General features: G+C 48.4%; 20 protein-coding genes, 2 long non-coding RNA genes and 2 pseudogenes across 38 annotated transcripts; 14 read left to right on the top strand and 10 right to left on the bottom strand.

Annotated features, from left to right (window-relative positions):
• Nucleotides 1-1,653: 1,653 nt before the first annotated feature.
• On the bottom strand, nt 1,654-53,357 carry thada (THADA armadillo repeat containing). 4 transcript variants are annotated; one of them, XM_029834693.1, is made up of 38 exons: nt 53,308-53,357; nt 52,911-52,990; nt 52,424-52,533; nt 52,128-52,258; nt 51,707-51,855; nt 51,469-51,501; nt 51,339-51,387; nt 51,057-51,250; nt 50,671-50,765; nt 50,345-50,568; nt 49,549-50,261; nt 49,315-49,469; nt 48,844-48,999; nt 48,659-48,754; nt 48,441-48,564; nt 48,082-48,227; nt 47,733-47,961; nt 47,525-47,660; nt 46,674-46,810; nt 46,191-46,325; nt 45,280-45,440; nt 40,198-40,307; nt 38,961-39,093; nt 35,807-35,923; nt 35,568-35,690; nt 34,795-34,886; nt 32,930-33,019; nt 30,791-30,922; nt 26,204-26,372; nt 20,487-20,590; nt 18,945-19,027; nt 11,879-12,255; nt 9,859-9,983; nt 8,719-8,788; nt 8,494-8,644; nt 8,296-8,415; nt 2,944-3,110; nt 1,654-2,255 (listed from the first exon to the last, which is right to left on the bottom strand). In XM_029834693.1, the coding sequence occupies exons 2-38, from the start codon at nt 52,981-52,983 to the stop codon at nt 1,929-1,931; spliced, it is 5,736 nt and encodes a 1,911-aa protein (XP_029690553.1). In that variant the 5' UTR covers nt 52,984-52,990; nt 53,308-53,357; the 3' UTR covers nt 1,654-1,928. The 4 variants fall into 4 exon arrangements, with proteins under 4 accessions (XP_029690553.1, XP_029690554.1, XP_029690555.1 ...); XM_029834694.1 differs by having other exon boundaries at nt 53,312-53,342; XM_029834695.1 differs by lacking the exon at nt 53,308-53,357 and having other exon boundaries at nt 46,191-46,322; nt 52,911-53,295.
• A 578-nt stretch (nt 53,358-53,935) lies between these two features.
• Nucleotides 53,936-69,725, top strand: plekhh2 (pleckstrin homology domain containing, family H (with MyTH4 domain) member 2). 2 transcript variants are annotated; one of them, XM_003963647.3, is made up of 30 exons: nt 53,936-54,098; nt 56,247-56,375; nt 59,553-59,615; nt 59,684-59,833; nt 60,197-60,280; nt 60,391-60,472; nt 60,567-60,734; nt 60,851-61,662; nt 62,669-62,744; nt 62,816-62,910; nt 62,988-63,150; nt 63,238-63,374; nt 63,658-63,771; nt 63,874-63,960; nt 64,055-64,213; nt 64,323-64,403; nt 64,487-64,666; nt 64,829-64,937; nt 65,083-65,195; nt 65,323-65,502; nt 65,812-65,909; nt 66,377-66,554; nt 66,763-66,918; nt 66,995-67,092; nt 67,448-67,589; nt 67,779-67,915; nt 68,057-68,186; nt 68,279-68,365; nt 68,495-68,644; nt 68,789-69,725. In XM_003963647.3, exons 2-30 carry the CDS (start codon nt 56,253-56,255, stop codon nt 68,972-68,974), a joined length of 4,338 nt encoding a protein of 1,445 aa, XP_003963696.2. In that variant the 5' UTR covers nt 53,936-54,098; nt 56,247-56,252; the 3' UTR covers nt 68,975-69,725. The 2 variants fall into 2 exon arrangements, with proteins under 2 accessions (XP_003963696.2, XP_029691506.1); XM_029835646.1 differs by having other exon boundaries at nt 53,936-54,155.
• A 2,480-nt stretch (nt 69,726-72,205) lies between these two features.
• On the bottom strand, nt 72,206-74,699 carry LOC101074475 (tumor-associated calcium signal transducer 2). The gene is made up of 9 exons (XM_003963616.3): nt 74,406-74,699; nt 73,814-73,915; nt 73,473-73,734; nt 73,336-73,401; nt 73,195-73,261; nt 73,024-73,122; nt 72,741-72,938; nt 72,615-72,659; nt 72,206-72,534 (listed from the first exon to the last, which is right to left on the bottom strand). The coding sequence occupies exons 1-9, from the start codon at nt 74,464-74,466 to the stop codon at nt 72,511-72,513; spliced, it is 924 nt and encodes a 307-aa protein (XP_003963665.2). The 5' UTR covers nt 74,467-74,699; the 3' UTR covers nt 72,206-72,510.
• Nucleotides 74,700-83,540: 8,841 nt separating this feature from the next.
• On the bottom strand, nt 83,541-86,011 carry LOC115249556 (tumor-associated calcium signal transducer 2-like). The gene is made up of 9 exons (XM_029835207.1): nt 85,851-86,011; nt 85,403-85,504; nt 85,062-85,323; nt 84,925-84,990; nt 84,784-84,850; nt 84,613-84,711; nt 84,330-84,527; nt 84,204-84,248; nt 83,541-84,127 (listed from the first exon to the last, which is right to left on the bottom strand). The coding sequence occupies exons 1-9, from the start codon at nt 85,909-85,911 to the stop codon at nt 84,104-84,106; spliced, it is 924 nt and encodes a 307-aa protein (XP_029691067.1). The 5' UTR covers nt 85,912-86,011; the 3' UTR covers nt 83,541-84,103.
• A 3,178-nt stretch (nt 86,012-89,189) lies between these two features.
• On the top strand, nt 89,190-92,497 carry LOC105416315 (fibrillin-2 pseudogene; annotated as a pseudogene).
• Nucleotides 92,498-93,361: 864 nt separating this feature from the next.
• On the top strand, nt 93,362-97,488 carry LOC115249639 (mucin-4-like). Its single transcript, XM_029835617.1, has 6 exons — nt 93,362-93,629; nt 96,118-96,251; nt 96,408-96,575; nt 96,658-96,837; nt 96,968-97,387; nt 97,459-97,488. Exons 1-6 carry the CDS (start codon nt 93,362-93,364, stop codon nt 97,486-97,488), a joined length of 1,200 nt encoding a protein of 399 aa, XP_029691477.1.
• LOC101062461 (mucin-like protein) lies at nt 97,436-106,221 on the top strand. Its single transcript, XM_029835205.1, has 17 exons — nt 97,436-97,559; nt 98,443-98,592; nt 98,707-98,912; nt 99,026-99,101; nt 99,220-99,510; nt 99,990-100,226; nt 100,315-100,467; nt 100,864-101,042; nt 101,141-101,333; nt 101,426-101,545; nt 101,659-101,778; nt 102,279-102,299; nt 102,412-102,473; nt 102,585-102,774; nt 102,867-102,995; nt 103,072-103,213; nt 105,431-106,221. The coding sequence occupies exons 1-17, from the start codon at nt 97,544-97,546 to the stop codon at nt 105,570-105,572; spliced, it is 2,427 nt and encodes an 808-aa protein (XP_029691065.1). The 5' UTR covers nt 97,436-97,543; the 3' UTR covers nt 105,573-106,221.
• A 3,698-nt stretch (nt 106,222-109,919) lies between these two features.
• calm2a (calmodulin 2a (phosphorylase kinase, delta)) lies at nt 109,920-113,207 on the top strand. Its single transcript, XM_003963617.3, has 6 exons — nt 109,920-110,187; nt 110,920-110,950; nt 111,947-112,090; nt 112,180-112,286; nt 112,358-112,493; nt 112,570-113,207. The coding sequence occupies exons 1-6, from the start codon at nt 110,185-110,187 to the stop codon at nt 112,596-112,598; spliced, it is 450 nt and encodes a 149-aa protein (XP_003963666.1). The 5' UTR covers nt 109,920-110,184; the 3' UTR covers nt 112,599-113,207.
• Nucleotides 113,208-113,867: 660 nt separating this feature from the next.
• Nucleotides 113,868-119,299, top strand: stpg4 (sperm-tail PG-rich repeat containing 4). 4 transcript variants are annotated; one of them, XM_029835219.1, is made up of 7 exons: nt 113,868-114,763; nt 114,895-114,951; nt 115,591-115,830; nt 116,022-116,083; nt 116,210-116,255; nt 117,909-118,088; nt 118,666-119,299. In XM_029835219.1, the coding sequence occupies exons 1-7, from the start codon at nt 114,734-114,736 to the stop codon at nt 118,780-118,782; spliced, it is 732 nt and encodes a 243-aa protein (XP_029691079.1). In that variant the 5' UTR covers nt 113,868-114,733; the 3' UTR covers nt 118,783-119,299. The 4 variants fall into 4 exon arrangements, with proteins under 4 accessions (XP_029691079.1, XP_029691077.1, XP_029691080.1 ...); XM_029835220.1 differs by having other exon boundaries at nt 113,871-114,763; nt 117,984-118,088; XM_029835217.1 differs by having other exon boundaries at nt 113,870-114,763; nt 116,022-116,255.
• A 4,523-nt stretch (nt 119,300-123,822) lies between these two features.
• Nucleotides 123,823-156,368, bottom strand: ttc7a (tetratricopeptide repeat domain 7A). Of its 4 annotated transcripts, none has more exons than XM_029835152.1 (20): nt 156,115-156,356; nt 154,742-154,905; nt 154,500-154,668; nt 152,513-152,643; nt 152,096-152,214; nt 151,414-151,492; nt 151,027-151,196; nt 149,790-149,853; nt 149,564-149,701; nt 148,647-148,730; nt 145,337-145,441; nt 142,594-142,711; nt 142,314-142,371; nt 142,056-142,128; nt 141,831-141,991; nt 132,922-133,038; nt 132,538-132,650; nt 131,430-131,564; nt 129,466-129,668; nt 123,823-124,331 (listed from the first exon to the last, which is right to left on the bottom strand). In XM_029835152.1, exons 1-20 carry the CDS (start codon nt 156,242-156,244, stop codon nt 124,113-124,115), a joined length of 2,550 nt encoding a protein of 849 aa, XP_029691012.1. In that variant the 5' UTR covers nt 156,245-156,356; the 3' UTR covers nt 123,823-124,112. The 4 variants fall into 4 exon arrangements, with proteins under 4 accessions (XP_029691012.1, XP_029691014.1, XP_029691013.1 ...); XM_029835153.1 differs by lacking the exon at nt 123,823-124,331 and adding an exon at nt 128,859-129,022 and having other exon boundaries at nt 156,115-156,364; XM_029835154.1 differs by lacking the exon at nt 129,466-129,668 and having other exon boundaries at nt 156,115-156,364.
• On the top strand, nt 133,138-138,802 carry LOC115249541 (coiled-coil and C2 domain-containing protein 2A pseudogene; annotated as a pseudogene).
• Nucleotides 148,685-152,659, top strand: LOC115249543 (uncharacterized). Of its 2 annotated transcripts, XR_003888223.1 has the most exons (6): nt 148,685-148,834; nt 149,569-149,727; nt 149,811-149,899; nt 151,409-151,470; nt 152,271-152,351; nt 152,522-152,657. It is a non-coding gene; the product is annotated as an uncharacterized lncRNA (long non-coding RNA). The 2 variants fall into 2 exon arrangements; XR_003888222.1 differs by lacking the exon at nt 152,271-152,351 and having other exon boundaries at nt 152,522-152,659.
• A 1,429-nt stretch (nt 156,369-157,797) lies between the features above and the next one.
• Nucleotides 157,798-159,873, top strand: mcfd2 (multiple coagulation factor deficiency 2, ER cargo receptor complex subunit). 3 transcript variants are annotated; one of them, XR_003888221.1, is made up of 5 exons: nt 157,798-157,893; nt 158,476-158,652; nt 158,751-158,910; nt 159,000-159,192; nt 159,452-159,873. XR_003888221.1 is itself a non-coding variant. In XM_003963650.3 (4 exons), exons 2-4 carry the CDS (start codon nt 158,477-158,479, stop codon nt 159,129-159,131), a joined length of 468 nt encoding a protein of 155 aa, XP_003963699.3. In that variant the 5' UTR covers nt 157,798-157,893; nt 158,476; the 3' UTR covers nt 159,132-159,873. The 3 variants fall into 3 exon arrangements, 2 of the variants coding, with proteins under 2 accessions (XP_003963699.3, XP_011601149.1); XM_003963650.3 differs by having other exon boundaries at nt 159,000-159,873; XM_011602847.2 differs by having other exon boundaries at nt 157,851-157,988; nt 159,000-159,873.
• A 38-nt stretch (nt 159,874-159,911) lies between these two features.
• Nucleotides 159,912-163,080, bottom strand: prop1 (PROP paired-like homeobox 1). Its single transcript, XM_003963651.2, has 3 exons — nt 161,687-163,080; nt 160,412-160,641; nt 159,912-160,287 (listed from the first exon to the last, which is right to left on the bottom strand). The coding sequence occupies exons 1-3, from the start codon at nt 161,907-161,909 to the stop codon at nt 159,925-159,927; spliced, it is 816 nt and encodes a 271-aa protein (XP_003963700.2). The 5' UTR covers nt 161,910-163,080; the 3' UTR covers nt 159,912-159,924.
• Nucleotides 163,081-173,702: 10,622 nt separating this feature from the next.
• On the bottom strand, nt 173,703-182,229 carry socs5b (suppressor of cytokine signaling 5b). Of its 2 annotated transcripts, XM_011602828.2 has the most exons (2): nt 181,879-182,229; nt 173,703-179,395 (listed from the first exon to the last, which is right to left on the bottom strand). In XM_011602828.2, the coding sequence occupies exon 2, from the start codon at nt 179,372-179,374 to the stop codon at nt 177,722-177,724; it is 1,653 nt and encodes a 550-aa protein (XP_011601130.1). In that variant the 5' UTR covers nt 179,375-179,395; nt 181,879-182,229; the 3' UTR covers nt 173,703-177,721.
• A 3,252-nt stretch (nt 182,230-185,481) lies between these two features.
• On the bottom strand, nt 185,482-195,145 carry LOC101074921 (rho-related GTP-binding protein RhoQ). Its single transcript, XM_003963618.3, has 5 exons — nt 194,854-195,145; nt 194,491-194,549; nt 190,244-190,408; nt 188,080-188,175; nt 185,482-187,743 (listed from the first exon to the last, which is right to left on the bottom strand). Exons 1-5 carry the CDS (start codon nt 194,993-194,995, stop codon nt 187,582-187,584), a joined length of 624 nt encoding a protein of 207 aa, XP_003963667.1. The 5' UTR covers nt 194,996-195,145; the 3' UTR covers nt 185,482-187,581.
• Nucleotides 195,146-195,215: 70 nt separating this feature from the next.
• LOC115249544 (uncharacterized) lies at nt 195,216-200,668 on the top strand. Its single transcript, XR_003888224.1, has 2 exons — nt 195,216-195,462; nt 196,507-200,668. It is a non-coding gene; the product is annotated as an uncharacterized lncRNA (long non-coding RNA).
• A 2,509-nt stretch (nt 200,669-203,177) lies between these two features.
• On the bottom strand, nt 203,178-210,153 carry LOC115249542 (homeobox protein prophet of Pit-1-like). Its single transcript, XM_029835156.1, has 4 exons — nt 209,949-210,153; nt 205,292-205,426; nt 204,520-204,716; nt 203,178-204,004 (listed from the first exon to the last, which is right to left on the bottom strand). Exons 2-4 carry the CDS (start codon nt 205,311-205,313, stop codon nt 203,300-203,302), a joined length of 924 nt encoding a protein of 307 aa, XP_029691016.1. The 5' UTR covers nt 205,314-205,426; nt 209,949-210,153; the 3' UTR covers nt 203,178-203,299.
• Nucleotides 207,444-209,777, top strand: LOC115246426 (transmembrane protein 254-like). Its single transcript, XM_003963619.3, is given in 5 exon segments — nt 207,444-207,586; nt 208,296-208,334; nt 208,336-208,400; nt 209,005-209,064; nt 209,172-209,777. Coding segments are annotated over 5 exon segments (372 nt in total). The 5' UTR covers nt 207,444-207,499; the 3' UTR covers nt 209,293-209,777.
• A 730-nt stretch (nt 210,154-210,883) lies between the features above and the next one.
• On the bottom strand, nt 210,884-216,277 carry LOC115249707 (L-threo-3-hydroxyaspartate ammonia-lyase-like). 2 transcript variants are annotated; one of them, XM_029835831.1, is made up of 11 exons: nt 215,814-216,277; nt 213,969-214,290; nt 213,774-213,890; nt 213,289-213,530; nt 212,735-212,900; nt 212,325-212,424; nt 212,151-212,226; nt 211,959-212,084; nt 211,715-211,882; nt 211,578-211,635; nt 210,884-211,042 (listed from the first exon to the last, which is right to left on the bottom strand). In XM_029835831.1, the coding sequence occupies exons 1-11, from the start codon at nt 215,927-215,929 to the stop codon at nt 210,944-210,946; spliced, it is 1,590 nt and encodes a 529-aa protein (XP_029691691.1). In that variant the 5' UTR covers nt 215,930-216,277; the 3' UTR covers nt 210,884-210,943. The 2 variants fall into 2 exon arrangements, with proteins under 2 accessions (XP_029691691.1, XP_029691690.1); XM_029835830.1 differs by having other exon boundaries at nt 211,959-212,226.
• A 3,870-nt stretch (nt 216,278-220,147) lies between these two features.
• On the top strand, nt 220,148-223,569 carry LOC105416311 (placenta-specific protein 9-like). 2 transcript variants are annotated; one of them, XM_011602851.2, is made up of 4 exons: nt 220,148-220,338; nt 223,054-223,133; nt 223,302-223,430; nt 223,464-223,564. In XM_011602851.2, the coding sequence occupies exons 1-4, from the start codon at nt 220,269-220,271 to the stop codon at nt 223,479-223,481; spliced, it is 297 nt and encodes a 98-aa protein (XP_011601153.1). In that variant the 5' UTR covers nt 220,148-220,268; the 3' UTR covers nt 223,482-223,564. The 2 variants fall into 2 exon arrangements, with proteins under 2 accessions (XP_011601153.1, XP_011601152.1); XM_011602850.2 differs by having other exon boundaries at nt 220,149-220,338; nt 223,302-223,569.
• Nucleotides 223,570-227,009: 3,440 nt separating this feature from the next.
• On the bottom strand, nt 227,010-264,300 carry stk32c (serine/threonine kinase 32C). Its single transcript, XM_029835580.1, is given in 13 exon segments — nt 227,010-227,267; nt 227,692-227,759; nt 228,555-228,604; nt 228,607-228,678; nt 228,961-229,090; nt 230,024-230,140; nt 230,220-230,323; nt 230,454-230,543; nt 230,678-230,715; nt 233,471-233,644; nt 242,744-242,895; nt 252,041-252,096; nt 263,844-264,300. Coding segments are annotated over 13 exon segments (1,317 nt in total). The 5' UTR covers nt 263,926-264,300; the 3' UTR covers nt 227,010-227,083.
• A 665-nt stretch (nt 264,301-264,965) lies between these two features.
• LOC115249610 (leucine-rich repeat-containing protein 27) lies at nt 264,966-270,613 on the top strand. Its single transcript, XM_029835470.1, has 10 exons — nt 264,966-265,690; nt 265,806-265,936; nt 266,123-266,181; nt 266,265-266,420; nt 268,098-268,287; nt 268,734-268,850; nt 269,516-269,615; nt 269,732-269,799; nt 270,249-270,360; nt 270,450-270,613. The coding sequence occupies exons 1-10, from the start codon at nt 265,493-265,495 to the stop codon at nt 270,567-270,569; spliced, it is 1,251 nt and encodes a 416-aa protein (XP_029691330.1). The 5' UTR covers nt 264,966-265,492; the 3' UTR covers nt 270,570-270,613.
• A 606-nt stretch (nt 270,614-271,219) lies between these two features.
• pwwp2b (PWWP domain containing 2B) lies at nt 271,220-278,338 on the top strand. The gene is made up of 3 exons (XM_011602853.2): nt 271,220-271,577; nt 273,467-275,177; nt 276,893-278,338. The coding sequence occupies exons 1-2, from the start codon at nt 271,438-271,440 to the stop codon at nt 275,175-275,177; spliced, it is 1,851 nt and encodes a 616-aa protein (XP_011601155.2). The 5' UTR covers nt 271,220-271,437; the 3' UTR covers nt 276,893-278,338.
• Nucleotides 278,339-279,787: the final 1,449 nt, after the last annotated feature.

Raw genomic sequence — 279,787 nt, 5'->3', positions numbered from 1 at the left:
CTTGGAGGCTGACATGTATTTGTAATGGAAGGAAACCGCCTCTCCCTCTGGCTCCCTGTGGATGAGCGAGACCGCAAGTATGAGTCGAGAGTCCAGGCAGAGTGCAGCACAATTTTTAGTCCTCGTCGGTTGCATAATCAGCTTCCACAGCCTCTTCAAGCAGCCCCGCGTGGAAAAAGCCACCGTGTCGCCTTCACGCGACCTACTTTTGTGTCGTTTTCAAACTTCGCATTAAAGTCTCCCCGAGCAAATAAACGTCATTTAAACGCACCGAGGATACATTCCCCTTTAGACTTTTGAAGCACTTCCATGTCCCGCTTCGACTTTTCTGCTGTTCTGTCCAGGAATGTGGTCGCGCTGCTGCGGAGCAACAGCTCCCCCGTGTGGCCAGCGCGGGAACTGACCGGGAGACTCAGCTGCCCCCTGCTGTGCGCAAATGGAACCAAACTTGCAACGCCAACCAGGCCTCCTCGCCGACCATAATAGTGCCGAATTCATTCCTAATCCGGGTGAAACGTTCCCTCCTTCCACACGGAAGCATCCACCTTCACCACAAACCTTTATTTGTAATCCTAACAGGGCATTCAAGTTGCAGCAAGCTGCCCGTTTGGGCGTGACGTAACCTTCCCGGGACACTAGAACGTTCACACGAAAATGTCAAAATACTCCACTTTTGTTTTTGGAGCTATTTCAAGTTTAAAAAGCCACAGCGGAGGGGAAAAAAAAGGGCAGCGTTTGGCAGACATGCGGCCTCGGTTCTATGTCGGAGGCAGATATTTCGGTCGGAGGGTGTGAAAACCCACGTCGCCAGAAATTGCCGGTTTCTTTGACACTGGTAGATATTATAATTGGGAGCGTGGTTATAAATTCAGTTTTCCCTTTAGGACAGGGTTCAATAGCTTGGCTGGAAAAGCAGGAAAAGGAAAAAAAAAGAGACGCAACAGCTAAAAAACAAGTGACATAAGCGTTGGGAATCTATTACCGCCAACCCTGAAATTAGGCGGAGGGCTGCCCCAAGACGACCTGCGCCTTACAAGTTCTGGCAAATAGTTGGATGTGAAGGACGGGCTCCTGAGAACTCATCCTCCCCTGCAGGATCCGCTCCCCTCCCCGTCAGACAGCTGTTTTCACCGGGGGTGTCGAGCCGTTCCAAAACATGACATCAGTTTTTACTGTAAGAGGGAACATGGCGAACACAGCTGTCTGAGGGGGCAGCGCGAAACCACGCAGGAGACAGAGCTCCATTGTGCCGCCGTCATTGCCGAAGCCGCCAACGTAGAAGGAAGCGGGACGGGGAGAATCCTGCCCTCGTTTAAATATCACAGGGGAACAACACTTCATAACGTCTGGTGAAGACACTCGGGGGTCATAAAAGAGGGCACAGACGCACCATTGAAATCAGAGCCAGGCGCTTTAGGCGGCGAGTTGTTTTGTTGCGACCTTAAATCCCTGCGAGACGTGGAGCGGCTCAATGCTGACGCTGTTGAAGGCGGCCGTGTGACGTTTCTCCGCTGATAAGAAAACAGAGCGTCCAGTGTTGGTTTCCCCCCCCCCCCCAATTATTGTTACCGCTCGATACCGTCGATGTGGCCAGTGTCTATTTTTACGATTTCAAGGGTGACGTGCGAGCGAAAGGACAACAAGAGGCCCAGAGCGAAGCATTACTTTCATTTATTGTCACCACTTTAATCAAATTAAAAACACAAACGTTTATCTGTGCCCGTATTCGCTCCCTTCAAAGTCCGAGATCTCATTAATGGCTGCGGGTCATGATGGAGATGATCACATGATGGAACATGTCTCACACACACACACACACACAGGCTTAAAAGGTATCAAAGAACGTTTAAAATCAGGAGGACAACACTTATATCAATTTTCCCTTCAATAAAAAGACGTTTTTCTGTTTTTTTTAACGGCCAAACGTGTCACCTCGTCTGCCGGAGCCTCTTCAGCACATCCAGAGTCAGAGAGGCCCTCTGGTGCCGCAGCAGCAGCCGGCTGTGCTCCATGGTGCAGGAGAACTGGGGCAGCTCTGGAAGGGAGTCCAGGGCCTGCTGGGAGCTCAGCACCTTGGCTTCAGCCTGACAGGTCAACGTACGAACCTGCTGCTCCAGTTCTGGACCCGCTCCTCCTGAATCCTGGCTCAAGGTCTCCACGAGGGAGCCGAGGTGTCCATGAAGCAGTTTGACCCACTGGACCGGCTCGGCCCACAGGTTCAGGTCCCCCTTCTCAAACAGGAAGTCCTCTTCATCCTGCACCAAATGAGACAGAAGACGACCCGTTAAATTGTTTTACAACCCGGATGTGAGGAGAAGCGACCCAGTAAAGAGACAGCTGCAGCCTGAGCAAACAGCCACAACGCCGGTCCAACTGCAGCCACTCGGGTCCGTTTCACCACAATTTGGTGCTTCCTGTCACTGGTGGCACAACCGGTTCGCCCGTGGCTCCGGGTCTGAGCTCGGTGCTCACAAGAGGACCTACAATCAGAACATGACGTGAACCAAACAACGACATTTTGTTTCCTCCTTTTTCTTCCTTAATTTCCATTTTTGTGGATTCATTTGAGACCTTCACCAAACGCTCCATAAATAACATCTTGGCGTCTGTCAGACGGCCATAAAGCCCGCGTGGAAGAGTCCACGAACGCTCCGCTCCGGGTGCAGGGGCCTTCGGATCTGTGGACCAGATGCTGCCTCAGTTCCCACCGTAAGGCCCGAGACAGAAGGTTGGAGGATGTTTGCTGCAACGGCTCTGCAACCGAGGAATGCGCTTCCTCTGGAAGTCAGAGCAGCTACCTCTGCCCCCCCGTTAAACCGTCTCTTTAGTAGCGTTCCTTCCTTCAGAGGTTCGCTTTTAAACCTGCTGACGTCGGCCCCGCGTGTGGCTTATTAGAGGCTAATTCTTGCTAAGAAGTGATCAAAGTGTGTCTGTGACTCTCACCAGGCCGGGAGCTTCGTCCGCAGCGGCTTCGCGGGCGGCGTCGCCGTCTCCCAGCAGCCACTGGGCCAGAGCCACGGCGCCGGCTGGTACCTGCCCCCACTGCTGCAACAGGTGACACAGGAGTCCCACCCCTGATTGGAGAGCTGCTGGAGGACACACGGGGACACCTGCAGCAACCCAGGACAGAAAGAAGCTCTGGAGTACACACCATCAACGGGAATACACACAGTACAGGAACGCCGTAGCGTTATCCAGAGGACGGGATCAGCCCCCGCGAGCGTGCACGGACGCGTTTACACGGGAGACGCCGCAGTGCAAAAACAGGAACTCTTTTCCCACACAAATTGCAGCGGTCCAACAATTTATTTGGCGTTTGAGCGAATATCTCCTGTTAATCAACTCTCCGAAATGAGGAAAACTGAGACTTATGTGGCAGTAAAGAACTGAACCGTGAAATGGCTGCTGCTGCTTCACGAACAGCCAGAGAAAAGCCCTCATCCAGACACGGAAACTCCATTTGACGGCCCCAGTTGTCCCCTCAGACACTCTCTGGCTCTGTGGGACCCTTGTTCCCCCACCTTGACCATCAGCGCCACAGCTGACGCCCAGATAACACCCCACACTTCAAAAGGCTTCAGAGCACAACCACCGAGGACACCCATCAGCACACACACAGTAGAAAACACACACACACACCCACTGCGAGTGTTGGGAACACAGATTGTTTTTCCTCTTGAGAGAAAAGGTGTAAAATTGGAGCATGAGCTAGGTGGTGAACATTAGAGGCTGCTGATTGCACCGCATTAGAAGAGATTTAAGACTTTAGGAGCTTGAGTGACAAATTCCTTTCTTTCCCAAGTGTGGCCTCTCTATGGGACAGCTCTGCCTCTGAAGTGGAGTCTTTACAGCCCCCATAATCGGGACATAATGGGAAATCTTAGCTGCATTCAATTTATCTGCTTCTCTACAGAGGTTTCACACATCGCTTAACGCGATTTGCCTCCCTGAGCTTTCTGCCGCAAAATGTTCCTTTTCTCAAGGGGATAGTCTTTCACGCCATTACTGGCATTGCAGTTACGTGCGCACTGTGTGTGTGGGTGTGTGTTTTGGCACAGCTTTCAACAGGAAGGACGGCTGTTTGCGTCCGAGGACTCGATGAGTTCACACAGAAAAGAAAAATCTCTGCAAATACAATATCAGCGGCAGTTAGTGAATGGGAGAGGGCCTGCTTGTGCGCGTGCGCGTGCACGTGCACGCGTCCGCGCGTGGGTGTGTGTGTGCAGTTGGCATCCAGCAGCACACCCTCCCTGGCACGCTCGTCGTCTGTTGGGAAGAAAGTAAGGGAAAAACTTAACCTTGTCCTGCTCCTGGAAACAGTGTAACAGAGGCTCCATTCTGCTTCAGAGCAGGTTTATTTTTAAACCCAAGGAGGATTTTTAGCCTTGGTCGAAATTCTATTGCAGCAGGAAAAGGAACTGTTTTTCTCGGAACTGGACAAAGATCTGCCGCCCGAGACGGAGAAGATTCCTTCACAGGGAAACCGTTTCGGGAAGGCCCAGATCCCCGCGGTCATGGAAGGCACCCTTGAAAACACGGAATCAGCGATTGGTGCAGATCAGCTGAAAAGAAACCAGCGTTGATCCAGCTTCACGTTGGCTAGAAGAACCAGAATCGCCCAAAAAGTGCAAAACCCCAGACCAGGAGGAGGCTACAGGGGCTGTCAGGACAGTGAAGTAACACTGTCCACGCTCCCCTCGTTACTGTTTCCAATGATAATCCAGCAACATGCAGAATTGATTAATTCAGCTGTACCACTGGAGGCTGGAACTTGCAGAAGGTCCATGAAGGCAGCGCTTCTACACTCGGAGCATCAGCCCGAAGGCCGTGAAGACCAAAATGACACAAATATCTGTAGAAATGCACCAACATCTGGATACATCTACTTGGAGGAGCAAGTTTCCCACCACGCGAGGTGACAGCTGTCCTATCTATTCTATGCTGCCTTCCAGTTCCATCCTGGAAGGCAGAATTCTCCGTTTCCATGGTTCTGACATTCCTGTCAAGGCTCTCAGTCTCCTCTGGATCAGCAAAGGAGGCTTTTGGACCAGTACACGCTCACGGTCACAGATCTGTGCAACTTCAACACGTTAGCATGTTGCTTCTACTAGCTAAGGATGCTAACAGGAGTCATCTTGGTATTCCCTTCTGTCTTCCTGTGGATAGTTGCTGCTCTGGGAACGCTGATCTGGACTTTTATCTTAACGGGAGCGCACACATCTGCTGCAGGTCCCAGCCTGCGCCCAGAGAAGATCCAGTCCATCAGCGTGAACGAGCATTCCTCCTCGCTCACACAGGAATCAGAGAACAAGTTGTTCAGACGCTACAGTGGAGCCAAGACACCAGGAAGTGTGGGGGGGGGGGGGGGGTGTGGGGTGTCAAATCAAAACACACGTTTTATAGCCCCGGCGTCCTCTGGTGAGGGACACAAGACACTGGGATGGAGACAGCAACAGGAAACCTGAATTTGAATAACAGGAAATCATATTGGATCCTGACTGTTTGGGAACACTTGAAGCATTCGCTGCTAACTCGGTCAGCGTGTGATTGGCTGTCTCAATGTCCAGTAACAGATTTGATGAAAAAAAGTGATTCCTGATTTAAAAAGTTGGGCTTTTACTTTAAATATATATCTGATCTAACTGAATCGCTTCCCTGTCTTTAGAGGCAACATCAGCATTGAAAACTGTCCCGATGCCACCGAGTTTGGCCCAAAGATGAGGAGGAAGTGAGCGGGTTTGGAACATCTCGCTGCACGTCGGTGTTGCTGATCAGGGCAACGCCTCCCTCCGTGGTTCCCTGCCTCTGCTCCGAGGGACTGGCCTCCTCCAGTGGGAACTGGCTTTAATGGTGGAGAGACTGGGGCGCTAAAATGGGACCGATGCCTTAGCTCATTTACCTCCATTCATCTGCGTCATCCACTGTAAATGAATGAACTGTGTGTCTGTGTGTGTGTGTGTGTGTGTGTGTGTGTGTGTGTGAGCAAATTGGGTTACTCTGCGTTGATAATGGTTCACTGAAAATGGCAGGAAAACATGCTGGAATGTGAGGCTGCATTCTTTAACTGGACCACAAAAACAGGACAGAAACCTAGAGGTATAATGTGTGTGTGTGCATATATATATATATTTACACACACACACATATGTAAAGCAAGAGCAAGGGGAGCCAGGAACTATGACATTCAGACTCACAATGAACTGATGTCTGTCTGTCTGTCTGCTGTCAAACCTAATTAGCGGAGAGGCATTTTTGGTGGGTGGTGGTGTTGATGCTGGTTGGGGGGGGGTTAAATTACTTTAGCTCTTCCTGTCCCAGACAATGGCTCCATGTAGTTCACAGCTCAGGCAAGAAGAGCCAAATGTAGCCGAGGCAAACTTGCTTTCTTTGAGCTTGTAGCAGTTTTGTAGCTTCGCTTTGATTGACGAGCCTGTGATGCAATTTACTCCAAAAAAACATCTTTTAAACTGCCCCCCCCCCAACACACACACACACACACACACACCCCCCGTGCCATTAGCAGGTGATGCTTTTGTGAGTCTCTCCCGCTCTGTTCTCACATCTCTGCCTGTCGTCCATATCAAAGGCTCAGAAGTCGTCAACTCCATCTGAAACTGCTAACACCTCAGACACTTGACTCTGCAACGGCAGTCGTAAAACACACACACACTCACACACACACACACACACACACACACACACACACACACACAGGCTGGGAGGGGACGGGAAAAACACACACACAGTATCATTAGCTTCTTCAACACAAAGATAGTGTAATGTCACAGCAATGAAAGCTCCTCTTCACACCGTCTTTGTTTATTTCCCCAGAACATCACGACACCCGAGCATCTCGCCGTCTGATTCGTCTCGGCCGGTTCCAGAACTTTAAGGAGGGAGCGGCTGGTTGAGTGGGTTCTGAGTCACACGTGACAAATGAAAACCACAGGACGGGGACAAAAGTGGACAATAAGACGATAATTTAATGTTCCCGTTATGCAGCAGATGGTCTTTAAAGTTTGATTAAATAGTTTTGAACTGAGGCCGTTCTTTCCTGTTGCACGAGCAGAGAACGGGATGGAACTGGAATGTGAGTAAAAGGTGTGAGAAAGGCTACAGTAGCTTTAGCTTTTGTCCTTGAGAACAAACGGATATTTGAGCCAAATGTGATGAAAGACCAGAAAGAGCAGGGCCGTAATTATCATGGCGTAGACCACCTGAAGCAGGTGATCACCTGAACATGCACCTGCTGTATCAGGAGAAAGGAAAAGGGCTGAAAGTCTTTTCATCGGAGACAAACTCCAGCTGAGGCTCGCTCGGGTCATTTGCTGGCAAAATGCAGCTGAACTCTGAAAAATGTTCTCTTTGAGAAGAGCGGTCGTGGTGACTTCATCACATGCCGACGCTGGCCAAGTCCTAAAATGTCCTCACTTTTCCTGTGTTTAATTTTAGAAACACCACTTAAGTGTTTAAGGCAGAAAAATGACATTTTCCATCTGGAAGTTTTGCCTCTTTACAGTCACAATCATCAGTTGCTGCTACTTCCAGGAAGGTTCCAACTCTCTTTTCCAGGATCCTTTCAGGCAGAATCGATCAGCTCCTAATCTCAATTCTTCTCGCCATTGCTGTGAAGAAGAATTCACGGATTGGAGCCTCACACAAGTCTAATCCCAGCAAGGTAGATGACACAGAAGGACTTCAATTATGCCCATTGTGCTCTCTTCTATCTTTCCATCTTCAGGCAGCTGTTCAGATCCCATCTAGCTGTTAGCTGCTAGCTTATCTGACCCCGTCGAGCTAAACATACATAAACACGTATGGATAACATACACAATGCTGCTTTCAAAACACTTTTAACCGGGTTTCCGGGGGACATTATATCTTCAAACACACTCTTGCTTGAGAGGAAAACTTTAGTTTTTCGGTAAACACAGAAGTGATAAAAAAAATGTGGTCAGAAAAAGAAGCTGAAGTGATCGTCCTGCTGTTGAGTCTTCCCCCATGACTCTGCTCTTAAGGCCACAAACAGTGTTGCTAGGAGACATTTGAGGACATGTTTTCACTCTTGTGTTACGCTGCCAGATACTATCGGTGCTAACAGACACAATAAGGGTGGCTCCTAAAGAAGGCTGTGGAAAACACAGGAAGTGAGCGGCGTGGGGAGCGGAAGTGGCACCGTGGCGGCCGGCGGCGGCGGCTTTGAACCCTCAGACTTGTGTGCGAGGACGAAAAAAAACAAAAAAGGAATCGAATTGAATGACCTTTGCTGTGGATGTCTCACCGTTCCGTGCGTACCTGCGCTGAGAGGAGACGCCGGCGTGGAGATGAAGTCGGCGGCGGCGGCGCGGACGTCCTGGTCCTCGTCCTGCAGCAGCGTGAACAGGCTCCTCCACAAAGACAGCGTGGCGGGCAGACCTGTCGCACACGGAGACGGCGCCTTTAAAACCGAACCTCGGCGCCGCTTTTGATGGCAGGTACGTCCCCGACACTCACCCAGTGGCAGCTGAGGGCTGCTCAACACACTTCCTGTGCAGCTGACCAGCACCTTGGCGGTCGCCAGTTTGACCTCGCAGGGCCGCTCCTCGCCGCAGCACGAACACACCAGCTCCCCCCACCTACGTAAGCCAGCGACTGCAGCGTCGCCCTGGAAACAGCCAAATATTCAACGGAAATGTCATTTTAAGACAGGCGGGGTTGCGCTACCCCACGGGTCCTTACCTGAGAGGTGGCGAGCTGGTTCACCACCAGCTGGGAGACCAGCGTCAGAGCGGCGCAGCTCAGCTCCTCACTGCAACACACAACCACGACACCAGCTTAGAAACACCGTTCTTCGGGAACCGACCTCGATAAGATATGGACCTGCCCTTTAATCTGTGGTGAAGTGGTCAACCTGAAACTTTCCACATTAGGCCCTCCGACGCCCCCAACGGCGCCCGCGTCGCTCAACGGTATTGATTTCAAATCCACAAAAGAAGTGTGCTGGTACTCACTCCTGCAATATGGATCACAATAGTCCAAGAGCCATTCAATTTCACAGCAAACAGGGGCGGCCGGCAACCCAATCTCACCCCTCCCCCGCTCTAATCACAACCCTTGGGCTGCTCCAAGGGAAAGTAGATCCCCCCGGTCTAGAGACGGTGGCCAGGAAAAGGCTTTACAGGGCCCAAAGTCTTTGTAATCCAATCTTTATTCGAGCCTGTATTCTCTTGTCAGCGTAAGAAAAGTACAGCAATGGAGGTGTGTGCCGCTGTCGCTCACAGCAGAACACAGCAGGACACAGCAGAACACAGCAGAACACAGCAGAACACAGCAGAACACAGCAGAACACAGCAGAACACAGCAGAACACAGCAGGACACAGCAGAACACAGCAGGACAGCATCGCTGTGTGGGAAGAGGTGGTCCGAGATCCATGCAGCCCTTGTAAACTCTGAAAAAGAGACACCTGAAGGTGACAGGTGTGGGGAAAAATGTTCTCATGGCCCAGAGGGGGCGGCAATAAGCTCCAAGTTTGCATTGATTCTCAGCCTGGTGGTGAAATGAGCCCAGGTGAAGCGTCCCGCACCAGGAAGCACCAGGAAGCTTCTCTCCACTCTCCATCGCCATCAACGATCACATTTGAATGCACTTTGTTACACTTGCGTCTATACTTCAAATAGCTTGTTATTTAGGCTTGTGAGGTCTATTTGCTGCCCCAACAACCTTAACTGTCAAGAACCAAACCTGGAGGAGCTGAGGAACATCTCCCAAGACAAAAACATCTCATCCTGAACACGTTTAAAGCTGCGTTTAACTGAACCGCAACACCTGAGAGGCCTTTGGAGTGACAGTGGCGATCAGGTGGCTTCGGCTCTCTGACCTGTGCGAGGACTTCTCAGCCAGAGCGAGAAGGTGCAGCAGGGCCTCCTCCTGGGACAGAGTCCTGACGCTGTCGCTCCACTGGAGTTCAGAGGTGCGGAGCAGCACCGACAGCACCGTGAGCACCTACGAGAAGACAGACACAAAATGATGGTCAAAGCCTACTCTGAGGTGGCTCCTTGAGGTATTTCCACCACGGTCAGCTCCTCCACGTACCCAGCGTAACCATGGTTACAGACCTGCAGCACCTTCTTATATTGAGGCCTGTTTAAAGAACATTACTATTGCTCATCTGAATGATGATTATTTCTCTTTTAGAGCCTTAAAACGAGGCTCCTGTGGGGTCAGTCCTGACCTTTGACCTTACATCTGGCCAGTCTTGTTTAACCTTTTCGTCTCCACTGGTTCAGGGCAGAAAAAGCTAGACTGTTTTCACTTCCCCGTCCATCCCAGCTGCTCCGCGCTGCTCCGCCGCTTCAGACTTTTACAAGCTACTTTAATGAGCTCCTGTCCTGCAACACTCTGCACTCCCCTCAAACTAAAATATACACCGTCGCTCGAAAACGCAGCGCTGGAACATGCCAATACACGGCGACGCCCGCCCTGCGCGAACACACGCACGCACACACAAAATAAAGGATCGATTTCTCTATTTTCTGGAAATTCTGGAATTAGAACGCATAAGGAATGGGATTAGATGGGTTCTTTTTAAATGTTGAACTTGACTCTTTTAGAAAAGAGCTTCTTATTGTTACTAACATGAGGATAATAGTGATTATTAAAGCATATAATATGGACACGATCACGTGTTGGGGAGCGTGTTTGGGATCTCAGAGCGTTTATATTTCCACTGCCAAAATTGTGCGTTGTTGTTTGTTGACCAGATTCCACATTGTCCTGGACGGACGTCAACAGAGGACCGTGAGACGCTGAGCAGTGGGCCGAATCGCTAATTTTGGGGCGGCTGCAGGAATTTTAATTCCACACTCAGAGTCTCATTTCTGGAACTCCATGACCAAATTCTTACCGGAAAGACTTTGCTCACATTCATATTTTTAAGCTTTATTTGCTGTTGTTTAGACGTAGCACTTGGAGAAAATGTCCTTAAGATCACAGTGAGTATTCCACAAACCCTGAAGATGTGCACAAACAACCATATGGACCATGTCCAGACTTCTAGAAACAAACCAGCTGTTGTGATCTGGGAGTTCATCTGCTAGGACTGTGATTTCTCTGTAAAACATCACCCACGTGCTCGTCGAGTAACAGGCTCCGCCCCCTCTCTGGCTACACCGTCAGCGTTGTAGCAAATGAATCCAGGGAGCAGAAAATCAGCAGCACCGTACATCCTACATCTGAATTATAAAAGGAATAAGTGTAAATCCGTTTTTGTTGCTTGATACTGCGCGAGGGTGACAGATGGCTTCATCCATTATATACAGAACATGAAGTTTGTTACACGCGGTTCAGAGGCAGGAGACGATGCCAGAGGGGCCCGATGATTGATGATTATCACCCGTTTTATATTCTCTATTCATTTGCTCTCGTCACTATCATGGTGCACGAAGCAAGGGTTGCATATTACAGCATTGGCCTGTAACGCCTGTCCCGCTATTCCTCCCCCAAAATGTTTCATCCGAGTCCACGGTAACCTATGGCAACAGACCTGCTGGGTCAGGGCGTCCTTGGTGCAGGGGAGGCTCTAAACATTAACGGCTGGCCCGTTAAGGAGCAAAGAAGAGGAAACATCTGCTGGAGCGCACGTACAGACGCAGCCATGAGCTCCACCAAACAGGGGAGCTCATTTCTACGTATAAAACTCGGCTTATCTGCCATCACAATGAGAAGCGATGCTTCCAAAGTAAAAGGACCAGGTGCAAGTGGCAGAAAGAGGAAAGAGTCAAGCAGGAGTAGCTCACAAACACACCTATAAAACAAGCAGACACAAACCTCGACAGTGAACTCCATCCTATCGGGCAGGGCGTGTCTGTACGTGTGTGTGTGTGTGAGTGTGTTCTCACCTTGGCCAGACACCGTGGGTGTGTCTCACAAAGAGCCAAGCTGGTCAGATGAGACTGGGTGGTCTTGTCCAGCCACTCGGGCCTCCTCACATCCTCCTCCTCCTCCAGCAGCCTCTTCAGAACCTGCTCCAGCGTGAGCTCTCGCACCTCGTAGTCCGGGCACGCTAGGAGATGCTGCAGGAGCTGGCCCGGAAGCTCAGGGTTCCCCCACAGCTCTGGGATTTCCACGCTGGCGCTCAGAGCCACCCGGGCCAGGCTGAGAAGGTACTGGGTGCTGCCAGGTCCCAGGGAACTGGAGGGGGTCTTCCTGGAGTCGACAAGCTCCGAGGTCATAAGAATGGACAGCGCATCCCGACGGAGGGCACCAACTTCCAAACCTGCCAACAATAATGTTACATCAATAGACTAAAAGGCTGCCCTGAACACCACCGCTGCCACGCGCCTTCTAAAGGTAAAGCTAACCATGCTAACCTCCATGTACTCAGCAGGAAGTCCTCCAGGAGAGGCCGCGAGGGCGTTTAAATTTACCCCAGAGCAGGAAGTCTCCACATGAAGCCATTCTCAATTAGACGTTTTGGCGTTAACAGCGGGTTAATGCGACGTTAGAGTGGGACAGACAGCATCAAACACTGCTGTGATCCTTTTTTCATGCTTCTTGAATGACGAATCTTCTCATTTTTATGTGTAAACCTCAAACTTTTATTACTTCACAGACTAAAAACTAAAACGGTGCTTGTCATGACTGTCCTAAATCAAACACACACACACACACACACACACACACACACACACACCATCTGTGAATCAAGCAGTTGCAGACAACAGGCTGGGCCGGAGAAACCAGTGTCCTCTGTTGGCTTCTATTTTCATTTTTATAGGGACGCTGTGTCACTGTCTGTTTGGAAATGCCCATGGACGTCCCACAGCACCACCTGTGAACACACTCCTCCCCCCTGACAGACGTGCACACATTTACACGCAAACAAAATCCTGAATCAGGGCAACTGCAGTGGAACGTGACACCCTGAAAAAGCAGCTCCTCCCTCCAGTATCAGTCCAAGACTCAGCACAGACCCCGCTTTGACAGCCAAAACAATTACTTGAACCCCCCCCCCCCCACACACACACACACACACGCACGTACACACAGGTTATGAAATGCGAGTGCAACTCAATCTGGCAGCGCAGCACCATTCAAAATATGGCTTGACAAAAGAGCGGGAAATGCCACATTCCTCCGGAGACGGACTGGGAAACCGTGGAGACGGGCCAGGTTACCATGGAACCTGATCCTCAAAGGGGGTTCAGGGGCCAACTAAGCATACCTTAATCGCTATAATGGTGGGTGGGTAGATTGGGGGTACGGGTGGGGGAACAGTAATGACATAGGCGGCGAGGGGATGACAGTGACATCGACAACTTAAAAACCTTGACATATATCGAACAAAGGTGGAGCGCACGGATCAGATAAATGGTTCTTACGGGACGGATCCTGATTCCTGCCCAACACTCTCGACCACAAAAGACAAACTTTCAGTTTCCTTTAAAAGTAAGACTTCTATGAATCACACTGTTTAAAAAAGGAAGAAATGGTTTAGGGAAGGAAAGGAAAGCAAAACCAAGAAAGGTGACAAGAAAGGAGAACATAACGGAATCAACATAAATAAACAGATAAAAAAAAGTCAGAAAATGAATAAGGAAGTCAGTCAGTAGTAGAATAAAACAAGAGCATATGGCAAAGAAAGTGGAAAAGCATAAGAGCGCGGGGTGTAAAGCTGTTTTTATGATGTCCTTTATTAAAATAGAGAGCGTGAAAGACCACACGGAGGGGCGGGACTGTGCGGCGTCCCTGCGGAGGCCATGTTTAGTGCCGCTGCACATGTCTGCTCATGAGGAGCTATTGTTTTCCCACAGCTGTGTTTATCCAAATCTCTCCGTCTCTTCATGCTGCCTGAGCGCAAACCTGCAACTGGACACCAGCCAGACTCCATTAAATCCTGATTACGAGTTGATATTTCAGGAAACTGCGGAGGGACGGCTGGCTCAGCGATGGTGATCAGGAGAGCGGAGGTCGTTCAGTGCGCTGTGCTCGTGCGCGTTGCTGGCCGAGAGCTTAGATCGGCTCCTTTAAATGCACTTTCACAGATTTATAGACTCCTAAAAGCAACCAAAGGCAGGTCCAGGGTGAAGAAGGGACCTGTAAAGCATGTGGCTCTATATATAACAGTTTGATGGGATCCCGGTACTGTTGTCAGGCCCAACGACGGACCACAACTGATCCGTTCTGCTCTGAATTCCAGCAAGTACTTTCTGATTCGTCCCAATTCCATCTTTAAAAAGCAACAGAGCTCCGGCCGTGCTGCTTTTTGGGTTTCAGACTCTTTCCGGAACAGAACTTCATCATAAATACACTGTTTACCTTTTATCCAGTGTATTTTAACACCTAATAAAAATGTGAAGGAGAAAAGCTGGCCGTGCCTTTGGGCTCATCAATATCTGTATTTCTGTATTCCTTCTCCAGAAGTTTGGACAAAAAAAGCATTCTACAATCACATGAAGCTTCAAAAACAGACTCGTTCTCGACTGCATCGCCCTATAAAGTGAAGCGTTGAACAATGATATAGTTTGACACGGCTCATTTTTGCATTAATCAAGTGTGCAGCATTTATTTTTAGAGAGAGTGAGACAATATTCCCTTAGTCTAGTCTAATGCTCATTTGTTACAGCATGATCTGCAGCCACGCAGCCGCAAAACCTCGGAAAATAAAATGCTCTATGTCCGTTCATGCACTTAATACATTTTATGATAATAATAAAACGTAATTCTGGTTATGTTTTGTCTTGAGCCGTTAAATAGCAATTGAACAGGAAGTGTAGCAAAGAAAACTTAATGACAAAAACAGGCGCGTGTTCAAAACTCGATTTGATTTATAAAGCACCAATTTAGCCACCAATTTTATTACTACCATTATTACTATTACATGTTGAACAATAACAACACTCAATATAGCTAAAACTAGCTAAAAGTGTGTTCTGTTATCAGCTATATTAACAGCAGAACAGGTGTAATCTTTGCTAGTTTGTTTCCAGAAGAGGAATATTTGTGGGGCGCGTTTTAAAATGCACCAATCTGATGTCATCAGCAGCTAAACTGTTCTGAAAGGAACCAGAGGGAAGCGTAGCGACCTACAGGAGAACGCTCTAAGGTCCAACAATCCCACATCCCATATTTCTCAAGTATAAACACAAACCTTCTCCAATGCGACCTAATTGGTGCGGTCAGTCTTTTGGCTTCTGCCAACGGGGAACCGCCATGTTTATAGACCACCCGATATAAAACCGGCGCAACAAATATGTGTCACGGCTGAAACCGGCGACTTTTCGTGGCCGCGTCACGTGTTCCTGCGTGTAAAATATTTATGCGTGGCTGCCTGTTTTACAGCGCGGGGTCACGAATTCAAACCAACGCAACCATCACATCTGGTTTGGATCAACCAGCAGCTCCGACCCGGGAGACCAACGTGGAGCTTCACCAAAAACTCCAACATGACCATTTACATTTGATGAAGATGAGCTGATGAAGACGTGGGGATAAAGCAGGACAGTCTGGTCAGGGTCAGAGCACACTGGACCATCTGGGTGCTCACTGGGACTTCATTAGAACCGCCTACCGCCCAGTTTAAGACGGGCAGTAAACACGGTTTGCTGTGTCAAGCTAGACCTCATCTAGACACGTGCACGTGCTCTCCAGTGCAAGCACACAGCTGGATTTTACATCAGTTTCCACCGTCATTAGCCCCACTGTGAAAAACAAACCCCAGACACGCTCGGAGTGTGTGTGTGTGTGTGTGTGTGTGTGTGTGTGTGTGTGTGTGAGCCTTAAAACTGACCCACGGCTTTCATCTGCCGTTGATGATCCAAACGTATCTCTGCGGTTCTCTGGGAAACTTCCACGGTGATGATTTTTGCATCTGACCCATTTTCAAGAGCCGAGCTCAAACTGCACGTTAGGACTTTATAGGTGGGTGGGGGGTGGGGGGGGGGGTTCACGAGTCTCGACCATAAAGCCTCACTATGGTAGCATGTTTTTGTGAGTCTCAAGGTTGAACTAGTCGGGTCCTTAATGTCAAATCTTGCTTGATTAGAGTTGGGAAGGTTCCTGCTGCCATCGTTAATTTATACTCTGCCACAGTGAGACAGGACGGGGCAGCCACGCTCGGACAGGACGGGGCAGCCACACTTGGACAGGACGGGGCAGCCACGCGTGGACAGGACGGGGCAGCCACGCTCGGACAGGACGGGGCAGCCACGCGTGGACAGGACGGGGCAGCCACGCTTGGACAGGACGGGGCAGCCACACTTGGACAGGACGGGGCAGCCACGCGTGGACAGGACGGGGCAGCCACGCGTGGACAGGACGGGGCAGCCACACTTGGACAGGACGGGGCAGCCCGATCCTCTCTGTCCCACTATAACCAGTCCATTTACCCCTCTGTCCCACTATAACCAGTCCATTTACCCTCTCTGTCCCACTATAACCAGTCCATTTACCCCTCTGTCCCACTATAACCAGTCCATTTATCCTCTCTGTCCCACTATAACCAGTCTATTATCCTCTCTGTCCCACTATAACCAGTCCATTTACCCTCTCTGTCCCACTATAACCAGTCCATTTACCCCTCTGTCCCACTATAACCAGTCCATCTGTCCTCTCTGTCCCACTATAACCAGTCCATTTATCCTCTCTGTCCCACGATAACCAGTCCATCTATCCTCTCTGTCCCACTATAACCAGTCCATTGATCCTCTCTGTCCCACTATAACCAGTCCATCGATCCTCTCTGTCCCAGTATAACCAGTCCATTTACCCTCTCTGTCCCACTATAACCAGTCCATCTATCCTCTCTGTCCCACTCTAACCAGTCCATTTACCCTCTCTGTCCCACTGTAACCAGTCCATTTACCCCTCTGTCCCACTATAACCAGTCCATTTACCCTCTCTGTCCAACTATAACCAGTCCATCTATCCTCTCTGTCCCACTCTAACCAGTCCATTTATCCTCTCTCTCCCAGTACCTGACAGGGTTCTATCAAACATCTTTAACAGAGGTGTAATTAACATCTAACTCATCACCTTGGTGGTTTCCATGGAATGGTGGTTGAACTGGGTCCCCACAGAGAAGCTTTTGGTGTCCTCATGTCTGGGGATGATGGAGTTACGTCCATGTTCTCCACAAAGTGCTGCAGTGCTGTGAATAGCTGAATAACTCTATTTTCTTTAATAAATGTATTCTTCTTGCATCAGGAGGAACTTCTCAGTTCTGAGCACAGCAACTTTCTCCCCTTTGTGCACTTTTCCCTGATGCAGCCATTTGATCCATGAGGACCCCCCCTGCCCCCCCCAGCCAGACTCAACCTCTGCTGTTTTAGTGTCAGAAGAAAACAGAGATATCCTTGTTTCACAAATGTAAGAACAGATGCTGCTGGGGAAGGATGGTGTTAAATGGGTTGTGAACTGGTTTCAGTTGGGAGACGATGTGAACGCTAAAATTCCACCTTTTGACCTTTACAGTTTTGGACTGGTGTACTGATTCAAGCAAAGTTATAGTGGTTTATACTGGGACAGAGGGTAAATGGACTGGTTATAGTGGGACAGAGAGGACAGATGGACTGGATATAGTGGGACAGAGGATAAATGGACTGGTTATACTGGGACAGAGGGTAAATGGACTGGTTATAGTGGGACAGAGGGTAAATGGACTGGTTATAGTGGGACAGAGAGGACAGATGGACTGGATATAGTGGGACAGAGAGGGTAAATGGACTGGTTATAGTGGGACAGAGAGGGTAAATGGACTGGTTATAGTGGGACAGGGAGGATAGATGGACTGGTTATAGTGGGACAGAGGGGTAAATGGACTGGTTATAGCGGGACAGGGAGGATAGATGGACTGGTTATAGTGGGACAGGGAGGGTAAATGGACTGGTTATAGCGGGACAGGGAGGATAGATGGACTGGTTATAGTGGGACAGAGAGGATAGATGGACTGGTTATAGTGGGACAGAGAGGATAGATGGACTGGTTATAGTGGGACAGGGAGGGTAAATAAACTGGTTGCAGGGGATTTTTCAGTGTTTTAATTAGAAAGTAGGTTTTACTTTAAATATTCTTGTGAGACTGGGAGAGAGGGATAGGGGTGGGCAGAGGAACTGAGGGACAGGGATGGGCAGAGGGACAGGGAAGGGCAGAGGGACAGGGAAGGGCAGAGGGTGGGAGGTGAAACCAAAGGCTCCTGGTAATAATAGAGGGGCTTTAGAACAGTGGAAACTGAAGGGACGTTATTTAGTTACGTAAGAAGTCAGGTCGGGCCCGGCCCAGTCCTCAATCTAAAGATTGTTTTGAGAAATCCTCGGAATTTCCACTGTCAAGTCGAACATATGTTCAGCACATGGCTGAGCTATAACACAAGTGTGACACCCCCCCCCCCCCCCCCAACCCCCCAACGCCCCTTGTTTCGTTTCTGCACAGCGCTCCCAACAAACTGGGTCAGAGGCACAATCCCACCATCTGTCAGAGATGGCTCGCCTTCAGTTTCACATTCTTCCACTGTAAAGTCCCCTGCAGACCTTCACACATGTGTACACACACAGACATGTTGGGGGGGGGCTTCTCTGAACTTGACATGAAGCTGACTTCTGTCAATAATCAATCTAACAGGAAACAGCCTCGCCGGCGTGCGCCGCGCTGTTATTTGATCAGACGCTCGCGGAGGCCACGTGGGATTCACAGCAAATGGAGGGAACACACTCGCTCGCAGAGCAACTGTCCGCACAATCCGTACCACGTCGGCACAAAACCGTCCCCGTCCTGATCGGACGGGACAGCTTGAGCTGTGAGGCGTGCAGGCTGTGGAGAAATGACCTCCAATTGACCTTTCAAAAGATATCCCATTTTTTGGGGGCGTAATTTCCGTGTTAGCATTAATCCTCAACAAGGCCCAAGACGTTAATTATGGCCTGTTTCTGAGGTTTGTGCTGCACTTGCGTTGCGCTCGTCTCTACTCACCGTTGAGAAGACCGATCTTTGGGCCACAGAGGCACATTAGAACATCCAGAAAAGCTCCTCTGGTCACCACACAGCTATTCTGTCTGGAAGGGGAGAAACAAAAGGAAGCTTGTCTGATCACAAAACTACAATCAATCCATTGAATGTCCAAGTGAAGCATGACTCTGACGATTGATGTCACTTCCTGCGCTGATCAATTATGGATTTGAAGCAGCTGTTCAAGCCCCCTTTAGATGGACCAAACGTCTTAAATGGATGGTTTGGGATGTGATATTTGACCGACAGTATTCACCCCGGTCTCTGAAAACTCTGCTCATTTATGCTTGTGTCCATCTCCAGAACCCAAATCCTTCGTCGTCATCATCATTCACCCAGTCATTTGTGTTTGGGTCAAATGTAAATGTAAACAAGACAGTGTTTTCTTCCTCTTTATCAAAATAATGCTGTTTTTCATCTAAGCCACTAATTGTGTAGAAACACTGAAGTCTGCTGACAGACTGACAAGAATGTGTCAGAAACTGAAACGCCATGTGTGGCCAGTGTGTCAAGGGTATGACAAGGACCGGAATGGGAGTGTGTGTGCGTGTGTGTGTGTGTGTGTGTGTGTGTGTGAGAGAGAACAAGAGATGCAGTGTGAGTTTGACATCATGATTTCATCACTTGGACATTAAGACGACACACATACCCCACACTTACTATGTGCACACTTCACAGACACGGCACGTGACAGAACACCAGAGAATAGCTGCAGAGAACGTGTGTTTTCAGCGAGACCGTGTGTGTGTGTGTGTGTGTGTGTGTGTGTGTGTGTGCTTCTTCAGGTCTCCGAGACGGTGCGGTAAAATAAGCTGGAGCGTGTTCAATCCTCAGCATATGACATATGCGGTGTAGTGTGAAGCGTCAGTTCCTGGTAGGCTGCTGACCCAGTTGGAGCCAGGAAAGGCCCAACACAAACCAGCGCGAGGCCAAAACCCAACACTGACTCAGATTAGACGAACAATGCATTCCGTGTTTTCTGGAAGGTGGCTGCTTCAAATTAGCGGTTTTTCTGGATGAGAGCGAGAGAGAACAAAATCTCCTAACATGCATTATCCTTAGATCTGCAGAGGCAGATGGAGAACAGACACGGCAGAGCAGGAATTCCCTTCATCGTCTAATGAAGAACGATCAATGGAACCGGGAGCATCAGCTGGGTTCGACCTGTCTGTGTAGCAAAGCCTGACTTAGCTGCTTCTGGAGGGCAGCAGCACTGGGGGGAGCGGAGACTGTGGCCTGACCCTGGGCTTCCAGAAAGATGACCCCCTGATGGTAATCTGCGTAATCTTAAGGTTTCCAACCTGGCCGAGAGGTGGGGGGGGGGGGGGGGGGGGGCTGATTTAGGTGAGGAAGCGCTCCCTTTGAAATAGAAGCCGGGGCAGGACGTTCAGTAGACGTGAACAGGAAGGGGATGAACCATTAGACAAGGAACTATTCTTCTTTTGAGCCAGTCAGAAAAGCAGGAGGGGTAGTGTGTGTGTGTGTGCGTGTGTGTGTGAGGATTACCGAGAGGCAAGCCACATGTGCTGATGGAGGGCTTCGCAGATGCCGTTTCCTTGTGGCAGAGGTCTGTGCGAGTCAGTCTGGTAGGAACGCAACAGAAACAGCACCTGCACAAAGAGAAGAACACACACTCAGACCTGTGTGACAACACACAAACATTTAAAAAAATCAATGTTTTCAACCCTGAACCAAAACCTCAGAGTGGAATAAATCAGCTCGGGCTCTGTGGAAAACTGCACCTGAACACAGCAAAGTGGATGAAGAAATAAATGGACTTTAACTATCATTGCTGCAAAGATAAACGATGAGATAAATAAATGTTTATGGTTGTTGGAGGAGCGAGCAACTAACCCCGATTATAGATGACTTGTTTAACTCTGAAGAATTAACATACAAAAGCTTTATTTAACATGTTAGGAGACGCTAACTGTTATAGGCAGGCTGGAGTCAGTGGTGGCTAAATCGTTACTACAGCTTATCTCCCATTCCAACATATCAGTACGCAACGTTGCACCAGGCTGCCTGCGTCAGATTAAAACCCAACACTTCCAGCATAACCCCCCCTATCTTCTTGTCAGACCCCTCAGGAACTCGGGGTGGAAACAAGTCACTCCAACTGTCACGTAAACACCTGCAGAAACCATCCAGGGGGTGAGGTGACATAAAAGTGGTACGTTCCACTGGAGTCATTCCTGCCGCTGCAGCCGATGTGACGGTGCGGAACAGAGACGGTTTGCAGCAGGTGGAAAGGTGGTCTTGAACATTCGGAGGCCAGGATGCTGGCTGGCTGGCTGACTGACTGGAGTGTGTATTCTGGGATTTGGTAAGTATACTATTTAAGCTGAGGCCACGGCCACAGACCAGTAGGAAGCCATTCATTATGCTGTACAGGGAAGGAAACATGGGGAAAAACCGGGCCGACCACGTAGCACCAAGCCTGTCCCCGAGTCCTGACCTGCCTTTCTCACTTCTCCTTCGGTCTCTATGCCCCGGCAACACCCACCGGCACACACAAACGGCTCCCACACCCGTGGGGTTGCGCTCTCGCTGCGACTCGCCGTGAAGGGCTTTTCCAGCAATAAAGAGCTGCTGACTAATTTTAAATGATAAATGTCGTTAAATATGCAACATGTTGGAGCAGTGACATCATGTTTTATTGTTTAATATCATGAAAAACAAACTGTTTCCAAAGAACAGTCCTGGGAGCCGCATTACCAGAGCATTTCTGCAGGTAATTGGCAGGTTTATTGTCTTGAGTTCTGAGGAAACAGTTCACCTGCAACTTTGATGGAGGCTGTAAAATCCAGCGAATAAAAGCAGCTATTAGTTCTGATTTTACATCAGGTTGATCTGATCAGAGACACGAGGCAGCTCATTAAATGGGTTGATTGTGAAGCTACACAAACGCCCGAGGCCCTCATTCATTCCCACTCCACAGGCCTAAACTCACCCACATGTTTGGGAAGTCCCTGCATGAGAGGCTCAACCAGCTCAATCTGGTCTGACATGAGGAGAAAAAATAGAACGTTGAAAAGAATAGGAGGGAGGATTGATTTAAATTCAAGAGAAGGACCCGACAGCAGCGTGGAGAGCCGGTGCTGATTCATTTTTACCCATCAAATTACAAGAGTTCTATTTATTCAGAGAAATCCAACAAAGAAAATGAGTATTCATAAGAGATACTACATTTAGAGGCATATTCACATCATTGCTACAGCACAGGGATGAGCTAACGGGTCATGTTTTCTTGTAAGACATCCAGCTCCGTGTGTGTGTGTGTGTGTGTGTGTGTGTGAGTGAGTGTGTGTATTGCAACAACCCTTGCTCCACTTTGGGCCTGGTAAAAATAGTGGTGGTGGATGTGAGGTCTCTTCAGACTCTGTTATCAGCCTGCCTGCTGTCCCTCCCACTGCCGCAACCACAGACTGACCACATGCTACAGAAAGTATGTGCACGAGCGTACAAAGCCCCACACAAGCATGCATGTGCACCCGCAGAGAGCAAGTGCAAATAATTGCGCTCCGATTCTTGTCTAACACATGCGCGGAAACCTAGAACTCTGCATTCACATCAAACCAGATCAGGACTTGACAAAGTGGCGCTCCCAGTTGGGCCAAAACAGTCCCAACAAAGATGACTAAATATAAAAAAAGAAATAAACACACTCTCCTGCTCCATACAATACAACTCTATATGTATCTGACAGGAGGGGTGGAACAAAATATCCATAATATCTATGTTAGTCTATATGACTAATAATGTGCACTAATGTATAAATAACAAGGGCTTTTGGACAAGTAAATCTAAAATGTACCTTAGCCCAAGATCATTCAGTGATTTATAGACAAGAAGTGAGATTTGGAAGTGGATTCTTTGACCCACAGGCTGCCGGTGCTGTGATTTAACCACAGGTGTAGCGTGTTCCGCCCTCGGTGCTGGTGAGGGCGTCCTGGGTGAGCTGCAGCCGTCTGACCCGTAAACACCCCGATAATCCAGCCTGCTGGAAACAACGGCACAAACAGGTTTTTCCGACCCCTGTTTGGTTAGAAATCTGTGCCGGGAAGCGTGCTGCGTTCGGGGCTCAGTGATTTCCACAGAATCACGGAGAGAATCAGGCCAATTAAAACAGATTTCAACATGGAACGTTGTGGAAATTGATGTAATTTGACTAAAATGCTGTTTTTCGGCTGAAAGAGGAGGAGAAAGTGAAGTGTTGGCACCCAGAACTCACGCAAGTTATTAATGAGGTGGTTGCCATCATAAATTAGGTCCAAACACGTGCGCTGAACGCGGCTTTGTATGGACCCACGGCTCCAGCCGGAGATCAGGGCAGGCGGTTGGTATTCCTGTCTGACAAGCCACAACTGTCCGTCAAAGCCGTCTGACATGTTTGACATATTTGCACAGCGCAACGAGCTCGATCTGTAACTCCAAGAACGGGAGAGGAGGGGCGCAAAGGAACAAGATCACTTTTCTTCCGAAACATAATCCCTCACATCGGCACAACAGGACAAATTACTGGAGTTGAAAAATGGCTGCGGCCTCAAACCTTTCTTCATGATTCAGTCCCTCCATTTTAGATTAAAGTTCTCATCCAGGGCCAGTCGAGGTGTCCTAAGAACACGATTGTCCGGAGCCGCTGTGGGACTAAATGCTGGTGTGGAGGCACCTGCATGACAGGTCCTCGGCCCCTGGACGCTAAAGGCACTTTTCCATCCCAAGATGTTCTATAGCTACAGCAGATTTTCTCCACCGACATCTGGGATTTAAGTCTTTCCTTTGGGGGGGTTTCGTACACATAAAGAAAAAAGCTTTTCTTGCTTATTACACCATGTCACATGATTCATCTTGTCACTGGGATTGTTGTAACAGGTGCATGGTATCAATAAAGTACCACCTTCTCTTTCTATTACAAAGTTAAAGTACTACTTTCTTCAAATTTGATCATCTGACACCAGGTTCTAACAACTGGGACGACACCAGCTATATGTTCTGCTACGTGTGTGGATAAAGGTCTTTTTTTTTCTTCTAGTCAAGCTTTGAGGATTTTCTTAAAAATTCCAGACGGGCCAAAGTGTGGAGCAGTCAGTGATGAATGGACCCGTCACCTCTGGCTGTTGCTTCTGCTGTGGGCTGCACAAACGATGACGCTGGTCCTGAGCCCACCACAGGCCGGACCGGGCTCTGAACCAGAGCTGCTGATGTTGCGTTTTCCAGTCTTCTTCCCCGCGCCGGGGTGGTGCAGTCAGCTTTAGCTCTGATCAATCCCAGATCCCCTCCGGACCCACTCACAGTCGTTCCTTTGACAATAACAGAGGAAGTTAATCCTCCCGTGAGCAGAAACATCTGCGACCCGTTAGGCTCGCACATCTGAACCGTGCCGGGGCCAAAAGCAGGACCTCTTTATCTGAGCTTAAACACCTTCCAGAACTCACACCTACTCCTTGAACATCTTCCCTTCTGAGTGCCTGGACTATGTTGCATCACGAGGCTGCATGAACATCATCTTCTCCATCTGTTCCCACGTAAAACATCATCCTTCAAACTCATACTGCAAATGTACGGTCAAGGGGGGCTCGGCCACGCACCTAAACGCACCACACGACCCCTAAAAGCCAGAGCCAGACTGAACCTAACCCGTATGTAATTTGGTCTCATTGGCTCATTGATGAGTAGCTGCTCCTGTCAGCTACTCATGAACATTAACCAGCCTTGATACGAACGTTTGGATCGTATTAACTATGTAGACAATCCAGATGTCAAGTAGAAGGGGAGAAAGGGGCGCGTGATGGTAGCGCATAAGTATGTTCAGAAACGGGATTTCGATCACATCTGCAAGTGCCGTGTCGTGGACGACCTTTTTACCATCTGTGAAGGCAGCCTTTCAAAATAAGAGGCCAGAGAAGAAGACAACACGTGGCATCGATATAATGAAGCGACCAGTGCACCAAGCTCTTTTTTAATAGTGCAACCTTAAAAATTCCAACCATCGATCAAAGACTGAAAAGTCTTAGATTCATAATTTGAGGTCTTGGTGCCGTTTTAAGTAGCATAATGTATTTTTAAAAAGCGTAAAAATCTATCAAAGTAAAAGAACTGAAGACATAAGAAACGAACTGCTGCAGCGTTTTGTCATTTTGATGGAGCCAAACGGTGGTTAGCATGGTCGGCCCACAGCCCAGAAGGTCAAGGGTTCGTGTTCTGCCTGCGTCCGCGTGGGTTCCATCGGCTTGGTCCCGCATTCCAAAGGAATGCATCTGGGAATATGTGAACTGGTGACTCTAAACTGACCTCAGGTGTGAGAATCAGTGGTTGTTTGGGTCCATCTGTCAGCCCTGCGATGAGCTGGTGACTCTAGGATGCACCCTGCCTCCAACACAAAGGCAGCCAGGACGGGCTCCAGACCCTGCTGGGACCCCGGTTAATTCTCTTCACGACTCTAGATAACAGACTCCACATCGAGAGGAAAGACGCGGATTCATTTGTTTTCCGTGCGAGAACCTCGCTCCCAATCTTCCGTTTCCTAGGTTACAGCAGTAAATGATGGCCTGTCGCAGCTGCCACCCGTGGTGTTTATGAGAGAAAAGCCAAATGAAACCCGCTCTCCCTCTGAAGTCCCCCTCCTCCTCCTCCTCCTCCTCAGCGGACCAGAGGTGCTCCATCACTACGGGACCGTGCAGCTTCCTTCTCTGCGTCAACCCCAACAACCTGGTCCTGACCACATCATCACAACCCCCCCCCCCCCAGCTCCATCAGCCGCGTTCACTAAAAGGCTCGGGAAACTCCCTCCGCGTGTGTGTTGATATTACCAGCAGACTGTTTAGTTGTGTTTGTCAGAGTGTGATGACAGAACTAAACACTGGTATTTACCCTGCGATAACCACCGTGTCTGGACAAGCTCTGTGCAGAACTGGGTGTGTGGGACCGACCGAGTGTGTGTGTGTGTGTGTGTGTGTGTTGAAGGTTGATGCACCGTATCTATAATCTCTGAGTGGGTGTGCACATATGTGTTATGATAGCGGCTTTGGTAATTGCTTTCTGTATTTTGTCTTTTTTAGCTTTGTGTTTTGCTGAGTGAAAACGCCTCAAGTTCAGACGTGAAGGCTTTCATGCCGCAACGTGAGGAGAGATTAGAAATTCAGCGAGATGTTCCCCCCCCCCTCCCTCATGTACAGCCTGTATGAGTGGATGTTCTGGTTGTTTAGGGTGTGGGTTCAGACCTGTAGCAGAGTCCCGTGGACATGGTTGTGTTGGACGCTGGGTCCCGGTCCAGCAGGCAGCTCCTGTAGTAAAGTGTGAACTGTTGATGGGACCTGGGTGACCAGCACGAACGGGACGAGGGCCCGAGCAGCCATCTCTCTGGTGCGATACACAGCCGAGCGGCCGCATCTGAGGAAAACACACAAACACACACCTTCCTGTAATAATGGAAAATAAAGATCGGGTCTCCTGTTATCACAGCTGCATCGCTGTTAATGAAAAAGCGTGTGTTTTATCAGTAGCTTTTATTACTTTGCACCGCAGTCTCCAGCATTATGTCATAGTCCCCAGTCCGGAATGATGATGACCTTTCTCATTTGGAACACCGGCTGCTATTTTTAAGCAGACGTTATATAACATCTGAATCTTTGTCTCCCCTCTCCCAGGTCATCGGATCGTTGATATACTGGGATAAAAGCTAGTTGGTTCTAAAATAAACTTTGAGGAGAACACTTCCTGTATTGTTTAATGTGTAACTAAACCCCTTACAGTGATGGCGAATAAGGCCAGTTATACTGTACTGAGCACAATCTTAAAATTAACCTTGTTTACAAGCTGAGAGCTACGTTCTCCAGCGTCATAACATTGATGTGAGGGAAGGACTCCACCGAGACCTGAATGAGATGAAGGGAGGATCCGGGAGCTGGGTCAAAAGAGCACAGAAGAGCCAATGCTAACGAGGACAGTGGCTCTTTCTAGCTCTGTGACCTAATGGCAAGTAAATATTGCATTTTGCAGAGTAATCTGGAGGTGTCACCACATGTAGAGAGGCAACAGTTCAATGTTTACTTTGACCAACAAGAGATTGTCTTGTTGTGACTTGCATTAGCATTAGCATGACTTAGCTGTCAGTACATCTCCTTAAGTACAAATTGAGGTACATAGACTGCATTTGAGAATTTAAATATCAGCAATATTTTGTAGATATTTGCATCTTCAAAGCACATTATTATTATTATTATTGTGTTTTATTAAGAGGTACATTTGGATGAATTTGGCCACAATTATTTTTAAAATGCATGAAATTCAAGGGGTGTTCCCATGGTTAATTCATTTTAATTAGAGATGCTATTAAAAGAGCAGAAGAGTGTATGTTTGACCTTGAGTGCTTTCCCTTAAGGTTCAGGCTTAAACTCTAACAGCACATAGAAACCCACTTGCACACCAACAGGTGAAAAGGTGAGCGCCTGTCAGGCTGCTTCTGGGCTCTGGGATGGTATTAAATCCGTCTGTGAGAGCCAGAAGCGGCAACTCGGCTCCGCATTGGAACATTTAGCTGGCGCGTCCTGAGACGCACAGATCCATCACTGCAGCGGAATGCAGAGATGAAAAGGAGGCTCGCTGAGCGGGAGAGAGGGCGAGAAGTGTGCAGACGCTAGCGTGCAGCTGTGGATTATCTATGCGCAGGGCAAAACAGTGCCAGGAAGAGAAATCATCTTCTTCACCGGCAGAAAAATATTTGTTGGGTCCCACCGTTACGGTACCAGACTACCAGAGATGGCTGGACGTGTGGTTTAAACAAGAACAGCGCTGTTCAACAAGTCAACTGTCAACAAATGTTTTTCCACCTGCTGCTGTAAGCATGTCTCCCTGACACACACACACACCCACACACACACACACACACACCAAGTCCCAACACAGACAACAGTTCAACAGTTTACATTCCAGAGATCTACGTGCCTGTACATGTGATTCTTCTGTTTTTGTCACTCACACACACTCATGAACACACACACACATCCACACATGTACACGCTTTCCTTCCCTGAACTCTATTTGGGGCCCATATGTTAACTATCTGCACTAATTTGTCCCAGTGAAACACTTTTACAAAAGGAAATAGCAGTTTGGAAGTGTGTAATTTTAGAAACACCCCTGGGGGGGGGGTCACAGCAGCCTGCTGGCTGGTACAGACGATACCCATCTGGCTTTCATTGTGGGGGTCCGGCGGGCGGGATTGGAGCAACAGTTCGACGAGTGAGCCGTGTCAATTTTGGAGTTAGAAGAGGACATAAGTAGCAGTTAACCTTTCAAACTCTTCAAAATTACGTTTATTTCCCTCATTGAGTTTCATAGAAGACATAAACTATGTGGACCGGCGTGAGGGGGGGTGTCAGTGAAGCAGGGTGGGTGAGGAAACTCCTCATCACAACAGTAGACGGGGACAAAGAAGCCAAAAAGGAAGCTTAAGAAATGATGAATTAGTAGAACGTGTGTGGGTCATCATCATCCTCATCCTCTCTGTTAATATCCAGACAGGTGTGACGCATGCTGAGGCCAAGCAAGGGAAGGAATGTCAAAACATCCCGATGATGGGAAGGTTTAAAGATCAGATGCTGTGTGGGTGTGATGAGGGATACGGGGAGTGGGGGGGGGGGGGATTTATAGGTTCGACTCTGGCCCGTAAACCGAGGACGAGCTAAGCTACATTTAATCCTCGGAGGTGGCGGGCGAGAGCGGCATGGAGGAGGAGGGGTTTCCGTCGCCAACGTCATCGGACGCGTCCGCACATGCTCGGGGATGAGTCGAGGGTGGGGGGGCCCGGAGCAGATAAACAAGCCTGGATCCAGTGAAATGAGAGATGGGCTATTTTTAACATGCACGGTGAACGTGTGCAGCAGAACAGCAGCGATGGTAACGAGGCAGCCGGCAACAGAGACGCGAGCAGTCACACACACACACACACACACACACACACACACACACACACACACACACAGAGTTCTGTATTTAGGTTTTAGCCTAGACTGTTGAAATTAGCATTAGCCTCACCTTAGCTTTAGCTAATGAATGAAACACTTGTGTTTCTAAAGTATGGACTCAGAAAATGTCTTTTTGGACCAACTTCTGTTCATCAGACACTACAGTTGTGCCCAGAAGGGCAGAAGATGGTGTAATCTCCGTGTCAGCAGGACAAAAGACAACAGCAGGCCCACCAGGAACCTCTGCAAGGCAATGACCTCAAATCAAGAATTAGATTTGTGTTTCTGGCATAAACGTTGGAGAAGGGAGAGAAGCACAAAGGAGTGCTTGTAACATATGTGTCTTCTTCAATTCTATTTTCAAATGTCGCAAAAACATTTGGAGCCTCCTTCATCCTAGGAATGTCAAAAATGAAGGCCGGGACCGCAGATTCCCATTCGCCTGGAAGGTTTACTCCCCAGTAAACAACCCACTGGGTTCAGATAAAAATGGTCACAATCTAATCGCTCGCCGCGTCACCAGGAACGCAGCTACCCACCAACCTCACGGCGGCGGCGTTTTGTCTCAGAGCCCAAAGAGAAAAGGAATCAGACAAATCACGCAGAATGAAGGATTCACCACTTGCTCAACCTGGAACTCAATCCGATTTAACCTGGAATTTTATAAGGGTCCAAAGCAAACGTGAGCCGACGCGCGACAAAGGTTCCTATCAAAGCCGCAGATGCACCTGTCCGAGCACAACGCGCACCTTTAGTGTTTAGACTGCGCGTGTTTTGTCTTGGCGGTTTGTTCTATACTTAGAATTAAGTCTGCTTCAGGGAACACTCGGAGGTTTATCGGCAGCTGTGTGACAAACATGTTCTCCACCGACCCAGACAAACCCTCCCCGTCCAGTATTTCCCAGATTGAAGCTGCTGCTTGCTTGAGCCACTATAGGAAATAACGAACACTTGCTAAGCGCGGATGTCACATCTGCACGAGTCGTCGTTTGGCTGCAGAAATCCTAAATCTGGGTCTCCAGTCAGCTGATTCTCATCCTGCCAGCTGTGCTAACACTCATTAGGGATGCAAGACGACTTCAGCATCGGCCTGACCCCCCGTCAACAGTAACGGGCTTCAGCGGGGGGGTCCCGTCCGCCTCGTCTTTATGTATTTCCTGTGTTACCACATAAGGGGGACGTCCCCGGGAGACGTCCAGATGAACCAGACTCGGCACTGACTGCAGCCAGGGGTTTGGGCACAGTTGCCCTAAGTGGCCCCCAGCCAGAGGGGGGCATTTACACTGCACCTCCAGCCAAATACTGCCCTCCTACATGATTTCTGCTAAAAAAAAAACAAGGAGGAATGTGCTCATCAGCTGCCTGAAAGTTGAAGTTAATGGGCAGCTAATGAGGAAAAGTCTATTTTCAGCTGTTTACACAGCGTATCCTAATAAAGAGCTTGTCTTGTTATTCCAACCTTTTCCTGCATCGCTAGTTGCTTTGCACCATAAACAGTTTTAAGGAAAAATAAATCTATTCATATACCAAACTGAAATTGAGATTCCAACGGCCTCTGTGTCCGAACACCGTGCATGAGCTGCTTTTAATGGCATTTTTCAGAAACCTTAATAAGGGGCCAGTGACCAGATAATTAACTTTTGGTGATGTTCCGGATTCCGGAGGGTTTTTGACCTTTGACCTTCCAAAGATCAAAACCAAGGGGCTTTGATCCTGGCAGAGTTAAGTCTTTGTGCACCTTTTTCTAGTTAATGTTCTTACATCTCGTAATACGATGCTCCGCTGCATGAGCACGGTTAAGCGTGCCGATTCCGTCATGTTTTAGGCCTCCGTGACACTCACCTCATGATGAAGGGTAGGATGGGTGCCAGTCCCAGGGGGGATGAAGATCCATCCATGGGAGAAGGATAAAGCCGACTGAGCACCAACAGAAGCAGGAAGAGACTTGGGTGAAGCTTCACCTGCCCACTGTCACTAAACACACACACAAACACACACAAACATCTGGTTTGACCATTATCACACTGATGGAAGGACGCCAGAAAACATGGCTCCTTTTCTTTGACTGAGCTTTTGTGGCGAGTACAGAGGTGTCAAATATAACCCGATGAGGATAATATTGTTGAAATGATCCCTTTGTACAGGTGCTTTTGCATTAGTCGTGAGGATCTTGTAGAAAGACGCTGAGCAACAGACATCAGCACAAACAGGTCAACAAGCTGGGAAATCTAATAGGAGCCCAATTAGCCACCGTCACACTTTAGTCACGATGTGATGCGATGGCCCCCCCTTCCTTCCCTAAACTTTAAAAAGCTCTTCAGGAGTCTGAGTTAGTTGAACGTGCCTTAAAAAGAGCAGAAAGAGGCGCTTTAATATGCGGGCGCTGAAATATAAACACTCCCGTCGGCGGGACTCACATCCTGTTTATCTAAAGAACATTTTAAGAATGCTGCATTTTCTCCATGTGGTTTTTTAACGAAGGGTGTTTCTTTAGACGTCAGACATGTCACCCTTCATTCCTTCACTTATTACACTTATTGTATAATGTTATTACCACCGCATTCTCAATCCCTCAGCGGCTTCTGGGTCAAGACAACATGCAAGAGTCCTCAGCTAGTCCTTAGCTAGTACACGATGTTTTACTGTGTCCACCGTTAAAGCTTCTAAATGAGTCCAAAGATTTTTAATTCTAATATAGGCACCAAAACACCCCAAGCCTGAAGAGTGCCCCCCGTTCCACAGAGAACCGTCTAGATGCTAACCTGTAGCCCAGCTACTTCAGCTGTACACAGGCTCAAGTTTACAGACGAAGGAAGCCAACAAATCCTTATCGCAGGGAATATTTGAGGTTTGCAACCAGCCCAATGCTTCTCCTGTTGGCTGCCCCTTCAGATCGCGTTCCTGATTATCACAACCACTGCCAGGGATGTGGGTTCCAGCACACATTGTATTTCAGTTTACTAGGAATAGGAATCCTTGGATACATGTACGTCGAGGTACGATCACAACAAAATGTAGGTTGAAGGTGCGTAGGTTCAAATGTTCCCACGCAAACTGCAGGAGGAACATAGCTGGGGTCTCATTGGTGAGCAGATGTGTCCATAAAGGTGTTTGTGAAAAGCTCTAATGGACGGTTCTTCAGCTCCTTCCTGCGGTTTCACATTTGGCAGCCTGACGCTAAAATATCCTCACTCTCCATACCTCAAAATGACACCTGAGCGGCGCGTCGTTTCATTCCGGGGAGCAAACTCTCCTTCAGACGAGCCGTAAACACAGGATGATTTTTCCTATTGTTCCGTCACGGGCTGTTTAGACGCGTTGGGTGGTGTAAAATTGTGAGAAGGGAAATTAGAGAGCTGAGCTACAGTTCCGTGGGAAATGTGCACGGGGCTTCAGCGAAGGTCAGAGCGAGAGGCAAATTGTGAAAGAGCCTGTCTGGAAAAAAAAAAAAGCCTTCAATTAATTGGATCCATGTTAAGATAAAGCTGCTCGGGGAGCTGACAGAAGGCTCTGATGCATTTATTTAACTAGGGAGTCTGGGAACTGAGACAGATAAGGCCAGTGAACCGCTGCAGACTCAACTCTTCTGAACTAGACAAAACCTCAACGAGACATTTACTTTATTCGGTCATAACGTCTTTGTCAGTTGAGCGAATGACCTACACCAGCATTCGATTGAGAAGAAATTGAGGACAAGCGTGACAAGGCCTGTCAGAACCGAACCTCCCAACTAAATAAAAACCAAATGAGCTCACGCTTTCCTGTCAAAGCATGAAAGTATTTGTGTGTGTTTCAATACTTGCTGCATAATGAGTAACAAAATGTGCATTCTACTAGCAAAGTGAGGACATTTTTGTAAGGTTAGGGTTTTAGGCTTTGGGTCAGGGTCACTTGAGAGGGTCAGGCTAATGCATTGACGGTCCTCACAAAGATAGAAGTACAAGAATGAGTGAATGAGTGTATGTGTCAACATCAGCTCACCTCTCCACTGAAGCTGCGGCCTCCTCCAGCTGGTTCAGGAGGAACGGATAGAGCGCAGGAAAACGAGTGAAAAACTCGTGACCCGTCATCCTGACAGAGGAGAAGATCATCAGTGCAGGAGAACAGCCCACACACACACACACACACACACACGACCCCGGCCTGTGCTCCCATCTCAATATAGAACAAGATGATCAATATAAGGAGGCGCTATATTTAGCTCTAGTGTTGGCTGATAAAGGTTCTTCGGGTTCTGCTGCTGTCATCACAACAGGGGCAGATAAGACAAAGTGAGATGGTGAAATGAATCGGGTGCGCGTTAAAGGTCATTTCATTCATGCGCGCACACGCTGTTGGCCACATCAGCAGGGAAAACAAGCCCTGACACCCGGGAGGACGGAGACAACAGGAAAGAAGGGACACATTCTACCTTCAACTGCGTGCAGGACAACGAGAAACGGGTTAATTAGCTCCAAACCTGGCTGCGTGTGCAAGTGGAGACTATCAATACTGATTAGCAGCAATCCGATAAGACGTGCAGAGCTGGAAAGAAAGGAAGATTAGGATGTCCTGACGGGATGTGACACTGATGGTGCCGTTATCCAGGACAAAAGTGTTGTTGTGTGAGCACACCGGTCCATCGGCGCACTCATCCGGGACCACAACAACCGAGGAAATAGAGACGTTAGCGGGAGAGCTCAAACTGCTGAGGAAGACATCATCGGGAAGACCGGCAGCATGTGTGAGTGTCTGGCTTGTGGATCAAACGCCATAAGTTATATGGGTAGTGAATGTGAGGCAAACACATGTGGGGCGCAACATGAGCTAAAGCGGCTCGTTTCTGCTGAAATGAGCTCATTTGCTTTGTTCACAGTTTACATTTATCTTGCTTTATTAAGATGGGAACGCCGATGCCCAGTCCAACGACGTTCCACAAACAAACCACGGATTCAAGGAGCGCGGCTCAGTTATCCAGCAAGTATAAATACACCCAGAGAGAGCTGTAAATGAACTGCACATGGGGCCGAAACCAAGGCGCGATCATATGGGCACGCACGGACGCGCGCGCGCGCGACAACGGCTCAACGTTGGAAGGAACGAGCTGTCAGAAACCATTTTCTGTTGCCAAAGATCACAACTATAAAAGCGTGGTCATAACAGAGACCAGGCGTACGAGTGGGTGCAGAAAGGACACACTCGTAAAAAAAAGAGAAAACACAAGTAGAAATGAGCTGCAGGTTTCTTGTTCCTTCACACACACACACACACATGCAGACACACACACGCACAGAGTTTAGCAGCAGATTCTGGTCAATGCTATTTACTGACAGGGGAACCGACCATGCATGAACGAGCTCTGGTCCTTTACGTGCACCGAAGGCTCATTTCTTATGTTCACTGCACATAAATCTGGACAATCACAATATAGAGTACACGTAACCCACGTGCAACAGCAGTTTCAAACACGTTTGATGATTAATAATGTGAAACAATTAAAACTGCTGACGCTACCAAAGGTCAAGAAAATGCACAAATTCAATTCTTTGCTTATTTTTGGAGGTAAGGTGAGAGGTGTCTACTTAATAGGAGATATGGAGAACTATATATGCAGGTTTTAACACCTTTTGGTTGTGATTTCTACAACAATGTTGGCAGAGTTAGAGGGAAGTCATCACCAGCAAACGTGCATTTCACCTGTAACATTACAACAGCGCCCCCCAGTGGTCCGGGATGCCCTCTGTTACGGTGTACACTGGCTGAACTTGGAGAAACACTTGAAATCTGCGCGTGAAAGCGACCTCTTGATGTCTGATCACACTAAAACCGGTACACATCAATAAACCTGAACCGAAGGAGCATCAGACCTGTTCTTTTTGGAGTGCTCATCCTTCCCTTTCTTCACTCCAAAGATCCTTGTGATCAGTGTGCTGAAGAGGAGCGTGGAGGAATTCCTCACCTGGTAAACACGGAGGGGGGAGGGGGGGGGAGTCCCATTAGCACCATCATCAGTGTAGATACTGGCTAATATCAGAAAGGGCCCCACAGGCTGATGCTAGTTTATACCGTTTGAATTCCATGTTACATCATGGTTCAAAGGTCTCACCACCGGGTCAGCAGAAAGGTTCTGTTGTTTATCTTTAAATCGTTCCAGTTCACCAGATGCAACATCTCACGCTGGAGTAAAATTCTGCCGCCCCCCCACTGTGATGCTTTGGTTCCAAGTGATTTCTATTTTATTCATGAGGGATAAAACAGCAGCTGCAGAACCAGGCTGGAAGAGGTTAGGGTCATAGATGATAAGAACCACGTGAGACACGTGGCGACCAATCTGTACTCTGTTGGATCCATTCAAAGATCTACAGCCTCAGCCAAACGAACAAAACATGAACTTTCGCCATTTCATAAAATGCCCCCCCCCCAAAAAAAAACAGAGAGAAGAAATAAAAAGGAAACAAGGGTTTAAAAGTCCCTCAGCCAGCTGTAGACGTGAGTGTGGATCCCCTCAGTAACTCTGCTCTTCCCAGAAGGTTAATGCAGGGTCTAGATGTGCAAACACTTGTGTGGTGATGGACGTGTTTTCACCGCTAGTGGAGTGAAAAACAAACATGGCGATTATAAGACAGATGTCGGAACTCACGGCCCAGACGGCTGAGGTGAAGCCGAGCACGGCGGCCTGCATTCCCTCGGAGACGAAGGGAACGATGTTTTCCCCGAGACGAGTGTCTCTGTACAGAGCCCTGAGAATGTTGAGAGCGTGGACCTGCAGCACACACACACACACACACACACACACACACATAACATCAGTAATTCTGCGGGAACACGTTGCAGTCTGGAAAAACTATTGATGCACAAAGGTGTTTAAAGACGGCGGACCTGAGGGACGTCGGAGCCGTCGCTGTCTCCAGCCGGCATGGCCAAAGCAATCAGCTCCCTCATGGTCATCTTCAAAAGGCTGCAGCTGGATGATCGGGGCTCAGAGGAGAGCAAGGCCTGCACGGGCGGGAGGAAAGCAGTCACGTGTAGAAGCGCTGCTGGCTTGTCTCCGTCCTAATATCCTCGTGTTAGTTTGGCTTTTTCTCATTATAGACATCACAAACGCAGGATTGTGTTGGGTTCTTAGCCAACTCTTATTGTAGATTAGACACCAGGTCTGGAATCAGAGCCAGACGGTCCAGACGATGAGGTGGGAAGCGATTCCTGTCTAGTGACGCAACTGCGACCAGATCATTTCCAATACACAAGATGTAGCAAAGGCTAATGGTTCTTCATTACTTCTTCTGTTTTGCACCACTCATCGTTTCCTACTGGTTACTGGAAATTTGAATTAAAGGCATAATGGGATACAGGCCAGCGTGAGGATAAGACATGAAAACTCTTAATCAGGCATGTTCCAGCAGCGACAACACGGGATACAAGCTGTCCTCTGGTGACGGGTTTATGGTCATTGACAAATTTCATTTCTTTAAATGGGGTTTCTTTATTAAAGCCACCACCCAGTGATGCCATTTATATCTACCAGGGTTCCAAAATAGGATCCAGCCTTCAGCAAAGAGAACAGGGGGAAACTCATTCAGAGGGGAGGGGAGGGGAGGGGAGAGGAGAGGAGAGGAGAGGAGAGGAGAGGAGAGGAGAGGAGAGGAGAGAGGTGGGGGGTGAGGAGAGAGAGAGGAGGGGAGAGGAGAGGAGAGGAGAGGAGAGGAGAGGAGAGAGGAGGGGGGTGAGGAGAGGAGAGGAGAGGAGAGGGGAAAGGAGAGGAGAGGAGAGGAGAGGAGAGGAGAGGAGAGGAGAGGAGAGGAGAGGAGAGGAGAGGGAGAGGAGAGGAGGGGAGAGGACGAGGAGAGGAGGGGAGAGGAGAGGAGAGGAGAGGGGAGGAGAGGAGAGGAGAGGAGAGGAGAGGAGGAGAGAGGAGGGGGGGTGAGGAGAGGAGAGGAGAGGGAGAGGAGAGGAGAGGAGAGGAGAGGAGAGGAGAGGAGAGGGAGAAGGAGAGGAGAGGGGGGAGAGGAGAGGAGAGGAGAGGGAGAGGAGAGAGGGGAGGGAGAGGAGAGGAGGGAGAGGAGGGGGAGAAGGAGAGGGAGGAGAGGAGAGGGAGAGGAGAGGAGAGGAGAGGAGAGGAGAGGAGAGGGAAAGGAGAGGAGGAGGAGAGGAGAGGAGAGGAGAGGGAGGAGAGGAGAGGAAAGGAGAGGAAAGGAAAGGAAAGGAAAAGAGTGGAGGGGAGGAGAGGAAAGGAAAGGAAAGGAAAGGAAAGGAAAGGAAAGGAAAGGAAAGGAAAGGAAAGGAAAGGAAAGGAAAGGGATACTGAAATCTGGACATGAGTTTAGCTTCTCTGAGTCACATCCTTTTTCATGTTTAAGGACTGTGGAATGTGGAAGTTAGGAGGTGACAGCAGTTTGTTGCTCAGAAGGAAAGGAGTTGATGTGAGCCAGCTGTGTGTCTGGCTCGAGTTATCAGTTGGACAAGAAGAGCAGCGGAGCATTGAGGAGCCGCGGGTCTCTTCGGAACGTTGGGGTGGGCCTGGGTTAGAGGTCGATCCAGAGGAGCCGTCTGAGGCGTCTGGACCAGCGTGAGGCTGGTGCAGGACTCAGCCGTCCTGGATTAAACACTGAGAGGAGGAATGTCGCTGAACCTTCTGCCAAAGTGTCGGGTTCTGCTCCGACTTGTGCTTCCTCAGCTCTTTCCTTGATCTCTCCTCCGCCTTTTGGATGATCCTTTTCCTTTATGAAAGTTCCAGCGTTCAAGCCATCGGCACCGAGAGCTCCTTTTACCATCTCCGCAAAGATTAGTGTCAAGGAAATGAGCTTCTGGAGCTGAACAAATGAAAATAAAAGGATGGTGATGGGGCTAAAAAGAATCTCACTGCAGAGCCGTGGTGCCTCCAGGAGTTTGATTGGAGTTTAATGAATGTCCGGAGCTGCCAGAGCTGTTTTCCAGCACTGAGGAGGGTCTTGAACTGGTTCTGAGTGTGTGTGTGGCGTAATAAAGATGATAAAGATGTTTTCCTAATAAAGCTGTGTTTTTAAAAAGTGACATAAAAAGGTGTCGGCGATGTCAAGTGCCTCTTAATCCACAAGAAAGAGCAACTGCGCTGTAAAAACGAGTGTGAGAAAACCGGTCACGTCCTGTTTTAAGAGCAGTCATCAGGAGATGCGGCCGAAGGACACTGACTCATTCAAGTGTTAACGTGGGTTAGTCAGGGATTGTGTGGGAGTACAAGACAGGGCAGGGGTGGGTGTGTGTGTGTGTGTGCGTGCGTGTGTGTGTGTTTTAGTGACAAGAAAAGAAAACCAGGATTAAAAACAATTCATAATCTTTCAGTGTGTTTCAGTGGAATGCCAAATACCTGCTCACAACCTTTAACAGTAACCAGAGAACACACACACGCACACACACACACGCACACACACACACACACATGCACACACACACACACACTTTCTATTGCTAAATCTCCGAGAACTCTTTCTCTCACATGTAACACAGCTCCAGGTTTAACCTTTGAACTGCCGGTGTGGGATTTGTCTCCCCCTTCTGGCCGTAACAAACTCTTGAGCTTTGAAAAAAAGGGAATCATTACATGAGGAAAAAAAGGAAACCGGCTTTAATCATTTTATACTACAAAACATATAGGGAATATCTCAAAAGTCCCGTAGTCCTGTTGTCATACAACCATTTAGAGTGGAGAAGTCTTGGATTTGTTGTTTCCATAATCAGAAGAGACACCAGAGCCACATTCACTGTATATGGACATTTAACGTAGCAACAGGGGGAAACGAAGAGACAGATGGACTGGACCCGTCCTAAGTTAGACCAAGGAATCCAAAACAGCAGCAGAGGCTTGTAAACAGTACGAACAGCACTCCCCCCCCACCCTGAATAAACTAAATCAGAGGAATGTGAGGTTGAGTGTGAAAGGTCAGCATCTCCATCCCAGAGTGGTTCACATCCAGGCCGCGGCCCCGACAACAAATCCAAATCTAAGTGAGCAGGTATTGCTCTGATGGGTCTAACCTGGAAAGGAGAGCTCACACACCTGGATGAAGAAAGGGATTCCGGCACTGCGTCGAGTGGCACACAGCTTGGATGATGGATCGCTGGATTTGACCTCCTCCAGGACCTCAGACAGCCAGAGCGCTGGGAGCTGCTGCAGGAGCTGGCTTCTGCTCCTAATGCAACACACACACACACACACACACACGGAATCACTACGTTCCCCTGAAGATACACAGGTTAAAACTTAGATCTGATGTTTGGGTTGGGGGTTCCTCCCTTTTGACTGGTGAGAACGTCTGCTCAAACGTCTGCTTCTCACCCAGACCAGAGAGGATCCGTTGAGCACAAACGTGCGCCCACCAGGCAGATCGCGCACTTGACACGCACGGCCGACGCCATCATATTGTCGCCGTGTAGCTTCTGCAACCGTGACTGAAACTTCCGCAGGCGATGTTCGCTCTATTTATCGTGCCTACTAGAGGTTGTAAAAACAATACACGGGCACGGCTGCGGGTACAAACACGTGTCCGTCGAGGAAACTGGAAACGTCAAAGAGGTGAGGAGAGATGGGACAAAATGACGAGGGAAGAGGGAGCGAAGCGGCACCGACGGTCCCAGGACAAAGCATCAAACAGCCACGGTTGGGCAGCCCACAATCAACACCCCATAACCCAGAACACAGCCCGCATACCAGCTATTCACTCTAGTCCTCTCCTGAAAACACAGTCAGGTCCACACATGCCGCCGGCAGAACACACACGTGCACACACGTACGTGCACACACGTACGTGCACACACGTACGTGCACGCGCGCACACCTACGTGGAACCGCTAGAATGTCGGCCTCATTATACGGCCCAGAGTGAGACTGGTTATCCTGCGAGTGCACAACAAGTTTGTTTTAACTGGTCTATACTGGGAAGTTCAAAGGAAACTGTGGGTTGTCACCTGCCGCAGAGACGCAGAACATCTGCCATAAGCTAGAAAACACATCGATTATCATGTCTTGAAAACCCTTTTTATCGCTGTGCATTTGTAACTATTTACTATATCACACCATCCCTCTTAGGAACTATTAATAGAAACCTCCAGATGACAGAAGGTTCCTTCCAAGCTGCTTTATTTCCTCAATAATGTTGGTTCACATTTACAGCTGTTAAGAGGCCCTGATATTACTCTCCATAGTCCATCAGCAGTGCACCAACCCACCTACGTGAGAGCCCACAGGCACTCCAGATATTAGCTTTCAGACTTTGGCCCTAAAAATGAACACACACCTGCACAGCATGTCAGTCAGGCGCACGAAGCCCACATAAGCCAGTTCAAAGGCGCCGCGATGACGGGACTGTAGGAGCTGCTGACGGAAGTACAGTCCGACCCCTTCCACCTGAAAACAAAAATGGAGAATTGTGAGTAATGATGATAGAAATTTCTGTTAGACCCCCTGCCACAGCACAGCTAGGCTAACGCTAACCCTTTTTCCTCCAGCGTCCGACTGGATTATCTAACACCATTTTAACCTTTTCTCTATTTGGCAGGAAAATTGCAGCGCTAACTTTAGCTGCAGCCTTTTTTCAGACATACCAGCTCTCCACCAGCGAGTGCTGGACATGCCAGCGTGAGAGCGGCATGTCAGTAGCGTGACAAGTGTGTTCGAATGAGGATGCTGAGACATCCGCATAATGGCCACCGTCAGTAAAACCATCCAGTTCTAATAGTGTTAGCAACATTATTCTAACTATACACATACACACTGCGCACAACTGGGTGCTGTGGCCAGTGTATAAACTAGCGAGTGTGTTGCAGGTGAGGCGGGAGGGCGAGGCGGACGCGGAGCTCTGGCACCCTGTCATTAAGGCTGCGGTGTCACCACCAGCACAGAGGCTGCCAGGCCTCGGCTTAGTCAGGGGTGGCACGAAGGGCACAGGGAGGCGGTGGCACGGCCCCGACACAAAAACAGCCGGTGGAGGGAGAATAATCCCAGCAGCCGTTTGTGTGTGTGGGGGGGGTGTGGTGCAGACACTGGAGACACGATAGTAAAAATCGCTCATTTTACTCACAATGACTTCAGTGGAAATTAGGAAGGTTGTGATATCGTATATATTCTGTATGAAGCGGGACTAGAAATCTGAAAACGTCGTTGTGTAAACGGGGGCCTCAAGCTGCTGGTTTGCTCACGGTTCCCAGAATCTTTAAAGATAAAGAGATTCTTTAAAGACAAAACAGGGGACCAACTCTATATATCAGGGCCCCCCTGCTGTGGAACAAGGTCCCTCTCCAGGGACTTTTAAAATCAGGCTATATAGTCAGTAATTTGGTAGCTACAGTCATAATTGTAGCTAAGCTAACGATCCTGTCCTGCTCTGTTTCTGTAAAGCACCTAGAGACAATCTTGCTATCCAAATAATGTTGAACTGTATTGAATTCCCCCACCCCACAGCCTAAAGGTCTGCACATTACATTGACTGGAGGCTTTCAATTCCTCTAGAGTTGGGGAATGAATGAAGTTCGCCCTGCGATTGACTGGTGAGCCGTCCGATGTCGAGCCCGGCCTCTCGCCCTGTAACGCTGAGAGAGGCGCCCACCATTACAGAAGCAGAAAATGGATGGACGGACACATATTGAATAGCAGCTGAAGTATAACTGTAGGCTTGGGCACCGTGTTCTGGTCAAGTCAACGAGAATGATCCTGCAGACCTAAAAACAGAAAATGGCCGGAGTCAACCACAATGATACCAACCCCGGTGACTTATCACATTGCAGGCCAGACTGGACTCCCAGGACAGGCCTGACCTCACTGGGGTAAAAATGGCAGCGGCAGTCACCATTAGATGGCCCGTTTGGCTGCCGGGGCCCAGACCACTGTGGCGCTGAGCTGGGTTGAGCCGCCTATTTAAATCTTCCCTCTCAAAAGGTTCCCGTCTGTTTAAAAAGGGCCAAGAAGGACAGGACGGGGGATGGGCGGCTGTATTTAGGCAGAAACTTGCCTTCTGCAAATGTGCCCATTTCCTAGAAATATCTCCCATGTGCAGAGGGAAGTTTTCAGCGTCTAATTACATGTGTCTCTGTGACAGTGACCCAAATAGCCCACGGTTAAGAGACAGTCAGATAATGTTTGTTGTTGTTGTTGTTTGAAGTTCTGGTTTGAGATGCAGAAAAGGCAAAGCCATGAAATAATCATCCGGATCTGTTTACAACAATATGAGTTATTTACAGATGAAATAGATATTGGACTACAGAGAGGCTCCAGGCGCGCCCTTCACCCTCAGAGGGAAAAACTGAGAAAGAAACCGTTTCATTTTATCACTTAATTCCCGTTAATTGTGTCTTTCCTCAATGTAATGTTATAGGATCTTTGGAACAAACACGTGACCTACACATGGGTCGCTCTCCTGTAACCGGTTTACCGAGTCCTCCCACTTTTTAATTGGTTGTTTTCTCATTTTCCAGGTGGGAGTTGCGGTGCCAGGAGCTTCAGCGGGGGAGCCTTGACCTTGGCCTCTTTTTCCCCTCACTTATAAACAAAGATACTTCCTCGCTCCAGGCGGCCGCTCTCCTCTGACCCCGGGTTCAACCGTCCACCATTCATCAATTAAAAACCCCTGCTCCAGTCCGAGGTGCCGATCTGCACTCCAACCTCTTCACACTCGCCTGGGAACTGAAGGTCACGCGTGAGGCCGACAAGGTCACATATTCTGTAACCTAAATGGCCAAGAGATGGGGGGGGTGTGGGGTTCAGACCAAAACATCCCATCTTATGTAACACCATCCTGGGTTCTGTCTCTTTGCCCTATTGGCAGGAAAATAATCAATTAAACCACAAGCATCAATGATCCATGTGTCCACAATGACTCTTAATGCTATGGTGCCACCCAGCGACAGGGAAACACGCAGCGTTGCCATGCCAACCAAGATGTAAAACAGGGTGTATTGGAAGACCTCGGGAGGTGTCACGCTCAGGTAACCGAGGTGTTTCGGTCACACATGCGCACGCAGGCGGCAGGCGTGCGAGGCCGTCCATGTATGACATCGCTGCGGTAGGGCGGGACGGCGTCCACGGAGACCAAACCAGGCCCAACTTTCCTAATACTCCAGGAATCACCCCCACTTACTACCAACAGAAACTCTCTCTCTCTCTCACACACACACACACACACACACACACACACACACACACACACACACCAGTGCAAAGGAAACAGGGATATGGTAAAAACAGAGGACAGCAGCTCACATTTTCCTCTTGTCCATGCGGTCCTCCTCTGCATGATGTTGTTAAGCTGGTTATGTAATAACGGCCCGTCACCATGGCTACCAGAGGGTAACATGGTTTCCTTGATATCGCCATAAATTCTCTCATCAGGACACTGCGGTTGTGACATCATCACGGTTGTGGTAGTGAAAAGTTAAACATCAGGCTGCGCCCACGGCTCCAGCCTGGGCTCGGTTGTGCGTCCAGAACCGACGAGCTGCTGAGAACGTTCCCACGGAGAACGAGAGAATCAAGTTATTGGGAATAAACTGGCTGATGCAAACTAGGAACTGATCAGAACTCGACAAAGAGCAACCCTCCAACAGCTGAGGCATCTTCTGATGCTTCCAGCCTCCGCGTAGTAACAAGCAAAACTGAGCTAAGCTAAACAGCGGCTGGCTAGCTTTACTCACTATGAGATAAGAGGACCATGTTTAACCTCTCCAATCCTCTTTAGAGGATTTTCATTTTTCTTTAAAAAGTTTTCTCTCTCGTTGTGGGAACCGAGATGTGAGCAAATCCTAATAAAGCCGTGGTCCTTGATCACAGAAAAACACACACTCAGCACCTTGAACTTTTCCCACAGGGTTGTGTAAGCACAGTCGACAAGCTAACTCACACGTGCAACCCCCTTTTACGTCTCAGACAAAAACAGCCTGTCTGGTACCCCTGTTATTATGGATGTCCACATGCTGAACCGTTCAGACAACTATTCCTCTGTGTGTGTGTGTGTGTGTGTGTGTGTCTGTGTTGTTGTTGTTTGCGATGCTGTGTGTTCCTGCTGGTGGTGGAAGTGATTTGGAAAGAATGCAGTGGAAGGGGAGGGCCGCTGCAGCCGTTAAACCAGCAGGGTTCCGCCTCAAATGAAAGTGCGGCGCTAACAAGGGCGATGCTAATTGAAGCACCTCCCAGCATGTTGTCACCGACACACAGACACTCAGAGCGTTGCTGCTAGTCCGTAGAGATGCATTACACCGATATCACAATCGAAGGAACATGCGCTGTTGTTGTGTGTTTTCAGACGCATAATCCAAACAGCATCACTGGCGCTAATTAATTAAGACGGCCTCATTTCATTATGAGCATAGCATACTAGAGATTATGTGATTCCACAATTATCCAACTGGTCTGCTGTGGACCCTTTTTGGAGATGTGCTAATCTAATAAAGCAGAAGTTGAAGTCTGACTGGAACATACGGGTCAGGCTTTAGGCAAACTCAACATTATATGAAATAGATTTAACATTAGAACTAGAATCGACCGTTGTTGCACTTCTGTTTCAAGGGCTTCTGTAGAAAAGTGAAAGGAAAAGTGCTTCTTGAGACATTCAGACCATTTTTAGAGAACCCTCCAAAGCAAACAGAGACATAACGTAGCAACAGCCATCTTATCTTTGGAAACCAGGCTGGTTCTAAAGCAACGGCAGCAAGGCGCTCAGACGTAGCCTGAAAAGGGCGAAAGAGCTAATTGTGGTGTGCAGCCATCGACGGAGAACATCGAGGCTGCCGACATCCAGAGACCGAATTCAGACGCAGCCTGGAAAGCAACTGTGGACAGACGGAACACAGTAAAGAACAGCGTAACACAACTACCCCCGTTTACACAACTACGTTTACAGCCTCAAATATCGCATGACATGTTTTAGCACAGAGCCACCGTTGTCTCCTAGAGACGGTCCAGGTAGGACACACTCGCCAAGGACATGAACGTCCTTGTAAATCTATCCACAATCTTCATTCAGGCACGTGAAACCATAGTTCTGTGAGGGGGTTTATGGGGGATCGGCACAGTTTTACCCTCGAAAATAGAGAAAATTCAATGCAATTTTGTCTTTTTTACTGACGGGGATGCAGACCTCATTTTCCGGCCTGGGTTTGAGGACACCAAGATGTCCTGCTCCAGTTTAGGAGCAGTGGGAATGTTGTGTTCAATAGGCAACATCCAAATCTGAACGTAAACCACAGACACGCACTTAAAAGGTAAAAAAAAAAAAAACAACAACAAATGTTAAAGACGTCAAATCTTTATATGATTTCAGTTTGGACCTTGCTGCTTTTGAACGTAACTCCCGGGCGGTGCCGGAGCTGTGTGCATGTCGGGGTCTCACCTGAGCTTCAGTGATGAGTCCGGGGTGTGTCTGAGCCGTGCCGTCGCTGCAGTGCAGGGGCAGACTCTGACACAGCTGTCCGAGCAGCATGGCCACTTCCTTCATGCTCCGCCAGCAACATACCAGTACCATCTGGGCTGTCACCCTGTAGCCCTCATCGCCTGGAGCCAGCACAGAGAATCATGAAAACATGACACCACTCTTCAATCCCAAACCTGACCCCTGTTACGACCCGTATTACAACATGCAGTTCATCTAATACCACTCTTATATCTTTGTCTTCTCGGAACACCTGGAGTTCTAATGTATCCAGTAATAAAATAGCACACACACACACACACGCGAAGTAGGAGGATACAGCTGCCGCGACAGCACGCAAATATAAGGTCAAATACTCCCCCAACAGGACACCAGCGGTACTGCAGGCCGGGCTTGCTATTTAAATTGAACTTATAAAGTACAACCACTACTTAATAATAACAAAAAGGAATCATAACACTAACAATAAGCTCCCCATTTAACTTACAGTTATAGAAAGGAGAGAATATGCAAGTTATTGAGGAAATAGGATTTTACGATAACATTATTAGTGTGTGCAATGACAAATTCTGTTGCCGCTACACACTGACTGCATATTGAGGCTCGAACTAGATGGTAACCTGCCCAGTAAGGAAGCAATAATGGTAAATTAATTTCCCCAGCTGTCCCCAAATTGGACAGAAACCAGGTGGTGGTGGCAGAGTCAAGGTGGGGGAGGGTGCCTCTCTGGAGCCTCGTTATTTGTTGTGTTGAAGAAATTCACAGATGATGGGTCAGTCTGTGTTTTTGATTTTGAATCCAGTCGCTAACTGGTTGATAATAAAAAACAATCCCATGAGCAGCAGATTTCTCCCTCTATGTGTGTGACTCACCTGAAATGTGTGAAGGTGTGTGTGTGTCATCGTCTCCTTGGTGTGTGTCCAGCTCTCTGGCACTGTTGAAGAAGTCATTGGTGTCTCTGGGCTGAATCTCCTGCAGGATCCTCTGCAGACCAGCCGATGTTTCTGCTTTTAAAACGCACACTTTGTTTCAATTCCATCCAAAAAGTCATCTGTTGATTAATCTCGAAAATCTTTTACCTGCAAATCTTTATTAGTAGCTAATGTAGAATATCCAAACACCATATACACAAACTAAACAGCACAAAATGAGGTTAACAGTCATTTAAACTTGTCCTAGTCCATGAAATCAAATTCTATAATCAATGCTAATTTTGCTGAACTAATAAACATAATATTGGGGCTTTTACCAATTCACCTAAATTTAAACAGATAGATTCATTTAGAGCTTTTATTTACGAGGTTCAACCCAATAATCGACCTGTTCGGCTGAAAACAAGTCTTGCTGTAGATTACCTGAGTCACTGTCCATGGGGATGAGACCTTCTGGAGAGGAGCTCTGGACGACAGGAGAGACCACGTCAGACATCCTGTAGCACACGGCAACCAGCTGGGACACCAGACTCCTCCACTCCTCCATCAGACTCAGGCTCCTGGACGCATAAACAAGTAAACACATGAGCGTGTTGTCTCCAGGCAGGGTGCAGGTTCCATTTATCCACCTTTTACTGTGAGTGAGTTACAATATTTTTATATAAAGGACTTAAAGGGGGGGCTGGGCCAAGAAGCGGATGGTCCTCGGTTCAAGACCCGGTGCAGAGAAAACTTGGGAGGTGCGAGGGCAGGTGCCAGGACAACCTCAGAGCACCGCCGAGGTACCCATGAGCAAGGAGCCGAACCTCCAATCGCTCTCATGGAGCCATGCAATGAACTGGTGGCTCATTTAGCACCCAAAAGGGATACAGCGGTCAAGAAGATGACTTTAGAAAAAAGAATACAGAATATGATGTTTACCCTAATATATAGAATATATAACAGAATGCAATAAAGTGCCAATAACTGTTATTTAGCAGATTTGAAGCAGAGATCTGCATCTAAAACTCAAAGTTACTGCACATAAGCCTATTGGCCAATGAAAGACCCCAGGAAAACCAGGGTCACGATACTAAAGAATGGTTATTACAACTAAAATATTATTCCCAATGCTTCTATGACACAAAAGCTGTTGCTGAAGTCTGATAAATCGTGGCCTTTTTTTCTCTTTGCAATCAGTGTACGTGAATGTGTTGATGATGTAAAACGATTAAAGGTCTCAGTTGGATCAATAGGAGTAAATGTGGATGTTTGCTTTCGGGATCTCTGCTCACTCAGTGTTCAGATGCTGCAGGACGGCGGTGATGCAGTGGGCTCGGCCATAAAGAGGACAGGAAGCTGCCGCCTGCAGCAGAGACGACTCCGCCCTCCGCACCTCCAGCTGCAGCGCACGTAGCAAGAACTGGATCACTGAGGACAGAAAGTAGCATCACACGTATCCCAACAGGCTTTTATTTATCAGGAGAGCACGTCTGATCTCACCAGCCAGGGCGTTGACCTCCACCATCGCACACTCGGAAGGCTGCGGCGGCGGCGAGGGCGGCGCGAAGTCGAGGTCCTGCTGCCGTGCACAGTGCAGCAACGCCTGGCTCAGGTCAGGATGGGGGAGCAGCAGGTTGAGGAGGTGGGCCGCTGTGACGCTGTCGAAAGGTTTGGTGCTGGTGCTGAGGTCCAGAGCTGCCTGGAGGACACGGCGCATCCTCTCCTGGTCCTAACGCCACATAAGAGTTGACATGATGACCCAGCAGACAGCAAATGCTATAATAGTCCACGGCTCGCATCATTTAAGCGGATGAAACGTGGAAAATAAAATGCATTCCTCCACACTAACCTGTAGTCCCACAGCTGCTGGCGGAAGTTGCCGTAGCAACGCCGAGGCCAGTTGTTTGACTTCCAGGAAATTGCTGGCAACACAGTAGAGGACGTTTTGAGCGTGCGCAGAGGTCACAACATGGCCAAGGGCAAATCCACCAGGCTCTGAGGAAAACACAGGTGAGTTCCACAGGTGAGGACATCGATAGAAGAAGAGGGCAAAGACCGCACAGCCAGTCCTCCTCAGTCGTCCGGGTCAAAGGTCAAATTTTGGCTTAAGTTAAAAGAAGTTCAATGCTCTTAAACCAAGATTTCTACTGTACAATCAATAGGCAACTTGATCATGTGATTAGTTAAAGAATAGTCTGCACTCTGTACCTGAACTAAAGGTGAAGGTCTGTCCTAGTAAACACAGCAGCTGAAGGGACATGAGGCATTTTGAGAAGGAAGCACCAGGAAGCAAAACCTCCAACAGCGTCCCACAGAACCAGTGAAGGAACTCCTGCATTCCACAGAGAACACACAACGAAGCTCACGCAGCTCATTTTCAGCAAGCTAAGTGCCCCGGTCGGATCGGCCTCGGCGTGCCTGGTCACCTTGTACATCTGGAGTGTGTCTTTGTCCCCGTCCGCCTGCTCCTGAGTCAGTCTCTTCTGCAGCAGCACGGCGCTGTCCTTCATTCGACACAACAGCTGCACGGAACAACGTTTCAGGGGAAATGACTTTAGCGTTACACTGGCACGACCAGCGCCTCCGACACAACGCAGAGCACAAAGCGGACCTTTTTCAGCAGGCTGACCGTCTGCTGTCTCCCACCGGGCGACTGGCTGTTGAGATTTAGCGGCAGGAAGTGGCGGATCAGGTCCATCTCCTCTGACGTCAGCGCTTCGGTGCTGCGGTGGCTCTCACAGACCAAGCCCAAAGCATCCATCCTCACCTTAACATGAGGGATGATATTAGCCAACCACCAAGGTGTGCACACTAGATGAACCAGCGCAGTTTACATATAGGAAACCACAAAAGTCCAAAGACGCATCAGAGTCACTCAACACCCAGATGTGGAAATGTAAAAAGTTGTGTTTGTGGATGGTCCCTGTAAGCTTGTAAATGATTATAAATCACATATAGTAAAAGAGGTTTTCATTTCATGCTTTACAGGTATTGAAATAAGGAGAGAAACAGTAAAAGACAGAGGGTAAATAGCTACAAGCTATAAAAAATGGGCCCAAAGAATGGATAAAAACACACAAACCTGATCATGTTTGTGGACGAGTGCTTGCTGGAGGAGGGACAGAGGCACCAGGCCCCCCCAGAGACCCTTCTCTGATGATGGAGCAACACCCTGGGCCCTGGCTGCACGCAAGCAGGTCATCAGAGCTCCCAGAGCTCCCCTGCTGATGGAAGCGCCTAAAGAAAATAATAATAAATAAGTATAATAAATCAGGAAGTCCCAAAACCCAGGCAGAGGTGGTGGTGGTGGCTTTACCTTTGCTGTTGGGTGGCATCTGCTGCAGGATGTGCACCATGTGTGTCAGGCTGGTGGGGCTGCAGCGCAGCAGCTTGGGCAACACGTAGTCCAGGATGTATGTGGTCTGATCCACGTTGGCGCGGCAGAGAACCTGCAGCAGAGGGGTGACCCACGTCTGGTGCCACCGGAGCATCCACTCCTCCGTGCTCGTCTCGCTGACCAGCTGCTTCTTGTGGCTGATGAAAAGCTTCTCCAGAAGGTCGCTGGCATAAGGAGCCAGGCTCTGGTCGCCCATCAGGCCCAAGAGACATGAAGGCAGCGCGGGCTCCGTGTCCAGCAGGTACCCTGCCCCGTAAAGCTCCACCAGGCAGCCCAACGAGCCGTACTTCCCCCTCATGTGCCACTCCAGCCTCAGCAGGCTTTGAGTGAGCTCAGAGACGTAAGGGTCACTGTTCGGGTCAGACATGGAGGGAGGGATGCTGTGCTGATGAAGAAGGAGGAGGTTGTGAAACAGGGAGCGGGCCTGGTAGCGCACTCCATCCAGGGGGTGTTCCCAATGGGAGTAGATGTGTTCCAGGAGGCGTCGCTGTAGCTCCGACCCGCCACTGAGCGACTGTTGGACGCAGGAGGCGGAGGAGGACTGTCCTGTCCCCTGCAGGCAGTCTAGGGCAGCTGTGCTCCACAGAGTCAGGACCCGAGCTACAACCATGGCTGTGCTGGACTCCTTTATACTACAGGGGGGACAATTACACAAGGACTCTTATTTTTTTCTTCTTCAACTCTACTACTATACAAACAACAACCATGGACTTACGTGATATCGAGATCCAGCAGTATGTTGGGGATTAACAGAAGCAGCTGTTCCCACCGTGGCCGCGGGGGGGCGCCCTTCCAGCTCAGCATGGCCAGTGCTCCATGGCACAGATACAGGGAGACGCCCAGAGGACGAGCCGCGGTGCACAGGCTCTCGCACCGCTGCTTTACCCACCGAGGAGCCGAGTCCAAACCCTGAGCTGAAGCGTGCAGCAAACCACACACCTGATGCGCAAAGTCAAGGTTCGGGTTGGGTTGCAATAAATGAGAGCTTTGAATTATCAGGAATGACATGAAAGATTCTTAAATAGGAGACAGTCAACTCACCACAGCCGCAACTTCATCCCCACAACCCATGGCACATCTGATCATTAACACCACAGCCATGCCGGCCGTAGTCTGGACACACTGGATGAACTCCTCTACACAAAAATAGGAAGTGAAACTTTCATATTGCGCTGATAATACATTGTGCTTACATGAGCGGCAGCATCCCATAGGAATAAAACCCACAGAATAAGAAAATCCAGCATGAAGATCGAAGTTTTACTAGAGTATTAGCAATTACCAAAGCCCACAATGCTCAACGGTTTCACTAATAGCGTGCACGTATGGTGAACAGCTACAGCTGTCGGTGCAGATAACCTCTCACGCTGTCAGGTGAACAATGACAGGAGAGGAGTGTGTTTCTGTGGTTACGGCGTTTCAGTCACCATCAGTCAGGATGTGTACGTAGCAGCCGAGAAGGTTACTCAGCGTCTCCTCCAGCTCGCTGCTGCCCAGCTCAGCCTGCAGGGTGGCGCTGATAGTCTCCAGAGACCTCTGAATCACCAGCATGGAGGCCTTCACCGCTGCCAGACATGACCTCATCAGCTGGGCCTGAGCGACGTGGCGCCCTGCTAGACCGCTTGGAAGACAGCAGGGGGCGACACTTGATCAAGAGCAGAACTTTTAAGGGGAAATTAGCCAAAGTGCTCCTAAAACTACTGCTGTACCTGTTCTGCTGTAGGTGCCCACTTAATCCTTTGTGAAGGAACTGCAAGACTACACAGAAGAAAAGAGTCATTAGTTTTGCCCAGTATAAAACGTTCTCAAGTTTTAAACTAAATATCACTTAACACAAACCTTCGGGCAGAATTTTCTTAATACATTTCTCACCTGTGCAAAGAAAAGAAGAAAAAGAGGTTTCTTATCGGAAAAGATCTTTAAAACAAAAGGTTGTACAAACATAGCCACTCCTGGGGGGGTGTTAAAGGAGATACAGCAATAAGTTAAAATCCTGCTAAAAATGTAGCGACAGCAATTTAATAGACTTGTATGAAATGAGTTTGATTATTTACAGAGGAAGAGAAATGATTCTCACCAAGGCTGAAGCCATCCAGACAGGTGCTGATGGTGTCGACACTGTGTGAATACCCATCTGCGACTGGGTCGGAGAGACACTCGGACAGACAGTCGGACAGACTGTTTACCACTCGCTCCTGGAGCCAGACGGGGGCTGAAGCCAAAGCGCTAAAGAGGTGGACGGGCGCACGTTCAGGAATTCAGAAATCCACCCAACAATAAGACAGTTCAAGGTTTTATCAGCGATTCTGAGCAGAAACACTCTCAAACCCTGAGAGCACAGAGGACGGATCAAACCCAGACCTCCTGTAATGCAGTAAACGCCAGCTTGAACTATAATCGCCATCACCCAAACGTCAAATTCAGGAGTCCTGTTTTATCGTCAGCGACCTGCACTGATGCTCGCTCTCATTTATCCAAAGCAACAATCAGCCACCTACCTGGCAATGGCTCGTCTCAGAGGGTTCTTGGCCTTCAAGGACGTGTAGACCAGACACAGGGTGTGCAGACATGCCTGTAGCAGAGCCCCATCAGTCCTCTGGTCACCCAGCAACTCCAGCTGAGAGCCGGCCTGGTGCACAACAGACAGACAGACACAGCTAACTTAAAGAAATGATTTCCCTGTTATAAATGATTACTCTAATGCAAGAAAGGGACATTAATGTTTACTAGAACCCAAGATATGTGAGTAATAACTCCACTCCTAATTGCTTTACGTCCGTGTCCAAAAACCAACCTTTTCAACCAGCCGGATCTGCTGGACTGGTTCCGTCAGCTCAAGACACGACTGTAAGGTCTGGGCCAGTTGCCTGACTCCATCGTCTTCATCACCCACCGAGAGAGATGCTGGAATAGATCACAAACATCTCCGCATTCACGGCCCTGTGTGACGTGGTCATTCATATACGCTTGATTTCTAACACCTCGGACAGTTAAATAGTTCACGTTTTAGGTCGGATGACGTGAAAATGATCATTTGAAAAACACCTTTACATCTTTGTACTGTTTGGGACTATAGCATTCCAAAAAAGTTCCTGGAATTTTGCTGGAAAAGACCTCTTGCAGCAGTGATCAGGTTTGTAGAGCCACTCATGCCCCCCCCTTAAAGTTCCCTTTAGACATGGTGCACCAGGGCTATATGAAGATCTGACAGCATTTCCCATGTTGGGTTTAGAAAACACCAGCAAAAGAAATAGATTTTAGGAGGCGCAGCTTCAAGTTACCCAGCAGCATCTGCAGCTTCTCCTCTTCCAAATCCACAGCCTCCACTTTGACTGTCTTCTTCTTCACCACCATGGTTACCCTGTGTGGAAAGTAGGGCTTTTTACGGGAGTATAGTGCTTATTAACCTCTGCAATACGATTGTAATAGACGGTGTATAAATATAACTAGCGTCCCAAACATCTTCACCTCGTTAAGAGGAAAATAAACCACTGGTGCTACAACTCATGTTAGCCAACTGCCGTTAGCTGAATGGCGCTAACATTTTGCTGAAACACTTTTTATACAGCGCAAATACGAAATGGTATTAGATCATAAAAAGTAAAGCGATGAAGCGATTAACGGAAAGTTCATATTGAAACACAACTGAGTCTAACGCGGATTCAGCATGTGGTTTACCTACAGCTCTTTGGTCGATGTACCGGACGTCAAGCTAGCACTAATTCAAGCTCCTACATCCGGACTGAGTTTACAAAATAAACAATCACGTTTCTATCCTAGTAACCTAGTAATTGCTCTGAATTTAATTTAAGCAACCGTTTCGGAAAATTATACATAATTATACATCTTAGTCCCTCTTTTAAACACCGCTGGAGTATATGTTTGAAGGTACTGGGTGTTAAACTCTGGACCAGGGAGTCACCAACCCACGAGGGTTTTTTCATAGCAAGCTACAGCATATTTAACACCGATTTTTTTGGTTTATTTAAGCACAGAGTGCACAAGATTTGTAGTTTGTTGTGAAGTAATGATAATAAGAAAAAAGACATCATAGAGATGAATTGGATTTTCGTGTAATTATCAAACTAAAAAGCGATGCTTTAATTTGAATCAACACTATTCGGTTTCCTGTACTGCTCTAAAAAGCATGACGAACCCAAGCCCACGCTGCACAATGACCGACGTCACTTCCTACAACTTGCTGGGGCCGCCCTCAAAGCGCTCCGTCCTATGATTGGTGAAAATATCTGTCAATCAAACTCCGACCCTGATAATTTGGCGCGTAGGGTAACGCCCACGCAAACCGTGATTGGGCCCATTGTGCGAGACCCCGCCCCCTGACTCCAGCCAGTCTCCAAGTTTTGACCCGAGCTGGAATGAAATGCATTAAGGAGAGAAATTTGCCGTTTCTATAGTATTTTTGGGATATTTTTTTCCTCCTGACAGGGATAACGAGAAGGAAGCCGACAGTAAGTTTAAAATGGTGTGAAGTCTTCGTCGCTTCTAACAACCAAATATCGTGAAAGGTCAGCTGAGATTCTTGACGTGAAACGGGTTTAATTTAGTTTGGAGTTTTGTCTGTAATTGGCTGTTTTAAACAGCTAAATGATGTCACATTACATTGAGCACCGTCAGGCAGTTGAATCAGCAACTTTGTGGAATAAACAATCGTTTAGACTATAAATTGACGCGTTTGCTCTTTATCATTAGAAACTCTGGTAATGTTAATTCATTCTGTCTTCTGAGTTAGAGTAAAGATACGCCCTAAAATCTAGCTATTAAAGTTGAGCCTATTGTGACAACTGGAAACAAAGATGCAGACACAAAGTTGCGTCTTAATCCAGGATATGTTCCGCTGAACACTAAAAACAGTTGTTATTTTAAAGAACTGAATGCTATTAAAGCGTCCCAGGGGCTCTAATCCTGCGGCGATTCTCACTTTACTCAACAGGATGTGGAGGGGGGGTTATCATAGTGACACAGAGACGAAAAACCAGGATCAGGGTCAAAACGTTTTCCACACGTGGTTTAACCCTTCCCTTAAACTCAGCTATAGAAAAGTTATTTGACTTCTTTGCAATAACTTCTAAACGCAAAGTATGTGACACAACTGAAAATCTGCTGTCATTCCCTTAACAGTCATTTTTAGCTTCACCCACTTGCAGGATGTCGTGTTTGATTTGTTATTTCAACTTTTTTTTTAAACCCCGTATGTGCTGTTGTGTTATATGGTGAGGGTTTGTCTTTTCTCGTTCACCACAGCAAACAGGCAGCAGAAATAGGTCCGTGGAAACCAGTTTATGGTCTGCCTCCACACATGTTTGCAGTCTCTTTGTGCGGAGGCCAACCTGGTAATGAGGGGTTATTACACGCCGGAGAAAACTTGCGATCTTCCGCCTCCTCTCCTATCATCTGCCTGTCTCACTTCATCTCTCCCACTTTCTCGGCCTGTTTTTCTACGATAACGTTGTTGGAAAATGTGATGCCGTCCTGTGGAGGTTGTTGTGGAGCCCCCTTTTCCTGCACACCTGGAGGTGAACGATCCAGTGTCCACAGCTGGGTTTGACCCTGGGATATTTCAGGCGTGCACCAGCAGCAAAACATCCGCACATCAACAAATGTGTCTGTTTTCCTTTTTGGGTCGACGTAGCGAGTGCAGAAAACCAGGTTTTGAACTGACGTATCATTTTGGTTTGCATTTCCTCGCATCATTTCTCAAATCTTGTGTAGTTTAAAGTTACTTTTCTACTTAATAGTAGGTGGAATAACACATAATACCAAACTAGATATCAAATTCAATACGATGAACTTCTAAATTAAACAATAATATATTAATAGCTACTTAGCCAGCTTTTAGCTATATTTGAGAGATATCAAAGGTTTTGGAGAGGTGCTGCCCCCTTGTGGCACCGTGAAATACTCCCAGTGGCCTCTTCAGATCACCAGTGATTGGAGGTTTGGTGACACACAGGGTGGGTTGTTCAGGTCAACATTGTGCCACAAAGTCATTTATTCTGCCTGAAAGTGCGAAGAAGGTAGTTTTGAGAGGGAGCGTAGCGGCTCAGTAGTAGCAACAGAGTACCGGTAGTTTGGAGGTTGTTACTGATCAGTGGATCCATCTGGTGGTTGGCTGGAGAGTTCAGGGGAACACAGAAGAGCATCGTGGTCTTTGATTTAGTTTTGGAAGCACATCCGGCGACACAAATCTAAACTCTGGACTGGACAATCTCTGACTGCAACTGTCTTCACTTCACACTGAAGGTGACGCGTAAATCTGCGACCTCTCAGATAAAGTCCATAAAAAAGAGGTCAGTTCCCACAAATTTATCGTGGCTCTTCGTTAGCAATGCAGCCACCTCATGTGAGCACTCATTTGGTTTGGGGTCAGCTGAGCCACTTGCAAAGAAATGCATTTGTTTTGGAAGTGAGTCAGTTGAGCCGTAAGATGTGGTGTGATGATGGAGCCAAGGGCGTCTCTGCGTCTTTGAACGCAGCTCGGCCCGCCTGAAGTCGAAACGCCGTGGTTTTTCTACCCCCAGCTTCAAATGTTCTGATGGAAGTTCTGGACCTTTTAGTATTGCCGTGCACCCACTGCATCCTCTGCGTGTGTCTTCCAGACCAGCATGGCCGAGGGGGAGGAGGCCATGGGCCAGGAGGACTGGAAGGACAAGTGCCTGGTCCTGGAGGCGCTGCTCATGAAGTTCAGAATGCAGATCATCAAGATCCGAGAGCTGACTGCTGACAAGGTAGGTGGAAGGGGACGGGATTCTGGGGCTCCGGTCCACATTTTGAACAGGTGAATGATGCTCCCCGTCCCACACCGCGAAATTACTTTGTTTCCATGTTTGGACGCCTTATAAAAACTTATTGCACCATCAGGAAGTTGCGGTGGTCATCGGTCAGGGAGGATGTCTCCCCCCCCCCCCCCCCCCAGCAGAGCGCTGAGGTGTGTCTGCTAACCAGCACCGCGATGGTAACCTCCCAGTCCCACCAACACTGGGCCGTCCCAAACTGCTCAGTGGCCTAGATCGGAGGCCCCCCCTTGGGAGGCTGATTAGAGCTCTAATGTAAACAGCAGCCTGACCGCAGGGCTCTGCTGCGCACTGCATTATGGGAGTGACCCACTCAATTACAGAGTTGGCTCAAGCGGACAACAAAACAAACTCTCAGCCCGCCAGAAAAAGCTCCGGATGGTTTCTGCAGCTCCTTTTCTGTACATTGAATGTGTAGTGTGTATTTTCTAGACTGTAGATTTGTGTATTTAGGAAGCCTCTGTGAAGTTATTATGTTATTAGTTATTAAACTGATGTACGTCTTTAGTCCTGATGAGCACCGCTCATCCTGTTTTGGTTTTTAGTTTTTTAATTTGTTTGAGTTTTAGCATTAGTTGGCTTTAGCGTGGTGGGGCAGGCCAGTGTGTGAAGCACCTCCGGTACCAGCGGCAGTGTGCAGCCCTGCGTGCCTGCCGCTGCCATGAGCTCACCGGGTTAGCATCCACAGCCCTGCTTCTGTTTTCACTCTCCCGCTGCTCCAGCTAAGGGCTTGTTTTTTGGTTCAAGGCTACACGGTTCCGCGTCACTGCAAAATCCCCTTTAATTTCCCACTGTTGGTTGATGATGAGAAACAGGAGACGCTCTGAACTGAGGCCGAGCCGAGAAGTGAATCTGTGGCTCTCAGATTTGACCTGTTGGCGTGATGCGTTTAGTTTACATCCATGATGTCATGAGGCTGCTCCCGCTCTTGGGCATTTAACACCTGGTGGTTGGCATCAAACACCGTCTGGACCTGAACGTGTCCGCGGCTCCAGGTAGACTGTGGATTTTATGCTGTTCGTCTGTATGAACATAAACACTGAATATATCCACGCTGTACTTCAAGCTGACACCCAAAACCCACTCTGGGTGTAGCCGCATGTGGTTTCTTTTGTTTTTTATATAAATAATCCCACATTTGGGAGAAAAAAACAACACAAATCCATCTTTTGCATGATAGCGAGGGTTCATTTTCAACTGGGACGGGTCACAGCGAGGGCAGCACATGGGCCCGCCTTCCAAAATATGGAGGGGTTACAAAACAGAGGCATAAATAATCATCTCTAAAATCAGCCTGTTTACGTTTCTGCAGTGCTGGTTTTTGTTTCAGCATCATTAGTTCTGAAGTGCTTTCGTTAGAGGAGGCGACCTGCGCGTAACTGTGCTGGTGTTAAAGCTGGAGGTCAGGGAGTGTGGACAGAAAGAGGCTTTGTGAGGTGGCTGTCTGACTGCTGACGGGTTGGGGGGGGGGGGTTGGCCATAGAGCACGAGTTGTGGAATTCCAGGAATGGAAGTTAAATGAGGATTTGGCAGCAGAGGTGATAGAGAGTTTTTCATAGCGTGGAGGTAAAAGGGAGGGGTCACGTGTGCTTCGACACCCCTGAAACACAAGTCGTGTTACTGTGTCAGCGGGTCCAACCCGGCAGCTCATGGTGCCGAACACTTGCGATCTGGAGCTGGACACACCGACACAGTCACACCTGCTACAATGTGTGTGTTTGTGAGCCAGCCGGACCTCACACACGTCAGTCGGATCAATGAAACATTTCAGGTTGGCAGTCGGGTCCGAGTAGAGCTGTTAAGTAAGTGTGTGTGTGTGTGTGTGTGTGTGTGTGTCTGTGTGTGTGTGTGTGTGTGTGTGTGTGTCCCAAACATTAAGATGGCGAAGATATGAGTTATGAAACGGGCTGTAAAGATTTGGGGCTATGCAACGTGAAAATGACTTCAAAGCTTGAATCGATACATCAAACAAAGGATCGCTTCTTTTGTCGAACATGGCCCAAGTTTCCACGATGCTGTGTGGAAACCCTGAGGCTCCTGCAGGGTGTGGCGGCTTCTGGACCCAGCCAGGTCCTCTCTAGGAGGAGGCCTTGCCAGCTTCCACCAGCAGCCCGAACTCCTCACACAACTTTAGAAACTGTTTGGTCAGGAAGCCAAACACACACTTTCCTTCAGGAATTTAGGAGGAACTTTGTGTGCAGGAATGAAAGAACATGAAAAAAATAAAAAACACACAACTTAAATGTGGTCAGCGCTGTTTCCATTCAGCATATGAATGTATTTTTACACTTTTTAAATGAAAGGATCAATAAAAACTGAATAAACACAACAAATTTAAGGTCTCAACGTTGCAGACGTCACTAGCCTTGCTCATGTTATTAAGACTTATTAGCGAAATAATCAGTTATTTACATGAATGTACAGCAGGTTTTAAATCGATGTGTTGTTGGATTTATAATTGCTTCCAACTGGGACGGAGCTACGGGGTTGCTCCGTTTGGCTGCAGCAGTTGCCTAAATGTTCCTGGAATCTCGAGCAGCACAATAGTCTGACCGTGGCGGTTGGTGAAAGTATTTTCGCCTTCGGTCCTGCGTGGTTTCCTTCACCAATCTGAGTTTTCAGTTTTCTCTACCCCCCCCATCAGGAGGAGAGTCCCTCTGCAGGAACCTGGTCCTGCTCAAGGTTTCTTCCTGTTAAAGGGGAGTTTTTCCTTGCCACTGTTGCTTGTCTGGGGTCAGGCCCTGGGATTCTGGAAAGCGCCTTGAAACAATTTTGATTGTATAAGACGCTATATAAATAAAAATTGATTTGATTTGATTTGATTTGATTTGAGAACCTTCCCCCTCTTTCGCTGATGCTTTGAGGGATTTCAGATGAGATTTGCTGTCTGAGCCAAAACGGGATATAACCTCTGCCCTTTAGAGGTCGGTCCCAGGCCCGATCCCCGTGTGAAGGCTGAACGGGCTCCGCTCCGCTCTCAGCGTGTGTGCCGACTCACACCTCGTCCCCATCAACATGCAACCCTTCTGCATCAATTTGAGACTCTTATGACCCCCAAAATAGAAGAAATAAAGAGCGAAATGATTCAAAGGTTTCTTCTTTGCTTTGTAGATTCAGCAGCTGGAGAGTCAGGTGGTGGAGGCAGAGAAAAAAGCGTTCGCCGCTCAGCAGCAGGTAGGGAAAGCTTCTGAATTTTGTGCGCGTGCACGCGCGCCGCGGGTCACATGGGCGTTTGGTCACAGGTACAGTGGATGGAGGAGAAGCTGAAAGTCGCAAATGGTCAATCCGGGGACCCGGAGGCGCGTTTGTTCCAGCGTTGCCAGGAGCTGCAGGCTGCGATGCAAGAGAAGGACGCCATCATCGCTCGGCTGGAGCAGCAGCTGGAGGAGCAGGTAGGACGAACGGACGCCCTGCCTCGCCCAAGGGCACTTCAACAGTGCTCCTCTCCTGCTACCAACCCACTTGTACCACTGGACTCTGAGTGAAAGCGGATTTGCCCAGTTCTACTCGCCAAAACTGGCACTGATTTGATGTCTCCTGAGAAACTGGAGCCTAATTCCATACAGGAAATACTTGGGAGACACATACTCAGTGGCTGCAGCAGCATGATGTATAGCTCTGTTTTTGGAGATGTACAGAATGGGGGGCAACATCGAGATCCCTTCAGTGGATTCGGGGCAAAAGCACGATTCAGTTACGGCTGTCTGACATAAAGCAATGCCGACATTTCACCTTGATTTTCCTCCCCTCATCAGAAACAGAACCGACTCCAAGATGCCAAGACGGTGGAGGAGAAAGCAGCCAAGATTAAGGAATGGGTGATGCAAAAACTCTCAGAGGTAAAAGAGTTTTGCTTTAGTTTTAGCTCTGGATTTGTTCTATGTGTAAAACAACACCAGCTGGGTGGAACATCCAGAGTTTTCCATGTTGAAATGGCTTTATTCTTCAGTTTGAAGTCGAGAACGGAGCATTAAGAGAAAGCAACAAACAACAGGATGCTCAAATTGAGGACCTGAAGACACAGCTGCAGGGTAATGACTTGTGATGCCTTCTGATTAACTTTTAATAAAACCACAACTCTAAAGGCGCATTTATGGAATAACACTTCCCAACCTGATTTTCCAGCCTTTGAGCAGAAGTGTGGCGGCGCCCCCTGCTGTCCAGGTGAGGCGCAGCGTCTCAGCAGTCTGACCTTCGGATGTTTCCAGGTGAAAGCGAAGAATCCCCAAGTTCTTACTGGACCAGAACCCTCTCAGAGGACTTTGAGCTCCCAGGAGAGTGAAGATAAACACGGTAAAGCCTCACATGATGGATTTTCACCATTTTCCACCATTTCACTCCCCGGATTGACCCACCGTAAAGATCGGTTGTACGTATTCAACGCGTTGGTTGTGTTCATCCGCCTGCAGAGAGGAGTAAACAGTCGGCCTCCGCGGGTGCCAACACCGAAGCCCAGAAACCTGAGCTGACCCTGGAGGACAAAGATGAAACCCTGGCTGAGAAACCAAGCGGACCCAGGCCCCCAGCCTCCTTCAGCGCTGGTTCTGAGGGGGTTGGAGGCGGCGGAGGACCAAAGAGCCGAGGAGGAGATGGTGGGGACGGGCCAGGGTTCAGCCGGGCCGGCAGTGACGCTTACCTTACAGCTTCGGATGACAGCAGCTCTCTGTTCGACTTTGACATGCGGCGTGCTGAGCGAGCCAGCTTCACCCTGCAGGAGTCATCGGGGGGAGTAATGGGAGGGGGGCAGGTGCCCAGGGCCAAGCTGGAGGACTCGGAGGAGCTCAACAAGCGCTTTCAGTCGCAGAACCTCGACTCTTCGTCTTCCTCCAGCGAACCTAACACCCCCAGCCCCATCCTCACACCGGCCCTCACTCCGAAACGACCCAACCCACCTCAGGACCTCAGAGACAACCCCGCCTCCCCCAAGCAACCTCGCCTCCGCACCCCGGCCGGGACTGGGTTGGCCAAGAAGCACCTGAGCCAGCCCCCCATCAGCAGCGAGGCCGCACACGGACAAACCCGGAACGCTCTTAGCATGCTGCGCCCCTTCAGACCACCGGACGCCGACGCCGATCACGGGCAGGAGGTCGTCATGGAAACGTGCCCGGACACACCTCAGGTCCCTCCCATTTCACAAGCGGCACTTCCCTTAGCTTCGTCCCCCAGGTCGAGTGACAGCTCAGCACCACCGACGCCTCCTTTACACAGGCTGCCGTCCTGGGTAAGAGCACTGGTCTTTGGATGGTGGAGGGGGGTGGGAAGGGGTACCAGCCCAGGGTGGTGGGGACCAGGCGTGTCTCACGACTCAGCCTCCAAGGTGTTCAAGAAAAGCCTCAGATCAAAGAGGAACAATGCAGATTCCATATCAGTCGGGGGACAACAGACCAGCTCTTTATGTCTGCAGGGTTCTTGGAGGGAGCCTGGGGGCGTACTCTCCCAATCATATGGGATCATATGGTTGTGTAGAAGGCAAACTGTGTGTCCGGGTGCCTAAGGAGGTGGTGGGGGGGGTCCCTTCTTTAGGGTTGCCTACTCCAGGTGGGTGATGGGTCCTTGCCCCATGTGATGGAGTTCAAGTGTCTCGGATCCCGTGTAGCGAGTGAGGGAATGATGGAGCGTGAGGTCGATGTTGATGTCTGTGCACATCGTTGTGATGTAGAGGGTAAAGCTCTCAGTCTACTGGTCAGCCCTCGTCTCTGCCCTCATCCATGGCCGCGAGCGATGGGTCGTGACCAAAAAAACAAGGGCAAGGACGCAACGGCTCCCTTAGAGATAAGGTCAGAAGCTCAGTCGGGACGCCTTCTAAGGGGGGGAGGGAGGGCGGATGTTTAATTCATAGATGTACATGAATAAGGTAAGCAGGTTAAAATGCTCATCAGAGTTTTGGGGAGAAATCAGAGCGTGTTCATCAGATTTCTAATAATAGGTAAATGCAGTTATTATAGAAAGGACGTAATCACATCCTGCTGTTTACATGATGACTTCAATAATCTGATGACCTCAGAAAGGAGATGATGATTGTATTTTAACGTTCCTGTAAATGAGTCCAATGAGGAAAATGTGTCATACGACCAAAATAGTCAATTCAATTGTTGGAGGAGTCTAAATACAGACAGTCTGGTCTGAACAGGAACCTGCTAAACACCAGACTAGTGTTTTCTTCTATTCTAAATCCAATTTGATTATTTCAGGGGAATATTTTAATGACGGTGGTCTGTTGTGCGCAGGAGAGTCGGATCTATGCCGTGGCCAAATCAGGAATCCGGCTGTCTGAAACGTCCTGCTCGGATGCTGCCAGCAAAGGTAGCACACCTCGTTTTTCAGGATCCGATGGCCCTGGGAGATTTTAACCAAGCTTTCGCTCCGTGTCGCAGAGCGCTCCCTGCAGTCTTCCTATCCCGCCTTTGTCATGTACACGTCTCTGGTCTATAAAAACGTGACCACGCCAGTTTACACGACTCTGAAGGGGGTAAGAGCAGCAGCACCTTTAGCCGTTGCTGGTTCCGGTTCTGGAGCTGCTCTTCAGTCACCTGTGACCTTTCGCAGAGAGCCACTATGCTGAGCAGCAGTCCGTTCCCAGAAGAGTCGTCCAGCTCAGAGGAGTCCTCCAGTTCTGGAGAGGAGGACGGCTCCTCGGTCTGCAGCTCTCACGCCTCCTCCAGCTCCCGGAAGGACGGCAGCCCAGGCAGCCCTCGCTCACTTAAGAGAGGTACGGCAGCACGAGGGCAGGGGGGAGGCGATGGGACCTCTGGTTCTTTCCCTTAATGGAAGGAATGTGTCTTGTCCTCCTGTCCAGCGGTGTCCATGTCTTCCATGACCTCAGAGAGCGACTATGCTATCCCTCCCGATGCCTACTCCACTGATACTGAGTGTTCGGAACCGGAGCAGAAGCTCCCCAAGACCTGCTCCACTGCCAGCGACAATGGAAAGACTGTGAGTCCACCAGAGAGACCCTGAGTCTGTCCTCTGGAACACCAGCAGCATGCGAAAATGAGTTCTGTAGCTCTCAGGATCTTGCATCTTGTGTTCTGGGGGGAAAATCTTCATCAGTCACGGTTGGAGGAGGAAGTTACGCTAGCATGTCAGCTCCTTTTATGTAGCATTTTGCGTAAAAATGAGTCTATGTCATAAACGAAAGGCGCTAAAATTGAGGAGAGATTGTGTTGATAGTTTACAGTGTTGCCACGGTAACACTGGCCCCTGCTGTATCATGTAGGAGCCCATGGAGAAGTCAGGCTACCTGTTGAAAATGGTGAAGACCTGGAAGAAAACCTGGAAGAGACGCTGGTTTGTCCTCAAGGATGGAGAGCTGCTCTACTTCAAATCGCCTGTGGGTTCCAGGCAACATTTCATGGAGAACATTCAGATTTCTGCTTTTTATTCTCTGGGGGAGAAGATTTCACTGAAACCCCTGTTCCATGCCTGTCCGTAGAGCGACGTGATCAGGAAACCTCAGGGTCAGATTGAGGTCAACGCCACCAGCAACATTGCTCGTGGAGATGGGAAACAGGTCCTCCAGGTGATCCAGAGTTGTGCACACTGACATGTAAACACGACGGTGGTCGCTGCAGAAGCCTCGACAGCCGGGTCACACGCTGGGTTGTTGTCTTTAGATAGTGACGGGTAAGAGGGTCTGCTACCTGAAGGCTGACTCTCCGAACCTGCTGGACGAGTGGCTCAGGGTGCTGCACAGTGTCCTCCGGGTGAAAGCCGCCAGTCCTCTCTTCACCCAGCCGGACGTTCGCCCCAGCATGAAGGGTCTGCTCGTCAAGGTCCGCCGCCTCATCACAGGGGCCTTTTTAATCCTGACTTCTTACGGCTTTATTCATTTAGCTTCTTGAATTGAAGTTCTTTGCCGCTCTCTAATTCTGTCTCCTGCAGGTGAAGCATGGCTACTCTAAGAGGGTTTGGTGTGCTCTGATTGGCAAAACCTTGTATTACTTCCGCAGCCAGGAAGACAAGGTAAGCTTCATCTCCGAGGTGCGAAATACAGCAGGTAAATGAGTGATGTAGCCACGTCTCCTTGTTCTTCTGGCTGTTTTCAGTTCCCCCTGGGTCAGATTAAACTGTGGGAGGCCAGAATTGAGGAGGTTGATAGGTCCACAGATTCAGACCATGATCTGAAGGCTTGTGGGCGTGGCTTACAGCCGGCACCTTTCGCCATCGCCGTCTACCCGCAGGAGCAAGGGCCGACATACCTGCTCATAGAGTCCCACCACGAGAAGGTCGGCACCGCTAACGTTAGCAATTGGCAGATAAGGGATTTGAAATGCCGGTGCAGAAAATTAAACATCTTGGTTGAAGTTTCTGGAGTTTTAACATTGACAGAAAGCAGGAAAAACAGTTCCCTAAAGATCGTGGCCCTCGAACATGTTTGTGCTCTATAGGTTTCATGGCTGTACCATTTGTCTGTGGCCGTGGGCACCGCGGTGGGTAAATTTGGCACCGAGTTCGAGCAGCTGGTTGGAAAACTCTTTCAAATGGATGGCGATCCAAGTGAGTCCCTTACTGGTCCATACTGGGTCTGTGATTATGGGATCAGCCTCTCTTCTTTGAATTAAGGAGCCTTAAGGTTTTTTTTCTTCTTCTAACCATTTCGAAGCCACTTAAATTGTAGCAGCTACATGTGTTCGTCTTTCAGCGTCTCAGAGCTGGAGACATCCCATAATGTGCTTCAGTAAGGAGGCTCTGTCGTCCCCTCTCACCACACTGCCCTCACAAGCGCTGCAAACGGAGGCCGTTAAGCTCTTTAAGGTACCTCCCCGAAGCAGGCGACGCATATTTGTGTGTTTATTTGGACGTCAAACATCTGCAGTCGGTCTCGATTCAGCCAGCACGACCGATGTCGCGCAACCATCTAAACCGTCGTCTCGCTCCTCAGACGTGTCAACTGTTCATCAACGTGGCCATCGATGCTCCGGCTATCGACTACCATGTGTCGCTGGCCCAAAGCGCTTTGCAGGTTTGTTTGACTCACCCCGAGCTTCAGAACGAGTTCTTCTGCCAGCTCATCAAGCAGACCCGTAGGAGGCAGCCTCACGGCCACCCGGGACCGCTGCAGGTCAGTATCGCCGCCACTAGGTGGCAGCACTGGCGCACGTCTTTTTTTCCCCAGAGGGGTTTTGAGCTCGGGGCCAGATACAATGTCTGAAATGTGTCGAGTTTCTGTCTGTCTGGAAGAAAACTGACCTACAGAGCTGTCGCATTTCAGGGATGCTTTAGACTGATCATCGCAAGAACGATGCGGTGCGACGCTGCTCCGCAGGGTCGAGGCGGGATACCCGTTCTTTCCTGTGTCTCGTGTGTTGCAGTTGCTTTTCAGAGGGTCCAATTAGTTCTGTGATCACGTTTTTGCCTTTTGATTCTTTAGGGCTGGCAGTTTCTAGCCTTGTGTGTGGGCTTGTTTCTGCCTCAGCATCCGTTTCTGTGGCTCCTCCAGGTTCACCTGAAACGACAAGCAGACTCCAGGTGATAACATGTCTCACGTCCCGCTAATGCTACGGTCCTACGTGTCGCCACATGAACGCGTCTAAGATGACAGCCGTTGTACAGCCGAGTAAACGGCAGAGCAGATGATGTAGAGACAAGTTTTAGAGGGTCGCAATGAAGTTTTTCACTGTCACAAACGTAGCTTAACTCAAACCCATCGTCTCACAATAGATCTTTTACTTAATTAAAACTTTGATGATTATAATTGCTGTCCTAATCACATTAGGCCTACAATATGAAGCCTGGTCTGCATTTCAGCGCTTTATGCAAAACTAAATATGAGCTGTGCTGATGTGTGCGGGGGTGTATGGTGTGTGTTGAGCTCTGCTCATGGTCCAGGATCAGCCCTGTCCCGGTTCCCTGTGTCCCCCCTGGCTGCGGTTGGGGCCAGGGCGGGTACTGAATCCCGTCTGCAGGCTCCCACCGTTGTGTTTTGTGGTGTTCAGGACCGAGGTGGGGAAGTACGCCATATACTGCCAGCGCTCGATGGAACGCACGCAGCAGAAGGGCGAGAGGCAGGCCAGGCCGTCCCGGATGGAGATCCTGTCCATCCTACTGAGGAACCCCTATCATCACTCCCTGCCATTCAGCGTGCCTGTGCACTTCCTCAACAACACCTACCAGGTATGAAGGCAACAAACAGGAAGATCAGCAAGTGCTTTCGTGTTCTCCTGACTGCGAATGATTGTCTCGCGCTTCTTTACGCAATATTTTGTTTATGGCGCAACCTCACATAAACGTTTCCTTTGTATTCAATGAAACATGGATTGGTGATTTTATTTGACGCAGAAATTCACGTTGCTGTCGTTGCTTTTGTTTTGTCTTCCAACAGGTGGTAAGTTTTGATGCCTCGACCACAGTGGATGAGTTTCAGTGTCGCCTAAACCAGGACACGGGTACCAGGAAAACCGGGCTCTCTGGATTCAGCCTCTATACCGATGACCCCACCGGGCGAGACCTGGAGCACTGTCTGCAAGGAGACATCAAGGTGCACCTTTTAGTGATGCGGGGCCTCTGCGCATAGCGAGTGTTTGGGTTCTAAAGGAGACGTGTGTCCCCCTCAGATCTGTGACATTATCTCCAAGTGGGAGCAGGCGTCTAAGGAGCAGCACAGAGGCAAGTCTGAAAACACCCGGACGGTCCGCCTCACCTACAAGAGCAGGTACATTTGCCTTTTCTATACCGTTCTCTGCACTATTTGTGATGTATATATTCACACTGCACATTGTACAGTAAGAATCTGTTTAAAAAGAAGAGCTGATGTATTCAGTCTGACTGTATGTGTATATCATCAATGCGTTAGTATTAGTAGGAATTATTGAGAGTAAACATAAAATCAGGCAGAACATGAAAGATTTAAAGAATGTAATTGAATACAGTTAGATGATAAGAATGAAAATGTGCCTAATTTTGCAGCTCAACTGTGGCCAGTTTTCATTATATAAAAGAAACTATAATGTTCCGCCAAATCTTTTCATAATATTCAATCTTTTTCTTGTTTTTCCACTTTTCCCCAGGCTGTATTTCTCTCTCCAGGTCAGGGGGGAGTCGGAGAGGGAGCGGCTGCTGCTGGCGTATCAAACGAACGAGGCCATTGTCGCCGGCCACTTCCCCGTCAACAAAGAGCTGGCTGTGGAAATGGCCGCCCTGCTCGCCCAGGTCTCACCTGACGGAGCGATATTCGCCACAGACCATTACGATAAATAAATGACTAGTTTTGATTTGAGTGCGTTTGTGGGTTGTAAGTGGTGTTCATTTGATTAACCGTCCCCATGTGTGAGGGCGAGGGATGGAACGGACCCCTGTCCAAGGCCTATTCCAGACAGAGTGTGTTGTGTTTGTGCTCAGGTGGAGTTCGGAGACTTCGAGCGTCCCTTCTCCGCGCCTGGATCAGCCCAGACCAAATCTACTCAAACCTTGAAGCAGGTCCTGGAGAGGTTTTACCCCAAACATTACCGCAGGACCGCATCTGAGGAGCAGCTCAGGTAGTAGAAGACTAAGGTTTCATTCCTAATATCACACCTCTGGTTCATTTATCCAGTAATCTAACATGAACATCAAACACAACATTCACTCACACGGATTTTTACTTGCGTCTAATGTTGAAAAGCTCTTTCTCCTTCCAGACAACTGCTGCAGCGTCTCTCTGCCCGCTGGGCCTCCCTCAGGGGTCGAAGTTCATCCGAGTGCGTCAGGATCTACCTGACTGTTGCCAGGAAATGGCCTTTCTTTGGGGCCAAATTATTCGAAGCAGAGGTCATTTTTATTCCCTGGCCATGGATAACTTTTATTTTAAATGTGTGTTTGACTGTTTATCCCTGAGGATCTGTCCGTTTCTGTGTTTTCAGGCCGTCACCGCCTCTCCAGAGCAGGACGTGTGTGTGTGGTTGGCAGTGCATGAAGATGGCCTCAGTGTTCTGGAGCACAGTTCTGTTGTAAGGATCGTGAGGCTCAAACACACGTTCTGATTCATGCTCCATTTCCCTTTGGAGGTTGAGTTCATGAGGGAATTAGTTGCCTTCAATAGATGAATGCCTTAAATTAGTGAAATGTGTGTCCCACAGAAGTTACTGGTCTCTCATCCATACAAGAATGTGATGACATTTGGAGGCTGCAAGCAGGACTTCATGCTGGTGGTGGGACAGAACGTCGGTACCGGCACCACCAAAGACAAAGCTACAACCAAGCATGTGTTTGCTATGGATGCTTCCAAGGTCAGTGACGCCACCCGTCCCCTTTACTCAGATTTGTTACGTTGGAATCGCCTCCAAGAAGTGCTCCGTGAACCTCACGCACCTGGTGGCTTTAGTGTCGTATCATCAGAAACCGACCTGCCCTCACGCCCGTTCCACCCACAGGTCCGCGAGATCACCCTCCTAATCTCCAGTTACATCAACAATGCCCATCTTCAGAAGGCCACCGCCCACCACATGTCTGCCCCCGCCTTAATGGCGGTCCAGCCCATCAGCCTGAAGAGTAAAGAGCTGAGGAGCAAATCCCCGCCGGCACTGGGACGTCCCAGCAAGACCCCCACGCTGCTGTGATGCCAGGAAAACCAGTGGATGCCCTCTCGAACGGCACTGGGAGAGCTGGTGTACAGGTGTCAGCGTGCTGGATTTGGCTTTTAATACCAATTTAAATCTCCAGGAAACAAGTGCGGCCATCTTGTTGTGATTCTGAGGTTTTTTGTCTTGTTCAGAGAAAATCTGGGCTCAGAATCACCATCCTGGAGCTGCTCCATGTGCCGGGGGAGTTTGCATCCTATTTTACATCTGGTTTTTAAAATGTGTCAAAACCATCGTGCCTGAACTCGCATATGCAAAACCTTTAGTTTTTAGGGCTTGGATTCATTTATATGAAGCGTCTATATTTTCTTCATCCCACAGTCTGTGATTTTGTTGAATTTCTCATGGGCCTCTTTGCTCCTGGATTGTGATCCGCTTGGACCCATTTTGGCGTTTGATCCTGTAGGTCGCATTTAACCACCTAGCTCAATTCCGAGTGACCTTTTTACAAGTCCAGAACTTCAGGGAAAACCTTTGCAGCACTTTTAAAATGGTCTTTGTAACATTTCATCTCCAGCCGCCGAAGGTCTGAATATTAACATATGGTTTAGAGACTCTAGCAGCACCAGAACCCAATGGGCCCAGCGCGCTCGTGACAACAGAGAGCAACAATCAATCAATCAAATCAAATCAATCTTTATTTATATAGCGTCTTATACAATCAAAATTGTTTCAAGGCACTTTCCAGAATCCCAGGGCCTGACCCCAGACAAGCAACAGTGGCAGGAAAAACTCTCCTTTAACAGGAAGAAACTTGGAGCAGGACCAGGCTCATGTAGGGGGACCCTCCTGCTGATGAAGGGGGGGGAGGGGAGGGGAGGAGAGGAGAGGAGAGGAGAGGAGAGGAGAGGAGAGGAGAGGAGAGGAGAGGAGAGGAGAGGAGAGGAGAGGAGAGGAGAGGAGAGGAGAGGAGAGGAGAGGAGAGGAGAGGAGAGGAGACGAGACGGAAACCATGACCCAGTGGGGTGTCAGAGGCCTGTCAGGTGATCAAGTTTCTGGACCCCGGCAGCCTCGGCCTATAACAGCATAGCTAAGATGTGACCTAATGATTAGACGACCCCCTAAGTATGATAATTTGTCTGTCTATGATAGTAAATGCAACTACAGAATTAGTGATAATAAGCTTTTTCAAAGAGGAAGATTTTAATCCTAATTTTAAAAGTAGCGATGGAGTCAGCCTCCCGTACCTGGACAGGGAGCTGGTTCCATACCAGGGGGGCCTGGTAGCTAAATTCTCAGCCCCCTATTCTACCTCTAGAGACTCTGGGGACCACAAGTAGACCAGCATTCTGAGAGCAGAGCGGTCTATTGGGCTGATAAGGTATCACTAGCTCCTCCAGGTAGGATGGAGCTAGGCTGGAATATGGCTGGAAATCCCAAAGCCTACAAAAATCCTGGAGAACACAAGTGGGATTCGCTGGTTAGGACAGTTATGATTGAAAAGAGGAAACAGTCTTTGCTCCTAGTTACTCAGCAGCCAGCGAGCTGGTCAATCTGTAATCACAGGCAGTTAAATTACAAAAGCAGGTTAGTTTCAGTGTGAGTGTGTTAACAGAGGACATAAAGGGTGTAGAAGTATATCAATGGCTGTCGAGTTTCAGAGAAATGAAGGCGTTTCTATGCATATATGAAGGTATTTTAAGGAAGTAACACTATCAGCGTAGTAAAGCCTGAATATTTTTATTTAAAAATGAACAAAGACTACATTCATCAACATGTTTACCTGGGAATCCCGTAGGAGGTTGGGATTGGGATTTCAAATATGGATTTAATCTTGCACTGGGAGCATTTTCAATGGTTGTGGATTTCAGCTGGTCTCCACTGGACAACCTGTGAGAGGGACGTTTCTGTGGAGAGCCGCTCTCACTACCAGAACCGAAAAAATTCCCATTATTTATTTGATTCAGATAATAATCGTTGGTCTCACGTGTCAATAAAGTGCAGTAGAAAAGGAACCCCGTGATGATGGACATATATATATACTTCATGTTGATAATGTTTAAATCCCAGTTAGCATTGCCTTTCTTGAAAAATATAACTATAAAAATGGAAACTTTTTGCTCTTATTTTTCACACTGCCAGTTATCGCTTGTACAGCTTTTATTAATTATTCTGATATAAAAGGTTTATCAACAGAGAACCCTATAAATGCTTATGGGATACCAACTGTTTGACCAATTAAATCCTTCTCCAAATCCCAAACCGGTGATCCTAATTGTCTTCCTACTGCTTCCTCATTGGCGCAAACGTTGGTGACGTGCTGATACCTGCAACTGACTGGATGTGACACACCTTTATGCCTTCAGCCTTCAGAGGTGGGGGAGGGGTGGGAGAGGATATACAATCCCCAACCTGTCTGAACTGGTTACAGACAGGCTTTTGTGCCCTGGTTGCTATGGAGATGGAGGGGCGGGAACGTCATGAGGGTGAAATGGCAGGTGAGGCAAGCGAGCAACAGACTGGATCAAAGTCCACGTTTGTGCTCACAGTGTCGGCGTATTCGTATTTGCCTTGATTGAGCATTTCTAAGGGTTATATAAGGGGAAGAGGGTCACATTGAAGCAGGTGATTGATGACAGGTTGGGGCTGTCCACAACAGACCTGTTTTCATCCACTTGCGTTGCAACAGAAACCCAGAACAGCTTTTTAGAGAAAGAGCATGTTAGCTGTTCCACTCAGGTGTATTAAAGCCACGGTGCACCTTTGGGACCAGAAGCAAAACAGGTTTCTGTTTACCCACAACTTCAAGTCATGGCTGCCGTAAAAACACGAAGGCAAAAAAATGCCTGTAGATTTCTCACATATTTGTTGTGAACATAGAAGTTAGAACCTGCCAGACTGGTTCCGAGTAATGTCCAGTGACACACAGCGAGAATGGAGTAAACAGCTGACTCAAGGGTGAACAGTTTCACACATCACCGGTAGTATCAGTTCTCCTTCCTGCTTCATGCTAAACATTTTCATACCGAGCTGAGCCCTGAGAAGGGAAGGGCCACACCCAGTCGGGCCTCGGGGGCTCATGCACTTAGCTTTCATTACGGCAGCGTTCTTAGATTTAAAGGTAGGCTGTCCATTTTTTACCATTTAAAATATAGCATTAGCATAACTATTATAGCTATGTAGCTATATAGCCTCCCTGTTTGCTAGCTCTTTGCTTCACCCCACCTGACATGCAGTGATTTTCCATTAACACCAAACAAGCTCCACAAGTGTTTTAAAAGAATTTTATTAACAAACTCAACACATTTGTAAGAAAGAAACTGTACAATAAAATAGAATTTAAAACCATCCAGCGAGTCTTGTTATCACTACATGGCGGCCTGCTGTGGCAGGTAGATTGGGCAACGTTAAACTACACAACTCATAAATAAAAATGGTGTACCAGCAGTGCCGACAGCAAGCCAACAACAAAACAAGCGATTGTTCCTATTCCTCAGTTAAAATGGCACACTCCCAACACAAGTAGACAGTCTGTGATGACGACGTAGGAGCAGAGGGCAGCGAGAACAAGGACTTTACATGGCCTCCATCTCTCTTTGCTGTTGGGGAATAAAAACGTCACGTTATCAGAAACTCAACTTTTGTCACACGCAAGATGGGACGAACAGACCGGCCTTACCTGAGTTTTGTTGTACCTCTTTTTGCCTCGCTTGTTGAGGAAAAACTGCGGAGAAAACAGGAAGTTAATGGGGTTGGCTAAAGCAGAAGATGCACCGACACAAAGCGCGATATTCAGCACGCTTACCAGGAGCACTAGACCAATAACCACGGCCAGCACCACCACCACAATGACGGCAATGATTCCACCAGACAGGTTCTTCATGGTAAAAGTCGGGGCTTCCTCGTCCACGTAATACACCAGGATGTTCTCCATATCAAGGATCTGGTCTCCCACCTTGGGCTCAAACTTCGCCTGGCTCCTGAACAGAGGCAGAACTTTCACCTGTAGGACAGAAAGGAAACAGCGCACCAGTTTAGTCCTGAGAACGCGGCGGGCTCTGTGCGAATTTGGAGCGTTGATCCCGTACATCTTTCTCCATGTAGTAGGCCATCTGGGTCAGGTCAACCGTGCGATCGCCAATTTCTTTCTTCACATCCACCACAATCATTCGGGCATCTGGGTCGTACTGCAGAACGGGGTCAGAGTTTTACAATCTGGTTTTAGCAAAGAAAAATATGGCTCAACTCTTCCCACTTACCTGAACTTCCTTCACCAGGTCCTTGTTGAAGTTTTTGTAGCGCTTGTTAATGGCCTCAGCGATGGCACTGCGGCGAGGGAGGAATTTATCACTGCAAAGTTCCTTCGGTGTCGATGTTGACAATTTGAAATGAATACTTACGTTTTCAGATCCGCGGCCTTAACCGGGTTTGGCGTTGGTTTGTGCGTGAGCTGCAGCCGGACAAAGCTGGAAGGAAACGGAAATAAGTCGGTGCTGCAGTCGCCCCAACGCCCCAATCCTCGGGATCAACTACTCACTGCGTCTCCACGAGTTTCTCACACTTCAGGTCCTTGTCGCCCTTGTCAGTTCGCCGCACGCCGGCGCTGTTGACACACCAGCACTCGTCGGTGTTGTTGCACTGCTTGGCCCTGAATTTGCCATCATTCTCACAGTCTGGGTCATAGATGCCATCGTTGTCCACAAAGGCGGTCTCAACCGGCTTTCCTCCAATAGTACGAGTGTCCAGGTTCTTCCTGGCTCGATACATCTCTGCCTTCATTAGGAAGCATTTGGGGATCACTAAGGTGGTGGAAAAACATGTCACGAGGAGCTGAAATTGGGGGGTGTTATTTATACAAATCTTTCTTGTCACACTTACATTTATCGCACTCTAGCGTTTGCTTGACACCACCATCCACCAAAACGAAACAGGAGCACGGAGTTCCATCGCAAGTGGCCCACTTCATGGTTTCACAGGAACCTGGGCACACAAATGTAGTATTTCTTTTTTTGTTTTTTTTTTAAAGGAAAGTCACAATTTCACTCTAGCAATTCTGAATTATCTTAGCCATCAAATGTGCTATCACGGTAGGCAGATATAAGCGCTGAACAGGCCCATAAACGGGACAGGTGGACGAACAGGTTCATCCAACACCTGGGCGTTGGTTTCTCCAAACAGAGCGGGAGGAGGGCTCCCAACCCCCACCCGGCAACTACTCACTTTACAACTCAGAAAACACAGACACGGAGGCAGCTCATCGATCAAAACACCATTAACGCCAAAGACCGGGATTTATTAAGCAACGAGGCGTGAAAATTCCGCGAGTGGGGCTCGCGGAACGAGGTGCGAAAAAGGCGCGCGCTGCAAGCGTCTCTAAAATACTGTAGCTAAAGTGAAATTGAACTTTTACAAATAACGCTTCAATGGTGTAAAGACAGTTTTATCAACTAAAATGGAAGAAACTACTTACAGCTCTGAGCTGAAGCTCCCAACGCGAAGCTGGCGAGAACGAGCAAAATCCACATTTTCATGATTAAAATCGAGCAAAACGACCGAAGCGAAGGTTCTATCGGTCCGGTTCCGAAGTCACACACGGGCAAGAATGGCGTCCGAGCTCCAAGCGCTCCCTTTTACTCCCGCAGGTGTGTCCTCGTCAAACCCGTTTGGCAGGAAGTTGGACGGGCACGTTCACGAACAAACACAAGCGCGCGCACGCACACAGGTAAAGGCTCCGAAGCAGCACGAGCACAGCCGAAGCAAAGTTTGGTTACTGATGACCTCAGCGCGTGACCGTGGAACCGCAACATTTGACTTTATAAGAACAGCCCTCTCGTGACGTTTAGTCACAGGTTGGAGGAGGGGCGCAAGACCAACACACCTGACATCCGCTATGACCATATTTGGCCTCTCGCGTTCTTACTGTCACTTGTCATGTTTTTATTTCTCTTATTTTAACAATAAATTCCAGCCAGTAGGATCGTTGTGTAATTAATCGAAACTTTTGTAAATAAACACCTGAGACTGGAAGTTATACCAATCATTTAACAAATATAAATATGTGAGATGTGTTCTGACATTCAAAACTCTAAAATGAACTAAATGAACTTAGCCTACATATATAACTGTACAACACCTAACCCTAACTTTGACTATCATGTCAAAAGAAATCGACACATAAATTATATAGAAATTACCCATGAAATTATGTGTTTTGAAAAATGAACTTTGGCTTTGTTGCAGTGCAGTTGTTTTTGTATTCATTAACACAAGTATGAAAATGAATCAGAATAGTGAGTTTCAGCTTTTCTCTTTTTTCTAGTTAAACCTGCGTCTGTAATCCCTATAGAGTGTTTTTGTATTGTTCTTTACATTGTAGCAAACCTTTGTTTGAGTATTCAGGCCTTCCATTTTATTTTATTAGTTTTCTATGTTTTACGTTTCTATAGAGCTCAAAAACCATCAACATGCAGCGACATTCCAGCAACATATGAGTAAATATTGTGAAACACGGAGCCTGGATGACGTCATGGGAGCCTCCCAGACAGAAACCAGCAGAGGATTTAAAAATGCTATAGCCGAGAATCTTTGAGTCACCTCTGCTGGAGGACGCTGCTGAGTCACCTGTGCAGGTTGTGTTTGTGAAACACTGGAATGGCACAGGTTTTAAAAAAACAACAACAACAATGCCAACAATTCTGAAATGTAAAGAATTTGGATAACAAGAGTACCATTTTTTTAAAAACAACTTTTACACTGTAAAATTGTTAAATTAAACGCAGCTTAAAACAAATAGTAAAGCGCCTAATGTATCAGTGACTGAATGAAGAATCTCAACAATATGCTAATTAATAACATGACACAAAATTGTTTGTATGGACAAAATTGTGTTTAGTCTCATTGTGTGTATTTATTCTTGATTCCATTTAAGTTTAGTGGAGTTTCTGTCTGGCTGACAGAAACTTGTCTCACCTACGAGGCTTCATCAGTCACAATCACCTATAATACTTAGATTAGTTGTGACATTCTTTGATAGCTAACATTGTGTAATCCAAGAGACTGAGACCATGATCTACAGCACCGATGCTGAGATCCATCCCACAGATACATACAGTTGGATAGTCTCAAATTATCTGGATTAAGGAGAATCTCAAATACTTTGGGATCCTACGTGCAATTCTAAATCATTAAGAAGCTGTAAAAAAGTCAGCCACAGCTAAAGGCCGTTCCCAAGACTTAAGGACTTTACACTTCACACCAGGAAGAAGGAAGACTGGAGAACGTCAGACACTCCGAGGGAGGAGACGGCCCCAGATGCTGAGCTGCTGAGTAAGCACCTCAGGTCTACCCAGCATGCACCCCAGGAAGATACAGGTAAATCAGAGACTGTGCAGAACCCAAAGGTGACTGAGCACCCGAGCTTGGATGGGGAGAACAATGCTGCTCACAAGCTGCAAAAGGGGGTCATGTGTGTTTATTCTATTAACAGTGTAGATGGGGATGTGCTGGTGAAGGTATTGTGAAACAAAAGCACAGATTTTGAGTGTGTGGAAATCTAAGTGAACAATTGGGCTGCACTGAAGGGTCCAAAGAGCACCGTGGTCTCCAGGATTCTGGAGTTTAAGACGTTTCACACACCCAGAGTCCCAGAGCTGGTCATGTGGCAGGGTTAACCCTAACCCCGAACAACACGTAAACACGGCACAGTATCCCACAAAGGAGGAAGTTCCAGGATAAACCATCACTGGGCCACCGAGGGGAGAGGACGATCATTCGTTTATGGGAAATAAAGAGAAGAGGAAAAACAGATTTCACAACGAACATGGAAAAGAAAAACTTTAATGTTGAATAACTTGAACAAGTGCTCCTAGCTAAACATTTCCTAGTGACACTTAGCCATTTATCCACCAATAAGCTAGCAAACTCAAACATAGCTTTTTTTTTTTCTTAAAGTATTTTACAAAAGGGCTGATGTGAAATAAAGCAGGATTAAAGAAGAAATAAAACATTTCTAAAATAATTCATGCAAAAACCTAGATAAAATAATAAATGTTCATTAATTACATTAATTGAAAAAGAGGCGTTTACCAGCGTCAAAAAAGCTGTTGTCATGCACGGCTGTTGCATTGGAGTGAACTTGCAGGATATACTGACACTGTGTGGTGAAGATAAATAGTCACCATCAGTTCCCTGAACCTGGGAGGGTGAAGGCTGTGAGGCTGTCGGGCTAATGGCTCTGAGTGTGAATCATATAATAATATAATAAAGTATCATTTTAATAAATCCAAACACACACTTGTACTTGTATCTTTGTGAGGACTTTCATAGGCATAATGCATTCCCCTCTAACCCTAACCTTGGATCTAACCCTGCCCTAAACCCAGATCTAAACTCAACCTTAGAACCAGGTCTTAACCCTGAAACAGGACCAACCAAAATGTCCCCACTTCCCAAAAATGTCCTCATTTTGAAAGAATATGTTGGTGCCTAAACCTAAATATTAAGGTTAAGAATTGTGACCCACATCCTCAGAGTTATTACTAAATCAAGTCACTACTTTACATTTTTGGATACAGGATGTTTCTACAGTCAGAGTGAAAAAAAAATACATCAAGGTCAAATGAGTGAAAATCACCTTTCAGGTGACATTTGTCATTCAGAACGCTGCATTCTGAATTATTTATTTATTCATCCATTTCATTCAGTAGGAATCAATTTCATGACTGCAGAACTTCAAAAGGTCTCAGGGAGCAGATGTTTGCTGGCTTTATGGATCTGTTCAAATAACTGTGTGATAACTTGCCAAGTTGTCCCTCTGTTTTAATGCCTTTTTATCTTAATTATTGGATACCATCAGAGGCAAAATGTTGGCCAAACATTGTACAGCTGCAGAAATAAATATCGTCCTTAAGTCAGATCACTCAAGTTTCGCTAAAGCTAATATGTTAGCATTGGAAAAGAACAAGTCAATCCAAACGTAGAACATTTTTATAATAATTTCAGATTTTATTATAAAGAATGTAAAAATGGTCATTTGAGAGATTGCCAATCCCAGGATGAATAATGTTTCTGATTCACTACAGCCCTAACTCTTCAAAAAAGGTGTTACATTTAGTTTATAGACACTGTTTAACCTATGACATTTAGTTGATCTGATTTAAAATGCTAACGGCTATTAGTGATAAACGTGCTTGCTGTACTCCTTGCAAAGCTACCATATATAATATAACATTAAAGTAAATATACAGTATAACTAATATTGTAAGTATTTAAAAAAAAAACAAATACTCTTCTATGGAAGCATTGTACAGGATGGTACTCGGACCTGTTTAGGTGGTGTTACAGCACCTGTAAGAATATACACCATCTATTGTTGCGTGTAGTGATATAAGACTGGGGTGTCACCCTGCAGTCTGCCTCTTACCACAGTGGAGACTTAATGTGATGCTCTATGAGTAAAATATTAATGTAACAATGTAACATTTTTAATGTAAATACGACTATTAAACATACAACATTTTTTAGTAGACATTGACTATTTTATTTTTGCTATAAAAACTGAAACGTGTCCTTGTTCAGAGGTGTTCCAGAAGCAGACGTGCACAATTCTTATCATTATTTTCTTGACAGGTTTTCACTCCTGTGGGTGATAAGTGGATTTGCAGTGCTGGATTGCTGCTGTGCTGGTAAAGACACAAACACAAACCACAAAAACAAAACTGTGCGGAATTTTCCCGATTTTATGTAATTCTCAACCTTTCCGTCCACTTTAGTTGCTGACCCAAAAGACTGTGAGACAGCGGGCAGTAAGTGCCACCCTCAGGCCGAGTGCATAAAGGTTAAAAACAACTTCACCTGTGCGTGCCGCATGGGTTACCAAGGTGACGGCTTGCTGTGCAGTGACATCGACGAGTGTCTGAGCGGCCTATACAGCTGTCACCCAAAGGCCCGCTGCAACAACACCCTTGGCAGCTACAGCTGTTTCTGTCTCAGTGGATACATCGGAGATGGCGCCGAGTGCCAGGACATTAACGAGTGCCAAAAAGATAATGGAGGTTGCCACGCCAATGCCCTCTGCACCAACCGCGAGGGCAGCCGGCTTCGCAAATGTAAAGTTGGCTTCAGCGGCGATGGTTTCGAGTGTGCTGATGTCAACGAATGCAACAACCAAAAAATCTGCCACTGGAACGCCACTTGCACCAACAACCCCGGCTCATACGTGTGCACCTGTAATGCTGGCTACAAGGGAAACGGGAACTACCTGTGCCTCGACATAGATGAATGTTCAGAGACTCCTTATTTGTGTTCCTCCTCACTGGGCTACAAAGGCTGTAAAAACCTGCCCGGTAGCTACCGCTGCACGTGCAGCAGCGGCTTTGAAAGTAACGGGCAGAGCTGCGTGGACATCGACGAATGTGCCGGCAACATCTGCAGCCTGTACGCAGACTGCGTCAATACCATGGGCTCATATCTGTGCACTTGTAATGAAGGTTTTATCGGAAATGGACTGACGTGTGCGGACATTAACGAATGCAATGAAGACAATCAGTGCGACCCCGATGCCGCTTGTATAAACCGGCTCGGGAGTTACGAGTGCTCTTGTCTGGAAGGTTTTATTGGTGATGGGAGACAATGTGAAGACATTAATGAATGTGCTACCCCCAACATTTGCCCTTCTACTACTACTTGTGTAAACACTGGAGGATCATATTACTGCGACTGTGGCACCGGTTTCATCTTTAATAACTCCATGTGCCACGACTTAGACGAGTGTAAAGCAGGCCGCTGCAGTCGCTTCGCAGCCTGCACCAACTCACCCGGATCTTTTTCCTGCCAGTGCACTGCAGGGTACAGGGGAGACGGCTTCACCTGTACGGATGTGGACGAGTGCTCACTGGCTGAACAGTGCCACTCAAATGCCCTGTGCATTAACATCCCTGGCTCATACAACTGCACCTGTCAGGTGGGATACTCTGGAGATGGGGTGTTTCAATGCAATGATGTCAACGAGTGTCTGGTGGCTAATGGAGGATGCGGAAACAGAGCTACGTGTGTCAACAACCAGGGTTCCTTCTATTGTCTGTGTCCATCAGGATTCATCTTGGTTAACAAGACCTTTTGCCAAGATATTGATGAGTGTAAAGAACAGAACAATCCGTGTGGAGTTAATGAAGAGTGCAAGAACATCGATGGGTCTTTCGAGTGCTCCTGCCAGCTCGGGTACTATCGGCTGGCCAACAACATGGAGTGTGTTGACATGGATGAGTGTAAAACCAACCCATGTCACGTTAACGCCTCGTGCCTCAACACCATTGGGTCCCACACTTGCACCTGCAAGAGAGGATTTTCAGGAAACGGCACCCAGTGTGAAGATATAGACGAGTGTTCCGCTGAGGGTACATGTCACTCACGGGCCTTGTGCGCCAACTTCATTGGGGGCTACTTTTGCTCCTGTCAAGAGGGTTTCAACGGCAATGGCTTCGCCTGTGAGGATGTGGATGAATGTGCTCTCCCAGAAACCAAATGTCCATCGTTCTCAAAATGTGTCAACTCCCCTGGCGCTCATGTCTGTTCATGTTTGAACGGTACGTTGGCTGACAACGACACCTGTGTGCCGCCCAGTTCCTTGTGCGAGCCTGCCTGCCACCGCCATGGTTTGTGCCACCAGTCACCGGCGGAATACCAGTGTGTGTGCGACCATGGTTACGTAGGTGATGGGATAACTTGCTCAGACATAGATGAGTGTCAGATGGAAAACATTTGTCCTGAAAAGGAGACAGAGTGCATCAATATCCCCGGATCATTTGCTTGTGCCTGCAGGAAAGGCTACTCTCTCAACGGCACGAAGTGTTTGGGTAAATCTCAGTTCTTTCTCTCTAACTGACTCACTTCTGATTCTCAGTATTGTGGCAGTGCCGTCAAGAAGAACTGCGATAATATTCAAACTCAAACACCGTTTCAGAAATAAAGTGTAGAGATCGGTCCCCGATCAATGTAAAGACAGGACATGGTTTTCAGTAATCATTTAAAGCTTCAAAATAAAAGTCACTTTAAGTGGAAAGTCACTACATTTTTGTCTTGTATAGTCTAAACTCAATATCTGAACTGAGTGAACTAAATATAACAAATCAGATGTTACAAATCAGACCATTCTACGGTTTGGGAGATTTGAGAAGAGGCCTGTATTTAGATATTACCTAAAAATATTCCTTATCATTTGTGTTCATATCATTGTGTTTCCCAAACAGTAAAATGTCAGTTTTTTAAATTTTGAAATATGTAACTAAGACAAAGCACAAATTGGTAATTATCAATTTTGTGATTCCTGTTTCCGTGCTTCCTTCTTTCTTTCTCATGACTTTCTCTTTTTTTGTCCATCCTTGCCCTAGATGTGAACGAGTGTGCGACAGGGAAGCAGGAGTGCAGTGAGTTTTCCCAGTGTGTCAACACAATTGGCAGCCATTCCTGCTTCTGTCTTAGTGGTTTCACAGGTGACGGAAAGAACTGTTCTGGTGAGTATCGGTTTATGCTTTAAAACCATTTGTTAAACCATTGCTGGTTGTTCTCCCATGTGTGGACTCTCCTTTGAGTTTCTTGTAGCACCATTTGGGGGTCATGTCCCTGACACTGTTCCATTTTGGATAAATTTATAGACTTTGATGAATGCCAAGTCCAAAATGGTGGATGCCATCCAGTGGCCAGCTGCACAAACACACCTGGAACCTTTATCTGTGCGTGTCCACCTGGCATGGATGGAAACGGCTTTGACTGCCACGATGTGAACGAATGCGAGCAGAACTCCAGCCTGCCCCACAACTGTAGTGCTCAGGCGCTGTGTCACAACACGAATGGATCTTACACCTGCCAATGCCAAGATGGATACCGGGGTGACGGATTTGTGTGTGAAGATGTCGACGAATGTCAGCTAAGGACAACTTGTGGCGTGAACATGATCTGCAGCAATACCCCTGGTTCCTACATGTGTTCCTGCATCCTGGGCGTAGTGTACGATGTGGGTACCTGTGTAAGAGAAGACGTTTGCCTAAATGCCAGCATCACCTGCCACTCTCTTGCCCGATGCCACCGACAGCAGGACTCCTTTTACTGCCAATGTGTCGGTGGTTATGAAGGAAGTGGCACCGAATGTCTGGATGTGGATGAGTGCAGCCAACCACAAGTCTGCCTTGCTTTCTCCTACTGCTTCAACACTAATGGCTCCTATTTTTGTGACTGTTGGGAAGGCTTTCAAGACAATGGGACACATTGTCAGGACTTGAATGAATGTCAGACTGGTAACTTTAGCTGTCCTGCCAATAGTACCGTATTTTCACAACCATAAGGCGCGCCGTATTATAGGGCGCACCTTCAATTAACAGCCTATTTTAGAAATATTTTCGTCCACAGGGCGCACCGTGTTATAAGGCGCATAGCATAGAAACTGCGTAGTGCCTGTGGTTTCATGACGCGTTCACTAGATCAAGCTGCGCTAAAAGGAATGTCAATAAAACAGTCAGATAAGTCAGTCAAACTTTATTAATAGAATACAAACCGTCGTTCTCACAACTCTATTCACTCCCAAAACGAATAAACAGCTGTTTTATTTAGCTGTATTATTTTTCCCGAGTGACGTAGTGTTTTCGCGTAATACAGTTCGTTTAACAACAGCGAGTTATAACAGGCAGTGCAACATTTTTATCACAAGTGGATAGTGGAGTTTAATAAATCTTCGATTTAGTGCAACATTTTTATCACGTAGTACCGTTGCGGTAAATCAAACGTTAGTGCAAACAATATATGGTAACTCAAACTCTCGAAGTAGTGCAAAGCGATAGCAATATAACAACGTTGTTCAAACGGTAATTTCCATATTCACAGTATGACCAGCCTTGTTAAATTGTAAACACACAAAAGAAACACGTAAAGATCACTTTATCAGTTCATTCCTCATCCAGGAATCCCTCGAATTCTTCTTCTTCGGTGTCCGAATTGAACAGTTGTGCGAATACGGCGTCCAACATGGCCGGCTCCGTCTCGTCAAAGTCGGTGTCGCTGGTGTTGTCTGGCATTTCAGTGACAATCCCTGCCTTCCCGAAAGCTCGGACCACGGTCGATGCCCAGGCATTTATGATCCACTGGCAGATAGTGACGTATGACGCTCGGCGCCGTCTCCCCGTCTTGGTGAACGTGTGTTCGCCGTTCGTCATCCACCGCTCCCACGCAGTTCACAGTCTAGTTTTGAATGCCCCGTTGACACCAATATCTAGCGGCTGGAGTTCCTTTGTTAATCCACTTCTTGCTTTGTTTCCTCGGAAGCTCCGTTGAGTCTTCTTTACCTGGCGCAGGTCGTCTTGTTGCTTCCTCCACTTCCGCACCATTGATTCGTTCACGTTAAATTCTCTTGCCGCTGCTCTATTTCCGTGTTCAACTGCGTGACTGATAGCCTTCAGTTTGAACTCTGAGTCGTAAGCGCGTCTCTTGCAAGGAGCCATTTTGGGGTCTTTAGACAGAAATGGTTTGGGACTGAATTTACTGCTGTTACCTCGGCCACGCCTACTGACTACGGTAGCCGCGATTAACCAATATTACCGTAATCCATACAAAAGGCGCACCGTAGATTTTTTAGAAAATTCTAGGCTTTTAGGTGCGCCTTATAGTCGTGAAAATACGGTACCTGTACTAACACAGAGGGGAGTTATGAATGTATCTGTGACTTAGGTTTCTCTGGTAATAGCTCCCTGTGTTTGGATGTGGATGAATGCGACTATGGCCTCAGCCAGTGCCCTGATTTCTCCAACTGCCTGAACACTGTTGGATCTTTTGCCTGTAAATGCTGGGATGGATATCAAGCTAACAACAGTTACTGTGAGGATATCAACGAATGCCAAATCAACTCCACCTGCCCTGAACACAGCATGTGTACCAACACCAACGGGAGCTACATTTGTGTGTGTGATAACGGCTTTTCCGGAGTGGGGGAATTGTGCCTGGATATGGATGAGTGTAGTGTTGTAGAGGGGCTTTGCACCAACGGCACATGTCGGCAGTGCCGACAGCAAGCCAACAACAAAACAAGCGATTGTTCCTATTCCTCAGTTAAAATGGCACACTCCCAACACAAGTAGACAGTCTGTGATGATGACGTAGGAGCAGAGGGCAGCGAGAACAAGGACTTTACATGGCCTCCATCTCTCTTTGCTGTTGGGGAAAACGTCACGTTATCAGAAACTCAACTTTTGTCACACGCAAGATGGGACGAACAGACCGGCCTTACCTGAGTTTTGTTGTACCTCTTTTTGCCTCGCTTGTTGAGGAAAAACTGCGGAGAAAACAGGAAGTTAATGGGGTTGGCTAAAGCAGAAGATGCACCGACACAAAGCGCGATATTCAGCATGCTTACCAGGAGCACTAGACCAATAACCACGGCCAGCACCACCACCACAATGACGGCAATGATTCCACCAGACAGGTTCTTCATGGTAAAAGTCGGGGCTTCCTCGTCCACGTAATACACCAGGATGTTCTCCATATCAAGGATCTGGTCTCCCACCTTGGGCTCAAACTTCACCTGGTTCTTGAACAGAGGCAGAACTTTCACCTGTAGGACAGAAAGGGAACAGCGCACCAGTTTAGTCCTGAGAACGCGGTGGGCTCTGTGCGAATTTGGAGCGTTGATCCCGTACATCTTTCTCCATGTAGTAGGCCATCTGGGTCAGGTCAACCGTGCGATCGCCAATTTCTTTCTTCACATCCACCACAATCATTCGGGCATCTGGGTCGTACTGCAGAAGGGGGTCAGAGTTTTACAATCTAGTTTTAGCAAAGAAAAATATGGCTCAACTCTTCCCACTTACCTGAACTTCCTTCACCAGGTCCTTGCTGAAGTTTTTGTAGCGCTTGTTAATGGCCTCAGCGATGGCACTGCGGCGAGGGAGGAATTTATCACTGCAAAGTTCCTTCGGTGTCGATGTTGACAATTTGAAATGAATACTTACGTTTTCAGATCCGCGGCCTTAACCGGGTCTGGCGTTGGTTTGTGCGTGAGCTGCAGCCGGATAAAGCTGGAAGGAAACGAAAATAAGTCGGTGCTGCAGTCGCCCCAACGCCCCAATCCTCGGGATAAACTACTCACTGCGTCTCCACGAGTTTCTCACACTTCAGGTCTTTGTCGCCCTTGTCAGTTCGCCGCACGCCGGCGCTGTTGACACACCAGCACTCGTCGGTGTTGTTGCACTGCTTGGCCCTGAATTTGCCATCATTCTCACAATCTGGGTCATAGATGCCATCGTTGTCCACAAAGGCGGTCTCAACCGGCTTTCCTCCAATAATACGCATGCCTGGGTTCTTCCTGGGTTGATACATCTCTGCCTTCATTAGGAAGCATTTGGGGATCACTAAGGTGGTGGAAAAACATGTCATGAGGAGCTGAAATTGGGGGGTGTTATTTATACAAATCTTTCTTGTCACACTTACATTTATTGCAGTCTAGCGTTTGCTTGACACCATCATCCACCAAAACGTAACAGGAGCACGGAGTTCCATCGCAAGTGGCCCACTTCATGGTTTCACAGGAACCTGGGCACACAAATGTAGTATTTTTTTTGTTTTTTTTTTAAAGGAAAGTCACAATTTCACTCTAGCAATTCTGAATTATCTTAGCCATCAAATGTGCTATCACGGTAGGCAGATATAAGCGCTGAACAGGCCCATAAACGGGACAGGTGGACGAACAGGTTCATCCAATACCTGGGCGGTTTCTCCAAACAGAGAGCGGGAGGAGGGCTCCCAACCCCCACCCGGCAACTGCTCACTTTACAACTCAGAAAACACAGACACGGAGGCAGCTCATCTGAACTTTTACAAATAAAGCTTCAATGGTGTAAAGACAGTTTTATCAACTAAAATGGAAGAAACTACTTACAGCTCTGAGCTGAAGCTCCCAACGTGAAGCTGGCGAGAACGAGCAAAATCCACATTTTCATGATTAAAATCGAGCAAAACGACCGAAGCGAAGGTTCTATCGGTCCGGTTCCGAAGTCACACACGGACAAGAATGGCGTCCGAGCTCCAAGCGCTCCCTTTTACTCCCGCAGGTGTGTCCTCGTCAAACCCGTTTGGCAGGAAGTTGGACGGGCGCGTTCACGAACAAACACAACACACCTGACATCCGCTATGACCATATTTGGCCTCTCGCGTTCTTACTGTCACTTGTCATGTTTTTGTTTCTCTTATTTTAACAATAAATTCCAGCCAGTAGGATCGTTGTGTAATTAATCGAAACTTTTGTAAATAAACACCTGAGACTGGAAGTTATACCAATCATTTAACAAATATAAATATGTGAGATGTGTTCTGACATTCAAAACTCTAAAATGAACTAAATGAACTTAGCCTACATATATAACTGTACACTAACCCTAACTTTGACTATCATGTCAAAAGAAATCGACACATAAGTTATATAGAAATTACCCATGAAATTATGTGTTTTGAAAAATGAACTTTGGCTTTGTTGCAGTGCAGTTGTTTTTGTATTCATTAACACAAGTATGAAAATGAATCAGAATAGTGAGTTTCAGCTTTTCTTTTTTTTCTAGTTAAACCTGTGTCTGTAATCCCAATAGAATGTTTTTGTATTGTTCTTTACATTGTAGCAAACCTTCATTTGAGTATTCAGGCCTTCCATTTTATTTTATTAGTTTTCTATGTTTTACGTTTCTATAGAGCTCAAAAACCATCATCATGCAGCGACATTCCAGCAACATATGAGTAAATATTGTGAAACACGGAGCCTGGATGACGACATGGGAGCCTCCCAGACAGAAACCAGCAGAGGATTTAAAAATGCTATAGCCGAGAATCTTTGAGTCACCTCTGCTGGAGGACGCTGCTGAGTCACCTGTGCAGGTTGTGTTTGTGAAACACTGGAATGGCACAGGTTTTAAAAAAAACTAAACAATTCCAACAATTCTGAAATGTAAAGAATTTGGATAACAAGAGTACCATTTTTAAAAAAACAACTTTTACACTGTAAAATTGTTAAATTAAATGCAGCTTAAAAAAATTAGTAAAGTGCCTAATGTATCAGTGACTGAATGAACAATCTCAACAATATGTTAATTAATAACATGACACAAAATTGTTTGTATGGACAAAATTGTGTTTAGTCTCATTGTGTGTATTTATTCTTGATTCCATTTAAGTTTAGTGGAGTTTCTGTCTGGCTGACAGAAACTTGTCTCACCTACGAGGCTTCGTCAGTCACAATCACCTATAATACTTAGATTAGTTGTGACATTCTTTGATAGCTAACATTGTGTAATCCAAGAGACTGAGACCATGATCTACAGCACCGATGCTGAGATCCATCCCACAGATACATACAGTTGGATAGTCTCAAATCATCTGGATTAAGGAGAATCTCAAATACTTTGGGATCCTACGTGCAATTCTAAATCATTAAGAAGCTGTAAAAAAGTCAGCCACAGCTAAAGGCCGTTCCCAAGACTTAAGGACTTTACACTTCACACCAGGAAGAAGGAAGAGTGGAGAACGTCAGACACTCCGAGGGAGGAGACAGCCCCAGATGCTGAGCTGCTGAGTAAGCACCTCAGGTCTACCCAGCATGCACCCCAGGAAGATACAGATAAATCAGAGACTGTGCAGAACCCAAAGGTGACTGAGCACCCGAGCTTGAATGGGGAGAACAATGCTGCTCACGAGCTGCAAAAGGGGGTCATGTGTGTTTATTCTATTAACAGGGTAGATGGGGATGTGCTGGTGAAGGTATTGTGAAACAAAAGCACAGATTTTGAGTGTGTGGAAATCTAAGTGAACAATTGGGCTGCACTGAAGGGTCCAAAGAGCACCGTGGTCTCCAGGATTCTGGAGTTTAAGACGTTTCACACACCCAGAGTCCCAGAGCTGGTCATGTGGCAGGGTTAACCCTAACCCCGAACAACACGTAAACACGGCACAGTATCCCACAAAGGAGGAAGTTCCAGGATAAACCATCACTGGGCCACCGAGGGGAGAGGACGATCATTCGTTTATGGGAAATAAAGAGAAGAGGAAAAACAGATTTCACAACGAACATGGAAAAGAAAAACTTTAATGTTGAATAACTTGAACAAGTGTTCCTAGCTAAACATTTCCTAGTGACACTTAGCCATTTATCCACCAATAAGCTAGCAAACTCAAACATAGCTTTACCTTTTTTTTTTTCTTAAAGTATTTTACAAAAGGGCTGATGTGAAATAAAGCAGGATTAAAGAAGAAATAAAACATTTCTAAAATAATTCATGCAAAAACTTAAATAAAATACAACTACTACTTACAAAGATCCAGAAGCAGAATGCACCAGTAACAGAGGGCAAAACCACCAATAAGGCCATGGTTAAACAATGTTTAACCATTGATATGCTGGTCATTTATATAAATGTTCATTAATTACATTAGTTGCAATAGAGGTGTTTACCAGCGTCAAAAAAGCTGTTGTCATGCACGGCTGTTGCATTGGAGCGAACTTGCAGGATATACTGACACTGTGTGGTGAAGATAAATAGTCACCATCATTTCCCTGAACCTGGGAGGGTGAAGGCTGTGAGGCTGTCGGGCTAATGGCTCTGAGTGTGAATCATATAATAATATAATAAAGTATCATTTTAATAAATCCAAACACACACTTGTACTTGTATCTTTGTGAGGACTTTCATAGGCATAATGCATTCCCCTCTAACCCTAACCTTGGATCTAACCCTGCCCTAAACCCAGATCTAAACTCAACCTTAAACCCAGGTCTTAACCCTGAAACAGGACCAACCAAAATGTCCCCACTTCCCAAAAATGTCCTCATTTTGAAAGAATATGTTGGTGCCTAAACCTAAATATTAAGGTTAAGAATTGTGACCCACATCCTCAGAGTTATTACTAAATCAAGTCACTACTTTACATTTTTGGATACAGGATGTTTCTACAGTCAGAGTGAAAAAAAAATACATCAAGGTCAAATGCCTTTTTTTGCCTTTTCACAAACCCCCTCTTTTGGCCTATGACTCCTTCTTTCTGACAATGTGATGGACAAATAAAGCCTTGAGGGACTAGTTCACTTATTGTGGCGGCTGACACATTAGCAGGGAAAAATGGGTGTTCCTCTTCCCAGAGGTTTAACGTGTCAGGGCATCATGGTGTGGGAAGCAGCTCCATTGTCCGGAAGTCTCAGGGGGAGAGAAGTCATGACAGAGGTGGAGAAAAAAACCCTTCTCATAACAAGATAGGAAGAAGTCCAGAGAAGGAGAGTTCGCCAGGAGACGGGGAAATATGCGGTGAGTGAAAATCACCTTTCAGGTGACATTTCTCATTCAGAACGCTGCATTCTGAATTATTTATTTATTCATCCATTTCATTCAGTAGGAATCAATTTCATGACTGCAGAACTTCAAAAGGTCTCAGGGAGCAGATGTTTGCTGGCTTTATGGATCTGTTCAAATCACTGTGTGATAACTTACCAAGTTGTTCCTCTGTTTTAATGCCTTTTTATCTTAATTATTGGATACCATCAGAGGCAAAATGTTGGCCAAACATTGTACAGCTGCAGAAAGTCAGATCACTCAAGTTTCGCTAAAGCTAATGTGTTAGCATTGGAAAAGAACAAGTCAATCCAAACGTAGAACATTTTTATAATAATTTCAGATTTTATTATAAAGAATGTAAAAATGGTCATTTGAGAGATTACCAATCCCAGGATGAATAATGTTTCTGATTCACTACAGCCCTAACTCTTCAAAAAAGGTGTTACATTTAGTTTATAGACACTGTTTAACCTATGACATTTAGTTGATCTGATTTAAAATGCTAACGGCTATTAGTGATAAACGTGCTTGCTGTACTCCTTGCAAAGCTACCATATATAATATAACATTAAAGTAAATATACAGTATAACTAATATTGTAAGTATTTAAAAAACCCAAATACTCTTCTATGGAAGCATTGTACAGGATGGTACTCGGACCTGTTTAGGTGGTGTTACAGCACCTGTAAGAATATACACCATCTATTGTTGCGTGTAGTGATATAAGACTGGGGTGTCACCCTGCAGTCTGCCTCTTACCACAGTGGAGACTTAATGTGATGCTCTATGAGTAAAATATTAATAATGATGTAACATTTTTAATGTAAATACGACTGTTAAACATACAACATTTTTTAGTAGACATTGACTATTTTATTTTTGCTATAAAAACTGAAACGTGTCCTTGTTCAGAGGCGTTCCAGAAGCAGACGTGCACAATTCTTATCATTATTTTCTTGACAGGTTTTCACTCCTGTGGGTGATAAGTGGATTTGCAGTGCTGGATTGCTGCTGTGCTGGTAAAGACACAAACACAAACCACAAAAACAAAACTGTGCGGAATTTTCCTGATTTTATGTAATTCTCAACCTTTCCGTCCACTTTAGTTGCTGACCCAAAAGACTGTGAGACAGTGGGCAGTAAGTGCCACCCTCAGGCCGAGTGCATAAAGGTTAAAAACAACTTCACCTGTGCGTGCCGCATGGGTTACCAAGGTGACGGCTTGCTGTGCAGTGACATCGACGAGTGTCTGAGCGGCCTACACAGCTGTCACCCAAAGGCCCGCTGCAACAACACCCTTGGCAGCTACAGCTGTTTATGTCTCAGTGGATACATCGGAGATGGCGCCGAGTGCCAGGACATTAACGAGTGCCAAAAAGATAATGGAGGTTGCCACGCCAATGCCCTCTGCACCAACCGCGAGGGCAGCCGGCTTTGCAAATGTAAAGTTGGCTTCAGCGGCGATGGTTTCGAGTGTGCTGATGTCAACGAATGCAACAACCAAAAAATCTGCCACTGGAACGCCACTTGCACCAACAACCCCGGCTCATACGTGTGCACCTGTAATGCTGGCTACAAGGGAAACGGGAACTACCTGTGCCTCGATATAGATGAATGTTCAGAGACTCCTTATTTGTGTTCCTCCTCACTGGGCTACAAAGGCTGTAAAAACCTGCCCGGTAGCTACCGCTGCACGTGCAGCAGCGGCTTTGAAAGTAACGGGCAGAGCTGCGTGGACATCGACGAATGTGCCGGCAACATCTGCAGCCTGTACGCAGACTGCGTCAATACCATGGGCTCATATCTGTGCACTTGTAATGAAGGTTTTATCGGAAATGGACTGACGTGTGCGGACATTAACGAATGCAATGAAGACAATCAGTGCGACCCCGATGCCGCTTGTATAAACCGGCTCGGGAGTTACGAGTGCTCTTGTCTGGAAGGTTTTATTGGTGATGGGAGACAATGTGAAGACATTAATGAATGTGCTACCCCCAACATTTGCCCTTCTACTACTACTTGTGTAAACACTGGAGGATCATATTACTGCGACTGTGGCACCGGTTTCATCTTTAATAACTCCATGTGCCACGACTTAGACGAGTGTAAAGCAGGCCGCTGCAGTCGCTTCGCAGCCTGCACCAACTCACCCGGATCTTTTTCCTGCCAGTGCACTGCAGGGTACAGGGGAGACGGCTTCACCTGTACGGATGTGGACGAGTGCTCACTGGCTGAACAGTGCCACTCAAATGCCCTGTGCATTAATATCCCTGGCTCATACAACTGCACCTGTCAGGTGGGATACTCTGGAGATGGGGTGTTTCAATGCAATGATGTCAACGAGTGTCTGGTGGCTAATGGAGGATGCGGAAACAGAGCTACGTGTGTCAACAACCAGGGTTCCTTCTATTGTCTGTGTCCATCAGGATTCATCTTGGTTAACAAGACCTTTTGCCAAGATATTGATGAGTGTAAAGAACAGAACAATCCGTGTGGAGTTAATGAAGAGTGCAAGAACATCGATGGGTCTTTCGAGTGCTCCTGCCAGCTCGGGTACTATCGGCTGGCCAACAACATGGAGTGTGTTGACATGGATGAGTGTAAAACCAACCCTTGTCACGTTAACGCCTCGTGCCTCAACACCATTGGGTCCCACACTTGCACCTGCAAGAGAGGATTTTCAGGAAACGGCACCCAGTGTGAAGATATAGACGAGTGTTCCGCTGAGGGTACATGTCACTCACGGGCCTTGTGCGCCAACTTCATTGGGGGCTACTTTTGCTCCTGTCAAGAGGGTTTCAACGGCAATGGCTTCGCCTGTGAGGATGTGGATGAATGTGCTCTCCCAGAAACCAAATGTCCATCGTTCTCAAAATGTGTCAACTCCCCTGGCGCTCATGTCTGTTCATGTTTGAACGGTACGTTGGCTGACAACGACACCTGTGTGCCGCCCAGTTCCTTGTGCGAGCCTGCCTGCCACCGCCATGGTTTGTGCCACCAGTCACCGGCGGAATACCAGTGTGTGTGCGACCATGGTTACGTAGGTGATGGGATAACTTGCTCAGACATAGATGAGTGTCAGATGGAAAACATTTGTCCCGAAAAGGAGACAGAGTGCATCAATATCCCCGGATCATTTGCTTGTGCCTGCAGGAAAGGCTACTCTCTCAACGGCACGAAGTGTTTGGGTAAATCTCAGTTCTTTCTCTCTAACTGACTCACTTCTGATTCTCAGTATTGTGGCAGTGCCGTCAAGAAGAACTGCGATAATATTCAAACTCAAACACCGTTTCAGAAATAAAGTGTAGAGATCGGTCCCCGATCAATGTAAAGACAGGACATGGTTTTCAGTAATCATTTAAAGCTTCAAAATCAAAGTCACTTTAAGTGGAAAGTCACTACATTTTTGTCTTGTATAGTCTAAACTCAATATCTGAACTGAGTGAACTAAATATAACAAATCAGATGTTACAAATCAGACCATTCTACGGTTTGGGAGATTTGAGAAGAGGCCTGTATTTAGATATTACCTAAAAATATTCCTTATCATTTGTGTTCATATCATTGTGTTTCCCAAACAGTAAAATGTCAGTTTTTTAAATTTTGAAATATGTAACTAAGACAAAGCACAAATTGGTAATTATCAATTTTGTGATTCCTGTTTTCGTGCTTCCTTCTTTCTTTCTCATGACTTTCTCTTTTTTTGTCCATCCTTGCCCTAGATGTGAACGAGTGTGCGACAGGGAAGCAGGAGTGCAGTGAGTTTTCCCAGTGTGTCAACACAATTGGCAGCCATTCCTGCTTCTGTCTTAGTGGTTTCACAGGTGACGGAAAGAACTGTTCTGGTGAGTATCGGTTTATGCTTTAAAACCATTTGTTAAACCATTGCTGGTTGTTCTCCCATGTGTGGACTCTCCTTTGAGTTTCTTGTAGCACCATTTGGGGGTCATGTCCCTGACACTGTTCCATTTTGGATAAATTTATAGACTTTGATGAATGCCAAGTCCAAAATGGTGGATGCCATCCAGTGGCCAGCTGCACAAACACACCTGGAACCTTTATCTGTGCGTGTCCACCTGGCATGGATGGAAACGGCTTTGACTGCCACGATGTGAACGAATGCGAGCAGAACTCCAGCCTGCCCCACAACTGTAGTGCTCAGGCGCTGTGTCACAACACGAATGGATCTTACACCTGCCAATGCCAAGATGGATACCGGGGTGACGGATTTGTGTGTGAAGATGTCGACGAATGTCAGCTAAGGACAACTTGTGGCGTGAACATGATCTGCAGCAATACCCCTGGTTCCTACATGTGTTCCTGCATCCTGGGCGTAGTGTACGATGTGGGTACCTGCGTAAGAGAAGACGTTTGCCTAAATGCCAGCATCACCTGCCACTCTCTTGCCCGATGCCACCGACACCAGGACTCCTTTTACTGCCAGTGTGTCGGTGGTTATGAAGGAAGTGGCACCGAATGTCTGGATGTGGATGAGTGCAGCCAACCACAAGTCTGCCTTGCTTTCTCCTACTGCTTCAACACTAATGGCTCCTATTTTTGTGACTGTTGGGAAGGCTTTCAAGACAATGGGACACATTGTCAGGACTTGAATGAATGTCAGACCGGTAACTTTAGCTGTCCTGCCAATAGTACCTGTACTAACACAGAGGGGAGTTATGAATGTATCTGTGACTTAGGTTTCTCTGGTAATAGCTCCCTGTGTTTGGATGTGGATGAATGCGACCATGGCCTCAGCCAGTGCCCTGATTTCTCCAACTGCCTGAACACTGTTGGATCTTTTGGCTGTGAATGCTGGGATGGATATCAAGCTAACAACAGTTACTGTGAGGATATCAACGAATGCCAAATCAACTCCACCTGCTCTGAACACAGCATGTGTACCAACACCAACGGGAGCTACATTTGTGTGTGTGATAACGGCTTTTCCGGAGTGGGGGAATTGTGCCTGGATGTGGATGAGTGTAGTGTTGTGGAGGGGCTTTGCACCAACGGCACATGTATAAATACTGTGGGTTCTTATTATTGTGACTGCTTTACAGGATTTTGGAGTAATGGAACAGAGTGTGAGGATGTAGATGAATGCAGAGTCCCCCTAAACTTTACAGTCTGTCAGCCCAATTCAACGTGCATCAATATCCCCGGATCCTATTCATGCCCCTGTAACAACGGCTTTATTCTGAATGGAACACAGTGTCAGGATGTGGATGAGTGTCATGATCTGGACCAGAACCCTTGCCCTGAAAATGCACTGTGTAACAACACAGCGGGATCTTTCTTTTGCCTCTGTTCTCCTGGGTATGAAGCTACTATCGATGGCTGTGGGGATATCGATGAATGTAAGGACAACATCACTTGCCGCTTTGACCAGGTGTGCGCTAACCTGCCTGGAGGTTATGAATGTTCATGTCCTTCTGGGTTCCATGAGGAAGAACAGGCATGTGTTGACACTAATGAATGTGAGACCTCACCATGTCACCTCTTGGCATACTGCTGGAACGCCCCTGGTTCTTATTCATGTCACTGTCCTCTGGGATTCGCAGGAAATGGTTCGTGGTGCAACGATGTGGATGAGTGCAATGCACTCAGCAATCCATGCCACCATCAGGCCCTCTGTTATAACAGCCCGGGATCATATCTATGCATGTGTAACCCTGGTTTCATAAGCATCGGGCCACTTTGTGTAGACTTAGATGAATGCCAACAGGCTAATCGCCATTGTCACCCTACAACAATTTGCTCTAACTCTGTTGGGAGTTTTGAGTGCTCTTGTGGTCAGGGTTGGACCCTCACCAATCACGAAGATTGCGGAAGACTTGGATGTGTGGACTTGGATGAGTGTGTGTCACCAACAATATGTGCTGGATCAATGCTCTGCACCAACCTGCCAGGGTCATATAGCTGTTCCTGTCCCAGGAACAGCTCAGAATGTGGAATGATGATTTGGAATGGTTAGCAAAGTCATTTTTAAGCATCTGAGTTAATGACTACCTAACCGCAGCTGTCTGTTGTGATTTATTACAATTTCACTGGTGCATCCCTGCAGCAATATTTTAACATTTGTAATACTCGGAAGTTTTTAATCCATTGTTCATCAAAATGTAACCATAGTGCAGTTTAGTTATTTTGTTATAACTTCAGCAATAGCCACACATTTCTGTTTATCCATATAATCATTTATGCCCATGAGAGTGTGAGACCCGGAGCCTTTTGTGATTATTTAAATCTTATACATATGTGCACACTTTTTGACTAATAGTTACAAGATGGATAGTCAATCGGAAACTTGGATCTGATTTGAGTTTAGTATTATGGTCAAATTTGACTGGTCATGTCAATGTTGCTGATGAGCAATTTTGCATCCTTTGCAGATGCTACTTAAAATGTCAAATTAGGGTAAGCTAATTCGGTGGAGGTGTAAGCTAAACAAGATATAAGTGCACATTAGTTTTACCTTGGTCTCTTAAATCCTGTCCAGTGGTCCTTACCTTTCTGATGATATCCTCGACTCAACGTTCAGCACACATTTATACTATCCCTGTTTTGCAGCAGCACACAAAATAGTGATGTCACAGCTCGTTAAACAGTGTGGATTATTCACACTGAGCCCATTCTAACACCAATCATCTATGTAATGATGCACAGGATTCACTTATATGATGCAACATGTGTCATTCTCAGTTTTAAAAATTAACTTATGACAGTACGCTTTGAAATTTGACCCCTTGTTAACCATATAGCTTTCATCCTAACCATATGCCATGACCAATGCATGGGTATATTTTAGATGTATAACAGCTGTCTTTTGTCCTCTAATAGAAAGTAACCTGTACCCCTTTGGAGAGGATGTTGGTGATTCAGAAGTGCAGATAAACACTGAAGATGGAAACTCTCCATATATCACACCACCAATAGATTTCCCTTTCATGGGGAAATTGTATAATAGAATATACGTGAGTCTCTGTCTTCTCCCTTTCTTACTTTTTGCGGTATGTTGGCTCAAAGTATAAAATGAACTCAGAAATAGACACTGGTTTTGGATAAAATACTGCCACTATAAGTTTATCAAATGAGTGTCACAGTTACCCTCTTCTCTCCCTTTGCACCAGTTTTCAGATAATGGACTTGTCCAATTTCAGTCTGTCAATGAGAATGAACAGTACCTCTTCCCGGCCCCCTTTGCCAACGGTTTCCCTGGTGACAGAGATGTTACTCTGTTAGCAGCATTTTGGGATGATGTTGATCTCACCCATGGGGATGGGCGGTTGTTGTATCAGGTTAGATAGATCGGATTTACACAAATATGTTGTGTCATACTTGCGGTCTATATTACTGGACCCTCCCTTCTTCTTCATTCAGGAGTACCACAAGCTCGATAGATCAGACGTGTACTCCCAGGCGGTGTTCAACCGTACAACAGATGAAGTGACAACCTTTGAGATGCAAAAAGGTAGACCTGCCTTCACACCTTCCTGGATCCTCATTATCACCTGGGACCATGTCGTGCCTGTATTCTACCATAAGATCAACTCCTCAGAGGTGAAAACTTTATTGTACAAGCTGAAAAGCATTCATTTCATTAATGCAGATTCATACCTAAAAATAAATCTCCAAATAATTAATTCCCACCTGCTTTAAATCCAAATCTTTGCTAATTTTTTGATTACAGACCAACACTTTCCAGTGTGTCCTGACCACAGACGGCGTGCGTTCATTTGCCTTACTGCGGTACGGGGAAATGGGTTGGGGTCCAGGCCAGAGGCTCTACCATGACGCTATCATTGGATATACGGATGGAAAATCACAGCATATAGAGCCCACTGTGCCCGCCGATAACCTCTATGGGCCTGGGGGCAGATACAGACCCCAACAAATGAAAGGAAACATGGGCAAGTTTGGTCAGCTGGTGTACAATTTGACCGGCTCAGGAGGGTCTAATGTGGATCCTGGTATGAGGTGTCAGACATGGGCCATGACGGAGCCTCTCCCCACTCTGTGGGCAGAGGACCTGTTCACTTGTCCATGCACCCTCTCTCAAGCTCTGGAGGACCTGTCATTCATGCAGGACACCACAGATCCAGGTCCCAGGGTGAAGACCCTGAGGGGACAGCGTTGGGGGGGCACAGGTGGACATGTCTTTAAGTCGGTCCTGTCAAACAGTCATGGCTCGGGGAAGAGGTGTGCGTATGAACCGGATGGCCCATTATTGGCTGGGTACAGCGAACGCTACTTCACGGAACACAACATGCAGAAACATATTGGTACGTGCCCACTATCAACCACTTTTGCTCCAGCTTGACTTCTTTTTCTATTGTCTGGTTTTCAAAATGATGATAAAGAAAATATAGAAGGCATATTATAACTGTGTATATACTGCACTGTAATAGTGTGTACTTTGTCTATGCTTACATCTAAATGTATATTAACTTATACTTTTATAATGGACGTGCCAGTTGTCCTCAGACAAAAACATTCAGAAAAACATAGTGGCAAAGTATTCAAAGTAGTCTTTCCAGTTTGTCTTTTATCTCCCCTCAGTTTCATCACTTTTCATATCATTATAATAGATAAGATATTATGGGTATTTTTACTTCTTGCTATGTATATGATCTCAGCATGGTGTATCCTGTGCTGGTCCTGAACCTTCACCAGTATCCAGTTTAACAATGATCACTGATCAACCTTCTTACCATCACCAAATATTGATATTAGAACTGTTTCACTGACATCAAGCGCATGTTGTGCCACATATCCAAAGGCGGCGTGTCATCTTACTCTCATTCACATAACTTACATAAGAGGGCTTTCTTTTGGGAAAGAGACGTACTTTTGGGCCTCAGCTATGATTAAAATCATTTCTGGGTTTGGGTCAGAGTTTAGAATACCTCAGGATAAGAACAGATGTTTAACTAATTATTCTGTATAATTTTATGGAATGTAACAGCTGTTTCTTGTACATTGATGTGTACCCTTTTATTGTATAGTCAAGTTGTGTTAGCTGTCCTCCAGCAATCTTTAAGCAGGCCTAGAGGTTACAGCGTAAGAGTAAACTTGCATTGGTTGTTCTTAGCTGGATGATCTTACCTTTCCAGGGCAGTGTGTTTTAAAACTCTAATTTGACTTGTATTGACCACACCACTCCAGATGGAGATCTCCTGCCATTTCAGTGGTGCTGCATTGAGTCTCCTCTCTGCCACCTTTACCTCAACAAAAGGTCACTCGACCGTTGCCAAGGTCACAGCTGGACCTTTCATCATGGCTACGCCCCAGCCAAGGTGGCAACGCAGGGTGTAGGTAAGCAGCTGTTCTCTGTATTTTCGTACAGGTGATAATAAAAACTCATTACTTCATGAAAGCCTTTTACTATTTAATTTAAAAACTCCTCACTTGATTATGTCTCACCTTCAGCGATGGTCTACGGCAGTCTCCATTTCACCACGTTCGATGGAACAGACTACTCCTTTAAGGCACTGGGAGAATTTGTGATACTGCGTCTCTCCTCCAGCTCTGGCTCAAACATCTTCACCCTACAAGGACAAACTGACAAACGGCACACAGAGGCAAAGGTCCCAGAGATGGTACGCATGGCTGCCTTCCATCAGGGCATTGGAAAGGTAAGACAGGACATAAAACTAATTAAAATCAGCATGCTGGGTACGGAAATTTAATTTTTATATTGTTAGAAAAGACAGTAAAAACCAGGAAACAATGTTGTACTTCTTTTCAGATTGAATGGAGGTGTGCAACAAAAGCAGACAGGCTGCAGGTGTTTGTTGATGGTGTCGAGGCCCCAGTCAAAGTTGGTAAAGAAAATAATACACATCTGGGAGCCATTAAGAGCGATTGACCTTTGGATATGAGGATAGAGAGATTAAGAGAATAACCAGTACATACAGAATCTCATTACTATTGTCCTTTCAGGTGTCGTGTTTATGGGTGTGAAGGACTTTGCTGTGCGCTGCACAGCACTGGATCATTGTGCAGCTGTGTATGCTGGTGGTCTCCATGTGATGGTGTGGCGAGCTGCTGGCCACAATCAGCTGGCAGCCATGGTGGAGGTTCCTCAGACCTTCTACAATCGCACTGTGGGTCTCTTGGGTCTGTGGAGCTCCAACCGCTCTGACGATTTCCTCATGTCCGATGGTCGAATCGTCCTCTCATCGGACCTCAACCCTCCCTCAGAGGAGAGACTGCACAATTTTGGCCTGTCGTGTGAGTGGATCTCAAAACATTCTGACTGACATTAGCGTATATGAAAGTTTATTAACCTATCATGGAGCATTAATTTAGTAAAACAGAATAGATAGGGAATCGAGAAGGTCTTGTTATTGTTATTTACTTTCGTAACTTGGTCTTTTTAGTTACAGCAATGTGAAAACATAGTATTAAACATGGTGTTTTTTCTGAATAAGAAATCAGAATCAACCAAGATGCAAACCATGTTGTTAGAGATAGGGTAAAGAGCTCTGTGACTCAGGAGGAGCTTGGAATAGATCTTCCACATTGAGAAGGGCTAGCTGAGGTGGTCCGGATATCTGTAACGGATGCCCCTGAATGCATCACTCAGGTGGTCTTTCAGGCATATCCGGCAGGGAGGAGAACCCGGGGAAGAGCCAGGGCACGCTTGAGTGACTGCGTCACTATGTTGCCATTTCTACTTTCACCAATGATTTGTCCTGGGTTTTGTACAGGGGCGGTTCCAGTCCCAGAAAGTCTGCTGCTATCTCCATCACCACTGGTTCCACTGGAATCCATCTCTACTACAAGCATACTGAGCAGTGTGAGTCCTGCTCGGATGGACGAGCTGAGGAGAACTTGTAAAAGCAACATGCAGTGTATCCATGACACTATAGCGACTGGCAGCTCTGAACTAGGTCTGCACACTCTGGAAGCCAGGCAAAGATTTAAAGAGCTGGCTCTGATCCACAGTAAGAGAAATTTGGAGAAATCCTTGTGGTTTTGTCATTTACCTGTACTTATCTGCTTGTACTTAATGGTGTGATTGTCATCCACCAGGTAACATGCCTCCCATAGTCACAGAGCCCACAGTGATCCACTGTAAGGTCAACTCCACGGTCAACATTCAGTTTATGACTCAGGACCCGAATGGAGACCGCATCACCTACTCACTGCTCTATCCCAGACCCCCCGGTGCTTCCATCAGCAGCGGTGAGCCATAAACATTTATCCCTCTGATATTAAACTGCAGAGATCCTCCCATCCTCCACCACTGACGTTGGCATTGATGAGTCAGCGTTAAAGATCTGCAGAGCTGAGTCAGCAGTGGTCACACCCAGACAGACAGAATGCACCAAACACAGCAGCCTGTCTTTGACAAAACGGGGGCAAAATAAGTCATTTTTAGTCCTCATGTGAGTAAATCCAGGTCTGTTATGTTGAAAAGTGAGGTTGAAGTGGACGTCAGTGTGGATGGATGGATGGATGGATGGATGGATGGATGGATGGATGGATGGATGGATGGATGGATGGATGGATGGATGGATGGATGGATGGATGGATGGATGGATTTTTGCAGACTAAAACCATGTAAATGCTCTGATGCAGGTGGGGGCCTCCTGACCTGGACCATCCTCACCACCGAGCCCGTCCAGCTGACCATCCGAGCGAGCGACCAGCTCGCCAGCACGCTGTTCACGCCCATCCTACGGGTGTGTAACTGCCTGAACGGAGGAACCTGCCAGTATGGAAGCATCACTGAAAACCACCGGCAGGGAAGATTTCAGGTACCTTTCTCCGACGGTGGAACTTGAACACATCCTTCCCAGGAAAAAACGGCGTCACATAATTGTGATTAAATTTTATGTCATGGTCTCATTTGCAGGTGGTGGGATGTCTGTGCCCAGAAGGCTTCAGTGGGAAGTTCTGCGGCAGAGCTGCAGACGTGTGTCGTGGACAGCCCTGTTTCAGGGGGGTGCAGTGCCACTCGAGGTCGGATCCCAGCCAGTTCACCTGTGGAGAGTGTCCCGATAATACAGTCTCTGAAGGAAAACAGGGCTACAAGTGCTTCGAGCATGGTCTGTAGAGCATCAGGGAATTAAATATACATAAAGGCCAACTGTGAACACTGTAATTAGTCTAATTCCTGTCCGTTGGTTTGGCCTCTCAGATATGTGCAGCCCGCCTTTCCCGTTCCCCTGCCACACAGATGCCACCTGCCGCAGCACGAAGCAAAACTACACATGCGCATGCAAACCGGGTTTCACAGGAAATGGACACAACTGTACAGGTATTTGCTCCTGCAGGCTGATATGAGCAACACCCTGCATGTACATGGTTCTATTCTGGAATCTCTCTTTATGTGTGTGTGTGTGTGTGTGTGTGTGTGTGTGTGTGTGGTAGACATAGATGAGTGTGAAGATCTCTCAGCTTGTCCCAATGCTAAGTTTGAGTGCAAGAACACGCCTGGATCGGTGGACTGTTTCTGTAGATACCAGGACACCAAGGACACCGATGGATGTGGTACGTTCACAACCGTCCGTGTGCAGATAAAAGCACACTGATACACAACCGTCAATGATAACGGTGCTATTCAAGGCTATTATACAGAATGTATCACGTTACACAAAATGTCTATAATGATGTAGCCAGTGTGATGTGTTTACTGATGTTTGTGCTGAAAACTCATGTAAAATGTTTTATCAAACCCTTGAAATTTAAGGTGTTTAGGTGTTCCGAGCATCAGCTTTTCATAGTTTTGTGTAGTTTATGCGTACAGTCGTCCTCCTGTGGTGAGAATGACACATGGAAGTGCCAAAGTATAGCCATAAAATGCTAAAATATGGGTGTCCAAAGACAGATCCTGATTGAATAAAACACCCAGATTCCCCACAGTGGTACTGGGGGCCACCCAGCAAGGCTCCATCAGTAGAGAATACATTCCTGTAACATGATATAGAAATATATCTTCTAATATAACGAATCATGGGATTGACTAAAGTCAGATTTGACTTTTTTTCCAGGTGACTCTGCTAATCCTCCAGGTATGACCTTAATTAAAACATCTCATTAAAACATCCTGTAGTTCTTGTCCCATTGTTGCTTTCTCATTCTGCTGGTCATCCTGCAGCTGACGTCACTGTTGTCTGTCTGCAGGAGGTAATGTGTTCAATGTCTCTGTGGGCTGGAAGAATAACAGAGCTGATGGGCTCAAGCAGGTGTGTGTGTGTGTGTGAGTGCGTGTGTGTGTGTGTGATCAGTGATGACTGCTAACAGAATAATTAGCTGCACTAAACACACATCTCTGCTGCCTCCCTGTTCTTCCTCAGCTGATGGACATTCTGTCCCTGGGCTTCCAGAACAAATTCTACAACGCCAGTAAGAAGAACGCGGTTCAGTCCTCCAGTAGTGCCGCTGAATATCGCATCAACATGTCCAGCGATACACCCCACTGGTATATCAGGGACTACTTGGCTCGAGTTAGCCGCCACTACGACATCGGCGCCGTAGAAGTTGACGGTAATACTTTAAAAGGAAACGGCGATGAGTTCCGTGTTTGACTGTTCCTAAGACGGCTCCTCCCTCTCCTGCTTGTTCCTGGACTGGAGCAGACCTGGACGAGTGTAAGACCAAGGAGGCCGTATGTGTCAAACCTGCTCTCTGCGCTAACACCTACGGCGGCTACAGATGTGTTTGCAACGGCACAACAGACGTGGACAAAACCCAGTCTTGCGTCTTAGGTGAGTCCATCCCGCTGACCCTTGGTAGCCCAGAGGTCAGAGGTCAGGCTTGAGTTGTACCTTTCAACTGTTGCAGACCAGTCCAGAGTCCAGAAGAATGACAAGCAACTGGAACTGATCCTGGGCTTGGTTCTGGGCATTGGCATCCCGCTGCTGCTGCTGTTGCTGCTGGCGGCACTGGCCTGTTTCTGCTGCTGCAAGAAGAGAGTGACCGGAGAGTGAGTATGGACCAGTGTCGCCTCAGCTGATAGGAATCGAGTTACTATCAGGGACCGTTACGACTTTAAATATTCGTGACGTGATAGACCAGCAGCGCCCGAGTCAGCAGGTTGCAGGCGGGGCTGGAGGGGAAGAAATCCCCCCAAAATGTGACAGAAATCAAGACAATGATTATGGAGTAGAAAAGTTGGTGTTCATGAGGAAGCAGCATAACTTCCCTGTGTAGGGAGGAACAATGGGAGGAATCATTCGAACAAAGGAAGAAGTGCGTGGAAGTTGTTTCAGCGTGAGCAGAGCAGGGCGGACAGCAAACACCCACCCTGCTGGATGCAGAGGCTTTGTTGGAACACACACGCGCCAGCTACTGAGATCCCTCTGAGTCAGCGCGCCAGAGAAAAGACTGACGAGGAGGACAGAGGCAGCTTCAGGACAAACCCCAAGTGACCTTTGACCTACTTTAGGCCCGTCATTTACATTATTAGGCTGCATTTGACCACCAGCACTGGTGGAAATGGTCCCAGTGCACCAGCGACTGGGACTCCATCCGGTTCATGTTTGCCGTCTGTGTGTGAAATATCAGAGCAGGGAGGGAAAATCTGCCCAGAAGAAGAAGAAGAAGCATCAACGATGTCGTTATCGCTCAAACCGATTCGCTTGTGTTACACAGAGCGCAGAGCAGCACGGACGCTGTTCACCATCAGCCTCTGTGCTGCTGCGCGTTTCTCCCGCTAAACTCCTCAGACGGGGGATGATCTGCCCACTCTGACTAGATTCAACAAAACGACTTCCTCCTAACAGCTTTGATAAAAGTTGTGAAACTGCTCTTGGATACCGCCGAGAACATTTTACTACACGAACAAGGCGCTGAGTCAGAGATAAGAGATTAAAAACTAAATGTTTTCCTAAACGCCCATGTTTGATGGCACCACTGTTCAATTTTGTGCCACAAGTTTGTGGCCGTGTTCCTTTCTTGACCTAGATGGACATCAAAGCCTGCTAGCTAGCTGGTTTGGTTCAGCAAAGCTTCCATCCCTCTCTAAAGCAGGTGGTAATTAGAACTTAAAGGCTGATTTTGTTTCATACAAGCTTCAACTTTAAAGACATTTAATATATAAGCACATGTATGATTTATAACTAAAATAAGAGTGTACTATGATATGCTCCGTATTCACATTTTCATGCTAATATCTAACAAAAGCACCATGAATATGCATTTGTGGAACAGCTCTCACAGAACAGCAATTACTGATAAAATGTGCATTTGACGGGGGAGAGAAGAGTGTTCTGTCCGGGATTAATCCACGTTTAAAAAAAAAAAGCATTCGGTTAAGAGCTTTTTCTCTCCGGGACATTGGATCATAAAGCTGAATGATGTATACTGCTGTAACTGCTCGTCTCGTATCGGCCCGTGCACGACAACAGCAACGATGCGTCGTCGGCTCGGCCGTGAGTACAGATGTGTGGCATCTGGGCCAGGTGTTCAGGGGCCATCGGGACCCATAATCCCCTGATGTCTGCCCTGCTTTCTCTGTGACCACTGAACTGGACCTATGGATATGCTGGTCAGGGTCATATTGTTGGCTTATGTTGTTGGATTAGAGTGACTCAACCGACCATGACAGGAGGATAATTAGGTTACTGCTTCATCATATAATCGGATCCTGGAATATCCTTTGGAGGCAATGGGTATTAGTCAGTTTCTACAATAATTATAGATTAAATGTTGTACATGAAAGATTCCCCACATCAAAACAACTGTAATGATATGCAATCCTAATAATCTGAAGGAACAAACTAGGGAGTGGAGGGAAGCGCCGCTCACGTGCGTTTCATGTTTTTAATGAGCTCAAGTCCCAGATTTGGGGATCTTTCTCGGCTCGGAATATCCAGGCTAGACGGAAGCGTGAATATTGATGAAGAGTCGCCGCGTCGTCATCCACCGCTGCCCATCGGAACATCTCACACACGGGAATTAGCCTTAATGCTGGAGCAAATGTCGCTCGTGGGCACCTTTGCGGATGCATGAGCACAGGAGATAAGTGGCGATGTTTGTCCTGTCTGCAACAAGCAACGTTAATCTATATGCTGCTATAATCGCTAATTATCTTATTGCCGGCAGACAAACAGTTGGGCTTTGTGTTCTCTTGTATTTAAGGCTGTAAAAAATATTCAATGACCACAGTCTGATGGTGTTGTTGTTGTTGTTGTTTTCCCAGGCTTCCCCACTTGTTACCAGGCTACATGCAGGAGCAGCACAACCCTCCACCCTTCAACTACTCCGACCCGGCCCTCTATTACTTCCCACACAGCAGCCCGCGGGTCATAGACAATGTCCTGCCCAGACAACGAGCGAGATAGCAACCACTGGAAGACGTGAGCAGGGAACCGTGCCGGACCACCAGAGCAAAGACTCTCGTTTATGTGCTGCCACTGAGCTTGAACTCCTAATTTTTGGAGGAGCTCTCTCATCTTTCCTCTTGGAGGTCTTTGAATCCAGAATGATTCCAGGCCAAGTGTGTCGCTCTCTGCTGCTCTTGGCTCCTGCTCACAGTGCAGCTCCCTCCAATGTACGTCTGCAGGTCCAGCATCACTCTGGATTGAGCTTTAAGCCTTAATCTCGCCATTACTGTCATGTCTGAGAGACGGGACATCGACCCTTGGTGTGAGAATGGCACCACTCGCTGCTCGTGTCATTGATACTTCAGGGTTTGTGGCAGCCATCTTTTGTAAGCTGGAGGCCACGAGTAAATATAATTTTTAAAAAGTCATCAAAAGTGCCATTTTAAGCAACTATTTGCTCTGTATAGTTTTTCATTATCCAGCCTGAACCTTCCAAAAATGAATAAAGGGATTATAAACAATGGCGGAGGAACATTACTATTGATATTTCAACCTTCAGGTTCAAGGTAAAATTGAAAGGAAACCACCCAAAACAAATCCTCGGTCCCACAAACATCAGCAGTGATGGAGAAACAAGATATGACAGCGTGGAACCATTAAAGTGAACCAGAACTGACAGATTTGGGTTTTTTTTATTCATAGCAGACTGATCTCACAAAAATATGGCTGGAAACACCAAAAATAACGAGTTGTCGGGAACTTATGCTGAAAACTGTCTGCTTCCTGCAGCAGTGGCACACAAGCTAGCATCTAAAGATTCCATGAGATCCCATAATAAGCTCTTTCCACAGGGATGCAACACTGAATTATGAATTTTTTAATTACCGTTAAGCAGAAATCACAGGATCGGATATAAACATACAGCAAATATGTCCTTTTAAAAAAAAAATAAAAGTGAAGAAGTTTAATGCTATATGTATAAGGATTTTTTTAAATCTATATATTATGAAGAATCTAGACTTGTAAATGTAACTTACGTTATTTGGAATCATAATGGAGGTGCAGGTTGCAGCAGCGAGTTTATCCACCAGGGGTCAGAGGTGAGTCTTTCCCGCCAGGCAACACACGTTGTCCAGCTGTTCTCCGGCTCCTCTGCAGGCCTGTTGGATGGAGAACATGATTCATTTAGAGAAAAATCCGATTTAGAGAGAAGATTGAGCTCGGGCGTCCTGGCTCCTGCAGACACGTCGTGCAGCGGCTGTTTGGAAGGAAATCGGCTCCAGCGTTGTCACTCTTCTGGAAGTTTCTGAGTAGCGCGGCTCCATCTGCAGTGACCGAACTTCAGCCCCACACAGACTGCAGCAGACAAGCTGGAGGGGGGCCAGCGAGGAGAACGGGGAGAGACGAAGGTCGTGGATCAGAGAGAAAACAGTCGGGCAGAGCGGCTGGTTTGGGCCCTTATGATAGAAACAGCATCCAAACAAAGAAATGTTTGTTTCCTCCCTCCGAGCCATGACAGTCAGCATTCTGAGAAATGATTCAGAATTCTGAGGTTTAAAAATGGGTTTCTGGCGGGGGAGCCGTGTTTAAAAGCTAACATTTCTCCAAACACAGCAGGAAAAAAGGAGACATGTTTCAATTCAGCCTGTAAAATGGGATTACTTTCACGCTGCATTTGTAATGAATGTGATTACTGCTAACTTGCCCGCTGTGGGGGCCCCAGAAATCCCCCCACGGTCCAGCCCTGGCCCGCTCCGATTCCCAACACTGTATCTATTTCATCGCAACATGACTGAAACAGGCAGGGAAAAACAGGCCCGGCCAAATCCTCTTATCAGATTTGGAGCCATTAATCATATCTGCCTTGTGATGTAATTTGGGGAAACATGTCATTTCGTAGTAGCAGGTAGATCAGAATTCCGGCTGAACGTGCGCGTGTTGTTCCTGCAGCGTGCAGTTAATGGCGTTACTGGGCGGCTGAAAAGCCGCCATGGTGCCGTGTCCACAACCCAACGTACGCTGAAGACACATTAGTGGTGTTAAGTTGGTCTTCTCGGTGCCGCCGCAGATGTAGAAACGACCACAGGCTCATTAAAAATGAAGGTGCCCCTTCACTTTTTTAAGATAAATCTAACCGATAGCAAGGAATCCAGTAAATGTGCGCAAATTGCTTGGTAAAAGTGCCTTAAAGTGCCACAATTAACAGTTTGGTAAAATTGACAAATAGAAAAAAAGAAAGCGAGATGATTTAAAGGTTTTCACGTTACTTCAAGGCCTTTGTCGCCCGTTTGAGTGTTGTACTGGGAGGGGAAGTCTAAATAAACTGGTTCCAGAGGCGTAGATGGGATGAATGCTGTGGTTGCACTGCCACAGAGAGGGGAAATGGACTGGTTAAACCGGTACAGGGACTGGTGAAATACCCTCATCTTCGAGATGTTTGAATAATCGCAGCCGAACACCTGTGACGCTGGAACAACAGCCATTCTCTTTCATGAAAGACGATCCTCTGCTTTAGCATGAAACCAGCAGGTGCATTACAAAGCCTCATTCATTAGTGATGACGTGCACGTCTTTCGGTTACACAGGCAAACAACTTCTCATATTTGGCGCAGGTCCGTCGCTCAGACGCACCAGCAGCGACGCGCAAACGCCCGTTTGACACAACAAAGTCAGACCGAAGCCAAAGTACACAAGTTAAACACGATGATTCAGCAAAAGCAGCCACTTAGATATTAAATGTACTTCTGGTTATATTAAATACATGAAAAATAGGAGCTAGGGTGCTAGCGATGGGAGTGATGTCACACAACACCGGGAGGGGACGACGATGAAGCCGGGCGAGGGAAATGAGCCCCGCCTCTGTCCAGCCACCGTCACCTTTGACCCCAGAAAGACTGGAGAACTATTTCATGAAAGTGTTCGGGGCCGGGCCTTATCTGATATGAGTCACTGTGTGGGGGTGTTACATATTCACCGAGCTGATAAGGAGGCAGGAAACACAATGGCGTTCTTTGACAATAGCGCTCTTTTAAACAAATATCACAACAACAACACAACACCATCACGAGATTGCTTGTAAAGTTTTACACTCACATTGAGGAGATTGGTTCCAGGTCTGTTTTTCTCCCTTAACTTGCAGACTAAGTTCACCTTTGACCTGGAGCGGCTCCTCGGGGACTCGTAGATTAAAGACAATCTAAACAGCTGATTCTGCAGATTGGATGAACTCTATAACTGAGGTGGGAGGACAGTCGAGGGACATTCGGAGGTATTTACGACCCAACAGGCACATTTTCTGTTCACAACCGATTCGTATAAAGGAAATTGCCGTAGTGTTTTGGAGTGGCTGACACGACACGACATTAACGCAGCAACATAACAGCATCTAATGCAATAGGTAGAGGGAAAAGACGAATTTAAATCCCCGCGCAGCTGTTTGCACATACTCCTGTTATCTAGTTCTTGTGACATACCTTTGGCATTGCGTAATGGCGACAAAGGCTGTGGAGCAGAAAAACAGATTTCAATGAAAAGAATCCAGTGTTCTCCAGATTAGGTTGTGGGGACTAGCTCAATTTAAAGCAGCTCAGTAAATCACATGACGCAGGAAACAGCATCACCAACAGCAGAAGGAACAACATTTCCTCACTCAAGTTTCTCAAAAGAGCTTAAATAGCACCCGCAAATGAGAAAGTGGCAAAATTTGCAGTGCTGTTCTCAGCCAGGATGGTGATTCTAGCACTTTCCTCTGTGCAGAGCCTCTCTTTGGTACATCCCTCACCACCCTCCTCCACTTCAGCATCTCCCGTGGTGCGTAGACCAGAGACAGGTGGTCACCGGGAGACGGCTGAGCCGTCAGGCACCAGCAACCAGATACTTGCATCCACACAATTAGACCTGAGAATCTTACAGCACTGCTGTAGCGCTCCTCACTCCTTCACAGTAACACAAGCAAGGAACTTCACTCAACAGCCAAATAGGTGTCAAAAACCATTTTAATGAGGCCTGTATCATCATGGGACCAAACACAAACTGGGTCAGCGGTGGCGCTTCTCATGGCTGAGCACCAACCAGACATATTGTCACAGGGAAGCCCTGAAGATGAATCCATACGTGCACGACGCCGTGCAACAAGCCTGTCTGCTACAGTTGGCCTGTGGCTCCGGCTGAGACGTCTCCGGACCGGGCGCAGCAGCAGCAGCGAACCCTGGGAGTGACGCATTGCGGGTACGAACGCACCAATCAGAAGCGGAGCTTTCTCTCCGCTACGTCGTCCCCCCCATCACACAGCAGCAGAACGTATCCATACGCCGCTACCTAGGTCGCCGCCGATCGGCAATATCGTTGGACGTAGATGAGACAGAACCGAGAAATCAGCGACACGCGCACATCCCGACACTTTGTTTTTTTCCCCGCAGGTTCCGAATCGATCGCACGATCGCTTTAGAGCTGATTGATCGCGTAAGGAAAAGGTGAGGTGGCGCATTGATATTTAAAAGAGGAGGAGTTTAGGGGAACCGTTAAAGGCTCCCGGTTGCATCGCCGCTCTCTACTGAGTCCGTTTGTCCGCGGAGGGAACCTTCGGTGACGGATTTGTTTCCCCTAAACTAGCCGCTACTCCTACATCCAAATGGTGAGTCGGTGTTTTTTTTGCTTTCCCCGCGGTCGTCGGTAGCGTCCGCATTTTTGTGGCTGCTTACTAATTTTTGATAACACTTCAACGGGACTCGCGGGCACAGAGATGGCGGGCAGCTGCGCGGATAGTCCCGGTAATGGCAGCTCGTCGGTGCGGTTCCGTCCGAACCGCCCGTCTGTGCTGCAGCAACCCGGACTTGTGCGTTATACATTTATTACATCGTCACTACATATTTATTACATATTTATTACATCGTCATATGCGCTGGTTTAAAATGTCCTGACGGCCGTGGCGTTGTTGCTGCGTCGGCGCCAAATTAAGGCGCCCGCAAACGACAAAGGCGTCATTTTTAACCAGTTTTTGCGGTTCTGATAAAACAGCAAGGCCGTTTTTATCTTTTAATTTGCACGATCAGTCCAAAAAAAAACGAGAACTTAAACCCGGACGATAACTTTAGCTGATACTTGCCGCCAAATTGCAACCTATTCATTGTCTATAGCAAAAATCCCCAAAGTCTTCCTAGTCGCGTTTATTTGCGTTATTCTCCATTAACCTGTTGATGACCGGACATAAAGGACTTATTTGACTGGTGATCCACAGGGTACTAAATATACTCACTAGCTGCACCATCTTAGCGGTGCAGTTTGCTCCACATTTGCGGCATCAGGCCACGTTTCTTGTTGCGCCTTCAAACTTTTCTGACATGTGTTTTAAATGCTTGTTTCACAGGCCGATCAGCTTACAGAAGAGCAGATTGCCGGTAAGACCTCGCCCCGGTGATCATTTCTTTATGAGTGACCTCTCCTGTGGAGGATGTACACTTTTTCCCTTTTAAGGCGTCCCTCAGGGCACCCTCCAGGTCGTAAAACGGGAATGAATGGAAGGGCTGTGTGGTGCCGTGTGGAAGGACTCCCTCATGGAAAACTTTGTTTTCCACCGTTGCCATGTCATAAATGATGTAATGTGGAGCAGCTGTATGTTCCGTTGGAGGTGTTGGCACCTTTTACTTGACTTGTCCTTTGCCCTGGGTGTGTTCCTGTTAAACGGGCTCCTCACAAATGATTGCATTAACAACCAGGTCTGGGAGGCTGCTCGGAGACCTCTCGCCTCGCTCGGGCCGTCTTTAACGACGACGCCGTGACATGCCGCTTGTAAATGCTGGCGGTTTCTGCTTGGGTTGGAGTTCTGCTTGGATTTACAACAGTGAACATGATGACGTTCAGCCCACTTGTTGGCAGGCCCCAAGTTTGACCTACACGATGGTTATTTACGCAAAGCTTGTGTCCAGTGTTAAATTCACATGCATAACTTTGTTAATCTACAGATTTATGTAATTACGTGCACATAACGTGACTGTTTTCTGACCTGCAGGAAGTTGCTGCTTTTTATTGAATAAACGTGTGCGTTTGGTGGGGAAATGAATGTTACAAATGCGTCTTAAAGGCGTTTGTAATGGCTCTGTAGTTGCCATCTGTGGGCCTGATCTGTAGGCTGTTGACCTGTGTGTAACCCTCCAAACTGGGAGGGGGGGGGGGATGCTGCCATGAAGGTGCCCCCAAATATCCTCCATCACCATTAGCAAGGTTGTCGTTCGCTGGCGAGGTGTTGGGACCGTCCTCGGGAATAGGCGCTGTCATTGTTTAGCCCAAACCAGCTGCAGCTGCAACCCCAAACAGACCCGTTCATCAGATATGAATACATATGAATATTGTTGCAGAACTTCAACCTTTGCCTCTTTTTTTTTTGTCATCTGCAGAATTCAAGGAGGCATTTTCACTCTTTGACAAAGATGGGGACGGTACCATCACCACCAAAGAGCTGGGCACAGTCATGCGCTCTCTGGGTCAGAACCCCACAGAGGCCGAGCTGCAAGACATGATCAACGAGGTGGATGCTGACGGTAAGCGCCTGCCTCCCCTCTGACCCGCCTCAACGGTCCTGTCGGCGGCCTGTTTTCATTCGTTCCGTTGCTGTTTGTGTGTCGTCAAGGAAACGGCACGATAGATTTCCCAGAGTTCCTGACAATGATGGCAAGGAAAATGAAGGACACAGACAGCGAGGAGGAGATCAGAGAAGCATTCCGTGTCTTTGACAAGGTAGGCTTTGGGCACGTTTCCCCGCGCGCACGTGGCAGAGCGCCGGCCTAACGTGTGCATGTGGACCCCAGGACGGCAACGGCTACATCAGCGCTGCCGAGCTCCGCCACGTGATGACAAACCTCGGGGAGAAGCTCACCGACGAGGAGGTGGACGAGATGATTAGAGAAGCAGACATCGACGGAGACGGACAGGTCAACTATGAAGGTGGGCGCGCTCTCTCCAGCCTCGGCCGACCCGTCCTCGTCTCGTGATTAACCACGTCTCTTTCTCCCCCCCGCAGAGTTTGTACAAATGATGACGGCGAAGTGAAGGCCTTGTACAGATTTGGTATATAAATAATTTGCCTTTTTTTCTTTGTGTAATTTATCTGTAAAATCTTAATAAGCCCTTCGTCCCCGCCCCTACTGCTGTCCAGAGGAACTGCATGTACACTGCATAGGCTCTTGTCCCATCTTTTGCTGTCATGGTGTTTGAGTGACAAAACGGTCATACAACCAGATGCCTGTGGAGGCCCCTGGGAGCCGGAGAACCTGGGTTCTTCCTGTCTCGTGTGCTCGGGGCCCCTCCAAACACGGAGACGTCGGAAACCCTTCAGCTGGTTGTCACCTGGCAACACTGTTGGCATGGAAACGATGTAGAGGTGTTAAAACTCTGCATGGACTAAGGACAAAAGTATATATGGAAATCTCAGCGTTGCACTACTGCAAGACACGGGTGAATCTCTTAGGTACTCGTACAAACTCTTTTTGTATCTGCTGTTCTATATACCAGAAATGACTAATCTTACCATGCTTTTTAATGTTTTACTCACTACTTTACTGTCTTTTTTTTATGACCTCTGGTCATGCCTCAAACAATCCATTCCAAGTTGTATATTTTTTTTTTTTGTTTTCAAATAAAATTTTCAGCCTACCCCAATTTTGGAAATGGTCTTGTTTTTCTCCGTTCTGGACCCCCGGCTTTGTGAAGCCCCCCGTTCCCATTTTTGTGTGCGAGGACGGGAGGCGCCGTCTCTGACCGACTGTTCTGTTTAGAGGCTATAAAAGAAATGTCCTAGTCCTGGTTTCAGCTGAGCTCACCTGAATCCGAGTGGGCTCAAACTCCTCTGTTGAAAGCGAGCCTGGAGCAGCGGCGCCTCGCTGGAACCGCACCATCTTCTTGAGGCGGTTCAGACGGCGTGTTTGTCCGAAAACCTGAGTTTGTTACCGTAGCTTGAAATGATACAAGGTTTGTTATTTTGAATGATCAAATAAACCTCTACTGTGGACGTTAACGCCGACTCGTCAGATCTTTCTTTAAACCCACGAGGACGCTCGTGCGCGCCTTGTCTCGCGCACGTCGGTTACGCAATAGAACCTGAGTTGGTGGGATCTGGTGTGCAGCCTGCAGCGCACCGAGCTGTGAATCGATGACACCGGTGGTTCTCATCCTGTCGCGGCCAATTATCGCCAAGCGTCCTTGCGGTCTCGGTGTCGTCGCGGTTTTCTTCTTGGCTGCGAAACGAGCGTTCCGTGGACGCTCTGTAGTCATGGCTGAGGGGGAAATAGAAGTAACAAATGACAGGTGCTCTGCGGCTCACGTGAGACTTCCCCGGCGGCGGCGTACACATGCATCCGCTGCTCCTGATCCCGTTCTACACGTAGCTTAGCAACACGACAGAGGGTTGCCTTCAGCTCCGAGAACACTGAGATCAGACAGGCTTGTTTTGGCGTCCTCTGGAAGTCTTTGTGATCACCAAGTGGTCTTATTCCAGTTCCTGTGGCCTGAGGAGCTCCATGTCCTCCACTCTCACCTGATGCTGAGGGAAGCGCGCTGGAGTTGCGACGCCTGGACGTTGAGCTTGCTACCCCTGCACCAGCCCTGGAGGAGTTTCTTCTCTGTACGCAACTCACCATTGGCGCTAATGAACCCCACCACCGAGGCTCCTCACGCCTGAGCTGTGTGTTAGCATTGGACACAAGCTGTGCTCTCTGAGCCAGAAGGTCCAGGATATAGAGACATGTGGACGTTCCCCATCAGTCTCTGGGGCATGATTGTGTCTCTCTCTTCTTCTTTACCTAGCCTGTAGCACAGAGGTTCCCTCCTGGTCCTAATCAAGGTTTCTTTCTGTTAAAAATGGGATGTCATTGCCATTGTTTTAGGGGGGTGAACTCTGGGAGTCATACTTGGAACTCAAGTTGAATTGATCTGCAGATCCAGGACCAGAATGGGTCCAGTTAATCCATGACACCTCAAGGTTTTTATCGCCATTGTGTCTTCCTGTCGTCCAAAATGCTCAGTCAGTCTAAATTTAGCCCTCGTCCAGGCTGGCTTGTTAAAAAATTGATCAACAGTGGAGTGGCTGCTATAGTAACGGTTCTAATGGTGGTCAGGTGTCGCCGCGTCTCCAGTCGAGCAGACACTGAAGGACGAGTGAAGTGCAGTACCCATGTAAAGCCCGTGACATGTCCCGAGGTGGTAAGAGAACAGATAAGGTAAGGCCAAATAACTGGGTAATGAGGACATGTGACACTGCTGAAGCAGAGGGCCCTACACGAGGACATGCTGGCACACGGCCGCTCTAACGAGCTCCTGCCTGGGCTCCTGTCTTTGTCTTTATCTTCAGGGTGGTGACAAGGTGGACCTGTCTGGCCGAGGGAGATGGTGGCTGGAAGCGCTGAAAGTAAGTGGCAAAATGTGGTCAGCCGGTCCACGCGCGCTGGGACCTTGGTTATGAATTAAAACCGATTTAGATTGAGGACATTTTAATGTAATGGCTTTTATTGCACAGCGCCGTCGCACTGTCCAGAGTCTCCGGCTGCCATAAATAAGTTCCTATACTTGCTCCCTAAGAGCCCTGATCCACAGAACTAATGGGTTATCAGTTTATCTTCTGTGCCCCCAGCTTTCATGCTCAATTAACCTCCTTCTGTCTACAAATGTGTCCCATTGTGTAGAAACTAGGAGGCCCCCTCTCACCGTACCTAACTAGCAAAGATGGCTTTAATCGTAGGAACCAAACACACGGCTGTGGAGCTCCTGCTGTATCAGGAGTGACTTTGGTGGTGTTGGAGCTGCCATCCTGCGCTGCAGAGTCAGAGTCTGCAATGCAGCATTCTGGCAGCCAACCTGTGAGAAGCCGCCTGCACAAGCGTGTGTAGAGCTCAGCTGTCCGTCACCGAACGCCCCTTCAATTAGCAAAGAAGGGGGAGGCTGCAGCCCACCGCAGGAGGAGAGCCAACGACTGATGCTAAGATATTATGCTATAAATTTAGCTTGATTCATCAAGCATTTTCTTCTGTGAATTCATCCTTCTCGGCAGGACACACCCGACCCCGGTGTCTATCACATCCGGGACTTCATCGAGGAGGCCGACCTGAACCCAGTGAAGAAAACCTATGGGTTCAAGCGTGTGGGCAGAAAAGCAGCCACTCTTGGCACGCAGAGCGGACACATGCTCCTGCCAGGAGCGTACAATTTCCCTGAGTCAGATGTCCCGAAGCCGTCCTTCTTTTTTAAAGCCTGTCCACGGCGTGAGGTCACCCTGGGCGTCAGAGACAAGGTGGGCTTCAGAACCAAACCTCGCCGATCCGGTGCGATTGGAGCTGCTTCAAGAGCGTTCCCTGTTCGAACACATTTGAAGACGCGAAGAAGTGTTCACCAAACTAAAGGCAAAAGTGTTTTTGGGTCGTGCGCCTGTAGAAACTATATCATAATACTGTCTCGCATCCATATGCCTTATTTCCCCTCTAGAATATAAACACGTCGCCGTGTGACTACGGTGGGATTAAACCAGTGGAGAAGGTTCCCTGCAAGTATGTTCCCACTTCAACCCATGCCTTCATCCCCGAAACGCCTCTCTTCTCCCTCCCCTCCACCTCCTCCTTCCTCCCTTGTCATTTTCGTCAAACGCTCCTCCACCTTCCCTCCTCCGCTTGCAGGCACGCGGCGTTTCGCTCGACCGTCCGGAGGATCGCGTTTCCTCCTGTAAGTATCCAGTCACCGAGCCCAGTCACTGGGACCGTTCAGTCTTTCCACTGCCCAACACCAGGGCTTCATTACAGCGCGCCTTCAATGGGTTTTGATTACAAGCTGTGACCTAATGTTCAGTTGGTATGCGCTGCACAGGATCAATTATGACAACTTGATCCTGGAGGGTGTCTGATTATTGGACTGATTTGAGGAGCTGTCATGGCGCTGAAGCTCCTTTAATATTGCAGTGGGCTGCGGCCATAGCCGCACGTCCTCTCTGCTAGCTGTTGGACATTTGAGCTGCGCTGGCAGCTGCCAAGTGTTGACAGAGAAGGAAAGGCGCTAATAGATCCCACGAGTGTTATTACTGTGGAGCCTGGTGCGGTTTTCTGATGGCGGCGTTGTCGCGCCGCGTCTTGGACATGTTTATTGTCAGAGGTTAAGCCGCCACAAAAGCCCACCAGTGGAGTCGGGAGACAGAGGAGATCGCTCATAGCCGGACCGTCCCTGTGAAAGATCGTCCTCCACCTTGTTTTCAGGCCCTGCTTCTACGTGTAAACATTAATGTACGCCGTAGCTGGATTTACACGTGTGCTGAAATTGCGAAATCTGCTTCTTTAATGAAAATAGTGAGACATCAGCCCTGTGAAATATGATGTAGCCTGTTAACAATCCAGCAATCTAATCGTCTAACTCGGCTGGTTTGATACCAGACGTCAGACCAATAGTGAAAGTGGAACGTAGCCAGTACGGGAGGGTCCGGATTCAACCTGTCGCCATTTATCGTCTACTCCATCTTAATTCATCAAACGACTGCGACAAAAGCTGCACTTTGTGCAATAGGGCCACTAAAGATGAGCTGATATTACCAGTTTATGCCAGTTTCCAACACCAGTGAGAAAGTAGGACGCGGGCTGTGAGTCAAACACACACACACACACACACACACACACACACAGGTGGAAGCATTTTACTGCTGCCCACCAGCTCGGCTGAAATTCACCTTCACCATCGATACCCCGTGGAGCTCACAGGACCAGTTGCTGAGGATCAGCCACGGGACGTGGAGAGACGCTCATATGGTCTGAGGACCAAGAAAGAGAAGAAGCAATGCTCAAATTAGTGATAGTGAAGTTGACCTCTGTACCTAACCTATGCAAACACGGAGCGAGGAGGCGAAAGGGAAGTGTTTTAGCTGGTCTCGTTTCTCTACCTTGTTCCAACTATGAGCGTTAGCTTAGCTGGGACACGGCCTGAGGGAATCTCGCACAGCACTATGAAGCTTGAGGCTTTCTGCATCGTCAGTATTACTCAAGTTGGCGTGACCCCATCGTGAGAATAGAGTTCGTTGTTCTGACCAGCAGAACCTCTGTTCCCTCCCACTGACTGAAGATTTCTGACAGTGGGAGGCAACTGTGTATTGATGATGCCTGAGACAATAGCGTTACGTCCTACAGGAAGAGCCTCTTGCTTCTTTGTGACTGTGTCCCTTGTTTCTCTTGGGGGCTTCCAGGGGGCACTGGTGCTGTGGTTAGAACCATGGTTAGAAAGGTCTGGTCTTGATTCATGCTCAGACTTTTAGGTTCTCTCTAGGTCCTTCAGCTTCCTCCCACAGTTCACAAACTTGAATTGTGTGTGTGGGTGTGTGTGTGTGTGGCTGGTGACCAGTCCAAGGAACATTCCTGCCTCTCACCAGAGACTCCAGAACCCTCCTGTGTTTTGTTTTCTCTGTGGCGGCTGCAGAAGGAGGGCCCTGCCCCGTGCCTCTATAATCCAGGGCCCAGCCCGGCCAAAGGCGTCACTTCCTGCTTCAGGTCTACATTGCCACGACTCGGCGTCGTGCACTCGGTGAGTCGCTGTAGCAGAGCACATGAATGTCAACCCTTTGGTGCAAAGTCTTCAAAGTTCAGAGTTCAGATCAGACTATCAGATGCAAATGTCATGTTTTACAATGCTAGTGAGGACAGTTAATTAAACCTGTTAGTTATTACACAGTAGTAACATATGGCTTTGGATGTTATTTTAGCTTGTTACCCACTGGGCTTGTAAAGGGGCTGTAAGCTAACCGTTTGGCTGTGATAAGGGGGTGTTTTGCGTATTCCGGCAGGATGATTGCACCGACACGAGGTCGGGTGTGTTGGCCACTCCCACAGCTTCACCCATCTGCCTGTTACCAACCGTATGAACAAAACTCTCCCACCCTTCAGTGAACTTTGGGTGCTATTTTAGCTACATTACTACGAAGACGCAGACGGACGCTCAACATTTGACTTCGAGAGCTCCGGTTTATTTGCCGCAGTTGATAAGTGGTGTTGGATACATCCCAAACCGGAGACATTTGAAAGCAAACACACATTTTCACTTAAACAGAGGTTAAGTCTTTTTTTTTTTTTTTTACCTAATTGTGTCTCTACACATTCCGCAGTCATCTCCAGGACCAGGAACTTATGAGCCTTACGGACCGTGTCGGAGGCTGGGGGACCGTCTCCACACGGAGATCCCTGACCAGTCGTTTAGCCTCCTTTTCCGCAACTCTTCCTAGCTTGGACTTATTCCCATGGCGCTCTAATCTCACAGCGCCTGCAGCTCCCGTACAGCCGCACATTATGTATGAAAATAACAAAAGGACCAACTGTAATACAATAAAACCGCCTATGAGGAGTTCCAGGCTCGTGTTGCTCGGACCAATGTTTATCAGCGTGACACTGACGTGGTTTATATCCCGCCAACAACATAATAGGCTGCATTTGTTGTGCTCAAATGAGTTTAGCGATGGCAGCCATGGAAGCAGAATGATCTTATCTGCAACAATGGGTACTTCATTCCACTCAGCCACGTACGTGTTCTGGTATTGCGCTCGCTGCTCTCACTCCTCTTCCCCTCGCTGCTGGTCGTCAGGATGCTCTGCCTTCCTACAATCTCTGCCCCGTGTTGCACTCAGGAGGAGGAATGCTGCTCAGCCATGCGTCACATGCACATAGCTCTGTGTGGCCTGCTGCACTCCCAGATAACACATTTAGTATTAGGGGCTGAGACATCGACACACACAATAAAGCAGCTATTCTTATCGCTTCCCACTCTCTGCACTCTTTTCTTTTCACCAACCCCAGTAAAGTGGCCGTGAGGAGCGCATTTGCATGGGAAATAAGAGTGGAAACGGGCACTTTTTGACCGGGAGAAAGCTGTTTTTAAACAGAGTTGAGCTGTGCACGAAGGTTGAATCTCACAGTTCACTACAGCTGGTTTTGCTGTGGAATTCTATAAAAAATGACCAAAGTTCTGGAGCCACTGTGTCTCTTACAGTCCCCCTTTCTCTGGTGACTGAATCTAACCGAATGATTTTTAAGTTCGGACTTAGACTTGGCTACCGTGTCGCTCCCGCTCGGGACATTTGCTCTCGGTCCGTGAGTGAATAATGATTCCGAGAAGTTTCAAAGGCTCATTCTTGGCAAATGACCATATTTTCACAACCGCGCTGCTGATAAAAACTCTTCCATTTCAATCCGGAATCTGTGTTTTCTCCTGTGTCTGACCGAACGATTCCAGTGATACGACCGAACTGGACCGTGGATTAGAAGGGACTAATGACTAAAGCCAAGCCATAATGATAGTGCCTTCCCAACTAATTGGTTTATTGATTACGACATTAGGATGGGCCCTGTTTAGGGCCTAAATAATTGGTTTTTGTGTGTCAAACGTCACCATATATGAATAATCCTACAATCCGGACGTGACGTGATGGTATTTTCTGGTAAAAAAGTGAATATTCAGACCTCCGTGAGCGTGTGTGCACAGTATTCCCCGGGAGGCTGAACCACATTATGTGGAGAATTGCTTCCTCATTGTTCCGCTGGTCCAACATTTCTGCACCGGCAGCACCCAAACGTGTCTTTTCATGACACCTTTGATAGAATTACCCATAAATTCACATGTCACCATAAAGTGCCGCAAAGGTTTGGTCAAATGTGGCAATTTATTACTGTCAGAGACGCCCATTACCGGTCGTGATGGTCAACGGGTTGTTTTCCTTCACCTGGAGAGGCGTCAGGATTTTGAGGAGGGAGGGTTTAATTCCCTCTGTGAGGAGACGACACTGAAAACACCATGACGGCGAGGAACATGCGGACGTGGGCAATGAACAGCGGGCGCGCCCGTGATCGGAGCACGAGCTCCCCGGTAATCTCCTCCCCCCCCCCCGCTGCGCCAGCCACTGCCCCTCCACACCTCCCAGTTCAGTGGTTTCTGCAGTCCGGCGCTGATCTCTGACATACTGACGACTTAACACCCTGGATGTCCCACAGCCCGCCCCGACCACAGGCACGGCGTGGCGCGGCGCCCTCATACGTGACCATCCGCGACGCGACTCAGTGAATGGAGCAAAGCCCGAGGCACAAACAAGTTATTTATAGACCTAAATATCTCACAAATAACACAGGATATGGGTCTGGCTCTGAAACATTATCATAAAGCAACCTATAGAACGTGCCTATATGTACCGTACTGGGGGGGTAATGTGGGGAAACGAGCTGCTTGGTGGAGGTCTTTTGTCCTCCTTCACGTCAGATGCAGCTAATGCGGGATTACATCATTAAGGGTTCATCATATCGTCGGGGGAGCAGCACAGTCGCACCCCGGCGAGGGAAACTGAGAGGATCTAGGCCCCAAACAACAAACGCAGACGGTGGGAATTTTCCGGGAACGCAATAATCCAGTGTAACAGCGGCACAAATGCCTTTTATCAGCTGCTGAGGGCCACGCTAAAGGTCGCCCAACAAACAAAAAGTCACCCTTTGTTCACGCCCTGACATTTGTGTTGGGCTGAAATGCCCCCCAGTGGTACAAGCGTCTGCCGTCCTCAACAGCTTAAACACTCTGGGTCAAACAAAGAGGTGGCGGGTCCAGGGTTCCGGTCCACTGCTGTCCTCTTATAGGCCAGGTCACATTATGTCTGATGAATTTAGCGGCTGGCGTGCTGCACTGACAGGTGACAAGCGATCCCTTTACCCCCTTTAAGCCGGGGACAGACACATTACAGCAACAAAGCACTTTGATTAAATGACATTTAAATGATTAATCAGTTCCAAAGAGCGACTGTTAGTAAATTACGGGGCTCATTGTTGAAGCGGGGAAGCGTGTTGGCACCCTCCTTCTGTGGAAGACGACCAAACATGCTGCAGGATGATCAGGTGAGCTCAGCTGACACCAGCCAACATGATTATTTACTGTGGGGCTTTTAGGCTAACTGTTGTTGCCAATGTCAACCAAAGGTTGGAGCAACTTGAAATATTTAGATGGAAGCCATTTAATCCCAATCATTCTATTCATTTTAAAAATTGCTAGCATCATTATTACTCTTATTCCCCATTTCCACCTTGTCTGTCTTTTAGAGTAGGTAGAATCTCGAACTAAACCGCCAATAATGTCGTTTGTATGATTTTTCTGGCTGCGTTTTCATATTAAGCAGAGATAAAATGCTATTGTGGTGTTGAAGCCATCATTTTTAATCAAATACAACCCTTTTTTCCCCCTCAAGTAGCCATCTTTTCCATTTTTTAAAATTTATAATGGAAGCACATCTGACCCTCATAACCTTCATTGCCCCCATCACCCATCCATGACTCGCCGGCCTTGTTTGGACATGACAAAGATGGTTTATAGTTTCCTTTTTGGCGCCCTGCACTCGCCAGCTTGCGCCTCTATCGTCCCCTCGAGTTGGCATCAACATACACACAGTGACCTGAATACCAGGTTTACACACACACACACACACACTGACCACCGTTTGACCCATTACAGCATGACAGCAGGACTAAATGTTCCAAATATCAAACTAAGGTGGTTTTAAATGACATCCTTTACTTCAGTACCTTAATGCACAAATGTTTCTGAATTGAATGTGAGAAAACAATAACTATATAAAAAGCAGCGACAGAAAATATTGACCGAGTCTTTACATAAATTATGCTAGCAGAGCTGCGGGGTATTCGACAAATGTGCTCTGCTTGTGCCAAAAGTGGCAAAGTAGCAACTCTGACATCAGGATGATGCATATGCTCATGCACAATAAGCTCTTATGGATCCCTCTGTGCTGTGTCTATGGTCAGTGTGTGTGTGTCTATGGTGTGTGTGTGTGGTCCAGGAGACAGTGTAATCTGTTGTCACTCTCAGAGGCTTTGCGGGAGGCCTTTTGCTCCAATAATCTGTCTCCTTTTACCAAGACCTAAGCACATGTGTTGTACAGCACCACACCGGCGCGCTCATGACCTGCATTGTCTGCGCGTGCACCATCAATCACTCCGTATCCACAGGGATAAGAACACTCATCCTCCCAACCCCAGTGTGGGCGTCACACACTGGACTAATAAGGAAAAAAAACAAAAGTGGGGGCCGGCTAAAAATAGATTTTTTAAAATGATTCCTGTTTTTGCTTGGCTGAAAGGAGGCAACAGAGATCAGTGATTCCAAAGTATTGACAAAACGGAGAGTTTAGTGCTCGGAGCGATGGGAAGGTGGGTTGCTGTGGAGGTTTTTTTTAGGCCTGTAGGGAGGAAAGAGGTGAAGAAAGGAATCTAATAGCAGAGACAGGAACTCTTTCAACAGCGGAAATCAATTTACATTTGCCTAAATATTGATTATTACTGTCTCATGCTTCCTGTTTCTGTTAAACTCTCCCTTTAAACTCTCAGTGCAGCATGCGTACAAACACACGCACACACACACCCACACACACACACAGTGATGACTTGAGGATTCAAGTTTTTGCCTGGCTGTTTAGTTTGCCATTTTAAACACGAACAGCAACAAAGACGTGAGCTGAACAGCGTGAACCAACAGTCCCCTACTGGTAACTCGTGTGTATGTGTGTTATTCCGCACACCAGATCTCTCTCAGATCCCCAGTTACTCAAACAAGGGGATGGCTGCTAGGCAACCAAGCCTCATCGCATTAAAGTCAAGCAGGCTGGGAGAGAGCAGGAGACACAGTGATACGGACGGAGAGAGAGAGAGGAAGGCGGAGGGAGGTCGGAGGCAGAAAATTGTGCTGGCAGTGTTACGTAATCCAGTAGACCGCTGCTCACAATAATGTGGTTAGGCACTGGAAAGTGATGTCCATTAGACACAAGTGAGGAGGCAGGTGAAGACGCAGCGTCCAGCACTCATGTCTTCAAGCTGCTGCTTTCAAACGGAGGCCATCAAACTCCACACACGAGGAACCGAGGGCTTCCTGTGCAAACCCAGCAGAAGCAGCGATCCTCCTCCCCAGGGGGAGGATTTCAAACAAACAAAGGCGTGAAGAAAGGACAGACACACGTGCACGGATGACGAACAAGTCGCGCTTTCAAAGCTGGGGGGATTTGTTGTGTGTACATGAAAGCTGAGTCGATGCGATGCTCAATAGTGCATCTGACAGGTCCTTGTACACAATCAGCAGATATCAATTTCCATGAACAAATATTCTCCCTGGACCTTCTGAGCCCCGAACACTTCAGCTATTAGAGCAGGTCCAGAGTGAATAGGGGGAAAATACAAGTTGGGGCTGCTCGCGCCACAATAGAAGGCAAAGGAAACACAAGAGAAGCAGGTGAGGAGAACATTTTAGCTTTAATTTACACAGTATCACGAAAATATCACACACAGTCAAGATAAACCAAGATAAACATCGAGCAGACTGGTGATAAAAGTGAAAAATAGACGTTTCAACAGCAGATTTGAACAGTTTAGTAAACCAGAATCAAGTGGTTGTTCAACTCCCCGATAATAAAATAGGATATTTGTAAACTGTAAAGGCAAAAAGAGTGAGAGAAGCTGTGTTTAAAAGTGAATCCCACATGGGGGGACACGCTGAATGAAGCCTCCAACAGATCCAGAACCCTCAAAGCTCCCTGGGAATGATGGAGAAGGGCCGGATGGGACAAAAAGCCTCCAGATCCAGAGCTGTCAGGAAGCAGTCAGGGGCCTGGCTGGAGCCCAGACACTGCAGGGCCTCGCCCAGACCGCTCCACGCCTCGTGGGACGTACTGTGGATTTGGACGGCATCGCGGAGGACTTTCTCCCCAAGGTGGACACGTCCAGTTTTCACCAACAGTCGGCCCTGGGTGGACACGTAGGAAAGGCGGATGTGAGTTTAGTTTTTAAGCATTCTTGATTCCGTTGTAGTTGTGAATGCTAACTTCTGTGGCCATCCGGGGAAGACTCTCTGTCCACATGCTTTAAACACTCCTGTACTATAGGCAGATGTATGGAGTAGCGTAATAGTGTGTGTGGGAGTGTGTGTGAGTGTGGGAAGCACAGAAAGAGCTGCTAGCATGAATAGGAACGCACACACTGCTGTAATTCTGGTAACCATGAAAAAGCTGCTCGGATAAACAGCGGCCTGAGGTCCGGGCAGGCCAGCTGAGGTCGGGTCCCAGAGCAAGAAGCAGGCGGCTGTTCCGTTCAGGTGAACGACAGACCGGGTGCTGCACCTGAGTGTGTCTGACATCATCGTCACTGTGCTGGGCTGCGATCCCACGTCATTGAACAGGCGGTACCTCGGGCAGAATTTGTCCAGAAAACCATATGAAGAAAGACATCCTGCTAATGGCCATCATAATCATGGCTTTTGTGCATTTTGAGTGATAAAACATGTCTAAAATTCACATTAATCTCTGCCTGCTGTGTCCAAGCGTCCATATTTGATGGGGTGGGGGTAATGATGGGATGGATTTGGGCAGGAAATCATTAGCCCCCTCCTGGAGTTGGGGTTGGCATCCCACAAGGATGAAAAGAAATATGAGAAAACGAGTGACGAGAAGCCCTTCAAGGGCAGTTTTCTGGCTTCAGAAGTCGCATCTATTGGATTTTCTTTAATTACTCGCAGCCATCTGCCCCCGTCTGACTGGCTTCATGGAGCTGCTGCTGCTGACGCCACTGAGAGCAGCAGCAGGGGAGCTGAGGGTCCTCAGAGGGACATCTGTCCATCATCCCTCCATCATCCCTCCATCATCCCTCCATCCGTCCATCATCCGTCCATCATCCGTCCATACATCCATCATCCGTCCATCATCCGTCCATACATCCATCATCTGTCCATCATCTGTCCATCATCCCTCCATCATCCCTCCATCATCCGTCCATCATCCGTCCATCCGTCCATCATCCATCCATCATCCGTCCATCATCCGTCCATCATCCGTCCATCTGTACATCATCCATCCATCCATCATCCATCTGTCCATCATCCATCTGTCCACCATCCGTCCATCATCCGTCCAAAATCTGTCCATCATCCATCCATTCATCTTCCATCATCCATCCATCCATCCATCCATCCATCCATCCATCCATCCATCCATCCATCCACCCACCCACCCATCCATCCATCCATCATCCGTCCATCATCCGTCCATACATCCATCATCCGTCCATCTGTCCATCATCCATCCATCATCCGTCCATCATCTGTCCATCATCCATCTGTCCATCATCAATCATCCATCTGTCCATCATCAATCGTCCACCTGTCCATCATCCATCCATCCACTCACCCATCCATCCATCCACCCATCCATCCACCCATCCATCCATCCACCCATCCATCCATCCATCCATCCATCCATCCATCCATCCATCCATCCATCCATCCATCCATCCATCCGTCCATCATCCATCTGTCCATAATCCACCCATCCATCCATCATCCATCCATCATCATCCATCCATCCACCCATTCATCATCATCCATCCATCCACCCATCCATCATCCATCCATCCATCATCCATCCATCCATCCATCATTCGTCCATCATCATCCATCCATCCATCCATCATCATCATCATCATCATCATCATCATCCATCCATCCATCCATCCATCATCATCCATCCATCCATCCATCCATCCATCCATCCATCCATCCATCCATCCATCCACCCATCCATCCATCCATCCATCCATCCATCCATCCATCCATCCATCCACCCATCCATCATCCATCCATCCACCCACCCATCCATCATCCATCCATCCATCCATCCATCCATCCATCCATCCATCCATCACTGATGGATCATGAGTCCATGATGTGATCATGTGACTTCTATCTGTTACACTGACGCCATTAAAGACTTCCTTGATGACATCATGGAAACATTTGAGGTTTTCTTCCTCTGTCAGCTGAGAGCACAAAGACAAAGGAATGTGTCTCTTTTGGCCATTTGCCTGTCGTGATTTTTAGTCATTCAAGCCTGGAAATAAAGTTAGGATACAGCTGAAGACTTGTTTCGAGACTTATGAAGAAATAACAAGGATGTTCTATCACCAACAGCAATAAAGATGATTTCGGAGTTCCTTCCTGCTAAAAGGAGGATGGGTTTTAAAGAGCACAACTGAAAGGAAGGGATGCCACAAGAGGAAGAGATCAATGAAAACAGGGAACAGAGGAAAAGAAAGAAAAAGAGAAAAAAGTGAGCCACACAGCAATGGAAGCACCGGCCAACTCCCAACTGTCTGATGAAGGACTCTCTCTCTCTCTCTCTCTCTCTCTCTATGTCTCTTTCTCATGGTTATCTGAGGTCTACCTCAAACGAACATATTTCCCTGGTTGCTAGGCAATGCTATAAAGCGGACAGAACGTGCAAGGAGTTATAAATAATGTATTTGCATTATCTAATCAGCTGATAACCACTCCATGTGCAGAGTGAGGGAGAGACTGAGAGAGGGAGCAATAGAGAGAGAGAGAGAGAGAGAGAGATGGTGCATTTGATAATTGGAACGCAGTTAATTCAATGAGCACAAATCCTTGTCCTTGGGAGTATGCGTTCATATGGGAAACAGAATGAATATGCTTCTGCAAGAAGAGAGAGTGTGTGTGTGTGTGTGTGTGGCTGGTTGAGTCAGAGTCAGGACAGAGATGAGATGTGGAGGATGATGATGAGAGTGGGTCAGATTCATTTCATACCATGGCCAGAAGCAATGGAGCCATGTTATCAGCTACCCATCAGAACACACACACAACCATCTCTCTCTCATTCACACACACACACACACACACACACACACACACACACACACACACACACACTGCACATTATATATGAGGCACTTACCATAATGAGGTTAAAAGCTCTGAGACAAATTTGTACAATGACATGACAACGCAGTCTTAAATGAACACTATGGATTCTCTCTCTCTCACTCACTCACTCACTCACTCACTCACTCACTCACTCGCACACACACACACACACACACACATACTGTACAATAGTGTCTTCGCTGGTCCACCCTCATCAATCTAATAATGTGTGACCTGTCTGCGTCCTCTCTGTCTTTACTGTCACTGGGGAATAATGACATTTCCTACTGGATGACAAATACTATAAATTGTCAATATACTGCATAAATTGTTCCACTCTTCAAAAGCTCTTAACCCATAAAAGCAAAGGGCCAAAAAAATAAAGTACGGTAAATAAACTGTGGGAATAACTAATTTACTACATGTAGCCACGGCAGGAGAACGTTGTCTTTTTGTCACATAATAACACAAAAAGCTGATGTGCAGGACATTCAAGGAAAGTACAGTATGTACTTCTGCAGAATAACAGCTCAAGTGTAAGAATATCATCAGAAGTCCCTTTAAGGCATAACAGGAAAACTGGGCCACTGGCACACACAGTGTCCACAGCAGATCCAGTATAAAAATAAATGTATAAAGCCACAGAGTAGCAGCAACTGGAGGTTGAAAGGCAGAAACAGGCAGCACTCCAGATAAAATGTCCCACACTGTCCCACTTAGGCTTCACAACAGAGCCAGGATGCAACTATGTGTTTACCGCACTCCGATAACATGGCTAATTTATAATCTGCTGTATACAGCAGCTTCCACGGCAGAGTCGGGTTTATTCCGGTGAATCTGTGCCGTCTGTGTGTGCAGCTCCATGCGGATTCCTACAACCATACACACTGTAGTCCACACGGACACATCTCATCCCCACGAGTCTTAAATTCAACTGTTTTCTGCCAAACTGTGGTTCCCTTATCTGACCTGACAAAACTGTACTTCAGAATAAATCTGAAATTTGCACGGTGTTTCATACTCAATAGATTTGCATTATGCTTCATTACAGCAGTCTGCACGGCCACTCTGTGTGTGCTGAACTGATATGTCCCCCCCCCCCCCCGCAAACTATCCACATGGAAATGCCATTACACCCCTGTTATTACTTTAACTCCTCGCTATTACAAAAATATTACCTGGATGAGTTTTAATAGTGTAGAGGATACCATCACATTTGGAAATGATCCAAAAAAGTATGCCTTTGCACCAATTCTATAGAGAACGACCCACGTGCACTGACACGGACCGAGACCGAGGACACATCTGCCCTGTAAGAGACCCAGAGAGGGACACTGCCAGCTGGCTTTTATTCAACTGTCCCCCCCTGGGATTGGTTCTCTCACAGGCCAAATATGGAAGAGATACAACCTCTTTGTACCCCAGAGGGACTGTGCTGAACACACACACACACACACACACACACACACACACACACACACACACACACACACACACACACACACACACACACACACACACACACACACATGCCTTATGTGGTCACAGTGGCTGAGACAAAGAGGTATCATCCAGCACATTTAGCACATTTTTTGTCACCATGGAGACGGCAGATACTGTGTGTTTGGAGTAGTTGGATTGGAGGAATGTCCCAGTGTGCTCTTCTCCCCATGACAACAGAGAGGGTTCACAGGTTAGAGCAGTTCTGATTAATCCAGCAGATCAGACTGAGCGAAAGAGAGACAGAGGGACAGAGGGACAGACAGACAGTGAGGGAGGTGGAGGGAAACAAACCTGGATCAGTGACCCCCTGTATCACCTGGATTTAATTGTATCAGCGATTTTAAAATAAATAATTGCTCTGATTCGTCCTCAGCAGCTTATCTCATGAGAGGACAGTGGGGGAAACTCTGCACACTGTGTCCCCCTGCTGTCCCCCTGCTGTCCATAAGCGCTCAGAGAGACAGGCACCAGCAACAGTCCTTCAGCCAATCAGAGGGCAGGGTTGAGGCTGTGACCCAGTTATGTTTCAGGAGGGGGGGGCAGATGGCGCTGTTTGGTTTTAAGAAGGTCGTGTTTTTGGTCAGAATCGTCAATAGAACCTTTAAATGAAAGGGACCCTCCAGACCCACCTGCGGCCCAATAGCATCGTGTTGTCACTGTCACTCACCATGTGCACCAGTATGCTTTCTCCAGTGGGATGAATGGCCAGAGCCTCATCATACAGGCCTTTGGCTTCCTCCAGGTGGCCCCGAAGTTCTGCCAGGCGGCCCCTTTGCAGCAGTACCGAGTGAGAATTTGGGAAAAGACAGCTGGCTTCAGCAATACAGAACTGGGCCTCCTTCAGCCTCCCATCTGCCATGAACAACTCTCCTGATGGAACAGAGCGGCCACGACAGAAGAGAACTTTAGGCAGAAAAAAGACACTAAAAAAAACACTGAAAAAGAGTCCGATGTCTGTTTGAGGAGACACTGAGACGAGATTCCAGCATCCCTCTCACCGGGTCCACTCTCCTGCAGACAGAGCAATGTCAAAGAACGCAGAATAGATTTGATTCTAAGTTAAACAGTGTGATGTAAAGTGTGTAGAATGTGCAGAGTAGGAGCAGCCTGCTGGCTGGGAAGTCATGAAAGTCCTGCCTAAATATGGCCATCACACACTAAAGCTGCTGCTGGGAAGAGGACGACAAAGCAAACACACACACACACACACACACACACACACACACACACACACACACACACACACACACACACACACACACACACACACGCATTCTTGCACGTCTATCTTTGTGAGGACTTTCATACACTTGGTGCATTAACCAGCTCCTTACTCTAACCCTAACCATGGCAGCTAACCCCCCCCCCACACACACACACACCTGACCCTAACCCTGACCCTGAAGTTAACACCTTTAAACCCATCTCAGCCCCCAGACACTCCTATGGGGTGTCTGGGGGGAAATTATGGGGACCAGCCAAAATGTCCTCTCTTTCCAAAAATGTCCCCACTGTGCTAGTAAACTGCACATTGGAAACATTCGTGAAATACTTTTACACCAGAATTGGGCTGTGAAACCGCTCTTTTCCATCACATGCACTATTCCCCATCTGGGCCTCTGTGACACACAGTAAACAAATCATACATCCGCTACCAAACCAACACACACACACGGTTTCACAGAGCTGTGTGTGGGGCGAGTGTGTGAGGCATGAAGAGATTCATTCTCTGGGTGTTGATCTGAAGCCCATTCATGATCTCTGTGTCACCACGCTGAGCCCTGGGGAGGGGGGGGGGTGATGTGGTCAGTTATGTCTCTGAAGCTTACTGGACAACGATGGGCTTGTAGTTGTGTGTGTGTTTCCCTGTGTGGCAGATGAAAGAGGAAGTGACCGCTGAAAAAGAAACGATGGGATATGTGTGTGTGTGTGTGCGCGCGCGTGCTTGTGTGTGCATTTTAAGCACAGTTCAAAGGTCAGATATAAAAAATGGCCACTTGGGTAGTGACCCCCACAGCCTTTCCTCCCATCTGATTCTACACACTGGTTGAAACGCCATCTTCCACTGACTGTTTCTCATGGCCCGTCCACCTTCGAATGTGTGTAACAGTGGCAATAGTGGCAATAGTGGCAATAGTGGCAGTAGTGGCAGTAGTGGCAGTAGTGGCAATAGTGGCAATAGTGGCAGTAATGGCAGTAATGGCAATAGCGGCAGTAATGGCAGTAGTGGCAATAGTGGCAATAGTGGCAGTAATGGCAGTAATGGCAATAGCGGCAGTAATGGCAGTAGTGGCAGTAATGGCAATAGTGGCAGTAATGGCAATAGTGGCAGTAATGGCAATAGTGGCAGTAGTGGCAGTAATGGCAGTAATGGCAGTAATGGCAATAGTGGCAGTAATGGCAGTAATGGCAGTAATGGCAGTAGTGGCAGTAATGGCAATAGTGGCAGTAATGGCAGTAATGGCAGTAGTGGCAGTAATGGCAGTAGTGGCAGTAATGGCAGTAATGGCAGTAGTGGCAGTAATGGCAATGATAATAATGGCAACCTGCACCAAAAAGCTAAAAACCCAGAAAAAGCAGAAAAAGAGAAAGTCTGTATAAGATAAACTGATACTACGGAGCTGCTGTTACCAGCCTGGAGCCAAATGCGCTCCAGCGTGGTCCAGATGTACGTGGGTCCTTGGCGACGTGTGGAGCTCATGTCCGACACCTCAGAGAGAGCAGCCTCCAACCGAGAAGCTGCAACAGATGAAGGGCTCAACGAACCTGTCATGGAAAAAGAACAGTAGCTTCCTTAGGCTTGGTTTTACGTGTGTGTTGGACTAGTTATGGTGGGAGGAGGATAGATGGACAGGTTATAGTGGGGCAGGGAGGGACAGAGAGGATAGTGGGACAGAGAGGATAGATGGACTGGTTATAGTGGGACAGACAGGATGAATAGACTGGTTATAGTGGGACAGAGAGGATGAATAGACTGGTTATAGTGGGACAGAGAGGATAGATGGACTGGCTATAGTGGGACAGAGAGGATAGATGGACTGGTTATAGTGGGACAGAGAGGACAGATGGACTGGTTATAGTGGGACAAAGAGGATGAATAGACTGGTAATAGTGGGACAGAGAGGATCAATGGACTGGTTATAGTGGGACAGAGAGGATGAAGGATGAATAGACTGGTTATATTGGGACAGAGAGGGTAAATGGACTGGTTATAGTGGGGCAGAGAGGATAGATGGACTGGTTATAGTGGGACAGAGAGGATGAATAGACTGGTTTTAGTGGGACAGAGAGGATCAATGGACTGGTTATACTGGGACAGAGAGGGTAAATGGACTGGTTATAGTGGGACAGAGAGGATGATTAGACTGGTTATAGTGGGACAGAGAGGGTAAATGGACTGGTTATACTGGGACAGGAAGGATGAATAGACTGGTTATAGTGGGACAGAGAAGATAGATGGACTGGTTATAATGGGACAGGGAGGATGAGTAGATGGTTATACTGGGACAGAGAGGATAGATGGACTGGTTATACTGGGACAGAGAGGATAGATTGACTGGTTATAACGGGACAGGGAGGATAGATGGACTGGTTAAACTGGGACAGGGGGATAAGTGGATTTGTTATAGAGGGAGACAGAGAATAAATGTACTGGTTGTGATGGGACAGAGCACTCGCGGAGACAACGACCCACCACCATAATTTCATTAATGAAACGAATGGTAAACTGACAACATACTAGTTGAGGCATCCTGGAAGTCAGGGAGGGTGAGGTGGATGGAAGGTTTCCTGGCTCCTGGGATGACCTCTGACTTTTCAGCTATTGGTAAACTGCTGCTGTCATCTGTCTCACTGTAAATCACAACACCAGTAAAACCAGTACAAAACAGTCAAGAGCTTTCGACGACTCTATAGAAATAAAGTTAAAAAGTTCTGTTGTGGGAGGCTGCAGCTCCGCTCAACATTACTCCCCATTAGCAGCAGCTTTGGGACTCTTTATTAGCTACTGTAAACATTCAAGGTTTAGCAGGTTCTTGTGGCGTGGTGGGACGCTACAGGGTCGACACTGCTCCTCGGAGGCAGAACGACAGTAATAACGGGGGCGCACGTGTTCCCCGCTCACCTGGACCTGCTGACATCATAACGACTTTGCCATTCTTGCAGCATCTCTTCGCAGGTCTGCAGGGCTGCAGCGGGGCCAAAGAGGGCCTCTTCAAGCTTCACCTTGGTGAAAAGCAGACTGCAAAAGAAAAATCGTTACTCTTTCTTTCATTCTCCTGGTAGTAGCAGCAATAAAGTGGCACAATTAGACTGAGATTCTGAGAATTAACCTGTTCATGTTGACCAAACCCAGGCGGAAACTAAAACCTGCGAGAAGCGAGCGACGGTCACCAGGCAGAATTTGTCAGATGGGGATGTTAAAAGGCTGGTCAACATTATCCAAGGCTACAACATCCCTGTTGGATGGCCTCAGAGCAGTAAACACAGCTTCAGTAAGGAGATCAGAGATTCCTCTAGCTACAAATCTGTCCCTTTATGCTTTGATCCTTTCGTTTCCTTTTTATGTGGGTTTTTATGAGTTGCTTAGATGAACACATCACCAGACTACTATGACAGTATTTGGTCTGGGCTGAACCGGTTTATAGAAGCCAGTAATTAGTTCTTAATTGTGTTTTTGAACCAGCTGGGTGAAATGAGTAATGGACAACTACCAGCTTGGTTGGGAAGCACTCAAAGCAGCTCTGAAGATCAGGAAGAGACTCTTAAATGCATGATAAAAGCTCCAAGACAAAACCAGAAGAAAAAGGTTTTGGAAGAGTTTTTAGATCAGCAGTTCAAGATGCAAGATGACGTTGATCACAGTGACGATCACCTGTATCTCAATGGCTCAAACAGCATTGTGACAGAGCGCTTGAAAGAGAGACTGGCAGAAGCCACATTAAATGTTAAGAATCAACATAAAAAGAAATTTCCACAGCCAGTGAGTTGCTTTCGGAAACTTGACGAAAGAGAAACTATAATGTCGGACCAAGAAGCCGATCGAGACCAACGAGAAAGACGTGATACCTCTCTGATTCGCAACAAAAGGGTCGAGTTCATTAGAGCCGGGCGACTAGCCAGACCACTCCTAGGGACTGCCAAAGAGTCATATGATTTCTTTACATTTAATTTTGAGCCAGATCCACAGTGTGAGAATAAAAAAAAAAGTGGAACTGGAACTGACAAAGGTGATGACAGACAAATCAAAGGTCAGGGCGGGGCTAAAGCAGATAGCCCCTCCAAAGCCCCTCCTCCAGAAATTGATAATAAAATTGATTTGTTCATTACACAGCTGTCCCCGCACCTTCTGCAAGTTAGAAAAGCCGAGTATGTTGGGTACAAAAAATGCATTCAACAACAAGGCGAGCTACTATTCAAGCCAAGTCTTCGAACTGTTCCAAGCTACCTCAAGCTCCCTGAAAATAAAAAGCCTCGTCGTTTGGAAGAAGAGGGCCTTTGTGTTGGGAAGAGGCCTCCTGTATCTCTGGCCAATGAAAATCTTCTAGAGAACCGCATATTGAAGACAAACGAAGGAAAAAAGTGGTTTGGAGATGATGGCAGGATCATAGCTCTGCCTGACCCCATAAAAAAATCATCCACACAAAGCCCATTGTTACACATGGAGACGGATCTGGACTCTGAACTACAGCCTGTCTACAGAAAAGCAGTGAACCCCACCAGTACAGGTCCATACCTTCCTGGAGCAGAAGAACTTAAGGGGGACTTTCAGCTCGACATTGATGTTTCTGGCCTAGAGTTCTCCCATCACCCACTTTTTAGTCGCGAGCACGTGCTTGGGGCCCGTCTAACTCAACTGTATGACCTTTACCTCAGCAGGCAGCACAATAATCTCACTGGACACCTGACTGACAAATTGAAAGGATTGAGGAAGGCGATGCAGGACATGCTTGGCAGTCAGGGTGTCACTGAAGCCAAGCAGCAGAGGATTTCTGACTACACTCTGGAGATCAGGAACACCAGGCAGCTGAGAGACAGCGAGCAGGAAAAAGATCGGACTCTGCTGCAGGATATCGTCGAAGTGTGGAAGGAAATCAAGGCCCTGAGACGTTCTCAGAAGTACACCAGCACAACGTATAAGCTCTGCTACAGAAGAGAGAATGTGGATCGTGAGAAAGATGAGCAGGAGTACGAAGAAGAGATCATGTCAGAGATTTTGGACTTGGAGTTGGAACTTGAAGAGGAATATAGAAGAAAGCTATTAACCTACAAGTTACAGCTACAAGAGTGGAATGCATGGAGAAATAAGCAGGAATCCGAGGAAAAGGTGAGTAAGAAGAAGGTTCAGCCAAAAGGAAGTAATAAACAAGAACATGATGATCAAGAATACGGTCAGTCAGAGGAGACTCTTGAAAAAGCTCCACCAAAGCCAGAGCCTCCAGAAAAGCTGCCATTGGAATCCATAGAGAAGCAGATCAGAGCAAAAGCCTCCAGGATACGTAGGAAACCAGGTGAGGCCATCTTGATTCCTGTCCTTTACACATCTGGAAACATCACCCCCACTGAACTCTGCCCCCCTGCTGAAGAAAATCGAAGAAATGAAGTAGCAAAGCTTTCTTTTTTTATTAGAGTCCTCTACAACAACAAAGAAGTTTCCCAAACAGAAAAACACTTCCTGAGCAGCAATTTCAAACTGCACTTTGGAAAAATTTTCAATCTCAAAATATTGAACTTTCCACAGAGCATCAACTTGCAAGTGTTTGAAGGAACTGGCCTGTCACATACCCTCTTGGATCAAGTGTTTATTCCAGTGCCACAGCCCTCAGTGCTAACTGGACAAGTCCCTCTGAAGAAACTTGAGTTTAGCAGTAACCAGAGAGGAATATTTGAATCTAGCAGTCAAATCGCGCCCACTTCTGGGAAGCTGTCATGTTGTGCTTCTTGGGGCGTCAGTGAGGATGGGTTACCACTGGCACCTCCTGTGGCTAGAAAACCAGGTGGTACACACAACTACCGTGACGCTGTCTCACACGGTAGAAGGTCTGGACTGTACACCATGAACAATCTTGAGCAGGCAGCGCATTGTCAACTGGACCCCAATGACCCAGTCAACACCTCCATCATTCAGCTACTAAAAGTGGATAGAAAGGTAATCAACCCTGAAAATTTACAGTTGGAAACTTTGCAAGAGGATTTTAACTTTGCGAATGATGAAGAACTGGAAGGGTCCAAAAGATTTCAAATGCTCCAGCTCAGGAACCAAGGGGTGGCTGGGTTTCAGAATTACAAGTTCATTCCTGCTCTGGAGAACGAGGTCACACGTGAGATGTGCCAGGAACTTGATGAAGGACTGAAAGAAGGAGAAATAATTGACACTAATCGGTATTTGGATGCAGACCAGGCCTTAGCAGCCAAACACTTGCTGAAAATGCGAAAACTTGTCAGTGACAGATTCAGTTGTGCTAAATATTACTGCGGACCAGCTGACATGGGCATCACAGAGATGAGGCCAAAGACCGAAATTCTGATGGTTAACCTGTTGAAGCTGACCAAACCCAGGCGGCAACTAAAGCCTGAGAGAAGAGAGCGAACGAAGATCACCACGCAGAATTTGTCAGATGGGGACGTTAAAGTGCTGGTCAACGTCATTCGAGGATACAACATCCCTATCAGATGGCCTCAGAGCAGTCAACGCAGTTTTGAAGACAGGGAATTGTTCCTCACTCAGGTGCAAGTGAGGCCTTTTGTGGAGGTTTCTTTCCAGCATACAGTGCTTCAAACAAGCACAGCAGAAGGACGAAACCCCAGCTGGAACCAGCAACTGCAGCTACCGGTCAAGGCCCCCTACGGTAGCTATAGTGCCTCTAGCTTACAGTCAGTGCGAGATGAAGTTTTCATCAACATATTTGATGAGATAGTTTACAACACTGAAGTGACAGACAGGCAGACGGGCAAAACAGTACGGACACAGGTAGAGAAACGCTGGCTGGGCTTTGTCAAGTTTCCTTTCAGCACTATTTATTCTCAGTCCAGGATTGACGGCACGTTTAAGGTGAACACGCCAGCAGTGTTGCTGGGGTACTCTAAGGAAGAGAATCAAAACAGGAATGGCATCAGTTATGCCTGGTTCTCTTCCCAGATTCAGGAACCATATATTACACTTTTCATCACTATTGAACCGATGCTGGTGCCTGCCAAGTTTATTAAGGAGACATTTGACAGTGAAGAGGATGAAAGCTTGCTGAAAGCTTCGAAGGAATTTGAGAAGGAAGCATCTGTGCTTTGCCCTGAGCGACCGTGCATTACCAATGTCATAAATCTCAATGGGAGCGAGGTCTTCATCACACGATACATTCAACCCCTGAACCCCCCAATATATTTATTGGAAGGGCTTTCCAGTAATTCCCAGGATGCCATGGTTGCCCGCTATGTGTCCCTAATCCCTTCTCTGTCAGACAGAGGCCTGTTTTCTGCCTCTTGTGAACTATGGAGCACGTGCGATCAGTTCCTCACCCACCTTGCTGGGGATAAAGCAGACCATGCCGTACTCTTGTGCAACTATTTCCTCTATATAAAGAAGAGAGCCTGGCTTATAATTGGCTCTGCTATACCGGAGGGACAGACGGCGTATGTCTTGACTCACGAGGAGAGCCGATACCTGATCTGGAATCCCAGAAGTGGTCAATCTTACACGCAATATGATGCCTTCTGCCCCCTGCAGACGGTTGGTTCACTGGTCAATGGTGACAATTTGTGGCTGAACATTCAAAAACATACGTCACCAATGAGGGTCAGTTTTGACATCATGAAAACCAACTTGTGGAAACCCTTTTTCTCCGCGTCTTTTCCTAACACAGGGCTGTTGGGCAAACAGCTTCAGAGGTTAGTATATCAGCCACCAGACAAAGAGGCTGCAGTAGAGCTTCAGAGGAGGATTGAGAAAACTGTGAGAGACAAGTTCATGGAGTGGCGCCCCCATCAACCCACGCACTGGAATCGCTACTGCATCAGCGTCCTGAGACAGTTCCTGCCCAAACTGGAGCTGAGTGAGAGGGAGTGCATGGCGGAGAGGCATTGCCACAAATTGCAAAAGCTGCTAGGAGACACGAGGATTTCAGGATTCCCTCTGCATCAGCCCTTCTCCGACATGGAGCACATCATAAAGGCGGTCCAAAGCACGGGGGTTCATAACATTCAGGAACCAAATGTGGAGTTTGCCCTGGCCGTGTATGTGCACCCTTACCCAAATAGCATTCTGTCTGTTTGGGTGTATCTGGCCTCTCTGGTGCGCACGTGATACAAATGACCCTCGTGAGCTCAGTTGTGTGTATACGCTAATTTTGGAACTTGAACGGTTCTGAAATGTCCCAAAAGCAGCACCTACAACACGATGGAATAAATGTATGTGTTTAAATAAACCTCCGAGCAATAATTCTCAATTTGTAGTTGATACTATGTCTCTGACTAAACCTAAACATTCCAACAAATATATTAAAATTGTTACTTTGTTATATAGTTATAACCGTATGAACAGTCACAGGGGATAGAGCTGCTTACACCATAATTTAGGAGTAAAAGCTGGAATTGCCACCTGTTTATAACAGGGCTGCCACCTGTAGATAACCAACCACACAAGCGTAAGCTAATATCAAACTTCCTGCGTGGCAGCTCACAGATATGGCTACAACGTCAAAAATTAGTTGGTTAAACATATACTGCTGTGTTAACACCGCTGACTACCTGTGCGTACGAATGCTTGCAACTCGAAGACGAGTTTGTTCAGAGTCAGCAACCCATCGCAAGTTGACTGACTCGACCTCTTGTTCATTCCTGTAGCATCCATCCGAGCATCCGTTGACGTCAAAAGAACGAGTAGAAAGGCTACCACCTTTGGTTTGTTTTTTGATGCGAAAAGTAAAATATCTTTTCAGGTCTCCTGGTAGAGAAATCTTAGCTGGTTGACTCTAAATTTGACTGGGCATATAAAAGGCCTTAAAGGAGCAATGAAGAGGGGAATGGCTGCGCACGGCTAAGCTATCCTTGCAGGGTCAGAGTAGAATATGAAGTTAATGAAGGTGTTTGCATTCAAGTGGCAAAAAAATAATAATGAAATGGTGGAAAAACAAACCAACACAGGACTTTCTTGAACCATTGTTGTCACTTCACTGCTTGGCTGTCAAGAGCTGTCATTCACGGGGCACGATGAGGGCAGTGAATCAGCTAGCAAGGAGACACCTCCATATCCTCTTCTGTCCTTCCTGGCGTCTCTCATTCCATCCAAAGTGATTTCATTTCTGCTATTTCAGCCACTGTCACTGACGAGATCAAAGGTGAAGTTCAGTCCGCTCCCTTTTACGCATGAAGAGTAGATGAGATAAGTGACATTTCATGTCCTGCTCAGCAGTCTGTGATACTTTTACTTTTGACACTGCAGGCCAAATTCAGCAGCCATATACTGTTTTTTTAATGTTTTTAAAGGGTGAGATACCCAGTCTGTCTTTGGCATGTTAAATAGACACATGCATGGCTACAATTACAGAGAAAAACATGCTGACGTCATGGCTTCCTCTCTAAATGGCCTTTAGGCTAACGCTAATGTAGTAGCCCCAAATGCAGTGCACACAATCTGAACCCGGTTTCATCTCATTGGCTAAATTGCCTGACTGAATCTAGACTGGCGCATCTCTCCTGGGTTTGCCACAGCTGCTTGAGTTTGCAAGATGCCCCCGGTTGCCCAGAACCGCTCCTACTCAGTGGGATTATGCATCGTGGTTAGTGAGCAAGTTGTGGCGAACAACGAGGATGAGTTGAAACAGACTTGCAGAAGCATTTTAGTGGACCATACCACAGACCAGGACACACTCAGCTGGCAACTTTATGCACTTATTTGGAGACCACGCCACCCTAACATCCCTCCCCATCCGAACCATCTGACCCAGCCCAGCAGCAGTGACAGAGCTCATCCCACCAGAGCTGTGCAGCGAAGAGCGCTCAGCTCTTTCCTGCACACTCCACACACCAATGGCATCAGCCCATCACCCCCCATGACCTATTTTAAATCTGACACGGCCATTTTGGACCAACTCTGCTGTGGACCATTAAAGACATGTATGTTGTCATATATGGTGTCTGTATGTATAGTCGGTGAAACTGGAGAAACTCTAAAGTCTACTCATTTAGCGGTTTTCTACAGGCGAGTGATTTACATTAGTCTCTCTCAAACACACACACACACACACGCACACACACACACACACAGATAAAAAGTAAGAAGCAAAATGGGAGGGAATACGGGATGAGAAGGAAACAAGATACAAGATGGCAAAAGAGGATGTAGAAGATGATAAAAATGAGCAGTGAGCTGACAGTGGGCTGCAGGCAGAGTGGCAAATAGGATCAGACACGTACGTGCACGCAAGCATGAACACACTAGATCCACACACTTACGAGAATGCGGCGACATGTCCAGCAATATGCATCATATACAAGCCTTAATCTCTGCTCACACAGCCAAAGCAAGTCACGTCTAAGACGTTTGTTAGAGACATGTCCACAGGGTAGCGGCTTACCCAGCTGGGTTCTGATTTATGCGCACGTTACAGGTCAGGAGGATCTCGGTGCTCTTGATGTTTGAATGTGATACTCAACCTCTGCCTTCTGGCTTACAGGTTATACGCGCCCACACACACTCCGAACGTTCCCTCAGGAGTGTTAATGAAAGTAATCTAGCTTCAGTTTAGCTTCCGGACATTTGCAGCATTTGCTGATGTGTTTTAATATTAATATAACAAAAGCATAAACTCCCTGTTTCTTTTTTTACAAATATTACCAGACTTCATATTCAGATTTGTTCCTAGTTTCTTCCGTTACAAATATTTGATTCTCTTGTCTCCTGAATAAAAGAGAGTTTGGGTTTGTATCTGCATCTCTGATTCACTGTCCACTGTTTTGGAACATCTGATGTAGCTCTACCCATATGACCTCATGGTTACCGGGGCGATGGGGATTCCTGGAGCAGATAGTGATGTGATTGGCTGAGCCATGAAAAAGAGCTTGTAAATGGGTCAAAGCAGTCAAGTGTTTCTATGAAGTGCGTGTGCGTGCATGCGGATACATGCAGGAGATTTGGTCTTGTGTTTGTACATACAGTGCAGCTCAGTGGAGCGTGCACTAAACCGTGAGTTTTCCAGAATCCACTCATCCTCTTTTTTCGTCGTCCTGTCAGACTCTATCACGCCTCTTCCTGGATTGTTTCGTCAGCTTTCTTGCATTTTTGTTTTTCCCCAACACATTTTTCCTCCTCTGCTTCCCCTCCAACTCCAGCTGCAAGTGGCGGGACTGTGGAGGCCAACACTGACCCCAAATGGAAAAATATGGAATATTATAAACCTCCAGAATGATGACTAGACACATTTAGATGTTACATTCGGGACAACAGGACAGGCCTGGGTATTGTCAGTGTTGTTTGACACAGTCAGATTGGATTTTGGTGGATCAGATAAACATGATTCTGACATATTTCCCTGGTGCAAGTCAGCGTGGCAATGGGAAAGACAAAAGCCCTGAATGGATGCCAAACCATACTGGGAAAATGCATACAAATAAAACACAAGTGGGCCGACAATAAAGCCCTGCGGGACCCCAAGAACATGTCTAAAGAGCTCTTGAAGCACATGATCTGTCTCAAACACTATAACAGCCTTTTAAAAATGCGTTTGTTAGCTAGCAGGGTAATTACCTGTTATGCTACCCAGATTTAATCAGTTTATGTCACACTCTCATCTTCTGACTTAAGGATGCAGCCTTTTGCAGTCTTTCCTGCAGACACGATAGCTTCCTTAAGCCCAGCAAGATGAGGCCCCAAGTCCAATGGAAGCATCCCTGCTAGTTGGGAGCATATTGGATCTTCATGTCCCAACTTTACATTAATGCTAAGCACTTGAATGAAAGATGATGTATAAATATTACATTGTTGTAGTTGATGAACAAACATGGATGTAAGTAAATGGCCACTGTGTGACTGCTCCCCCTTACTTGAAGTTGCTGGGGTGCTGGCTGAGGGCCAGGTTGAGGGTTTCCAGAGCAGGCTGGGGGTGTTTCTGGGCACTGAGCAGCAGCGTCAGCAGGTGCAGGGAGTGAACGTCGTCCCCACGGAGAGATAAAGCTATCTGCAGGGGCTCCATGGCTGCTGATACCTAAGAGACGGTTCTTTGGTCTCAACTCACAACCACCTTCATTTGTTTGCTTGATTGTCTTTACCTGGCGTACGAGGGCCAACTGGAGAGCAAGGTACATGGCAATCTGTGCATCTTGGGGATCTAACGACTGAGCCCTGTAACAGAGTCACGCAAACAGTCACATGACAACATGAATTATGATGTGAAACGCAGTACAACAACTCTCAAACCGGGGCTATTTTATTTGTGTGATAGTGGTTTAATAACTATTATAGTAGCAACACATTTGTTAATAGAGAAATGGGAACACACGAAGAAGAGGGGAGGAACCGGAACCTACTTGCTCAAAGCCCGTAGTGATTTTTTGTTGAACTCGTTACGATCAGCCCTTAGAGAAGCTGTGGAGAAAAGAAAGGTGTGTCTAGTATAGCTCCACATTTATTAAATAGTTGTACTGTAGACAAAATAGTTGTTTTATGAACTCTAAGAGCTTAAAGAAAGTGGGTTTAACTTAATCAGCCTTGGCTGCAGCATCCTGCAGATCATACAGCTGTTGTTGGGGCGGAGTTTTGTTTCCTCTGTGGGAATATGTGGCGTATTTGTGGGGTGAGGAGGGTTACCCTCAGAGGCCTTCAGACTGTAGCAGAGCCCCACAGACAGGTAGGCCCGGGGGAGAAATTCTCCAGCTTCTTTCCCCATAGACGCCACACGCTGAGACAGAGTCAAGGCCTCCTCCAGCTGAACACACATTCACACAACATTTACCCTCACACATCACTTCACATACAATTTGGATGCAACGTCTGTGTTAAATGGTTAAAAGTTCAGAGTTTATTTGACCCTTTTTGACCCTTTAAACAAGGTTAAATCAGATATTTGGGCTTCCTGTAGACCTCTAATGCTGCAGCAAACAAAACATTGATAATTGAGCCTGTTGTGACGGAGAGTGAGGACAGATGGAGGAGACGTGGTCCAAGGATAAGGCAGTTAGCCGGAGGACACACGTAAGCACGCACGCATGCCCACATTGGTTGACGGAAAAGTAGGGAAAAGTGTGCCACTGTCGGTGAGGATGGCGGTCAGGTGGGCGGGAGGGGGGGGGGGTCATATCTTTGACAGCGTGCCGTCGCATTAGCAGGTCACCTGCAAGGACACCGTCCTCCTCCTGTCCCTCCCGTGAACCGTGTGAGTTGAAAGGCTGCATCCAGTTATTTAAACGCGCCTCCTCCACACAGATCGAAGGAGGATTAGGTTGGTTTTTGTCTTCTTTCTCCTTGAGAACATCACGCGGTCGCTGGGTAAAATCACTCCATCTGTAAAACCTGCTTTTCAGGAACTTACCAAAGCTGCTTTGCAGTTTCTAATGACATCGCGAGGAAAGAGGTCCCCCCCACCCAGCGCGCCCCGAATAAACACTGAAAACACGACCACACGACAATAAAGTTTTGGCCTGTGGGTGAAGGACATAAAAGAAAAGAGACAATATGCTCAGATGAGAGCGCAGCCTTCCCAGTGTGGCTGCTGGTGGATAGCGGTGGTCCGTTTATGTAACGCTACGGCCGTGGAGTCCTATTGTGATTAAGGCTGTAAGCTCCTTAGTGTCTCCAGTCTGCCATCAGCTTCAGCATCTGACAGATGCGCTCTCTCCGCTTGCTTCTGTTTCCTAATCTCTGACCCCTTTCTCCCTTTCTATCCATTTCAGCCATTCTCATTTTCTCCCTGCAGACTAAATACCACCGCTGATGCGACTTTTGCCCTCCCGCCCTCAGCGCTCGCAGCCCGTCCCAGCGAGATCTGTGACCGCTCCTGACGCGTCGCTTCTGTAACGTCAGCGACACAGTGTGGTGGCGCTGGCCCCCGTCCCGACCGAACCATTAGACATTTTCCCTTCTACCTTTAATTAATGAATCATTTTCAATCTCTTTCTGAAATCACTGGCCCAGAGAGGTGGGAAAGGTGTGGAAAAACACCGTAGGATGTGGAAATGCTGGCCTCTGTTGTGGGATTTGACTTTCAAGAGGTAAAAATCAGGTGCGGAGTTGGATTTTAGGAAGATGATTCCAAGGTTATCTCAAGAGATCCCGAGCAGTGATTAAACTTCCTTTTGTTCAGACACAATTGTGAGCGTCTAAATGTTGTTTTCATGCATTTAAACATGTAGAAACTTATGGACAATGAAGGGGGAAATCTGCTCGTGACAGATGTAATCTGGCGACCGGTGTGGGATGAACTGACGTGGCTCAGTGACAGCTAATGAGGCCAGATGGCTCAGAGCAGACAGGGAACTGACAGGTGGGAAAACACTGATGTTCCATCACAGACAGTTTTAAAAGGCGCTTTAGATTTTAACCTGTCTATAAAGCACCTAATGGCTTCAGATGTATGCCTTATCTCTACAGAGCAAAGTTAAAATGAGTGTATTTATCATGTGTTCGGCTTTGTGGAACGACTCAGTGGTGTGGTTGCTCCTCACCACTACATTTAGCATTAGCGTTAGCTACAGCCCACATGCGTTAGCTCCTGGAGGACGGTACGGCTGCGTGCACCCTGTTCTCTTCACAAATGAGCTCAAGTCCACATGCTGCACAGGTGACAAACGTCAGACAGTCTGGGGACACAGCAGAGACCAGTCCTCTGCCTGCAGCGTCCAGCATAGTGGACCTTGGGCTAGTTTAGATAAACTAGAGTCTATCCCAGCTGCCTTCAGGAGAGAGGCGAGCTCATCACAGGTCAACCCCAACCCTAAAACAATACCCACCCTGATGTGGCTGCTGTTGTAACGGTTCCTGGAGGATGAAGACATTGATTTACACCAATTCCCAAGGCCTGAATCCAACAGAGCAGGAGCCTACGGAAGTTTTAATCATGGCTTGGGAGGAGCTCCCCAGGGGACCATCTGTAGTCTCCTCAGGCACTCAGAGGTTCCTGCCCGCCAATCAAGTCAGGCCGACCTGTCCAAAATATCGCTATTTAGTCTATTCACAACGATAGTGAATAGAGGTTTTCTCCCATCTGGAACTGCAGAAATCCTTGGATCCTCAAATCACCGATGGCCGATGAACGCACCATCCGCAGCGTCCCACTGCCGTGGCGGGTTTTCGTAGCTCGCCAAGAGGCCGGACCCAGAACAAAAGGTGCCGTGAAAACTCGCATCTGATGTCACCATGCATCTGAGTGTCTTTAAACCTCTGTGGGCGAGGCTGAGCACGCTACGCTATCTGTCTTTGACATGCGCTGACTCAGCATACATTCATATGGGGACGTCATTCCAACCACTCTGAAGCCGACTATGTATTGAGTTGTCGTGTGTGTGAGAAAGTGTGTATTCTGCGTGCACAAAGGTGTGGAAATATGCGGATTTACCCAATGCAGTTGATTAATGCAGATTTTCACTGCCAAGAGAGGCAGAGACGGGTCTTCTGGTCTCAACCTGGTGCACTCTTTAAATACGGACACAGCACCCACCCCCTGCAACACACACACACACACACACACACACACACACACACACACACACACACACACACACACACACACAGGCCATTGATATGTTAGAATAGGACCAGATGCCACAGATCATTTCTGAAACATGTTGAAAATGTATCAAACACACATCAACACACCAAACAGGCTTATTGAGACACTGAATACATGTAGGCCAGTCATTAATGGACTACTCTCACTCTCTCTCACACACACACACACACACTTGCCCTAAATAGAAGCGGATCTGACGACACTGAGATGACACTTCTCCTTCTAGGGAACAGCCTATTTCCAGCTCTCTCTATTGATCTACGGTGCAACCCAGATCAATCTATATGTTTCTGTCTCTCTCTCACCAATAATTTGCTGATCATTTAGCAGAAACGTGCTTGAATGCCCCCCATTTCTATCCAATAATAAGTGTACTGAAGTAAATGACAGGTTGCAGCCAGCGCTCCGTTCTGTGGGGGCGCAGCAGCACCGAGCGACAGGCAGATGTGGGTTAGTGGGTTTGCGAGTTCTTCGATGACTTTCCTGAAGGAGAAGCTCGCGTCATGAGTCCCACAGAGGGAAATAACCGTTCCTACTGTCTAATACACACAGATTATTAGGCGTGAACATACCAAGAACACGTGCAGCGAGAGTACATCGCTCTGAACAGGCACGCTGAGCCTTTGGGGGTATGTTACCTTGCTCAAGGGCACTGTGGGCCCAGTCCCCCACAGTCTTATGCACTACCAACCCAAGTGATCAGTCAGGCGTCAGAAATTGTTTTTATTCATATAGATTTTTCTTAATAAGTTGCCTTTTTGGGCCTAAAGATGCTAAAAATTTGTGAAATTTTGCAGGCAGGAATTGGCTCTACGGCGCCACCTGTGTACGTGTTATTTGTTTGGGTTGTTTTCGCCTAAATGCATTAAATCTGGTGGCGCTATAGAACATCCCAAGACGCACTATAAAAAGTCCAATTCCAGTCATTCTTAATTGTTTGATTTTGTGAAAAGTGATTTTGGCCGGTTTTTGTCATTCTCAGGCTACTTGAACAAACTCCTGCAGGTTTTATTGAATCGTCTTCAGATTTGGACTTTGCAACCTGGAGACACAGGCGGCGTTTAATTGGGACGCTTTTAAAGTATCATGTCTCATGCATACACGCAGCGCCACCTGCTGGCAACAGGAAATGTTTCACCACTTTTCATCAGAGGGCGCAGGTTGATTTCTACAAATGGAAAAGTTGTTCTAAATTAAAGGTTTTACAATCTTTCTCAGAATTCACTCGTTCTGACCTGAACACCTGTAGCTTCTGACCTGAACACCTGTAGGTACTGACCTGAACACCTGTAGCTTCTGACCTGAATACCTGTAGGTTCTGACCTGAACACCTGTAGCTTCTGACCTAAATACCTGTAGGTACTGACCTGAACACCTGTAGCTTCTGACCTGAACAACTGTAGCTTCTGACCTGAACACCTGTAGGTTCTGACCTGAACACCTGTAGCTTCTGACCTGAACACCTGTAGCTTCTGACCTGAACACCTGTAGCTTCTGACCTGAACACCTGTAGCTTCTGACCTGAACAACTGTAGCTTCTGACCTGAACACCTGTAGGTTCTGACCTGAACACCTGTAGCTTCTGACCTGAACACCTGTAGGTACTGACCTGAACACCTGTAGGTACTGACCTGAACACCTGTAGGTACTGAACTGAACACCTGTAGGTACTGAACTGAACACCTGTACGTTCTGACCTGAACACCTGTAGCTTCTGACCTGAACACCTGTAGGTTCTGACCTGAACACCTGTAGCTTCTGACCTGAACACCTGTAGGTACTGACCTGAACACCTGTACGTTCTGACCTGAACACCTGTAGCTTCTGACCTGAACACCTGTACGTTCTGACCTGAACACCTGTAGCTTCTGACCTGAACACCTGTCGGCTCTGACCTGAACACCTGTAGGTACTGACCTGAACACCTGTAGCTTCTGACCTGAACACCTGTCGGCTCTGACCTGAACACCTGTAGGTACTGACCTGAACACCTGTAGGTTCTGACCTGAACACCTGTAGGTACTGACCTGAACACCTGTAGGTTCTGACCTGAACACCTGTCGGCTCTGACCTGAACACCTGTAGGTACTGACCTGAACACCTGTAGGTTCTGACCTGAACACCTGCAGCTTCTGACCTGAACACCTGCAGCTTCTGACCTGAACACCTGTAGGTTCTGACCTGAACACCTGTAGGTACTGACCTGAACACCTGTAGGTTCTGACCTGAACACCTGTCGGCTCTGACCTGAACACCTGTAGGTACTGACCTGAACACCTGTAGGTTCTGACCTGAACACCTGCAGCTTCTGACCTGAACACCTGTAGCTTCTGACCTGAACACCTGTCGGGTCAGATCTACTCATTTACATATGTAGATTTCAGGCCATGAAGACAGTGACTTGTGTTCCATTGCTGGGTCAAAGGCCGGGGTCAAAGGTCGCAGGTTAGGGTTAGGGTTAGGGCTCTGCCTCCCGATGACATCTTCATTCCCACTGATTTGGGACTGATGTTGAATTTGTGTTGATGTAAAGTAGAAATATTGAATAATGACTGAGTAACAGAATAGAACCCGCAGCACAGGCGTTCCACATCTGTGGCTTTGCTCTTCACCTCTCTTCCTGCTTCTGAACACATTTAAACGCATTTAAATAATATAAAATAGGCTCAACGCATTTGAATAAACCCCAGTTTAAACTGGGATGAACTGGCCACTCATTCAGGGGGGGAACAACGGCTTTCAGTTCTCTGAAGAAGAGGCAGGAACCAGCCAGGAAGAGCCTCCTAGTCCAGGCTGGCGCTGAGGGAGGCGGCCTCAACGGAGATAAGGACTGCAGCCCACTGACTGACGCACGCACGTGCACGACATCGCCATCATACAGGCATAAGGAGCTGCTATCAGAACAAATGTGTTGGTGTGGTTACACCCGTTTAGGCCACAAATTTACATGCAGCTCCTTAAACACAGCAGCTATTTTGGGATTGCTGTTGGCCTTAACCAGTTCCTTAAGGGGAACATGGGAAGAACCCAACACAGGAGGTCCGATTCTGGCGTCGTGCAGAGCCGTAGAGTGCCAGAACGATGGACGTGTCCATGGAACGTGGCGTGGCTGGTATATGAGGAGAAATGAGCTCACCTTCCCAGCCGCCATGAGTGACAGCCCCAACTGGTGCCACAGGTGGAACTCGTTGAAGGAAAACTTCATGGCCCGTTCCAGACACTGATGAGAAATGCGGAGGAGACGAGCGTGATTCACCGTGCAAGTGTGCAGGCAACACAAGATGCAGATAAAATGCAGGGAGATGCAGGATAAGGTGGCGAAAGGTCAGTGTTCTGAATAATATATTTACCAGACTGTACTGTTGGAGAGTCTCGGCTCAGAATAGAGTGTGACTGATGTGTGGGAAACCTGAGTTTAAGCCCTTGCTTAATCAATAGGGCTGATAATGGGCTGAGACACCAAATCAGCAAATACAACTTTAAACACTGTCACTACACCTGGTGAATGTACCTAAAACCTGATCTTTTTTGTATAATAACCACACCAGTTAAGATCGGCCATTGTAGCACACACAGCCCAGTGCTTAATGGTCTTCTTTGGGTCAGATATTTGCATTTTCAATGTATTTTCAAATGTAAAAACTAGCCAAGAGCTCTAGAATATCTGAGAGTAATAAAGCGCAATAAAAGGAAATGGCGCTAGTGCATTGTGGCTGCCCTCTGGTGGTAGCTTGTGGTATAGACCTCCAGCTCTGCCTCCTCCAAGATTTGGTTAAGTTATTATTATTATTATTATTATTATTATTATTATTATTATTATTTGTTCATCAGCCCATTATCATTTTGCACATTTTGCAAACACACCTACAAACCCTCAGGTGATCCCAGGATGGAGTTCACATCAGCTTGGTAAAGGTGAGGAAACAAAGGGGGGCTGGAGGAAAAGAACATCCCATAATCCCCTTGCTCAGAAAGTTTAGCAAGGGCAAAGCTGTCCCAAACACTTATCTCTCTCCCATCGCTCCCTCACATCCGCACATGGTGTGTTCGAACCTCAGAAATCATGGCGTACTGCCCCCTCCTGGCCATGCCGATGGTGAGCAGGTCATAGACGGAGGTGGCATCCCGCAGGCTGGCCTGGCGAGCTTCCGCTTGGTCTGGAAGACGACTGATGACCGCCTCGCCACTCGACTGCACAGACACGCAGCAACCAGGAGGTCAGGAAAAAATGAGTGATAGGAGCGTTTTCCACGGGGGGGGGAGTGAGCGAGTGCCTCACCATGGATTCTGTGATGAGCAGCACCAAGACGGCTTCCTCCACCACGTCTTGAGGACAGAAGCAACTGACCGGGGCACAAGGAAGCAGGAAATAGCACCAACAAGAGCCATGTAAACACACACACACACACACACACACACACACACACTCCACGCTTTTCCATTGGGAGATTTAATAGATTGCTGTGAGTGTTGAGTTTCTATTTTAACTGTGGTGCTGTAACACAACACGGGGCTCAGTGAAGGTATCGCTGCACAACACTATCTCAGATGTCTCTTCCTTACACACACACACACACACACACACACACACACACACACTAGCAACTAGAGGAACACCGTTCCCATACTCCATCCCTCCTGATGGGCAGCCTGACAGAAACTAAAGAGAACAGCAGCATCTTCCTGAAGGGAAGCTGTCACTGTTCTTATTCTCCTCCTTTAGGAAGTCAGACATGGATTTAGATCTTCACTTATGATGCTGTGGGCAGGATTAGTCATAAACCGATGACTAACTATGGCTGCAGGATCCCTGCAAAGTGGGAAAACACAAGCAAGGCAACAGAATGTTCAGACAGTTTATTGTGCTGTCAGGTCAGACTGGAACAGGAAGCCGCGCTAAGAGGCTCCTCCCACAACAGTCAAGTATTTCGCATTTATTTATGCCATCGTACTTTCCTTGTGTTGGGGTTTGATGACGGATTGAGACTGAGATTAAATCTCAGAGGACGGAGAAGAGCTGCTGCAGGCAAACGGAGGGCTGGAGCACAAGGCCCAACTGGAGCTTGGGCCATAAGTTAGTGTGAGAAGTAGGAACACACCAGCAGGATGAGGACACATAAACTTTTATTCTTTTTGAACTGTGTTTCCTAAATCTGTTGTCTCCGTTTAAAGCATCTACCGCATCCGCTATCATTGATCAATTAAATCCATTCTGGTCTGGGGGGGTCCCTGACAGGCTGAGGGGCTGGACCTACTCTGTCCTCCAGTTAACCTGCACCTGGATAGCGACCAGCCTCGAGAAACGTCCCCCCCCCCTCGGTCGGCCTTTTCGAGGCAGCGAGAGAGTCGGGACGTTGTTGATATTTGCTGTTTACCTGAGGGTTAACCTCAAGATAGACCAGGAGAAGGCCTGAACCCACACAGCACCCTGACCCCCCCTGGGGAGGCCCCTGCTGGGTACATGCATGCCACTCTGAGGACACTAGAAAAACACGGGACGGGAAAACCGGACAGACCTGTCGGAGCTGTAACGGTGTGGCGGTTTAACTGTGGGGTAGATGGCGTCTTTGGAGGCTGCAGCACCCTCTCTGTGTAGCCAGGCGGACGGGGGGGGGCCCAGCGGGGGCCAGTAGCTGTCCTCACTCACTGAGCTCAACAGCACTTCTGCCAGCTTCCTGGCAGCAGACTAGCAAGAGAAAACAAAGCGTTTTTATTCAACTGTTTGTCATTTAATAATCATGAAATCAAGCGTGTGACCTGACATGTGTTCATGTTAAATAAAGAGGGAAATAATGGAAATATTATTAGCCATCTGAAATGTGTGTGTGTGTGTGTGTGTGTGTGTGTGTGTGTGTGTGTGTGTGTGTGTGTGTGTGTGTGTGTGTGTATTTGTGTCAGGCCACCTTCCTGAAGCCCTGAGACCCTCGTGACTCCACCACCCTGAGCACCCTACGCAGCTGGTGAGCACCCTGAGCAAGATGACTAACACACACACACACACACACACACACACACACACACACACACGCACACACACGTCAGATTTAATGCACAACTGTTGCTTTTGACATGCTGTATATAAAACATTATTGAAAAACGGTCACATTTGCATGAATAATAAATAATGTATTATTAATGACGGGAAGAACATGTATTTATCAATATATTTATTTCCAAACTCTACAGAATTTAGTGAAACCTGTTTTACTAATTTGTGCTACGTTAAACGACCGTTTGTCTTTGACATCACTGACATCTACCGGTCACACGTTGAATTGCACCACTGGTGTCACGCTCTGATCACCTTGTTTTTATGCTTTTATATTCGAACTATTTATGTTGTTTTTGTATTGAGTAACGTTGGCTACATCTGATATACATTGGGTTATTTATGTGCTAACAGAAATTAAAATATCACACAATTATCATACATTTCTTCAAAAACTTGTTTCATTCGAATGAGAGTAAATCTAATGAATTTCTAGAAAAATCTCAATATATCAGCTGTCAATGTTTTAAGCCTTTAAGACAGATTGTTGTCACGTTTGCTAGCATGTCTCCATGTTGTGTAGTTTGTAGAATCACCCTCTCTGCAGCAGACAAAGGTAAGCGCTCTGTAACGCGGCCTGCAGGAAGTAGCCCAGCTCCATGTCCACGGGGGGCAGGGTCGATTTGCCTGTTTTGGAGTGTGGAGTCATCACCGTCTGGAAAGAGCAAACGAGGCAGCTCAGATTTAAACCATGTTGTTCTGTGATTATAGTGTGGATGGATTCGCTGGTCATCTTGTAACAGTGGATTTATTTAGAATTCAGCGTTGGAGTAAAATACAGACTTTAAAAATGTGAGTTCCCTCCTCAATAACTGTTTTCAGCTTTAACTGCCCTTCTAAAAAGTCCACTTCAGTCACATTGACAGAGTTTCTAGCAACACCGGTTAGACCGGTAGATCGGACCAGAGCGAGGGTGGGCACAACGTTAGCAACCTGTTCATTTACAGACTCACCTTGTCCAGCTCCTGCATGTAGGACAGAGCAGCATCACAGGCCCTGAGGAAACAGGACATACTCTCCTCCTCCCGTTCAGACAGGCGCACCCGAGACACCGCAGAAACCGTCTGGTGGTCCAGCGACAGTCCTGAAGAACAGCACATGAGACGTGGACAAGAGTTGAGCACCCACTGGTACCGGACACAGAGATCACCTACAGACGTTAATATGCCCGTCGACGGTCTGTGGAGGACGCCACCATGGACGGGGACATTATTGCAAGAATTTAGCCTTAATTAGAAACAATTAAGATTTGAATAAAACGGGTTAAGATCTGGTCTGTTCCTGTCTTTCCATTAAGAAGCCACCCAGTTGCTCTTTCAGTCTTTTTTGACGACCTGTCCAAGCATTTTTTTTTAACATTTGCATCTAATTTAGACATCAAGGGTTTGAAAACCCCATCAGACATCAGTGGGCCTCAGATAAATAAGCAGAAGCAGCCACCAAAGAAGCAGGCGGTCACAATAATCCTAAAATCCGTCAGTCTAATAAACATCTCCCCAGCTTCCTCGGCCTGGAGGTCGCGTCCGACTGTCAGGAAACCAAGAGTGTAATGACATGATGATGATTATTAGTGTAACTAGATTACATCTAAATGGGTGATGTCATATCCTGTGGTCTTTAGCAACGCTGGTATTCAGTCCCCATCTGAATGGAGCCTAAAATGCAACAGGAGACAAAAACCGTGACGCACAATCATCCGCTGCTAAAATAGCGTCCGTCTTAAGTCTCCACTTCCTGTTTACGAGGTGATGTTTGTCCATCTAGCCCGTGTAGCTACAGTGAACCGTCCAGGACTGGACGTCAGAGGGACCGCCTGCTTTCCCAGTAGGTCTTCTCCTAGACTGGTCCGATCCCATCACCGACACGCGTCCGCTGTCTGCGTGCGGACAGACGACTGTCCAGAGGACGACTGTCCAGAGGACGACTGTCCTGTCGCTATTGATTTCCACGGTAATCGGTCCTTGGAGGGGACACCCGCCATACGTCCTAGCCTGTCCCAGCAGACGCTGGCTGACAGGTAGGGACACGTCCGGTCCTGCAGGACGCACCGCATTTACGGACAGGTAGGACAGTGAAGACTGTCCAACCTAAACTGGATGTTTTGAGGGGCACCGAACCCAGAACCATCTATGTCCCAAGGTGAGAGTCCTGCTTCTGTCCCTAAGCTGCTTGATGAGACATCAATGTCCAGTCGCAATGAAAGAAGAGGTGAATCAGGAAAACCAGGATCTTGTCTCTTAATCTTGCTTTATTAGCTGTCTTCATGCTGGGGGGGGGGTCTTGTCCGTGACTCTCGGTGCCATCTTCTCCACGTCCACCTCGGTCCAGGTGTCCAACTCAAACAAGGTTGTAATGGAGGCTTCTGTGTGAGGTGCAGCAACGACCTGCAGCCTCTGCTGACGGTTCCCAACAGCTCTGCAGCGTTCAGGACATTTAAACACAGCAGCTGCTTCACATCTCTGTGGGGACATCTCATCGGAACAGGACGGCCTTAAATCTCAAGACGGAAAATACCAAAACGATGAGGTAAAGTGCTTTGATTTCCTCTCAAATGAGGAACATCAGGCCTGCCAACCTCTTCATAGGCGTTGCTGGCTGATACGGGATTTATTGATTGTCCCACTAGGAGGACAGTTCTGGTGCTCACTGGTGCCTTCACAAAGTCGTTCTCGCGTCTGGGGGCTACACATTATTTATAGTATCTGTTGATTTTGGCACCACTGATGAGATCTTTAAGACACATGATTATTTTAAAAAAGGACGAGTTCTGTTCTGAACCCTCAGTTTCTCTCAGGACAAAAAGAACCCAGCACCTCCCAGGGTTAGGGTTAGGGTTAGGGTTAGGTTAACCCTAACCCTAACCCTAACCTACAGGGGTCTAATCTACAAGAAATGCATAAATGACCCAAAAAATGTTGGTTCCTCCGTGGTTCCGGGTACCTTTAATGGCGAAGGCCTCGGCCAGCAGGCGGAGGTGGTATGTGGGCTGGTCCTCCTTGGTCAGCTCCTCCAGGCCCACTCTGGCACACATGCCCTGGGCGTCCCAGTAGCGGCCCTGCACATAGTGCACTTTGGCCATCAGCAACAGAGCCTCGTTCAGGTACCGAGGCTGGAGGGGAAGAGGACAGAACCGGTTCCACCAGGACTGCTGCAGGCAACAAGACACAACCTTTTAAACTGACCATGAGGCAGCCCCGGCTCAGGACGGCGTTGAGGAGGCTCTTGGCCCGGCACAGCTTGGGCTGCGTCTTGTCCAGCAAAGGCGTTAAGCTGCGTAGCAGGTCCAGGTTCTCCAGCAGGCACTCCTCCAGCAGAGCTTCAGCCATCACCAGCGTGAGGTAGTCGTCTGTCAGATCAGGGGGGAGAAGAACCACATGGGAACCGTGTGCAGCCAAAGCAAACTCATGCAGTAAAAACAACACTTCTAATGGACAGAGGTTCAAAAAAGTCACGGTCCCCACGTCATCGCGGGAGCCACAGTTTCCATTCCCCGGCTTCCCCAGCCGCCCGTGTCCGCTAACGCCGAGACAGGAACGTGTAAACCCTCCTCTGACTGGACCATCAGAGGCTCAGCTCTTATGTACACACATTTGACTCAAGCCTTCCTGTTTTGATTTACGGTGATACCGTGTTCTGACTGGTTCTCCGGCTGCTTTTATCAGCACGTTCAAGGTTACATCTCTCACTGGGGAAAAGGTCCAGAACGACAGGCATTGGATTAGCTCACCCGCTGCATTCTGGACTTTGCAAAGAGCTACGTCAACGCAGTCTAGGCAACAAGTTGGATGTGAGATAAAGCAGCAGCAGCAGCAGCAGCGTCCAAACCCTGAGCAGCAGTCAGCTGAGCCCATATTTACTCTGCTGAGCAGAGGCGCAGGCAGGTGCATTAGCCGCGACACAAAGTCAGGCACTGCGGACGCTAAGTGTGTTTGCATTTCTTTAAACACACGTACAGCCCGAGCACCCTGTCCACAGGAAGGGCCGTCCTTCTTGTAACAGCGTCTGCACTGTGGAGACACCTTTGGGTACACACACACACACACACACACACACACACACACACAACCAGCTCATTCTGGTTTAAACTTCCTGGAAAGACCCACTGGTATAAATTAGTAACCATTCATAGACTGTAAGTAACATTTAGTCATCTACCGGACTCAGATAATGTTTTAGTGAGAGTCAGGAAAACATATACGTGGTGTGTACATAAGTATGTACATGGGTACAGTTTATGTGTGTGTCTGATTTGACATATGGAATACAATAATTATGTTGTTATATTTGTCAAATTTGACTTTTAGAAGCTATTCAGGTGCTTTTTAAGAGCAGATTTGCTGAAGAAACTTGCTGAAAGTACAAAGTCCAACGGTTCTGCTACTGTTAACAGACCAACACGCATGAACACACGAGTTAAGACACAAAGCAAATACAACAACTTCCCCCAAAGGGTTCCTGCTGAGTTGCCATTGACTGTGATGAAGAGTCGAAAAGCGGTGAAGCTCCGGCTCGGTGGGGAGCTGTGGGACGGGGACCACAGGTGAAGATCACTCACCGTCTTCGTGGACGCGAGCAGCGTGCAACAGCTCGACCAACGCCGGCACCTTGTCCCACTGACACTCGGCCCGACAGCGGTCCAGCTCCGCTTCCAGGCGGAGCTGGGTGAGAGAGACCCGGGATGCCATCGGCGCTCTGTCCCGGTGGTGACCGCACTCTCCGGACACGATGGGAGTGACTGCGGACTACAGCACATCAACGTTGAGTGAGGAGGGCGTGCGTGTCCGTGTGCGGGCGCGCGTGTGTAATCTACTCCGCAAGAGAAGTTTGTTTGTTTGTTTGTTTGTTTGTTTGTTTGTTTGTTTGTTTGTTTTGGAATATCGGGCAAGGGCGTGCACGGATCCTGCAGGAGGAATATCAGATTAGGCGTAGCCTACTGGGCAATTTATCACGTTTTCTTTCAAAAATCACATTAATTCGACTCCTGTCTGCAAGGATGAGCCCTGGTCTTTAAATAAATTCACTGAAATAAATAAAAAATAGAAGGAAAACATAATGCAGCATGGAGGAAGATGAAGACTTTGAATGGTATAACTACTAATAATACTTCGAAGGGAAAGTCTGCTCTACGTTATTTAAAACATTTGAATATTTTATTTTAAAGCTCAACATAGGGTTTTCCTTTACAAATAAAACCACAGTAAACAGGTTTATTCGGGGTCTGAATCACGTGTCAGGTCTGTTTCGGTGTCCGCATGGGCTCGACAGCCCATAATCTTTGCTGCTAACACTTTAACGGGATCACTGAAGGCTTAAGGGGCATGAAGGATGCAGGCCTGGTCAGAACTTCTGACCTGTTGGACTGGCTTGATCTGCACCGACAACCTGATGCTGCTCGTTGGCTCAGTCGCCAACCACCCAACAAACAAACAAATAACTAGTCCCAGTGTATTAGCCAGTAATATAATTTCTAACGTGTGTGTGTGTGTGTGTGTGTGTGTGTGTGTGTGTTGAGGGCAAAAGGGGATATATATACACACAACATATGACATTTTCTTAGTAACATCACAGGATGGAAACACAGGGTTCACTGACTACACTGGGGTTTTACTCAAAATCTATATGACATTAAAGAAAAACACCTCAAGCCTCCTGAACAGAGATTTGGCGGCGTCATTTTCCTTCTGGAAGCCTGACATTTTGACTTGACAGAAGTCGATATTTCCCCTCCGTCTGTAAAACTCTGCTGCTGCTGCTGCTGCTCGACCCGGTGGAATTGACAGCTGAGCGGCTGATGATGACCCCGCCCACCCAGTGACGTCATTGAGCTTCCGCTCCGCTGTTTGAGAAAGTTGTTGATAAAGCATGTTCTTAAAAATAATAGCGTCCCCCCCCCCCCAACTCACTCGAACCCATGCTTCGGTCAACAGGTCTTATACTTTACAGACACTTTGCGATCCAAAATGCTTCCGTTTTTATACTTCCGCCACGTCTCCTCAGACTTCCGCCATAACGGACGTGCATGTTTCCTGTTTTATCGCTGTAACTCTTTAATCATGTTTTTGAATGTTATTAATCGTGGTTGTTTCCAGTGGTGGTTGTGACACGGGGAGATAAAGGCAACAACAGAATGTGTGAAACTTTTTTGACGAACAGAGCCGTGGCTGCGGGTAGTTCTCTTGCCTAATTTGTTTACTCTCTGATAAGTTGAACCAATCACAATGAGCTGTCGTGTCCAAGTCGAGCTACGGCAAGCCAATTGGTCCTTAAAGCCTCTGACTGGTAAAGCGAGTCACTCTGCTGCGTTCGAGAGCAATATATATACGGGTTATTTAAAGTAAGTATAAGAACAACACTAGAATTAGTTGATCACGTGTTCCTTTTTCCGGTCCGCGGTTTATGCAAGCTATGCATGCAAAACCCCGTCGTAAAGTAAGGCTTATTTCGAGTAAACATACCAGCGACAACCTGTTCTCTGTAGCAACAAAATTTCTTTAACTGTCTGGTTTGCGTTAGAAATGTCTCATAGAACATAAGCTGTTTTTTATTATTATTATTATTTCAAACCACGTTAACTTTTCCTGTTTGGCTTTTCGACGTTTTTAACAGTTAAGACCTTTTTATCAAAATTTACGCAGCGAATCTAACGTTTTTAGGCGCTTGGAGACAACACGCCGTTTTATCCCAGCGGGATGCTTATTTAAAATACGGTTGCAAGCACGATTACATAAATGGACATGAACTTTTTTAATGAAAAAAACTGTGGTAACTGAATAAGAAGAGTGGCTGAAAGAAGATACAAAAACAAATACTTGATGTATAGAGTTCGTGACATTATAGGTCAAAGCAAATAGGTTTGGATTTAGAAGTTCTCTCTCTCTCTCTCTTTCTCTATGTGTGTGTGTGTGTGTGTGTGTAGCATGAGGAGAGGTAGGTGCACTGCCATGTGTGGTCAACTCCTCGTGCTCCTGTCCTCGTGCCTGCTGTACGTCCACTGTCATGGAGGTCTGCAGCAGCCCCCAGGTGAAATGAGTGGAGCTCGCGTGTCAGGCCACGGTCACGGCGGCCTGGACAAAAACATGGTTCAGGACAAAGAGTGAGTGAACGCGGCGCCTGTGTCGTGCCGCGGCGGTGCGTGATCCACCGCTGAACTTTGGACGGGCCGACGGCAGCTGTGTGTGTTTTGTCTTCCAGCCACATCATGGGGCATCTGGACGGAGTGATAGACAAACCCGAGAAGGACATGACGCCGCAGGAGCTTCAGCTGCATTATTTCAAGATGCACGATTACGACGGCAACAACCTGCTGGACGGGCTGGAGCTCGCCACGGCGATCACGCACGTGCACAGAGAGGTACCGGGTCCGAGGAGGAGCGTTGGCTGCCGTTGCTGTGGCTGCAGTTACTGTTGTTGATGATGCCGTTTGGTCCTGGTGGTTCACAGGAGGGAGGAGAGAACAGTCAGCCAATGAAGGAGGAGGACCTCGTCGCCGTCATCGATGATGTCCTGAGGGACGACGACAAAAACAACGACGGCTACATCGATTATGCGGAGTTTGCCAGGTCACTGGAGTAGCACGAGCCTGAGCACGGACTGAAACATCATTTCACCTCTACTTTCTAAAACCAATCAAGAGGTTGTTTATTTTTTCCTCCCCTCTAATTTAAGTTTGCTTTTACGTGTTGACTTTCAATTTGAATTTTGCGATGCTACAGTAGCAGGAAAAGAACGGGGCAAAGAAACTCATGTTTCTGGACAATCTGCTTTTGGATGATTTAACAAGTCTTAAAGATTTCAACCAATAGCATCAAATTAATTAAAGAAATCTGCTGTTGTCCAAGTATAAAGATCATCTCCTTGGAAATGTGTAAAATAGTCCAATTGATGTTGGGCAGACTGTCACCATTACTGATGACCACAGACGCCTCACGGGCTCCCCAGTACAGGTGAATGGAGGACAGAGGCCGCGATGTGACACAAGCGCTCGTTCGCCCAGAGAAGCGCGTGAGCCGTTCCTCGCCGTCACCGTCGGGCTTCGGCCGATACTTGACATGTGATGGACCGAATGTAAAGAGCTGCTGATTCTTCATGACTGCACGAGCAGGCGGGTGGATGAAGAAGGACGTTTGCTGCCTTCAAAAGAGACGTGCGCCTAAAGGTCGGCTCTGTGCACGTGTGTGTGCGCGTGTGTGTGTGCTGAACCCATCTGTGAGCTGTTCTATATAGATAAATTCTATATTTTTGCCATCAGTGTTGATTCTTTAATAAAATTTGTCTCTGGGATGTGAAGTATTAAACATGAATCTGCAGACTTTTATCATTCACGTGTTTTTATTAATTGCACGGCGAAGAAGAACAAAGACGCCTTCTAGATTGTTGCCGCGGAGCTCCAGTGGGAGCTGGAGTCCAGGGGCTGCATGGAGGCCAAGGAGAACACCGGGGAGGCGAGGTTGTTCCTCAGCGGGCTGTACCAGTCTTCGTGCTGCCGCGGCGCCGGCGGGAACTGGCCGACCACGCCCGGGTGGTGGGAATACGCACCTGACGGAAGCATTGAGGACAGGTGGGGTAAGTGAGCCAGAGGCTGGGGGTAATACTGCCGGGCCATGCCGGGCGCCTGCACGTGCACGCCCCCTAACAGTGCCCTGTGGGCTGGCAGCACGCTCAGGGGGAGGAGCTTCTGCGAGGCTCGCTCCTGCTTCCGCTGTTTGGCTCTTCTGTTCTGAAACCACACCTGCTGGCAGAAGATGGGGGGGGGGGGGGGGGGGGGGTCAGCTCTGATAATTATCCATCTTATTAACCCCCCTGGACCCCCTGGAGCTGCACCATCGGCCCTGTGGTGCTGAGCTTTTCCCCACCTGTATCCGCGCCTCGTTCAGCTTGGTGACCCGGGCCAGTTCTTCTCTGTAGTAGATGTCCGGATATTGGTTTTGGCCAAAGGCGACCTCCAGCTGTTCCAGCTGTTTGTGGGTGAAGGTGGTGCGGTGGCGTCTCCTGGCGGGGGAGGGGTAGGCCCTTTTCTGCCTGCCCGTGCCGACCGCTGGGGGGGTCTCACTCAAGGACCCCTTCCTCGCCGATTCCCCTATGTCTGTTTTCAGCAGGGGGAGAACTCGGGTGAAGCTGATGCTTTTATTGTGGAAGTTCCTGTTTCCTCCTTTTCTTAGCACAAAAACAAAACGTCCGGCGATTGTTCCGGACAATTTCACCAACGACTGCGTGAAAAAAGAGGGATTACATCAACTTTATGGCCCCCACTGTCATCAGGCAACCTGAGAGCCACAGAGATTTAGCCGCTGGAGTCTGACGCGTGGGAAAACGATACCAGAAACGGTGGGATTCGACCAGGATTATTAGCACAATCCCAAACAAAACCACTAATCTGACAAATTGGTGGACCGGGTTGACCCCGCGGGGCTCCGAGAAGACAGGACGGAGCTGCTGTAACCAAAGACAACACAAAATGTGCAGTGTTACGCTCAGAAGTGCCTCTTTAAACAGTTCTACAAGTTATTTTCTAATCCTGTTGTGGTTCACACGACTGTTGAGCACCTTTGGGGCCAGTTGCTGAAATAGGAGTGAATATTTTTAGTGATTGCTGGTTAATTAATACAATTAAATCTACTAATTAAAGAATATGTTATGATGGCGGTGCTCCAGTGTAAATAGCAACAATATTTACCTTGAGATGACTTAACTAATTATACAGGTTAACGACAACATTTTGCACTCGATTAACAGTCAGAACTTAATAAAATGCAACAACTCTAATTCTGAATCATAAACCATAAAAGTGGAATATTCAAGTGTAGCCCAAAACCTCTTGTGGGGGGGGGGGGGTCATATCTTTAGGTGATTCACAGAAGTGCAGCTCTTTCAGATTATTTTTTATACAACTGAGCTACAGATCTATTTATTTTTATTTACTTTCTTATTTATTCACTTGTTTTCAGTTCATTTTACTTTGATGCAGTTTGAGCCTAAAAGTTTTGACAGGGCTGGTTTCTAACCAGTCGTAATTTAAGTAATTTGACTGTTAAAAACAAAAAAGTGAAACCTGTCTCAGATTTAGTGGTTGCAGAGAAGGTTGTGTTGCTCCTGGATGCCCAGATGAGCGCGTTAGCTCCCGGACTCACCTGCGCTGGAGGTGACGGTGGCCACCTCCGAGAAAAGCTCCGCACAGTCATGGCTGCTCCTGGAGGACTCTCCCGCTGCCTTTAGCTGGGCCATCGCTGCAGGTCTGCTGGCTGACAGGACCGCAGGCGCGTGTGAACCCCCTGCTGTCAAGCCACACCCACCCTCACCTTTACCTGTGTGGGGGACGGGTTTCCAAGAGCCAGAGCCACCACTGGAACACATGTTGTGTATTAAAGAAGATAATCATTTTAAAGAGGAAGACTCTTCGCCTGAGCTACTTTGATGGGAATTTTAGAGGGAAACTTTAGAGGGAGACAGAGGGGATGTGTTGATCTGGTTTTTGTTTTCCAGAATTTTCTAAAAACATGTTTTCATTGTGGCTCATTTTTTTAACTTTGTTTTTAGCTACTAGTTGCTTAAGATGCTTAGCATTCAATCAGTGTACACACACACAAACACACACACAAAACCATATATGAAAACATTTAACTTGATTTCAGGGGAACTTTCCGTGCCATAGTTAATTAAGTTTATTGGAAACAAACGTTTCAAAGGGACATAAACATTTACTCAGCTACTATCTATAATGATGATGATGATGATGATGATGATGATGATGATGATGATGAGGTGGTGGAGGAGGAGGAGGTTGACGGTTGTTAATTTTGTTGGCTCTTTTGATAAGCTGTGCGTTTACAGTCGGTTACCACTAGATGTCACTGTACAGTCATGTGCATAAGCAGCTTCGTCAGCATGGTCTTTGCACTCTGTCTGCCTGCCTGCCTGTCTGTCTGCCTGTCTGCCTGCCTGCCTGCCTGCCTGTCTGCCTGCCTGCCTGCCTGCCTGTCTGTCTGTCTGTCTGCCTGTCTGTCTGTCTGGGCACTTAACTCAGTGCCTGAGGAGACAGTGAGAAAATGCAAACCCTCATTCAGCAGGATGAGATGTGTTCTGTGACCTGAGCAGGTCAGAGCCTGGTGGGCAGCTCGCACAGAAGAGGCAACAATCTATCATCCTAATAACAACTGAGCCAAGTCGCTTGTGTGTCGACACACATAATGTCCTGCAGTCACAATCTCCAACAGCAGACGCAGCTTTTAGGACAGCGGACTCGCTTGTCCACGCATGAAGGATAGCCAAGAAAGTACGAGCTGAATGAATGTCTGTGCTCCAGAACCGGGCCAAGAGCCTGAGAAATATGTTCTGTGACTGGAGCAGTAAATTAACACGGAGATTTGAACAAATCATCATTCCTGCTTACGCAGATTTGGGACGTTCTGGAGTCTCTTACACAGAAGCATCCCCAGTAACCTGATTCCTCGTGACACGTCTGCCAGGCCCAAGAAGTCCTGTGTCCTGGAAGCCCCGTGTGTGTGTGTGTGCGTGTGTGTGTGCGTGTGTGTGTGTGTGATGTTTCCTGTCCAGACAACTCAGTTGCAAAGACAAGCCTTTAAAGAACTGGAACACATCACTTGCTGCCACAAGGTTTTGTTCTTGAACCCAGGTCGGTTGGGAGGCCCGAACATTCACTGCTGGAGGAAAAAGGATCAAATCTCGAGGGAAAACCAAAGACACGGGTGACAAAAACTGAAGCTACAGTCACACACAGCCTCACTGCTCAGTCAAAAGGTCCAACATTCGTGCTAGATGACTGTGACAACGCACCCACGGGACACCTGGGTGCCCAACAGGTAGCACACACACACACACATGCCCTGTGTGGTTGTGGTTGCGTCCAGTATGGACATAGAGAGAAAATTCTTCCCTCCCAGTTTCCTGGGACTGAACTGGGAGTGACCCGGTTGGCAGACGCACAGCCTCGATGGAAGGAATGTAAGTGGAACCCCCCTCTCCCCTCTCCCCTCCCCCCGCCTCACCCTCTACAACTCCCCCAGCCATCCAGCCGTCTCCCGGCCCAGCTGTGAGAGGACAGAAAGAAGCGGTTCTGTTGGGGTTCTGCTCAGCTGTGTCGGCCGTGTTTGCGTCCTCAAAGCAGAACTTAAACGACTAAAATGCCACAATCGCAAGTGCTTGACAGAAACCCAGGCTCTGACCCCGGAAACTCCAGTATAACAGGAGGAAACCTGGAGCAGATCCAGGCTCCCTCCTGTTGGGGGTGGGGGGGTGCTACTGCCAGGGGGAGGGTAATCAGCAGAACCGAGCCCCGTCTGACCTTTACCATATGAAGTTTAACACAGGCTTCCACACTCATGAAGCAGTTATTGGATGGTAATTTAGCGCGTGGCCACATGAGAATCAATCTTTAAACGCTCTTTGGGCATAAACAGAAGCTTTGTTTGTTTGTTTGTTCATGACAATCATATGTTTCCGGCCCCGCTGATGTTTCACACGTTCATTGTATCATAATCTCATGATGGTTGGCAGCAGCTGGAGTTCTAGTTTAGTTGTCCGTGACCTATTTTATAACTAACCCCAACTCAACCAGTACCAGGGCAAAGAAAGTCCAGTCATGCACATTATATTCTAGCTAGTGGATTTTTCCTCTGATCCGTCAACATCACGATTTACAACATGGAATTCAGAAGAAAAAGAACGTGATCCTAAAATCGGAGCAGCAGCCTGACCTAAAAAGAGAATTTTTCTGACCACTGGGCCAGTCAGCCGAGTGAATTGGGAACCACTGCTCCCATTATGAGTCAGCAGACCGGCGTAGCGCTGCGAACCGCCTCCTCTGATGACATTCGGCTCCTCTTGGCAGCCATATTCCCCAGCGTTGTGGTAATCTCATCTTTCCCATCCATGACTCTGGAGTGAAGAATGCCAGTTTTGGACGGGACACGTTGTTCTTGGCCAACTCTTCTCCTCACTGACGACACACGAACAAATCAGTTTAATTAATGGAAACAGACACAAACGTTGGTTTTTTTTTAAGGACGACAGAGGTCCCTTATACGCAGATCCATGGAAACCTGAAAGGGGTGGCGATTCGGGGGTGATTCCGGGCGGCTCTGTTGCTCTTCCGTGAAAGTGTCAGCTTTATTGTGGAGTGACTGAGATGATGGTGGCGTGTGGCAGCCTGCCCTGCCTGAGGTTTCTGAGGTTCAGCTGTTTGGCAGCGAGGCCTGGAGGATTTGCAGAGCTGTTGTCTGGATGCCTCCTCCTGCTCCAGTCTCACTTAGCGGTGTAGCCCCCCCCCCCCCCCCCACCCAACATGCTTTTATTGGATCCTGGAGCCTCGTGTGAACCTCCCTGAACCCAAACACCGTCTCCTCACCTAAGTGGTGCCTCCACTGGTGGAACCATCTCCAGAAGGTTTCTAGGCTGGCTTGGGCGTCTTCTTGGGTTTCTCCTGTCTCCCAGTGCCAGCAGCAGCCACACCCAACCAACTGGAATCAGGACCGGGGCCCACAGCTGGGAGGGTGTGAGAATGTTGGTGCAGCACAGCGCCGCCGACAGCGCCAGTAGGACGGTGGCGAGAGGGGCTGGAAGATGTCCAGTCCACAGGTGGAGTCGCTGAAATGTTCTGGTCGTGCCCTGTAAGGATGGAAGGAACATTTGGGGTGATTCACCACGGTTAAAGAGACTTGCTGTGTGTGCGTGTGTGTGTGTGTGTGTGTGCGTGTGTGTGTGTGTGTGTGCGTGTGAACAGGAACAATGCTGCCCTTTATGGAGGAGAATACTGCTGCCTTTAATAAGGCCGAGCCAGTTCAGCAACAAATGCCTTGAATCATACATCCCAACAGGCTTCCAGAGACAGACAGATGCATGGCTGGAGCCAGATGTTCAAAGGACTCCAGCAGAGCTTCATTCAGCTTCTAATAGTTTTGTGACATCAGGATTAAACCCTCTCAGTTTAAATGGGTGGTAGCAGGTTGACCTCTGACCGAAAGAGGAGGGACGTCCAGCGCTTGGTTTGGGATCTGAAGCATTTTCAGGAGACGTGTCCTGAAGGACACCTGCAAACAGGACGGAGAAGAAAGCAGAAGAGGCCAAAATCTTCTACCTGCGTTCTGAGAGGGCGGCCTGGTTCCTCTACACAATGATAATATACCTCAATATTTCCTCCTGCCGTCCAAAGTGTCCTGCTGTCTCGTCCACGGCTGCTCCTCACATTGGGGATCTTCCTCAATCCGATTTTATGGCAGGAACATTGACCCAAATTAGAGAAACGGTGTATGTGTGAGAAGAATATTCATTAATACTACAACCAGTCCATTTATCCTCTCTGTCCCACTATAACCAGTCCATCTATCCTCTCTGTCCCAGTATAACCAGTCCATTTACCCCCTCTGTCCCACTATAACCAGTCCATCTATCCTCTCTGTACCACTATAACCAGTCCATCTATCCTCTCTGTCCCACTATAACCAGTCCATCTATCCTCTCTGTCCCACTATAACCAGTCCATATATCCTCTCTGTCCCAGAATAACCAGTCCATTTACCCTATCTGTCCCACTATAACCAGTCCATTTACCCTCTCTGTCCCACTATAACCAGTCCATTTACCCCCTCTGTCCCACTATAACCAGTCCATTTACCCTCTCTGTCCCACTATAACCAGTCCATTTACCCCCTCTGTCCCACTATAACCAGTCCATTTACCCCTCTCTGTCCCACTATAACCAGTCCATTTACCCCCTCTGTCCCACTATAACCAGTCCATATATCCTCTGTCCCACTATAACCAGTCCATTTATCCTCTCTGTCCCACTATAACCAGTCCGTCTATCCTCTCTGTCCCACTATAACCAGTCCATCTATCCTCTCTGTCCCACTATAACCAGTCCATCTATCCTCTCTGTCCCAGCACACACACCTGAGATGGCCCTGGGACCATCACACCACCCTACTTGAGTTTCCCAGCAAAAACATAAGAAAAGTCACCTCAAACCAAATTACAAACAACATAACTGAACATGAACTACCCCCTGTCCCACCCCCAGAAGAGGATGTGGTTAGCTACAGCAGATATGATCTGAAAACTGTCCAAACACAAATAACCTTCTTCAGCTGCTTCACATCCCTCGACCTAAATGTCTACTTCAGCAGCCGCGGAGGAGAAGGCAAGAGGAGAAGGACAGTTACACCTAGTGGACTCTTGTACCACCTCTTCACTGCCGGAAGTCCAGGCCTCACCATTTCAAAACCAATGACTACCTAAGGTCAGGTTTGTCTGGACACAAAGAGTTTAAACAGCCAGTTGAAATGTGAAACAATCAGGACTGCTGCCCCGCCCAGGAGCGTTGTCTAAAAATATGGCTCATTTTACCCACAACCGAGGTTGAAACATAGTCGTAGCATTCTACCGTGTATGAATATAAACTCGTGTGAATATGAACTCATGTTAAATGCAGCTATTCCTCATGCTCGGCGGGGCAGGGAAATTTGCCAATATCCCTTTAGTAGGTTGCACTTGCTAACAAATTTCACTGTGCCCGCCTAATCTATGAAGTCCTCCTGAGGTTAGTTAAATGTTTTACTTCTGAGCAAAAAGACTGCAAAAACAGTGGCCGTGCAGAGAGGCCTGGCCAGATGTCTCTGCCCCAAATTCCTCTTCTCAGGGAAGGACAGGAGGCGACCCTCCCCTGCACAGGATCAGCTACATGGACTAGATGTACCTGATCTACCTGAGGAACATCTGTCTGCACATCCTTGTGGATTCAGGTGGTGTGTGCACAATACAGCTTCAGCAAGTTGATGTGGCACATCACATCTGTATGGGTGATGTAACATTATGAGGAAGTCTGAACTCACCTACGCACCCAAATTCTCCCTGAGTATGAGCATGAGCTCTGACTATGCGGGACACGGAGCTGCTTCAAAACTTGAGAAAACACATGGAAAGACAAATTCCAACCCTGGTCAGCCTGGATAACCTTTGGAATACCAAACACAGAAATGACCTGAGTAAGCGCTTGGACCACTGGCTGTGTTTTAATAGTGCGGGTTGGACATGTGGCTGGACAGCAGGTACGCTAGCACATAAATGACAGGAATTAAGCTGCACCTGATTTTGGGCGAGGCCTGGACAGGATTGGAGTTTTTAAATTGTTCCGGCGCCATGAGCTTACGCAGTTTTAAAAACCAGTACACCATAGGAGTGGAACGCCAACGAGTTAAATGTTCTTTCACATGCAAACTTCAGATGACTCTTTCTTCTGCGTTCTGAGATGTGGCCAGTACGCTTCCAGAACCAACTCGTAGGTGTTCACTGAGGAATAAGAGCTGAGTCTGGTTTTTGCCCTGCCTGGCAGAATCTGGCCCGTTAGGCATGTCTGCCACACACTTTAACAGTGTAAAGGAAAGCTCTGGGTCTTTCTCTACAAAGTTTTTTTTTTTTTTTACAAAAGGTCACCCAGGAAATCAAAATATCATGAGACTGCATCACTATAACCAGTCCATTTACACTCCCTGTCCCACTATAACCAGTCTATTTACCCTATCACTCCCACTGTAACCAGTCCTTGTGTTTGGAGGCCAGTAAGCCGCCTCAACTACGTCATCGCAGTCATTCATCTCATGTCAGTTCCCAGCTTTAACCGCAGCCCCCCCCCCCCCCCCCCCCCCCCCCCCCCCCCCCTTCCCCACATCCACCCTGCGGGGACGATTTATCATCTCTAACCCACCCTAACGATCCCATTTTCATTTATTTGGGCTTGCTCTGTGTAACAATAGTCAAAGTTGGTGGCATCCATTGCGAAACCCTGAAGTGTTCTTGGCCTCCTCTGACTCACAACTCTGTGGTATAATTTCACTGGAATTTGAGTCAGAAAGCCCCTCACCCCACCCATAACCAACACCCTGCCTGAGAGAGCTTCACACTCCTTTCCTCTGGCAGCCACCCCGTCCTTTCCTCAAAGGACCTTGTTTTCTGGGGCCTGTGGTTTAATTAAAATAATATTTGCTGTGCAGCGCTACCTCCCGGGCTCCATTCTCCCTCCACAACGGGCATTATTTTTAGCCCCTGGTTTGACTTCTGGTCTTCTTGGACTGGACTTCTGCAGCGGCGCTCAGTGTGTTTTTGACCACAAATGGCCTCTGCCATCGCACTCCCCCTCAAACAATCCTGGTCCCATCAACAATCTTCACACGACATCCAGCCGAGATGCACCCAAAGACGTTTAGGCTGGGGTTCATTTGGGGCTCACACTCAGAACTGTCTGGTCAAACGAGCGCAAAAACCTCGGTGAAATGACTTCATGTGTCGCTAATGCACATCAGCAACGCAGCCAGCAAAGCCTTTAACAATCGAGCTTCTTTATTCCCCAAAAACAAATAAACCACAGTCACTTTTGAAGTCATATTTTTAACAGAGAGCCAGCTCTGAACATTAATCTCTCTCGACAGTGGCACTATTGACGGATTTACAGCGGGTGCTCTGCGTCTCCATATGGCTCAAAGACCTCACATGCAGTGCGTGACCACCCTTGGACAGTAGACTATACAGATCGCTGCGTAAATATACGTTCAGCAGGGAGCTGAATGGCTGCGTGCATTTGAACAGCAGGTCCTACAGCACGGCGGCAGCTGCTGGGTCAGAACCAGGGAACATCAGCCAAACATCCAGCACCTCTTTCTCTGCTAGTCATGGCTGAAAATGTCAGGGTAGCACTCGTGTGTGTCCTCTAGAGTATCTGCCAGGGTTCGTCCCTGTTGTAGATGGCCTCTTCTAGTTAATCTTTAACCGCACAGGTTGGGTGAAGCTTAGTAGATCCAGGTGCAGTATTCAAAAGAGGGCATCGCATACAACAGGTACTGTATGTCAAAACTCATCCCCTGGAGGGTCAGAATCCCATCCAGTTTTATGACCTACCAGGTTGACAATCTTTCATCTGGCTTCCCGCTTGCCATTTTCTGCCTGGGAGGACAGAAAACCCAGCTGGATTACAGCCCTCAGGGACCGGATTCCCACACCCCTGAAGTGGAATAAAGGCAACAGACACCGAAGGAAGAATTAACGATGACATTTTCAGGAATAACGTCATGGTATAAATCTGCAGAGAGGTTACACGACTGTCTGGAACTGCGTCTGCAAATTTGAACAAGGGAAACTGGATCACATCTAATTGAAACAGGTATTTGCGTAGGTGGACGCAGACTTCCGCGAGCTGGCTTCTTCACAGGCAGAGGAGCTTCTCAATGACCTGCGGGATAAACAATCTTTTCTGCTTGCTCTTCCACACCAGCACCCTTGAAAATTTCGACTCTGTCCAGAAATTGTGAGAGAGAGAAAAAATAATAAACCCAACCGTTGCAACATCAAATAACTTTTATCGAATGTCATCGAGGAGCCGTCCCCTCCAAAAGTGTTTCGGCGTTTCGATTATTGGAACAGACAAAATGAAAAGTGGAGCCTTGCGAGACGAGGGTGTAATATGAGCACGAACCAACACTTTAGAAAATGTGTGAACCTCCACCGCCTGGGTGGCGAGGGGATCGTATAGCTGGTGCCCGGCACTGCAACAACAGCTGTGTGACAAGGTAGCGGGAAACAGAGGCAGGGGCCATTGTGATTGCTAAGAGGTGGTCCAGCCCTCCTTCCCTCTGCTTCATCCTTGAAGAGACTCTTGGGCTCTCATGAAAAGCCCCTGGGCTCCTTTGTCTTCCCCTCCTTAGCTGATTACTCCTCTGGGAAAGTCAGCTCAGAACAGGAACCACGACGCGGCGTTTGTCCTCTCTATTGTGTCTGGTCTCCTTCTCTTTGTCTCTTAGACAGATGCTTTAGTTTTAAGGCCCGTCGTCTAGGAAATAACTTTAATTTAAACGTTTGACAAGGGACTCAAGACCATGTGGTAGTTTCCCAGTGATCATTCTTGCAGTGTCTTTATAGAGCTACTGTAGTCACTGTGACACTGCTGTTGACATCGGTTCCAAGTCTCCCGAGGCTGTGCTATACCATAATATCTCATTTATTTTGTAAATGTACAGTGTGATCTCTGAGCCCCCCCACGACTTTCTTATGTGTAGCATAACCAACTGAGCTAGGCCGAGCCCGCGTTAGCGATGGGCCAACGTGCAACAGTTCATAAATAAACTCGGTCATGCTGGAACGCACCAGTTTGGGAGACTTTCGACTCTGGCAGCATGTCTGACACGTCTGAGACACACAAAATTGACCGTGCACTAAATGCGCAGCTGAAACATGTCCCGGACTGCATGACGATGTTCCATTTAGAGGCCGACCTCGGCGGCATGTGCGCTACATGGGCTATGTCTTTTACCATAATGTGCGGTTTTACTACAGCTGGAATTACCCTTTAGTGCAACTGGGTGGAGAAGCTAATATGGATTACAGAAGTTTATTCAAAATTCAATCAATTAAAGAGTGACCAGCGTTCTCGATGCCAACGGCCCAGGCAGGACTCTGCCACATGAAAATATAGCCTCACCACATACCTCAGCGCTGGACCACAAGGCTGCCCCAGCCTCTGCCTGCACCAGGAACGAAGGATTAAATATAATGCTGGCAGTCTGCAACGCAGCCCAGAAAGCAAGGAAGGAGGAAGGAATTTGTCAGAATTCTATAAACACACATGGATCTGCGCTCCTGATGCCAGCACTCGCAGAACTTTCCACAGGCCAGCCGAGTGACTGGGAGGCCGAGGGTGAGAGTAAGTGGGGCTTTTTGAATGAGCCCAGAGTTGACGTAGAGGCCAGCCAAACGGCAATGATACACTGCAGAGGAGAAAGCAGCGGAGCAGAGAGGAGTGGTGAAAGCAAGGGCAGAGGACAGATAATCCTCCCTGCAGCTCCAACTGGACACGCTCAGGAACAAAAAAGGTGGAGAGCATCCCCGAGACTCCCTGCAAAAGGGTGGAGTTGTGAGGGAAGGGAGGGGGGGGTTCAAAAGGAGGTTTCTATGTTTATTTTTGTTGTTTTGTTGTTCCTATATCACTTAGCAACACGTTTGCGTGCGAGTTTATAATATAACATGCAGCATATTTGCATCATGCATCGAGACACTGAGGGAGAAGGAAGGGGGTGAAGGAGGGGGGAATCGAGAGGACGTGCCCACTGAAAGTTTCCAGTATCTGTGCCAGAGAACAAAAAAAGAAAAAAGAAAAGAACCAGAGGTCAGCCCAGATGTTGCTCAGAGAGCGCCAGGAGGGGGCCCAGACTGACAGGGGTCCAAAAGGACACTTGAGTTCAAAACCAGCTTTGGGAGGGTTTTTTTTGTTTCACTAATCAGATAATAAGAATAAACCTTTCAAGTCTGTTTATTTCTGCTTTTTTGCTGCCAAAAAGACTAGAACCTTATCCTGATCCAAACTCTAATCATTAGCATAAAAATGCAAGGTTCTGTCCAGCGGAACATGCACAGTAACCTGCTGTATCCAAGACGATTTGGCCCACGTTTGACCCATTTCACCGCCGACTTTGCCTTTGAACGTGAACCTGTAGCAAAATGCAACGTTCCAAAGGGAATCAAAGGGAATCAAAGGGAATAATCTCCATTCATGCAACACCCGGTCCCCTTCCATCAGAGATCCAGAGGTGAAGTGTTGATTAATAAATCGATCTCTATTCTGGCCACAGCTCATGTTTTGTTGGGAGAAAGGTTGCTTGATGGGGGGGGTGTAAAATACCAATGGCTGGGTTTATTTCTGCTGGGCGATATGCTCAAAGTTAAAAGTACGGCTGTCTGTTGACGTCGGGTTACCCAGAGGTCGGCGCTCACGTTGCTGCCACAGACTTGGCAGCGGCTCTTCTCGGTTCTTCTTCTCTGATTTGCCTGCAGATCTGTACGCAGCAGCCATGTGGCGCATATCTGGGTTGACTTCTGTGGGGAAATGTGGGCTCAGAGCTGCAGAAGGGGAGGAAGTGAAAAGCCCGACCAGTTTCACCAGTGAGTCAGAGGAGCTCGTGGAAACAGCAGCGATGGAAAACTGGAACGGGAAAAAGCTGGCTTTGCTGTGAAACCTACAGCTCGGTCCATCCATTCATATCTGCATACCCATCAGCAGGAGGATCCCCCTACATGAGCCTGGTCCTGCTCCAGGTTTCTTCCTGGTAAAGGGGAGTGCAATTCCCCTTGCATATACATCCCACATAGCAACGGTTGCCCTCATATAAAATGGACTGAGATACTATGCTGACTTATGGTTTGTTGAGACTTGTTTGAGGGGAAACATTCATCGCATTTATTAGGCTCTTATTCAAACTTTCAAAGACTTTGTGTCCCCTGCAACAGGCATTAAGTGTATATGGATGAACTTCCTTCCCTTACTAAGATTACACCAATATACTATCTGCTCACTATCAGCACATCTTCCAGCCTTCAGCCCGTCAGATGGAAACAAACCTTCCCAACTCCGGGAACATCCTCAGCCAGGAACACGTCTGTAGAGTTAACCCTCACCCTCCACGCGCTAATGTTAGCATTGACGCTACCAAACTAGATACAGGCAATATTATGTTTCCAGACAAGTTCCAGACTCCACAAACCCCACTGCAGGTTTTAAACTGGAGAAATTGGGCTGAAGCAACTCCTGGCCTGTCGTCTTACTCACCTCCCCATTGCCCTCGTCCTCACCCTGGGTGGGCATCAATTATTCATCAGCTCTGAGTAGCCAGCATGAAACCGATAGCCCACATGCTATTTATACTCCAGGTCAAATAGCGAGCAGGAAACGATAATCTGTATTATATCTACTGTATATACATGTATATGAGGCGTCTCTATATAGTGTATATCTATACTGCACATGTGGCTGCCGTAGCACCTAATACAACTCAAAATATTCACTTAAAAATCTTACTTTTAAAAAGCTTAGCTCTAAAGAAGCATTTAAATGTACTAGTTCATTGCTCAATAAAGTGAAGGAAAGTGTCAGAAACTATTATGGGCTGTGAGCAGATGTATTTGGAGCTATTTCACCGTACGTTACCAGCGTTTTTCTCTCTCGGTTGCCGGGGTCGACTCAGAGGCGCCCCCTAGAGCATGCTGCTACTATAGAAGTAAAGTGACCGCAAATCGGGCGTTGAAATGCAAAGTGGCAACGCAAACTGGAGGACAAAAGGTCAGACAGACGGTCGACATGAAATTCGGGGTCAGTGTGGATTACACTTAACAGTTTTATTCGGAATATTAAGACAATGAAGCATAAGCCAAGCACCAAGAGACAGCTACATGTGTCATATCATATGGCTCTTTAAAAAAAAAAAAAAAATGAACAGGTTACACTGGAAAACTTGGTTCCCCCCCCCCCCTCGCTGAATGATGGTGAAGGAGATACACAGAAAACACTGTGAAACGTGAGTGATGCCATTTACATGCTCCGAATCCGAAAGGCGGGAGGAGGAACCGGGACGGCGATATTCGTCCGACGGCCCCGGGGGGGGGGGGGGGAGGTTTAGTAATTGGTGGGGACGAATAAGGCCGTCCGGGTAACCCGCGGTGCTTTGGAGAGACAACCATTAGTTCCCATCATTGTCAAGTCTTGCCGCCTTGGCGCTCACGTCCCCATAGCAACCAATGTGCACGTTCAGCATTAAAGTGACAGAGGATTGCAGCCGTTCTCACGCTCCGCTCCATTGCATATTAGGGAGAAGTTCTGATGAAAAATAATACTTCTGTCATAAATCCTTTACCTTTGCATATCGCACCTTCAGAGCTGATTTTAAATATATATGGGAAGATGAATCTTTTTTTTGTTTGTTTGTCCTCTAAGGGATAAAAACTAAGTCATGAACTCAAGTTGGGGGATGGGGTCTATGTGATCCAGAGCAGACCCGCCGGGTCCGAGTGCAGCCAAACGCTCGGTCCCTCCAGGAATTCCCGATGGCAACGTGTCCGGGATTAAATCCGGATGGTGGCTTTTTGCCCCCGGCCGTGGAATCGATGAGACAAAGCATCAAGTCGGTACTTTGAAATTTCAAAATAAAAGCATCTTTAAAACTTTTAAAATCTCAACAGAGGGTTGGCACCACCGGACCGCGTCCGCAGAAACCTGGAGCGACCGACCGAGACGGAGACGGGTGACAGGTTCGAGTGTTTCTTGATGGGGCTTTAGGGAATCCGGGTCCTGATCCAATCAGAATTGTCTAAAAACCGTCAAATAGGACATTAAAATAAAACCAGGACCGATTTCGGGGCACATTAACTTCACATCTGGGAGCTCTCGTGTCATCCGTCCATGTCACACACAACTCATGGGGGCAGAAGCAGAAACGTCGTGCTGTCCAAGTGCGGTCCGTGTTTAGGGGGGGGGGGGGGGGCATGTCAATACCTGAACTAGTGCGATGTGTGCAAAAACATGTGTTCCAGACAGCTAACTCACCGTAGTCGTCTCACACCTAAACCTCTGGCTGTGTAACTCCATCATCATCCTACAAGTTTCCTTTCAGGTCCCCCCCCCCACCCCTAAATCTACAGATTATATGGCAAACATGTGCTACGGTTAATGTCAGATATTTCCCATGGGGAAAACCGAGTCCGGAGGGTCCGGGGGACTCTCCTTACAATGGGCCTGCCTGAGAATAAAGGGCGGAGGTGGGACGGGGCAACGAGGTCGCTGTTCATAGGAGCGGTCACCCCTCACACTGGACTCTGCCGCCCCCCCCCCCCACCGCCACGGTGACCCTCTGTGCGGCTGGGACCGGACACCAATCAACACACACAAACTGCAGCATATCGGAGGCTGACGGCACCTGAATTAGTGTTGATGAAAGGAAATACTGACTATTTGAAATGTCTGCAACGCACACTTTACAGTATAGATAAAGTTAACAACTCTTATCGGAACAAGCCGCTAATCCCGTCGGTGGAATTACACGTCCAAGGACACTGACGGGAGTCCGTGCGCTCCGCGTGGCCGACCCGTCTTGGGTCAGAAAGACCCAAAACGGGCGACGGCGTCCTGGAGGAGGAGTTTTAGCTAAACCAAAATGGTGTTCAGTAACTGCTAGAGGCAGATATCAATTCACACTAACCAGTAAAAGAATTCATGTGTTTTACAAGCTCAACTCTTTAAAAAAAAAATTTAATTAAAAAAAGCCCGATTGTGATCATGATTGACAATGAACCGACTTCCATAAAATGTTTTTAGAAGATCACCCTTGACGTTTGTGGCCTTTTTAAGGTAGGAAATTCCAGATTTGTGGCATCGAGGTGAAATATTTCTGCAGTTTTTCCCTGATCCTCAGAGGGAACCAGGCTGAAGAGAAGCGGTGCTGCCGGAGAACGTTTGGACAGTTTCGGTTCGGCGTGTCGCTAACAAAACCTGATAAAGTGCACGGATCGAGCTTGAGCACAAAGACGCACCCTAAACCTATAGAAAGGGAAGGTGAAGCTCCGGGGAGACCAATGAGACGGCGACGCTTTAAAGGGAAGTTCCAGCCCCGTCGCACAAGCTGCGAACCAGGAGAGAGCGCGCGTCGGCCTGTGTTTGTGTTGATTGTGACGTCAAAGTTTAAAACGATTTACCACCGCGTGGTCCGCGAAGGGATGCGTCACCTTTTAAGAGCAGGCTAAAGTCGCGGAAACAAGCGAGAAACTAAAGCGTTGGCAGACGCGGGACAAAGAGAACAGAAAAATACAGGCGTGGTCAATTTTGTAGTGTTCCTAAAAGCAGCCACTGTGATTAAAAAGTACAGATTTTGAGGAAATGGCTTTGTTCGCCTTCGAGAGGCAGTGGGTTTTTCGCACCGGGGACGAGAGGCTGCAGACAATTTAGGGACGCAACGACCTTGTTGGCTGCCCCGGTATTCAGACTGCACCGGCGAACGCAAAATGAAATTAAAGTGCTATTTATTTCGACCCTCTGAGCATCTCTGAGCATCGGGGACAGCAGCACAAACAGGCCTTCCAAGAACCCGACCAGGAGGTGGAACCTTTAGTACCCAGTGAAACATCTCGGCTACAACGGCTTCACAACGGCGTCGCGCCGTCCTGCGACCTGCTAAAGCTGACGGCGAGTAAAACATTTTAAAGCGCGTGTGTGTGTGTGTGTTCTTTTTGAGTGCAGATACACACCACAGGCAACGCCGCCCTGGTCATCCGGCCTCAGCGTGGCGGGAAACTGGAATTAAATCTTCGTCCGGGGACGTGAATTTTGCTCGTTCGTGACCTACTGGTGAGACTCGGAGCCTTCGGCGGATGAGGGGGGTGAGTGTACACGGCACTCAAACATGAGGGGGGGGGGGGGGGGGGGGGATTTATGCCACAACCTTTGAATGCTAATCCCCAGAAGCGTAACTACCTTCTGGTCAATATTCCCACCGTGTCATTTACGTAGTGATCTGAAGAGGGTTGAGGGTTCGATTCCGTCACAGATTAGTGGATTTAGGCTGACCTGGTAAACCGGCGAGGCCGTTTCCGACGGAGACAAGGGGGAAGTGGCTGCTGGAGGTGTTTTGGCTGGGCACGCAGACCAGCGCACAGCTATTTAACGGGGTTATAAACCAGTCTCAGGCAGGACACAGTAGATCATTTCTATTTAAGGAGTCGCTAACATTAACATTACTCTTGAGTAAGCACCTGATTTCCCTGATCCGTGACCCTGGCGTCACGACCTCTCGCAGCTGATGTGTGCAAAAAGAGAGCAACGACTGTGCCTGGTGTAGCGCCGTCCGCGGGACCGGCGCCGGTCCGCGGCGCTGTCAGACGCCCTGTCAACACACACGCGCGTTCATAAAAAGGAGAAGCGAGTAACCTGGACAACAGAGCTACGCGGTCTGTGATCAGTTTGGAGGCATGCGGGCGGGTCTACGGACAGGGTGATGACGTGGGGTCGGGCGGGCGCCGAGCACGTGGCGAGAGAGAGAGAGAAAACCCACAAAGTGACCGAGACGATCGGGATCGTGTCTTCCGTCGCTCCCGGCTGAAACACCCTCAACAAAACATGTGCTTGCCAGACAGCGTTATACTGAATAAAGTCGTGATATCCTCAGGTGTGAGTAGTAACTAAAGCAAATTAGAGTGAATCGTGTGTAGCTCGTTATATTTACTTTTCATTCCCCACCAGAGAGAGAGAGAGCGCCATGTCCCTTTAGCCTCTAATTGGCTAATGAGGAATTTCTAAAGTTCTGTAATCCTCCCGCAGCGTGTGTCATGGGGCGATGGAGAAGTCCCCTTCATTTGACCTTGAGTGGCGGTTCCCTCTCCAGCCAGCGGACTCGTACTTTCTGTTTATAGTGATACTCCTTCAGGAAGTCCTGCAAGGCGGGCGGCAGCGGCAGCGAGCCGATGCCGTCGTACGTGGTCCAGCGGCAGATGGCGGCTCGGGCCAGGTGCTGCAGGCCGAAGGGAAAGGTCCGGTGGAGAGGCACAGTGAGCAGAGGTTCAAAAAACATACAGGCGCTGGGGTCCTTGTAATGCTCCAGCAGGCCTGTGACAGTGGAAGAGTGGAAAACGCACGGGTCGTGAGCGTCGAAGCTGAAGTTGTGGTTCCACTGCTCGATGCGAGCGTGCAGCGAGCGGTTGTAGCGCCGGAAGCTAACGGAGAAGAGGTAATCCTCCTGGGCCGAGTCCCGCAGCAGGAAGGTGCCTTCCGGACGGCCGTCCAGCAGGGCCTCGGCCTCGTAGCGGTCCATCACGCCCCAGTAGCAGGGCAGGGCTGTGATCTGCAGCAGGTCTGGCACCAGGCAGTGGATGTAGTCTATCTGGGTGTGCACCTTCCAAGGCCCGGTCTGCTGCCGGCTCAGGTGACCCTCCCCGGAGGCGTGCCTCTGTTTGGGCCTCCTCGCCTGCAGACACAGGGTGGTGGAATCTTCCTCCGACTCGCAGTCCTGCGCCGGCGCCGCGGCCCCCAGCCCCTGTCCACAGGGGAGAGACGCCGCGACGCCGGCCGAGCCGCTGGACCCCGAGGCCCGGGCTTCCCCAGAGGCCTCTCCCATGCCAGGAGCCATTTTTGGTCCCAGTTTGTAGAGAGAGGAGCCTGGCACTGAGGCCTCCAGAGTGTGGATCTGCGCGTTAGGGGGCGGGTCCACACCTTCCTCGATGCTGAGCCTGCGGCGCTCGCGGAGACGCTCTTCCTCGTCCTCCGGGGAGGGATGCGCCGGGTCGAAGGCGTCCAGCAGGGCGGTGGAGGAATGCGGGCTGACGGGCGCCGTGTGCTGCTTGATCAAGTGCCACTTGAGTGCAAGGTCGGACCCGGGTGGGAAGGGGCACGTCTCCAGCATGAGCTCGGTCAGGTGGATCTTCCTCTTGGAGACGACCGGGCTCCTCGCCGAGCGGGCGCGTCTGTGGGCGGGCAGGGGTAAGCACAGGCCGACCGTGTCGCTCAGGCGCTGGCGCAGCGAGCGGGCGTTCAAGCCGCGCCCGCCGCACACGCCCTCGCTCATCTCCTGGATGGAACCCACGCCGCAGCGCCTGTCCCGGCGGTTCCCGCTCCCCCGCACGCGTCCCGACCTGCGCTCCGTCTCCAGAGAACTCTGCGTTTTGGTTGAGCACGAGTGTTTTTTCTTTCCGCCCCACGGAGCGTGCCGGGAATAGGAGTCCCTCCTGGCCAGGGGGACCGCCCCCACGTCCCCTCGGACATCCTCGCTCTCCTTGTCGATGGTGATTTCTACTATCTGGGGGACGTTGGACACACAGTTATGGTGACGCCGCCCCGCCGATGCCGCTGGCGCCGGCTGGAGTCTCCGAGACGGGCTGGAGGCTCCCGATGCCGCGGCCCCGCCCAGCGTGCAGCGGACAGCATCCGCCTCCGGCCCGCTGTCCGCAGGTCCCGGGTTACTGTTGTTGTGGAACAGCGTCTGGCATTTGCTCTTCAGGTTGCTCCACATGGTTCCGCGGTGGGAGAGGACCTGAGCACAACGGAGGACAAAAGTCAGAAAGTCACAGGCGCAGAAACGGAAGCCCGTGCAAAGAATGTTGGCGTCTGACGTTCCACGCCGCCGTGCGTCTAATAATTAGACACGGCGAGAGTGTCAGAGGGCGGGAGCGTCTGCCAGCCGTCCTGACTGGAGCCGCTGGAACAGCTCCGGAGTTGCCAGGCAGACGTGCGGAGGCACAAGGCCGCGGCTATAAATGAACCCGGGATCTGCTCGCAGCTGATCTGCTGGTATGTACTGTATTACAGAGCCAGTCTAGACCTGACGAGCGCCACGCCGCGCACTTTGGCGCACGCCATCGGGCCGCTTCTCGGGTGTTGTTTGATTCCAGCCGTTTTCCCACGTGCGACCGGGTCGACGGTATAAATGAGCATCATAATGAGCTTTATGTTCCTTAAATACTTAAGAAAGACCTTTGATGTCTGCTGAATGTCAGCATTTCCTTATTATTCAATCATAAATGCCGTTTTAAAGGGTTTAAAGGAAAACGCCGAGCAGGTTAACCAGCACTAACTCTGCTTAACATTAGTGGTCTCGTGGGGGGACACCGTTCAAACCCGTCCCGCTCGAGTGGGAGGCACCATCATCCTGCAAAAAGAGGGTTTTTAATTGCAATTTCAGCATAATCCTGCGACTAACGAGTCATTAACAGCACGCTGGACGGACATCAGTGCAGAAAACAACCCTCTGCGTCCAAGTTGGAAGCAGCCACTGGTGAAATGGGGAAACAGCTGCTTTGTTTACGGCTCCCTTGGAAAACAGACTGAGATTTCAACCCCATTTGGACCCTTTTTTAAAAATTATTTTGAATGAAGTGTTTATAGGGAGCACGTTATTTCTGCTTTGGCTGCTTCGAGCTGATTCTAATCAGAAAGTCGGCCTCGTTATTAAGGCCTGGTACCTTCAGGCTTCGGGCGAAAACACCTTTAAACGCCATCAGAACCAGATGATCCGGCCGGTTCCACATCGCGTCTCATTTTCACTCCCAACGCGACGTTTCAGCTCGCAGCAGCAGGACGGCGCTGCGACTCGGTTCCGTGGGAGCTGAAACCGAAACCAGCCGCGGCCTGCATCTGCCAGCAATCGCCTGGTTTTCTAAGCGTGCACGGCCCGGGCCAAAAGGGCGACAATGGAGCGGGGTGATGAGGCCAAGGCTGAAGCGGACCGGCGGCCTTTTTAACCCAGGTATGTGCTCGCGTCCTCGTCTCATAACTCGCGGTAAAAAATTATAAAAAATCCCCTGGCAGATTTTGCAGACAGGCATTTTAAAAACATACCGACGGCGTCACGTGTCGGAATTCTCGGCGGATTCCATAAAACCTGGCGGCAGAATTCAACCTAAGCGACCCGCGGACGCCGGGAATGCACGTTCGCGATGTGGCCGGACGCTCTAAAAGCTGCCCCGAGACAGAACCGGCGCTGGATACTGGTGCTTTCTCCGGCAGCCCAACACACCCATTCTCCTGGGATCAAGTTGATTTAACGGAGGGCTGGAAAAGAGAGGAGATTACAGGAGGATGCCTCTGCAGCTCAGACCAGAGTTAATGAGATATTTGCTGCCGTGCCTTCTCAAAGATATGTGCCACAAAGAATGCTGCATGCAATCTTTAAATGAAGGTGTTAAAAAGCGGGAGACTAAGATCTTGATTGATGGAATGGTCTGGAAAGACATTTATTTTTGACTTGGAAAGAAAACTTTAACGACACGTTAATACGCTGTTACTATGCAGCAGCACATCAGCAAAGCTGCTGTGTGTTGCAGAGGTAATAACAAGTTGGGGTTTTTTTGTTTTGTTTTTTTAATAAAAGGAGTCAAATAGGTCAAAAAGTGCTGCAGAATCCATGTTGCCAGAGTTGAAATATTATCCCAACATTCCCGAATGAGCCTCTTCGCTTGGGTGATTCATGACCACAGAAATGGGACAGAAAAGCGAGTTTGTAAAGCGGGAATAACTTCTTGTATCACTGTCACGACACGACCACGAAACGATAACGTTATTACAGTTTCTGTGTGGGAATGGTTGGAAGGCCTTCGGGCTTGCGGAGGCCCCACTTTTCTCTGGTACCGACCGAGTTGGAAGACACGCTAACATTTTGACACGTTCGCCGCTAAATGTGGCCTTGGAGGCTTGGCGGCTCCGCCAGGAGTACAGCCATTTACTCAAAAAGTGTGTTCAAACTGTTCCCCTCCCTTGGAACCCGGCGCAGGTTCCACACGGACCAGCGGTCCGGCTGGGAGCTGTCAGAGAAGCTAACGGTTAGCATCCCCCTGAGTGGACCTTCCAGCGGTCCAGCTAGGTTAGCCCGTTAGCTTAGCCTGCTAGCTTGATTTTTAAAAAAGACGCAAAATATCAACACAAATAGACGGAGAGCTGTTCTGGGGCTTCGACGCGCCGAGTAGACAAACCCGACACGCGGGGGTGTAAATGCGTGTTATTCTGGAAGTTATATCTTACCCGTTTGTCCTTAGAAAGCTCTATTCAAAAGCTTTCTTTGTCTGCAAAAAATGGCTATTGAGAGAAGTCAGGCATACATCCCCCTTGCGGACCACGGTGTCGGATGAAAGCACAAAAGGTCCTCTGATGCTTGACGGTCTCATCCCGGATACTTTTAAAAATCACAATTTAAACACCTCCCAAAGCGCCTTTTAAAAACAAATCACGGTTGAAGTGCGGCGGACCCGCACTCTCCACCATGGTGAGGGGCTGCTTCTCTGCCGCGGTCGCTGCTGCTTCCAGCAGCCAATATGACGGCGATTCAGCAGACGGAGAGCCAGGGAAGGCGGACGGTGCTCGGCGTGAGCGGCCCCCGGACTGACAGCGGCCCGGTCCAATGGGAAGGAGCGGAGAGCCGGCTGCTTCCGACCGACAACGCGGAGGGGGGAATGACGCGCTCCGGATCCGCGCGACGGGCGTCTGACGTCACCAATGAACGGAGGGGGGAGGGGGAGGGGTTTCCCGGAAACGGGGGAAGGGCGGGAGGGGGCGCAGCCATGACGTCACCCAGGTGAGAGGAGCAGCAGGTGGGAGGACAAGCCGAGATGTATAAAGGACAGCTGTGGTCAGGCTGCTGTGTCCACCTGTCCTGCGTCGTCTTCATCATCGTCATCGTCAGCAAGATCATTAGACTCACACAAAGTTGGACATTTAGAAGACCGACATTCGGTTGTGGACACGCGAATGGACACGTGTGGACAAGCTTCGAAGGGACGAGAGGAGACGGAGACAGAAAGGGAGTGGAAGAGGCAGACATTGTCCTCCACTATAACCAGTCCATTATCCTCTCTGTCCCACTATAACCAGTCCATCTATCCTCTCTGTCCCACTATAACCAGTCCATCTATCCTCTCTGTCCCACTATAACCAGTCCATTTACCCTCTCTGTCCCAGAATAACCAGTCCATTTACCCTCTCTGTCCCAGAATAACCAGTCCATTTATCCTCTCTGTCCCACTATAACCAGTCCATTTATCCTCTCTGTCCCACTATAACCAGTCCATCTATCCTCTCTGTCCCACTATAACCAGTCCATCTATCCTCTCTGTCCCACTATAACCAGTCCATTTACCCTCTCTGTCCCAGAATAACCAGTCCATTTATCCTCTCTGTCCCACTATAACCAGTCCATTTACCCTCTCTATCCCACTATAACCAGTCCATTTATCCTCTCTGTCCCACTGTAACCAGTCCATTTACCCTCTCTGTCCCACTATAACCAGTCCATCTATCCTCTCTGTCCCACTATAACCAGTCCATTTACCCTCTCTGTCCCAGAATAACCAGTCCATTTACCCTCTCTGTCCCAGAATAACCAGTCCATTTATCCTCTCTGTCCCACTATAACCAGTCCATTTATCCTCTCTGTCCCACTATAACCAGTCCATCTATCCTCTCTGTCCCACTATAACCAGTCCATCTATCCTCTCTGTCCCACTATAACCAGTCCATTTACCCTCTCTGTCCCAGAATAACCAGTCCATTTATCCTCTCTGTCCCACTATAACCAGTCCATTTACCCTCTCTATCCCACTATAACCAGTCCATTTATCCTCTCTGTCCCACTGTAACCAGTCCATTTACCCTCTCTGTCCCACTATAACCAGTCCATCTATCCTCTCTGTCCCACTATAACCAGTCAATTTATCCTCCCTGTCCCACTATAACCAGTTCATTTATCCTCTGTCCCACTATAACCAGTCCATTTATCCTCCCTGTCCCACTGTAACCAGTTCATTTATCCTCTGTCCCACTATAACCAGTCCATTTATCCTCTCTGTCCCACTATAACCAGTCAATTTATCCTCTCTGTCCCACTATAACCACTCCATTTACCCTCTCTGTCCCAGTATAACCAGTCCATTTATCCTTACTCCCATTATAACCAGTCCATTTATCCTCCCTGCCCCATTATAACCAGTCCATTTACCCTCTGTCCCACTCTAACCAGTCCATTTACCCTCTCTGTCCCAGTATAACCAGTCCATTTACCCTCTCTGTCCCAGTATAACCAGTCCATTTATCCTCTCTGTCCCACTATAACCAGTCCATTTACCCTCTCTGTCCCACTCTAACCAGTCCATTTACCCTCTCTGCCCCACTATAACCAGTCCATTTATCCTCTCTGTCCCACTATAACCAGTCCATTTACCCTCTTTGTCCCACTATAACCAGTCTATTTACCCTCTCTTTCCCAGTATAACCAGTCCATTTACCCTCTCTGTCCCACTATTACCAGTCCATTTACCCTCTCTGTCCCAGTATAACCAGTCCATTTACCCTCTTTGTCCCACTATAACCAGTCTATTTACCCTCTCTGTCCCAGTATAACCAGTCCATTTACCCTCTTTGTCCCACTATAACCAGTCTATTTACCCTCTCTGTCCCACTATAACCAGTCTATTTATCCTCTCTGTCCCACTATAACCAGTCCATTTACCCTCTCTGTCCCAGTATAACCAGTCCATTTACCCTCTTTGTCCCACTATAACCAGTCTATTTACCCTCTCTGTCCCAGTATAACCAGTCCATTTACCCTCTTTGTCCCACTATAACCAGTCCATTTGCCCTCTTTGTCCCACTATAACCAGTCTATTTACCCTCTCTTTCCCAGTATAACCAGTCCATTTACCGTCTATGCCCCACTATAACCAGTCCATTTACCCTCTCTGTCCCTCTATTACCAGTCCATTTATCCTCCCTGTCCCACTATAACCAGTCCATTTACCCTCTCTGTCCCAGTTCCTGGTCCAGTCATCGTGTAACTCTGAACCACATGACGTGTCTCAGAGGAGCCCTCGCGTCCTCGTGCGCCCACACATGAGGTCATGGTGAGGAGCATCCAGGCTGACACACAGCTTACTGGGAGGCGGAAGTGGTGTGAGTAATGGACTGGTGAGCGTCCTCGCACATCAGCCTCCCCAGGCTGATCCAGTTAGAGCTCATGGAAGCAAACCAGACGGAATCACAGCCAATCCTCACGTGGCTGCTGCTCACCGTTGCACCACGAGCGCCATGGCGATGGTGATGGACACCATCAGGCCTCGTGAATTAACTATAAACTATGATAGCATTTGCTTTTATTTGTGACCCTTTGGACTTTAATTGTCATAGTAACTTGATGCGTCTCACCAAACTTCTCCAGCTTGTAGGTTGGCAGTTTGATTACATCGCTGATCACTTCCGATCGATCATCTTGCGATCAATAACAGCAGGAGCCGCTGCATCGAGGGGAAAGTGCGCCCTCTTGTGGCGAAGCAGCAGAAGCACAAGAGGCACATGCACTCGTCAACGGCTTCTTGTTTTCTTTTTCTTGTGGCAGTAATAACGACGTTAATGATAATAAGTGACACATTTGTTAATGGGATCCTCAAGAGAAGAACAGCACCAAAATAACGTTTTTAAAATTTGCGGGAAATAATTTAAAGATATGAAAACCATGAGACTAAGATCTCCCACTTTCAATGGATGAATGGATGAATAAGCAGATCAGCGCAGTTTCTTTTAACAATTTTTACATAAACCAGCTCTAAATGATAATAAAATCACACAGACACATTAATGCTTTAATCACTATATTCTGTAGCAGAGAGAAAGTGCTAATTTATATTTTTCTAATTCTGTTGCCCTGCTTATCAAGCCAATCTTGTGCTATCTAACTCCGTAGGTGGATCTCCTCCTCCAGGATTTAATTCTTCCTGATGTCATTTCAGGAATCTATACCTGGGGCGTTTCCCCAAGTCAAACCCTCAACGCTGATGTATTAACACAGTAAACACGTTTATTTAAGAGCTGATGGGAGGATGCATTGTTGTTTGCGGCACTGAGGTCCTGAATCCTGAGGTGGACCTTTCACACAACAGAAGCAGGCAAAAGAAGAGCAAAAGGCTGCTAACCCTGCAATCCACTGCTGCACAAACACATGGGATGCAGGCAGGGGGCAGAGAGGAGGAGCACCATTTACATTAAAGCTTTGACCAAAAGGAAAAAAAAGGACCGAAGCCATTCAGCAAAAGTTGGCACCTCTCAGTAACGTATTAAAAAAAACACAAATCAAATATATATATATCAAATGCATATAAACAAGGTCAGACTTGCAAGGAAATCATGGAGGGGCTGGAAACAGCGTTGGACACTGTCCTTTCTGCTCATGTCAAACCAAAGCTGTGCTTTCAATGCTGCGGCGCCCCAATGCTGAAGCGGGTCGGTACACGGTCGGCTTCACCAGAATCTCAATGATCAGCACTCTGCTGAGGTGGACCTCCGGCGATAGTTTGCAACCCCAAGATAATTCTGCGAACCTCCAATGTCCTGCTAACATATTTCTCTTTTTTCACTGCGTTTGCAGCCATTTTGTCCCGACGCCGCTCTGATGTCACCATCTGACCCCCCCTTCCCCATCACAGCTCAGTCTTAAACACAACTTATAGTGTCACTTCAGACCAAAGCTGACTACCTAACACAACCCCATAGTTATATTTTACTACATTAGATGTAAAACCTCAGCATGTCCGGCGCCTCGGGCGCCAGTTTCAGCCTAAAACTTGACTCATCTTTTTGTGTTAGCTTCATTTCGGCTACACCGTTGCTACCACGCCCTCAAACATGATTCCGTATGATTGGTCACCATCTCCCCACCGACAGAATGTTAATTTATTCTCTTTTCCGTCTCGATGGACTTCCCACGGTCCCATAGGCCTCCTGACTTTGGATTCCCGCCGTGACGTCAGGACAAAATGGCTACGTGGGCCGGATCAGAGAGGTGGAAAACCCACAAGGATCTGCCTTTAGCCAACCGTGTTCCACCGCGTTCTGACTAGGACGGAGGCAGCTATCGCTGTCTCACCTGTGTCCTGACTGTGCCTGTTGAAATGGCGAGCTGTGCTCATCCGTGTGCATCGTCTGTGCTTCCACCAGCCTCTGATGGGAGACTGTGGCGTTCCCCAGGGGGGGGATGTGCTCCAGGATCAACTGTGCTTCGTGTTGTGCCTCTGACGCCCGGTACTGGGGTCGTCTTAAAGGAACGGGAGTCTTTGGATGCGGCTCTCTAAAATCGTCCCTCGTCTAAAACCGATACAAACGCCAGCACATGACTACAGGATAAAAGAAGCTCCTTATAGAGCTGAAAACAAAAATCATAACCTCTGAATAATATGCATTTTAAAAATGGATAATAGGCATCTTCACTTCCTGGTGAAGACCAAACTTCATTTTTTTGGCATGCCACTATAACAAAAAAAACAAAACTACAAATAATAGTTCAAAAGTCCAAAATACAGCATATATTACTGCACAGCATTGTCATTGTCCCCACAAAACGATCAAGTGGAGGCAGACATTGTGGGTCGGCGGGGTCTGTAGCACATGGTTGACATAGAAAAGACAGAGGCCTCGTGTCCAGGAGAGCCTCCTGCTCACTGTCACAGTGTCACCTAAGACAGTCTTAGAAATCTTTTGTATGGCAGCTTATAACAATTTACAGGTAAAGTTACTACAAATGGTTATAAAAGAAGGTACTTTGGAGGCAAAATAGTCTGTGTGAAGAAGCGACCGACTTGGGTTTTTGTGTGCTCCTCCGAAGTCCTTCTGAGGCCTCAGTCAACCCGGGTCCGGCTTTGGTCTCTGCTTGTCTGGATGGAGGACCAGCAGACCCACGTGCTGTCATCATGTGATCAGGCAGCAGTTGATGCAGCGCGGCCCCAGTCGCCTCTTCAGAGCGCCCTTCTTCTTCTTGGGAGTCAGGATTGCGATGATGGCCTCGTCGAACACCGTCTTCAGGCCCTTCTGGGTCAAAGCGGAACATTCCACGTAGCAACAGGCACCGATCTGAGACAAGAGCAGAAGGATTGTGAATAAACGATGGTCAACCAGCAGTTATTGCTGTTGTTAGACCACCGATCACTTTTGTGTGTATTCAACCGGCTGCTTCTATTTCTGTCGGTCCTCAAGGTCGTTTTCTTCCTTTGGGCCGAACTGGCCAGTGTGAACTGTGTGACGCTCACCTCCCACCACTGCTCACACACACGGACACACAGTACTGACAGGGGATTTCCATTTCCTGGCATTTGTGTGGTGGAGTCTTGTCAGGAAAGGAGAAACAAATCGACCCTTGACCCTCTGACTGGGCCAGAGGGAGCCACGCGCCCGACACCGAGTACCAACCTCCTTCGCTAGTTTCTGTCCTTGCTCAGTGGCGATGGGCTTCTCCTTCATGTCGTTGAGTTTGGCGATGGTCTTGGGGTCGTCGCGAAGGTCGATCTGAAGGAAATATGGGGCAGTAATTGAGATGAGGTTAACAGCATATGAGATCCTTCAGCGGGGGAAGGTTGCTGAGGGTGAATTTATCGGCAGCGAGCACATCAGTCTGGGTCGCCTGGACCAGACGGTGCCTGATGGCTGCGTGCACGCATGGCTGCGAACACTCATATTTCATTAATAACACCTCAGGTCCAGATTAATCTCATGGATTAATCCTCCCCTTCTCCTGTTTTCTGTCTTTGATAGACATACTCCAATGGCTACACTACATTACCCAGAGTGCATTAGTACACACCCCACAGCTGTTCACTCGTAAGGAGGTGTCGCGAGTCAAGTGTGCCGTGAAGAAGAAGAGATCTTGCGGATTTTGAAGGTGATAATCAATTTGAGTGGACATCAGGTTGATTCTCTGCTTGATTTGGGTCAGAAGTTTAGTGGACTTGGTTACAGATGTCGGCGTGGCTCCAAAAAGGCCCAAAGAGAACCCAGACCGGTGACATTGAAGTTGACACAGGAGGACAGACAGACGTCAACGCTAAGAGTGAAGCGCAGCCAGCTAGCAGTAGCGCTTCTGCTAACCCAGGTGGCTTCTGATTCACCTGTTGCCATTGATGTCAACAACAACAATAGCAGGAACAGAAGAGCCAAACTGCTGGTCAAAGGACCAAATTAGGTATTTTCATCCCACAATGAGTGGCTTATATGGAAGGTTTGTAGCAATGCTAACTCCCTGCTACCCAAAACATGAGGAACTGAGGGTGTTAAATCAGTAGAGTGGATGTTGGAGCTGATGAGATAAAAACAACGGTTGCACAACAGAGAAATAAAGCCAGGAATGTATCATCTGAATGATTTACTGTCCCCGAGGACTGTCCCCCTGAAGACTTCCCTTAATAAGCCAAAAGACATCATTTGCATGGAAATTCAGCACCATGTTCTAGTATTTGAATAATTATGTACCGGAAGCCACCGTCTAATTTACCAGCCAACAGTTGAATAAGGGGAGTATTTTGTTCCACTGATCACCCCATGATAAGAAGAGAAACCCGTAATTATCCTGCGCCCTCGTTAAACGGTTAAACTGCTTCACTTTTGTGACTCTTACTTAGCGATTCTCTCAGTCAACCGCAAGGTTCCTCTTTAATTTCCGGCAATAGTTCTGTCATAACCGGTGGGATGAAATCGACGCATCATTAACCCTCTTCTTGTGTAGTGTGGCGCCCCCGTGTCGTCCCTCTCAGCACCCAGCAGCAGGTATGAGAGTGACTTATGGCAGGAACTGCTTATCTGTGGGCTAACACCAGATAAGCTAACACCCACTCCAGCCTCGTCACTGCTGCTGGGCTGCTGGCTGCACTGGCATGTGGTTGCCAGGGAACAGGGCCCAGACCTCACCTACGAGACAGCGTTCGTTCGGATGAACCATTATGCCAGGAAGGGCTGCAGAACCGCATCAGCAGCATAAGAGATGAGTGGAGTAACAGTGTCCTGAGCAGGAAATGGAGCCACACTTCCTCTCAGTGTGATGCAATCAAAGCAAATCTCTTTGTAAAAATCTTAACTGCTGCAAACACGCAGACGGAGACGGACAGTGGAGCGTCCGCGGCGTCCTCTATCAGGCGCCGTTCTGCTCAGCAACGTGGAAAATGGTCGTTTCTGTGTGTTTTGAACACACTGGCCATGTTATGGATATTCCAGAGGACGCGAGAGAAGCTAAAGACGCTCGTAAAGCTGCTATCAGCTTTATCAGCTCATGCTGAATGTCAGACTGGTGACGTGGACGTGGCAGCTGGTGTCGGACGACCGCCGCTTTTGCCACTGTTATTAACACAAAAACGGGAGATTAGGTGGCTTGTGTGAACCGGGGAGGTTCGGCTCATCCTGCGGCCTCCTCTTCCTGCTCGCGGTTGCACGGAAGCTTGGCTGCAGATCGTTACAGATGATCAGAACCTCCAGACGCTTCACACAGCTGGCAGGAGGTTTTACACACTTATTATATTACATATAGGTCAATAGTCCCCACAGAAGAATGTGTGATCCTGGTTCTCTGGAATGAAAGAGCACTGACCTGGGTGCCGATGAGCAGGTAGGGGACGCTGGGGGCGTACTCCTGCAGCTCTGGCACCCATTCCTCCCGTACATTCTGGAAACTGGCGGGATTAACCACGGAGAAGCATATGAGGAAGACATCGGTCATTGGGTAGGACAGCGGCCTGAGGCGGTCGTAGTCCTCCTGCAAGGAGACAAGCCAGGACGGGTCAGGCAGGCAGGAGACAACGAAGGACACGAGCTGACATTTCAGGGTCTTGTTGTCACGATTCATAGGCTTTACACTCAGGCATCTCCGTGGCTGCCTCGCTCGACGGAGTGGGATTAAAATGGCAGGAGTGGAACATCCGGACGCGACCTCTCAACGTTCCCCTTTGGAAATGGACGGCGTCCCACCCTGACTGAGGTGGACACGACCGTAACCCTCCTTTTTCTAACGTGATACATCCGTCAGCGGTGCGGAACCCTCTGATGTCCCGCCAAGCGAAGCTCATCGCTTTGTTTTTTAACAGTTCTTTATGATCCACACACACACTGTCTGGATATTAAAGTGTGTGTGGGAGGCCCAATGTTGCAGACATAAAAACAAAGCCCGCGCCGAGCACCTGATTTACAAGGGCTGGATTAAACCTGCTCATTAATCTTGAGTGTTTTCTGGGGCAAACGGATGAGAAAGCAATCAGATTTTCATCGCCGATTCCCTCTGAAGAGGAGGAGTGGCGGCCATCCCTTCGTAAGGAACGAACACCCACCGTGCGACGAGTATTAGTAGTATTATGGAATATGTTGAGATATTCTCCTGCCTTTTTTACACGTTATTTATCTGCCACGTTGTTGTTTACGTCTGTTCTCGTGACCTCTGCCTGCAGGACGCCGACATAAAGACAAGCTCTGTCGGACTGTTAGCGCTTTACTGTAAACACCCCCCCCCACACACACACACACACACTGTGTGTGTTTTCTCCCACAAAGCTCCAGCGCTGGTCGGGAACCTTTACACCCCCGTTCCTTCCAGGTTTCAATCAGCTCGGCTCAGACGACCGTCGCGTCCGCGTGTCGGGACGATAGTGTAAATATTATGATCTTCTCTCCATACATGTGCACACGGGGACGGTGTCCCAGCAAGAATGACGGCGCTGTGTTGAGTCACGAGGGCGATGATGTCAACCAGACCCCGCCCCTGACCCCCACAACCGCGGCTGTGGCCTCCTCTGGATTCTATAGACTGGCTGTGTCAACAGATGCCCGCTCTCTGGCGGCAGCGGCGGCGGCGGCATTGTGTGTGTGTGTGTGTGTGTGTGTGTGTGGAGTGCGAGCCAGGTCAGCTTTAACACATGCTGCTCTGCGGTTATTTCAAGGTTCTGCTCAAGTGTAAGACCTGGAGTGTGAAGTGTGAGCTGGAACAGGTCCTGCTGAGAGACGGGCTCCCAGCCGTGTGAGACCTAAACCAGACGACCCCCTCCGACCTTCACACCCAATCCCCGCCTGCCGCCCCGTAACCCCTGCCGGGGGTCACTGGGACACACCGACTCACCACTTCTGAGCTAAGTGAACTGGCAACTCCAGGGTGCACCGGGATCATCTTGAGCAGATGAACCGGGCAGCCGAACCGGAGCCCGTCTCTATGGACGTGTCTGTGGGTACCGCAGCACTCAGCGTCCGCTTCCTGTTTCCTCCTGCTCCTCCACCGGCAGCGGTGGGAGATTTTGTTGAGTGCAGAGGCGGCAGCAGGAGAATGAATGAACGAACGAATGAATAAGTAAAGACTTTCCTCTGCGTACAACCATATGGAACAAATCAGTCGGCACGTTTCTGGCGTTACGTGCCCTCAGCCGCCAATCGAGGTGCTTCCCCCTGTTTTTGGGTCTGAAATCCTGGCATAATGGAGACCGAGCCTCTCTCTGGGTGATCAGGGACGGCGTCTCTGAAGTGCGTCCGGAGACGCGTCTGTCACCCGGCCTCCACTTCAGCCGCGTTCCAGCAGTTGCGACTCCTCCTTCGTACAGAGAACAGCGTGACTCTTTAACCCCTGACAGATGCCGTATCCTCCACTCCTCCAGCACCGGCCCGCAGACCACCATAACTGTGGAAACCACGACAACGAACCTCCAGACCCGGTTAATAAACACAACAGCACGATTCCCAGCAAGGGGCTGATTGGAGTGTTTACGTTCAGTCCGCTCCTGACGGCATCCTCCCCCTCCCTGACTCTCTTGTTCCCCTCCTGTCTCTCTCTTCCTCTTTCTGTCTTCCTTTCACTCCCCCCCCCCCTCTTCCCTCTGTTTGGGGCTCCAGTCTTTGATCAGATGCTGGAGCTATAAACATTACCAGCTGGCCCTGCGCTCCGCATAAAGAGGTCAGCCGAGCCGGGGGCGGCGGGACGAGGCGTTTAAGAGCGCAGTAACTCTACCCTCAGTGGCCGGCAGCACCCGCGGCAGACATCTGGGAGAACTTCTCCATTTCACAGACGCTCTGAATCAGCTAAAAACAAACCTGCATCGCCAAAATAGACAATATGTGTGTTCCTCTTTTCTCAGCTCGTAGCAGCAGCACCTCTCCCAATCTGTTTTTACAAGAATCAAACATAAAGCAGCCACGGGGGGGGGGGGGGGGGCAGTTCCTGGATCCCTGCATTCATGAGTGAGCTGGACCTCCTCTAGATGCCTCGCAGAACCTTCCTTTTCTTCTTCTGTCCTTCCAGCGAGTGGATCCCATGTCGGGCTGCGGCTCCTTCTGCCCCGACACGGTTAAATCTGGCCCCCCGAGGAAAGTGGCCCCAATATTCAATATTGGACGCGTGCGCAGTTTTAGGTCGCCGGAAAGCGGCGGGGTCAAAGGTGTCGGGCTGTCAGCGTGCAGCTCTAACTGGCGGAAGGGAAAGGGCTCGTTCTGCTCCGTGGTTTCCCAACTGCCGTAAATGTTCTTCTGCCATCTGCGAACATGTGTGAAGAATCCAGATGTTGTCAGCAGATGTCCCGAGCAACGCAACGCGCGGGCAGTTGGATGCGTCTTGGGCCATATTGCATTACAGGGAGTTAAAAGATGATGTGTTCCCAGCTGAGCCTTGTTCTGATATCATCATCCCGAATGCAGCCCCGGCAGGAGATCGGGGCTTCAAACAAACCCCCGGGTGCGAGCACGCCGACCCCCCCCCCCCCCCACCCTTCCACCCCCAACCTCAAAGCGCCTTTCTTCAGAAAGTCTTAACTCAGGACAGGAACTCTTCAAACGCTTTAGGCGGCCGTAACAGTTCCTGTGGTGAAATGTGCATAGTTTGAGGATCTTTCAGAATAATAAATGTACGTTAACAGTAATAAAAAAAAAAGGGAGAAAAAAACCTTCAAACACAGATATAATGGCCTGGATTTCCAAAAATAACCCTCTGTCCTTATTGTGAGTCGTTAAAACTAGTTTTTGTGCATCATTACGCCTGAGGAAAAGAAAAAGCATCTGTCGGTAAGTCAGAAAAAAGGGCTGCAAGTGAAGAGCCATCTCCTTCTATTTTTACCTGAACAAAGTACCTGTTTGTTCTCCCTCTGGATAATATTTGTTAAGCACCTTATTATGCGAGCTGGATCCCATCAACGTCTCGAGGTGTTACAGACGAGGACCTAAAATGGCCTCTGGAAAGGAGACGCGCCTCGATCCCGATACGTTAAGCAGTCAGTCGCTGGTAAAGTTTGCCTTCTATATTTTGCTAACAGCTAAAATTTCAATGGCCTCCAGTCTAATGACTGAACATAAAAGCACTCATTGTTTCCTTCTGCGCGAAGTGTCGAGCGTGGGCGGACGTGACGCTCCGTGTCTGGATAAGTTTGCCGTCCGTGTCCAGCGCGTGGGTGTGGGATCCTCTCTTTTTTCTCCTCTGCGTGTAAACATTATTGTGTGTGCGGATCCGTGCGGCTCGGAAACGCTCGACCTCTGGCCCCGCTGAATGGTGCATTGTAAAGCCAAAAAGCCTGGCTTTAGGGAGCTCTATTAACAAACCTGTGACATCACTACTGGACATAGGAGCCCTGTTCTCCACATAATAGAAGGATTGAAACCCCTTCACTGCCACCACTGTCCACGCTAGCCCAGACCCTGGCAGTGAAGCCATGTGCAAAAGCCATCACCTGTTGCAGCTTAGCGTCTGGCCTGAATGTGAAGCCTGTGGGCGTGTTGGAGGATTGTGGAGCCACATGGGGGAGGACCAAGATAGAGCGAGAGAGACACTGACAAAGTGCATGTGAGAGGGTGTCCTTGACAGGAGAGTGTGAGCCGTACCTGGCCGGCGGTGTCGTACAGTCCCAGCAGGTACTGCTTCCCACCGACATTGACGCTCACTGCAAGGAAATGACAAAGAGCTTTGAGGAGAGGAAGAGGAGAGGGGCGAAGGGGGCGAGGAGGGTGGGGAGCAGCGAGGGATGGGGGGGGGGGTGGATCAGAGTCCCCAACCCCTCTCTGCTATGAAGGCAAACAAGTGGTTTTGATTATAGCAACAGATGCAGGACTGTGCAGTTGGGGACGGGGAGATCCAGTCAAACAACCTCGGATTCTCTCTCCTACCGTGGAAATATTAGCATGTTGTGTTTGAACCTGCCCTGGTGGCGACACAAGACACACAAGAGAGGAGAAACGCGTTCCTACCTGCGTAATGGTCAAACACTGTGGGCACATACTCCTCTGGAAAGGCGTCGTTGGCATAGCTCATTAGGAGACACGTTTTCCCCACGGCGCCGTCTCCCACCACGACGCATTTTAACATGATAGTGCCGGTTCCGTTAGCCATGATCCCGACCTGACCAGCACCATCGTCACCGCCACCCCTGCGCCCTGTTGTCCCGACCCCTTCCTCTTACCGCTGCTGCTTGGTACTGATCCGCGCACGGCGGGCATCACCAGCCTCTGTGACGGACTGATCGGCGCTCTAACTCGGATCGCAACTGCATCGTCCCCCCTCCTCCTCCTCCTCCTCCTCCTCCTCCTTCCCCCCACCACCGGTTACGGTACTCCCAAATTTGGCCGTGAGGGAGTTTCCTTTGCACAACTGACAGAAGAGTCTCAACACCCTCTTCGTGTCCTCTAAGACGGAAATGCGCTCCCCTGCGCCGAGAAACCGAGGCGGTTATGAGCGGCGCTGCTTGGCGCTGCGGCCCCGGTGCGTCGCGCTCGCTCCCCGGTGCGCTCCACGCCTGAGCCTCGGTCGGTGCCTGCAGCACTGGGCTGCTGCTGCTGCTGCTGCTGCTGCTGGACAAGGTGGGTGCGCTTGCTGGAGAGGCGGAGCCTGGATTTAACAGCAAGGGGCCCCGGATAAAGAACCAGGACCGTGAGAAATGACATCATTTTTGAATAGGAAGCTTTGGGGTTAATGCGCCGAAACAAGGCAGGAAATATCCTGCAATAATGCTCAGGAATATCCTGCACTATATGGAGAGGCGACACATATACAAAGTGTAATCATCATCATAATCATCATCATAGTAATGATTAGATAGTTAGGATTGGTTTCATCACGCTGGAAGTGCAGAAAACACTTTGAGGATTGTAATTGCGCATGATTTATGGATGAGGAAAATTAAGATTAAAGAATAAAGATTGGTTTGTGTTGCTAACTTTCTGCTGCTTTGAACTTTAAATGCTACTTGTGATGTTTAAATTAAACCGGTTCAAAAAAATCCAGTTCATTTTATACTCTTGAAGACCCAAAACCATTTTTTCCTTAAATACATATATAATTTGACACATTCGACTTATTCTTTACTTTTGTCAACTATTAATTAACTATTTAATCAAGGAAGAGTGATTTTTGCACCTTTGCAAGGGGTCAACGTATGTGTGCGTGCAGTGTTTGTTCTCAAGGACGGGGCGGTGACGGTGCAGGAGGAGATGCTGATGGGGGGGCACGAATAAATGATGGGAGATATCAGAGATTTGACCTCTGATGCGGCTCTCTCCCTGAGCGATAGTGCACGGATATCGTCCTCATAAATCACGTCACTCCTGCCCTCCCTGGCAGCGACGTCACAAGGAAACACAGTTATTTGTTCTAACGGGGGGGGGGGGGATTCTGGAGGCCTCGTCTGACCGTAAAACAACCCAATCCTAACTTGGATCAATAATTCCTGCCCAAACTGTTGCAATAACAGTGAGTAGTGCTTCTGAAACACATTCTTCAGTCAGATTTTAGACTTTGGGTCACGTTTCATATGATCAGACTGTGTTTGTATTCGCTCAGAGTTAAAAAATGAAACAGAAATCAGTGGCTAGTGTTTGGCTAGTAATGGGCTGCTGTGTTGGTAGATGGCCCCACCCGTCGGAGCGATGTGAAGCCCTGCGGTGGATCAGTGATGCTGCTGTCAGGGTGGAGATGCCACATTCAGGACGTCGGGACGGTAGAAGAATGAAGCTCTCCATGACTCTTTCTGATTAAGACCTGGACTCTCGTTTGAGTATCAATAAACCTTCAAAAAGAGGCACCTGATGATTAAACATCCACCAGAGACCCAGCAACGTCATTCTGTCCTCTCAAGGAGACTAAAAAAGGGGGGGAAAGGAATTTTTTACACTTTATTCTGGGTCTAAATAGGTTAAAATATATAGTGTTTACTTTGTTTGGAGGCTGTAACGGAGCTGGAACAGGCAGAACTGACCGACAGCACCTGACGGGAGACAAATGGACATTTAAAGGTTTGGACTTGAGCAGTGGATCTAAAAAATATGCAGACAAACAAACTGAGGACATGGGACAATGTCCACCTGACGGAGGGACCCGAAGAGACACGTCCAAGCTGCCTTTCTGTCCCCACCCAGTAGATACCGGAATATATGTCACAAATGGGAATAACTGTCATTGACGTCCCCCAGTGCCCCCACCCCCACCCAACCCCCAGTTAGTTAATGAGGCTCCGGCCTTATTTCCCACTTGGACGCCATTTAATATCAGCTGTGCGGAGCTGAGATTAAAGGCGAACACGAGGGCGATTCACGTGCGACGCGGCGTTAGTCCGTTCCCAGTCAGCTGCTGCTCGCCCGACACATGCGCATGGCTATTTTTGGAAAAAGCAAACAAATGCAAGAGCTCCTCGGTGTCCAGACACCGTTTGAGGCGGAATCACAACGTGCTCAGATGAGCTCCTAAATTAGAGCGCAGAGACTCGACTCCCTGCACGCGTTTACTTAAATTACAAGTCGTATTTTTAGCGAAGGCCGGCCGTCCACGGTGGACATTCCATCAGCCCAGAGACGCTCCTGACTCACGCTTGCTCCCTCTATCATGCCGGGAGGGTTCTTATATGTGTAAATCTAATTTGCCCCACGGGGTTCTGTGGATTTGAGATGATCTTGTCGTCTCTGTCGTCCCTTCCTCTCTGTCCGTTAGCTCCTTCCACCTCATTTACGGGGGCATCGTTGACATTAGCGCCGTTAAATTCGTGGCTTCTTTACCAAGTCTACGTTTTATGCAGTCGCTGGTCAAACGCAGGAGCTTGACGTCACGGTTCGGACGTTTCAAAGAGCAGATAAATTAGCAGATGAATCGCTTCAGCCTTCAGCTCTAAAGCCGAAAGACTCGTGAGTTGTCGGATTCTAGACTGTTGACATCAGTGAAAAGCTCAAGCCGACCTTTATAAATGAATTCTCAGCCAGCTGTTGGGAAAACAAACCCTGATCTTCCACACGGAGTCCTTTTCTGGTCATCTTTTCAGAAGCAAGAAGAAGACAACGACATAAATAACACGCCGGCGAGGCTGGATAACGGTTCTCTGCAGTAAAGGTCACAGACAGGGTGAATCTGCGAACGCTCTGGGTGATGGATGACAACGTAAACGCTCGAGCTGCGTCATGTGAGGGCTTCAGCTGACAGGAAGTGGTCAACGGCGCGCGTGGAAGTGAGCGGGAGACAGTTGGAGCTCTTTATTGAGCAACCCCCGGGACACATGATAGACCTCATGATGGAATGTCCTATTAGAAGAAACGGCGCTTGTGCAACCACAGCTGACTGCAGCGAGGTCAAGATCAGGCGAGTCCGGCTGAGTGTCCACCGACAGCTGGGGACGACGCGGCGAGCCCACGTCCACCACATCTGAAGGCTGCCGGCTAATATTTGCCATCACAGTTGTTCAGCAGGTTCTTCTAAACCAGGATATTACTGGAACAAATACACATCTGGTTCGACAGCTAATAACAGGGCAGAAGAAACCTGAAGCCAGGTCTGACAGTCAAGGGGAACAAGGATAAAGGTCCAGGACCTGTCTTTTCTCCCTCGGGCTGTTTCGGCGAGCCCACTCCCTCCACGTAGCCCTCCCCTCTGCATCCTTCCCTCCTTCATATCCCCTTTCACTGCATCGTAACTCTCCCCCTTGCTCTTCAGAAACATCTCCTTCTGGTGTGTTTACTCTGGGTTATAGTCACAGGGACACATTTCTGGGGCATAAATCCACTCACGTTTCATGCAAGGGGTTGGATTTCTAATCTAGCTGTAAAAGTGAGGACCGGGACAGAGGTCGTTGGGACCGTTAGGGACCGGGCAACGTTAAGAGGCTTCTCTGGTTGCACTGAAACGCGGCATCACGCTGCCATGTGTAAAATTAGGCAGCAGGAAACAGATCAGGAGTCGCGTTTGGAGACAGCAGCAACTGTTGGAGCAAACGGGGGGCAACAGCTTCATATGTGATGATGGTCACATGATGGATCCGAAACACGCTGCTGGGTTTTTTCTCCTCTCTCGTGTCTTGGGTCTTGTTGGTTGAGCTCACGTCCTGGTCAACGCCGGCACACGTCTGCGACATTTCCCCCGCTGAGCTATCTTTAGCGCCTTCGGGAGGCCGCCGGGCTGCGTTCCCACCCGCATCTGTGTTTTCCTGGGGACAGGAACCCACGCCAGACACACGAGACAACACCCTTCCTCACATCTCCAGGACTGGATGAACAACACAAACACAATTCAGTATTGCAGGAAATGGTGTCAAACCTCAAGCCTGACATCCTGCGTACCGCCTGTTGGATTGTTCCCTGTAGCGTTTGATAAGGAAATATGTGACGTTTGTTTTCAGGTGTTTTCAGGTCTGGACAAATGTTTTATGATTACTTATTTAACCGTGAAATGTGGTTGGACAGGACAGTTTGATGGTCAGATCATGCTAATCAATGGCAGCGTGGGATAACGGAGCAGGCTAGCTAATATTTACAGTGACAGCTGTAGTTTTGTACCTTCAGTAATGAGCTTTATGCGGTCAAACGGGGTTTAAACAGCTCTGTGAGGACCGGTACGGTGAAGCTGGACTGGTCACATTGTGACAATAACGACTGTTTCTGTAAGTGCCTTTAAGAGCCGACGTGTCTGTGGCACAAATAGAGGCAACAAAAGGAAGCGATGAGTGCACGAACTCTCTAAACCTGAATCGCACGTGTCGGTGGTGTGTCACTGGTGCTGTTAACTGAGAGGTTGGCGGTTCAGCCCCACCCAGGGACGCAGTAGTTCACGGGGGATGACGAGAAAGGCTTCGCCGTTGACCCCATCCGTCACCACCACAGGAAAGGAACGGCCTGATTGTGAAGGTGTAGATTACTGGACTTCCTGCTCGTCACCCGAGCACCGTGTCGCTTTGGTGCTCTCTGACATCTGGTTAGAGGGGCCGTCGGGAGTCGCCGTTCTCCTGAACTCTGCTTTATTGCTCTCTCTTGGATTATTACAACAACCTTGAGCTTTATGCAACAACACCCCAGGGCGTTGTCATATTACTCTCTTTGACAAATCAATGTGACCGTGCACATAATGTGCTGCTTGTGTATAAATATATATTTGGATTTATGTTTTTCCCCCTGGTTGTGACTAAGCATCTGATAGAAACATTGACCTCTGAAAGCCTAATCAGAAGAGAAGGCGGATCGTAGGTTTTACAGGAGGTGGGGAGCGGCCACGAGGGGACCCAGAGCAGCTGATGACACCCAAGTCAAAAGCAAACACCGAGGGGAACAAACAAATCACAAAAGCGCACACAAGACAAAACAGTATATTCAGAGAAGACGTTCATCTCAACAGGGACTCCGGGTTCAAACCTGCAGGTTTTAAACGTTTAGATATATATAAAATATATATATAAAACTAACTCTTCAGGTATTGTGAAGGTTCTGCAGGCATACCTTCTCGTGAAGAGCCCTGATCATGGAACAATAACGGTGTTTATGATGTCAGGAATGACGTACGGTGCCCGATCTCGTTAAATTCTGTAAAGGCTGCTCATTTGCGCCCTCTGCTGGTCATTTCTGGAACTGGAGAATTTAGCCAAAACACACCCATTTCAGTTTGGCATTTTTAATCCGATCAGAGTGAAAAGACATTATTTATATGTTGGACATCAATAACAACATTTATATTAATTAACGAGGTTGAAAATGACAACTTCTAAATTATGTCGGCTTCATGGATCCGATTTAATGAGAAATAATAAATGGTTGTGCAGTTTGTCATTCCTTTTTGTACTGAAATCTATTTATCAGCCTGCAAATTCTGCCAAGAACCTGCAAAAAAACCACAAAAATTCTATGTCATTTTAATGCCCGATTGGCAATCAGCTGATAATAAAACAATTTCTTTTCATTGAACCTTTTTCATTATTAGGAACCATGAAACAATAATGAAGCTGGAGAAATATGTGAGGTCAAAAGTGAAAAAGTCATTAAGTGCATTATGTCATAAAAACTATGAAGAAATGGGGCATCTTCTGGTTTGGCTTTAATGGTTTTAGTGGTTTAGTTGTAAGGAAAATGGAGGGTGACTACTGGTTTTACCATTAATCTGCTGGTGACCTCTCTCTCCAGTCCCTCCATCCTGGATCATCTGAAAGATCCTAGTTCTGCACCATCATCGGTAGGAGACAGGAGGCCGAGGTTAACCAGAGCACCTCGACCCATAAATCCTTGACCCAGGACCCAGGAGGCTGCATGGTGGTGGTGGTGGTGGGGGGTTGTGGGGGTGTGTGGGACCTATCTGTGGTGCCCTTCCTGATGGCTTATGTGTTCTAAGGGATCCGTGTCGGTTTCACGCCAATATCAGTGTATTTTCGACGTTATCTGAGCCTCTCCCTTATTTTAGGGGTCCATTTGGTGTATCCACCATTGCTTTTAAACTTGCGTGTTCCTGAATAACCCAAACCAGATGAGACATCGCTTGAATGAAAGGTTTTTGTCTATTTTTACCGCGAGGTAACGTCAAACAGCTCGACTCAGACTACAATGAGCCAGGACACATTTTTTCTGGATCTTTGACACTAAGTGAGACTGAGAGCCCCGTAGGATTGTTGCGCCGGCTCTTTGCAGACGGGACACATCTGAAATGTCTCCAGACTTTCTCTCCCGTGGTGCAGCCTCCTCCTTTCACGTTCCAGGCCACCCTCGTTTCCCTGTTTAAAGTGGAAACTCCATCAACTGGACGTTGTCCTTGTCCACAGGATACTAAAGTTTGTTGACCATTGGACTTGTCAGCAACAATCTGAGGCCTTCTGGCTTCAGGATCTCCTCCTTAAGGTCCTTCACAGCTGAAGGACCGTCAAGGGTGATGGACTTGTCGTCAAACGTCATATTTCAGTTCATTAAATGCTGGTGTGCTGCAGGGTTGGTTGCTGAAGCCACTCGCCTCATCAAGTCACAGGATAAAAGCAGCAGGCGCGCCCTCCTCACACCTTCCCAGGAAAAGAAAAGGTTGTAGGGGGGCTCTGCCATTTTTGGTCAATATCTTCTCTCCTGTTTTGATGGTGGTTATTAATAAATGATGGAAAACCCACCTCACAAGCTGTGTCGACTGCTTCCTTGCACACTGCAGACTGTACGGGTCGTGACAATTGGTGTGTTCCATTATAAAAGAGGAATAAACACCGTTGAATATTAATGAATATTAATGTTGGCAGCAGCTTATTAGCCAACAATGACTCCTTTAAAAGGGTTTAAAACTGTTACGCACTGCCATTTTAAACACTGTGAAAGATTACATCGACATATAAAATGATTTGAGTCCGTTTTATACCAACTGAGAACTTAATTGCAACCACCTTAATCATTAGCAAGGAATGGGGAACATGACCAGAGAAGAAGCGGTCGCCTCACACTGCCCCCTACTGGCAGGAGCCAGTCATTACAGGCCCGACTTCGTCAGAAGCAACTCACATGATCTTCACAATCATAAGGATTATTTCACATCTACACAAATGAGACAGTCATGCATCCATTTATATTACACACTCATTAAGGCGGCTTATTATCAGTGTGATTGACATAAATCACATCACAGCTGCATTTCGTCCCCTGGAAACATCACAACGTCTATCTGAAATGGATTGAAATAGTTTCTTGCTCTCTTCTCCTTTAAAGGTTCACTTGAATCCTTTCCAATTAGCTTATAAAGCTTGAGGATTTTCCACGTTTCTAACCCGCACTGCCTCCAGCCACATAAACAAATGAGAACTTATAGAAGTTAATCATAAAACAGAGGGTCTGGGACGAAGGAAACTGGTGCAGGACACACGCCATCCATGTAAGGGAAGCCAACAGGTTGGAGGTTAACATCTGGCAAGTGTTTCTTTCTGCTGTGTCTCACGGAGCCGGCAGAGGTCCAAACAGAGAAGTTGGAAGAGAGGAAATGTTAGTGTTCCAGCAGCCTTGCAGATGTCTCGTTGTCACGCCAGCGGTCGTAGCGGATTCAACCAAAGGGACAATCAGAAGGGAGTTCAGAGACAATTGCCAAGGTCATTTCATGGTACAGACAGCGAGGCCCAATTTTAAAGGTCTTTGGGCTATTTTTCATTTTCTTGGCAAAATTGTAGCTTCAAAGAAGTTTGTAGATTCTAATAAAGACAAAGAACACCAATTCCTTATTTCATTACACCAGATTTATTCCAGATAAAGTGCAGAACATCATAAATAGTGGTCATAATTAACAAATAAATAGATGAACCAGAAGAAATTGTAGTAAAAATATCGGAACGTTGTTGGTTCGGTGAATTTTTTCTTTTCTTAAAATAAATATATGTATTCACATATTAGCAACTAAAAAGCAAATTTAAAATAGTACAAAAGATTTCTTCTGAGGGAAAGGGAGTCTTCAGGAGAAGGTTTTATTCTCCGTGGCGTGGCGGCCCAGGCCCTCTCCTCCCAGCCAGTCCTCCTCCAGCTCCCCAAGGATCTCCTGCAGGGACAGCTCTGGCAGGGGGGCGTGCTGACCCACTGACTGGTGCCCCGGTTCTCCTCTAGCTTCCAGACCGGTTCCACTCCAAGAATCCTCAAGCTTTGAATACTGGCCCAGCAGTGGCGGGCTGTTTTCCATCGTGGCATCCCAAAACCCGGAATCTGGAGTATCTGGAGTTGAAGAATGGGAGCAGGACATGTACAACTGTTGCTCCGCCGATCCCGGATACATGAACTTCATCTGGCTGGGAGTGTAGCTTCTCATCTCCAGTGGAGACTGGCACCACGCAGGGGCAGCGGAGGCCGGGTGGCCGCCCGGCTGGGACCACACGTCCCTCATGTTTGGACTGATGGGGCCTCCCAGTGGTCTTCCCTGCACCAGCCCATATATGGATCCATACTCTTCCCCGATGGTGGGATAAGCAGGGGGCCTGTAGTAGCAGGCCTCCTCCAGCTCCTCTTTCACCGGGGTTGGGTAGGCCGGCAGTGGTCCCTGAGGTGGCAGATGGACCGGACCCGTCTGCAGCGTCCTACCGTCCTGGACCGGGCTGTCCGACTGCCACAGGGCTTTCTTGGCCCCTTTGCATTTCAAAGTGCGAGCTCTCCTGTTCTGAAACCACACCTGGACGGGAGAGAAAAACAGATTAAAGTCACAGCAGATAAACCAAGCACACATTCGACCCGTTAATCATTCCCTCAGCGCACGGGGACACGCGCAGGAGCCGAGAGCCGGCAGAGAGCGTGCGGGCCGTCGGGCTCCTGGAGCTGATAAAAAGAGCTGGTGTCATCTTTAACCACACTGAAGTAAACTGACCAGTGATAGCGGTATCTGCCAGTCAATGCAGGATGCATTTGAAAACAGAGGTTTCACATGATAAGGGACCGTGGTGACTCACAGCAGACAGCGTGTGCACGTCTGCCATCTACGTGCATTCCTGAGGGAGAGATAAAGCTGCTAACAGTCGCCGAATTTAGCTGTTTTGCGTTGGTTTCGCATGTTTTCCAATTTCTGCTGCTTTCATGCGCCTCCCTACTGCTTTGTTGAGTATTTCACTATAAACATGCACAAGGTCCGACCTCACAATCGCAGGATGACCTTCATGAGTTCCTTAGAAAGCGTTTGAATGCCATACACACCTGGATACGTGACTCGGGCAGGCCTGTGGCTTGAGACAGGCTCTCTCGGAGGCTGATGCCGGGGTAGGGGTCCGTTTCAAAGGTGGCTCGCAGGAGCTCCACGTGCTCTTTGGAGAAGCTGGTCCTCTTCCTGCGGCTGGCGCTGCGCGAGGAGCTGCTGCCGGAGCTGCTGCCGGGGGCCGCGGGCCGGGCATCGTCTGAGGCGGAGAGAGACAGCAGGTTCAGAATCCAGGGACATTTTCTGACGTCAACCGGAGAAATTCACACGGCGATGGAGCGATAATGGAGACGGCCGCACTGACGGGACGCGGTGACCATGTTAGATAACTGAGGTAGACACTGAACGCTTGGCGTCCACCTGCTTTCATTATGTTTTACCTTCCAACTTGACTCAAATAAGGTAAATAAAAAAATAGGCTAATGAGATGCATCAGACTGTCAGAGGTTTTTCTCCAGAATTCCATCTTTTGTTGTCCAATCTTCACTATCATTCTGGATCTGATAACTGGCTGATGATCAGCACTCTATAGTTAATACAGTGCATCACTGTCAGCAAGATTAGATTCACTTCTTGCAATTGTGTCAGAAAATTACTTTCACTACACCTAAATTAGCTCATCGGACATGGGAAATGGAAGTTTGCTTCAGTTTTGACCCTCATTATTTTTCAACCTGCTCTGTTACATTTACACGAGTCTGATTTCTGCTCATAACTCTGCAACAACAAAACCCTCAGAACCGACTGTGTTTCAGACGAAAGGTGGTGCCTCACCGGTGCTGGACTCCTTCCACATGTTGATGGCTGCAGCGGCTGAATGAGCAGTGATTTTGGGTCCTCTGCTGATGTGACCGTGTCCCTTCACTGTGTGACTGCAGCTCCTGTCAGCTCACCTTTTATCCAGGTCACCTGAGCACCCAGGAGAGCACGCTACAGACTGATGCAGACTAACCCTAACCCTAACCCCCCCCCCCACACACACACTATCACACCCCCCTCCCATTATCACCCGATCCCTGGCAGTATGGTGGCAAAGCTTTGATCGTCAGCCCCATCGATACCACTTAGCTCAGAGACGACTTGCATGTGACTGTTTTTGTGAAACATATCAAACAGGAAAATTGGGCCCTGATTGCAGATTATTGTTCTGCTGCTGCTGCTGCACTCATGGACATGAACAATCTCAAGGTGCTTTGGCTGTTGCGATCAGAAGCAGAAGCGGTCGCACTCGAGGGAAAGTAAAGATGACGTCGATTTTGAAAATAAATGAGCATTTTATGACTATTTCTACTCACAGTAAATAACCAGCGTAACAGGAGATACAACTGTGGTGAAGCTGTTGAAAGGTGTTCAAGTGAAAATGGAAGTAATATTAAAATGACAAGTAATACGTTCCATCGTTGTTAATAAACATTGTAATAACCGCGTGCAAATGGAGATAATCTGGTTCTGGTGAGCTAGAACTGACAAAGCAGTCGTCGCACTTCAAAGATTCCCTTTGATTCAAATGAAGCTCTCCTGTGAATCATTTGATGGGTTTTAGGAATAAATGCTGATTAGTCAACAATAGTCTTAGAGAAATGTTTAACCGAGCGGCTAAATGCAAAACAGCTGAAGCCTATCAACACCTCTTCTTTGCTTTTCGTTGTATGCGGAGCAGCTGGAGGCATCGTCCAAGGAGCACAAACAAGGAAGTTTAATTATTCAGTGCTGAACTAGTCCATTACACACACCACCCTGGTGACACTGAATAGGTGTGTGAAAGCTTGTCAGATGCATCAACATGTCCAGACCTTCACCGAGCAGCGGGTCCTCTCCTCCAGCTGCTCATCGCCGGGAAACATCTCAATAACACCACCAGGGTGGGTCGAACAGCATGAAAACAACAAAAAAACCTCATATTTGAGTCAAAGGGGGGTTCTATTTCTTTAAATCTGAATCCAAGCACCTTAAATTTGAGCGTATAGTGCAATGTTAGTCCTTGACTTCCTGATCCTTGACCTCTTGTGTATATTCAGTGATTATCAGACATTAGCCAGAAAACGTGCCAAATAAGTGAAGATGTAAATGTTTGCTTGTTAAATCCAAAGTCAAACAGTGCAAAAGAGCAAAGCTCAGAAAGAGAGGTGCAGTATTTTGTAAGCATTTCTGAAAAGTAAAGACTTTTTAAATCTTTATCAGCGGAATCGGCGACCCGTCAAAAGGAGACGGCTCCTAAATGTCGCAGCAGCTTTCTCTGAGCACGACCCCAGTCCTATCAGATAAGCCCTCACACACCTGAAGCTGACAAACTCTGAAAAATAAAACAATTCTTTCAACTAATGGAAGAATTTCAGTGATTTTTAATATCTCTTAATGTGTGAACTGTACATTGAAGCATTTCTTATTAATAAACTTTCTGTTTACTTATGTCTGAATTCGTCTTGCCGGTACACATGTGTGCATGTTTGAATTTGTCTGGTCGTGTAACTGCAAAACTAAACGGGAAGCTGTGATGCTCCTAATTACTGGACTGCAGAAAGCAAACTTGCTTCTGCATCACAGTGAACTGACCATGTAGCTCTTAACCCTGACGGTGAACAAGCAGCTGTACCTCAACTCTAACAAAAACACTCTTGCCCATTACATTTTAATAATATTTATATTGTAATATGTAGAAATATATCATGAGATCGCAATAAAAAGGGACAGTTAGCCACAAGGTGGCACTATTGTCTATATAAACCACAGTGAATTAACCGTCACGGACTGTAATCCTGTTATTGTATTTTATTGGATATGACGCTAACAACACAGGACAGAGAGGAAATCAGGATAATGTAAAACTAATATTTCATACCAGATTGCACATATCTATTGCATTAGTTCCGCTCGTGTGTCTAGCAGCCTGCTCCCACCCCGGAACCTTTCCCCAGGCTGTTTTCTACACGGTCCCTTTTTATCGCGGCACCAGCCCACAGAACAGCGGAGGAGGCAGCAACGATGGCGAAAAGTGGTGGAGGCGACTATTTTAAAAGATCAAGTCTGTTTTGGATCGTGTTTGTGACCCTGGGGGTCGGACATTTCAGTGTAAGTTAAACAAAAAAAGAAGCAATCATAAATGCTAAATGCATAAATGCTCGAACAACCAAGGATGGAAAAAAGTCAAGGTTCATCGTATCTGAACGCACTAATGAAGTTGTATACGTGTCGGCCAGTTTCGGGGGGGTGAACATCATCGTTTGGGCAAACTTGTGACACTATTGACAATGCATTCATTAATTTAAAGAATATTAAATAAATTCACATTGAACAGCTGCTTTTAGTGTTGATACCACTGCATTTATCGAGCTCTAAACTGTCAGGGTGTAGAAATTTTATATAATGGTCCTTTTGTACACATTTGGTTTGACCCATTTTGTTCTACCCAGTAACATTTAATCATTCTGCTACGTTTGCACACATTCTTCCTTTAGTGTTGCAGACTCGGTTAATCTTCATTGCACAGGTCAAAGCTTAGTCCAAAGTCCATCATTTAGTGACATGAACTGGAGAAAAGTAAACATGCCAAACTTCATTCGAAATACAAAAAGTTTCCCTTCTTGTTGCTATAGAATACTCAGAAATGCTGACACACTGTTTAGGCATTTGTCAATAGTGACTTTCATAAAGCAGCAATAGTAGACGTGAGCTGTTGATGCTTATTAAAGGTCATTCCTGTGTTTTGTGAATATTTTCTTGCTGGGGAAGAGGATCCATGTCATTAGGTTAATGATATACTTTAATGTCTGTTTTGCAGTGGGTTGTTTTTGCTCCTGAAACATTCCCCTTCCAGTACCCTCGGTCCTTATGGCACCTTCTGCAGATACCTTGTTGATAACCACTCTGGCTTGTTGTACAAGGGGTGAGTGTTTGATTCAAAAGCCTTGTTGCTTTAGCTGCGCTGGGATTATTCAGAACTAAAATAAGCAATAATTCCTCTAAGTCAGTGTTTATCAAATTTCAGCCTTGTTTTCCCCCCCCTCATTCACACCACAAAACAATTCTCTCCACTTATTTGGTCACATGCAGCACGAGTTGGTTACCGGAGCAATCAAGCAGAATGCTGTTATTGTTACGCTAATGTGACCCTCTTCACACCTTTTCTAAACACAGGGGAGGCTTAGGATGTCACGTGACTCCCGTTCAGCGCCGGCTGATGCGGGGCGTCATTTATTCATGGTTTGTGCTGAGGATACAGCGAGAGTCATGTGACTTGATTATGCTGTAGCAGACAAACGTTCTTCACAGTGAATCTGACGATCTCACTAAGAATTCTATGATATTTATGAACCAGTGAGCTGAGGCCGCAGGGACCGGCCGACTGACACTCTAAGAGTGAGGATGATGATTATATCTGGGAAATGAACGTGTTTGGTGTTCGATCCCGCCGCACAGACACAGAAGTGACCACAAATTTGTTGTTTAGTGTGGAAAACTGTGACAGTTGTGGTGTGTCTCTGCTGCAGGTGGTGGGCAGCCTTAGCTATCCATGCTGTCGAGGCCTTCGTTTCCCTGAAGGTGTGCAGGTAATTCCCGAAGCACCATCAAGCCATCCCAGCTGCAGAAGCATCTGATGCTCACGATGCGTCCCCACATTCTCTGACCGGTTGCGTCTTCTTGCGTGTCCCCGCAGTAACAAAGGCATCAACAACATGACCACACGCTGCCTCTGGTTCTTCCAGACCTTCCTGTTCGGCTTCGCCTCCCTGGGGCTCCTCATCAAGTACAAACCTGAGCGCCGCAAAAAGAACTAACCCCAGCAGAACCCTCGGAGGAAGACGCCCGGTACTTTCCATTAACACAGAAGAAGAAGAAGCTGTTTTTAATTCTTGTTAGGAACAACACTAAGTGTATTTGCTACATGACAGGGACAGTATTTGATGTCTTTTCAGCATCTAGTTTGTTGCTTTACACCCATTTCTAAAGTTGGAAGTGAAGCAGAACAAACTGGCCGAACAAGGAAGATGTTTACAGCTGTCTGAGGGTGTTTCAGCCGTCCTGGTAGCAGAACTGCGCTGGTATTTGGACTCGTCTCCATGTTGTTGAGCGTTTGAATACTGTGAATGTGAGGCTGCTGTGACTCTGTGGCAGGTTTGGTGAAACGTTCCGGAGCCGCTGACGCTGGAATCGTACTGTGATTTCCTGATTCCGTTTGTTTAGACTCTTAACATTCTAACGTTCCAGTATTTTTGTTTTCTTACATGCTCTCTGACCAATAAAAACCCCCTTTTGTACCGGAGCGCTGCCTCCTCACAGCTGTGTCCTTCCTACACTTACACACACTTTTTATGCATTTTATGAAGTTGCAAATGTTTGTTCTACAGCAAATAGTAGTTGTTTTTCTTTCCAACCACAAGGACTCTTGAACAAATTTGTCATAAAAAGCTGGATGGTCTATAAATACACTCACCGGCCACTTTATTGATAAGAGTTTGGACCCGCTTCTGCCTTCAGAACTGCCCACACAACTGCTGCTCACTGGATATTTCCTCCTTTTGGGACCGTTCCCTGTAAACCCTGGAGATGGTTGTGGGTGCAAATCCCAGTAGACCGGCGGGTTCTGAAATACTCAGCCCAGCCTGTCTGGCACCAACAACCGGGCCACATTAAAAGTCTCTTAAATCCCCCTTTCCTCCCCATTCTGGTTGTAAATCCATTGCACAGCCATGTGATGGGCTGATTAGAAGCCTGAACAGGTGTACCCGAGTGTGTACTGCAGGCTGGATGTGACCCCTGACCTTTGACTCCACTATCAAAGATTATCCTCATGTCTTCTTAGGCCCTGACCCAAATCACTGATAAAGTAATCCATCGCTGATAACGTGCAGTTGCGCAACAGGACCGTTGGTATCTGCTTGGAGTTACACACGTTTTCATGTGATTCACAGCAAGTGAAGTAAATCTGGTGGGTTTGACACTCGGGGGGGGGTGTGAGGTCGTGCGAGCGAGCCCGGATCATTAACACAAGGTCACAACCGTCCTCTGCTGATGGCGCTCGGGGCCGTTAATATCGGACCGCCCCGCCTCCGATAGAGGCCTCTCCAGAGGGCTGAAAACTGACACTGGCTTTCCCCTTTTCCACAACACCAGCCGTCAGAACAGGTCTGTAATGATTTTTATTGCTTGGGTCGAGTCTAAAATCACGGTAGAAATCAAGAAATATGTACAACATTTTACAATCCACGTGGGTGCAGAGCGAGGAAGCCTCTACTGTGCGACTGAGCGCAGCCTAACGTCACTGACATCGCACGATGCTTCAGGAACAGCAGCAGAAACATCAGGGAAACGATACATTTGCTCTACAAGCGTTGGGGCTTTTCTGTACATGTTGCCCAACAGCCTTTAATGAGATCGCTATGGCAGCCTGTTGCCGGGGAAACCTTATACTCTGTGTTCCTGTTGAAATCACCGGTCCAGCCAGCATATAGAGGGGTAACGATCACTCAGAGTCCTGCGCAGCTGAGCGCTCTGAGACTTATCTCTGGTTTCCACCACACACTCCACCTGTAAATTACAACACACACACACACACACACATAGAGAGTCCAGTTAGGGGTTGCACCCTGGCCGTACTAAACTCAGAGCCAACATGACAAAAGACCACAAAAGATATCTTTGCTGATCCAAAGGTCACAGTAGGGTAATATACACAAAATAGATCTTATTTTCTTGGGGAAAAACTGAAAATACCAAGATAACAAATTCCCTGATTCCCTCAGCTTAAGATCATCAATAGTTTTGCTGGAGGAAAAGTGCTGGTTTTCAATCATTTAACTGCTTTTTTAAAAATAAATGTGGCCCAGCAGCTGTGTGTGTGTGTGTGTGTGTGTGTGTAATGGACAGTCATGTGACCTCCATCCAAGGTGTTTCGAGGACCTTGTCTTGACCTGCGTAAGTCCATTTAAGTTTCTGTCCTTCTTAACTTTACATTGTGTCCTGCCAACACAAAGTCAGCAGTTCCAAGACACCAAAAGGAGAGAACATGAGCGGCTTTAGGAGGAAAAAGAAAGGGGATGAAGAGCAGAGATTAGGCGTCTACCTTCGACTTGAAGAGGTCTGACCTGTCGCTTTGTGTCCGATGGCAGATGTCCAAAAGTCTGGGGACGACAAGAAGCAGCCAAATTACAGGATGATTAACAGGACACACGGTGAAGATGATGATGACGATGATGATACCTGACGTCCTCTCTGGACAGGAAGTCCAGCAGCTTTGCCATGTCTCCGGGCCACTCTCCAAGCTGCACAGAGAACTTGCTGACCCGGTCGTCCAGAACCAGCGCCCGGTCCACGCATTGTCTGACCAGCGCCAGCTCCATGTTAGCGCTGCTCACCACTACAGCCACCCTGGGGGGAAGAAAAGCACCAATATTAAGTTAAAAATGAATTAGTTAGTTGGTTTTTTACAGCATTTATGCTTTACTTTTTGCCTTTCAGTTCTGGCAGCTGTCCTGCCAAGATGGCCGCCAGGCCCATGGCGCCCTCCGTGTCCACAGTGGAGCGTTCAAACTCCTGAAACCGCAGCATTGCCACCAAGGAGTCTTCCTCACTGCAAGACAGAAAGACTCTCAAACAATTTGACCACGCGTAGAATACAGAATCCGAACGTGCTAACCTGACAGAGATGACTTTATCCACTAGCTTCTTTGCCAGCTGGAAAACATGGACACCCAAAGAACGTTCCATGAGATCTGAGGACAGAGAGAAGAAGATCACGTGTCGAAAAGAGACGATGGCAGATCGAGTCTGTTAAAAAGGCTCCCGACATCTCCTTTATGACAGGGTTTACCTCCGTAAAGTTGCTTGTTGGGGTTGCTGTGCATGTCTTTGACTGGACTGTCCATTTTCAGGGACTGGAGCAGCAGAGGGAATCCTTCTGGTTCAACTCCCTGTTGAACAAAGTTCTGTGAGTTCAGAAATGTTGTTTTTTTTTCGTCTCGTTAGCACTTTTACTACCATCTCAGTCTACAGATACGAGAGCTTAACTGAGGCACCACAATAACGGCGTCTTCCTCCACTGTTGTGCGAAACCAGAGTAAAATGTTTGTTCATTTACTGCAGATTTACCGCAGATCCACCTTCCAAAATCCACCAACAGATGGGTTTTAGGAGGTGGATCTACAGTAAATGAACAAACATTTGGTGGAAGGGAAGCTGAGCCTCCGGTAGACTGTTACATCTTCACGTATGCACACTCACGATGACGGTAATTTGTGAATTGAGGTGTTTGATGGCTGCGGCGGTACCAGCCAGGAGACCATACTGGCCAGCTGCAGGAACCACCACTGCATCCACTTTGGGCACTTGCTCAACGATCTCCATGCCCACAGTTCCTAGGCCAGCCAGGTACACCTCACTCTCGTCTCTGCTCAACACAAACACAAAGACACAATTCACTGGTCTCGCCCACAGAACCAGGAGCCAAACACAAAATGATGATTTTTAAAGGAGCCAGACATGATTCTGACTGTCTGATGGGAAGAATCAAGAAAGAAGGCTTTGTTCTTTTAGATGTGGGCAGCTGCGTGTAGATTTTTGTACCCAGTGATTCTTTGTGAAGACGTCATGAGAATCAGAGGAAGGTGATTGCAAACTGTCATTATTGTAAATCAGAACTCATCAGAACTGAAGAAGGAGGCTTGGAGTCAACTCATCTCTGGTGCCTACATCACCCACAATGCAACGGGGCTCGGTCACAGATTGAAATGCTTATAGATGGGGTTAAAGTACGGCGTGAGGCGCGTGGCACTGACTCTTCCAAGTAGAGGTATCCGTTCTCTTTGGCGAGGTGCCGTGCATGGCTCCGGGAGTCCTGTCCGGTGCTGCCGTAGGAGATGACCATGGCGCCATAGTCTCGGTAGACCCTGAGGCGAGGTGAGGAGCAGCCCGACGGCATGATGACGAACACGGGGATCTTCAGCTCCACTGCATGGTGAGCCACAGCCATGGAGAAGTTACAGTCTGTGGACACGATCACACCCTTCCTCTGCTGCTCCTGGACAGACGCGAGGAACAACAACAATGGTAATAACAGTGTAATTCACAGCGGAGGCTGAATACATTATGTCTTAACTTCATTTATTAATGGCCCCTTACGTAGCCTTCACTAGTTCTCCTAGAGAGAGCCCTAACTGACTGTCAGTGATGGACAGAGCACATGTGTGTGCACGGTCACACAACCTCTGACCTGACCCCGAGGAAGAGAGCAGGAAGGGATGGTTTCTTCCTCTCTGGTTACCTGTGTGAGACATGTGAGCTGGTACAACACTCCTCTCTCCTTCACAGAGCCTGTGTAGTGCAGGTGCTCCTTCTTCAGGTAGATCTCCATCCCGTACTGTTTGGACAGCCTGGAGTACTGCACACACAAACAGCCTTCACGTCATCCATTCGTCGTTAGTTACCGTGTAATCAAACGCGGGTCGTGCCGACCTACCGTGCACGGTGTTTTCTGTATTCCCGTCTGGAGCCTGAAGGCGGCAGCACTTATGTCTTCAAAGCGGAGGTACTGAGGCTTTGGGGTGTGCCTGAACTCGCTGACACGTCTGGTTTTGGGAGGTTCCATCAGCCGGACCTCCGGAGCCTCCACCACCTTCGTCTCGAAAACCTTCACGTCGCCATTGACGAGATGCTCCTCGCCGAAATCCTTCAGTCTCTCTGGTTCAATCAGGGTGGGTCTACATCCTGCAGTGCCGTTGCTGAGGAGGCCAAACGGGAAAGAGCCGCCAGGGTGGTGAGGGCCCAGACGCAGCTCCTCTCTGTGAGAAGAAGAAGTCAGAGGAACCATTCATTACTCTTTGTTTAGTCCTGGTAAATCCAGAGAATCTTTCTGATATTGAAATCCTTTTCAAAAACCTCAGCCTAGAAGAATTCTGTGTGTCATCAACCCATTTATACACAACAGGTTTCAAACAACATTAGCAACTTTGAAAAAACTGCCAACAATCATTTTTTTTCTCCCCCTCGATATGTAACATGTACATAAACACACACATTTACACTCCTACCGGTGTGGGGACCCTCCTTGAGATAATGTGCTACCCATAATCTAATCACCGGTCTGACCTTAAATCCAAGTCTTACTTATAAAACGTCCTGCGGCCACCAATAAGATGAATCGTTCACCTCACCTGTCACCTTTGGGAACAAGTGGCATCTTTGATTGGGCGAACAGTTGGCTAACACATTCAGGTGACTCAGAGGTGATTAAAGTGGGAGGTTAGAACCAAAGTCATTGTGTTTTGATTCATACCAACTCGGTCAATGGATGGCAAATCCAATAGTTTGATTTACGGGCGTCTGTTAGGGCAGGCAGATCATCAGGAGGCCCTTTAGGTATAAACGTAATAATTGGATTACACCCCTCAGAGATTAACCCCCGTCACTTAGCCGTTAAAGAAACATCACAAAGCTTTATTAGCTTAGACCAAAACTTAGAACAAAGCCAAGTTCAGACACATTCAGAACAATAATACAGGCAAAAAAAAACCTGTCAGGAGTTAAATAAATGAAAGCAAAGACGGTCCCTGTCACGTGGGTTTAAAGCAGCACTCCACCAGATGGAGCAGTTCTCCTGGAGGAGCCTTTAATGGGCCACAGCCCCAAACAGCACCCTGACCTTTCACCTGTGTGTGTTATTTAGACACAGTCTGACTGCAGCACCATCATCAGAGTGGAACTTCAAGGCTCCCTCTGCCTTCAGGTCCAAAGAGTTCCATTCCATTCCAAGAGTTCAAAGACAACATCAAATAGATGGAGGAGAGGACGACGGCAGCCAGGATCAGACTTCAACAAGCTCCTTCAGGGATGAAATGCTGACACAGAGGAAACGCTCCCGTTTAAATCAAGACAGTTCAAAGTTCGTTTCGTCCTTTGAAGGGTGTCTGCTGTACTGCCTCATTACCTTCTACTGGAACAAAGTTCACCCTGCTCTCCTTGGGATCTACACAACCAACCACAGAAGTGCTATGTGAGCAGTTCAAGCCCAGTTGTATTTTCTTCCTTGTTTAGCTTACCCCTTTCTCAGCCCATATCAGGCCCTCAACCACCTTCCCTTTAAATTCCTGACTTTATAGAACCTTGTAGGAGAACCACAGATGAATGGAGTAAGAAAATCTAGGGTGGATCACCTTAGGAAAACATTAATAAGAAGCTTTTGAAATTCAAGTTGAAGACAAAAGGACACGTCAAAGCCCTGAGACAGAGGTCACATCTCTGGTGACTACAGGGTTTAGGTAAAAATTCCCAGAGAATTCCTGGTGAATTCAGATGTAGTTCCCACCTCTGCCAGAAGGGGTCATTCTCCTCAGTGTCCTTCAGTGCAGGCCTGGGTGAGTACAATCTCTGGAGGCGCTCGCTCAGGTAGCTGGAGTAGAGTAGCTGTGCAGCGAAGTTCATCCTGCTGGAGGAGTCCTCCTACAGTCCAGCGAGTCCCTCTTCACGACTGCCGCGGTGGATCCGAGGGACAACAGCACAAGAGCTGCTCCACGGCGGAAGGTCTCATGCCCCGGCTCCCTCCCACCTTGTCCCTCCTGAGGGTTTTTTTAAGATGGGATTACCCCAGGGCACATGTACCACGGCTCTGGACTGTCTGTGGCTCCACCCAGAGGTCTATTCCTGGGATCAGACTAGGATTACTCCCCCTTTTCTATGACGTGGTGTAATCAGACGTCTAAGGAGATCGATGCAGACTTAGGGTTTATCTGGGGAGCAGTGATCTGGAGGCTCAGGCACACAGAGGAGATGCTGAAGGAGGATCAGAAGTAGAACGTAGAGAAACGAGACAAAAGTAGAGGCGAAAGGTAGCATCAAAAGGGAGCAGCAATCACACGTTGAATACAGACGCAAGAACCATGATTGGGATTAGAGCCGGTTCCCTTTGGGTGGGGGTGCATTCAAATGTAAATTGCTATTCATAACAGCCAAGTGACTTGTAATTTACATCCAGTTAGCATGTTTGATTGTAACGTTCTGTTGTGAAGTGCCAGAAATGGCATCGTCCTTTCAGAATATTAAAACAAAAAATAACCAGATATGCTTTTAGAGTTGCTGCAAAGGTGCAAATTAGTCAATAAAATGTAGACCGTGGTCGTGGATGGTCTTAATGTCGTCCGCAACACTGACGCACAAACTCAACGCAGCCACAAAATGAAGAAAATTAAAAACATTTCCTGGAGTGGGTGTGGATGAAGCTGGTCAAGTTCTCAGTGAAATAGGGTGAGAGGGGGTCAGTGTGTTGGAAATGACTGTTGACGCATTCAGGAGAAGCAATGACTCAGTCCTGCATGTTGGCTTACGCACAAAAATGTCCAAATCGTTCAAAATGTCCTCAGCTGTCGACGGACTCAGCAGCCTGACCAGGATTAGCAAGCGCAACATTTTCCGTCCGTCGGACATTAAATACAGACGTACAGACAGAAAGAGGAGCAGAAATAGAAGGTGAGCAGGTGACCCCGCCCCCAGCAGGCTGTCACACAACCATCAGCGTGACCACCGGACGCCATCATTCTCACTTTTCCTCAGCTACATCACTTCCTGCTCTGACAACATCCTTTGAACCTCTGAGCTTTGTTTTGATCCACTGTTTACTTTTCCCCCAGTTTGGTTTTCTGCTGCTTAACCTGCAGATCTGCTTAATGGAGAAGAGGGATAGAGGGAGGGAGAGAGGGAGGGAGAGAGGGGGAGAGAGGGAGGGAGAGAGGGGGAGAGAGGGAGGGGGAGAGAGGGAAGGAGAGAGGGGGGAGAGGGAGGTAGAGGAGGAGAGAGGGAAGGAGAGAGGGAAGGAGAGAGGGAGAGGAGGAGAGGGGTGAGGGAGAGGTGAGAGAGGAAGGGGGAGGGAGAGAGGGACAGATATAGGTAGAGAGGTAGGGAGAGGCACGCAGAGAGGGAGGGAGAGAGGGAGGGAGGGAGAGAAGGAGAGAGAGGGGGAGAGAGAGAAGAGGGAGGGAGGGAGGAGGAGGGGAGGAGAGAGAGGGAGGGGGAGGAGAGAGGGGAAGGGGGGAGAGAGGGAGGGGGGAGAGAGGAGGGGAGAGAGGGAGCGAAAGAGAGAGGGATGGAGAGGTCAACCCTGTCTAGCTTGATGATCGTGGCCATGTGTTCGTCTGTTCAACTGTTCAATTGTTCACTATAACCAGTCCATTTACCCTCTCTGTCCCACTATAACCAGTCCATTTACCCTCTCTGTCCCACTATAACCAGTCCATTTACCCTCTCTGTCCCACTATAACCAGTCCATTTATCCTCTCTGTCCCACTATAACCAGTCCATTTACCCTCTCTGTCCCAGTATAACCAGTCCATTTATCCTCTCTGTCCCACTATAACCAGTCCATTTACCCTCTCTGTCCCAGTATAACCAGTCCATTTACCCTCTCTGTCCCACTATAACCAGTCCATTTACCCTCTCTGTCCCAGTATAACCAGTCCATTTACCCTCTCTGTCCCACTATAACCAGTCCATTACCCTCTCTGTCCCAGTATAACCAGTCCATTTATCCTCTCTGTCCCACTATAACCAGTCCATTTACCCTCTCTGTCCCACTATAACCAGTCCATTTACCCTCTCTGTCCCAGTATAACCAGTCCATTTATCCTCTCTGTCCCACTATAACCAGTCCATTTATCCTCTCTGTCCCACTATAACCAGTCCATTTACCCTCTCTGTCCCACTATAACCAGTCCATCTATCCTCTCTGCCCCACTATAACCAGTCCATTTACCCTCTCTGTCCCACTATAACCAGTCCATTTACCCTCTCTGTCCCACTATAACCAGTCCATTTATCCTCTCTGTCCCAGTATAACCAGTCCATTTACCCTCTCTGTCCCACTATAACCAGTCCATTTACCCCTCTGTCCCACTATAACCAGTCCATTTACCCTCTGTCCCACTATAACCAGTCCATTTACCCTCTCTGTCCCAGTATAACCAGTCCATTTACCCTCTCTGTCCCACTATAACCAGTCCATTTACCCTCTCTGTCCCACTATAACCAGTCCATTTACCCTCTCTGTCCCACTATAACCAGTCCATTACCCTCTCTGTCCCAGTATAACCAGTCCATTTATCCTCTCTGTCCCACTATAACCAGTCCATTTACCCTCTCTGTCCCACTATAACCAGTCCATTTACCTCTCTGTCCCACTATAACCAGTCCATTTATCCTCTCTGTCCCACTATAACCAGTCCATTTATCCTCTCTGTCCCACTATAACCAGTCCATTTATCCTCTCTGTCCCACTATAACCAGTCCATTTACCCTCTCTGTCCCACTATAACCAGTCCATTTACCCTCTCTGTCCCACTATAACCAGTCCATTACCCTCTCTGTCCCAGTATAACCAGTCCATTTATCCTCTCTGTCCCACTATAACCAGTCCATTTACCCTCTCTGTCCCACTATAACCAGTCCATTTATCCTCTCTGTCCCAGTATAACCAGTCCATTATCCTCTCTGTCCCACTATAACCAGTCCATTATCCTCTCTGTCCCACTATAACCAGTCCATTTATCCTCTCTGTCCCACTATAACCAGTCCATTTACCCTCTCTGTCCCACTATAACCAGTCCATTACCCTCTCTGTCCCAGTATAACCAGTCCATTTATCCTCTCTGTCCCACTATAACCAGTCCATTTACCCTCTCTGTCCCAGTATAACCAGTCCATTTATCCTCTCTGTCCCACTATAACCAGTCCATTTATCCTCTCTGTCCCACTATAACCAGTCCATTTACCCTCTCTGTCCCACTATAACCAGTCCATTTACCCTCTCTGTCCCACTATAACCAGTCCATTACCCTCTCTGTCCCAGTATAACCAGTCCATTTATCCTCTCTGTCCCACTATAACCAGTCCATTTACCCTCTTGTCCCACTATAACCAGTCCATTATCCTCTCTGTCCCAGTATAACCAGTCCATTTATCCTCTCTGTCCCACTATAACCAGTCCATTTATCCTCTCTGTCCCAGTATAACCAGTCCATTTATCCTCTCTGTCCCACTATAACCAGTCCATTTACCCTCTCTGCCCACTATAACCAGTCCATTTATCCTCTCTGTCCCACTATAACCAGTCCATTTACCCTCTCTGTCCCACTATAACCAGTCCATTTACCCTCTCTGTCCCACTATAACCAGTCCATTACCCTCTCTGTCCCAGTATAACCAGTCCATTTATCCTCTCTGTCCCACTATAACCAGTCCATTTATCCTCTCTGTCCCAGTATAACCAGTCCATTTATCCTCTCTGTCCCACTATAACCAGTCCATTTATCCTCTCTGTCCCACTATAACCAGTCCATTTACCCTCTCTGTCCCACTATAACCAGTCCATTTATCCTCTCTGTCCCAGTATAACCAGTCCATTTATCCTCTCTGTCCCACTATAACCAGTCCATCTATCCTCTCTGTCCCACTATAACCAGTCTATTTACCCTCTCTGTCCCACTATAACCAGTCCATTTATCCTCTCTGTCCCACTATAACCAGTCCATTTACCCTCTCTGTCCCACTGTAACCAGTCTATTTAGGTCAGCTGTGTAACATTTCAACAACCTTCCCGTCCCTCCCAGTACAAATGTCCAGGCTCCTCCCAAACCCCGGAGACATGTGTTGGCCATGTTTTCATGGTGAAGGAGGAGCAGAGAGAGAAGCTTTCGAGGGAACTCGAAGCAAAGAAGAAGGACAAAATCTGAACTGGTTTTGTCCTGTCTGTCCTCTCAGTCTGTCTTTGTCAGGGATGACCATGACCTGTCCCTCCTCTTCCTCACTGGGACTCCTCTTGCTGCTGATTGCTGGTGCTGCAGCAGGTAAGACAGGACACGGGGACGCCTGTCCATGCATGAAAGATTAAAAATACGCATCTTCTAAGTAGTTTAGTGTTTGTTGTGTTGACTCATGTCAGGGTGGGAGTATTTTTCCTTACTGTGTGGCAGGAAGTTGTGCTGGACGCATCAACCTTCTGTGGTTTGCTAGCACTGGTTCTGTGTGGTGATTTGGGGAGTGAAGCTTCAATGGATCCAGAATCATCAGGAAGTCTGAGGATGCAGAGTTCAGTGATTCTGTTGGGGCTCTGACAAGAGGACAGAGGAGGTGCTGTTGTCCAACGGACACTCATGAATTGGAGTTGCATTTTAAAATGAAACAATGGAGACAAAAGTTAGAGAAGATGACAGGAAGTCTGGAATGGAGAGGATGAGTTTCGTAGGTGGATCAGCTGATTTATGGTCCAAGGGTCCTGGGTCTCCTAGATTTGATGTTGGTCGACACATGAGTTTGGTTCCTCAGAAACAGGTGGAAAATAAATTTCTCATTTTGAGCTGGCCTGTTGGATCTGGCTCCTGGATCTGCTGTCACAGAGACTGTTGAGGCTCCTGGATCTGCTGTCACAGAGGCTGTTGAGGCTCCTGGATCTGCTGTCACAGAGGCTGCTGAGGCTCCAGGATCTACTGTCACAGAGGCTGTTGAGGCTCCTGGATCTACTGTCACAGAGGCTGTTGAGGCTCCAGGATCTGCTGTCACAGAGGCTGTTGAGGCTCCTGGATCTACTGTCACAGAGGCTGTTGAGGCTCCAGGATCTGCTGTCACAGAGGCTGTTGAGGCTCCTGGATCTGCTGTCACAGAGGCTGTTGAGGCTCCAGGATCTACTGTCACAGAGGCTGTTGAGGCTCCTGGATCTACTGTCACAGAGGCTGTTGAGGCTCCTGGATCTACTGTCACAGAGGCTGTTGAGGCTCCAGGATCTACTGTCACAGAGGCTGTTGAGGCTCCTGGATCTGCTGTCACAGAGGCTGTTGAGGCTCCTGGATCTGCTGTCACAGAGGCTGTTGAGGCTCCTGGATCTGCTGTCACAGAGGCTGTTGAGGCTCCTGGATCTACTGTCACAGAGGCTGTTGAGGATCCAGGATCTACTGTCACAGAGGCTGTTGAGGCTCCTGGATCTACTGTCACAGAGGCTGTTGAGGCTCCAGGATCTACTGTCACAGAGGCTGTTGAGGCTCCTGGATCTACTGTCACAGAGGCTGTTGAGGCTCCTGGATCTACTGTCACAGAGGGTGTTGAGGCTCCTGGATCTGCTGTCACAGATGCTGTTGAGGCTCCTGGATCTACTGTCACAGAGGGTGTTGAGGCTCCTGGATCTGCTGTCACAGATGCTGTTGAGGATCCAGGATCTACTGTCACAGAGAGGCTGGCTGTGAGGCTCCTGGATCTACTGTCACAGAGGCTGCTGAGGCTCCTGGATCTACTGTCACAGAGGCTGTTGAGGCTCCTGGATCTGCTGTCACAGAGGCTGTTGAGGCTCCTGGATCTGCTGTCACAGAGGCTGTTGAGGCTCCTGGATCTACTGTCACAGAGGCTGTTGAGGCTCCTGGATCTACTCTGGTCATCTGGGGATGAGGACAACACATGATGACATCTTGAAGTTTCTTCTGGCCCTGCTTAGAAAGTGATGTCGAGAAGCACTGCTGCTCAGCTCATCCTGGTCCGTTGGTTAAGAAGCAAAATCCGGTTGTTCCGCTCCCACAGGTTCCACTTCACCCTCGACCTGTCATGGGGAGCCACTTTACAACAGGAACTTTACATCTATGAACTTAGATCAGTTGACAGATGTGTAAATGTTTCACCTTTTTACTGAAGCAAACTGGTTTCTGATGGAAATGAGGATTTCTCCCAGTTTCCTTCAGGTCTCTCAGACATCAGAGTCCTCGAAGGTCCGTTTTGTTTTGTGGTCTCCTCATCTTTTTTTCCTTCCTTCTTTTATTTTACTAGCATTGGGGTTTTTTATGATGTTTGTTTTGGATTTTCCATCAGAATCAGTCAAGGTATTATTTTTATTTCAATTATATAATAAACCCCTTTGGACATCCATACTCCCCAGCTATTAACGGTTGGCATGGAAACGCCACTGACGTGCTGTGGAAAGCAAAAGTGTTTTTTTTTTTTAAAATGTAAAAACCCAAATTCCGCCGCAGGTTCTGCAGGACAACACATCCAAAAGGCCCGGTACTGGGAGAGAACATCGGCATCGATTTTCCGTCAGCAACGGCTCCATAAATGAAAGAACTCACGCTAATATGAGATTCAGGAATGGGTTGGAGAAATCCGGGGCTGCTCCTGAGGCGCCACAGGGTGGGACGGCGTGCGCGCTGCTCGGCCTTGTGCAGGCAGACATGTTGGTTCTGAGACTTTCCCCAGGATTTGGTGGGTTAGCTCAGCAGTAGCCCCACCAGGCTTGGATCCAGGCTGACGGTTGAGCTTGATGTGCATGAAGATGCAAGGGGGGACCCAGAGGAGCAAGTAAACCACTTTTTTAGAGGTCAACTGGGGGGCAGAGAGACCCCTGCAGGGGAGGGAGGAGGCTCATGTCAGCATGCACCATCAGCTTCCTCTTATTTCAGGGACCTTGTCCAAGAAACGTCCTTCTTCTCATTCTAAAACAAACCCAACATAATAATAAAAAGCAGCTTTGGGAAAGATCACATCATATGTCGATGATTCCAACACTGATCTCCTGTTTTTTTCAGGGCCGGAGCTGGACCGGAATCCTCCGGGTGCCTGCCAGGAACATGCAAACCTCCACAGCCGCCTGGATTTAGTGGAAAAGGTTGTGGTTCCAGTCTCGGAAGAACGGTTTATTTAGAATGTTTCATCCGACCGTGTCTCCGTTTCAGCTGCCAACACATTCGTCCTGGAGCGGCATCGACAGCGGCTCACGCTCAGTGACGCAAACATTGTGCTGTCATAACTAACCACGTCCCTGTGTCTCCTGCAGAGAGTGGAGGACACCGTGGGGGCACTGGAGGTTGAACTGGCCTCTCTTCTGGAAGCCATCGAAGCGCCAAAGTGGCGCCCCCTACTGGGCAAACCAGGAGAGGAAACGGTGGACGATGTCCTGGAAGAAGCGAGACGAGAGGTCCGCTCCGCCCTGGAGGAGGCCCTCATGAGTGCCTGAAGCAAATTATTCATCTCTGTGCAACATTTTAGTGTCAAAGTCTGTATTATACTCCAAGTGCATCCAAAATTAAGGTTTTTATTGGAACATTCTTAAGCTTCTGACTTGTTTTGTGGCCTTTTTTTCATCATTTTTGTGGAAATAGACAGATAACTTTGCTTGACTCTGCTTTGGTCAGCTAAAACAAAAGGTTCTGTGTGTATTAAATGCGATAATACTTTTTTTTTTTTTTTTTTAAAAGCAAACCTCTACACCTGAAAGGCACATTATTATTATTAATAATAATAAATCCAAGCAGGACCACACTCAGGTGCTACATTACTGGAAGGAGATTTATTTCTTTATCAAAGCAGTTAAAGCAGCATTTTTTAAACACATGGAGCAATTCCAGTTGGTACAGTAACAAGTCTTTCACTGACTCATAGAAATCCCCGCGGCACGACAACATCATGAAAAAGAGAATGACATCACGAAGGGAAAGAAAGCGCGTCTTCTTCTTCGGGATTAGTTCTTCCCCAGCAGGGCACTGAGCTTCCAACTGTGTGCACGGCTTTAAGACATCAACAGTGCGATACGCCAGGAGCGCACCCACCGACGGAAAACATGGTTGAACAACATCGGTTTCTGAGAAAACACGAACAGCATCCAGAGGAGCGGCCCATCAACCACGGCAGCAGTCAGCAAACAGTCGACGGAGCTTTTGCTATGATATAAATACCAGTTGCATCAGACTTGTGTTGGCTGTAGACTCGAATCCGAGCGCCCCTCTCCGAGCTTTAATAATGCAGTGAATTCTGCAGGGGACGAAGTGAAAAACCTGACTGGCCATCCAAAAAGATAGAACAGATAACAACGCAACGCTAAAGAGGATCACGCAGCTCATTCCTCTCAGCCAATGAGGGCTGAATACCGACCATACAGTAGTTATTAAGACAGTCTAGAGGCTAACACTATCATGCTGGTCATATAACACTGGATTAACACTGGAATTTTACAATGTTTGTACAGTTGCAAGTTTACAAATCACACTGTCCAGAAACATTTACGCAAGCCGGTGGCACCCAGTTGTTTTTTTAATAGGTATCATTATTATCAGATAAGCACTGAGGTATGCTATCGTTACCTAATGCTCTTACATGCATATGAGCCGGGAGAGCTCTTGCTCCAGGCTTTAGCAAAAGAAGCTGTAAAGATGCATGCAGAAAGTACAGGGGTCCAAAACACTAATAATTCATCATACGCTTTGGCAGAACTGGAAGAAGCATTTTTATCTACAAAGAAACCTCTTTGTGTGCTCATACTGCATGTTTAGAGTGAATTAAATCCAAAATCAAAAGCATATATTCCCCCTCTTACCCAGAGCGCTATTAGCTAGAAAGGTAGCTTATTCAGACCATCAGGTCGGTTTTTAGGAAATGCCATCGGGTGGTTGTGCACATTAGGGCAACCTGGGCTTTGTGTTAGCAACCTAGCAGGTGATGCGTTGGTGATGTAAAGGGCTGAAGTCGGCATCATGGTTAAACAGACCCGGACACAGACAAACACTGTCTAAGAAACACAAGGACACATTTTTTTTAAGGGAAACCTGCACTCAGAGCACGTAAAACGCTTTCTATTCCGAGTCTGGAACTTCCTTCTTGCATTGAGAATGTGGAGAAGTCTGTGGCGCAACACTAACCCACAGGCAGCCCAAGTGTCATGCGTTCTCCTGCCAGTAGGGGCGCTAACGTCGCGTTGAAAACAAATCACCTGAGTTGTATTAGATTGTTGAAAATAAACAACTCCTGCGGTCGTAACTGGGTGGAAGACTGGCCATCAGCAGACGACGATGCTCCCCAACGGAACGATCTGATATTCCTTTTGGATGAATGACGGAATGATCTTTATCGCACTGATGTTTGGAGATCGCTCAGATCACTGACCTGATACCTGCAAACACCCGGAGGATAAATGTGTAGGCCTGATTCTGGGATAACACTTACCTACTTCCTCTCACGGTCATATTTGCAGTTGAACGGTGAAGCAGCAGCAACAAACGCATGGTCAGGGCTGGACAATATAAAAGCTGTTGCTAATATGCTGGCGTGGTTACCGTCAGGGTCACAAATTATGACCTGTTATCGAGCTCCCGAAATACTGTTCGGACTAACGTAGCAGGGATCGTTGTTTTCTAAACAGCGTCAGTGTCTCCAGGAGCCGCTCCTGATAAACGATGGGACCGTTTCTCTGGCACCGCCGAGCTCGATAGAGCTTGTTATCTTTTCTTTTGTAAAAACAGACCAATCCCAAAGAAAGATTGTCTTCTGTGACTACTGCTATCCCGCGGAATCTCCATCGTTTATAAGTAATTGCTTTCGAAGATAAGTGCAGATGAACCACTCGGTGTTTTCGAACCTGCTTTGTGAGGCTTTTCCATTATCCGCTGTTCAACTCTCTTGCGACACCCTCATCTCACCTCCAGTAAGTCTAGATACTCACAACATGAACGTGGAACGGACGCCGGATGTTGTACTGGGGGGGGGAAAGACGCACAAACACACTCGCTTCTTTAGAAATGATGATGCAATGGTAGAAAAGCTTTGGCCTATTTCACCTACAAGTTGTGCCTGCACACTTGGAAAGAAGAGTTCGGTGAAGCTTTGTGAAGCTTCACGCAGCTCACGATCCCACATAAAACTGTGGTGAGTTCAATAACCTCCGCTGAATTCTATTTACACGGGTTCGGGTTTGTCCTGTGTTTCTTTAAGGTGGACTTTTGCTACATGTTCCCAGGAGATCTGACCGGGAATAACGGGCGCCGCCTTAAACCTATCGCTGTGAACGAGCACGTCTGTACAACGTGGACGGCTACACTTGTGAGTTCAGCCCTGGTGGAGCTCTACGGGGGGGGGGGGGGGCTACACAGAGACCATGAATGAACACAGTGATCGTGCTAAATGTGTAGAAAATCACTGCTAACAATCTACAATCCTGAATTCTGCTGAGGCGAAACTGTCAAACACCGATTCCGCAGCGAGTCAAGGCTTTGGGTCAATGAAGGTGGAGGACAAGGCTAACGTTCCAGCCCCGTTCCTTTTTACCATTTCCTGTCAGAAGCTACCCTGACGCGCTCAGGTTTCAACCCTGCCAACTGAAATGTGCCATAATGAAATCAGGCCTACAGCCGAAGCAAAACCCAGATTTGCGATCGCATCTATAAGGTCGCGCCGGCGGAATTTTTACCGACTGATGCGAAATTTCCTGGAGGGACCGAGGAGCGTGAAGCCAAGGAAGCTGAGGGGAGGCTCGGCGATACCGTACGAGAGAGAGCCCGTCGTTCTGAATTATTCAGTCGTCTCCAGCGCGGCGGCTGACCTCAACTGTGACTCCCCACTTTTCATGCTGTACTACAACATTGCATAGAGTTAGTTAGAGCTTACTCTAAGGTACAGGAACGCTCTGCCACTTCGCCGTCCTCATACCAGAATTATGCTACCCATAGGAAAGAAACCGAAAGGAAAGACAGAGGAAAGGGTGGGAGCCCATCTCGGCTCCTGCGTCCCATCCTCCTCCTGTTCTGGGCTACAAACAGAAGACAGCCAGGGGGATCCCACCACATGACCTCAGCAGCTGCCTGGGGAGGAGCAGACGGAACCACACATGCTCAGTTTGGAGGAGGACTCGGGCTCCGGGTCAGGTTCTGGTTCTGGGGCGTCTTCGTCCGTGGCGGCAGCTTCAGCTTCTCCGTCTCCGTTAGCATCTTCGCGTGCCGCCTCCGACTGACCCTCCGACTGACGCCGCTTCAACCTGCCAACATCAGACATAAAACCACATGAGGGAGAAGATTCTGATGTACGTTACTGACTCGATGTCCCGGAACGGGCACTTTTACATGCGTGCCGACATTAACGAGCTGTAGTTTCCTGGTTGTGTGTCGTTTGTTGAAGGCGTGTATGATTGTCACCCGTGTCTCGTTCCCATGTGCCTATTTAAGCCACGCCCCTCTTCCTTCCTGTGCCACATTGGTTTTGTTACTCCTGGTTTTGGCCCTGATGACTCCTATGTCTGACTGTGTGTGGTTCTTTTCACTTCTTGGATATTCACCCCCCCCCCTCACCCCCCCCCCCCCCAACCCCATCTTTGCTCTGTCCTCCTTTTACAATTACCAAAACTGCTGACCATTAATTTATTGCTTGGTTAAGGAACGACCACATTAAAGGGGAGTTCTCACCTCTCGCGGTTGAAGATCATGAATTCTTGCTGCACCACTTCAAGGCACTCCTGTAGGTAGTCGTTCTCCTGCAGTCAGCACACAACAGCGCCATCAGCGCCCCGAACACAGGCTAAAACGTCAACGTCTCAACTGGGGGCCCTCGCTCTCCTCCTCTGCTGCCCTTTTTTTTCCCTGCCTAAAGAACTCATGAATTGTTTGTGAGCCTCCGCAAATTGGATGTTTGGCCCGAGACAAAAATAGAAGCTCGTATATCCGAAAGCACCGGAGGCCATGACAGCAGCCGAGAAGACTTCATAATTTAATCATCTTGGTCATAATCTCGCACGCACACACACACACGCGAGTCTCATAAGACGCTATTGTGTGAGGCTGACGTTAATAACACTGATGTCATGACGACGGCGCGAGGCGGCGGCTCATCCACACACCCTCCTCCATCATAAATGAGGAGGGAGACGCTGAGCTCAGGTCAGCTGCAGCCGTTATCTTCCATAAACATGAGGATTCGTTTCTTCTATCGGTTGAATGTGTCGTGTTGTGCTGTCTGGTTTAGGACCAGAACCCTCAGAGGTGGACCTGCCAGCGGCTGGGCAGCAGACACCGGTTGGAGCTGTGCGCACTGGTAAAAAGGGTCTAATTCTTTGCCTCCTCTGTATTTTACAACTGTTCTGTGCACGTCGGTGCACAAGATGTCTTCAGGGTCGTTGCTTCTGTTTGAAAGCTACAAAAAACAGGTCTAAAGACCCGCTTGGTTTCTCATTCAGGGTTTTCCATCTGTGCCACATTTCCCGATGCTCACTAAAGCTGCACAACTCCGAACGGCCTCACAAACGCGTTACGCGGGTTTTACGGCCACTCACAGACTGCGAATCCTTGCTGTTGTCTCGGGACCTGTTCTTCGCCAGCCTCTCTTCTTCTTGTGAAGAGGCCGCGACTCCAGGATCATCTCCTCCAGCTCGAACGTGGGGTCACAGTGGAGGCGACCTTTTCTGCAGGAGGGACACCGCAAACCAGACGGTAAACCAGGCCGCGAAGCTCGTACGTTGCCAGGCAACAACTTTAAACAGCCGGGATGCTAACGATTGCAAACCGTCGCGTTATGGACGCCAATGCCCACGGACGAGAAAAGTAAGCCACAATTATAAATTCCAATGAGATAAGTTTCTCCTGCATTATTAAAGAGCTCGACAGGAAGGGAGTCTTGTGTGCTTTAAAGCGGCGGCTGGTGTGTGCGTGTGCTAACACGGGCGCGCCGCTTCTCCACACTGACATTAGGAACAAACCCGGCCTCCATCTTCTTCTCGTACACGGCGTCCCAGTCGATGTCGGTGAGGTAGGGAGAAGTCTGCATGTCAGACAGGCTGGAGAAGCGGTGCTCAGGGTTCACCGTCAGAAGCTGGAAGGAAAACACACACACACACACAGCAATGTCACCCTCCGAGTCGCACACTATCACCCCCCAGGACTGCTCTCCTCACTGACAGTCGCAGCTACAAGGTAAAACAAGAGCATGAGGGAAATCATGCTTGATATTTTCACTTGAATTTAAAACATATAGAACAAACACTGTGAGCTGATAATATAATGGCATTCTTCCTGTTAGCAGGCGTTAGCAGTACTGATAAAACTGCATGTTTGTGTCTGTAAGTGCCACCAGGCTGCTGATACGGAGGATGTTTAATCGGATTACTTGATCAGATCCCTCCTCTTGCCAGCCAGTAACGTAGAATGAACTAAGGCGGCCAACAGGGGGCAGTATTGATCAGACCAGCCACAGCAGAATTACAGCCGTCGCACCGATCGCGAAAACTTTTTAGTACAGAGAAAAATAAAAGGTCAAGGTGGCGTTTCTGTGCAATTATCACCGTTTGATACATAAATCTTGTACTCCTCTGAAAACAAACAATCCAAATAAAAGGCACGCTGGGTTTAACTGGTCTCCTGCGTTTTATTCTCTTCTGCTGGTCACATGTTGACTCCTGCAGGGCCCGATTAGGTCTGTCTCGATGGAGTCCAGACAGGGTAATCGATTAGCAGCCGAGCGGAAGAAACGAAGCTAGAACGCTCAGCACGCGCACGCGCTCGTGCTCTGCAAAGAACACACGGCCAGAGATCTTCATCCCTGCTGATGACGAGGAGCCGGACTCCGGCCTGAGTGCGCTAGCAGCAGGGAGGTGTGGAGCGCATTTAATCCCTCCAACGTTATCTGACCTGATTTTCCCTCCCGTCTTTGCTCAGCAGTCGGTGTTCGCAGATGGTTGGATGGACGGACAGACCGTATTAATATCACTTGGGCTCCACCGGAGACAGCTTATTATGTTCATCTCACCTTCCGCAAGAGTGCAACCAGGTCCTTCGGCCAGGCGGGCTGTGTACGGACGCTGATGGTGCTGAAGAGTTGAATCAGAGACTCCACCGAGTTACTGGCGTGGATATCATAGGGCCTCTGGTAACGGAAGGACCAGGGATCAGGGAGGGGGGGAGGACAAATGGACACGTGTCTCTGACATCACGTCATTCCTCACCCATCCGCGAAGGACCTCAAAGACCGTCACCCCCAGTGACCACCAGTCCACTTCGAAAGCGTAACCAGTCCCGCCGTTTACAAAAGACTGGAAGATCTCTGGGGCTTAAAGCAGAGAAAAGGGAAACACAATAACCTTTTAAACCACTTCCTGGTGTAGCAGGGAGGCAAATATTGGGTCTGTTTCATTAGAAAACATGTGATGAGAGGATGCTTAGGGGGAAAGCATCGGTACCCATGTAGGGCTTGGTTCCTGCTAACGCCGTGGCTCTCTCTCCGTCCTTTATGATGGTGGCTATGTTGAAGTCTGTCAGGTGAGCGTGACCTAAAACAAGCAAGAGAAAAGGAATAATGACTAACATTTAAACTGCAGCTTTATGCAATCGGCCGCCGAAGAGTGGGCGGAGCCGTCATCACCGCGTCATAACATCACGGTGTGTAAGGAGGCTCGGGCCTCACCTCGCTCGTCCAGCAGGATGTTGTCGGGCTTGACGTCCCTAAAGAGGACAGAAAGGAAAAAAAAGTTTTTTGCAGCATCGACGCAGGCTGGAAACATTATTGTTCATTTCAGGCATTTGAAAAAATGGCCCTTTATTTATTTATTTTTTCAATTTGCACTCGATCCTGTGGGGGTTTGGGTGAAGGGGGGGGGGGGGGGGGACTGGGTTCACATGTGGAGCATGTGTGAAGAGCAGGTGGAGGAGAGACCATGCACTTTAACATGTTCTGCATGAGAGTGAGACAATTCCCGCTCTCTCTATTTCAGATGCTGCCAGAATGCAGGAGAACCAGCAGGAGAACCAGCAGGAGAACCAGCAGGAGAACCAGCAGGAGAACCAGTGGTCCGCCTGGAGCATCACAGGTTTGTCTGGTCACCCGTGCAGCAGACACACACCAACACACGCATCCCTTCCGAGCCCTCCACAGCCAATTAACACAGCGCACAGAGCTTATTTAATTATGCCACACGTCACCCCCGTGTGGAGAACACAGGCGGTCCACTGAGAGCGTCTCCGTTTCCCCAGAGGAGCCATTTGTTCTTCATGGCTGTGCAACTCTACACTGATGCTGATATCATCTGCAAAAAACAGCCCTGGAGGAGGCGGAGTGGGTAAAGGCGCCACGGTTCGGCCCCAAAGAACCTGTTCTCCTCACGCCAAAGAAAATAAATGTCCAATTAATTCTTCAACATTCTGGATGGAGGTATTTTGAGGTGTTGGTGGAAACAGGTGAAGCAGCCTGGCGGCCACAGCGGGGGGGGGGGGGGGTCTCTCCCCTTTTTTCCTCATAGGACCAATTTTACCTCCTCGGGCACGGTGGCAGCCGACTGTTGCTAGGAGACCACAGACCTTCTTCCTTTTGTTGCAACCAAATAATTGTACAGAACTCTCCTGTCAAAAACTTACAGGGTGGCACTAAATTGTGGAGCCGAGGCAGAGCGGTGATTAGTCGGGGCTTCGATTTCACTTCTGAGAGCAGCGAGAGCGGCGGAGGTAGACAAATCCAGTCAAGTGAACACAAAAATGTGGGGACCGTCAATAATCTAATCTGGACGGTTGTCCGAACCGCCGTGGTCCTGACCTTCTTATCAGTTCTGCTTAACTACAGCGGTGAGATGGACAAAAGTCACACTGAGGATTCAGGTCTCTGGAAAGGTACAGTTTTGTAATGTTAGCATATCAAACTGTTTTCACCGTGTCAGCAGTATTACTGATTATTACACTGCACACACACACACACACACACACAGGAGGAGAGAGCGTGTGTATAGAGTTGTTTGATTGTAAAATTCAGCCCCGGGGAGGTTTTGAATAAGGTTCAAACAGTTTTCTTTCAGCCATCTGTGGCTCCAGATCTGCAGCTCTGTTACTTACTGGACGGCACAGACCGTCCCGCTGTGCTCAGCACATTAGCATGAAAAGCTGTGGACAGCAAGGTCAACCTTTGGAAACGACGGACGGCAACAATTAGGGAAGCACAACCGAGCACTATCATTTATTCATGCCAGATCACATAAAGGGGGACGGGAATTATGGGAAAGCTACGTCGCTAACACGACAGCGGCGTTTTAGGCCCGACTCTGCTTGAACAACACAAGATTGCTCGTCACGACTGTCACTTTTCAGTGTGACGGTTGTTGGGTTTGGACATGTGGACCCAACAGATTCTGTCAGGCTGAGCCGTCTGGACTCTTCTGGTCCTCACAGACCAAACAGGAACGCCACTTTGGCGAGCGCGACCTAATGCTTCGAATCGGGTCGGGGCTATATTTACACGGCGGATCCATACTAACGATCACGAACATCACGTGCTGGCAGCAGTCAGAGCTCACAGCTTGTGCCGCGGCGACCCTTATACACCGAGAACGTTGCCTCGGCGACCCCGACATCGACAAGGCGGGGCTGCTCCAGCAGGAAGCCCACAAAGTCAGGACGCACGGCTTAACTCAGCCTCAGCATATTTCTTGTTGACGTGTATGTTGTTATCCTGGTCAGCAAGACAGAGTGTGTGTGTGTGTGTGTGTGTATAGGGCTAAATGTGGAAATTGGGTAACACAGATTAATGTATAGAGTTGCAACGTGCACTGGATTGAAGGTCGTCAGACACTTGGAGTTTTTGGCCCCACAATAGAATCGGGCCCCCCCCCAGATCAGATAATGTGAGTGTGGAGCACTCTGAAGAAGAGACTCGTTCATTAATAACACCAACCACCCTCACTTGATCTTCAGAGAGCGAGACGGATCACATAACAGGCTGAAGCGGTGATTTGAAGTGACAATGTGACAATAATCATTAATCATTTAATCCATTTTACTAAATCCCAGAAAATAGGATGCCGAGTCCAACAACTGGAACCGCGTCTGTGAAACCGATTTAAATGCTCGGACGGAACTTTAAAACTAACAAAAGCTGAACTCAGAAATGGTTTTAGACTCTTTGTAAGTCAAATGCATCAGTGACTCTCAAATCTGACAGAAGTGTCCCTGGGAACGCTTTTAAATGAGGAAACAAAAGAAAGATTCGCAGAAATGACCGTCTTGGAAGTAAAAGCCAAAGCTTAAAAACAGACAGAAAGAAAGAAAGCAGGCAGTATAATGAGCGTGGCAGGTCGAAGCGGCAACACGGGTAATCCGGCAATAAAACTGCAGGTGCCGGTTGAATGTTTGTGCCGGAAACTCTGGATGTTGATTTCAGAGATGTGGAGCTGAGAATCAGAATCAATCATCTGGCTGTGTTGAGCCACGGGGGTACCTGTGGATGATGTGCTGGCTCTGCAGGTAGTCGAGGGCCAGCGTCATCTCGCACAGGTAGAGTCTGGCGGCGTCCTCGCTGAACTGGACGCCCTGCTGCAGGTGGTAGCGCAGATCTCCGCCCAGCAGGAGGTCCACCACCATAAACATGTCCTCCTCGTCCTGGAATGAGTACCTGAGGGCGAGGAGAGGGCGCGCTGTTCACTCGCCGCCCAGAGGGGATGGAAAAACAAGGTACAAACAGACACAGAGCGCACAAACACACCATATACAGGTAGCAGCTTACATGCAGCCCTCACACACACAGCATAAATATTCACAGGCATCTGCAGGAGCCCACAGGCTGAGGCAAGCTCATATCAGTGTGCAGCCACAGGAAAGCCTTCCATAATCATGCATCTGTCTGGAATTTGGCACGTTTGACTCAACAACCCTCGTGCCTTCTGCATATGTCGACGTGGGCCCGAGGCGGCGCATGCACGGGAGATTAACGCCCACTACGACCCTGGTAACGTGACACAAACGGCACATGGCCGATGTCAGGGGGGAGCAGTCTGAGACGGCCCGTCTGCAGGCTGCTGCGATTATTCAGAAGAATTAGGGGGAGCTGCAGTTTTGATGGATGAATAACAAGTTTCTCCGTTCGTGGAAGGAAGGAGAGCGAATAGATGAAGATCTGAAGGTGGATCTGAAGTCCTGATATTGAGCGTTCAACGCCCTGCGGGGTGTGAGGGTCAGGACCTGCTGCCGGGCCATCGACTTCTTGAGGTGGACTTTTTCTTATTGCTCAGCTCAGCTCTCTTCACGCTCTGCTGATCGACAGCAACACTTTAGTGATTAATCCCAAGAATTAATCACCCCTAGTAACACGTTCACTTTCAGCACTAATTAGAACACACATCTATATAGTTCCAAAGTTTAATTGAGTGTATTTATTATTATATGTTGCCTCAAAATCACCCCTTGAAGGTCAGCTTATAGTATTTTGTTGGGCAACAGTCATCTATTTGTTGAGTTGAGCCACAGATTCAGAATCATTGTCTCCACGTTAGGTTTTGTTGCGTTATTGCTTGTTTTGAAACCCCGACGGCGCATCTTCGGCGCTGGCCCAGAAAAGCCAGGCCGACCGCGTGATTGATCGCGCTCAGGTGCAATTTCCTGCGTCTCTACGAGAGCGCTGAGGGTCGCATTAGCGGCAGAGTGAGAATCATTTCATCTCAGCCAAAGATGACTGCCACAGAGGAAGAAAAAAGAGGAGAGCAAAGAGTGATGCCGGCTCTTTCTCTCGGCTCTAATTCATTCGTGAGAGGGCTTAAACAATCGCTCAATAGATACTGAATAGAAGGCTATAAATCTGACATTTCTGGGGCTCGTAACGCGGCTCCCGCGCTAACAGGAGGTAAATATCATGCACATTTATCCACGTGGCCCCTGAAGACAGAGGAAAAGGAAAGGTCTAAGTGAGGAGTCCGGGTCCAGGACGTGTCGGACCAAAGATCAGCGTGACCGCAGATGGCAGCCCCAGGGCGCCGTTTATTGTTGGCGAGGTTTCCGCTGTCACCCTTTTTACCGCCTCGTTGTCACACCCTCATCCTCTATCCTGCTGACAGACGAGCTTCCTCTGAGGCAGCCCTCGTTATCTTGCCGTCCCACCATCCAGCCTCGCCCGTCCAGCCTCGCCATCATATCTAGGCTCCTCAGAGGGACAGAGATTGCGGCAGCCCGGCCCGGATGTCGCTCCCTCCTCCCCTTTCCACCGAGGTGGCGAGGAGATGTCAGATAGGGGCTGACGACGGCAGCTTGGCGAGGCTGCGGCGCTGACGGGCCGGGTCACCTTTAAGGTTCCCGTTACAGAGAAACTCCAGCCCAAGCTTCGCTCCATTTAACCAGAGCTTGACATTCATCGCTGACAATCCCAGGAAAATGGACTTTGCAGCTTCGTGCCAGGAGGAAGGAAAGCTGGCTTCAAAGGTACGAGCGCGGCGTTCCTGCGATTCACTGCTTTTGAAAGCATCGGCGTCACTAAATTCCAATATTTTCGGGTCTTAACGGAAGCTCAAAGTGGGTCTGGAGGCTAAATGCCTTCATGATTCTTCTGAAGACTTTTGTCTCTGGTGGATTGACAAAATCAAGAATGCAGACGTCCAACCAGCCTGAACAATCACATCCAGGCGGGACCCAAAATAACGGAATTATTATAACGGAATAGTCCACAAAACCTCCAGAAAAAAGGGCAGCGATTGCGGAGGTCAATGCCAACGTTAACTCTGTATGACAGCGAGCTTCTCACCCTCAACCCGATGAGACATCAACCCCGAAGAGGCCAAACAGTTCCACACAACATGTTCCACTTCCCACACGTTCCTGGGAATCCTCACATATAGCCGGGATTCCGCACGCTTCCCCGCAGAATGACGATGAGACCAGCTTATTTTTAGCCGGGAACACACCAGCTACAGTAATGTCGTGTGCTGGTTCTGATTGGGGATATCAAACGGAGTATTAATGACACAACAATGAGGAGATGATCGATCGGGAAGGAATGAAATAAATGATGCATTCCTGTCACCTGAGCCCACGTTTGTTTATTCTACGGTGGATGGAATAAATGAGCTCGTGTGTCTTCAAACATTAGCATCTCTATGACACTGTGTGTGTTTGCGTGTGTGTTGTTTGATGAAAATTGAAAAGAAATTCTGTGCAATACTTCAAATAAAGTGTTTGTGAGCGACGGGCAGTGAACTTGGGTTCTAGCTCATGTCTTGGGTTTTAAATTGTACTAAATCCATGTAACCAAACAGTTACTGAGAGAAAATGTGTGTTAATTGATGCTTAACTAATGCTTCATAGTGTGTCCTTAACTGTTACGCAATAAACAAATTGTCCTATAAGACATAACTGCTCAGTTGTGTTTAATGTAAAATCAGTCATAAATGTTTAAAACACATTAACCTGATAATTATTGACTTTTTTAAAAATTCTGCATTTTTAAACGAAGCGACACCTCAGACGTCCACTGTTGCCAACGAGTGTGTTCGGAGGTGTTTTGTAAAAACATGCAATGTATTCATTTAATTGAATCAATTCCTTATTTTAAAACGCTTAAAAAGCAATTTTGAAGTCTATCTAAGCTATTTCTCATTTGTAATTACAGCTCTGACACCTGTTATTGCCGTTGTCCACCTGTGTTCGTGGGGTTCTTATTCATTACTTCCCGGCTGATGCTTCTAAGATGGCCGACGTTCCTCAGATCCAATGGAAATGTCAACATTTGCTTCTCAGATCACAGTTTTACCGCCGCCACCGCTGCTTTTCTTTGGCAAACTTGAATGTTTCCAGAGGAGGAGGAGACCACGTGGAAGCGCCAGAACAGGACCGGGCTGCAACAGTCACGCAGACCCGGAGAGGAAGGTTAGCCGGCCGGAAGAAGTACAAGAACAGGCTGAAGTAATCAGGCCACAATGACAAATGAGTCCAGGGAAGCAGGGAAAATAGGGAGGGAGGCAGAGGGCCGGAGGAAGAGGAGAACTAGTTTGAGGAAAAGAAGCACAGGAGAAACAAGAGGTTCTGCTGGCTGGTCCAGAAAGTTCGACCGGCCTACATAACGCTGATGACAGAGGTGTGTTGTGCTGAGCTGCCTGCAAGGCTCAATCACGAGATGCAGCCACGTCCCTCTGAGGATTCCTGCTGCCTCCCTCCAACCAGTCCTGAAGACACCTCCACTGGCCTGCTTTCTGCCCCCCCCCACCCAAAAAAAAAAAGGTTGTGTTGGAGTTGAACTGAGGACACCGTGAAATGGAAATAAGAGGATATTAATAGCAACCAAGCATCGCCGCTCTTGTAAAAACAGTATATTTTGGTGATTTACCCTCATTTAGGAGATTTTCAGTGGCGCCGGTAGCCCAGAACATGCTGTATCCCAGGTTCAGATCCCACCATTACGGGAAATAAGACCGACATTCGTGGGTTCCACCAGCTCCCTGGGAAGCGTTCCATATTTAGCTGTGGACGGGGATGACACAAGGCTGCGTCCTCCCCCCCCTGGGCTTCTTATACCTGCTGACAGGGTTTATACAGGCTAATATCTGCCACAATCTCCTAAAGTCTTGCTCTCACGCTGCCTTTGAATCAATATTCCTAATGGAGGTTGAGCGCGGCACCACCGTCCTCGGGCCTCCTCTTTGCTCACTTTCCGAATCTTATTGAATTCACGGCTGCTAAAAGGACAGCGTCACTGACTTACTGCTTTTTTGGCTTCAACAGCCCAACGCCACCCCCCGAGACCGCGCTTAAAGCTCTGTCTCTATGACAAAAGTTGCCACGACAACCCGAACTGCCCTCAGCGCCGGGGCCGAGCCCATTCCGATCCATCTGTGGAACTGGAGGGGAGAACAGATAATGCTGCTAGACTGTGATCTGTTGTGATTCGTCTTGCTTTTCTAATGGAATCACGCGCTCCCGGCCAGCCGATGAAATTCATCACCCCAACTTTGTGTTGGGCTTCTCTCCACCCCCTCCCCCCGCCGTGTGCTGAGGTCTCAAACACGCGATTGAGGGAAGGCAGAATTTAGCGTCGCAAAGCGTCCCAAATCCTCGCAAGGCGCTGTGTGGATCCTGCCTGTGCTGCAGATGTTAGTTCCTTTTCCTTCCTCCTCGATAATCTTCCCGCCGCACCCTCGACTCCTCCGCGCCTCTATGGAGCGAGAGAACGGTCACAGCAATTACTGTGGGCTGCAAACCTGACACGGACCCAGCTTAAGGCAGCCTCTAGCAAGGATTCCGTGTGGGCTTCCTTAGTGTTGCTGGCTAATGAATTTCCCCCTCCCAAACGGCACGGAAACGTTGGCAAACGCAGAAAATTCCGCAGATCTCAGAGGAAGTAAAACCCTGCTTCGACAGGAGGCCCGGTCAGGGGAGAAACAAAGGAAACACCGACAATCCTCTTAGCCTGCACATCTCTGTCTGACCAAACAAATCAATACTAACTTTCTTAGAGCCGTCATGTGCACCACCACCCCCCCTTCCCTTGCCTGCTGGTATCTACTCAACACGCCTCGACCACGTGTCCATTACTAGTTTAATAAAATGCCAAGAACCAGAAAGGCCGTATTGGACATGTTTGTGGATTGGGGTGAACCAATTTGGCTCGTCCTCCGCAGCACTCGTCACTCTAATCTCATTACAGCCACTAAAAGGAGGCGACAGCTAACGAGACGAGAACAGACACAACACATCGCGTGACTGGGATGGAAGTAGCACATTAAAGAAGCAGTCTGCTGGTCTCCAGTGGTTCTGAGACTGAACCTCATCCAGCTTGGAGAGAAAAGGGAAATGTTTTGTCAAGGATGGGTGACCCAGTCCTGCTGGAACCAGGAAGCAGCCAGGTCTTCTGAACTAGTTTAATAAAATCTGGAATGGCAAGTAACTGACTGCCTGGTTAAAAGGAAAACCCGGCTGGATCACGGATCTGGATTGTAGCTCTCGGAGGCCTGGGTTGCTCATCCCTGATGTAGGCTTTGGAGTTTTAATGTTTTTACAATTAAAAGTAAGAAGTGTAGTGTTGAGTAATTGTTTCTGAATTAAAGCGCATTAAGAGAATAAACATGATTCTCTATCTCTGGTTGGTCAGATCACGAGGGCGTGTAGTTTTAATTACAGTATTTTCACGACCATAAAGCGCACTGTCTCAGTTACGGGTGCTATTTCTACGGGCGCTGATCTTTGGTCCGACACGTCCTGGACCCGGACTCCTCACTTAGACCTTTTCCTTTTCCTCTGTCTTCAGGGGCCACGTGGATAAATGTGCATGATATTTACCTCCTGTTAAAACATACATAAGGCGCACCGTATTATTAGGCGCATGCTGAAACATACAGTAAAAATGACAACGGAAGTAAAACAGTGAGTTTCGACACAATTATTGAAGAAAATATTCATTCTTCCGCCACAAAACCATCAAAGTTTTCATCTTCTTTATCTGAATTAAACAGCCTCGCTATTTCAATGTCCAACATCCCGAATAGGAATTCTTCATCATCTGAATCGGACTCACCGACCGGTTCATCCATGTTGGAGATGTGGCTGGGCGCGGTTATCTTGTCGCGGCAGTAGGTGCAGAAGATGGCCACCCTCTCCTGGTTAGGGTTAGGGTTAGGGAAGATGGCCACCCTCTCCTGGTTAGGGTTAGGGTTAGGGAAGATGGCCACCCTCTCCTGGTTAGGGTTAGGGAAGATGGCCGCCCTCTCCTGGTTAGGGTTAGGGAAGATGGCCGCCCTCTCCTGGTTAGGGTTAGGGTTAGGGAACATGGCCACCCTCTCCTGGTTAGGGTTAGGGTTAGGGAACATGGCCACCCTCTCCTGGTTAGGGTTAGGGAAGATGGCCACCCTCTCCTGGTTAGGGTTAGGGTTAGGGAAGATGGCCACCCTCTTCTGGTTAGGGTTAGGGGACATGGCCACCCTCTTCTGGTTAGGGTTAGGGTTAGGGAACATGGCCACCCTCTCCTGGTTAGGGTTAGGGTTAGGGAACATGGCCACCCTCTCCTGGTTAGGGTTAGGGTTAGGGAAGATGGCCACCCTCTCCTGGTTAGGGTTAGGGTTAGGGAAGATGGCCACCCTCTCCTGGTTAGGGTTAGGGTTAGGGAAGATGGCCACCCTCTTCTGGTTAGGGTTAGGGTTAGGGAACATGGCCACCCTCTTCTGGTTAGGGTTAGGGTTAGGGAACATGGCCACCCTCTCCTGGTTAGGGTTAGGGTTAGGGAACATGGCCACGCTCTCCTGGTTAGGGTTAGGGAAGATGGCCACCCTCTCCTGGTTAGGGTTAGGGAAGATGGCCACCCTCTCCTGGTTAGGGTTAGGGTTAGGGTTAGGGAAGATGGCCGCCCTCTCCTGGTTAGGGTAGGGTTAGGGAACATGGCCACCCTCTCCTGGTTAGGGTTAGGGTTAGGGTTAGGGTTAGGGTTAGGGAAGATGGCCACCCTCTCCTGGTTAGGGTTAGGGTTAGGGAAGATGGCCACCCTCTCCTGGTTAGGGTTAGGGAAGATGGCCGCCCTCTCCTGGTTAGGGTTAGGGTTAGGGAACATGGCCACCCTCTCCTGGTTAGGGTTAGGGTTAGGGAACATGGCCACCCTCTCCTGGTTAGGGTTAGGGAAGATGGCCACCCTCTCCTGGTTAGGGTTAGGGTTAGGGAAGATGGCCACCCTCTCCTGGTTAGGGTTAGGGTTAGGGTTAGGGAAGATGGCCGCCCTCTCCTGATTAGGGTTAGGGTTAGGGAACATGGCCACCCTCTCCTGGTTAGGGTTAGGGTTAGGGTTAGGGTTAGGGAAGATGGCCACCCTCTCCTGGTTAGGGTTAGGGTTAGGGAAGATGGCCACCCTCTCCTGGTTAGGGTTAGGGAAGATGGCCGCCCTCTCCTGGTTAGGGTTAGGGTTAGGGAACATGGCCACCCTCTCCTGGTTGGGGTTAGGGTTAGGGAACATGGCCACCCTCTCCTGGTTAGGGTTAGGGTTAGGGTTAGGGAACATGGCCACCCTCTCCTGGTTAGGGTTAGGGAAGATGGCCGCCCTCTCCTGGTTAGGGTTAGGGTTAGGGAACATGGCCACCCTCTCCTGGTTAGGGTTAGGGAACATGGCCACCCTCTCCTGGTAATCCGCGGGCAGCCGCTGCGCAACAGTTGTCCTTGCATGTATGGAGAGATGCCGCCTCCTCGTAAAGCGAAAACACCAAGACGGACTTCCATGGAAGTGCTCAATGTCCATTTCTTCAGCAATCGCTTTGGCCTTTTGTGGAATGGTGACAGTAGAGAGGCCCCTTCCAGTTGTTCGCTGTTCCACAACCAACTGTTCCACTCGGTCTTCCAGCTCGGGCCACCTTGCTTTGTTCCCGCGGAAACTCAGCTTCGTCTTCCTCACTTTCGTTCACTTTCTTGTTTTCTCCACTTTCTGATCATGGACTCATTTCCATTAAAATGTCTTGCAGCTGCTCGATTGCCATTTTCAGCCGCATATTCGATGGCCTGCAGTTTAAAGTAAGCCTCATACGCGTGTCGCTTGACCGGCGCCGGGGATCCTTACGCGTAGGTGTGCCGCTAATCGATGGGCGGAGCGTTTACCGTAGTGCACCCACCAAAGACGCACAGCAGATTTTGGAACTCAGTCCACACACAAGGCGCTCCATATTATAAGGTGCTCCGTCGATTTTTGAGAAAATCTCAGTGTTTTAGGTGCCTTATAGTCGTGAAAATACGGTAAACACTGGAATACTAATGCTAACCTGTTTAAACAAGAAGGTAGTTCACTGATGCAAAGCCTCAACAAGCCCACACTTAAGGAGCCCAAAATCTCAGCTCATCGCTCAAAGACTGAATCCTAAATTTTTAAGTCTCAACAGTGGAATTATGAGATTAAAAGAATCAATATAGCATCTTAAGCCACACCCATAACTCCAATAACTCGGCGTTTCGGGCATTTAAAAACTGTGCGGGACGCAGAACGTGAAGAAAGAGAGCGGAGCAACACATGGAGAACTAGAGCACAGAAGGCTTTGGCAGCCATGTACTCCTGCGGGGATTTACACTATAAAAAATACACAGACCTCGGACTGTACTCATTAAAGCGCCCTGGGCTTTTTTGGAAGCGAGCGGCTCTGCGGGCTGAAAACTCCTGTCGACCAAACCGGAGTCGTTGCCGAGTTGAAGGGAAGACGAGACGAGGCCGCTTCGACCCTCCGTCCGAAGCGCGGATAACAAAACATCTGTTGTCGGCCGGCTCCAGCAATATCGTTCCCCCCAATTACAGCAGAGTAAAGTGCTTTGTGTAATACGCCGTGAATGGCGTGCCAGGTCTCCAATTACATTTAGAAAGCGTTGAATAATGGAAGCAGCCTCGATTCACCCACATATCAAACTCCAGGGAGGAGTAAGGTCATTTTATTCCACAGTAATTATCAAATGTGCGTTTCGCAGGCTCAGAGTCTCAATTAATATCCCCAAAATACCGTCCCCTCTATTAATTATCCCTGCGGTTATTAGTGTTGTGTAACTGGAAGAGATTTGTGTCCAGCCCCTGACGGAACTATAAAAAAACCAACAGCAAAGTGCCAAATGTGGAAAGCAAAGTGCACAAAGAGCACATCTATTTTAGACTGAGCATGCACTCTCCCGCCGAGCATCTCCGAGGTCAACAGGCGTGCACACAAGCAGGCAGAGCAGAGCAGAGCAGAGCAGCGGCGCAACATGCAGAGCAGACGACAGCAAAAGTGTAAAAACAGAGGATAGTCACCAGAGATTTACTAAAAACACATGTTCAATTTCCTGTAGGATCTCAAGCTCTCTAAAGACGTTTCGGACCTCATCTCTCTCTATGCACTGCTGTTTGTTCATGTACTTCATGGCGTACATCTTCTCTGTGTCCCTTTTCTGGACAATGCATACCTGCAACAGACAGAAGGGTGGGGGGAGGGGGGTCCGTTAGTGAACAGAACCTTCATGAGAACAAGAAGCAGCAGGTTCTTAACTCTCAGACAAAATAAGGTGTGAAATGATGACGGCTCTATCTTAATTTAGACTCAATTCGCTTATAATCTTGTAAAAATGTAAAAAAAAAAAAAGTTTCCAGAAGTGCAACTCAGGAATGTTGTTAGTAGAATCGCACCTTTACAGCCTGACTGGCCTAGTTTTAGTCTGAGTGCTCCGCAGGACACCTGAGGACAAACCTGTGGAACAAAGACAAGAACTGGAGCACAGAAGGGGCTCGGAGAGTGCTGCGTCACCATGCTAACCGGCGCTGCTGGCTAACATGTTAGCAGGATGTCAAAGGGGAGACTGAATAAAACCATTAAATCCATTAAAACCACCTTCGCTGCAGCCCGGTTACTCGTCAGTGGTGTCAGTTCTGACATGTTTGCTTCATGCTGAAGACATCAGCACCGACACGGGTCGCTGTTTCTGACCGTGCTCGTGTAGCGTACCAGCGTTCACAGGGACACGAATGTTTAAAAAAACACAGAAATGTGACCAAGACGCCGTGTAAAAGTGTCCTCCAAAGCATCACCCAGCTGGGGGCGACTGTCCTCATCCGGACAGGTGCCCCACATGGGTGCTGACGCTAACCGCTACGCTAACGGACCTCGTCCGCTCCCCACGACAGATCGCCTCATTCTTTATTCATCCCAGGTTTAGCGCTCTCGTTGAGCGGCAGCTCCGACAGGTGAGCAGCAGCAGGTTTTTTTCTTCTTCCCGCGGTCATTAAACGCATCACGCCTCGGCTCTTCCGTCTTCTGCCGACTCTTTTTTTCCTCGTTCCTTCCCTTCGTTTATTACCTCCGCCAAGGTGAGGCCACAGCCGCCGCTGGCTTATGGACCCATTTTAATGAAAGTTCCAGGAAATGTCGATAGCAGGCGGAGCAACAGATGATTACATTTCAGTGATCTTCCGGATTCTGGAGGCACTTTGACCTCTCATCTTCCAAAGATCAAAGCCAGGGAACTTTGATCATAAAGCAAGCCGCCAGGAAAGCCACAATAGGTGGGGAACGAGCTGCTCTGAGCGCTTTTCTAATTAACAGCTCCGTTATTTCTAATGAGCTCATCAAGTGATGATACTCAGTGACTCCGTGGACGTTGATGTGAACACCACCAGGACTTGTGGATCAAGAGTAACACAGAAAGAATAAACGTTATTAGGTCGATGCTTCAGCGACACCCCCTTGACACCCCTGAAGGCCTTTTGAGGTGTGAGCGATGGGAACACCCTCACTGGATATTCCCTTTATTTTCTATGATGATGATACTGGGATTTCCACGGGCGGATGCACGTTCCCAGTTGGTGAGTCTTCATTAGGCATCGTCCTTCAACGTCTTTTTCTTTGAATTCTTTATTTGTACGGTGGCTCTTGAGGCTCATTTGACCTGTTTTTGACTTGCTGCACGAGTCGCTCTGGAAAACAGAAGCAACATTATAAATTTTACAGCATTTCCATCTGCGCTTGAATCATCAGAGTCATCTGTGGGTTTGCGCTCAGCTCAGCTCAGGCCACGCCGCTCCGTCCATAAAGGGATGGATATTTGGAGCAACGTTGTTCCAACGGCACCATGACAGCACGTGCAGAAATGCTCTTTGTACTCATAACGCGCTGCTGCGGCTAATTAGCTGCCGACTTTGAGAAAAATCACAAGCGATTTATTCAACACGACTAAGGAGATGCTGACTTTGATCATTTTAAATCACAATTAGCTGACCCCCCCCCCCATACACACACACACACACACACACAAACTAAGCCCCATCGTATTGGGGAGTAGGGGAGTAACGTGAGCTTACATAACAGGAGGTAGCTTTGTGATCAAAGCTCCTTGGCTTTGATATTTGGAAGCTCAAAGTTCCTCCGGAATCTGGAGCAGAAGTTAATCAGCTCTTCCTCGGCCCATTAACATTTCATGCAAATTTCAGTATCCTCTTCATCTCAGTTTTGCTAACAGATCAATGCTGGCTGTCATGTGACCTCCATGGCAACGATCAGGGCGTCTTGGTTGTACCACGAATCACTTGTAACTGAGTTTTCATGACACCGTATTTTTGGTTGCTAGGGAACTTTTTGTTATGAAAATGTGTAAAATGTCTCAGTCCTTGGTCAGGATTTACTGAAGAAAACATCCTCTACGTGCCTCTTAATACTTTCTGCATCCTCTCCCTCACAGGAGAAGGTCTGTTCTCGCTACTCCGGCTTAGCGTTAGCTTCCCCGTAGCTTCCGTGTTTCTGCCTGCTAAGAATGAACTCGTGTCTAACCAGCAAGTCGAATATATTCCCTAAATCCTGGGTTGTGCTAAATGCGCTCTTATCTTTCGTCTTTTTACACCCGGAACACAAAACTAGAAAAATCTATCTTTCTTTCATGAACGAGAAGATGTCGGGCGCGTAGGTTTTAGCCTGTCAATCATCTAGTAACCTCCGCTCAACGGATACCAGCCGAAGCTGGTCATCAGAGTGAACTGACGACTTTTCCAAAGGATTTATTCATATATTCATTGAGTAAATTTGCAAGTCAATGTATTGGAAAAAGGAAAAGAGAGAAAAAAGGAGCGTTTTACAGTGGAGAGTCAGCCAGAATTAATATTTTCAAAGCGATTTGCATATGAATGGAGATATTCTCACCTGAGTTGAAAAAGAAGATTCAATTTATCATCATGGCATGAGGGCTTAGACAGCTACAGGCCCACGCAGCTCCCAGACCAATCCGCTTTAAACAGCAAAGTGGCCACTAATTAAGGCTGATACATTATCTCCCGAACGCTAATGGCCAGTACGAGCCAAAATACCATCAGATTGCTGGGGAGGATTTTTATTGTTTAATATGAAAATCCAATTTAGCAACACCTGCTGCTCAGATAGGAGCCCGTGAATATCGCCCGGAGATAACGCTCATTATGTTAGCGAGCAAGCTGGTTGGAAGCTAGCAGCAAATTAGCCAAATTTCACCGCGAGCGTCCGGGGTGAGGGCTCATTACAGCAAACCCTGTGTTTTCCAATAGATGACAGATGCGACACAGGACAAAATGCTACGTGAATCATTTAGGAATCATTTAGGTCGTTCAGCGCAGTTTTAGCTCTTTATAACTTGAAATATCTGCTTGGTATTTCGCCTTGCTAGGGTGCGATACCCTTCCCGTAGCCTCTGGTTAGCAGCTGTACATAACCATTAGCTCTTCTCTCTGCTAGACTAGCTGTTATTACGGAAAAATCACTCTTGTGGTTGGGAAGGTACGTTCAGAAAAAGGGAATTCTATTAAATTCGATAAGCTAACGAATGTCCATTGTCCTGATACCGTGCTGCATCCGCATTTGGCTCCAGGTTCCATATCTTGGGAGCAGCGCGGAGGACGACAGCTCTGTCACAATGTTGGCTGTGATTCCTGGTCACCAGCTGCACACACACCTGCTCGTGGCAGGAGACGAGAAAAGACAGATAAATATCGGCGTGCACTGTGAAATGCAGACGCTTGATGTGAAAGAACGCGGGGGGAAAACGGCGTTCAGAGATAGAACGCCACCGACGAGAGCGCAATTCCCTCTCATCCTCGGAAACGGGAACCCAAAGAAGAGCAGCCTTCGCACGCCAAAGCTGGCACCCGCCATTTGGAGCTCTGAAGCAAGAAGCTAACTTTGTTTTTGGGTGTTTTTTCTTTCTTTCTGCAGCGCCATCATTATTTAATCAGCGCTAAGAAAAAGAGAACGGCGCTGATAACGACAGGCAGCCCTCTGGAGATGATCGGGGGGGCACCTGGCAGGCCCGCGGACAACTGAACGCCACATTAAAACCACCCTCTGTTCTAAATAAAGCCACTGGATCCAGTCGGCAACCATATGCTGCAAAACCTTCGCCGATAAGGCAGGAAAGACAACAGAGAGTGAGCTCTGGTCCACAGGTGCTTCACACCGGGCCGGGTCAGAGGGTGAAGGCGCTGTCGGTGCTAAGCTAGTTAAAAACACCAGGATTCAGCCAATTGGTAAATATGCAAACGAGCCTGCATGGAGCCGCTGGAAGAGGCTACAAAACTCCACATATAATTCTCCGTCGCCATAGAAACAAACAAAACCACCGTTCAACCTGCCGCTGTTTGCTCCAGAGCAGGAAAAATGCCCGAGGTTTATCGGTCTTCCTCCTCCGGAAGACCGGCGAAGTCGGACGTGGCCGTTTTGGAGATTTCCACGTGACGCGCGGCAGCGCTGCGGCGCAGGAAATGGATGTTTTATTAACTTTATTTCATGTTTTATGCAGCGACCCAGGCCATAAATTTAGATGTGGGGGTTCCAGTGTTGCATTTTTTGGGGGGGCCGGGAAAATGAACGGAACGAGGCCGGGAGAGGCCGCTGATATCTGTCGATCAAAGCGCCCCGATCCTTTGATGTAGCGGCGACCTTTCCAGGCTTTCCACCTGGTCCCGCCGCCTATTTCCGCCGATCCGATCGGCAGCTCCGCACCCCGGATCCGAGCGCCTCATTCTTCCGGATCTTCCCGTGGTTAATCCGGGCGCCGCTGATCAAGCGTATATAAGCTGAACGTGTCACACGGCGCCTGCGAGTCAGGTATTAGCGTCGGCTGCATGTTGTTTACCCTCCCGATCCTCCCCCCCCCCCCAATCGTTATCAGTCCAGTCAACTGTCTTCAAAGGATGACACGAGGCTTGTGGACAGGAGAGACAGGTTTGGACGTTGCGGGCTGAGACAGGAAGCTGCAGATTTCCTGTTTTCTAGGTCAGGTAGTCGGCCAGAAGCCTCCGACGGAGACACATGGGGCAACAGCAGATTGAAGACCGCCGCCTGGGGGGGGGGGGGGGGGGGGGCAGCCTGCGTGCCTGCTCTTAACTCCTGAGACGCCGTGCTGTGGATTCACGTGGACGCCGTCCTCCTTCGCGTGGAGCCGGGCCTCCTGTTTGTGTCCGACGTTGCTTAGCAGTGAATTTCCGAGAGTTGTGGAAGTGGAAGATGAACGCGCGGCACGCACGCTCACGCCCTCGCCACTTCCGAAGAGTGCTTTGAGGCAGGCGAGCGGGGCGAAACACACTTTCAGGGTCTGATGAACGCGTCATCCGGGGAGAAGGAATGATTCGCTCTTTCGTTTGGTTCATTCCACCGGATGTCTTCCGCTCCGCGGCGGCGCCGCCAGCCTGCAGGAGCCCAAAGTGTCGACAGAGCCTGGCCCTTCCCAGCTCCGAGACAACATTCCAGCAGGATGGACCCTTAATGAGGACCCGAAGTGAGGACAGATGAATCCAAACACGGCAGCACGTGCCGACGCGCTGAGCGGCGCCGTCAGGGCACTTTGAAAGCACGCGTCCTTCCCACAGCCCGGGAGCGCTCCGTCCTTTGAAGCGTCACCGAGCAGCAGGGATTTAGCATCACAATGGAAAAGCCCAAACAGCCCGAGCCTGACACCTCCCGCTCCCAGCCATTAAAGAGCATCACTGTGACAACACGGCGACTAATCTGCCAGTACTAGGCAACAAAGGCCACTTCCTCCTCGCTGGGAGACGCATCGGTATCCTAGGAGGGAGCAGAAGTAGGCGCCATCTAGCTAAAGAATCCACGCATCCATGGGGAAAACAGACGGGCATCCATCCGTTACAGGACGTTCCCAGTGTGGGACTAAAACAACAGCATGCGCCGTAAATATACGTACATACATATATATATATAGTATTATTAGGGGACAGCAACCACAGCCTGGACAGTTTCATGAATCTAAGATGATGCTGTGGCTGTTTTGGTGGTTTTTTTTAACGCAGCATGACGGATAAAATGATGACAGCCGAGGAGTTCTTTGATGCTTCTCCTCTTTTTCTCCCGGGAATCAGCAGTGGCGTCCTTTAATGGATTCGCTCGGGAAGGTTTGAATGATTGTGCGTCGCTGTTGGGGGGGGTACAACGCACGCGGGCGGCGTCCAGCTTTGGCTCCCATCAACAGGCGGATATTTGCGTCAACTCCTGAAGACACGTACATCAATTAGTGGTTACTGTTGTCCCTTGTTGTCCCATCGTGTCCCCAAAACACAGCAAACCGGGCTGGATGACGCCGCCGCCGAGCGGCTCCAATAGCTTAGCACGCTGTCGTTTCTTTAGCAGCAGCCAATGCTAACATCACTTCCCGACCTTTCCGCAGTAACGTCCCCCGATGTGACGAGTGTGGCAGCCTCTGTCGGTCCGTCACCCCCCCCCCCCCCCTTTCCTATCGCCACGTATTTCTCTGCTTCCATCATGTCCTAATGAGCAAGTGTGTGCTCGTGTCATATGAGGGGGAAAGGAAACAGCAGCTGAGCTGCTGCACTGTCTCCTGACCTCTTCCCTCTTCCGTCCTCCTCCTCCCTCTGACCTCTGTTTGGATGTCCACCTGCTCCTGACCATTGGCATTAAGCAGCCATCAGCACCAGTGACTGCTGCCGCCCCTCCACTGTTGTTCTGTCAGGACTTAACGAGCCCGGCGGCGGACACGCCAGACACAGCCGCAGTGGGGGAGCAGACGTTAGCGGGGTATAAGTATACGAGGACAAACGGAGCAGCGGGGGACATGCGTTGACGTTAGCGGGGTATAAGTATACGAGGACAAACGGAGCACCGAGGGACCAGCGTTGACGTTAGCGGGGTATAAGTATACGAGGACAAACGGAGCACCGAGGGACCAGCGTTGACGTTAGCGGGGTATAAGTATACGAGGACAAACGGAGCAGCGAGGGACCAGCGTTGACGTTAGCGGGGGTATAAGTATACGAGGACAAACGGAGCACCGAGGGACCAGCGTTGACGTTAGCGGGGTATAAGTATACGAGGACAAACGGAGCACCGAGGGACCAGCGTTGACGTTAGCGGGGTATAAGTATACGAGGACAAACGGAGCAGCGGGGGAGCAGCGTTGACGTTAGCAGGGTATAAGTATACGAGGACAAACGGAGCAGCGCGGGACCAGCGTTGACGTTAGCGGGGTATAAGTATACGAGGACAAACGGAGCAGCGGGGGACCAGCGTTGACGTTAGCGGGTGTATAAGTATACGAGGACAAACGGAGCAGCGAGGGACCAGCGTTGACGTTAGCGGGGTATAAGTATACGAGGACAAACGGAGCAGCGGGGGGAGCAGCGTTGACGTTAGCGGGGGTATAAGTACACGAGGACAAACGGAAGCAGCGAGGGACCGGCGTTGACGTTTAGCGGGGTATAAGTACACGAGGACAAACGGAAGCAGCGGGGGGACATGCGTTGACGTTTGCGGGGTATAAGTACACGAGGACAAACGGAGCAGCGGGGGACCAGCGTTGACGTTAGCGGGGTATAAGTATACGAGGACAAACGGAGCAGCGGGGGACCAGCGCTGACGTTAGCGGGGTATAAGTATACGAGGACAAACGGAGCAGCGGGGGACCAGCGCTGACGTTAGCGGGGTATAAGTATACGAGGACAAACGGAGCAGCGAGGGACATGCGTTGACGTTAGCGGGGTATAAGTACACGAGGACAAACGGAGCAGCGGGGGACCAGCGTTGACGTTAGCGGGGTATAAGTATACGAGGACAAACGGAGCAGCGGGGGACCAGCGTTGACGTTAGCGGGGTATAAGTATACGAGGACAAACGGAGCAGCGGGGGACATGCGTTGACGTTAGCGGGGTATAAGTACACGAGGACAAACAGAGCAGCGGGGGACCAGCGTTGACGTTAGCGGGGTATAAGTATACGAGGACAAACGGAGCAGCGGGGGAGCAGCGTTGACGTTAGCAGGGTATAAGTATACGAGGACAAACGGAGCAGCGCGGGACCAGCGTTGACGTTAGCGGGGTATAAGTATACGAGGACAAACGGAGCAGCGGGGGACCAGCGCTGACGTTAGCGGGGTATAAGTATACGAGGACAAACGGAGCAGCGAGGGACCAGCGTTGACGTTAGCGGGGTATAAGTATACGAGGACAAACGGAGCAGTGGGGGACCAGCATTGACGTTAGCGGGGTATAAGTACACGAGGACAAACGGAGCAGCGAAGGACCAGCGTTGACGTTAGCAGGGTATAAGTATATGAGGACAAACGGAGCAGCGGGGGACCAGCGTTGACGTTAGCGGGGTATAAGTATACGAGGACAAACGGAGCAGCGGGGGAGCAGCGTTGACGTTAGCGGGGTATAAGTATACGAGGACAAACGGAGCAGCGAGGGACCGGCGTTGACGTTAGCGGGGTATAAGTATACGAGGACAAACGGAGCAGTGGGGGACCAGCGCTGACGTTAGCGGGGTATAAGTACACGAGGACAAACGGAGCAGCGAGGGACCAGCGTTGACGTTAGCGGGGTATAAGTATACGAGGACAAACGGAGCAGCGGGGGACATGCGTTGAGGTTAGCGGGGTATAAGTATACGAGGACAAACGGAGCAGCGGGGGACATGCGTTGACGTTAGCGGGGTATAAGTACACGAGGACAAACAGAGCAGCGGGGGACCAGCGTTGACGTTAGCGGGGTATAAGTATACAAGTATTTTTTTCTCAGGACGGAATTTTCTCTCACGTTCCCGCCGTGTATGTTAAGTGGGACATGAAAGATGTACTTCTTCTGGGAGAGCAGGACAACAGGGCCAACCGGGGACAAACTAAAAGACAAGATGACCTTTCTGTCACGTGTCTGCTTGGGTCCATAAAAATGTGGACTGAACTCGACGGCGCCACAAACGCCAGGAGGCTCTTTTGTGTTTCTGAAGAGCTTCTCATCCCACGGGCGTGCACGGGTGCACGGGCGAGGACGTTCCGTTGGACAGAGGGACGCGTCTTTGAGCAGATTGTGTTGTAGAGGAGCACAGACCAGCCAATTACGTACAAATATTAGCCCAAACCTTTGGAATAGGAGAAGGATTTAAGCTATTCCGGGTCCTAAAAGCCACTTCTGTCCCAATGTCACGTGCACACTCACCACTGATGTCACAGTCAGCTCACAGTCAGTGTGTGTGGACGCGATGCTTTGTCATGAAATAGACGCGTGCACCACACACACACACACACACACACACACACACACACACACATTTACTGCATGGAAATTGAGGGTTACCTTCCCAAAGCTCCCCTTCCCGATAGCCCGAAGAATCTGGAAGTGGTCAAAGTTCACTGTGAGGAGAAAAGAGAAGAAAAACTTACTCGAGGTTCTCGTGTTTGATGCTCGGTCACAAACAGTCAGATGAAGCACTCAGCTCACGCAGGAGTTTTTAATTTGTTTTAATTACCGTGTTTTCCGGACTATAAGTCGCACTTTTTTTCATAGTTTGTCAGGGGGTGCGACTTGTACTCCGGAGCGACTTAATAATAATAATACATTATTACAGAATTTCACATGTTGGTTATTTTCACACTGACAACCACCAGAGGGCGCTCTAGGCGTGTGTACCTGAGGAACGAGTTCCTTTAGCGACGCAGAAGAAGAAGCGGTGCTTCGTCTATGGAGTTAGACTTGATTGTTTGGTAAACTTGCTCAGATGTTCTTTATGCTATAGTTGTCTGAATAACTGTTAATATGTTACGTTAACAAAGCAGACACGTACTCAGTTCGTTGTGGGTCATGTAGCTGAATTTGTTACGTTAGCATACCGTAACACTATTGCTAATCTATGCTAATGGATTGCTAATTGCCTTTCAGGATGAAATGTATGTTCTTGGTCTCGGATTTTATCAAATAAATATTCCCCCAAAATGCGACTTATAGTCCAGTGCGACTTATCTATCTATTTTTCTTCTTTATTATGCATTTTTTGGCTGGTGCGACTTATAGTCCAGAAAATACGGTATATAAGTAGGACTATTGTGGAAATGCCCGTCAATAAGTTACAGCAGCAATGCCTTCCAGTTGATGTGCACGAGGTATGGGGTATAGTGCACGTGAAATGGGAGGGTGGGCTAATACGCTAATACGCTACCACTGACCAACCTCCTCCTGGTCAGCAGCTGTATTGATTGAGACTTGAGCTGCACCGTATGTCGGTGCACGTGCGCGTGCGTTTATCAGATACGAGCACAGCAGGCGGACCACGAAACGCTCGCAGCCATCTCCTTCAAAGGAGATGAGACGTGTTTACCAGCAGCAAAAAGGACTAGTTTGCATCTTTGGTGGGAATATTGAGGATCCTGCCTGCTGTGCAGAGCTAACCCAGTTGTGCCCCTCACACAGCCGCTCTGCTGTCAACAATCCAGTAAATACGAGTTCCATCAAACCTCTTTTGTCTCTTCCCTTCCTTTAGATTTGCACGACTGTGCTCGTATCACACTCCAGTTCTCTTTATTCGTCCAATCAATGGGCAGAAGAGGCCAACAGGCTGCTGATTAAATGCCCCGCGCCCCTGAATGAAATGAGACGCTCAAACATTCAGGCCAAAGAATCCTCATCGTTATTCTTCCCTAAGCTAACGAGGGACGATTCCAGCGCCTCAATAGGAGGACGGCGATACAAACCGCTCCCGACAGCCGGGAAATCCCAAGAAAATAGCTGGATGACAGCGAGAAGAACCGGGATGTTTAGATTCCTGCGGTCTCAAACAGCCTTTCGCTAAACTAAACTGCTTATTTACATATTTCATCTTCAAGTGGGGTCAGTAAGTATCCTTCTACCCAGCAATTAGCGGCTACGTCCGTCGTCAAAAGGCATCGGGTTTAATCCATCGCGGGAACAACAACCGCAGTTGTTGTTATTTCTAATTGGCTTCCTCCGGGATCAAGTGGATTTGAAGGGAAGCCACGCAGCTCCGTGGTGATCCGGGTCGGATTCAATCGTTTAGCTCTTGTTGCTGCGCTCAGGTTTTAGCCGACATTGCACAAAACGAGTGTGGGAGAGCCCTGCAGATGACATTAGCGGGAAGCACGAGGCAGCGGATGACTGCGAAGGCTGGGAGCTGCTGACACATCCAGCTGATCCGCTGAGTGGGCTCGACGGGGGGCCTCAGTGGGGGGCCGGCTCCTTCAGAGGGGCTGATACTGGCGTAAAGCCCACTCCAAGGTGCAGGGACAGGGAATAGCTGCTACCTCCATCCGTAACAAACAGAGTCGGTCTGCAGGGACCCGCTACAGGGATCACACAGGGTGGGCTGCCCATTACTAGCGTGCGCTATCGGGCCGCTACGGCACCCTTATATACTCGTTACCGTCCGCCGACACCGTGAAACGACACCCAGTCATTGCCGAATCCATGCGAAGCTAATCAGAAGCAGCAGAGTTAGCAAATATTCTAGGAAGCTCCGGCAGCACTGGCGAGTAGGAATGGTTAGGGCGGACAAAAGCGGTGGATTTATTGCGCAAGATCCCGTCATCTTATTTATGCATGAATTATGAATAAATGACTCCTAAAATAATGCAATTTTCATGACATATCTTTTATTTATTACCATCAGAGTGCCTGGTGCCAGCAACAAAAGAGACTTGTTTGAAGGAGGAGGGACAGCAATTTCTCAGGGTAATTCAAATCAGTTACATAATAGTCACTTATTTATGGAGAGATTTGAAGAATTTTACTGTTTCCCTGTTGGTCAGCACGGATCTGTCAGCAGTGGGAACAGTATTAGAGATGTTTGGTAGAGGAGTCCCCACACAGATCGTAAAGCAAAGCTAAAATAGCTACTAAAAAGCTCGTAAAAATGGATTTTTCACTGAAAAAAGGTGAGGGAAGGAAAAGAAATTAGGAAATGATGAAAACGATTATCAGCATCGACACGCAGCATTAACAAAGTGACAAATGTGCACAAACGGGTTGCAACAGCTCAAGAGAGAAATTAGCAGTATATACTATTATATTAGAAATCATATATTAGAACATTAGCATCCGGCTATTGAGTAAACGCATCACTGATCCATGTTTTGTAGCAACACAGCTGCAACTTGGCAGGAAAACCTGCATGTAGATGCATGAATCCCTCATAAGCCCGTGTGTGTGTGTGTGCGTGTGTGTGTGAAACATCTCGTTATACAAACAGATGCTAATGCCAACAAAAGCAACAGCAATCTGCCTGGAGGGTTAAAAAAAGAACCCAAAAATCCCTGTCAGTGTTACAAAATTAGAGAGAAAGAGATGAATGAATATTTGATGCTTTTATTTTGAAGTATCAGGGGCCTTTGAAGTCACCGCGGGACCTTCTAAGAGGCGCCACGTGACCTGCAAAGGTGAGCGTTTGCCGATGGCTGCTCATGCTATTCAGTGGCTTTATCGGACTTGTGCCGGCAACCGTCCGACACCACTGTGAAGGTCCACGTCACCTTTCGTGGTTGCGTTTGTGCTGAAACCCGAGAGGACTGGGAACAAGGCTCAGACCGCTGCTTTGTAGTTCTGACAGGCTCCCGGCACGTAGCCACCGTTTGGCGGGTTCAGCGTGCACAGCAGCAGCTACGGAACGCGGCGTCTATTCTCCTGGTTGCTACATCAGGACCGCCGTCTGTGCACGGGCAGCAGGACCGGCGTGCATGTGACACCACTGGGAGTGAAGACTGTTTACCTTACTGCCGCCCCTTCGCCCATGTGGGTCGTGAATATTTCATCGCGCTACTAAGCCTTTTCTTTTACAACGTGCACTCGTGGAGCTGCTGCACGGACACCCAGAGTGTCTCCAGATTGTGCAGCAGGCCGTCTAAACACACTGCAGATCCAAAAATAATTGACAGAATTCAGATTACCGTGTTTTCCGGACTATAAGTCGCACTTTTTTTCATAGTTTGTCAGGGGGTGCGACTTGTACTCCGGAGCGACTTATATGAATACATTATTACAGAATTTCACATGTTGGTTATTTTCACACTGACAACCACAAGAGGGCGCTCTAGGTGTGTGTACCTGAGGAACGAGTTCCTTTAGCGACGCAGAAGAAGAAGCGGTGCTTCGTCTATGGAGTTAGACTTGATTGTTTGGTAAACTTGCTCAGATGTTCTTTATGCTATAGTTATCTGATTAACTATTAATATGTTACGTTAACAAAGCAGACACGTACTCAGTTCGTTGTGGGTCATGTAGCTGAATTTGTTACGTTAGCATACCGTAACACTATTGCTAATCCATGCTAATTGCCTTTCAAGATGAAATGTATGTTCTAGGTCTCGGATTATATCAAATAAATTTCCCCCCAAAATGCGACTTATAGTCCAGTGCGACTTATAGTCCAGTGCGACTTATATATCTATTTTTCTTCGTTACTATGCATTTTTTGGCTAGTGCGACTTATAGTCCAGAAAATACGGTATTTCTCATTTCCTTGCTCGGCTCATCATCTTCCGTACGAGGAGATGTCTGAGGGCTCTGGATTCCACAACGTTCGGTGCGGTTTTAACGTGTTGGGAGAACAAAAGTTTCCGCCTTTTCCAGATGAGGAAGAAAGCTGGTTGGAGCCTGGTGATTCCCAGAAACTTGCACATCACGGAAGAGCGCGCCTCCACTTGAAAGCCGTCTTAGGGTTCAAAGCCGAGCAGAACGGGGAGCCTCCTCAGTGCACCGAAGGCCACATTTGATTAGCCTGTTTACTTAAATCACTATCATCCTCGTGCAGACATCATCATCATCTTCTTCTTCTTCTCCTTCTCTAATAGCGTGCGCTCCACCCAGTGCACGTCGTGAATATTCATGAGCACTACTGAGCCGACTGTCTTCACAGGCGTGACGACTTCTGCCGTGGATCTGCGCCGATAATTAGACAAAGCTGGGGAAGACGTGCACGTTGTGCGTGTGCCAGCAGCTCGGGACTTAATTCTAGCGGCGAGCTGTCATATGTTTAAACCTTCCTTTAGTCTCGTCGCATTAATTAAGCTTTTTTTTTAAAAATCTTTCTTAATGGTGATAAAAAAAGAATCAGGCTGCTGTAAAACCGGATCAATGCGGGCTATAGATCAGGACGGAGATCAGCTGTCAAGGTTTTATTGGCTGTTTCACTGTCGTCACCTCCTCCACCCCTCTGTGCATCCATCATGGAAAAGGTGGACAGCAAACTTCTCCTCCTTCAGTTCTTTTGGGAGTTCAGGAAACACTCCTATTTGGACCGGAGGGATGGTCGATGGCGCAGACATCCAGCTGACCTTCATCCAGAAGCCTCGGAGCTTCGTCCTGTGGACGCGGGTTCGTGTCCTGTGGTAAATTACAGTGGCAGGTGGTGCTTCACAGAGGGAAACTGTGTTAAACAAGGAAATGGGAGACGTTTGCTCACCTGAAGGAAGGAAAATATCCTATGTTACAATAGAAATGGGATGAATCACCAAGCAAACACTAATAGCTGAGCTGGGCAGATCCAGATCCAAACCCATAGATCCTCCCATCAGCATGCAGGAGCCCAGCATCCCCCAGAAGTCCCACTGACTCCCAGAGATGCTAACCACCGGAGCTAAGAGCTAATTCTGAGTCCTCACACGTGTTCTAGCACCTTCAATGACATGTAAACACAATCGCACGTATTGGACCATTTACTTTGGAGACGTACCCCATAATAAAATGCCAACCGGCGTGATTACAGCGATGCTACTGGTTTGTGCTAACCAGCCATCCAAATGAAGAGCTGTGGGGAACAGCCCGAACTCTTCGGCAGGAGAGCATCTGCTCCGCCGACGTGCTCGTGGAACGTTTGAGCCGTGGCTAAAGTATGACTGGAATGCTACTATCACTTTTGATAGCTGTTATCAGCAACGGTGATCCTCTAAATGGAGGATCAATGGTTCGAGCCCCGCGGTGTCCTTGAGGAGGACTCTGGTTCCTAACGTGTCCACAGTCTTCTGCGTCTCTGAGTTAATGTCCTGCATGTGTGAATGCTGAACCTCGTTCTCAAGGTTAGCCTCTCCTTCTATATCTCTCATTCTGCTGTTTCTACCTTCTTAAGCTAACAGTGGCTCTTTGTCCTTCTGGGGGATCTCAGAGACATTTAACTGATTCGTTTTTAAGCGAGTATGAATGATGGATGATCTCAGACACAAGTCGATGTCATTATTATTTACAAGACCACTGGAAAAAACAATGTTTTTCGAGGTACTGGAAAAAGAAATTAGGTTCTTCCAGGAAAAGATGATTCCTGATCAGAAGAATCCTCAAATTACAGCTTCACATAAGATGCAGGGTTGAAATTTACACTCAACGGCCAATTTAATGGGTCCAACTGTTCAACAATCAGCCAATCGGCCAATCAGACGAGCCCAATCTCAGTCCAGTAGATCCCAGCCGCTCCCGTGTCAATGTGAGGCAAAATCTGTGGGGAATGTGTCCAACACCTGGTGGACAGGTTGGAATGAAGAATGAAGGCGGTTCTGGAGGCTAAAAACTGTCCCACCTGTTACCGACTGAGGAGTTTAACCCTCTTTGCTACAGAAATGGAAGCAGCCTCAGAGCTCTATCGGGAAGGGGAGGGGGGGCGCTGAGAGCACACATCCCATTTAACAGGCGTGCGCGTCTGCTCCTCGTCGATGTGATTTAAGACGCTCTTTTTTCAACATAATTTATTCCCAATGATTCATAACTCCTTGACCATGACATTGTGTGTTCACCCTGTTTTGGCTCATTAATAAAACATAAGGGAGTCTCGCTACACTAGCCCCGGTACGCTCTGTCCCGGGCCACTTCGTACCCACACATTGTCCCCACTGATTAAAGAATGTCCAACCTCTCGTCCCTCACTGATGAGAAAGTATTTTCCGATTATTTTTTTAGCAATAAATTCCAGTATTAGAATCTAGACGATCGTGAAAACAGTGGATCCTTGTGTACTCTGCTGCTGCTAATGCTAATGCTATAGCGGAGAAATGGACCTAAATGCCACATTAACCTTTGAGCTGCTCATGGAGGGATATATTAGAGATCTGTTCAGAGTTGAGAGATGGTGGAGGGGAGGAATAAGGCTGAAGACGTCCAGTCAAAACAATAAATAGAGGTTCTGGTGCTGGACTAGAATAATAGGAACACATAGATGTGCGGGCGTTGAGTGCGGATGAAATGAATAAACAGCTCAGTCATTGTTGAGGGCTTCAAAAGCAGCACGCTGACAGCTGAATAATCCATCTTCTCCCAGCGCTGCAGCTTCTACGCTGCATGAGCACCGACCACTGGAGTGAACTCAACCGTCGCTACTTCTGGAGGAACACGGGAAATCTACCACCGCTTTGAGCCTCCTTGCTAATTCCTGAATGAACATCCAGCTGCAGGTGGCAGATGGCCGTCCCACGTTCGGTTCTCCGGGCACTCCAGATAAGAAACGAAGGATAAACGGAGGCTACGGCTGCTAGGAAACCTTCTCGGAGCCCTCCATCTAAATAAATACAAATGTTTAGTAACTGAGAAACGTATTTAAAGTGGGGATTAAATGAGGTCAGCTTCAAAGCAAAGGTGTCGTGGCCTCCTGCCGTTAAGGCCCCAAACACCTGCCAGCCTGCCCTCCCTGGCAGCTGTGTTGGGGATCCACTTAACTCCGAATTTTAAAAAGCTACCAGGGTACTGGCATGTCGGACTGTGAAGCCCTCTGAGACACCTTCGAAATTCCCGAACTACAATCTGTTGTTTGCATACGAACTCTCCTGGGGTCTCCTGTACAGCCGTAGGAGGCGTCACGTTCCAGTGGCTCTGCACAAAGGATGGAAACACGGAACCGTGCGCGAGCAGAGTCCGGATGTCTGGAATAACGACACGCTGCCGGGCTGGATGGAGCCGGAAACCTGCAAAGGAGCCGACGGTTTTTAGAAAAGCACCTCAAACCCAAGCAGCAGCGCCTCGTCGGGATGAATAAAGAGGGACGGTTATTGCTGGTAGTGGCGAATCCGCACGTCAGAAACGATTCATCTCAGCTCCTATTCGAAGAAATACGGATAGGAATCGGAATACCGGTCAAGCGCGCGTAAAGGCAGATTTGGGATGCTGACACAGGTGCTTTCTGTGATTGCTGGCTTTAACCTGGTTCCTCTCGGTAACTGAGGCACATGAAACGAGTCCTTCTGTCCTGGCTCGTGTGGAGGACGGAGTCGACTTCCTCTGACCTCATTCTCCGTTTCATAGCACCTTTTTCCAAAAATAACACGCAGGCCAAGGTGGGGAAAGGCTGTGAAATAGCTGTAACCTGTTCTTAATTTCTCTCTCTCTCCCTCACACACACACACACACACACACACACACACACACACACACACTGCGATTAGTGATAGTAGGTGACTGAGAATATCCCCAATGAGACATTAACCACTGGCAGATATGTGTATATAAGCAAATTGATCCCAACATGTTTTAGATCTGAGATCAACTCTAATTGGATCCGGATCACAAGGACGCCCAGGTAGGTGCATATTTCGCTCACGTCTGCGGCGCAACGGGCGAATGATTCACGAAGATAACGCTGTGGCCGCAGGTCCGTCGGTTGTTTTGAGGTGCAGAGACTGAGCGCATCGGTTAAAGGGAACCTTAAGCTGAAGCCGATGCTTGTTTAACACCGTTATCTTCGCTCTTAATTGGATTTGGACGTTATCTGAAAACTAGTTTTAATTGGTTTCCACGGGCGATGACGTCTGAGCTGGTTTACAGGCCCCAGACAGGATTTGTTACATCGTTATTCTGCACAACGGCCTCCCAGCACAATTACACACATCCTGTGTGAAGAAGGAGATTATTAACTCTGCATCTATACTCTCTCGCTAACAACTCGTGTTGACTTTACGACGCATGATCCAAATCTTAATCCTCTGCCATCGCTTGCTTGGAGCGTGCCTGAGGACGGCGGCAGCCAAAGGCGACCTGCGGCGCTTCCATCGGGCTTCCCACCGGAGGGCGACGCTGAGCAAGTGTGCCGCGTTTGAATGGCAGAAACCTCAACGGGGTAAAGGGGAGGAGCCACCTCAGGGGCATCGCTCCTGTATTAATCCCGTCTTACCTGCACAGAACCTGGCAACAAACACGGAAACACTCATAGGAAAACAGCGATGGCCGTGATTGGTTTTACCTGCTAGCATCTTTAGCTTCACCTTACTGCTTCCGAGAGAAGTGAGGAATCGACCCTCTGCTAGGTCCCGCCCTAGAACCCCCACTGACCAATCACGAGTTAGCAACCGTAACCTCAGTCGCAGCTGAATCCATGGAAGACGATGAAAAACTACTATGTTGCTCCAAGGAAAGATGCTAACATTAACTAGCATGCAGGTATCAGCTACAAGACAGTAGTGGAATATTAAAAGTTACTAATGTTTTATATATATCTTCTATATCCTTTAATCAAAGCCAGGATATGGGAACAATATCCCAGAAAACATTTGACAGGATTTGAATATTTTTGACTGAAATTGCGGAGAATTACAGGCTTCCGGGAATGAACCAGAAAGTTTGCCAGGCTTAGCAACTGTAACCATGGGGGGTCGATTGTGTTGTGCAAGACACAAACACCACATTTATCCAACTAAAATGGAGTTCTGTCTTTATGGATAGAAATGACAGAAGCACCTCTTCTTTTGGGCTTCCTGTCAGGTGACATCCGATCAGATCTTTGATGTTCCGACATCGGACTGCTGGTCCCAGACCACACTCTGCCATCGGACCATCGGAGCAGACTTCCCACCCTATTGCGTAACCACTCATCCCAATTACGGCAGCCGGCAAGAGGCCAGTAGCTGCAGGCGAGCATCAAGTTGAGCGGAAGAAAGACGGCGAGAGTATGTAACAGAGATGAAAGACAGCCGGAGCCTCAGTATTCAGGGAAGGTAATCAGCCATGTCTCCCCGCGTCTATCTTTATCCTCAACCAAATCGGCCTCGTGCACGTGAGAAGAGCAGTCACGCACACCCTCACACACCAAAAGACAGAAAACCTTTCGGGCTAACGGAGGTGATCGGAAGTCACGCGGCCGTGGACATAAAGGCAACCGCCCCGTGCACGGCCGTACGTGCACACTGAGGATTCGACAGCGCTCAGTCCTGAAAAGGACTCTTTCAAACCGGGGGAAACTCCGAAGTTGCTTTTCTATTTTAGAGTGATTGCTGAGATATTCATTTATATTAGAAAAACACTCGTTTATGGCCCAGATCTTCTTCAGGCCTCCAGTCAGTAAGGTGGAGCCACAGTTCTGTGCCCCCCCCCCCCCCCCCAACAATGAGCAAAGCTCCCGCTGGACAGCGATGCCGTAGCATTCTACTGAGAACCCAGGAGGCGACGCTAATCAAAGGAATCTGCCAAAAAAAAAGCCCGGCGTGCACCTCGGCCTGGACATCAGCCTGACCGGTTGATTACGCCTGTCGCCACATTACCGGGGAATATCGGCCGTTGCCCCGAGAAGCCAACAGATATGGTTTCCACGCCGCTGCTGCATTCATCCAGGTTACAAAGAATGACGCAAACACAGCATAAATACAACGAAGACGTCTGGAGGGGGGACTGGATCGAGTCCATCTCAAGCCTCTTTCTGCAGACATCTTGGAAGGAGCTGCTTAATTTCAAATTGTCCATCCACTTATTCCTAATTGGGATCGTGGGGGTTGCTGGAGCTCAGCCGTCGCACACGTTCACACCCCGAAGATGCTGCTTCGGGGGGAATTTCTACATCATTATCTGGGCTCGGCTCAAAATTCTGCCCGATGAAGCTGTGGCGTGGAGACCTCTGTGATGCTCCACTCTGCGCCTGAATAATTAGAACCCCAGCAAAAATGGCAACGTTCCTGAAAATGTTAAAGGTGTAAAACGTGTTGGCATCATCACTGCATTTAAAAAAATGTCCCTTTGCCTCGTCTGCACGTTCCTGGAGGGGATCTGCGCGTCACAAAGCTGCCCTGGAAGCCCTGAAAATGACTTTTACCTTCCCAAACTGCATTAAAAAGAAATCTGTGTAGAGAAAATAGCACAACAACAGGCCTGTAGCTCATGTCTGGTCGGGAGGTCAAACGTGACGGCCAGCGACAGAACCTGACAATCAGGTCGTCACAGCGGCAACACAACATCTCGGCCTTGGGAATTTCACACCGGAGCCTGGGGGTCGATCCTGTCATCACGTAGATCACATGTTCACACTCCTGCCACAAATATCTCTCAGAAACGCTGACGTACTCGCAGATCTCAGCTTTGAACCAGCGGTGTGATCCACGTGAACCAAAGGACGAAGACGGTGGATAGGAAATAGGCTGAACAGGGCCGAATGGTGGGAAGGATACTAAACACACACACACTCAATAAAACCACCACATCCCTGCAGTGAATTGACCTCATTTATCCAAGTTTTTGGATGGAATTTGGTCGGCGCGTTAATGACAGCAGCTTTGTAAAGAAACAAGTGGATTCCTTCTTCTATTCAGCGACCGTCAACCCACTTCCTGGACAACTTCCTGCCCACGCGATGACAGCAGATCCATAATTGTGTCGAACGCGAATCTCGTCCGTATTCGACGACACAAAGGGCCCATTGATGGGCCGACGCGTCTCATAATGGGAGATGCTACGCTTGTTCTCGGCTCCTCGATGTTTGCTGAAGTAAAAACTGCTGCGTGAAATGTAACTCGTCGTTTTTGAGAAGACACCTTCCTGTGTGATGTGTTTTCAGTAATTATCCTGTAATTACAACCAGCATAAAGTCATAAAGTCAGCATCCATCCAACACCTCAGACCAACCAGCACCAAAGTCTCCTCTTTGGGAAAGACGTGGTTAATGTTGACAGGCACTTTTTAAAGGACATTTGATGTTTGTTTGGATATAGAAGCTAGATCAATGCTTTTTTTGTCTTCCTCTGCATTTATCTTAAGCAAACCAAACTCATTGCTGCATAAAGTGAGACAAAAAAAACCCCAAAAACAAGTTATTGGGTCAACATGTTCAAGCTGATCGGAAATAAACTGCAATTGGGAGAAACTTCCGCGGGTTCTCGACGGCGTAAAGAGGCGAAGTAGGACAGAAAACCAAACTCACCATCTTCCTTCTCATCGAACACGGGTCTCTTCGAAGAACTATTGGCGCCCATCCTCTTCTTCCACTTGCCCCAGTGAAACATTGATGCTCAGATTTCATTCCTCGCCTCCAGAAGAGAAACTACAGCCGTGCGTCGAACACCCTCCCCGAACAACCACAGTCCAAATCAAACATCTTGGGCCAAAATTCCGGCTCCGCTGCGTGCCTTTATTTATCCGCTATTTATTCTTCCGGCATGTACGCGGCGGGGCTGAAAGTCTTCCAAAAACTGGAGGAGGGCGGCGGAACAAATGTGTCGGAGTGTAAAAATACTTCAGTCGGAAACAGTGTTCGCTTTGTTACAGTTGGAGGGGGGGAAACGCGGCACAAGTGTGCGGTTGTCTGCGTTCGCCTGTCAGCCAAAATCGGGAGACTTTGTCGAGGCGGCGAGTCAAAGATGCGTCAAGTTTCCGCTCGTCGCCGGAAATCGTTGCGCTCCTACAAAATAAAAGCCCGAACTAGCCGCAGTAAAAAAGTGTGTGTGTGTGTGTGTGTGTGTGTGTGTGTGTGTGTGTGTGTGTGTGTGTGTGTGTGTGTGTGTGCGTGTGTGTGTGTGTGATTATACCCTTTACTTCTTAGATGTTGCGCATTACGTAACTTTATCTCGATACTAAATTGATATAGATTCCAATTATTAGACTTAAACATAAATACCTTTAATAGCTGGCTTCAGTAACATTATCGTGCGTTGAGAAAACCATTGGTTACCGTTGTAACCATTATTAGGAACGTAGATAGCGATACATGAATGTTAAACTGTTGATGGTTGTATGCCAGGTCAAACTAAAATATCCCAATGATTGCTAGTCGACCTCTAGGAGGAGAAAAAATCATGTTTAAATTGAAAGAAAAATGCAGGAGTGTTGAAAAATAGCGATGCTAAAATATAAAGACGTAAAACCTGCACCTGATTTCAGCGCGGTAGTTAACGATAACCTTTTTATTAGATTATTCTAGTGAAAGGCCAAACCGGAAGTGCTTGCGTTGCCAATGGGGCCACTTTGACGTCGGGGAGAATAACGTGACAGGTCTTGGTCGCTGACTGTAGTCGCAGACGTTGTTTCATGCGGAGCGACCCACGGTGCCACCGCAGACCTGCCTAAGGCGAATGCAGCACTTCCGTAGCGCTTCACACGCACAAAACCGCAGCTATCCTCCAACTTTAGTCGGCTAATCCGCCATATGAAGGATTGCTGGGTGTTGCCCCGGGAACGACAGCACGGATCCCTCACAAATTACTCTATCTCCGCTCTTTATTATTACTTCACCTCCATATGTCCACAGAAGACCACATATATGCAATGTGGAATCCATTAAAACACAGCCTGTGAACTCGCTTCGCTTTGCCAACGCGCTTGCCGTAGCTGCTGCTGGAGTCGTTGCCACGGTTACGACGCCAAACTCGTGATGCGTTTGCGAAACAGTGCAGGTTTCGCACTAGGTTAATTTATGGATGCTAATTACAAAATGTGAGGTAAAACTATCTGCTAACGCATTAGCTGAGGTGGGTTTTGCGGCTTTGAATGCGATTTTAGGGATAATTGCGGAATAATTAATTCGATTTTCCGCCAACCGCTGGTCCAAACATTGAAAGTATTTGTGTACAGCAAATGTTAAACCACCACCTCCGTGTAATGTCCCCCTCGGAGAAGCTGGAGGTTCTAAACACACCGGAGAGGTTGATCGGGAACATTGATCGGGAACATCACACTGGACCCCAGGAGACGGAACCACCGGAGAGCCTGGGCCTGGGCCGGGCCGGCCTGACTCATGTTTCAGACTGTATTTTAAAAAATAGTACGCTAAAGGTCAGTTTAGGTGTCTTTTTTAATGTAATTCTTATTAAATGCTTAAATCCATGTGAAATCTTTGTTTTCGGATTAAAGTATTTGCGCTCTCTTATTGCTTCTGTTCTTCTTGCAGTACTTGTATCTTGAAGGCAACCAGATATCTGACATTCCCGACTCCTTCTTCATCAGTCTGCCCAGATTGTTGTGGCTGGACCTCAGAAACAACCAGATCCCATCACTTCCTGCACAGATTGGCTCACACAGGTTAAGCCGCCCTCTGAAATTTATGCAGATTGATCCAAGGCTCCTCGTTCCATGGATTTCCATGGATGAACCTTTTCCTGTTTAGCTTTTGTTTCAACCCCATCTGTGATTCTTGGTTCTACACAAAGGGGATTCTTCGAGATTAGGGGGGCGCTCATCGTCTCCGCTGTGCTTCTGATCACGCAGGGCTCTAAAAACATTGCTCCTGGAAGGAAATCCCATCACAGAGCTTCCACCAGAGTTGGGTGAGAAATAATTCCAGTTCCTCTTTTGCTGGGTTTGAAGCAGGAACACGCCCTCATGCTGAGATCTCGGTGTGTCTCTGCAGGTCATGTGATCAGCCTCAGCGGCCTGAACCTGCGGTACTGCCCCATCACCTTCCCTCCACCGGACGTTGTGAGCCGGGGGGTCCGGAGCATCCTCCAGTACCTCAGGGGCGCTCTGGCTAAGCGGCCGCTCGGTGTGAGGACGACCCCCCCTCTAGGTGAGTCAAAGACACCTTCACATTGACCAGCTCTGGGGCTGGTTGTCGAGCCTGGAAGCCATCTGCTCCTCTGGTCAAAGGCAGGACAGCGGTTCACAAAAATAGCTGCTTGTCCCTGTACCACTTTACTGGTGTGACTTCTGTTGCCGTGGAGACAGCACTGGGCTGAGAATCTAAACCCTTCCTTTCCCATTGGCCTAGCGCTGTAATATTTTTAGCTGGTGGGAAATGATCGATAACCCCGGCGAGCGTTCGGTCCCAGAGCCGCGTCTGGAAGTAATGGCTGCCCTCCACAGGAGAGGCTGCTGCTGCACAAGCAGGAGTCGAACGCTCCCGTCTCGCCATTCATCTCGCTGCATGGGAGGATATTAACCCAGGCACGACTGCAGTCTCCCGGGGGAACTCACTCTTTATGGGTGTGAACCCCAGGATCACCGTGCACGTCTGGATATATAACTTTCATTTGGTGCATTTGCATGAGCCTTTTCTCTACTCAATTACCCGAGGAGGCAAAAAAGCACCATCCTGAACCTTTATTATAATATCCTGAAGCCCAGATCAAATCATGCATCCCCGTTTCTTTCTAATGTATATTATTGACATAGATTCCATAAATAATCCAGTTGCGATGCCTTACAAGAGGGATATTATGGTCCGGATCAGTTCAGAGATGATGATCGTTGCACAGTTGCCTTGGAGCAACAGGGGTTTGAGGTTTGATTCCAGCTCTGGGTGTTTGATGCTGGGTTCTACCTGTACCTGTGTGGGTTTTCTCCAGGTACTCCAGTTTCCTTCCACAGTCCAAGGTGTGTGTGTGGGTGTGTGTGTGTGTGTGTGTTATCGGACTTGCTACGTACTAAAATACACATTTTACTAACAAATTTAAGAGGGGAAGTGAGGACATTTTAGCCGGTCCTCACAACTTCTAGCACTGTTTGTTAAGACCTGGTTTTAAGGTTGAGGGCAGAATTGGGTTTAGATCCAGGTTAGGGGCTTAATTTGGATGGTTACGACAAGGAGCTGGGTATGTGTTATACCCATGAAAGTCCTCACAAACATAGAAGTACAAGGGTGTGTGTGTGTGTGTGTCCTGCCTGGTGGAGTATTGGCACATTTTGTAGATAAAATTACTGACATTACTCCACCACGAGAGCGCTGAGACACTAATGACTGTGAGAGGCGCAGTATAAATAAAGTTGAATGCGATTGAACTATCGAGTGTCCCCATGACTACTACTCATTTTGTCCTGCCCACATTATTCGTGTCAACTGATAAAAGAAACAAACGAGTGCATTTAATCAGAGAATGGCTCGTCCATCAAAACGGGTCATCAGAGGCTGTGCAGGGACTGCAGGGAAGATGGAAAGTTGGTGCTGATGGAGCAGGTTATCAGAAGGAGGCGAGGGAGGGGAGACAAAAGCCCAGTGCATCCTGGGAAATTTCCCAGCAATCTGAACCCAAAGGAGCTTAGCCACGGGCCGACCCGAGCCTGCCCTAAATATAGGCTTTATCAGAAAGGGAAGATTTAAGTATCCCCTTGAATGTCCAGAATCTGCTGCATCCACAGCTGAAGCTGGAGCTGGAGCTTCCTCGATGAAGGTTCTGGGTTCCACCCTCGGGACGATGAGTTCTTAACCATCCTGGGGCTGTTTGCTGCTGCTGGGTCTCCTCCACAGAGTTCCCGGTGGTGGAGAAGCTCCAGCTGTCCGAGTCGATGGAGTCCAGCGGCGAGGAGCAGGAGCCGGTGGAGGAGGAGGAGCTACGCCGGTTCAGGGAGCTCAAACACAAGATGATCCTGCTGGATGAGGCGGAACTGGGCCCAGCCACACCTGCCAACGACAGAGGTCGTTTCCCAGCGACCAACAGGTGAGTAAATTCAGGTGGAAAGTCTTGACGTAAACTCTGGAGGCCAGAAAGCAGTCTGATGTATGCGGGAGCTGGCGTCCCTGGACTTAGCTTAGCTTCGTTTAGCCAAGCTTGAAGATGTTTTGAGGATGATGTGGTGAAGAATCTTTTTTACCTTGTAACTCGTGTGTCAGAACAATTTATTCCTCTATTTAAGCCCCACCGCCCTGCCAAATACGCTGTGCCGGTTGCTATTGGGCATAAATCAGTTCAGGGACTGGAGATATATTAGTTATAGCGCAGTAAAAAGCTGTGGAGCTGTGGAGGAGGGCCAGGTATGTGGCATGCTGCCCTGAAACACAATTACAGAACACTTTCAATCATCAAATATTTTAAAGCAATTTTCCCCGGCTGTTTCCTCTGGGAGCAACAAAGCTGAAAACAGTTTCTCTTCATTTATCTGTCAGGAAAAAGGCTGCGTGCGGGGCTGGTCTCATTCCTGAGCTCCCACTGTTTGGCAGGCTGCGTTTGAAGGAACCGGAGAGGAGACAGACTGTAAAGAAGCTTCCTGAGCCCAGGAGAAGGTGAGCCGTCGCCGCCCGATGGAGGAACCGTCTTTATTTCAACCCCGTTAGCGAGAGTAACTCAACCCGTGTCAGTAACAGTGGAGGTCAAAATCAATGGGATATATGTGTCTAACTGAGCCACAGAAACAACAATATTGATGGCCCCATTTCTGCTCTGGACTCCAGCCTGGAGCTCCTGCTTCCACTTTTCATCACGGCTGAGTTAAAACTCTATAAAAGCGTCTGTGGTGTCCTTCAACGTCCCGTCCTACTTCAGATGCAGCGGGTAAGCGTCTCGCTGGGGGAAGCCAGCGGGGACCTCGAGTCACACCGCGGCAGATGTGTGTATCATCTTCAAACTAGTCGCAGAATTTATTTTAGGATCCCGCAAACGTGAACAAGGTTCCCGCTCACCTGGAGCAGCCACTGAATTCCCCAAACCACCGTTGAAGGAGGTCTTGTTGCATTCTGACTCAGATCTGCGGCAGCGGTGCCGATTGAGGGTTTCCCAGCTCTGCCGCCCGTGCATCCACGTGGGTGTGCATTGTTGTTAAATTGGTCAGTGTGTCTGCTGTGTAAAGAATAATCAATGCCCGCAAACGCTGTGAGGGTCATCAAGGCACAGTCAGCATTTGTCATGGTGGACGTCTATTATGGCCCATTGTTATCTGACCTCCTGGCAGATATCTGGAGACTCTTCACAGCCGCTGCACAGGATCCGAGATTGCACGTGAGAGACAAATTTCCAGCCCCCGGAAGCCTGAAACGCCAAGAAAAGCGGAGGTAAATATGTGTCTGTTCGGCTGGAGCCACAAGAGGGCGGTAGAGCTCCGTCTGAAATCAGGAATCCTGACTAAACATGTGAAAAGAGCACAAGGTGGGATTTTTTTTTATTGCAGGAATTACAAAGAGATTTGACTCCTTTGGTCATGGACAGTGTTGACAGCCCTCCAGAGCAGAAGGCCAGGTAAACGTCCACCATCGCACCTGTGGGCGTCCGAACTCATGTGGGAAATCATCATTATGATTGTGACTCCTTTCAATTCAAAGTTGCAATTTATACACTTGGTAACATGGGTGTGGTTGGACGGGGGGATGGTTAAGATGATATCAAAACATTAGAAGTATAACTTAACTTTAAAGTTAGCGTTTCTACTGACACCTAGTGGAGGAAGTTGGAACACACACACCCCACGTTCTGCTCAGCTTTCTTTTGTTCTTGTTGAGCTGCATTGCTCCTAAATTATTACTACACTGCACCCAAGAAGCACTCTTTGTGCTTCCCTTGATGGAATAAAGCGGGACAGAGGGTGGGACAAACTGCATCGGGGGACATTTTTGCTGTCCTGAGGAGAATCTTTAAACACTCCTCTCCTCTGTGATGGTCTTTTACCTTTGACCCGTGTGTTTCTCCAGATCTGCTCGCGTGCCGGAGCAGCACATCTGCAGCTTTGTTTATGGGATGCAGGAGAGGCGCAGGGGTGCGAGCACACGGCAGATGGCTCTGGCAGAGCGAGGCGTGAAAGAGGTCAGAGCCCACACGTTTTAATTTGCGCGGCCCTTCTCCCATTGATCTCTTCGGCCATTGATCTGAGCCGTTGTTGTTTTGAACGACAGACGAGAGGGTCGCAGGCTCGCGTCCCGCAGAAGAAGAACCGAGGACGTGGAGAACAACCCAGCAGACGCCTGCCGCAGTTTCCTCCCCAGCTGACTCCTGCGGCTCTGCTGCACTCTTAATTGTGAAGACACCTTAAAAATAAAGGTCACAAACTCAGCAACTATACAAACCTGTGATTGTTCTTATTACTCAAAAAAGCCGGAGCCCACGTGGGCAGAAAGCTGGAGGCCGGAATTAGAGGGAACGGCGGGAAAGGTGCCGCGTGGGAGGTGGAAGGACGTCGTCTCAAATCTCCTGGGTGGGCCGTTGGAACGAACCGACCCAGGTCAATCACAAATACTGGAGAAATAATGTTGGATCAGATGTCACCACAACAGAGCGGATTACCTCTATTTCACTGCTTTTTAAAAACGATGACACATTAACCCGGAACATTAAGTCATCTACAATCTCTCAAACGTGCTGCCCAAATTCCCATAATTTATTTGTGGGAAAAGTGTCCCCTGTTGAGATAATTCACCTTTTCCTCGTAAGATGTAGGATTTATCTTTCCAGTTCCACGTCAGAGGGAGATTATTGACCAGTTATATTCGTATATTTGTAACAACCGATTGTCTCGGAATCGATTCCAACCGAACAACCTGACTGTCATTTAGGTTAATTAAAAAAAAACCCGAACTGAATGGATGAAAGAAAAGGTGTGATTAACGGGAACATCAGGGAGGGCAGAGTCGGTTCCGAAGCTCGGGGTGAGCCGGAGAAGGGAGGCCTTTCCTCCGAGCAGCGTTGCTCCTCCAGCATCGACAGCGTGATGTCAGCGGTGGCAGCGCTGTTGTAATTGACTTGGAGGGGGTGATGGCGTCATTTGATGCCCTGGTGTAGCCTCCTGCTCCAATAGCGAAGGCTGACACGGAGCTTTAGCCGACGCGACCGTGGCTCCCTTGGCCGAGAACGAGCACCGCCGCGCCGGACACCACGCCGGGAAACATGGAGGCTGCGGCCGAGGAGCTGCAGGCCGGCTCTCGGGTATCCGTCACTGTCGATCAAATGGTGAACGACACGCTGGTGGTGACGCTTGTGTACCGAGAGCGGAGCTACACGGGGATACTACTCGACTGCAAGAAAAAGTGAGTCTTATTTCTTTCGACGCGACGCTGATTTTATCTGTCAAATTTGGTAGCTAAGGGGAGCTAACGGCTAATGCTAGCCGCTGCTAACAGGGCCTCCATACAAAGACTCGCAGGTTATTGTAGCTGACAGAGCCGCTATCTGCTAACCAGCCGCTACTGGCAAACGATCTTAATGCAGCCGACAATTATTGGATGCAGAACGTTACTCTTTGTCACCGATTAATGACTTTATAGCAACCAAGTGACTGCGCATAAAGAGATTTTGTGTGACTTTCCTGGAACAATGGCTAATGTCAATAGGTCTCACTATAGCTTATTGTTAGCCTTATGGAATACACAAGAGCTAAGTCGTATTCTAAGAAGTGCAGGCCTTAGATTAACATTTTCTTTCAGTTATTCTTGGGTGTATTTACGTGGACAGGTGATTCTGGAGCTTGTCACAGGTTTCTGAAATGATGGTTCACTCTGAGGGGGGGAGAATTAGTCGAGCTGTTCTCAGAATCAGACCTTATTGCTCCTCATATTTTGGTGTGTACACAAACCCAGAATTTCACAATGAGAGATTTGGTAATTCACAAGTTGTGTTTTATCATTCTGCCATAGATGTGTGTGTTTGTGTATGTGTGTTGAGGAGAAACGCACACACTTGTGCTTTCTTCAGGAGATCACCCAATTTGGCCAAGTAACTTGAACAATGCTGTTAAAACTTTTCCCAAATTAAAAAAGGGATGCGTGTCCTGTGTCCTGTCTCGTCTGTCCCTCTTGCCGTGTGTCCCTTACATAAGTCCGCTTGCTCCTAATGCTGCACACCTTAAAACCACTAGCTTCACACTATTTTTAGACAAGCAGAAGCAGAATGTGACCAGCTTTGCCCCTAGGTTTGCAGAGTTATACGTGTAAGTGAACAAGCTCCCGTGAAAAGAAACCCAGCAAAGAGGAACAGTCAGGCATTGATTGGCTTAAAATGGGCCTGTGTGTATTTTGGGCTTTACTGCTGACAGCATTTGACTACCCCCCCCCCCCCCCCCCCCCCCCCCTTCCCAGCTCATGAAAATACATTTCCCGTCATTGTCCCTCATGCATTTTTAAATGTCATCGCCCTGGCCTTTAATTCAGGCAGCTGTCTACATCTAGTCACAGTGCACGAGCCGTAAGACCCGCGCGCTGCGTTCAGCCGGCGCCGCCTGTCCCACGCGGGCCTGCGGGTGCCGCGTCCCATCTGATGAGGGCTAAATTTCCCACTTTAGGGAGCATTTATACAGGTGAGGGGCTCAAACTGCCACCGGGAGACTATTAGTCAGAGGTGTCTGCCGGCGGTCTCTCTGGAGAAGAATCCTAGACTCTCCAAACGCGCGTTAATTGACAACGTCGCCACCCGAGTGGACGCAAAAGGCAAAAACAAAATCAAATCTCCTGGCTCTTTCCCTCCATCTCAGAGTCCCAAGCGATTCATGAGATTGTTTTTGTACAGCCTGATGTTCGGAGGGGGGGGGGGGGGGGGGTTAGCATCCTGTTTCTTTGTCTCGTGTCTCCTGACTAAAGCAAGCCAGCACACTTTTGCACATTAGCCCCTTTTCAAAGCCTCGGTCTGAAGTATAGTGGCCGTTCTTTAGATCTGGGCTGGCCGGCGTTCAAAAACGGAGGGAAAGATCCGACAGTTGTGTATCGTTGTTGCGATTTAAGGCAACGTATCGGCAACCGGCGACGTATCCGGACAGGTGGCGGCGAGCGGCCTCACCGAGTCCAACGAAAACTATTTGATGAGTGTTGCAATCCGACACGGGTCTGAAGCGGCCACGGCGTAAAATCCGAGAAATGTGGCGCGTCGGTGCGACGTTGTAGCCAGTTGTGTAACGAGCACTGTGCTGTTCTGTCTCCTCCTGCAGGACCGGGTTGTTCTGTCTACCGGATTTCACGCCGAAGCCCGGAGACCGCCCCGTGTCAAAAGCGGCCTGCGAGATCCCAGAAGCCGCCAGCGAGCAGCCGCCCCCCAAATCTCCCAGCCACAGACCAAAGGACGAAAACGTGCTCCCTGAAGACGGCGTCCCCGCCGCGCCGCCGCCCTGCCCCCTGCCCACGCCAGTGCCTGCTGGACAGACTCCTTACCCTCCGTACTTTGAAGGTGCCCCCTTCCCCCAGCCCTTGTGGGTGCGCCACACCTACAGCCAGTGGGTGCCTCAGCCGCCTCCGCGACCAATAAAGAGAAAGAAGAGGCGGACGCGAGAGCCCGGCCGCATGACCATGAGCACCATCCGACTGCGGCCCCGGCAGGTGCTGTGCGAAAAGTGCAAGAACACCCTGAACAGCGACGAGGACAGCAAAGACGGCCTCGGCAGCGGCAAGTCCTCCAGGAAAGAGAACGCGCCGCAGAGCGACGAGGAGGGCGACGAGAAGGACGGCGCCGCCAAGCTTTCGAGGAAAGAGGACGCCGTTACGACCAAGGACAATAAGAGGCGGGAGAACGGCACCAGCAACCTCGACGGGAAGCGCCTCCGAAAGGACAAAAGGGCCGAAGCGGAGGGGGACAAGTTCCCCGGGGGCGACGTCATACCGCACAGTCCCGTGATCAAGATCTCCTACAGTACTCCGCAGGGCAAGGGGGAGGTCATGAAGATCCCCTCCAGGGTCCACGGCTCGGTCAAACCCTTCTGCCCCAAACAGCTGGTTCAGAACGGCCTCGGGGACCACGGAAGCTCCACCAAGGAGCAGCAGCACATTTTGGACGCCACGCGCTCCGGCCTCACCGTGTCCATTCCCAAACTTAAACTAACCCGACCCTTCACGACCGTGGGCCAGGACCTGCCGTCGCCAAAGATCCGTTTAAGACCCCCCGAGAGGGACGGCGAGGACAGCGTGGTGGAGTACGCGGCGGAACTGGTAGACGGCGGCCGGAGGAGGAGCCCGAGGATGCCCGGCCCCTGCCTCCCCCACTCGGAAGATTCTGGGGAGGGCAAAAACTCCCTGGAGTTGTGGTCGGGCAGTTCGGGAGAGGAGGCGGAGCGCAGTCACAGCGACCTCACTCTTCTTATCAATTTTCGGAAACGCAAAGCGGACTCGTCCAGCCTGTCGGTCTGTAGCAGCGACAGCCTGGACGAGTCCAAGTCCTTCAGCTCCGACGGCACCTCGCCGGAGCTGTGCGACCTGGCCCCCGGGGAGGACCTCTCTGTCACCTCGTCCTCCGTCCCCTCGCGGGAAGACTCAAAGACGGTGCCGCCGCTGACGGTGCGGCTCCACACCCGGAGCATGACCAAGTGCGTGACGGAGGAGGGGCACGCCGTGGCGGTGGGCGACATCGTGTGGGGGAAGATCCACGGCTTCCCCTGGTGGCCGGCGCGCGTCCTCAGCATCAGCGGCGCCCGCAAACAGGAGACGGCCAGCTGCGAGGCCCAGTGGCCCCAGGCCAAAGTGGCCTGGTTCGGGTCGCCCACCACCTCCCAGCTGTCCGTGGCCAAACTGTCGCCCTTCAGAGAGCTCTTCAGGTCCCGCTTCAACCGCAAGAAGAAAGGGATGTACCGCCGGGCCATCCTGGAGGCAGCCAAGGCCGTGGGCCACATGAGTCCGGAGATCACGTCGCTGCTGTCCCACTGCGACACGTAGGTCAGTTCAGCGAGCCTTCGCGGGCACCACGGGCGCCCCCGTAGCGTGGCGGCTAGCCGCATTAGCAGCGTTAGCAGCATTAGCACGTCTGGAACGGTAGCAGACAACATTCCAGACCAGGGCGAATTCCCAATTAACATCTTGGAGCTGTTTGGGAGAAGCTGAGTGGCCCGTTTTTCCCGCTCGGGAGTCATTTATTCACACCGGAGTCTCGTCCCCCCGCACGCTCCGGCTCCAGCAACTCCCACGGAAGCTTTCCCGCTTATTGCTCCAACCATGGCCCGCTAGGATGAGGAGCGCCTAGTTAATGAGAGCAGGATCCACCCTGACCTGTGCCACCCAAACATAACGTGTCTTGCACGGGGGGGTGGGGTCTTTAAATAAGCTTTCCATCGCCGCCGGTACCTGTTAACAGCAGGAATTAGTATTCTGTCTAGTCTTTTAATCCAGATTAGGATTCATGAAGTCAGTTCAAGACATGAATTCATTCTCAGAGGAGCCGTCTAAACATTTATTACATGTAATAACAGATAATAATACCCTATAGGCCGGCTTAAATGGGGGCTTTGATGTTCGGCGGCGTGGGAATGAATCATCTGATCTTGGAAAAGGTTGAACGCGGATCCCAGATGAGCTCCCGACACGTTAACACTTCCATTGTTTATGTGGCCGTCATGAAGCCGACCTGGAGGAAAGGGCCGAGAATCTCAAGGTTGCCGAGGGGAACCGGTTTCGTGCTGGCGGGGGGGGGCAGGAGTATTTGAATTGATTCCACTCTTTGGAGTCAACGTGCAAGGCGGGGGCCCCTTGGGCCACTCCGAACCATCAAATTTGATGATGTTAGTGTTTAATCCTCGGGATAAGTTAATGAGCTGTGGGGACGGGAATGTGCAGCAACCTGCTTATTTGCAGGAGTTCTCCTGACGTCGGGGGGGTGGGTGTGTGTGTGTGTGTGGGGGGGGGGCTCCAGCTGCATCTACTCATGAAAGACTTGTGTGTCTGAAGGGGCCCGACAAACATTCACACCCGCTCTTGAGCGGGCTGCTGCTGGGGAGCGCGGCGGCTCCCTCAGATAGCCCGGCTCGCCAGAACCGCCGCTCCCGGTGACCGAGATCAGGTTCTGCGTGAAAGGCTGTTGTGTGTCAGCCGGATCGGCCCCGTTCCTCGCGCTTCCCCGCCGTGCGCGCGCCTTTCCTGTGGAGCTGAGCAGCCTTTTCTTCGGCGCCCGCTCAAAGGTCAAATATTGTCTTGGGTAATCCGATCTATGCGCCCTTTTCCCCAGGCGTGCTGGGTCGCTCAGTCACTTTTGTTGCGTTGAAATCTTCATTACGCGGTTCCAGGTTCTGGCTCCCTGAAGGCTAACGTCCCGACTCTTGGCTTTCCGGGGTTCGCGCACACCTTTCCCGTGGTTTAGTTTACTAGTACCCACGATGGTCGCGCCTAAACGGTGACCAGGGTTTGTCCCGGTGGAGGACGTCCAGGACACACGTGGGGGTTCTGTCCTAGGACGTCCAGGACACACGTGGGGGTTCTGTCCTATAGCTCAGCCTTGGTGCGTGTTTACATCCTTGAGTCGTCATGAATGTGGGTCGTTCAGCAGGTTCTGAGGTCATCGGACAGCTCGGGAGCGCCCCCGCAGGTCCTGCTGACGAAGTGTTCCAGGGCCAGTTTGCTCCCTGTCCTAACGTTCTCCTTCCTCTCTCCTGTCTCTTCAGAGGCTGAGGACCGAACACCGGGTCGGTTCTTCAAAGCTCTAGAACTCTGACATCGAGGAGGGAGCGCGCGAGGTCGCCGCGGCTACCGTTTGTCCGTCGCCGCGAGGTTGGTCGAGAAAAATGGCCGCCGCCGCCGCGGAGGAGCGGGCCAGACATTTCACGGTCACCTCTGAACTCTGTTCGTTCTTTTTTTTTTTTTTCATCTATTTTTTTTTTTTAGATTTAATCATATTTCAATAGAGCTGAATAATGACACTACATGGACCCAAATGTATTTATTATCTATAATGGTTTATTATGACTCAGCGTTTTTGCATCCCCCCCCCCCCTCAATTCTCGCTCTTTCTTCTGAAATGTGAACGGTTTCAGTGGGATTAGGGACATGAGGCCCCCCCCTCCTCAAAAACAAAGCTTTTCAGTGACATTAGTTGGATCTGTGGATCTATTAAATCCCGAGCTGTGTCTCTCGTCCCCTCCGATCACCGCCCCACTTCCCCTCCCGCCTCCCCACCTGACCCCAGAACCGTTATGGTGAATTATTTAAAGCGTCACGTTTAAAAGAAAGAAAGAAAGCACTTTATCTGTACCTTGGTGGCCTGCTGTACCCTCACTGTCCGTCACACTATTGGGAGCTACAGCCCTGACAGGTAGCCGGGGGGTCCAGACGTCCTTGTGGTTGACTATCTATCCATGGCCTTGGAGACAATGCAAATTTTCTATTCCTATTGTTGTTTTGATGTACGATGTGTTCGGGGGACACCGGGCAGATGTTTCTGGACCCCGGTGTCTCCGCTCCTGTGCCACACACTACGAGACATTTCCACTGGAGAAAGAATGGGAGGACGAATGTGTCCCGCGGCCCCTGTCCAGCATCAGTGAAAGCTTTAGGGTTGCTTTGTAACGCGCGGGGGGAGAAACTGAACCAACATGCTGTAAGAATACTGTGAATTCAACTGCTGAGTGCGCCGGAGAAGCGGCCCGCCGCCGGCTTCCACGGCGCCGCCGACCTTTAGGGACCTTTGAGTTGGAATCGGCGCGGTTTGATTCAAAAAGGCCGACTCGGAGAAGCAAAAGGTGCCGGAAAGCGGGAAAGCGAGGAAGCTTCCTGCCTCTGCAGTCGTGGGAGGCCGCGTGTGTGCGTGTGTGCGTGCGCGTGTGTGTGTGTGTGTGTGTGTGTGTTAGACCAGGCGCAAGGAATAATCTGCCCCTCCAACATTCGACTGTTTGCCGCCCGTCAGGCCTGGATAGGTTTCCCGGCAGCCTTGCACAGCGTGGAGCGGACACAACGTTTGCATCCCAGAGAGGAGAAAAACGCCGCCACGGGTTTTCCAGCGTGTGTGTGACCAACATTGCTGTCGACCGTAACGGTCAACGTTATCGGCTACTTGGTTCTTTTTTTTTTTTTTTTTACATGTACTGTACATACAAATAAAATTTAAAGCAATACTTGTTTCCGCTGTGCGGGCGTCATTGATTCTTAAAGAGCTGGGCGGGTTCCAGCCTTCCCAGTGATCCTGGCCGGGCGCCACGACCAGAGTAACCAGCAGGTCGGATCGTTCCGTGTGTTCAGCCACATTTTATTACTATTGTTATTATGCTGTTATTACATGGGCTCCGTTACCTGGGAGCTGCCAACTCCAGAAAAGACTTGATTTTCTCCCTTTTGGAGCTGCTTCTCGCTCATTGAGCTTTTCTGCTCATCTCTGCAGGGTGACCACACACACACACCCCTGTTCGATCGGGCCTGAATGCTGCCTGTGACTCACCGGTTCAGTGGCGTTACGGGAAGCTAAGCCTCAGTGTCGGGAACTGAGTAATACAAAAGGAGGGTTCTAAAGGGAGCGAGGAGCCTGATGGCGGAGCAGGGAGGACCGGTGGGAGCGTTTCCACGGTGATTCATTCGTATCGGCACGTATCTGTGCCGCTCCGCTCTTCTCTGTTCTCGCCACCTTCAGCACAAATGGTTAATGTTCTACCACCAGCTCTGTGGGCGCAGTTTTATTATTAACTAGAGCAAAATGTGCCCCGGTGGAGAAGATACGTGCACATCAGCTGTGCACGGTACCGCTCCGTCCTTCTCCACCCTTCCTGCCCCTCCTCCCTGAGTGATAACTTGTCACGCCCGTGTCGTAAATAGCAGAGCAGAAGAGTGGCTGTTGCATAACTAGCGTGGAAAGGTCGGTCCAGTGAAGGTGGTCCGCCAGCTCCAGCAGGTTCTCCACCCGATCTTCTTACATAACCCAGGAAATGAGGGGACAGTTCAGTGGGTCACTTCAGGGTCCGCAGGGAGGAGATCCTGGAAGCAGAGCGCGGACCAGACGGGTCTTTTGTGGTCCAGGTTTTCACACTTTCCAGAAGTCCGGATCTTCTTCCTTTTCTTAGATCGCTTCTCTTTTTTTGACCCGTTCTTCCACCTCCAGATGTTACTTCGTCTTCTGGTGCGTCTGCTCCAGCTTCCTGTGGGGCTCTGCCCACTCTGGACCCCCCCATCCCCCATCGCTCTGATCACACAGTATCTTCTGGAGGTCCCACAGCCTCTCCTCCTCCTCATAGACCCTCATGGAGCTCCTCTTTTCCAAAGAGCTGTTCCTGGTGTCGTCGACCTCTTTGGAGTATAGATGAACTTTCTTCTTCTTTAGCGCCCCCTGCAGCACCTTTCTTCTGTTTGTCACTTCATCTCGTAGAGATTTTGGTTGAACGTGTTGACAGAACCGGGCTCCAACAACGAAAACCTCTAATGTTCCGAACCTTTGGGATTCCCGTTAAAGACCCCGTGTAATGTTATACAAGTGGCCACTGGCTAAAATTAGGCGCCGCCATCAACGGTCTGGACTCAACGGAACGCAGTTGAAGATGGTCCTTCCTGTCTTTGTCTGGTCCACATCTTTACACGTG

This window comes from Takifugu rubripes, chromosome 4 (genome assembly GCF_901000725.2).
Source record: "Takifugu rubripes chromosome 4, fTakRub1.2, whole genome shotgun sequence".
Classification (NCBI taxonomy): domain Eukaryota; kingdom Metazoa; phylum Chordata; class Actinopteri; order Tetraodontiformes; family Tetraodontidae; genus Takifugu; species Takifugu rubripes.
This window is presented reverse-complemented; position numbering and strand designations above follow the sequence as displayed.

Excerpts from the sequence above, each read along its gene's own strand:
- thada (XM_029834693.1), bottom strand. The coding sequence starts at position 52,983 with ATGGTGGTGAAGAAGAAGACAGTCAAAGTGGAGGCTGTGGATTTGGAA. Across the intron at positions 50,569-50,670 it reads GGGATGAAGTTGCGGCTGTG|GTGTGTGGTTTGCTGCACGC; the intron begins GTGAGTTGACTG and ends TTTGCGCATCAG. Across the intron at positions 12,256-18,944 it reads AAAGATCGGTCTTCTCAACG|GTTTGGAAGTTGGTGCCCTC; the intron begins GTGAGTAGAGAC and ends TATTGTTGGCAG.
- plekhh2 (XM_003963647.3), top strand. The coding sequence starts at position 56,253 with ATGGCCGAGGGGGAGGAGGCCATGGGCCAGGAGGACTGGAAGGACAAG. Across the intron at positions 61,663-62,668 it reads TACACAGGCTGCCGTCCTGG|GAGAGTCGGATCTATGCCGT; the intron begins GTAAGAGCACTG and ends TGTTGTGCGCAG. Across the intron at positions 63,961-64,054 it reads ATGGGAAACAGGTCCTCCAG|ATAGTGACGGGTAAGAGGGT; the intron begins GTGATCCAGAGT and ends TGTTGTCTTTAG.
- LOC101074475 (XM_003963616.3), bottom strand. The coding sequence starts at position 74,466 with ATGAAAATGTGGATTTTGCTCGTTCTCGCCAGCTTCGCGTTGGGAGCT. Across the intron at positions 73,262-73,335 it reads AAGGCCGCGGATCTGAAAAC|TGCCATCGCTGAGGCCATTA; the intron begins GTAAGTATTCAT and ends CCCTCGCCGCAG. Across the intron at positions 72,939-73,023 it reads CCTACTACATGGAGAAAGAT|GTGAAAGTTCTGCCTCTGTT; the intron begins GTACGGGATCAA and ends TCTGTCCTACAG.
- LOC115249556 (XM_029835207.1), bottom strand. The coding sequence starts at position 85,911 with ATGAAAATGTGGATTTTGCTCGTTCTCGCCAGCTTCACGTTGGGAGCT. Across the intron at positions 85,324-85,402 it reads AACGCTAGACTGCAATAAAT|TGATCCCCAAATGCTTCCTA; the intron begins GTAAGTGTGACA and ends CCACCACCTTAG. Across the intron at positions 84,851-84,924 it reads AAGGCCGCGGATCTGAAAAC|TGCCATCGCTGAGGCCATTA; the intron begins GTAAGTATTCAT and ends CCCTCGCCGCAG.
- LOC115249639 (XM_029835617.1), top strand. The coding sequence starts at position 93,362 with ATGGATGGAAACGGCTTTGACTGCCACGATGTGAACGAATGCGAGCAG. Across the intron at positions 93,630-96,117 it reads GGGCGTAGTGTACGATGTGG|AAAGTAACCTGTACCCCTTT; the intron begins GTACCTGCGTAA and ends GTCCTCTAATAG. Across the intron at positions 96,576-96,657 it reads ATGGGCGGTTGTTGTATCAG|GAGTACCACAAGCTCGATAG; the intron begins GTTAGATAGATC and ends TTCTTCATTCAG.
- LOC101062461 (XM_029835205.1), top strand. Across the intron at positions 102,300-102,411 it reads TGACTCTGCTAATCCTCCAG|GAGGTAATGTGTTCAATGTC; the intron begins GTATGACCTTAA and ends GTCTGTCTGCAG. Across the intron at positions 102,474-102,584 it reads GAGCTGATGGGCTCAAGCAG|CTGATGGACATTCTGTCCCT; the intron begins GTGTGTGTGTGT and ends GTTCTTCCTCAG.
- calm2a (XM_003963617.3), top strand. Across the intron at positions 110,951-111,946 it reads TACAGAAGAGCAGATTGCCG|AATTCAAGGAGGCATTTTCA; the intron begins GTAAGACCTCGC and ends TGTCATCTGCAG. Across the intron at positions 112,494-112,569 it reads CGGACAGGTCAACTATGAAG|AGTTTGTACAAATGATGACG; the intron begins GTGGGCGCGCTC and ends TCCCCCCCGCAG.
- stpg4 (XM_029835217.1), top strand. The coding sequence starts at position 114,734 with ATGTCCCGAGGTGGTAAGAGAACAGATAAG. Across the intron at positions 114,764-114,894 it reads GTGGTAAGAGAACAGATAAG|GGTGGTGACAAGGTGGACCT; the intron begins GTAAGGCCAAAT and ends CTTTATCTTCAG. Across the intron at positions 114,952-115,590 it reads GGTGGCTGGAAGCGCTGAAA|GACACACCCGACCCCGGTGT; the intron begins GTAAGTGGCAAA and ends CCTTCTCGGCAG.
- ttc7a (XM_029835152.1), bottom strand. The coding sequence starts at position 156,244 with ATGGCATCCCGGGTCTCTCTCACCCAGCTCCGCCTGGAAGCGGAGCTG. Across the intron at positions 145,442-148,646 it reads CACTCATGGCGGCTGGGAAG|GGGGTGGGTGCTGTGTCCGT; the intron begins GTGAGCTCATTT and ends TGTGTGTTGCAG. Across the intron at positions 132,651-132,921 it reads TATGATGTCAGCAGGTCCAG|TGAGACAGATGACAGCAGCA; the intron begins GTGAGCGGGGAA and ends TGTGATTTACAG.
- mcfd2 (XM_011602847.2), top strand. The coding sequence starts at position 157,969 with ATGCAAAACCCCGTCGTAAA. Across the intron at positions 157,989-158,475 it reads ATGCAAAACCCCGTCGTAAA|CATGAGGAGAGGTAGGTGCA; the intron begins GTAAGGCTTATT and ends GTGTGTGTGTAG. Across the intron at positions 158,911-158,999 it reads TCACGCACGTGCACAGAGAG|GAGGGAGGAGAGAACAGTCA; the intron begins GTACCGGGTCCG and ends GGTGGTTCACAG.
- prop1 (XM_003963651.2), bottom strand. The coding sequence starts at position 161,909 with ATGTGTTCCAGTGGTGGCTCTGGCTCTTGGAAACCCGTCCCCCACACA. Across the intron at positions 160,642-161,686 it reads CACCGTCACCTCCAGCGCAG|ACATAGGGGAATCGGCGAGG; the intron begins GTGAGTCCGGGA and ends TGCTGAAAACAG. Across the intron at positions 160,288-160,411 it reads TGAACGAGGCGCGGATACAG|GTGTGGTTTCAGAACAGAAG; the intron begins GTGGGGAAAAGC and ends TTCTGCCAGCAG.
- socs5b (XM_011602828.2), bottom strand. The coding sequence starts at position 179,374 with ATGTGGAGCAACCTGAAGAGCAAATGCCAGACGCTGTTCCACAACAAC.
- LOC101074921 (XM_003963618.3), bottom strand. The coding sequence starts at position 194,995 with ATGGCTAACGGAACCGGCACTATCATGTTAAAATGCGTCGTGGTGGGA. Across the intron at positions 194,550-194,853 it reads AGTGTTTGACCATTACGCAG|TGAGCGTCAATGTCGGTGGG; the intron begins GTAGGAACGCGT and ends ATTTCCTTGCAG. Across the intron at positions 187,744-188,079 it reads GACAGAAACTAGCGAAGGAG|ATCGGTGCCTGTTGCTACGT; the intron begins GTTGGTACTCGG and ends CTCTTGTCTCAG.
- LOC115249542 (XM_029835156.1), bottom strand. The coding sequence starts at position 205,313 with ATGTGGAAGGAGTCCAGCACCG. Across the intron at positions 204,717-205,291 it reads GTGGAAGGAGTCCAGCACCG|ACGATGCCCGGCCCGCGGCC; the intron begins GTGAGGCACCAC and ends TCTCCGCCTCAG. Across the intron at positions 204,005-204,519 it reads TGCCCGAGTCACGTATCCAG|GTGTGGTTTCAGAACAGGAG; the intron begins GTGTGTATGGCA and ends TCTCCCGTCCAG.
- LOC115249707 (XM_029835830.1), bottom strand. The coding sequence starts at position 215,929 with ATGAACTTCGCTGCACAGCTACTCTACTCCAGCTACCTGAGCGAGCGC. Across the intron at positions 212,901-213,288 it reads GGATACCTCTACTTGGAAGA|AGACGAGAGTGAGGTGTACC; the intron begins GTCAGTGCCACG and ends TGTGTTGAGCAG. Across the intron at positions 211,883-211,958 it reads CCAGAACTGAAAGGCAAAAA|GGTGGCTGTAGTGGTGAGCA; the intron begins GTAAAGCATAAA and ends TCTTCCCCCCAG.
- LOC105416311 (XM_011602850.2), top strand. The coding sequence starts at position 220,269 with ATGACCATGACCTGTCCCTCCTCTTCCTCACTGGGACTCCTCTTGCTG. Across the intron at positions 220,339-223,053 it reads GATTGCTGGTGCTGCAGCAG|GGCCGGAGCTGGACCGGAAT; the intron begins GTAAGACAGGAC and ends TGTTTTTTTCAG. Across the intron at positions 223,134-223,301 it reads GCCTGGATTTAGTGGAAAAG|AGAGTGGAGGACACCGTGGG; the intron begins GTTGTGGTTCCA and ends TGTCTCCTGCAG.
- LOC115249610 (XM_029835470.1), top strand. The coding sequence starts at position 265,493 with ATGTTAAACCACCACCTCCGTGTAATGTCCCCCTCGGAGAAGCTGGAG. Across the intron at positions 265,691-265,805 it reads TAAAAAATAGTACGCTAAAG|TACTTGTATCTTGAAGGCAA; the intron begins GTCAGTTTAGGT and ends TTCTTCTTGCAG. Across the intron at positions 266,421-268,097 it reads GAGGACGACCCCCCCTCTAG|AGTTCCCGGTGGTGGAGAAG; the intron begins GTGAGTCAAAGA and ends TCTCCTCCACAG.
- pwwp2b (XM_011602853.2), top strand. The coding sequence starts at position 271,438 with ATGGAGGCTGCGGCCGAGGAGCTGCAGGCCGGCTCTCGGGTATCCGTC. Across the intron at positions 271,578-273,466 it reads CTACTCGACTGCAAGAAAAA|GACCGGGTTGTTCTGTCTAC; the intron begins GTGAGTCTTATT and ends CTCCTCCTGCAG.